Source organism: Manis pentadactyla, chromosome 15, assembly GCF_030020395.1.
Source record: "Manis pentadactyla isolate mManPen7 chromosome 15, mManPen7.hap1, whole genome shotgun sequence".
In the NCBI taxonomy this organism is placed as follows: domain Eukaryota; kingdom Metazoa; phylum Chordata; class Mammalia; order Pholidota; family Manidae; genus Manis; species Manis pentadactyla.
In genome coordinates this window covers 375,342-620,932 of record NC_080033.1, presented here as the reverse complement: position 1 = coordinate 620,932, position 245,591 = coordinate 375,342, and the positions used below count along the sequence as shown (strand labels likewise).

General features: G+C 51.2%; 12 protein-coding genes and 3 long non-coding RNA genes across 55 annotated transcripts in view; 6 read left to right on the top strand and 9 right to left on the bottom strand.

Annotated features, from left to right (window-relative positions):
- Window positions 1-6,953: 6,953 nt before the first annotated feature.
- On the top strand, window positions 6,954-21,666 carry MED25 (mediator complex subunit 25). Of its 16 annotated transcripts, XM_036885428.2 has the most exons (19): window positions 6,954-7,157; window positions 7,252-7,297; window positions 7,446-7,570; window positions 12,775-12,873; window positions 13,254-13,377; window positions 13,666-13,828; window positions 13,947-14,077; window positions 14,334-14,418; window positions 14,528-14,721; window positions 15,147-15,275; window positions 15,736-15,821; window positions 15,894-15,951; window positions 16,044-16,151; window positions 16,241-16,429; window positions 16,775-16,846; window positions 16,974-17,192; window positions 17,491-17,671; window positions 19,937-20,101; window positions 20,865-21,666. In XM_036885428.2, exons 1-19 carry the CDS (start codon window positions 7,024-7,026, stop codon window positions 20,873-20,875), a joined length of 2,319 nt encoding a protein of 772 aa, XP_036741323.2. In that variant the 5' UTR covers window positions 6,954-7,023; the 3' UTR covers window positions 20,876-21,666. The 16 variants fall into 16 exon arrangements, with proteins under 16 accessions (XP_036741323.2, XP_036741322.2, XP_036741321.2 ...); XM_036885427.2 differs by having other exon boundaries at window positions 13,257-13,377; window positions 19,937-21,666; XM_036885426.2 differs by having other exon boundaries at window positions 19,937-21,666.
- Window positions 21,667-32,801: 11,135 nt separating this feature from the next.
- On the top strand, window positions 32,802-41,447 carry PTOV1 (PTOV1 extended AT-hook containing adaptor protein). Its single transcript, XM_036885615.2, has 13 exons — window positions 32,802-33,154; window positions 35,701-35,838; window positions 35,972-36,054; window positions 36,121-36,178; window positions 36,268-36,375; window positions 37,572-37,727; window positions 38,322-38,408; window positions 38,510-38,583; window positions 38,660-38,717; window positions 39,028-39,132; window positions 40,663-40,860; window positions 40,945-41,014; window positions 41,319-41,447. The coding sequence occupies exons 1-12, from the start codon at window positions 32,984-32,986 to the stop codon at window positions 40,954-40,956; spliced, it is 1,248 nt and encodes a 415-aa protein (XP_036741510.2). The 5' UTR covers window positions 32,802-32,983; the 3' UTR covers window positions 40,957-41,014; window positions 41,319-41,447.
- A 722-nt stretch (window positions 41,448-42,169) lies between these two features.
- PNKP (polynucleotide kinase 3'-phosphatase) lies at window positions 42,170-48,396 on the bottom strand. 3 transcript variants are annotated; one of them, XM_036885610.2, is made up of 17 exons: window positions 48,004-48,380; window positions 47,595-47,758; window positions 46,936-46,982; window positions 46,282-46,578; window positions 45,468-45,547; window positions 45,326-45,383; window positions 45,138-45,245; window positions 44,779-44,907; window positions 43,734-43,782; window positions 43,578-43,648; window positions 43,418-43,510; window positions 43,247-43,343; window positions 43,075-43,136; window positions 42,734-42,843; window positions 42,570-42,657; window positions 42,436-42,497; window positions 42,170-42,341 (listed from the first exon to the last, which is right to left on the bottom strand). In XM_036885610.2, exons 2-17 carry the CDS (start codon window positions 47,743-47,745, stop codon window positions 42,224-42,226), a joined length of 1,620 nt encoding a protein of 539 aa, XP_036741505.2. In that variant the 5' UTR covers window positions 47,746-47,758; window positions 48,004-48,380; the 3' UTR covers window positions 42,170-42,223. The 3 variants fall into 3 exon arrangements, with proteins under 3 accessions (XP_036741505.2, XP_036741506.2, XP_036741507.2); XM_036885611.2 differs by having other exon boundaries at window positions 44,779-44,850; window positions 48,004-48,364; XM_036885612.2 differs by lacking the exon at window positions 42,436-42,497 and having other exon boundaries at window positions 48,004-48,396.
- A 545-nt stretch (window positions 48,397-48,941) lies between these two features.
- Window positions 48,942-56,842, bottom strand: AKT1S1 (AKT1 substrate 1). 3 transcript variants are annotated; one of them, XM_036885620.2, is made up of 5 exons: window positions 56,727-56,842; window positions 52,748-53,130; window positions 51,630-51,707; window positions 51,369-51,538; window positions 48,942-49,984 (listed from the first exon to the last, which is right to left on the bottom strand). In XM_036885620.2, exons 2-5 carry the CDS (start codon window positions 53,121-53,123, stop codon window positions 49,841-49,843), a joined length of 768 nt encoding a protein of 255 aa, XP_036741515.2. In that variant the 5' UTR covers window positions 53,124-53,130; window positions 56,727-56,842; the 3' UTR covers window positions 48,942-49,840. The 3 variants fall into 3 exon arrangements, with proteins under 3 accessions (XP_036741515.2, XP_036741512.2, XP_036741514.2); XM_036885617.2 differs by lacking the exon at window positions 56,727-56,842 and adding an exon at window positions 56,108-56,278; XM_036885619.2 differs by lacking the exon at window positions 56,727-56,842 and adding an exon at window positions 56,015-56,143.
- On the top strand, window positions 56,758-68,646 carry TBC1D17 (TBC1 domain family member 17). Of its 3 annotated transcripts, XM_036885607.2 has the most exons (18): window positions 56,758-56,892; window positions 57,107-57,235; window positions 57,688-57,786; window positions 58,017-58,091; window positions 61,769-61,892; window positions 62,610-62,817; window positions 63,244-63,355; window positions 63,454-63,612; window positions 63,913-64,041; window positions 64,134-64,237; window positions 64,726-64,820; window positions 65,202-65,318; window positions 65,404-65,504; window positions 65,583-65,682; window positions 66,895-66,992; window positions 67,136-67,252; window positions 67,786-67,872; window positions 67,961-68,646. In XM_036885607.2, the coding sequence occupies exons 2-18, from the start codon at window positions 57,215-57,217 to the stop codon at window positions 68,156-68,158; spliced, it is 1,944 nt and encodes a 647-aa protein (XP_036741502.2). In that variant the 5' UTR covers window positions 56,758-56,892; window positions 57,107-57,214; the 3' UTR covers window positions 68,159-68,646. The 3 variants fall into 3 exon arrangements, with proteins under 3 accessions (XP_036741502.2, XP_057348789.1, XP_036741503.2); XM_057492806.1 differs by lacking the exons at window positions 67,786-67,872; window positions 67,961-68,646 and adding an exon at window positions 67,600-67,779; XM_036885608.2 differs by lacking the exon at window positions 56,758-56,892 and having other exon boundaries at window positions 57,037-57,235.
- A 156-nt stretch (window positions 68,647-68,802) lies between these two features.
- On the bottom strand, window positions 68,803-74,640 carry IL4I1 (interleukin 4 induced 1). Its single transcript, XM_036885976.2, has 7 exons — window positions 74,466-74,640; window positions 74,116-74,351; window positions 73,339-73,451; window positions 72,585-72,786; window positions 70,725-70,793; window positions 70,267-70,403; window positions 68,803-69,826 (listed from the first exon to the last, which is right to left on the bottom strand). Exons 1-7 carry the CDS (start codon window positions 74,476-74,478, stop codon window positions 68,980-68,982), a joined length of 1,617 nt encoding a protein of 538 aa, XP_036741871.2. The 5' UTR covers window positions 74,479-74,640; the 3' UTR covers window positions 68,803-68,979.
- Window positions 74,641-79,360: 4,720 nt separating this feature from the next.
- Window positions 79,361-101,830, bottom strand: LOC130681095 (uncharacterized). Its single transcript, XR_008994155.1, has 2 exons — window positions 101,273-101,830; window positions 79,361-80,173 (listed from the first exon to the last, which is right to left on the bottom strand). It is a non-coding gene; the product is annotated as an uncharacterized LOC130681095 (long non-coding RNA).
- NUP62 (nucleoporin 62) lies at window positions 81,097-101,124 on the bottom strand. 2 transcript variants are annotated; one of them, XM_057493279.1, is made up of 2 exons: window positions 101,104-101,124; window positions 81,097-83,702 (listed from the first exon to the last, which is right to left on the bottom strand). In XM_057493279.1, exon 2 carries the CDS (start codon window positions 83,636-83,638, stop codon window positions 82,079-82,081), a length of 1,560 nt encoding a protein of 519 aa, XP_057349262.1. In that variant the 5' UTR covers window positions 83,639-83,702; window positions 101,104-101,124; the 3' UTR covers window positions 81,097-82,078. The 2 variants fall into 2 exon arrangements, with proteins under 2 accessions (XP_057349262.1, XP_036741889.2); XM_036885994.2 differs by lacking the exon at window positions 101,104-101,124 and adding an exon at window positions 100,795-101,029.
- ATF5 (activating transcription factor 5) lies at window positions 100,498-173,712 on the top strand. 2 transcript variants are annotated; one of them, XM_036886009.2, is made up of 4 exons: window positions 100,498-100,870; window positions 102,275-102,571; window positions 103,516-104,180; window positions 104,217-104,880. In XM_036886009.2, the coding sequence occupies exons 2-3, from the start codon at window positions 102,394-102,396 to the stop codon at window positions 104,169-104,171; spliced, it is 834 nt and encodes a 277-aa protein (XP_036741904.2). In that variant the 5' UTR covers window positions 100,498-100,870; window positions 102,275-102,393; the 3' UTR covers window positions 104,172-104,180; window positions 104,217-104,880. The 2 variants fall into 2 exon arrangements, with proteins under 2 accessions (XP_036741904.2, XP_057349263.1); XM_057493280.1 differs by lacking the exon at window positions 104,217-104,880 and adding an exon at window positions 173,700-173,712 and having other exon boundaries at window positions 100,499-100,870; window positions 103,516-104,203.
- VRK3 (VRK serine/threonine kinase 3) lies at window positions 114,947-147,581 on the bottom strand. 13 transcript variants are annotated; one of them, XM_057493274.1, is made up of 15 exons: window positions 146,844-146,933; window positions 145,854-145,917; window positions 139,993-140,132; window positions 135,890-136,039; window positions 134,343-134,537; window positions 133,077-133,141; window positions 132,685-132,751; window positions 131,622-131,706; window positions 131,245-131,350; window positions 129,610-129,702; window positions 127,139-127,271; window positions 125,133-125,253; window positions 119,143-119,201; window positions 117,399-117,586; window positions 114,947-115,287 (listed from the first exon to the last, which is right to left on the bottom strand). In XM_057493274.1, the coding sequence occupies exons 3-14, from the start codon at window positions 140,129-140,131 to the stop codon at window positions 117,399-117,401; spliced, it is 1,401 nt and encodes a 466-aa protein (XP_057349257.1). In that variant the 5' UTR covers window position 140,132; window positions 145,854-145,917; window positions 146,844-146,933; the 3' UTR covers window positions 114,947-115,287. The 13 variants fall into 13 exon arrangements, with proteins under 13 accessions (XP_057349257.1, XP_057349258.1, XP_057349260.1 ...); XM_057493275.1 differs by having other exon boundaries at window positions 146,768-146,850; XM_057493277.1 differs by lacking the exons at window positions 145,854-145,917; window positions 146,844-146,933 and adding an exon at window positions 147,563-147,581.
- Window positions 134,612-135,883, bottom strand: LOC130681096 (uncharacterized). Its single transcript, XR_008994156.1, has 2 exons — window positions 135,261-135,883; window positions 134,612-134,945 (listed from the first exon to the last, which is right to left on the bottom strand). It is a non-coding gene; the product is annotated as an uncharacterized LOC130681096 (long non-coding RNA).
- On the top strand, window positions 147,054-162,088 carry ZNF473 (zinc finger protein 473). Of its 6 annotated transcripts, XM_057493265.1 has the most exons (6): window positions 147,054-147,618; window positions 147,990-148,102; window positions 150,591-150,672; window positions 155,636-155,762; window positions 158,025-158,111; window positions 159,315-162,088. In XM_057493265.1, the coding sequence occupies exons 2-6, from the start codon at window positions 148,098-148,100 to the stop codon at window positions 161,882-161,884; spliced, it is 2,871 nt and encodes a 956-aa protein (XP_057349248.1). In that variant the 5' UTR covers window positions 147,054-147,618; window positions 147,990-148,097; the 3' UTR covers window positions 161,885-162,088. The 6 variants fall into 6 exon arrangements, with proteins under 6 accessions (XP_057349248.1, XP_036741848.2, XP_057349249.1 ...); XM_036885953.2 differs by having other exon boundaries at window positions 147,054-148,102; XM_057493266.1 differs by lacking the exon at window positions 150,591-150,672 and having other exon boundaries at window positions 147,055-148,102.
- Window positions 158,941-165,382, bottom strand: LOC130681094 (uncharacterized). The gene is made up of 2 exons (XR_008994154.1): window positions 164,195-165,382; window positions 158,941-159,275 (listed from the first exon to the last, which is right to left on the bottom strand). It is a non-coding gene; the product is annotated as an uncharacterized LOC130681094 (long non-coding RNA).
- On the bottom strand, window positions 169,235-229,873 carry LOC118912628 (zinc finger protein 135-like). The gene is given in 10 exon segments (XM_057493270.1): window positions 169,235-170,673; window positions 170,675-172,536; window positions 176,085-176,186; window positions 178,031-178,157; window positions 178,980-179,080; window positions 179,619-181,034; window positions 181,759-182,016; window positions 215,097-215,379; window positions 223,258-223,383; window positions 229,353-229,873. Coding segments are annotated over 6 exon segments (2,229 nt in total). The 5' UTR covers window positions 179,632-181,034; window positions 181,759-182,016; window positions 215,097-215,379; window positions 223,258-223,383; window positions 229,353-229,873; the 3' UTR covers window positions 169,235-170,649.
- A 10,577-nt stretch (window positions 229,874-240,450) lies between these two features.
- The window catches only part of LOC130681102 (zinc finger protein 541-like), a 6,666-nt gene continuing 1,525 nt past the window's right edge, over window positions 240,451-245,591 (top strand). Inside the window, exons 1-4 of the mRNA XM_057493291.1 lie at window positions 240,451-240,588; window positions 242,576-242,842; window positions 243,006-243,187; window positions 243,298-243,403. Coding sequence (XP_057349274.1) covers window positions 240,451-240,588; window positions 242,576-242,842; window positions 243,006-243,187; window positions 243,298-243,403 — 693 coding nt within the window. The remainder of the gene's footprint in view (window positions 240,589-242,575; window positions 242,843-243,005; window positions 243,188-243,297; window positions 243,404-245,591) is intronic.

Below are 245,591 nucleotides of genomic sequence, written 5' to 3'. Positions count from 1 at the left end.
ACCACATACCCCTTTACAGTCACTGTCCATCAGTCTAGTAAGATGCTATAGAATCACTACTTATCTTCTCTGTGTTATACTGCCTTCCCCGTGTCCCCCCCCTACATTATACATGCTAATCATAATGACCCTTTTCCCCCCTTATCCCTCCCTTCCCACCCATCCTCCCCAGTCCCTTTCCCTTTGGTAACTGTTAGTCCATTCTTGGGTTCTGTGAGTCTGATGCTGTTTTGTTCCTTCAGTTTTTTCCTTTGTTCTTAGGCTCCACATATGAGTGAAATCATTTGGTACTTGTCTTTCTCCGCCTGTCTTATTTCACTGAGCATAATACCCTCTAGCTTCATCCGTGTTGTTGCAAATGGTAGGATTTGTTTTCTTCTTATGGCTGAATAATATTCCATTGTGTATATGTACCACCTCTTCTTTATCCATTTATCTACTGATGGACACTTAGGTTGCTTCCATTTCTTGGCTATTATAAATAGTGCTGCGATAAACATAGGGGTGCATCTGTCTTTTTCAAACTGGTTTGCTGCATTCTTAGGGTAAATTCGTAGGAATGGAATTCCTGGGTCAAATGGTATTTCCATTTTGAGTTTTTTGAGGAACCTCCGTACTGCTTTCCACAATGGTTGAACTAGTTTACATATCCACCAGCAGTATAGGAGGGTTCCCCTTTCTCCACATCCTCACCAGCATTTGTTGTTTGTCTTTTGGATGGTAGCCATCCTTACTGGTGTGAGGTGATATCTCATTGTGGTTTTAATTTGCATTTCTCTGATGACTGGTGATGTGGAGCATCTTTTCATGTGTCTGTTGGCCATCTGGATTTCTTCTTTGGAGAAGTGTCTGTTCAGTTCCTCTGTCCATTTTTTAATTGGCTTATTTGCTTTTTGTTTGTTGGGTGCGTGAACTCTTGATATAATTTGAATGTCAACCCCTTATCGGATATGTCATTTATGAATATATTCTCCCATACTGTAGGATGTCTTTTTGTTCTACTGATGGTGTCCTTTGCTGTACAGAAGCTTTTCAGTTTGATGTAGTCCCACTTGTTCATTTTTGCTTTTGTTTCCCTTGCCTGGAGAGATATATTCATGAAGAAGTTGCTCATGTTTATGTCCAAGAATTTTTGCCTATGTTTTTTTCAAGAGTTTTATGTTTTCATGACTTACATTCAGGTCTTTGATCCATTTTGAGTTTACTTTTGTGTGTGGGGTTAGACAATAATCCAGTTTCATTCTCTTGCATGTAGCTGTCCAGTTTTGTCAACACCAGCTGTTGAAGAGGCTGTGGTTTCTCCATTGTATATCCATAGCGACAAAGCGTCTTTTTATAATCTGTTATGGTTGTAATAAAATCGATTTAGCCAATCCTGTATTGACATACAATAGGTTATTTCCTCTGTGTGTTTAAAGTGATAAGTTACATTTCCATTGATTTGTCAATTTAACCAGCTAGATCTTTCCTCTTTTGTGTTAAGCATTGCCTTGATTTAGCCAAACATATTTACAAAATTTATAGTAAGAATTATTTGTTTCTTTTAAAACATGTTTTGCTTGCATTCTGTACTTGATTTCTAATAGCTGCACACAGTTACATCAAACTTCTAAGGGAGTAAACTGATACATAAAATAACAAAAGAAATAAAATATCAGTTCCTCCATATAGTTCTATGTTTTTTTTACTTTGGTCCATTTATATTTACTATGACTACTAATGTTCTTGGAATATTTCTACCATCTTTTTTTTGTATTTCTTTTTGTTCTACCTTTTTAATGCTTTTTTCCTCCTCTCATCTTTTTCTGGGTTATTTTTTGTTTCCTTAATTGAATTTTTTTCTCTTTTTTTCTCGTTTCAGATTTTTTTTTCTTGTCGTTTCAGATTTATACACTAATTCTTTTATATTGTTATTGGTTTTCCTTGACATTTTACCATACACATTTAACTTAGCAAAAAGCTAAACAATATCTTCATCCTCTTTCAAGTAATACAAAAAACATACAACAGTTTAACTGTTAGAATCCCTCCAGATTAACCAACTAGTGTTGTCAGCATTTTAGTTCTATTTTATGCTTTCATTGAATATTTTTATTATTTTATGCAAGCAATGTTTTTTTGTGGTTGTGTAAGTGTTTATCATTCCTTTTGCCCCCCTCTTCCTTCTTGCATCTCAGACCACCCCTCCAGCATAATTTTCCTGTTTCCTGAAGTACATCCAACTGGAAAACTGTTTTTCTGCTCACAACACTTCTGACACCAAATGCATGGGTTTCCCAAACCAAGCAATTCTCCAGTTCTCTGTGGACAGTGGCTGGGTGTCTAATAAGTCAATTCAGTTCTGACACTAACCACCTGGAATTAGTGCAGGTCCCACCCACAGTTTAAGGGCTCAGTCCCAGAAGACTGCCCCACCTCAGACAGCAATGGCAAGTAGTGTGGGTCCCAGGTTACTTCTGTCTGAGTTGGCTTCAAATCCGGGGTTCCCATGACCCCTTCTCAGGGTTGATAAATTGTATTGTTGACACAGTCCAGAGAACACTTTATTACGGATTTGTTATAAAGGTGTAGATGAATACCATATGATTTCACTTATATTGGAATCTAAAAACAAAACAAAACAGCAGTGAACCGTAGACACTGAGAAGTGACTGGTGGCTGCCGTGGCAGAGGGCTCGGGGTGGGTGGGTGAAAGCGGTAAAGGGGATAAAGAGGCGCAAAATCTCAATCATAATATAGATTAGTCACAGGGATGAAAGTAGAGCACAGAAAATATAGTCAGTAATTTTGTAATATCTTTCTATGTTGAACAGTAACTACACTCGTTGGTGTTAGCATGTAACAATGTAGATAACTGTCAAATCACTATGTTTCTTTTAATATACTTGAAACAAATGTAATACTGTATATCAGCTATACTTCAATCAAAGAATAAAAGGATATTAGAAAGGGTAAAAATGAACAGTCAGGTGAAGTTACCTAGAGTAAGGTCCTGAAGGGTCGGTCCTGAGTGTAGTAGAAACTTCTGTCCCTATGAAGTTTGGGGTGTGCTGTTCCCCCCAGAAGGTGGATGCATCCGGAGAGGCCCTTGGAACCCATGTCTTTTAGGATTTTTTATGCATATTTCATTAAGTAGGCATGATTGACTACATCATTCGTCACTGGCGATGAATCCAGTCTCTTGACTCTCTCCCTTTCCAGACCCGGGGTGTGTGGCTGAAAGTTCTAACCCTCCAACCGTGTCTTGACCCTTCTGGGGACCAGCCCCCATTCCGAAGCTATCTAGGGGCCCCCAACCACCTAGTTCTTTTATCAGTATACCAAAAAAAACCCTTTCTTTTTAATCTTCTGTTTAAATTCCCCCATTGAGTTGTGTTTTTTTCTCAACAATTACATAAATTACTTTGCTTCCCCCACCCCTCAATCCACCTATTCTTTTGATGCCGGGGTTCTTGTTCGCGGAGCCGAAGAATGAGCTTCACAGTCAAGGTAGGAGAGCAAGGTACAGGCTTTTATTTAGAGATAAAGTGAGAGAATAGAGTTCCTGGCTCACGACAGGAGGGGACAAGAGAGTCAGTAGTGGTGCGTTGTCTAGAGGGTTTTATAGGCAGCTGAGGATTTTTCGAGAACATGAAAAAAAATTAGGGTTGTGGACTTGTTAAGTGGTCCCTGAACATTTAGAATTAACTTAACACAAGCAACTTCCTCTGATGATTTCTCCAAGATACCAGCATCTCGGTCTGGGAGCATATGAAACAAGGCCACCTGCTCAGCCCCACAAGGTGAGCTGAGGTATTGTTTGCTAAAGAGTAAGTTAAAAATTTCTTAACATCTTAACTTCTTGGGTATTAAAATGCAATCTTATCTTTAAGGTGGAATCCTTCCTGCCTTTTACTGTGTTGTTTATGCCTGGGCTTACTTGCTAAACTAGTTGCCCAGTTTGCAAAATCACTTCATCAGATCTGAAGGAGAAAGACAGCACATAGGTCTGGGCCTTTTAGTATGCTAAAGAGAACCTTACACATGATTATAAATGGTTAGCATAATAAAACATGTGCTACTCTTCTTTATCTGGGAAACATTAACTGATTTCACTGAAGAATGATTCTAGAGCTCAATGTTTAACTTAGAGTTTTAGCAGGGGAGTTTCCTTGCATGTAGTTACATTGCTCTGGTTGCAAATATCCATCCCTGCCCCCTCCAGGGGCCCTCACCCTACTCTGACTACATCTATGGTCCCTGTCTCACTTTCTCCCTGTTTTCTTGCTGTTGGCTGATGTCTGAGTATGTGGTAGGCTGCTCCTGAGATGCTTCCGATGATCTCCAGTGCCTGGTATTCACTGCCTTTCTTCTTCACAGAACCTATGACTTGCCTATAACAAAAGAATTTGACAGAAGTAATGGGATATCACTTCTGATATTAGGTATAAAGACTGTGACTTCCATCTTTCTGCAGTCTCTCTCTGGCCCTCTCTTTTGCTTGCTGTCATGCAGCCAGTGCCAGATTATGACCAAAGGAGAGGTCTGTGGAACTGAGGGTGACCTCTGGCCAACCACCTGTGAAGAACTGAATCCCACCAACACTTCTATGAGCAAGTGTGGAAGCAGATCTTTCTCTTGTGTACCTTGAGATGATTACAGCCCTAGCTGACATTTTGATTACAGCCTGTGAGACATTCTGAAGCACAGGACTCAGCTAAGCCATGCCTGGGTTCACGATCTACAGAAACTGTTAAAGAATCAATTGTTTTAAGGCACCAAGTTTTGGATAATTTGTTACGCAGCACAGGATAACCTAGATAATATCCTCTATTTCTCCCATCATTTTGCACGTTGTGGTATGCAATGAACCTGCAAATTCCAGTCCTTGGAGTCCTGGGGGTGGGGATCTACATCTGTTAACTGTTTCTGGTGACTCTCACAGTCCTTGTCTCAGTGCTGGTTGTCCGTGACTGTGAACTCATTACTTCATATTGACCTGAGTCTTGTGGGATTTACTTTTACTTCTTGCAGATTGCTGCGAGTGCTTCCAACTAGCTCAGCTGCCCTGGAAGGGCCCTTGCTTAGTGGGAGAATCAGACTCAGTTTTCCAATTCACAGCTGCCTTCAGGTTCTCTGTAATCACAACCCAGCCCCTTCCTGGTGCAGGCAGTTCAACTCCCAAATCCTTCTTTTTGTTAATTTCTGGTTCTCTGTCTTTTTGCGGGAGACAGAGAATTCTTGAAGATTACCCCTACTTCTTATGAAGTCAACAGTGCTACAAAGAGTGTCATAACACCTCATCCATCACAATGGCAGATGCTAAAGCCCAAGGTTAAATAGCTAATTGCTTATTTTGCCATTTGTAATACATTAATGGAAATGGTTAAACATCAGTCAAAACAACCATTCACATACTCAGTTTCTCTAAAGAAAAGTTTCCTTATAGGAAACTTTCTTTCTCCAGTTTACTTGTATTTTCCTTATAATTTTATTAAAAATTTACTGACATTAGCATAAAAAGATGGAGCTGCTTTAAAGGAAATTTAAGAGATACCATGTCTAAATATGCTTTTAGTCTTTGGATCCTGATGCAAATAAAGCAATTATTAAAAAAAAAAAAAACGTTTTGAGGGAATTGCGAAATTCGGTTATAGACTTAGTGTTAGGTGATGCTAAGAAATAAATTCTGGTGGGAGGATAATGGTGCAGCAGTTATGTAAGAAAATGTCCACAGTTTTTAGAGGTGGCCTGTCAAACAGGTAAGATGATGAGGATTTGCTTAAAAAGGTTTCAACAAAAACTTAAAAAAGGAAAGCCTCAGTTAAACGGGGCAAAACTGTGGCACTGCTGTGTGCAAAGGGCATGCACCCTTTACGGGGATATACATTGCCAAATTGCCTTGAAGCAAGTTGTCCAGTCCCCTTGCCCCGCCTGGATACATGTGAGCCTGCCCACTTCACGCAACCCCACCCGCCCTCCCTCACGGACATTATTCTTTCCAGTATTAACGGTAAAATGCTTTATCGGACTTTCTGTTAGCACCTTTTAATTGGTGAAGATGAACAGTTTTCAGATGTTTAGTTCCCATTTTAAGTTCTTTCTGTGTGTGGGAAAAGCCTGTTTATAGATCCTTTCCCGTCAAAAAAATAAAGTATTTGTTTTCCTAAGTTTTCATTAATTAGTAAGACGCATTTGTGCAGTAAATTTCTGTCAACACATATGTTACAATAACTTTCCCAGTTTATCATCTTTTTTTTCAACTTGAGGACAAATTAACCAACTGTTACACGTTTTCAGGCTTTGCTGTAATGACAGCAAACTCTCAGTCTTCAGGATTATGCAGTGTTTCTTTGTTCCTTCAGATATTTTTATGGTTTCATTGGTTTCATTTACATTTTTAATCCACCTGGAATGTATTTATGTTCTAGGCCAGTTTCTGGCCCTTTTCCCAGAAAACAACTATCAGGTGTTGCGTAGCAACCTACACTAGGGTTGGAGTTCGGCTTCTTTTCGGGAGAAAAATAGCTACACTCCCTTCCGAGGTGACGGCAACCTTAAAACGTTGCCTAGCAACGCCGCTTCGGAAGATATGATTGGGCCCTTCACACGACCCTCCCCCAGAGCCAGAAAGAACTTAAGTAGAAACCCAACCTTTCTGTTAGAGAACTAGGGCAGCGTACGCGTTGCATAGCAACCAGATTTCCTGACCCTCTCATTGAGACAAGAGTCGGAGGCAGCGCCCCGCTCAAAGATGGCGACCGACCCTACCGCTTTCAATATGTTTAGTTATCGTTAGTACTGCCAATAATTCAGTTTTCCGCATCAGGCCCCCGAAGGGGGTTCGCTATGCCCCTTCTGTGTTGCAGGCGGCACGTAGAAGCGAGCGCAGGGAGAACTAGCCGGCCCCCGAATGCCCCGCACAAACATGGCGGCACGCGCGGCTCGGCGGCGCGTAGTCTGGCGCGGGTGCGCACGCTGCGCAGGCGCTCTTCCGCTGCTCCCGCGGTGGCTCGCGCGGCGGTGGCAGCTGCTACGCGGGGCATGGTCCCCGGGTCAGAGGGCCCGGCCCGCGCCGGGGGTCTCGTGGCTGACGTGGTGTTTGTGATCGAGGGCACGGCCAACCTGGGGCCGTACTTCGAGGGGCTCCGCAAGCACTACCTGCTCCCGGCCATCGAGTGAGTGCCGTTTCCGCGACTCCAACACCGCCCTCCGACGCTAGGTTTCCCCTTCCTCTTTCTGACCCCAACCTTTCACTTCCGACCCTCACAGGTATTTTAATGGTGGTCCTCCGGCCGAGACAGACTTCGGGGGAGACGTGAGTCTTGGGACTGTTGAGGGAGGAGAGGCCCGGGGGCCCGGACTCCTGGGTCTGACCGAGCAGGGGCTGGCGGTCTGGAGTCCTGGGCCTCAGGGACGAGGCGCTGGGATCTCAGGTGAACAGCTGCTCTGTTTTCCCCTCCCAGTATGGGGGGACCCAGTACAGCCTCGTGGTGTTCAACACGGTGGACTGCGCTCCTGAGTCCTACGTACAATGTCACGCCCCCACCAGCAGCGCCTATGAGTTTGTCACCTGGCTCGATGGCATTAAGTGAGCTTTTTCCTGTGCCTGCGGGTGGGGGGTTTGGGGGACCGTGAACGAATGGTGACATTGTTTGAACGACAAGAACCGTTCCCTCATAACGGGTGGCCGAAAAGACTGAAGGGGATGTGTTTGTGCCCTTAAGTCCGTGCTTTGGTGGGTTCTGTGTGCGCAGTGATTTTGACATCCGGTTTGGGAAGAGAAAAAGCTTCCCAGTCAGGGAGACAGCTGAGCTCCAGCACCCACCCGGTACCCCACGTGTGATTCTCTCTTTTCTGTCCTCTGTTTCCCATCTCTACTCCAGCCGTCCTTTTTCAGAAGCCTGAAGCCTGAGTGCGAGGGAGACGGGGCTAGCCCAAGAAAGATCCCTCTGTGCTTTGAATCGAATTTTGAACTTTCACACTGCAGGTTCTTGCACGGGCAGGCAGCCCAGGGTCTAATCATAGCTAACCCACAGAAGAGTCCCCAGACCGAGGAGTCCCTGCCCCCTCTTAATATAACTTATCTCTGAAAGGGGGGATGGTAATAGTATTTGCCTTAGTTTTTAACTGCACTGCTTATCCACGTTTGTGTAACAGAATACCCCAAAACTGAGCGGCTTGAAACAACAAACTTTTACTATGTCATGGGGTTTTTGTACACAAGGAATTTAGGAGTGGCCTAGCTGCCCGGTTCTGGCGCAGGGCCTCTCATGAGATTGCAGCCAGGGCTACAGTTATCCAGAGGTTTCACTGGGACTGGAGGATCCGTTTCCAGGGTGGCTCGCCTATGGCTGCTACCCACAGGCCTCCCTGTGGGGCTGCAGAGTATCCTCTCGACATGGCAGCTGATTTTCCCCAGACCGAGCAATGCAACAGAATGGGCAAAGAGGAAGCCACAGGCTTTTTATGACCAAGTCTTGGAAGCCACACGCCATCACTTCTGCCACATTCTGTTTGGTAGACAAGTCAGCTCCGTTCAGTGCTTGAGGGGCATGAATATCAGAAGGTGGGGTTCCTTAGGGGCCTGGCTACCGTGACTTCATAGGCATACTTGGGGAGTTAAATGAGTTGATGACTAAAACAGTACCTGGTGTGTATTAAGAGCTGTGTGTTTGCTAATTTTGGGGGTCTTGGTCTCGGTTTGCAAATGGATAACTGTAGTTAGTGCTCTTAGAAGAATAACAGGAACTAATCTTGTGCTTAGTTCAGGGTCTGGTCTGTGGTCCGAGTTCATTCAGTGGCCCTGGTTTGTGGCTGCTGTTACCTTCATAGATTTGTGTAGTAATTGTTTGTTGAGTGCCCACCTTGTTCCAGGCTTTGTGTGCTTGGCTGGGTGCTGCACATTCACTGGGAAGTTGACATTTCAGTTTCTCCATCAGACATTACATTTGGTAGTCAGGACAGAGTAGGATTTCTCAACCTCAGTACTGCTGACACTTTGGGTCAAACAATTCTTTGTTGTGGGAGACTGTCCCGTGCAGCGGGATTGTTCAGGAGCACCCTTGGCTTCGAGGTACTAGATGCCAGTAACCACTTCCCAAGTTGTGACAAACAAAAATGTCTCCAGACATTGTCACATGCCTTGGGGTGGGGTTGGGGGGAGTCCACCCCAGCTGAGAACCACTGGGGTAGTGGTTGTACTTGAATAGTATTAAGTGGGAGCTTCTTGAGTCCAGGGCTGCTGTCCCTGAAGTCCGTAGCATCCAGCAGAGGGCCTATCAGAAAGGAGGCCTAAGGAAAACTTTGTTGAATGTGTGAGTGAATGAATGCCCAGGTGGCACTTCATACTCTGAGTCTGTGCCGTCTGCCCGCTCCCAGCCCTGGTGAACTCCTGTATAAACTTCAAGACCCAACTCTAATATCCCTTCCCTCCATGCTGGCAAGCAGCTGGTTGATTCCTCCTCTGTCCTCATTACTCCGAGGTGTTCCCCTGTCACAGCCCTACACCTCTAGACTGTGAATGTCCAGGTCCCTGGGTTTTTTTCCTGCTGTTTGCTTCTAGCTAGGATTTGGCACCTAAGAGGCTTTAGGAGACCTTGACTGAGTAAATGAACAAGTGAAAACTATAGGGAAGATAATTACCAAGAAACCAAACCTTCTGGTGGGTGTTTAAGTGTCAGGAAAATCAGTCAAACCCCTTCTATTTAAGAATTTTGACGGTACCAGGGAGGTAAAGGTTTCTGAACATCTCGACCATGTCCTCCCTTCCCACTTAATCAACTTAGAATACACTGTATCTTTTAACTAAATAAAAAAAAGCTTTGTATGCAGTGTGCTCATTGCCAAATCCTCCCAACCAGCTGATAAATATTTCAAGCCATTGTTTAACTTTCACAATAGACGTTCTTTTAACAAGTCCTATGTAACCATCTAAGTGCAATTTCTGTGACATCCAGCCGGGTCTGTAACAGATCACAGAAAAAGTCAGCAAGTTCTGTTCACACTTCGGGAAATCTTGTCTTCTGGAATGTCTGTAACCCAAGGAACAAAGCATGCGGTGTGACCTTTGAAACGCCCTTGCTGTGAGAAGATTCATTTCTCATGTCCCATTTCCTTTCTTAACAAGAGGGGCAGCGTTTTTCCCCTCTCCTCAGCTAGTGACCCAGAATCAGACTGAACAGAGATAGAAGGAAAGTAGCCCCCAGTGTCCTCCGAAGCCACAGCACTGTGACAGTGCGTCCATTCATCCATTCGGCAAATGTTTGTGAAGCAAACGAGGCATTGAAGCATCAGGACATGAGACAGGCAGGGTCCCGGCCCCCTTGGAGCTGGTGTTCTTGTGGGGTGACAGACTGGGGGCAGGGCCTGGCATGCAGGGAGCCCTGGGTCAGGGCTTGGCTGCCCTTCACATTCTTGCATTTTGCTTGGTACCTCCTGGGGCCTCCTGGGACCTAGGAGGCCGGGACAGTTGGCGATGAGGAGGATGGTGACACTGAGTGGCACTGGTGCAGTGAACGAGAGCACCGGGAAGCTACGAGAGCCAGCTTGTCACTCGGCGCTGTCCACTTATTTTTATTTTACTTTATGTTTGTGAAAGGTTTACGAGATTTATTTGGAATTAGGGCTTAATCATAACCTTAATGATACTTTTTGCCCCTGGCTGTATTTTATTTCTGCTCTCCATTTTCGAGTTTTTTGCTTTGCTTGGACAAGATATTCGTTACGTCTCTGTGGGAGCTGGTAAGAGACGGCTCACACTCAGTGTTCACTAAGGAGAAGGCAGGTTTTAAGATCTCAGCAGGGGCTCGATCACGTGTTCACCCAGAAACTGCTTTTTGTAATTGAGGTGAAATTCGCATAACCAAAAAGTAGTGATTTAAAGTGAACAGTTCAGTGGCATTTAGTCCATGCCCGGTGGATGCAGCCGCCCGCTGGGTCTAGCTCCACAGCATTGTCATCATCACCCTGAGCAGAGACCCCACACTCGGGAAGCAGCGCCCCATCCAGGGCAGAGTCTCAGGAAGGCCCTGGAAATCGTGGTTGGAGCTCTTCAGGGCAGGAAGCCAGCGGCAGGGCGGACACACGCGCAGTTCATTCGTGGGGTTTCCCGCGACTCCATGGCCTTGAAATTCCTGTGAGAAACAGTCTCTGATGGGGAGGAGGAGGAGGGGTGAGGAGCGGGTGCTGGAGGGGCGGAGCCGCGAGCGGTGCAGCCGGCCGAGGGCCCTGCGAGGGAAGGGGGGCCTCTGGGGTCAGGGAGCACATGCCCCGTGGGAGCAGAAGGTGGAGGAAGCCTGCGCTGGGAAGAAATTGGAGTGAGCTTGGGTAGGAGTGGAGGGGCCGGGCTGCCGGTGCGCTCGCTCACCCGTTCCCCGGGAGCCCTGGGCACGTCCTGGAGATGGCTCAGACCGCCCGCTCTTCCTCACTGAGGGCTGTACTGGCTCACGTGGTGTGCAGTGATGTGACAGACTTGTGATGTGACTGAGGCGGGCCCTCAAATCGCTGGCAGATAGGCAGGCTTCCAGAAGAGGAGATGCTGGGCTGGGTGTCATAGGATCGATAAGTAGGGTCTCCCTGGATCAGAAAATGGGGGGTATGTGGGCACAGGCAGAGACCAGGTCATGTGGCAGATGATGGAGACTGGGCCATGGGAGACGTCCTGGAGGACTTGTACCCAGAGGGATGGAGCCCCGGGCATGGAGGGCCCCAAATGCTTGGCTGAGAGCTTGACTTTATTTTGGCCTTGATGGTCATGGTCAGACTTAATAGCCATTCGTTTATTTAACACACATTTCCCAAGGCCTCCCTTGTGCCAGACAGGGGGGGAGGGGTGACGTCCCTGCCTTATCAGGGACACAGGCGCAGACAGACACAGCGGTCACGGTTTGTGGGGACTGGGCGCTCAGGGCCCCCAGAGAGGGGCCCATATGTCCTCTGTGACAGAGTCAGCCTCACTGTCATGTGCCAGGAAGAACCGTGGGAGCAACTGTTGGGCTTAAGTAGAGGCCACATCCCACACAGGTCGGGCGCTGGGGACCCATCTGCAGATCGCACATCGTCTGGGAGGGAAGTCAGGGTTCTGTGTACATCAGTTTCCAGGGGCTGCGGTAACAGAGTGGCCACCCTGGTGGCTCAGAACAACAGAACCATAGTGCCTCACCATCCCGGGGCCAGGAGCCTGAGGCCGAGGTGGGGCCGGGCCTGAGCCTGCAGGGGGGACCCGTCCGTGCCTCTTCCAGCTTCTGGTCGCCCTAGGCGACCCCTGGCTTGCGGCAGCGCCACTCCAGTGTCCACGCGGCATTCTCCCTGTGTCTGCATCATCTTCCCTTGTGCGCACGTGTCTCTGTGTCCCAGTTGCCTCATTTGATAAGGGCACTGGTCATGCTGCATGGGGGTCCACCTTGATGACCTCCCTATGGCCATATGGCCTGTGTAAAGACCCTCTTTACAAATCAGATCACGTTCTGAGATACTGGGGGTTAGGACTTCAACATATCTTTTTGGGGTACAGAGTTCAACCCTAACGCTGTGGGAAGACAGGCGGCCCTCTAGCCAGTCCAGGAGGGTGGAAAGAGGCCAAGGCTGGCTTTAAAGATGGAACAGATGCCCAGGGAGGGGAGGTGCTCAGATGTCAGAACAAGGCCTGGGCTGCCTGCCTGTGTGTCCTGGACCCATCCTCTGGCCACGGCACTGGGCCAGAACCGGAGATAGAGCAGGGAGTTCGCCAGCGTTCCCACGCCCCCGGTCCAGTGTGCCTGGGGGCCCCTGGCCCTGACCACCTGGCCCCTGCAGGTTCATGGGCGGCGGTGGCGAGAGCTGCAGCCTCATCGCTGAAGGCCTCAGCACAGCCCTGCAGCTCTTCGATGACTTCAAGAAGATGCGGGAGCAGATGTGAGTGTGCCCCCGCCTGGGGCCCTGGCAGTCTCTTTCCACCTGGCTTGGGATTCTACCCCTGCGTCACCCCAGGGAACCCGCCGGGCCGTGTGCTGAGGGCTCAGGGCCAGCAGGCAGGAGGTGCCCCCTGACCAGTGCCTCGTCTCTGTCCTCAGTGGGCAGGGGCATCCGCTCTGGGTCTGTCTTCTGCTGCCTCTGCCTGCTGGGTGACTCAGCGTGAGCCAGGAACCTCTCTGAGCCTCAGCGCTCCTGGCTGTAAAGTGGGGCCGTCGCCGCAGACTCCCTGTGGGCTGGGGTCCCGGCGCCTGCTTGGGTGCTGAGTCTGGGACCTTCTTGGGGCGCCCATTGCCACCTGCTTCGCATCTCCTTGTCCCTAGCAGCGGTCAGACGCACCGAGTCTGCCTCCTTATCTGTAACTCGCCCCCGTACCTGCTGCCCGCTGTCGAGAGCACCACGTATTCTGGCTGCACGACCGAGAGCCTCGTACAGAAGATCGGGGAGGTGAGGGCCTTTGCGTCTGAGGGCCGGGCTGGGGCTGGCCTCTGGGCTGAGGGAGGAGGGGGCTGGAGCACAGGCTCAGGGTCACAGGATAGTCACTCCGCGGCCAGTTCTGCATGCCCCTGTTGGAAGAGCTGTGATCCAGATTTCTCTGGGGCAGCCAGTACAGACTCCTGGTCCCCCGTCCTAAAGCCCGATGGGAACTTAGGGCCCAGGTGTCCAGCCACCCAGCAGGTGTGGCGGCCTGGGGTTGGCCTCTGCAGCCCATCCTCATTGCCTGTCCTCCTGTAGCGTGGGATCCACTTCTCCATTGTGTCCCCCCGGAAGCTGCCTGCCCTCAGGCTTCTGTTCGAGAAGGCGGCTCCCCCGGCTCTGCTGGAGCCGCTGCAGCCGCCGACAGACGTGAGCCAGGACCCCCGGCACATGGTGCTGGTGCGGGGGCTTGTGCTGCCGGGTGAGGCCTGGGCGCTGGTGGGGGGGCAGGGGGCCCTCCCCCGCTCCCTCTGACTTGGGTTTTCCTCCCCCCTCTCCAACCCCTTCTCTTGGTGCCATCGTCCATTGGTGGCTCTCAGTTGGGGGTGGCTCAGCCCCAGGCACCCTCCAGCCAAAGCAGCCCGTACCCCTGCCTCCAGCTCCACCCTCGGGTGCCACGCTCTCCGCAGCCCCCCAGCAGCCTCTGCCCCCTGTCCCCCAGCAGTACCAGGTATGGATGTCACCGGGAGGGGGACACGCTTCTGGAGCCTCGTGGGAGCCCTGTCCCCTTGGGAAAGACCTAGGTGGATGCTGGGCTTGTGGGATGAGGGGAAATGAGGGTGTTGGACACTTGGGGTCCGAGAATCACATCTCTTTGGGGCGATGGAACTCATGAGCCCCTGCAGTGTGTGAGCTGGGATGGCATGGCCCCATGGGACACCAGGACGGGCGCGTGGCCCCCACCATCCCCTACCCTGTAACCCCAGGTTCCCGGGTTGAGTGCAGCCCAGGTGGCTGCCCAGAATGCTGTGGAGGCCGCCAAGAACCAGAAGGCTGGGCTGGGCCCACGCTGTGAGTCCTGGGGCAAGGACGGGGTGGGGTGGGGTGGGGGTGGGTGGGCGGGGCCGGCCAGCCCCCTCTGCACGTCTGTCCCCATTTCCTGCCTTGGTCTCTCCCCCAGTCTCGCCCATCAACCCTCTCCAGCAAGCTGCTCCAGGAGTGGGTCCCCCCTTCAGCCAGGCACCAGCACCCCCACTGCCTCCAGGGCCCCCTGGCGCCCCCAAGCCACCCCCTGCTTCCCAGCCCAGCCTGGTCTCCACGGTGGCCTCTGGCCCAGGCCTGGCACCCCCTGCGCAGCCTGGCGCGCCGTCCATGGTAGGTGCCTGCAGGCCTCCTGCCCCCCACGCTGCCCTGCCTGCAGCCACTGACAACACAGAAGAGCAGCAGTTTGCCTTCCCCGGGCCATGTGGGTCTTCTGGTCCTGGGTCCTCGGACTCGTGGGGCTTGTGCTGTGGATGCTGCCAACTAGCGGGTCTGGGGATGGTATCGTGGGACTTTGGTTCCTGGTGGGTGAAGACTACTCTGAGGTACCCGAGAGACCGTGGTAGCCAGGGCGCCCTGGGGCTCTAGAGTCCTCAGATCTCACAGGCCATTTGTGGCCCAAGGGCTGGCCGTCCTCTGGGTGTGTGATGCTGGGGACGGGGTGGGCACCGTTCTTGCTGCTGGTCCATCTCTGTCAGGACAGCCCCTCCTGGGAGGTGACCTGACCCTGCCCACTGCCCTCCCCCTGCCCCCTGCAGGCAGGCACGGTGGCCCCAGGCAGCGTGAGTGGCCCTTCAGCAGCCCAGCTAGGGGCCCCGGCCCTCGGCGGGCAGCAGTCAGTCTCCAACAAAATCCTGGCCTGGAGCGGGGTCCTCGAGTGGCAGGAGGTGAGCAGGCTCGTGGAGCCTTGGGCTTGTGGGTCTGGTAGCCCGGTGGCATGCAGGGGCGGGCCCGGCCCCCCTGGGGCCATGGGACCTGTGGTCCTGAGGACGGTCTTGAGGAAGTGTGGGATTTGTAGCCCCGAGTTCAGGACCAGGGTGGTGGTACGAATTGTGTTGCTGGTGAAGAACTGCGAAAAAGCTCAGATTCAGGGTCTGGACAGAGGTCCAGGGGGTTGTGGCATGTTGGGGACAGGGGGGGTTTGGGTTTTTGCGGCAAGAGGGGGATGTCCGGTGTTTGTGGAGTTTGAAGATAGAGGATTGAGGGATTGATGGCCTGGAGGAGGGCCCACGGCTTGTGGGACTTAAAATGGGGAAGAGCCTGAACTGGGGGGCTCCCAGGGGACGGGTTGAGGGCGCTGGGGCTCAGGGCCCTTCCCGCTGTGACACACCCTTCTCTTCCCTTCAGAAGCCCAAACCCGCCTCCGTGGATGCCAACACCAAGCTGACGCGGTCGCTGCCCTGCCAGGTCTACGTGAATCACGGCGAGAACCTGTAGGTGCCGGGCGGGCGGGGTGGGCCAGGCGCGGTGGGCGGGGCCCTGACACCTCCTGGCACCGCCCCCAGGAAGACGGAGCAGTGGCCGCAGAAGCTGATCATGCAGCTCATCCCGCAGCAGCTGCTGGTGAGCACTGGCGGGAGGACCCCGTTTCCCTTCCCTCGCCCCTGCCGCCCCCTCCGCCCTTCCTGCCCTCCCTGACCTCGTGCCTCCTCCAGACCACTCTGGGCCCTTTGTTCCGGAACTCGAGGATGGTCCAGTTCCATTTCACCAACAAGGACCTGGAGTCCCTCAAGGGCCTCTACCGCATCATGGGCAACGGCTTCGTGAGTCCCGGGCCGGGCAGGGCTTCCGGCGGCGGGAGGGCTGGCGTGCCCTCCTCCAGGCCGTGACCGCCTCCGCCGCCCCCCTTCAGGCGGGCTGCGTGCACTTCCCCCACACGGCGCCCTGCGAGGTGCGCGTGCTCATGCTCCTGTACTCGTCCAAGAAGAAGATCTTCATGGGCCTCATCCCCTACGACCAGAGCGGCTTCGTCAACGGCATCCGGCAGGTCATCACCAACCACAAGCAAGTCCAGCAGCAGAAGCTGGAGCAGCAGCGCGGGGTGAGAGACACAGCCCCCTGCTCCCCAGCCCCGCCCCTGCGCACCTGGGTCCCGGAACTCAGCCAGACCCCAGAGCATCCCTCCTGGGCTGCCACTCCCACACTTAGTCCTGAGACGTGACCCCTGTGTACCGTCCTGTGGCTCCGCCTCACTGTGACCTTCCCAGCATCCCCACTGACTCTCTGGACACCGTCCCCACGAGGGAGGTTTACTTCCCAGGTGCCCCACCCCCCAACACGAAGATGTTCCCAGCTCCTTCCTTATGGGTCGCCTTCAGGACTCAGACCCTCTTGGACACAGGACCCTCACCCCACTGGCACTGACCTGCTCCCCCTCCCCACACAGATGGGGGCACAGCAGGCGCCTCCTGGACTGGGCCCCATTCTGGAGGACCAGGCAAGACCCTCGCAGAATCTGGTGAGGAGAGGGCTTGTGGGGTCAGGGCCAGAGTAGGGGAGGCCCCAGAGAATGCTGTCCAGACAGGACCACAGCGGCCAAGGGGCCGGGATTCTACCTTGGCCCTCACCCCCATCTCTCCCGCCAGCTCCAGCTCCGCCCACCACAGCCCCAGCCGCAGGGCACTGTGGGGGCCTCGGCGGCCGCTGGGCAGCCCCAGCCCCAAGGTGCTGCCCAGGCCCCCCCAGGGGCCCCCCAAGGCCCTCCTGGAGCGGCCCCCGGCCCCCCACCTCCTGGACCCATCCTTCGGCCCCAGAACCCTGGGGCCAACCCCCAACTGCGGAGCCTCCTCCTCAACCCACCGCCGGTGAGATTTGTGGGTGCGGGTGAACAGGAGTCCGGATTCCCAGCCCGCATGGCTCCAGCCCTATTGTCTGGGGGGAGGGAGGTTCTCTTTGATCAGCGGATGTGAATAGAGCCCTACAGAGGGCTTCAGGCAGACTGGTCCTCTCTGTTTGGGGGCTTTTGCTAAGATTCCTTTGAAGAGAGAGGCCCTGCTCCCAGCTAAGTGCTGGATAAGGTATTCTCTGGAGCGGCTAGAGGCTACATAGTGGGCTGGGGGCTCTCCACTGGGGGCTTCTGAGCTGCTTGCTTTGTTCTCCAAGCCCCAGACTGGGGTGCCCCCACCCCAGGCCTCCCTCCACCACCTCCAGCCACCAGGGGCTCCTGCACTGCTGCCCCCACCGCACCAGGGCCTGGGGCAGCCCCCGCTGGGGCCCCCCCTCCTGCAGCCACCGCCTGCCCAGTCCTGGCCCGCGCAGCTTCCCCCGAGGGCTCCACTTCCAGGTAAGGGGGTCTTGGGAGGGCAAGGGTCTGGACTGGGTGCCCCAGCAGCCTCTGGGCTAGAACCCCAAGACCAAGGGTTCCTGGGAAGTGAAGCCCTGAATTCAAGAACAGCGGCTGGTTCCCTCATGGCTTTCAGGGGGCTGTGAGGGCTCCTGAAAAATACTGTTCAGGGGACCAAGACCTAGTAGGGCAACAGCTTCTTCCCATGATTCCCCTCCTGCGTGTCCTCCTGGGGTTACTGGGAAATGTAGTCTTAGGGCCAGAAAAGTAATCTGGGGGTTGGGCACCCAAGACTCATGGGAAACAAAGTATTTGTGACCTGATGGGGCCAGAGGTGCCTCTGATGGGTCCCTCCAGGGCTTCTTAGAAAACTCAGTGCCTGTGGCTCCCAGAGGAGAAAGGAAGAAGCAGGCCCAGGGCCCTCCCGGGCCCCAGGGACTACTGGGAGATGCAGTCCCTTCCCCACTGCCCCCCAGGTCAGATGCTGCTGAGCGGGGGTCCCCGGGGCCCGGTCCCCCAGCCGGGCCTGCAGCCCAGCGTCATGGAGGACGACATCCTCATGGACCTCATCTGAATCCCCGACACCCAATAAAGTTCCTTTTAACACATGCCCCGACTCCCGTCACTGACATCCCCCAGGACTGGGCAGGCGGAGACCTGGGGGGATATCTCTGCCCTTGTTCTGGCTTCAGCAGACGTCCTTGAGGCCCCGGGTTGGTGAGCCAGGGCCTCAGCGGTGAGCCAGGCAGTCTGGTGTAGCCTGGCTCGGGGAGAAGTGAGGCAGGTGGGCAGGCAGAACTCTCGGGGCCACTTGCTGTCACAGAGGTAGAGAGGGTACCCGGTGGGCCTGGAAGGGGCCTCTGAGCCAGCTAGGCTTAGCAGGGCCTTGGAAGAGAAGCAGGAGTCAGGCAGGGAGGAAGGACGCAAATGGTCATCACGGTGCGGAGACCGCAGACATGAATTTGTGAAGGCAAGAGGAAGCAGGGTTCAGTGACGAGATGGGTGCTTCTGGGGCGTGTGCGTGAGGGAGGGTGGGCCTAGGAAGGGGGTGGGTACCAGGTCTGGAGGAGCTCAGGTTCCAAACTGAGCAGCTTGAGGTTGCCCTGGGGATGCAGAAGAGCCCCAGGAGGCCCAGAGCAGGGGTCAGGCCTGGGTTAGCCAGGTGTTAGAAAGACCCTTCTGGGCTGTGGAGTGTGATGGGGCAGGACAGGACCGGATGGCAAGGAGGAGGCTATGGTGATGGTCCTGGGGAGGGGAGGGGCCAGAGGAAGGGCTGGGGGTGGGGCAGTGGGGCCAAGGTTGGCCCCCAGTGCCTGCCTGAGTGCTAGTAGGTGGGGGGGCCTCCCTAAGTCAGGCAGCTGGGAGGAGCTAGCAGTGAGTGGCAACGGTCCCAGGCACGTCCCAGGCACGTCCAAGTGACAGATGCCATGTTGGGAGCTCAGCACATGTCCTTAAGGGACAGTGTGTGTTTAGTGGTTGAAGCCACAGGAGTGGATGAGATGACATGTAGGGCCCAGGTCCCAGACAGAGTGACCTTCCAAGACTCTGGACAGGGTGGAGAGTGGAGCTTTTCCTGAGATGGGAATCCTGGTAGGGAATAGGTTTGGTGTGTGGTGAGGCAAGGGACCTAAAGGACACCCTTGGGGAGATGTCCAGGGCGCAGCTGGGAACAGACATGAGTACAGTGCAAGGGCCGTCCAGCTGGGGGCAGAGAGTGAGTTGTCTGTTGTCAGCCTCTAGACCAGTGTTGGCTCAGCGCGTGGTCTGCACCTGGACCACCAGCATATGTACTGGTCGGGGTGCTGGCTGAAATCAGATTCCCGGGCCCCATCCCAGCAGAGAGAGGTTGCAATCTGGTGGCCTGTGGGCCACTCTACAGTTGAGTTTTGTTTGGCCTTCCCTGTGTTAGCATATGTGGCATTTTTTTTTAACAAGTTAGCTGTAAAAATCCAGGTAATTCTCTCTCTCTGTCTCTCTCTCTCACACACATACACACACACACACACACACAAAATCTGCAGTCTTGGCTTCTCTTGACAAGTCAGAGATCTGGCACCCCTGGGCCCACCCTTCCACTTAGCAACGCAGGTTGGAGGGCTGCCCCTTTCCATGGGGCTTGTGCTCTCTGGTTTGCCACAGTCCCTACCACTCCCTCGTGCTCCCCCTCCATGAGGCAAAGGGTCGTTGCCTTTGCACTGTGGTGGTTCCTGTGGTAGCATTCAGAGGAATGTGAAATCTTTCTTGTACCTATGTCTCTATCAAAAGCGGCAAAACGAAAGAGAGAACAAGAGGGCTGCGTGTTTCGAGAAAAATGGGAGCGAGCCTATTTCTTTGTGGAAGTGAAGAACATGCCTATGTGTTTAATATGCAAAAAAATCGTGTCTGTGTTGAAAGAATACAACCTGAAACGTCATTATAAATCAAAGCACGGTAAGAGCTTCGACCAGTATACAGAACAGACGCGAGATGCGATACTTGATGAACTGAAAAGGGGCCTCAAGTGTCAGTAGGCCTCGCGTGGGAAAGGAGATGACAGAAGTGGTGTGTCTGCGACATGCAGTTCTGGAGTAAAGGGAGAAGAATTCACCGGGCATTAAAACCTGCTACAGACAAAACACGTTTATAAAGGAGCAGAATGACATGTCCTGAGCAGAAACACACGTCTGTTTAGACCCTTGCTTAAGTCTAACAGATATTTGCATATTACACAGTGAGTTGAAGATACGTGAGAAGATTTACAAATCCAGTTGCTTGAAAGAGTCAAGTTGATTGTGGCCTTTTCTATCGCTGCTCATGAACGATTACCACCCAGTTAGCTTTATTTATTTGTGGTGTTGAGAATTTTGATGTGACCGAAGTCTGTGACACGGGTCCCAGGTAGGCCCAACACTGGGAAATGACTTCCTTGCTGTGTGCTGAGAGAAACGGACAGCCTCACGTGCTCCGGCCAGAATTCCTCGCCACAGCTACAGTTGTGGCGATGTCATGATCTGAGCGCAGGGGAACTAGTCAGGAAGCCTTGACCCAAGGTGGTGACATCTGGCGAGGACACAGAAGTCGGGTCATGCGTCAATCACCAGGAGATGAACTGTGTTAAGAAAGTAGATGAAACACACCACGGACATCCTTGACATGCTCCTGTACTTTAACCACGGGCTGGTCGATGGTGAACTTGACCCGATGTGTTTTACAGAAGCTCTGTGACCTGCTGTTACATGATGCTGTGGAAGAAATCAGCTGCTGAAATCCGTTCATTCCGTTGAGGTGGAAGTCACTGCCTGGCTCCCCTGAGAAGGTTGGTCAAAGCCTTTTCGTCGAGCTTACGACCCTTCTGAACACTATTTCTCTGCAAGGAGGTTCACAAACAGCTACTTGAATGTATCATCGTGTGTGCCCAGTCCTGCCAAGATGGGGAGGCCATGGGCAAGGAATATTCTGACTCCCTTTCCTTTGCTGCAATTGGTTTCCAGAAATAAAAGACATGGCCAGGACTGGATTCACCCAAATTGTAGGGTTGCAGACCAAATTCCCCCAAAGGCTCTCTGCCTCCAGACTTTAATGGAAGTGAAGTAACCCTGTGTGGTTTGCCGTGGCTGGTCAGTGCAGACCACGAACGGTAGTTACTGAAGCGCAGTGCGACGGGGCGCTCGCTGCTAAGTGATCAGCCCTACAGCTTTCTCCAGCGGTTGTCCCAAGTCTCTGTGCTTGGAAGTGCCCACGCTCATCAGCAGCTGTCTTCCGTTTACAACTCTGAGTCAAATGAAATAATGCTCCCAGTTTGAGGGTTCAAGGTTGAATTCTAAATCGTCTGTCGCATCATGACAGCCACAGCCTGACATCAGCATCTCCGTGCGGGAGGGATGAGGTCAGCCTTCCGGCCTCAAAGCAAAGGAACAAAAGCATAATGAAAGAGAAAATTTTAATAATTAAATATTTCTATTTTTCAATTTGTATTTTTTCAATTTTGAATTTGAAATATAAACTCCAGTATCATACTCGTTTGTATTATGTTCCATGCGTTCACCATAGTTCAGTAAAGATAACAATTTGATTATATTTCTGGCCGTGGACTTTTCTCCTCCGAGGCTGGCTGGCTCCTTCTGTGGCCCGCCCGGCTCCCGTAGGCATCGGAGTCCAAGATCCCTGCCCTGGAACTGTTGAGTCAGTAGGAGGGAGGGAGGCGGGGAAGTGGCACCCTGGACAGGCCCCCTGGGTGCTTGTCATTCAAGGTGGGGGGGAACAGAGGGGGAGATGGCGGCGGTAGCCGAGGAGGAGGAAGCGCGCGAGGCGTCCCAGGCAGCGCGTGTAGCAGGGGTGTCGGAACCTCAGATGGCTTCAGGGCCCAGGCAGGTGACGGAAATGTGCGGAGCGCATGGTGTGAGACAACAGGGAATGATGGGGACTGTGGCCAACTTGGAGAGTGCTTGCCCCACCTAAGGGCATTCCAATTAAAAACAAAAAACACTGTGAGGACCAAACAAACTCTGCTTGTGGGTCTTACGAGGCCGCCGGCCGCCATTTTGCGACCTCTGGAAGAAGACGCCGCCAGGACAAGGACAGAGCCCCGAGAGACCCGCGCGTAAGGGGTGGGCAGGGAGCCGGAAGACAGGCGCACCAGGCAAGTGTGTTCTGGAGGCTGAGTGTTCCTGGGGAGCGGGCGGCCGGAGCGCCGCCGGGAGGGGAGGCAGATGAGCCGGGCCGGGTGGAGGCCGCCCTGCGGGGAACGGGTTCGGGTCTGGGGCGGACTGTTCCGGGAGGAACGTTCCCATCCGCCGCCTCTGCCCGTCCCCAGCCAGGGAGGCCCTCTCGACCCCAGCACCCGGCCAGGTGCCCCGTCACGTTGGGTCCCAGGCACGTGTTCACGAGGGGAGGCGGAAGTAAGGCCCGGTCGCCGGGACGCCCCCCGGGTGAGGAAAGGCGCAGGCGCAGGCCTCGCCGCCATGTCCCACGCCCCGGGGAGGCGGCCAACGCCGATGGAGCACATCTTTTTGGAAGGGTTTTTCTCTGAGTACGAGGTGCTGTTAGAGGTACCTGACGAGTAGGGAAACTGATGAAAACCGTAGGCCAGCGGCCCCTGCAGTGATTAGCTTTGGGCAGGTTCCTATGCCTGTCCGAGCCTAGGTTTCCCCATAGGACAGATAGAGCCCCTGCCAGGCCCAGCCCAGGCCTCCACTTGGAGGAGCTGTCAGCCACTATTTTTGTCACCACGAGCTAAAAAACACCCTTGGGAGGCAAGCGTGGTGGGCAAACCTACTATAACAATGCACGCCCGCTTGTCCTGATCAGGGTGTCCTTGAAGGTTGTCACTGGGTGAGCGGCTGCTTGGAAACATTTCATTTTTGACCGGTTTGTTTTTAGATCGTGCAATTAGAACTGGAAGCAAGACTGGGGAATCCATGAGAACTCCCCCAAAGGAGCAGATCGGGCAAAAGAAGCAGAACATGATTGAAAAAAAAATTTTTTTAAGGCAGAAATGCTGAGATACCGACCTATTAATAGTTGTGAACCTGTCTTGGGTGACAGAGAATGCCCACCTACTACCTCTAGAGAGAAAATCATGAGAAAAACACCACTTCTGAAAATGGTGTATGTATCTCAAGGTACATAAAACTCACATATGTTTTCCCACCATGCTTGGGTGTAAAAGGAATTAACTAAAATGTGTTGAATTACACCCAGGCTTACTATCTCATAAAGATGAAAAAGCACTGAGGTGTAGAATAAGCGTAAGGTCCCTTCAGTCTCCCTTACCCCAAACGCATACTGAGTGAACCCCCCACCCTGCAGGCAGACATCAGTTTCGTGTTTGGATTTACATGCATGTGGCCTTAACATGTTTATAGTTTCTTAAAGGTTTTACATAAGAGGGGTTAATTTCTATGTTTTTTTTCCTTGTTTATCACTTCAGTAATGGCTGTGTGTCCACGTGATTCATTACAGGTGACTCTGTGTCCTGTTTTTAAGTGGTTGCCTTCACTAGTCCATTAAATGGACACATTCCAAGTCCAGCAAACCACCCAGCCTGCATAAGCTGTCGATGCGCAACAAACCCCACCACTCAGTGGCTCAAACGACAAGCATGCATGGTCTCCCAGTTGAATCCAGGCACAGCTTAGCTGGGCCTGCAGCTCAAGGTCTCTCAGGATTGCGGTCAAGCTGTGGGCGGGGGCTGTGGTCTCATCTGAGGGTGCAAGTGGGGAGGGCCCCCTTTTTCAGGCTGATGTTGGCTTATTGAGTTCAACTCCCCCCTGGTGATCAGACACAGAGCCTCGGTCCCTCGCTTGCTGCCGGCTGGAAGGCTCCCTAAGTGACTTGCCATGGTAGGCCTCTTCGTAGGGCAGCTCACGGTGTGGCTGCCAGCTTCTCTAGACATTAGAGAGAGGGTGCCTGGGGTGGATACTGAGGTCTGTTTGAAACCCAGTTGTGGAAGTGATACCCTATCACTTCTGTCAAACTTCCTTCACTAGAGCAAGCCACTGGGTTCGGCCCACGCTGGAGCTGAGGGGATAATGTAAGACTGTAGTACCCGGAGGTGGGGCTCCCGGGGACCATCTTTGAAGCTGCTTGCCACCCTGCATGTGGGCAGTTGGCTGGCTGTGCTGTTTTTCACTATTCTCAGAAATGTTGCAGAAGATGAGCACATACCTATTTTTATTTTATTTTTTGCTCACTTGGGCAGGCATTCCTGTGGGGTACATTCCTAGCAGCCAGACTTCAACACTGGAGAGTGTGCCTATTTTATTTGTATTTATTTAACTTTTGTAATTGGATTTTTTTCTTGCCTATTGGGAGCCTTCCTATGGTTCACCCTCTTAAGAGGTTCTGAAATCAACCCAGTGCACAGTCTCACCCTCAAAATCAATGACCAGTTTCTTAGGTCTCCTTTCAGAGGGATCTGTTCAAGCAGGTAGACACCAACAAGTGCACTTTGTGGCTTTTCTATCCTGTGGCAGCTTACTTTATATTTTTAAATCAGCTTCATGGAGATGTAATTGGTATCAAAAAACTGTACGTACTTAATGTATGCAAATTTGACCAGTTTGAACATACACATGCACCCGTAAGAGCACCAGCCCACTGTAGGAGAAACCTAACAACTCCAGAAGGTTCCCCGGGTCCTTCTGGTTTTTGTTCATGTGATAAGAACACTCAACATGGAATTGGCCCTCTTCAGATTAACTGCCTGGTACAGGACTGCACAGCGGGTCTCCAGAATTTACTCAGTCTCCTTTGTTCTGTAGGTTGCCTTCTTCATTTGACCACGGCGTATCTTGTAGTTTAAAAAATCCCTCTGCACTTTTTCATGACCGTGTGCGTTGCCACCACTTTTTAAATCCCCTGTTTTTGGCCAAGTAGGATGTTTCTGAGCCTTTGGGGAGTCCATTTTAAACCGCAATATAACTGCCAAGTTGCCCTCTCTGGAAAACATCTGGCATGTGGACAGTTGTACCAGCTTGTTTCTCCCTAGCGCACGGACAGATCGCGCTGCGTGGGAAGAGGCCGGCAGGACAAGGTCATCTCAGCGTGAGAACGTGGGGGGCGGGAGGACGGGGCACTCGGGGAGCATGTGGAACGTGTGTGCTGGAGGGCAGGTGGTGGGTGGGGCAGCTGTGAGCAGCGCCGAGACGAGGACAGGGGGGCCCCAGCCTGAGCTGACGGCTGTGGTGGGCCTCAGGCAGGGGACAGAAGGGCGAGGCGTTTACTCCTGATGCCCTTATTTTTTCCCGTCAAGTCGGGGGCCGAGGACCTCTGCTGAGATCAAGCAAGAGCCTGGGCTTGGGACTCCGCTCGGCCGCTTCTCGGGTGACCTCCCGCTCTGGCCGCCGGATCCTTGGTTTCCCCATCTGTAGAATGTGGGTGGTAAGGTTGTTAATCCCACGGCCTGGTGGAGGATTCAGAGTTCAACGGGGAAGCGCTTAGCATAGCGTTCGGAAATATGATTGCTTTTCCACAAATATTGCTTTTTTAAGTAAGTGGTACAGCCTGGCGCCAGCTCTAACAACCAGCCTGACCCACGCCGGGTGTGTATGGCTGGGGATCCACCAGGTCATGCTGGGAACCCGGAGTAGAGTGCGGGAAGGGGAACCAACCTCTAGGGGGCGATCAAGGCACTGTGGCATACCAGGAGGCAGTGGCGGGGGCCCCGCTGACGGAGGTCATAAATCTGCAGTTCATTTGTTTGAAAAATACTTATTGGGTGCCTTATAGGGGCTGTGGCTGTGGCAGTGAAACCCCACCCTCCTGGAGTTGCCAGGAAGTTGCCAGGTAGCCTCACGGCGCAGACCCGCTTCTCCCATGCCCTCCTGCCCGTAAGGTGAGGCTCCAGTGGGCCGGCCCTGAAGGACCCTCGTGAGAACCAAATAAGAACTCCCAGCTTCATGCCTATTAAACAGTACATGCTAGACTATTATGGGTCAGCCTTCGGTGGGCACCCCTGGAGGGACGGGCACGCCGGGGAGAAGGGACAGTGTACAGAGGCCTGGAGGCTGCAGGGCACGTTGTGAGTCAATTGTTTCGATATGGTTAAAGAACCCTGTGTATGTGGTGAGGTCAGGCTGTGTTTTGTTAACAAATCCGTAAATCTCAGTGGTTTAACAAAGGATCATGGAGTCCTGCCCCTCCCCTCCCATGGCAGTCCCACGTGGGCCAGGCTGGTCCGCCTGGTGATTCTCCAGCACTGACTTGGACTGTTTTTGTGCAGTAACCAACCCCTCCATGTTGGGTTCTTGGTCTCCAGTACTGGGAACAAGAAATAGCACAAGCGTGAGGGGCGTGCACACTGGCTCTTACCTGCCTGGGCCAGAGGGGACACTCATGACATCATGACGCTCACACTTATGCCCCCATCTGGTGGTAATGGTCCCAACCTACCACAGAGGAAGCTTAGACTGGTGGCTTCCTGGTGTGCCCAGGAAGGGGTATCAGGTGGTGAACACCTCACACCACCTCTGTAGAGGTGTGGAGGATGTTGCAGAGGGATGGATCTATGCTTAGCTCTGTGCTGGGTCCTTAGGACACAGTTATGACTAATCTATGCATGGTCCTTGCGTAGATTCCCAGTCTATAATGTGGGAGGTGCAAATACTTACAAATCCTTATGAGTTTAAGGGAGAGTATCTAGAGCCTGAAGAGGGTGTATCAGGCAACCTCTTTTTAAAAAGGAACATTTTTTAATTGCGAAAGCAAAACCTTCAAGACAGAGTTCACCTTCCTCTTGTTTTGTGGTATAAAGCGTTTTCATTTGTCCTTGTCATCGTGTCCCTGTCTCTGTCACATACACATCCAACCTATATGTACCGCCAGTGTGTCCTTTTAGTAGACTCCGATTGGTTAGGCAGTAGCTATTTATGCTGCAATAACGAATAACACCCTGAACTGCAGTGGCTTGAAATAGCAAAGGTGGGTTTTCTCTCACGCTACGTGGAGGGTCAGCTTGGAGCCCATGCAAGGCAAAGGCAGAGAGAACTCTGGTCTCACACTGGTAATTAAAAGCTCCAGACTGAGTTCACATTCTTGCTCATATCTCATTGGCCGGAATTAATCACATGGCCCCATTCACCATATTGGGATCAGAAAGTGCAACCCTTTTAATTGCTGGGCAAGTGGGGAGTTAGAGAGATATGGCACATAGTAGCACAATGACCATCTTCACATTTTAAGCATTTTGTTTCAATCAAGACCGTTTAAAAAGACACTCATCTCTTCCAAGAGCTTTTCTTTAAATGTTCGGCTCCTGGTTATCATAGGACATCATCTTTACAAAGTGCATCCAGAAACCACAGTGAATCATTTATCGCTTCCAGTGTGCTTTTTAAAGTGTTTTGAGAACCTAAAGGCATGAAGTAAACTGAGGGCTGGGCCGTGCTAGGTTTTTATTAGCTTTTCCATTTAATCATGTACAGTTGCTTTGCTTGCAACTAATTTGGCAAACGTTTTTTTTCTTTTTGGCAACTCACCTTTATTCTTTCCAATGCAGGCAACCTGGTTTACATAGAAACAAGTTTCTTGCATGAATATTTCATTATTTTGATAGGATTAAGTCAGTAAGAACACCTGGTTTGGTAACAGCTACTCCGGATGGGTACAGCTTAACATAGGGGAGCAGAATTGCTTAGTCATAACAGGAGCCTGCCAGCCTAGGTGGCGGGTTTTACAGGTGAAACAGACAGTGTCTTTCAAACTGGGTAAGCAAGATGGTTTCCGAGAACTGAACAGTAGTATTACGAATGGCATTTCAGTCTGCATTTGCATTTCACATTCTGACATGTTTTCATTTTGCTCACACTGGAGTGTGTCCTGGCACACCTTTCTCCATGCTTATACAAGTCTTGGGAGTTCATACCCACGCATGTGTCCCTATGGGATCTGAAGATGGGAAGGCGTCAACTAGGTGGAGAGCAGGAAGGATGTAGAAGAGATGAGTCTGGGGACAGCGGTAGCGGTTGCACCGCGCGGGACAGGAGAGGGAAGGCTTTGTATTCTCAAGGGCACTGGGAAGGCACTGGAATGCTTTGCTGAGTAGAGTGAGAGACAAGGTGGCGAGAGTTGGGAGGCTGTTTTCCAGATGAGATCAGAATGGCACGACCGACAAGAATGGTGAGTAATGAGGGCTTAGGGAGAAAAAGAGGCTTGCGTCCCTGTGGTTTTTCTGCTGCCCGTGGTGGGGTGTCCTGACGTGGGTGACTGTCAGGCTCTGGCGGTAACGATGTCTAACGTGCAGTTTGGGTTAGAGAGCACCGACTCTTCCTTTGGCCACATCCAGGTCAGCCTCGGAGCTCAGGGCTCAGCTGCAGTCAGCCCGGGGCAGCCCCAGGGGACGCGGTGTAGCGGGCGGGGCAAGCAGGAAACAGGACTGGTCCAGGGCTCTTCCCATCGCGCTGGCCTCTCAGTCTCATCTCTGCTTCCCCCTCCTGGCTCTGACCTCTAGGAATGAAACGCGCCCAGGCTCACTCTCGGTGATCTCATTCATCGGTCTCTTCATTTCAAACACTGGAGACTCCCCAGGTATTATCTCCCGACTCCCCTATATACATTGCTTAGTCAGTATCTCAAACTTAACAGGTCACAAACAGAAGCAGGGAGTTCCGCCTCCTCCCCCTCAATCCGCTCCCCCTGCAGTCAGCAACCTTGCACTTCAATGCCACCTCGGCACTTTCTTTCACTCCTAAGGACTGGCTCCAGTTTGAAAAGAGAATGTGGAAATGACCACCTCCACTGTCATCACCCTGCCTGCGAACCATCCCATCCGGGCCTCTTGCCTGGATTACTGCCACCGTCTCTTCTCCTCCTGTCCTGCTTCCACTCAGCCCTTATAATGTTATTTTCAACACAGCAGCCAGAGAGAGCCTTAAAAAAAGATGAAATACTTCAAAGCCGTTTTTAATAGACAACATTTGCATATGTAAGAGCTCCAAATAGTCTAAAAGAGTAGGCCTAGACTCCTTTCCCCCATGCCCTCCCCCTTAGTCGGTCCCCTTCTCACTTCAGAGGTGACTATCCCAGCTGTTTCTGTAGATTTGTAGGGAGATTGTGTGCATGAGTTTCTGGATTCTATGAATCATTTGTTTAAAATGTAAATGAGGCTTTGTCTCTCCTTTAATAAAAACCTTTTTTGGTGGTTCCTAAGCAAATTGTGACTACAAGTTCATCCCAAGGCTACAAGCCTCTCCTTGGGGCCCTTGACTCTTCCCCACTTGCACAGCCCTCCTCTACCCTCCCTTTGCTCCAGCCACACTGCCTTCCTGTTTCCCTTCCACTCTCAGGATTTGTCCCCTTGCTGTTCCTTCATCTTGGCACACTGTTCCAGTCTATGTGAAGTTGCAAGATACCTAACAGTCACTTTTCTGACTTCTCTCACAGCCACCATCCATCTCACTGCACTGTGCATTTGCTCTATTTGTAACACATCACAAAATGCCATCATTTGTTTTCTCCAGTGAACCCTGAGCTCTGTGAGGAACCTGGTCTGTTTTGGTTATCACAGCATACTCACTGCCCAGCACACAACTGGAAACGGTGCTACTAATAATGAATTTTTAAAAAAATTTTGGTATAATTAATATACATTTACATGAGCAACATTGTGGTTACTAGATTCCCCCCATTATCAAGTCCCCACCACATACCCCATTACAGTCACTGCCCATCAGTGTAGTAAGATGCTATACAGTCACTACTTATCTTCTCTGTGCTCTACTGCCTTCCCCGTGCCCCGCCCCCCCTACATGTGTACTGATCGTAATGCCCCTTTTTCCCCTTATCCCTCCCTTCCCACCCATCCTCCCCAGTCCCTTTCCCTTTGGTAACTGTTAGTCCATTCTTGGGTTCTGTGAGTCTGCTGCTGTTTTGTTCCTTCAGTTTTTCCTTTGTTCTTATATTCCACAGATGAGTTAAATCATTTGGTACTTGTCTTTCTCTGCCTGGCTTATTTCACTGGGCATATCATCCTCTAGCTCCATCCATATTGTTGCAAATGGTAGGATTTGTTTTCTTCTTATGGCTGAATAATATTCCATTGTGTATATGTGCCACCTCTTCTTTATACATTCATCTACTGATGGACACTTAGGTTGCTTCCATTTCTTGGCTATTGTAAATAGTGATGCGATAAACATAGGGGTGCATCTGTCTTTTTCAAACTGGGCTGCTGCATTCTTAGGGTAAATTCCTAGGAGTGGAATTCCTGGGTCAAATGGTATTTCTATTTTGAGTTTTTTGAGGAACCTCCATACTGCTTTCCACAATGGTTGAACTATTTTACATTCCCACCAGCAGTGTAGGAGTGTTCCCATTTCTCCACATCCTTGCCAACATTTGTTGTTTGTCTTTTGTATGGTGGCCATCCTAGCTGGTGTGAGGTGATATCTCAATGTGGTTTTAGTTTGCATTTCTCTGATGACAAGCAATGTGGAGCATCTTTTCATGTGCCTGTTGGCCATCTGAGTTTCTTTGGAGACGCGTCTGTTCAGATCCTCTGCCCATTTTTTAATTGGCTTATTTGCTTTTTGTTTGTTGGGTGTGTGAACTCTTGATATAATTTGGATGTCAACCCCTTATCGGATCTGTCATTTATGAATATATTCTCCCATACTGTAGGATGTCTTTTTGTTCTGATGGTGTCATTTGCTATACAGAAGCTTTTTAGTTTGATATAGTCCCACTTGTTCAGTTTTGCTTTTGTTTCCCTTGCCCGGGAGATATGTTCATGAAGAAGTTGTTCATGTTTATATTCAAGAGAGTTTTGCCTATGTTTTTTTCTAAGAGTTTTATGGTTTCATGACTTACATTCAGGTCTTTGATGCATTTTGAGTTTACTTTTGTGTATGGAGTTAGACTGTAATCCAGTTTCATTCTCTTACATGTAGCTGTCCAGTTTTGCCAACACCAGCTGTTGAAGAGGCTGTCATATCCCCATTGTATGTCCATGGCTCCTTTACCATATATTAATTGACCATATATGCTTGGGTTAATATCTGGATTCTCTATTTTGTTTCACTGGTCTATGGATCTGTTCTTGTGCCAGTACCAAATTGTCTTGATTACTGTGGCTTTGTAGTAGAGCTTGAAGTTGGGAAGCACGATCCCCCCTGCTTTATTCTTCCTTCTCAGGATTGCTTTGGCTATTTGGGGTCTTTTGTTGATCCATATGAATTTTAGAACTATTTGTTCCAGTTCGTTGAAGAATGCTGTATTTTGATAGGGATTGCATTGAATCTGTAGATTGCTTTAGGCAGGATGGCCATTTTGACAATATTAATTCTTCCTAGCCAAGAGCATGGGATGAATTTCCATTTATTAGTGTCCTCTTTAATTTCTCTTAAGAGTGCCTTGTAGTTTTCAGGGTATAGGTCTTTCACTTCCTTGGTTAGGTTTAGTCCTAGGTATTTTATTCTTTTTGATGCAATTGTGAATGGAATTGTTTTCCTGATTTCTCTTTCTGCTAGTTCATCATTAGTGTATAGGAATGCAACAGATTTCTGTGTATTAGTTTTGTATCCTGCAACTTTGCTGAATTCAGATATTAATTCTAGTAGTTTTGGAGTGGATTCTTTAGGGTTTTTTATGTACAATATATCATCTATAAACAGTGACAGTTTGACTTTTTCCTTACCAGTCTGGATGCTTTTTGTTTCTTTGTGTTGTCTGATTGCCGTGGCTAGGACCTCCAGTACTATGTTGAATAAAAGCGGGGAGTGTGGGCATCCTTGTCTTGTTCCCGATCTTAGAGGAAAAGCTTTCAGCTTCTCACTGTTAAGTATGATGTTGGGTGTGGGTTTGTCATATAAGGCCTTTATTATGTTGAGGTACTTGCCCTCTATACCCATTTTGTTGAGAGTTTTTATTAATAATGAATTTTTTAAAAGAAAAAAAATAACATTTAAGTTACTGTGCCGAGTACCCATCCTAATACTTATTTGATTCTCATGACCACATTAGGCTTATTATCCATATTTACGAAGCAGGGAAAGTGAAGCAAGAAACCTCATACAACTTGTAGTAAGTGAATACGCAATCCTGTCATAGCTGAGTGAATGAATGAATCAATGAATGGCCCTGAGATGCGCGTGACAAGAAGCTTGAGGAGGTGTAACGGGAGGCGGGCGGGGCCTAGAGTGCAGGGGCCAATGGGCACGTAGCTGTGACTGGCGACGTAGTCTGGGCCGCGCGAGGGCCGCTGGGAGTTGTGGTCTCCTGCCCACCTAGCCACGTCACTGCCTTCAAACCTTAAATCCTCCCATTGTGCGTGGTATGATAGGTATCCCCAAACATCTGGGTCGGATCCCCCGCCCCCAGGACTATTATTCCTTCCTCTCGTGTCCGGAGGTTTCTTGGTGTAGTCTCCTGGCTCCGCGGGGCAAGGTGTCCCGGTGCCGCGCCCCCACCCGGAACCAACTTGGTTCTCTTTTTCTACGTTCACCTAACCCCTCCACCCTTTGACCTGGTCGTTCCCGCCACGACCCCTTAAGTTGTTTCTCGCAGGCCCTCGGTCCCCTCTTCACTAGGTCCAGCATCCCATTTATCCTACAACGCCGCGTTCCCGCCCCCCACGCCTCTCCTTTCCCTCAGGCTCCCCCAGCCCTATTTTGGTACGCCCCGGCCACGCCCCCTCGCGGACGCTTGGTACGCGCCGCTCCCCCCCGTTAGTGGCAGTGGTTTGGCCACGGCGACCCCTCTCCAGCGGCACGTACCCTGCACTTGGTACAGCCCGGCCCGTCTCCCCAGGAGCCGCGCGTCCGCGCCTCTCAGTCGGTAGAGCTCGCAGCTTCTTGTCCGGCCCGTGACAGGTTTTAGCCCGCTCGGCCCGCGCCTGCCATGGTCCGTCCGCGCCGCGCCCCGCACCGCTCCGGTGCCGGGGGCCATCTCGGGGGCCGGGGCCGCCCTCCGCGGCCCCTCACGGTGCGCGCCGCACGCTCGCGCTCCTGGCCGGCCAGTCCCCGGGGCCCGCAGCCGCCGCGGATCCGGGCCCGCTCGGCCCCTCCCATGGTGAGCCCCCCGCCCTTTTTCCAGAGTCTTCCAAGGCCCCGCCCCCGCCGGCCCTCTCCTCGAGCTCGCGTCTTTGTCCGCCGCCGCCTCCTCTTCCAGTCTCCCGGGTGGCCCGAAGAGTGGTCCTGCCTGGGGCCGGGTTCCTCCGTGGAGTCCCCCGGGGGGTACGCGCCGGGCTCTCCCCTTTGTTACGCGTTTGGACCGGGGTGGCGGGGGTGCGGTACGGGGGCGGAGAGGGCTCAAATTACTGCTGATCCGCGGCCCGATTTAAACGCGGGTCTGGGGGCGGGCGGGCGACCGCCGGCGTGCGCGCTTGTTTTGCCAATTGGAAACTTGGTCTCCGGTCAGAAAATCTGAAAACGGGGGAGGCGGACGAGGCTGGGGGACAGCGGCGAGAGGGACCCGCCTCTTGCACTCGCGTCCAGGGGTTGCAGTTGGGGGCGTTCTTCCAAGTTCCGCACGCGTCTGCGCTGCGCCCGTGGACTGTGCACCCGAGATCTGTACGACGGCCCTGATGGGGGATGCCTTTACGGATTGCCTGCCACCAGCTCGTATCTTCAACGTAAACATGCAGTTTTGCAGGTTCCCTAAGCTACACACGCTTCCCCTAGCCTAAGATATGCATATACTTGTCAGAACTGTTAATAAGGCTTTCTTGTAGCGGAAGAACTACACATCCCGACGTTTCACGCACAGCCAAACCGTGCGCTCGCTTGCCCAAATGTGCGTTTACCTTTGGCTGTCGCTCGAACACACTGCCCCAGCGTTAGTTAGTGCATGGCATGGAGTTGTGGCAACTCTGTGCAAGCCTTAGGCAGACTCTGAGCACTTCTCAAATCCTGTACATACCCCTTCCCTCCACTGCCTTACCTACCTTCTTTTAGCACTCACATTCAGTTCAGAAGTGCTCCCTGACTCTTACCCGTGCCTAAGGTTTCCACCCTCCTTCCGAATACTAAATAGACTTCTCAATGCGATAAACAAGTCACATGTCGGAGACACAGCCGGAGTTTGCACACATCTTCCCAGATGTGAGGTTTTCTTCAGAATTGCACTTAAGTCTAGTCCTTAAATGTGGCCTTCCACTTGGATGGTGGATCCTGCTCTGGCAGGTATACCAGAGCTTTAGGCAAGCATCTCTGGTCTTTAGGTTGTAGGTCAAACATCTCTCAAGTCGTGCATGGTCAGCCAGACCTCCCAAATAAGCAGACTTTAAATACAGGGCTGTGGAGCTTACACTGACTGGGTCCTTAAGCGTGTTCACCTGTATCCTCAAACGCTCCTCTGGCTGTGTGCTTTTAACTGCATTTTTCTCAGATATTACCTGTCCCAGCTGCCCCTTCAAACCCAGAGCTTCCACACCCATTCTGCATCTCAGATACACTCTCCAGCATTGAACACAAGCTAACAAGTTCTTAGGCCAGGATGCCGTCTGGTATGATTGTCCAGATCCCAGGACCACCTGCCCAGGTGGAGAGCATGCTTGCTCAGGTTTCCTTTGCTTCCTAAGCCCCTGCAAAATAAAAATTTTCTTCATGTCATTATGCTGGGACAAAAGACGTCTGTGCTTTATAGGAAATTTGGAAAATACTTATTAGCAGTAAGACAAAAAGTGACGACTGTTGTGATTTTTTTCTGCTGCCTGGAGGCACGCACTAGTAAGGTTTTCATGGATTTCCTGCTGGCAAGCTGTTCCAGGGCCTTCCCTTGTTTGCTTTGAGATGTTTTGGTTTAAAAAAAAATAGCTGAGAGCATGCCCTGTGAGTAGAACATGTAGCTTCCCGGGGCTTTATTGCTGGAATGTTCTGGTGTTCCACAGATGCTCTCCAGAGTTGTGTTTGAGATCCCTCCCAGTGTCACACCCCTCTTTCAAAAGTCCCCGCACCTGGCTAGATCGTTCTGTTCTGTTCTGTTCGCTTCTGGTTGCCTCCTCCACTTCCCTATCAACCTGATGTGGCTGCAGCCTGGGCTGTGTGAGGGAGGAAGGGAGGGAAGGTCACGACTGCCTGGGAAGGTTGGCAGGAGCCCAAGGGAAGAGTCTGGACTTTATCTTGAGGGGCGTGGGGATCCTTGGAAGGGTTTTGAGCCGGGGACAGGTCAGAGCAAACCAGTGTGCCAGCCAGCCAGCCAGAGCCCAGGCTGGCATGTACCTTGTAGGGGTTTCCAGGCAGCCCTGGAACCCCAGGCAGCTGGCTTCTGAGCTGAGTACGGACAGAGGAACCAAGGATTGATCATGGGGAGGGCGAGTGCATGGCACCTGGCTGAAGTGGGTGGGATGGCATTCGAGGCTGAGAGCACAGCCCGGGCAAAGGCTGGAGGGAGCTCCTCTTGGGCCAGTGCTGAGGTGACAAGTAGGCTGTTGGGGGGAGGGTTCCGGGATGGTAGCAGGAAGCCTGTGGGGGTCAGCCATTTGGGACTGGATGTGGTCACGGGTTTCTGAGGGGAATATGGGGCCGAACATTGGGATGTACCCTCTCGGGTATGTGGGGGCCAGCCTGCCCCTGTAGGCCCCCCAGCCTCAGTTTCCCCACCTCCCTCTGCCGCAGCAAGGTGCTCGGGTCTTCGGGGCCCTGGGTCCCATCGGGCCCTCCTCGCCTGGGCTTGCCCTCGGGGGCCTGGCCGTCGGTGAGCACCGGCTTAGCAACAAGCTGCTGGCCTGGAGTGGCGTCCTCGAGTGGCAGGAGGTGAGCTGTCAGGTCTCTTTGTGAGTCCCCGCGGGGGCTGGGCGCTGTCCCTGAGGGTCCCCTCTGCCCCTCGGGTGGGGGCAGGTGCAGGTATTTAGGCTGTGTCCAGTGACCCTTCCCATTCTCGCCACAGAAGCGCAGACCCTACTCTGACTCCACTGCGAAACTGAAGCGAGTGCTCCCCTGTCAGGCCTACGTGAACCAGGGCGAGAACCTGTGAGTGCCTGGGCAGTGGGCGGGAGCTGGGTGGTCTTTGCCCCCCTGACCCCTTCCTCTCCACAGGGAGACTGACCAGTGGCCGCAGAAGCTGATCATGCAGCTGATCCCGCAGCAGCTGCTGGTGAGAGCCACCCCCTGCCCACCCTGGCCCTCCCCCCAGCACCCCGTGCCCACCCTGCAGTGACCTGGCTGTCCCCTTGCTGCCCCCAGACCACCCTGGGCCCGCTGTTCCGCAACTCCCAGCTGGCACAGTTCCACTTCACCAACCGAGACTGCGACTCCCTCAAGGGACTGTGCCGTGTCATGGGCAACGGCTTTGTGAGTAGCCGGCGGCAGGCGGGGGGTGAGGGTCAGGCCAGGGGCAGGGGGCCGGTGTCCTGGGTGGTCCCTCCTGAGGGGTCTTGGGGAATGAACCTCTTGTGGCATCTCAGTTCCTGGCTATAAATTAGGATCTCGGAAATGCTCCCCAGTAGAGCAGAGGGAAGGAGTCCCCTGTCCTTGGGCTCAGAGATGGCCACTGGGGTGTCGCTGAGTAGAGAAAGCTGGCCCTCCTGGGACCCAGGCGCCTGCTGCGGCCACAGCATGTGGTTGGGACCTGCTGAATGGGGAAAGAGGTCAGGATTTGGCTGCCAGACAGCAAGGAGAGACGAGCGCAGTATGGTCTGTACAGCCCTGAGGCCTGGGCCCTGGTGGCAGCAGCAGCCCCTGCAGGGAGGTCCGCTTGTGGAAGGGGCAGGTCCCAGGGCTGGGTGGGCTCCACGTGGGAACACATCATCTGCCAGGTTGCTCAGAGGACTCAGCCGCAGGATCCCTGCCAGTCCTTGGTCTCCTCTGGGACAGGCCCCGCCCCCGCCTGGCTGCCACCTCCAGGTGTTGTGTGCGCCGTGGCCCCCCTGGGTGGGCTGGCCGCACCCTGGGCCAGGTTCCCCAAGCGAGTGCTCCAAGCTTGGGCCTGGGGACCAGAGAAGCCAGGGGACCGTGCCGGGCAGAGGTCCGGGAGGTGTTCTCAGAGGCGCTCGCCCCTTTGTCCGACCTCCCAGTGGAGACATCAGGTCATGTTCTCCCACGTCCTCTGGCAGCACCAGGATCTCATGTAACAAATGTTGACATGGCTCTTTGTATGCTGTTGTTAAGCTGCTTTACAGATGAGGAAACAGGTCTGGAAACACGAAGTAACCTGCCCTAGGTCCACAGCTGGGCAGAAGGGGCTGGGTTCTGCCCAGGCCCACCTGGCGGTCCCTGGCTCTGTGGGTCAGGGCTGGGATCAGGAGGGTGTATGACAGGAAGTGGAGCCCCCCAGGGTGCTCCCACCACAGCCATGGGTCCCAGGCCCTGGCCCTGACCTCGGAGTTCACATGCTCTGGGAATGACTTGTTTTGGCCTTAGGCCCCTCATGTCAGACCGTGTGTCCGCTCTGAGGATTTCTGTCGCATGGTGGCCCCCACCCTGTAGACAGGGCAGCCTCAGCTTCTGGGCAGTACCCAGAGGGCCCTGACCTGCTGGCCCTCCTGCAGGCGGGCTGCATGCTCTTCCCCCACATCTCGCCCTGCGAGGTGCGTGTGCTCATGCTCCTCTACTCGTCCAAGAAGAAGATCTTCATGGGCCTCATCCCCTACGACCAGAGCGGCTTCGTCAACGCCATCCGGCAGGTCATCACCACGCGCAAACAGGTGTGTCTTCGGAGTCCAGGCCAGCCCGCGAGCCCCCGTCAGCAGGCCTGTTGGGAGGCTTTGAAGGGCTTGAGGGATGACATGGTGGTTCCTGACGGGGGACGCCGTGTGGGGAGGAAGGCAGGTGGGCGGCTTATTGTGGGGAGTGCTGGTGTGGGGCTGAAAGGCACTGGAGGGTGATCACATGTCCTGGTCATGCCTTACCAAGTACTAATAGTGTCTCCTTAAAGTGTCCCCGTTTGTGCAACAGATTATATGGTTCTCTGGTTCTCAGAGGCAGACCCTGTGGGTTCCCCAGGCTGAGGGGCTGGGACTTGTTCCAGGGCACTTGGGATCCACAGGAGGTCTGAGCAGGTGAGGGGCAGGGCCAGCTCTGGGGAGTCCTCAGGGGCTGCGGACACACTGGAGACCGAGAAACCAGGAAAGAGGCCGAGATGAGTCTCTAGGCAGCCGTGACTGGGCTGGGCCTGTGGGGCAGGCGGTGGACAGGCCTGGGACTCGGGCTGGGCAGGGAAGAAGGGCTGGGAGGGGCCTGGGTCTCCACTGGTTTCCTAGTGCCTCCTGGGGCCTCGGCCCATCTGTTTCCTCCCGTAGGCAGTGGGACCTGGTGGCGTCGCTGGCCCAGTGCAGATTGTTAACAACAAGTTCCTGGCGTGGAGTGGAGTCATGGAATGGCAGGAGGTGAGTCCTGGGGTGGCCTGGGTGACCTCAGTACCAGTATGTCCTTGCTGACTCGGGGCGCCTCCCACTCCTGATGTCTCCCCTCTTCCTCTCCCCAAAAGCCCAGGCCTGAGCCCAACAGTCGGGCCAAGAGGTGGCTGCCATCGCACATCTACGTGAACCAAGGCGAGATCCTGTGAGTGCTGGGCTGGGGCCAGAGGCGGCGTCTCGGTGGGGCCTGGCCTCCTGACCCTTGTCTCCCGTGCCCTCAGGAGGACTGAGCAGTGGCCCAGGAAGCTGTACATGCAGCTCATCCCGCAGCAGCTGCTGGTGAGAGTGGGGGCCGCCCGGCAGGGCAGGTTCTAGACCTCCGGCCACGGGGCAGGGCCCAGTGCCTTTCCCCAAGAAGGGGACCCTTGAGTTGCCTGCCGGAATAGGAGAGCGTTCTGGGTGGGGGAACAGCGTGTGCAGGGCTCTGTAGCTGGAGGCTGGCAGGTGGGGGGAGCTGAGACAGACGGGGCTGAGGTCTGAGCCAGGGTGAGGCCTGCAGACCTGGTGCGGCTGCCGCCCTGGGGTGGGTCAGAGGCCGGCTCAGGCGCGCCGGGCCCGGCGCCTCATGGAGCTGCTGGCCTCCTCGCAGACCACACTGGTGCCGCTCTTCCGGAACTCCCGCCTGGTGCAGTTCCACTTCACCAAGGACCTAGAGACGCTGAAGAGCCTGTGCCGGATCATGGACAACGGCTTCGTAAGTGGCGCCAAGGCCAGGCCAAGCCAAGCCAGTGGGAAAGGCCCCACGGGCAGGCCCAGCCCTGCTCGGTATCCAAAACCAAAAATGAACGACGGGGGTGTCCTCAAAACTGGCTGGGGGAGAGTGCCAGCAGCCCGCGGTGATAGCATGCTTGCCAAGAGTCTGCACGCCTGCTGGCTCTGGTCCTTGTGACTCCCCAAGGGTGCTGAGCTGTCCTGACCCACTTTACAGATGGGGAAACCGAGGCTGGGAGGCAGTGCCAGGAGGGGCCGGGTGGGCTTGCCCCCAGTCTGAAGCAGGCCTGCAGAGGCTGGCCCAGCTGCTGCTGCCTTTGCTCAGAGCTGGGGTGGGGGCGTTGACAGCACTGAGCCTGCCCTGTGCTCCCAGGTCCCTGTGGGCCACCTTCCTCCGGCTCCCCTCCTTGGGGACAGGGCACTGTCACTCCAGGTGTTCTAATGGAAAACCAGAGGCTCTGCAAGGCCCCTGGCTGGGAGATCTGTCTGTCCCCAGCCCGAGCGCTTACAGCGCCTGGCGACCGCCCTCCAGTGGGTCTCAGCCGAGTCCTTTCCTCTCTCTGCCTGTTTCTCCTTCTGTGAGGTGAGGAGGGTTGGGCTCTGCTGCTTCTGAAACCACAGTTGTCACCGTCCACTTTTTAGGTGTTGGGGATACCCGGCAAACGTCTCCCTAGGCACCTGAGGGCATGCTTCCCTTTAACTCAGCTCAGGGAGTCACGGCTGGGCAGTTGTGCATTTGAGGGGCTGGTCGTGTTTAAAAGCACAGAATTCCCTCAGGGAGGCCTCTGAAGGCCTTGGGTACCAGGGTGGCCTCCCCAGCTCTCCCAGGCTTCCGTGTCAGGCTGTCGGCTTAGGGGCATGCGATGAAGCCATGTGTCCCAGGGGGGCACGGCTTCCCCTGGCTCGGGGCCTGCGAGTACTGGAGCTCAGCCTTGGTTTGCCCCGAGATGGGGGTGGTGACCCCTGGGCTATGGAAGGCGGGGGCTGGTGAGACGGACCGGGAGCACTTGGTCCTCCGTGCCCATTGGCATTGCAGCCATTGTGACCTCAGTTTCAGATCTGCACTGTGGCAGCCGCCACCACTGTGGGCAGGGGTAGCAGGTTCCAGTGCTGGGGCTGCCTCGGGGGGGTGCACGATGCGGGGTTGCCTTGGGGCCGGGGCTGATCTGCCTGCTGCAAGCCTGGTGCCGTCTTGGGTGTGTTCTGTACACGTGCCACCAGTGGCACCCCCACCACAGTGGGGAGCTTGTGGGAACAACTCCTGTGCAGGTTCCCCTGTGCAGAGCCCGTCTTGTGCCTGGGCAGTTGTCTCTCTCGGCTTATCTCCTTGTCCCCAAATGGGAGTGACATCAGGGCTGTGAGGACAGAGCAGTTAGGATGTGCCTGGCTTGCAGTGAGCTCCATGGGGCCAGCCGTGTCTGAGGGATGCCGGCCCGTGTATCCTGAGCCCGTCGCGACGGGGAGGAGCACCCGTGCCAGGGGCCAGCCCGACACTGCGCTCTGCTCCTGCCAGGCCGGCTGTGTGCACTTCTCCTACAAGGCCTCCTGCGAGGTGCGCGTGCTCATGCTCCTGTACTCCTCGGAGAAGAAGATCTTCATCGGCCTCATCCCCCATGACCAGAGCAACTTTGTCAACGGCATCCGGCGTGTCATTGCCAACCAGCAGCAGGTCCTGCAGCGGAACCTGGAGCAGGAGCAGCAGCAGCGAGGGGTGAGCGGCAGGCCAGGCCCCACAGCCTGCTCGTGCCCACCTGCCCTCACTGCTGATGCCTCTCCCTGGCTTCCTCCCCAACAGATGGGGGGGTAGTGGCCGTCCGCAGGCTGGGCCCCTCCAGGAGTCACAGACGAGGCCCCCGCCGAGACTGGTGAGTGGCAACCAGGTCGAGTGCAGGATGGACCCTCAGCCGTGCCTGAGGTTCGGGAAGAGGTAGCGTGACCCTGGCCTTGAGAAGGACAGAGTGAGGCACTACAGCCCCCAGCAGCGCCAGGCCTCCTGGGACATTCAAGCCTCCCCTCCCCCAGGAGGTGACTGGGGCAGGGAGTGGGCTCTTCCCCAGTCCTTGGGGGGGGGGGTCCCAGAGGCTCATGGGTCATACAGCAGGGCACGGGAGGCCCAGGGGCTGCTGGGAGCCCACGTCCAGCCCCTCTCACTGTGCCCCCTGCCCCCAGGTCACATGCTTCTGAGCAGGGGCCCCTGGGGACTGCAACTGCCCAGCGAGATGGAGGACAGTGTCCTGAGATGTCTCCAGGGACATTCCCCACCCCTGTACGTTTCCCCATTAAAGTCTTAAAAGCTCACTGTCCACTGTGTTAAACTGTCCGGATGCCCTGGCTGGGGAGAGGCCAAGCCCCGCCCAGGGCAGAGTCCCAGACCTGAACACCGTCAGTTCCCCAGAATGCTGAGTCTGGCTAGACAGGACCTGGGAATAGTGTCCTTGCCAACAGCGTCGCCTGTGCCGGGAGGGGGCAGTGCAATCCACAGAGCTGCCAGTGCGGGTTGGTGGGTAGGGTCGTCAGCGCCTGTGCGCAGCCGGGGTGCCATGCCCCCAGGTTCCAGCAGTTGCTTGGGGTGCCGCCAGGCCGCTGTCCTTGGTCCTTCTAGACCCAGCAGGCCTTGCTTCGCTAGAAGCAAATACAAGGGAGAGCCAGGCGGGGGTGGGGTGGGGGGGACTTGCCTCCGGGGGTGCTCGTGTGCCGCAGGACCCTGCTGGAGCCCGGGGCCGTGTCCAGTGGGCAGTTTCTCACTTACAGTATCTGAGCTCCAGCTCTTGTCAGGGTCACGTGCCAGGCTTGCCAAACCCGGGGTGGGTCATGCAGGCTTGTCAGCAGCTCTGCAGCTGGGCAGCCACATGCAGATAAGAGCCCCACTTGGGGCCCGCCATCTGGGGTTCCCAACCCGCGGCCACAGCCTGAGAAGCCCCATCCCGCCTCGGGAGCGGCGGTGGTCCCAGCAGTGCCTACCCTGGCAACCCCAGGGGCGGCCATGTGGACCACCCTTCCACAGCACAGGCTGGCCAAGCTTGCTGAAAACCAGTTTATTGTGGGGGGTGGGGGGGGTGGGGGTGTAGGGCGGCTCAGCCCTCCGAGAACTGGCGGTACAGCCGCTCCAGCTGTGGGGCCACGTTCAGCCAGAAAGGGATTTCCAGGATCACCGAGAAGCCTTCAGCCAGCGTCGGGGCCTCGAACTGCTTCCTGCCAGCAGAGGGTGAGGAGGGTGGTCAGGCTGGGGACGCCCAGCCCGGCCCCTGGTGCTTGCTTGTGGGGGGGCTTGGGGGGGGGTGCCTACCTGTAGCCGAACATGACAACGTCGGACACGGGGGCGTGAGAGGAGCCCGTCATCTCCCGGAACTGCAGGGGCAGAGGTCGGGCTGGTCAGACCCAGACGGTGGGGAGCGCAGGGGGCAGGGGGATGGCGCTCACCCGGTTGTTGTGGCGGGCCTGCTCCAGGGTGGCGCTGAAGAGGAAGCAGCGGCAGGGGACGCCTGCTCCGCGGGCGCACTTGATGAACCTGCGACACAGGGAGGTGCCGGCTGGTAAGGGGCTCTGGGCCGTGCCTACGGAGGCCTCCCCTACGGCCCTGGTACCTGGCCCGGCTCGGGGGGTCGGGGTTTGTGTTATCAATCACAACCCGCTTCCTCTGCTCTAGGGCTGCCTCACACTTGGCCACGCAGCGCTGCCACGAGCCAAGAGCGTCCTGGGGGCAGACAGCAAGTCATGAACGGGTTAGGAGGGGCAGGGTGGCAGACCCAGAAAAAGGAGCGTAGGTTGAGGGTGGGAGACAGGGATACACCGGAAGGAGGTTTGGGGGAGCGGAGACCAGAGGAGGAGAAGGCAGAGGCGGGAGGCAGCTGGGAGAAAACCAGGGTGGGGGAGGCCGCGGGGCTGCAGAGCCAGAGGGGCCACTGCGCTCAGCCCAGACACCCACCCTGTTCACGTGGACGTATCCAGCTGACACGAGATGCTCCTGCAGGAAGGTGGACTTCCCAGCTGTGAGGGAGGCGGCGTCAGCGGAGCCCGAGACCAAGCCCGGGGGTGGGGGTGGGGGTGGGGGTGGGGGTGGGAGCTGCCTGGGGAGGGCAGGGGTCAGGGTATCTCACCCCCGGGAAATCCCACGGCGACAACCACCTCAGGGTCAGAGCTGAGGAGGGAGCTCGCCTCAGGAAGGCAGCGTGGCCCTGTGGGGGGGACAGTCCTCTGGGAAGGGCGGCCGTGATGAGGGGGGTCTCCATCCCACCCCCATGCCTCCCACTCCACTGGGCGGGCCTCACCGGGTCAAAGGCTGGGAGACTGAAGCTGGACACAGGCCACTTGAGAAAGAACTCCTCCGGTGTAGCAAAAGGCAGGCCAAGGTTGAGGGCAAACTGGGGGTGAGGGCAGAGGTCAGGGAGGGTTGACGCCTGGGCTCGGGGTGGGGTACAGGGGCCTCACCAGGCGGTCTGCACAGGAGAAGTCTTTCTTCTTCCGCCCAGGGGCCCAGTTGGCTGGGCGTCCGGCTGCGTCTGTAACACACGGAGGACACACCCCATCTCTACCAGCACCCTGGGGCCCACAGCCCACCCACTCCCCCCAGCCCCAGGCCCTTACCTCCTACAAAGACGCTGTCCCCGATGGAGATGGGCATTCCCTCGTTGGCCTGGGAAGAGTCAGTGCGAACAGGCAGTGAGGAGCCTACTGCCAATCAGTTCCCCTAAAGCACCGGGTTCCTCCGGGAGTCTGAGCTTGGCCTGGCACCTGTGTGAGGCCTGACCTCCGACCTCTCATGCCGCACATGCGATCCGTCAGCAAATCCTGTTGGTCCCCTCCCCTGCCACTTCCATCCCGGACTACTGAAACACCTTGCCGGTCCGATTCCGCCCTGGCCCGTCTGCTCCCCACATGACCACCAGAGGGCGTTGGTTCCCATTTAGGGCTCCTCCCAACCCAGGTGGATGCCTCACTCAGAGAAAAAGCCACATCCTCACAGGGTGGTGGGGGGGCAGAAGGCCTTACACAACCGGACCCCTCCTTGCTCTCTGACCCCATGCCCTGCCCTCTCCCCGTCCCCACACTCAGGTCCAGCCAAAGGGACTTCCTCACTGTACCTAAACACACCAGGCCTCAAGACCTTTTCACTTGCTGCTATTCCCACCTGGGAATATCTTTCTAGATACACACAGGACTCCCTCCCTCACCAGCTGTAGACCTTTACTCAAATGGCATCTGAGCGAGGCCTTCCCTGAGCACAGTAGGTAAAAGGGCACCCTTGCTTCCCACCCACAATTTGACACATTAGTCTACGTTATAATCGGTCACCCTCACTGGTATGCAAGTGTCCTGGGAGCTGGCAGGTCTGTCTTGTTCACTAATATCTTTAGCTCAAGAAGCTGTTGAACTTCAGAACAAATGCACACGAATGAACGAACTGGGTGATAGTTCTCAGTCACTGTTTTTCATTTTAAGAGCATTGGCCTTGTATACCAACACTAGGACATGACTGCTAAAAATGGAGAAGATAAAGGACCAGGGCAGGAGATGAGTTAAAGAGGCCAAACACCAGAGACCTGGAGTGGGCAGGCTAGGTAGAGAGTGTGGGGCTGCAGAGACAGAAGAGGAGGGCAAGTGGAGGCCTGAGCGAGAGGCTGCAGCTCACCTGCTCCTGCAGATGGTCCCACATGCCAATCACTGGCTTCCGGTACAAGCCTGCGTTCGTGGCCACCAGCACCTGTGGACAGGACAGCGGTCTGACTCCATCCCTGGCTCCTCCTCGAGCACCTGGGTCCTTTAAGGGCACAGGGGTACCCAGGATGCTATCCCAACCCTCACCAATCCAAAGAGAGCTTCCAGCATCCCCAGAAATCCCTGTTGTGGGTGGGTTTGCCAGAACTCTACCGGCTCCCCCACTCCCAGTCACCCAGGATCTCTGCCCCGCACAGCCCCAAATGGCTCTCAGGCCCTCTTTCTGGGCCCCTGCCCTCAGCGTAACCCTTCAGGCTCCCTCGAAAGCCATACCTGAAGTGGGACCCCCAGCTTTTCCACCACAGCCTCCACCTTGCCCTTGAACTCCTCTACAGGCAGCTTCCCACGCCCAATCCCCATCTGGTTGGTGAAGACCACCAGCTGGGGAGCAGAAGGATGTCACTTAGTGTCCTCACCAGAGCCCCCGCCTGCCTGGCGCCCTGGCCACTGCGCACACGCACCTTGTAGCCTTCGGCATCCAGTTCTCGTAGCTTCCGCGGAATCTCCAGGTACAAGACCCTGTGGGGGGAGGGGCGGGGAAGCATTAAGGTGACCTGGGGCCTGAAGGGGGCCCCACTCACCCTTTCTCCTGCCTCGTATCACCTCCAGTCACTGGGGCCAGTGGGAAAGACCTTCCCAGAGCGTGTGGTGATGAGGGTCCCATCCAGATCAAAGCCGGCCACCTGGCATCCAGAAAAGGGGAACAGTAGCACTGTTACGCCTCTGATCCCCCCTGACTCATGGCTGGTTCACATCAATCCTGCAAAGGCAGGGACTATGACCGCCCGCCCCTTCCGGGTGGGGAAACCGAGTCACAGGGTGCCTACACATCTTACACAAGGACAAGGCACAGTAGGGACACATCCCCGACACTCTAGACCACAGCCTGAGCTCTTTACTCTGCGGTCTCTTGGTCCTCCTCAACCCCTCAGTGTTCCAATCTTTAAAAGGGAGTTTATATCCTTCCTACCCGCCTTCCCGGAGCTTCTCTGCCTCAGAATACTAATAACCCTGAAAATAAAAACAGGAGCTAGGTTTTGTTTGCATGCCAATGGCACGTCAGGGACTGTGCCACCCGCTTTTCACGAATTCATCATTTTACTGGTGAGAGATTTGAGGCTCGGTAACTTGGTATAAAAGCACTTCGACTCAGTCAAGTCTCTCTGTTCCTAAGAAATGCTCGTTTTCATAGCTCCTGCTGAGCTGATCACGATCACTGCCATGGTTACTAGGCAGTTACTGTAGGTCCGGCAGATGACACACATCGCTTACAACAATACCTGAATTTGTCAGCAAGTCCATTTCTCAGAAGACTAAGTGGAAGCGGTTGAATGACCTGCCCAGAGGCACACAGCAAAAACTTGGGGTTGAGTCCCCAGTCTGTGGGGGAATCCCTCCGCCTCAGCTTGGCCCTAACCTTGCCCCGGGGCTTCACTCCAGGTGATGTGAAAACCAGCAGCTTCTCGAAGCTCTCCCATCCAGGGGATGACTTCCGCATCCGCTTTATCTGCGGCTCAACATCCTCCTCTTCTGGGACCACTGGAGGGCTGCCCGGTGGAGTGTCTGGCTGGGATTCTGGCGTGCAGGCCTCTTTCCAGCGCAAGGTCAGCGGGTGGAGGCCGTTGACCAAATACAGGGTGTCCCCCACGCCTAGAGAGCCCTCCGACCCCGGGTTCAGCTGCTGGGTTCCGGCAGTTGAGGGGTTAACTCCCAGCTGCAAGAAAAGAGGGAGGAACGGGAGACTAGTTCCGCCCCTACCGGTAACCTCCCCCAATCACATAACCGGGGAAAGGACTTGCCTTTCTCCACCAGCCAATGAGGCCCTTAAACCCTGCCTCTTGAGACTGTGTACCACCAATCAGGGGTTTGGAAAAGTCACAGGCGTCCATCGTTATACAATTTAAACGTGGACGGATACCCCGTGGAAGCTGGCAAAATTTAGCGACTTTACCAGCCACGCCCTCTTTCCTCCCTGCCAGATTTTTTGCGATGGGCCTGTTCCCTGCTGGGTTGCGATACCTCCCTGACCCAACCCCGCGATCCCTGATGCCCCTTGCTGAGGAACTGGTACCTGTTTCACGGAGACGGTCCGACTCTCCACGTCTGCGACCAGCTCCACTGAGGGTTGAGTGAGTGGAATCAGAATGCATCCTTGTGTGATTTGCCTCCCTTAGTACTGGGGAACATGGCCAGCTTCAGGTCACAGGATAGGGCTACAGCATCCATTCAGGAGGAGGGGGCAGTATTTCTAAATAGGATTGGCTAACTCCTTGCAGTAGCCAGATAAAGGCCTTAGGATTGACTGTGACGTTGATCCTCCCCAAGGGATAGGGAGGGCATTTTTCTGTATAGAATGGCTTCTTCATGAGTGGCCAGGTGCAGTTCCTTGGCTTGGCCCCTTAGCAACATGCACTTTTCTCCTTAGGATCGTCTCTCTTTGACAAGGGTCAGGACTTGACTCAAACCTTTACGGTGAGCACGCTCTGCCCAGTGACAACTGTCTTCGGGACTGGCTCCATCTCCTCCCCGAGTCTGGCTAGTTTCAGGTCAGGCACAGCCTGTCTCTTCCTGTGCTCCCTAGAGGGCACCTACCAACGTCAAGATTGGCTGCACCACGCAATCCCGCCTGGTGGCCAAGTATGTCCTTAACTGGATTGCTGTCCATCTTCCCTAAAGGCTGTGTTCCCGCTCCGGGACCACCACAACCCCTCTAGCTCAGGCCCCGCCCACCTTGGTTTCTGGAGCACTTCCGGTCGGTAACCTGGGTCAAAGGTCCCCGGCCCAGGACCAGGGCCTGCCCGTCCGAGGGCAGGAAGATGGGCGGCGCATCCCCAAGGGGGCTCTCCAGCCACAGGCGGCCGTGGGTCTCCACCGCGGCCATCCCGGTGGCAGGCCTAAGGGAAGTAGATGAATAGGTTTGAGAAGTAGCTGCTGCAGGAAGCCCCGCCTCCTCTCTACCGCTCCACCAGTTCCCTTAATCCGCTAGTCTTCGGAAATCCCGCCCACTGGCCGGCCCCGGCCTCGCGCTGTTTCCCTGGCGACGACGCCCCGCTCAGGCCCTTGGGAGAGCTTAGACCCCTAAGGCCTAGGGCAAAGGCCTAGAACCTCGCGTGCACCCCCAACTTGACCCCAAGCTCACCCGTGCCCCCCGGTCGGGCTCACTTGCTACTTCCGACCACTGAAGTCCTGTCCGAGGCACTATGCCCGCAACTCCGCCGCCGGATTTCTCCGTTCCTCGGCGAACGGAAATGACTCGTCCTACCGAAGCGGGCGAGTCTTTGGCTCCTCCCACATTAGCCCCACCCTTCCGGATCGCGGGCCCTTACGGTCCCTCCGCAGATCTGACCTTCATCTCTCCTGCTGCAGTGGCAGGCTCAGACCAGTAGGGAGAGGTGTTCTGTTCACATTTTCCTATTTCCACGTTGAACTCTACTTTTCATCCTCTTAGTTACAGCGGGAGGAAATTCTCTTGTCCACTTGGTAATCATTGAGAGTTAAAGATACCCTGACCTGACCCCTGACAGCACCCCAGGCCCTCAATGCCGCAATTTTCTCATTTAGTCGGGATAACCGTTTTTCACTTCGTGGGGTTACTTGTAAGATTAAAGGAGTTAACGTATGTAAATAACTTATAAAATGTTTGGCTGGCAGTTCGCCCTGTTTAAATCTTGTCTATTACTAGCATTCCTCTGGCAGTGATCCGATAGGAGATGGAGATTCCATGTACCTAACATAGTCCTAACCTCGCACCAGGTGCCACTGGTTCTCTAACCTCCAGATCTCTTATATTAAGGCATAAAACCCCCGGTTTCAGCTGGAAGTTCCTAGCCTTGCTGGGGACTCTGTGACACAGAGTCAGGAGAGTGGTTTTTTAAAAAACCGTTCTGAGTCCAACACTCAAACCCCTGAAGACTGGGCCTCCGTGGCCACACAGGACTGGAATCCTCCCTCCCACCCGGTGAATCTCCGTTTTCTTATCTGTAAAATGGGGACAATAATTGTAACTCCCAGTTTTGCAGTGACAATGAGCTATTCGGCTTCAGAAATGTTAAATGAACTCCCCCAACACGCCTCATACTTATTTGTCAGAGGTAAAACTCTTTAATCTCAGATAGCCCTCCCAACTCCCGATCCCCATCCCCCAGTCTCTCCCCCACACCAGGGCCGGAGAGCGAGGGCCTCTGCCCCCCCCAACTTTGGGTGGACGAGGATCCTTTAAGGCACCTGTTGGGGTGGGGGGAGAGGGGTGGGAGGCTGGTGCCGTCCAGGACGCAAGCAAGGACGGGCTTCGATTGGCAGGCTGTTGTGGGATGGAACCAATGAGAGGGCATCAGACGCAGGGACAGGTCTGAACCATCCCTGAGGAGGGGGTCAGAAGGACAAATTGTCAGGACTAGGTCAAAAACGACCCCAGCCCCAGTAGTGTAAAAGAACGTAAATTAAGGCCGCAGGCCGATCCTGGGCGAAGGAGGGCTCAGCCACGCCCCGAGGCTGAAGCCAATCAGATGGGAGAGCCCAGGAAGGGCGGATAGTGACTCTCAGCGGATTGGTCAAGCCCTTCGGGGTCGACCCAATCAAACGAAGGAGCTGCCACTTCGCTGGGGGGAAGGGGTGTGCCAATGCCCAATCCTCGGGCTTGGCCGTCTTCCAGGGATGGGGCCAATGCCCGCGAGCAGAGCCCTTGTCACTAAGCGGAAAACGACGGAGTTGACCCATTTAGGGCTTAGAACTACCCACGTCGCCCACAGGGCCAATCCCTTAATAGAATCTGTCGCTGGGCTGAGAAGGGGGCGACAGACCCATTCAGGAAACTGGATAGGGAGGGGAGGGCTGAAAGGGTGCAGCGTATGGCGGGGACCGGTCAGTCCTGGGGAGGCCAGTCCCGGATCTGACTCGGATTGGCAGGCTCCGGGGCGGGGCTGGGGTGTAGTGTGCGGCAGGGCGGACGCCGGGCCTGGAAGCTCCCTCCCAGGACCTCAGTATTTCCGCTTCAGCTTCTGGAAGTCGCTGGTGTTGAGCCTTGGCCGGGGCAGGTCCCCGAAGACCTGGGTGTCCTCGGCCTCCCGCAGTACCAGCGCGCGCATGCTCGCCTCGATGCGGTCCAGGTCTGGAGAGGAGGGCTGCGGGGACCGGGACGCGGTCAGCGCCCACAGCGGCCACCTCCGCACCCTTCCCAAACCCCGCGTTTAGCGCCTGCACCCTGGGCCCCAGCCACCCCCCACACTCTCCCAGCACTATTGCCCCGGGATGCCCAGTGCCAGGAAAGCCCTTCACCCTGTCTTGCTCCATGTAGGACCCTTCTTACTGACTCAAAACACCACCTCTTCTAAGAAGCTTTCCCGCCCCCTCCTCCTCTTCTTGGCGTGACCCTAAGTGCAAGCACGGCTGCCTGTCCACCACTGTTCTAGTTCTTTCTCAGGCAGTGGACATTCTGCTTGTCTGCAGACCATCAAGGCTTTGCACACCCAGGGGGTCTCACGTGGAAGGACTTGGGTTTAGGATTCAGTCGTGTTCCAACCAGGCCTCTGCCTCGTACTACCTGTCAACAGGGATTTCACGTCCCTAGGCTTCAACCTCCCCCTCTGAAAAACAGTGCTGATAACGGGATTTGAGACATTCGGCAGTGATTGCTAAAGAAAGATCACGTTGCCAGTGCCGTATAGAAAGACTCCCTCTCCGTGTGGACCTCCACCCAGGAGAGGTCCTGGCATCCTGCCTGCAGCCCCTGCTCCCCAGCAGCTAGTGCTGCCTCCCTGAGAGCCACTGCCCCGAGCTGGGCCTGGCCCAGGTCTTCTGTTCCTTGCACACGATCCTACAGGAGAGACCACGGCAGAAGATAACCTGAGCTGGTTCGGAGACCCAGCGCTCAGGCCTTTAACCTTCAGTTAATGAACTGTTTCCATCTGTGGCAAACAAGGACCGTGAGAGCTGAGGGACCCCCGCCAGTCTGTGCATGAGGGCACTGTGAGGCACCGGAGGGAGGGGGATGCACGAAGCCACAGCCTCCTCCTGAGCAGTCCATAGCTCCTTCCCAAAAGCAAGGATTCCAGCCCATCCCTGCCGCTTAACAGGCTGAGTCTTGGGGAAGTCACATGCAAGCTCAGAGCCTCAGTTTCCCCTCTGCTTCAGGGAACTTCAGTGATGGGTGACGAGGACCCACCCAGGCCAGCCCAGGAACGCCTCCTGTAGGATCGTATGCAAGGAACAGAAGACAAGGGGGTGGGAGTGGGACAAATTCCTGGAAGGCCCGGAATACGTGGGGTGGGGGTGGAAGATGATCTGACCCCTCTGAACTTGTTTCCCCACCTGGAAGGGACGCCAAACACTTGTGCCTCACCCACTGCAGGTATTCTATAAATGGGGTTGTTCCAGGGAACGAGTGGGCGTTCTCCACAAGGCGCTCGGACACATAAGATTGCAGTAGTAAAACTGCAGGGCTCTGGCCCGAGAACCCGCCTGGGGCCTTCCCACCATCCTCCTCGTCTCCTCCCATTTGCCCCTCACCGGCCCGTTCTCCTCGTCTGATGACCGTGCTTCTGTCCTCTTCTCCTTGAAGGCCCAGACAGGCACAGACACAGGTAGGGACTTGGCATACTGCTGTGTGGGCAAGGCCGAGGCCGGGGGCAGTGAGTAGGCTGGGGGGCCGGCGGGGGTCTCCTCACTCAGGCTGCCATCTGGGAGACAGGGTGGACTTCAGCCGCTGCCCCTGCCTTGGTCTCAGGCCTCCCTGCTCCCCCAGGGATGGGGACAGCCTGGATCACTCACCGTCTGTGCTCTCAGGGTCTGACTCGCAGAAAGGGGGCAGGTCCTGGAGTGTGGCATCCTCATCCATCACAAAGAGCCCTGTGGATGGCATTAGAGGCCCAGGCCAGTCAGCTACCCGCTCCTGCACTGCCTCCCTGCTCCCTGCACTGGCCAGGCCCTTGCAAGCCTTGAGGCTTCTGGAATTATCATTCCCTCAGCCTTGAACACTTGTTCCTCTGGTTATCTGCTTGGTCATCGGCAGGAAGAAACCTCCAGTTTCTGTCTCTTTGTTACACCCTCAGGTGAAGGCAACTGGTCAGATGACCCTGAAATCTGTAAGATCTGTTTGGGATGAACTGACTCAAAATACAGGAAGAGAGAAATATGAAATGATAATGATCCCTGTTGGACAAATGCGACCAGGAGGCACAGAGAGCTTAAGCCACTTGCCTTAAGTCCCACAGCTAATCAATGGTGTCACCAGGATTTGAACCCAAGCCACCTGGCTCCTGAGTCTGCCCTTAACCCTCCATGGGTTTTCTCCAGCTACAGTGAGGAAGCCACTTACTGGCAGTAACAATAAACAAGTAACTCATATTTATTGAGCACCCCCCCTGCAAACTCCTACTCACTCATCAAAGCCCTAATGTTACAGTACAGTCTATTGGAAGTATCCAATCTCCAGAGTCCCTCTACAACAGCCAATTGCTATCTCCCTGGCTTCCTTAGCCATTGCTCATATCCTGACTCCCAACTCCTGTCTCTGTTCTCACAATCTCACAGGCACCCCAGATTTGGAAACAATTCCTGTCACACTCCTGCCTCAGGAAGACTCTACACCTCACAGCCTCCACAGGGACCTGAGCTGGGTTTTGTGTCTTTCCCAGCAACTCCCAGCACAGAGCTGGCCCCAGGACACAGCAAAAGGAAACCAAGGCTGAGAAGGCGGAAATGACTTGCTCAAGGTCACACAACGAGTCACAGGCAAACCAGCCTGGTCCCATGCTCTTTGAGACTGCAGCTGCCACAGCATACCAGGGCTCATGAGCAAGAAAGTCCCACCCCTCCAGGAAAATCTGCCCGGAGGCAATGTGCCAAACCACAGCCCGACCCCAGCCCCGGCCTCCGACCCCCACTACCTCCGTTATCACTGGCGCCCAGCTGCTCTCCAGAAGTCTCTGTCTCTGTTGGCTCCTCATCATCCTCATCTTCCTCCCTGGCCAGGGTAGGCTGGGGTGGGCTCCGTGCAGGGCTGGGCGGCTGTGGTGCTGGTGGGGGCACGGGGGGCCGGGTGGCAGCCACGGCCCTGTGGGCCAGGGCGATGTCATGGAGGCAGCGGCGGGCAGCCTCGGCCAGGGCTCCGCGGCCGTGGGCTGCATAGGCGCAAGGGCCCGGGCGGGGGTGGGGTGGGGGCGCAGCGGTCAGCAGCACCAGCTCCGTGCCCGTCCGGGCCCGGAAGCGCTCGGCAGCCCCCACCACGGCCTCCCACAGCTCCTCGGGGTGCCCTGACGCCATCCGCGCCCTGTGGTGCAGAGCAGGACAGAGAGGCTGAGGACTGGCTGACCGCGTGTGCTCTCCCCACCCAGCCCCATGTGTCCCCCTGCCCCGGGACGCCACTCCCATCCCTCCTATCCACCTGGTCCCAGCCGAGCTCAGTGTCTTTCCCCAAAACTGCTACACCCCCAGGGGAATTCCTCCCCACCAGACCTCAGGGCGCCATCCTCAACCCCCCCAGCCCCGCCCTGTCCCCAGAGCCCTGGTCTCTCCTCTTGGCCCTGCTATATTTTGAAGACTTAGTACAAAAAAGCAGGATGTGAAATACAGCAATCTGATGTTGATTATGTGTTGAAATAATGACAGTTTAGACATACTGGCTGAATAAAATACATGGTGAAAATTAATTCCATCTTGTCTTTTTTACTTTTTAATGTGGCTTATAGAAAACTTGAAATTAAACGTGTGGCTGCTATTTCTGTGGGACAGTGCTGAACTGGACCACCATCATTCCTGCCTCCTCTGGAGCCTCCCAGACTAGAGTTCGGTCAGCACTCGGCCCCTTGAGCTGATGCCGCCCCTCCCCAGCACCTAGGACAAGGTCACAGCCTCGCCTGGCACGGAGGGCCTGCCCAGTGTGGCCCTGACCCCGCCTCACAGCCTTCCAGGTTTCTGAGACCTGAAGCCTTTGGTCAAGGTGATCCCCATACCTGGATCATGTGTCCCCCTTACTTGTGACTCTCTCACTCCCCCTAGCATGGAAAGAGCTTTCCCTCACCGCTAGATCAGGGCAGTCCCCCACTTGGGGTTCCCGTGATGTCTGAGTGACCCCCATTCTAGCACTTATCTCTCTGGGGAGTTCTGTCTGGACCCACAGCCATCTCCCCAGCCAGTGTGGGAGGCCCCCCAGGGGCGGGCCTGTCAGATTCATCTCTTGAGCCATAAACCCTGTCTGGCACACGTGAGCAGAGACTGAGAAGAAAATGACATGCAAGCTGCTCTCTGTGCCTGGGCTCCACCCATGAGGCTTCTGAACTTCCTACAACACTGTCTCAGCCGCTCCTCTGTAAGTCTTCCCTGATCCCCAGGACAAACCAGGGGCCTTCCCTGCACCCACAATGCCCTGGGCTCACTCCAGTACAGCTCATGTCACTTGAGCTGGTGACAGCTGTACCTGTCTGCCTCCTCCATCAGACCATGAGCTCCCTGGGGTTAGGAATCTGTGCCCCAGGACAGGTCTGCCCTAAGCCAACAATTTGCTGGATACATTTCTTTACGAGGTGAAAAGACCAAGGTGCAAGGGAGCTGGTTTCCTGCCCTGTCTCAAATCTGCTGTATGATGTTGGCCCACTCAGCGGGCCTCTCTGTGCCTCACTTTTGCCCCACCTGTAAACCGCAGTGGTTGAGCCAGGGCTGCTGGGACACTGGGCACCCCATCACTGGGGTTCAAGCAGGGTTGTGATCCAGCCCACTAGGGTCCATAGTAGCTTAATTTCAATCTGCACGCCCTTTGCGATTCATGACTACAGAAGCCAGCGTTTGCTGAGCCCCTTCTCCGTGCAGGGACTCTATACCTGTCATTTCACCTCCTCCTTGACCCATCAAGGTGGGAGCGGTTACTGCACAAACAAGACAGCTAAGGCCCACAGAGTACAAAGCCCTTCCTGGAAGCCACACAGCAAGAGCATGCCCAGCACCATTCCTGACAGACCCCACAGCAAGTTTATCCTGAAGGTTCCACATTACAGGCCGGGATGAGAGTGAGGCTCAGAGAGCCTACAGACTGGCCAAGGCACATGGCTAGATGGGCAGGGGGCAGGGCTGAAATTGCTGTTTGCCTAACTCCAACACCCAACAGAACTGGGAGGTGCTCAAGTTCTCAAGGACACTCCTCGGGTCATCCCTATCTCCTGAAGGAGGAAACCAAGGCTTAGGGCAGGGAAATGACTGGTCCAAGGTCACACAGCCTGGCACGACTAGGCCTGGGGCTATCAATTCCTTGGGACATCAGAATTAAACTCCTCTCTGTCCTAGATCTTACAATAGCCATGAGGTTGAAAACAGTGCTATGGGCCCCCTCCCCGACCCCAGAGAGGAGGCATGGGCCAAAAGGAGGAGAGTGACTCATGCAGACCTCTTTGCCACGACCTGGGTCAAGGGAGGGGGTGGTGTCCCTTGGAGACAGTTACCCAAAAGGAAAGTAGCTAAGACCTCAGAGTCTCTGCTCCTTCAGCTTCTGGAAGAAGTCCTGTTTCCCCCAAGGAGCTGAGGGATGGAGAGACAGACCCTCCCCACTCCCAAAATGGAGGAGTTCAAGATTTGGGAGGAAAGGAAGTGAGGCTTGTGTCCCACAGAATCGGGAGAGGAGAAGTACAGCGATTAGCCTTAGCCTGAGGTGAGGAGGTGAAGGGAGGAAACTGAGTCTAGAAGAGGTGAGAGAAAACGAAAAGTCCCTCAAGGAATGAGGGTTGCTAGTCAAGTCCCCCTCCAACCACCTGTCAAATTGGAATTCCCTCCCAACCCCCGCCACCGCCAAAGACAGAAGGAATGAAGACGGTAAGGGTGAACGGGCTCCTTCTCGACCTCTCGGTAACCTCCCCACCTCGTCCTGGGGTCCAGGGAAGACCCACTTCTCTAGGAAGAAAACAGGAAATCCCGCCCAGGTGGGGGCCAGAACCGGAAGTCCCGCCTTTGGATGGGCGAGGGGCGCCCCGAGTACCCCAGAGCAACCCCCTGACTCTGTGGATATAGTCCACACTCAAATTAAGCATCCCAGTGGGTGGAAACCGGAGGGTAGGGCTGTCTAGGCTTTGTCTCGGGTCAGACATGACGATTCCCACAGGCGACTCCTTTCCACCGCTCAGCGTAAGGTCGCTAGGGGATCTCTGCCCTCTGATCTACCCAGGCCATACCCCTCCCGCGGGCGGCTCTCCGTCCCAGCGCCCCTCTCTCCTAGACGGCCAAATCCTCCCCACACCGCGGTTCACAACGTCGCCTCCACTCACGTGCCCGTAGCCAGCATGGCCGGCCCGGCGCCGTCACCGCCCTCAAAAGACATGGCGGCGCAGCGCGTCACTTCCGCATGGTTGGCCCTCCTCCTCTCCTCCTATTCCACCTCCCAAATCGGGGCCACCCGAGACCAAGATGGCGGCCACAGGCGCTTCACTGTATCGCAGTGGGGCAATGGTGACAGCAGGATACCCATAGCTTGCTCAGAAACAAGCCTACACCGCTTCGATTTGTCCCCAAGAAATATGGCTGCCCACACAGGTACTAAGGACCACAGTACACTCAGGCAAGCGACCTGACGTCCTTTACCCATAATCAACCTCTTCCACAAAAAAGGAAAGCAATGGCCGTTAATGATATGGTAGCCAGCCTGGCATCATCTGCCCAAAATGTTTTTGGGCTCTCCAGCTATCCTTCAGCACCAGGCCTGGCAAAGATCCAACACGGCTTTTTTTTGCTTCGGTTTGCCCAGCTTCAACTTGGCGGCTCAGACCGCTTTGTCTCGACCGTGAATCACAAATTCATCTGGGACTGCTTCGTTCACAGGGCTACTGATGGACTCATCCCGTTAATCCGAGCCCCTCAGAGTCTCTTATGATGTACAGCTCCTCTCACCTTCTTTTCCTTTATCCATTTATTTTCCAGAATCACAGTGTCAAGCCCCGCAAAGAGATGGGACTGCTCCGCATTAACACGACCGCAGGTGACCTGCCTTGGCTCTGCCCTCGAACAAAATGGCATCTTCCAGGCTTCTTTGCCAGTACACAGTATGGAGAAAGAAGTAGGTGTTCCGGAGAGGGCTTGAGCGAGTGGGTGGAGCTCTTGGACCCACCCCCTTGTTTATTTCGTGGTCAAGTCGGTAGCACTGCGCCTGCGCACTCTCGCTGGCTTGCTACACCTTTAGCGTCTGCGCCGTGTGACTTAAATTCTCGTGATTCAAGTGCCACCACCCTATTCTGAAAAAGATGGTTACACCCACTCCTGTTCTGGAACAGGCAAGGGCGCAACCATTGTCCAGTTTGAGGGGAGTCTCCTATCCGGATGTGACCGCACTTTGACCCGGAAAAGAAGGGGGACGAAGCAGTGGGGCCTCGGCCGCAGCTATGGAGGGAGCCGGTTACAGGGTAAGCACTGAGGACAAATTCTTTCGCTTCCGTCTATGTGAAACGCCCCTCTCCGGTGGTCGGCTTCTTCCTCAGGCCGTGCCGGGGCTCTGAGGGCCTGACAGCCTTAGCAAACACACCATTCTCTTATAAACGCGCTGTCACCGTCCCCTCCACTGCCCTAGGAAAGACCCACATTTCTTAGCCTCGCCCCCTGGGCAGCTGAGATGCTCTTGCACCTCACCCTCTTCGGAATGCTCTCGTCCCCTCGCCAACCCTCAGTCCCCAGTCTCCGGCCACCTAGCTAGTATTCCAGCCTCATCATTCACCCCAACCCCTTAGCAATGGTCTCCCGGGCCCCGCCCCCTGAGAATAGCTCCTCCCCTGCCCGCTCCCATTGGCTCTCCTGGGCGACGCCCCTTTCGGTTTAGGCTGGCGCTTGGGCGACGCCCCTCACTGGTTGCTGTCCCCAGGTGGTGTTTGAGAAGGGAGGCGTGTACCTGCACACCAGTGCCAAGAAGCACCAAGACCCGGACTCTCTCATCGCTGGCGTTATCCGTGTGGTGGAGAAGGTGGGTCGGGAGGGAGCAGGGTTCGGGCAGGCCCAGAGCGAGATGAAGGCGGCGTCTGTAGGAATATGGTCTGGAGGTCAGCGGTGGGCCTTTAGGAAGACTGAGAGTGGCAACTGGTTGGATAGGTGGGCTTTGTGAGGCTGGAGGGTCCAGGCTGGGGAAGAAGTTCAGATGTATAGTTTGGGGAGTTTGGAGAAGAGCGCCCCTAATACCTCCTCTCCTACCCCCAGGACAATGACGTCCTCCTGAACTGGGCTCCTGTAGAGGAGGCTGGAGATTCCACCCAAATTCTCTTCTCCAAGAAGGTAGGCTGTCCTCCTTTACCCATTCCGCACTTGCTTTTTTCTAGCTCTAGGCAGCCTTTAAGGACCTGGGCACATTCCCATTCCCTGACCTAGCCTCGAGGCATATTTGACCCTGGTTGGGATCTAGGTTCTCTCTGCTCCTTGGGTCCCTTTTCTCTGTGAAATGGGTTGAAGATGCCCATTCAAGGAAAGAAAGCAGACACCCTGAGATTCGTGGCCATGAGGACAGCTGCCCCCTCCCCACCTTTGCTCTTTGGAAGAGTCTTGTCCGGGCACAAGAGGGCAACTCAACTTGAGGATTAGGGTTCCATGGGCCCTCAGCCCTTAAGAACCTGAAGGGGTGTGTCGTGTTCTCTGGGGCAGTCTTAACTTCATGTCCGGAGAGGGAACAGGACCTGAATGAGGCTGTTTGCTCACTTACCAGTACTCCTTCCATCCCCAGGTACAGGACCTCACCCTTCTCGTTACCAGATGTTTCCTGAGGTTTCTCATTGCCAGCCCCTGTCCCAGACAGTTTTGGGACCCAGAGATGAAAATGACCCAGACCCTGCCTAAGCCCCCACCCTCATTTTGTTTTTGAGAAACTGAGGCACAATGAGAGGAAGCTCTTTTCCCAAAGTCAAAAAAGCAGGTGGTGTTGGAACTTGGATTTGAACCCAGATACTCTTGATGGCAGAGCTCCACCCATTCCTGGGGGAGCAGTTGTTTGGATTGGGAATCTAAGGAGAAGTGGGCAAAAGGGTACTTCAGGGATGGGGGAGGAGTGTGTCAGGGCACAGGGGACGTGGGCGATCTCTGAAGAGGGGCTTGCTGGAATGGTGGTTGGGTCTGAAATGCCAGGCTGAGAAGCCTGGAGTTTTTTCTGGGAGCCTTGGGGAACCATGGGAGGAGAAGGGTGTGGGTATGGAAAGCCCCTTTAGGGACACATGGGGGGATGGACTGAAGGACCAAATGGAGGGAGATTGGAGGCTGGGAGGTCAAGGAGGAGGTTGATGTGATGGGCCAGGAAGAAAGGATTTGAAGCCTCAACTGGGGTGGTGGGGCTTTGAATGACGTGAAGTGGGGGCTACAAATGAAAATTCCAGAGCACCCTCGAGGGATTTGGCTTCATAGGGTTGGCAAAAAAGCAATCAGGATTCAGTATTTTTCACCAACCTTGGAGGCAGTCTGAGTGCTTTTCTTGAAAGTGTTGGTGCCTTCTTTGCATTCTTATTTTCAAATAACAGAAACCCACTGAGATGGGCTTCAGCAGGAAGGGCACATAGGTATTTAGGACACATTCAGCTCCGAGGAGCACAGAATCGGGGACGACAGGTTATGCAAACAAGCTTATTTCTGTCCTCTCAAAAGACGGCAAGAGGTTTGGGGCTGCAAGTCTTGGTGACATGAGACCCTGGATCGCTGAGACCCTCCTGTGCTTGCCTTAGTGGCCTTTAAATGGCTGTTTCAGCTGCAGCCACTGAATCTCCTTTAATGGCAGGAAGAAGGGGATGAGCAGAATGCCAGTCATCTCTGTCTTATCAGGAAAAGCACGAGATTTCCTAGAGACTCTCTGCATTGGTTAGGAGTTGCTTTTAGCTGTGTGGAATAGAAATAGGAATACCAGTGGCCCAAGCTAGATAGTTCGTCTCTCTCCTATTAAAAAAAAGCCCAAAAGTTAGCAGAAGAGGTTCACGTGTTATCATCACCCATGTCCTTCCATCTTTGTAGTGCCATCCTCAACACGCGGTGTCCTCAAGGCTCCTTCGTGGTCCAGTAGGGCTCCAGCCTTTTTGACTGTTTTTGCTCACTATACATGTGTGTTGCAGGTTGGCTAAGGAGCTCTGCTCAAGATGATTATTCAAGGAAGCATGCTGCTAGAGAAGTCACCATCTTAAAAGTCAACATTCCTCGTAGCAGAGGGAAAGAGAGTGGTAGAGGTCTTGGCCTGGCAATGAAACAGTCCGTCCTAGAAGACTGGCCCCTTGTCCAGAACTAGTTGCATGGCTCCACACAGCCAGTTTTGTCCAATAACCTAAGATCTTGCCATATTAACTGTAATATTTGCAAACCAGCACTATTCATTCTCATTAACATTGTGTAAACATCAGGGAAATCATCGAATTCTCCATCTCACCAAACACTGAAGGCAGGGATGGTTTGGCCAGGATTGGTTCAGCACCCTCGTGGACAGGTGTCCCAGAGACTCCCTTCATGGCCCTGGTTGGCTCCAAACACCATATTCTCTCTCAATAGCACCCAAAGGCTGGCCTGAATAGGGTGTTCTTCTGCTACATGCCTTTTTATCAGGAATTTCCCTTCCTCAAACTCTTTACAGATGTCCTCTCAGCTCCCATTGGTCAGAATTGGGTCCCTAGGCCACTCAGAACTGCAGGGAAGGCTGGGAAAAGGCATAGTGGGAGATTTCGGTTTCTGTTGTGGGAGCCTGTGTCAGCCTGGAAACAGCAGCAGAAATGGCTGTTGGGTAGGCCTGCAGTCTAAGTCCTTCTGGTTTCATTGGAGGAGTCCCCAAACACTCCAGTTATTTTAAACAGCAAGGGAATAAATGCAGAGAAGTGGAGGATTATAGAATGTTTGGTAGTGCAAGAGAAACAGGATGACCCTGCAGAACTGACCTGCCATACACATACACAGAGGGTTCAGTATTATCTGCGGTTTCAGGCATCCACTGGGGTCTGTGAAGATACCCCTGGTTGAGTAGGTGGAGGTCAAGGGGCTACTGTGTTATTCAGCAATAAAAAGAAATTAAGTGCTGACAGATGCTGCAGCATGGATGAACCCTGAGGCACCCTAAGTGAGAGAAACCAGTCATAAAGTACCACGTATTGTACGATTTCACTTACAGGAGATGTCCAGACAGGCAACTCTAGAGAAGATTAGTGGTTCCAGAGGCCACAGGAGGGGAAAGGGGGGAATCAACATGTTTCACCGAGTTGCGAAAATGTGTGAACACTGTGAAACACACTGATTTCCTCACTTAAAGACTTTTAAATTTTAAATTGTGTGGTGTGGTTCAGATAATACTGAACTCTCTGTGTATGTGTTTTTTTCTTACATGTCCATACCTGTGACAAAGTGTGGTGGCAGTTGGGTTGTTTCCACTTTTTGGCCATTATGGATAATGTTGCTCTGAACATTTGTGAGTTTCGGGGACATTTGTATTCATTTCTCTTGGGAATGTACTGAGGGATAATTGCTCATCCATCTGGCAGCTCCATGTTTAAGCGGTTGAAGAGCTGCCAGACTGTTTTCTATAGCAGCTGCACTGTTTTCCATTCCCCCAGCCGTGTACAAAGTTCCAGTTTCTCTGTGTGTTCACCAGCGCTTGCTGTTAGCTATCTTTTAACCTAGCAGAGTCGTCGCTGATGGTGGTTTTGAATGAGTTGCCCTAGCCATGGGCTACTTTAAGTGCTGTGGCCCCAGGTAGTCTGGCTGTTGAGCGCAGCTCCTCCGCCGTGGTGCTTTGGGTAGAGCCACTGGGCTGAGGGATTTGGCTTGGAGTCCTGGCCCAGCCCCAATCCCTGGCTGTACCGGGTGCCCCTGAGCAAGCGCTGTGTGCCCTCTTTGTGCCGCAGTTTCCCTCTTTGTTCAGTGGGGCTACCTTCCATGGTGGCCTCTCAGCTCAGATCTGGAAACTGGATTCACCATCCCTCACTCTTTTCCTTTCTTCCCCCAAGGATGCCAGTGGGGGTGACTCCTGCACCTCTGAGGAGGAACCCACCTTTGACCCTGGCTATGAGCCCGACTGGGCCGTCATCAGCACTGTGCGGCCTCAGCCCCGGCCCTCAGAGCCCAGCAGAGGTAGGCTGGGCTGGGGCCCTGGGGGTGGGTGAGACGCGTCTTCCCTCAGTGGTCATGGCTTTGCTGCCACAGTTGGGATGGCTCTCCGGTCCCCGGAGAGTGGGAGGGCGCAGCACCGTCCCTAGCCCGGGCCCAGGGTGGCCAGCGTGTGCAAGCTTGCTGTTCTGCTGGGCTCCTTCATTGGCGTGAGTCCTGCTCCTGAAGTTTCCGTGCTGTGGGAATGATGGCTGCAGGGTGGCCGGGTGATTTGGGCTGTCCTGGAGTCGCACAGGGTGCTGGGAGCAGCGGAGGTGTCCAGGCGCCCGGGCAGGTGGAGGAGCCTTCCAGGAAGGTGTAGTCGGCCCTGGAGGTGATTGGGAGCCTTCTGTCCTGCAGAGAGCAGCATTCAGGGCCAGGCCTGGGGTGCCACAGTGCTTAGGAAACCACAGGCTTGTCGCTGTGATTTGAGTGTGGGGTCTGGAGTAAAGAGAAGGTTGGAGGGAGATGGGCAGGGGGCAGGGGACAGACCAGAGGGCCCTGTCGTGCCAGGTTGAGGAATAGTGTTCGTTCTGAGGGCCAGGGGGAGCCTGGGGAGATTTTGGAGCAGTCGTGTTTCTGAGCAAATATGAGGGAACCCAGAGCTCCCCCAGGGCAAGGCCTGCATCTGGCTCGTAATGCGGCTCCTGGGAGATGGCGCTGGTTCCCAGTGTCTGCTCCCAACCTGTGCTGTCCCCACAGGTGCAGCGCCCAGCTCCCCCCGGGACTCCTGGGCCTTCTCGGTGAGTTTGGGGGAGCTCAAGTCCATCCGCCGGTCCAAGCCGGGCCTCAGCTGGGCCTACCTGGTACTGGTGACCCAGGCCGGGGGCTCCCTGCCTGCCCTGCACTTTCACCGCGGGGGCACACGTGCCCTACTCCGTGTCCTCAGTCGCTACCTACTGTTGGCCAGGTAAGCCTTCTCCCCTCGCTGCCTTTGTGCCAGGCCCTGGCCCTCTGCAGTTGCAGCCTGGCCTCTCAGGGCTGTGAAGGAAACAGACTGACTTAAAGGCAGGAAGAGGGGCTCGCCTCATGTCAGTGACCACAGTGTCGCAGGGTAGTCTGATTTCAGGCAGCATCTGGGTCCCAGGTTGTTTAGGAGAATTGCCCTTTTTCCCTCTGAGTTTGAATCCTCCTCTGGGGCCCCCAGCCCCGGCGGGCAGAAGGTCCCTCTGTCCCTGCACGCCGACAGCATGGAGGGCTGCCTCTCGGCCCGACCCTGGATGGTCTCAGCCTGAGGTGGGGGGTTCCCAAGGGCAGTCAGGTTGCTGTGACTAGAAGGGGAGGATGCAGATGTGGGCCGGGCCCTATGTGTGTGTCACCGAGCGCCTCCGCCCAGCTCCCCACAGGACTCCCGCCTCTACCTTGTCTTCCCGCACGACTCCTCGGCCCTCTCCAACTCCTTCCACCACCTCCAGCTCTTCGACCAGGACAGCTCCAACGTGGTGTCTGTGAGTGTCCCCAGGGCCAGGCCTGGAGCCCGTGGACAGGGACGGGTGGGGCAGTTGGCGTAGGGCGACCTGTGACCGGTCTTCGGCCCTGCCTGCAGCGCTTCCTCCAGGACCCCTACTCCACCACCTTCAGCAGCTTCTCGCGAGTGACCAACTTCTTCCGGGGAGCCCTGCAGCCACACCCAGAGGGGGCCTCCCCTGACCTGCCTCTGCCCCCTGATGACGAGCCTGAGCCTGGGTTCGAGGTCATTTCCTGTGTGAGTATCTGGACGGTCACACTGTTTTCTGGCCGTCACCTCAGGCACCTGGCTGCACCTCCTGGGCCTCAGAGGTTCTAATGGCACCAGCCCCAGTGGGGTGCACGAGGGAAGTGCTTGCACCTGGGGCTTATGATGACTGGGGGGCTCTTTCTTTGCTGCTGACCAAGGGCAGGAGACGCTTTCTTCCCTGATGGCTAATCGTCCATCAAGTTCAGAGGGCTCTGAGCTGACGTGGAGGTGGTCTGGAGGTTAGGCAGCCCTGGGGGCGCCTCTGGGCTCACTTGCTGTGTCCTACAGGTGGAGCTGGGGCCGCGGCCAGCCGTGGAGCGGGCGCCTCCGGTCACAGAGGAGGAGTGGGCCCAGCATGTGGGCCCTGAGGGCCGCCTGCAGCAGGTCCCCATGCTAAAGGCCCGGATCTTCTCAGGGGTGAGGCACTGGTTGGGTGTGGAGAGCTCGGCAGGGCTGGCGGGTGGCCAAGGGGAGGCGCCTCTAAGCTCCTGCCCCGCTCTGCCCCCCAGGGTCTGAGCCCTGGCTTGAGGCGCGAGGCTTGGAAGTTCCTCCTGGGGTATCTGAGCTGGGAGGGCTCAGCCGAGGAGCACAAAGCCCATGTGCGCAAGAAAACGTAAGTGAGGAACGGTTCCTTGCCTGGCTTCAGCCTCTTGCCTCCCTGGCCTCGGCACCAGGCACGGCCTGGTGCAGATGGCTTTGCTACCCAGACACTAGTTACAAGATGGCACATGACGGGCCTCAACCCTCACACAAGAGAGGTGGCAACCCAGCCGCGTGTCTCCCACCTCCAGGGTTGTGTTCACTGTGGCACCATCCTGTCACCATGTCTGCTCTGAGGAGGCTTCCTAACCCCACAGGGCCCCCTCCTTATTCCTGGCATATATTGTGCTGCTGTGTCTCTGTCCCCACTCGGTCCCTTGTCCAGTGGGGATGACAGCCTGTCAGCAGAGCCCACGAGGGTGTTCGGTGTGGTGAGAGATGTTGGCAAGGGCAAGCGTGGTGGTGTTGGTCTGCATGGCCAGCAGGGGGCGCCGGGCGGTGAGCCGGGCTGAGGGTGAGAGGCGCTGGGGTCACCGCCCATCTCCCGCCCCCGCCCCTCAGGGACGAGTATTTCCGCATGAAGCTGCAGTGGAAGTCCGTGAGCCCCGAGCAGGAGCGGAGGAACTCGCTGCTGCACGGCTACCGCAGCCTCATCGGTGGGTGGGGGCGGGGTGGGGCGCGGGTGGGGCGGCCCGAGGGAAAGCAGTGAGGGGGCAGTGGGGGGTGAGCAGCCTGGGAGTGGCGGGGGGCGAGGAGCCAGGCTCCCTGCTGTGAAGTCTGCCATTTGCTCACCGTGAGATCTTGGCCTGGGATTTACCTCCCGGGGCCTCAGTTTCCCCATCTGTGGGTGGTTTAGTAACTGTCGGATGCTGGGAGGATGTGGTGAGCGGGTGAGCGTGAAGCGTTCGAGCTGGTTTCTGGACTGACCCACACCTGCCTGGAGTCTGCCAACAGAGGAGTGGGAGCTGGTGCCAGTGGCCAGCAGGGTCAGGCCCCCTGCCTTGCTCACCCTTGCCGCCTGTGCCCTGTCCCTGCAGAGAGAGACGTGAGCCGCACTGATAGAACCAACAAATTCTATGAGGGTCCCGAGAACCCGGGGCTGGGCCTGCTGAATGACATCCTCCTCACCTACTGCATGTACCACTTCGACCTTGGTGCGGCCCAGCCCGGGAACTGGGGTTTCTGGCGGGGAGTGGGTACCGGGGGCCTGGGCTGGGCCCTGATGCCGTGTCCCCATAGGCTATGTCCAGGGTATGAGTGATCTTCTCTCCCCGATCCTCTACGTCATTCAGAATGAGGTGGATGCCTTCTGGTGCTTCTGTGGCTTCATGGAGCTCGTGGTGAGGCTCGGCAGGGGTGGGAGACAGGTCCCCTCAATGGATGGGGTCCACCCTCTCACGTGACCCTCCCTCCTGCAGCACGGGAACTTTGAGGAGAGTCAGGAGACGATGAAGCGACAACTCGGACAACTCCTGCTTCTCCTGAGGGTGCTGGACCCACCGCTCTGTGACTTCCTGGGTATGTGTCTTAGCAGATAGGCAGGGGCCGGCAGGGCCACAGACCTTGCCAGAGAGTTTCTGAGAGTGGCCACAGATGGTGTCCAGGATGTTTGGTCCCGATCTAAGAGAAACATCCCTGCATAACTCAGAACCCAAACTTACGTGGAAAAGCAGGATTGCAGTTCAGTCCAAAACGTCGCCAAGTGCAGCCATGCGCTCGCACCCAGGAGCAGGCTCCCTGGCTCCCGCCAAGCCCATGCATTCCCGAGAAGGACCTGGCCGTGGCTCCTAGCATTTCTTGCCTTCTCTCACTTAAGCCAGGAAACTGGTTGTCTGGGCTCTATTCAGGCTTTACGGTTTGTTTTTCTTCCCAGCTTGTTCAAGTAAAAAGTGCAGGAAATTCAGGTAAAGAAAAGAAAGTAAACATTACTGTTGGTAGTAGTATTCTTTTGAATGCAGATGATGACAGTCAACTTATCTCTGGACATTGATTCACTGACATTTAGGATCACGCTGGGGAGGGCGATGGAGTTGGCCTCACTTCACTGCAAAGGGAACTAAGTCTGAGGGAGTGCGTGCCACTGCCAGGGGCACCTGCACATTATCTGCCGTGTCATGAAGAGTTTTCTAAACTGTCACTTTTATTAACTGCAGGGTTTTCTGTCCATCTTAAGGGTGTAGAAGGATGGATTTAGCCTGATCAGCGGGACATTTCAGTTACCATTTTTCATCATAATGTGTATCGTCTGGATAATTTTAGGTTAAATTCCAAGTGAAATTGTATCCAGGGCAGTACGTATTTTTACAGCTTTTGAAATACTTGTCCCCATCACTGCTTTCCTGGAAAGTTGAGTCACCCTACAGTTTTGCGAGCAGCCTGCATGAGTGCCAGGGTCCTCCCACCTCCACCAGCTTCGAGTACTGAGCAGGTGTTTTTTTCCTTGAGGGCACTGCATCCCTTCCATGTCAAAGGGGGAAACATGGAACTCGTTCACTTCATCTGGAGTCTGGAAGGCAGGGTGGGGAAAGTTCCTGTTGGCACAGAGCGTTCCTGGCTCACCTCTGAAGCCTTCCCATGCTGGCCATGAGTTGCTGGCCTAGACTGGTGGAGGTTCTTGTAGCCAGGATGACTTCCTAGAGTCTCAGCCTGACTGCTGGGCACACTGTGAATTAGAACAGGGTTGCAGTTGATTTTGAGCTTGCTCTTTGCTGAGCACCAACCCTCCCCTAGACTCCCAGGACTCTGGCTCTCTCTGCTTCTGCTTCCGGTGGCTGCTCATCTGGTTCAAGAGGGAATTCCCCTTCCCGGATGTCCTTCGGCTGTGGGAGGTAGGCAGCCAGGTTGGGTGGGAGGGCTGAGAGAAAGGACTCTTCTGCCAGTGGGAGCGGCTGGGAGCTGGGCAAGGGGTGGGTAGATCTGGGTGGGACTTCAAGCAGAGGCTGGCCGTGATCCCTTCCCCTGGCACCCCTAGGTGCTATGGACAGGGCTCCCTGGCCCCAGCCTGCACCTGCTGGTGGCCTGCGCCATCCTGGACATGGAGCGTGACACCCTCATGCTTTCTGGCTTTGGCTCCAATGAAATCCTCAAGGTGAAGCCCTGGTTCCTGTCTAGGCCCCACCCTCTCCCTGCCCATCCTGCCCTGTGTGGATGGGGGCACATCCCCTGGGGGTGAACTCCTTGGAGTCTGGCACTGCCTGTGCCATCTTTTCAGTAGTAGGGACTCAAAATAGGATTGCTGAAAGTATGGTTAGCTAAATTGTGAGCACTGTGGCCCTGAGGCCAAGTCTGTTTTTTCTCCTACCCAATCCAGTCCTTGGCCCTAGCAGTGTCCTAACAGAGCATGTGACCCACGCCAGAGTGGGGGACCCGCCCTCCTCCAGTGCACTACTTGGGGCCGGCTGTGGGTGTGGAGCTCTGTGCCCTTTCCCTTCACAGCATCCTGCTTCTGGCAAGCAGAGAGCGTGACTCCCCTTGATGCCCTAGCTCCACTGTGAGCCCCTGGAGGGCCAGCCCGGTCTGTCCTCCTGCCATTGTGTCCCCAGCACGAGGCAGAGTGTAGGCGCTGGGGCAGTGGTGGCTGAGTGCCTGCAGGCAGGCAGGCCTGACCCACCCCCTCTGCAGCACATTAACGAGCTGACCATGAAGCTGAGCGTGGAGGACGTGCTGACGCGGGCGGAGGCCCTCTACCGGCAGCTGACCGCCTGCCCGGTGAGTCCCTAACCCCTCCCAGCAGCCTCCCGCCCTGTTCCCCAGATCAAACCTCTTAACTTTTTGCTCCCTACCCGCAACTTTCCAGGAGCTGCCCCACAATGTGCAGGAGGTCTTGGGTCTCGCCCCGCCTGCAGAGGCCTGTAGCCCCTCGCCCCCTGCCTCTCCACTCCCATTGTCTCCCACCCGGGTCCCACCCGTCCCTTCATCCCCTGTGGACACAGCCCCGCAGCCAGACAGCAGCCTGGAGATCCTGCCGGAGGAGGAGGACGGCACCGATTCCTAACCAGCTGGGCAGGCAGCCCTCTGGGCACAGGCACTTTATCTTGCTCTGGAGTGTGAGGGGGCGCAGAGCGCCCCGCTGCGCCCTTCTAACTCGCTGGTTTCGTTAAAACTACTGCTGCTCTGCCCAGCTGACGTCACATAGGTGGAGGAAGGAGGCTGCCACTTCGGCTTGGACCTGGGGGGCGGAGGGGGTGGCTCCTGGGCCCCTCTGACCACTGCGGAGCTAGGATATGGCCACGTGGCTTTAACCTGGCCAGTGAGACTCAAAAGAGGAAGTCCTTGGGTGAGTGGTGGGATTGTGGAGGCAGGGCTTCCTGAGCTGTTGGGCGAGTGAGGCTGGAGAGTGGCGCGTGGCTGTCACCCGGTAGTGTTGCGTGGACACATCCCCAACTTAACCGAGATGGGAGGGCTGCAGGGCTGCTCAAACACTAAGGACCCTGCCTACCAACCTCTTGTTATGTGAAGAAAATAAACTCTAACCCACTGTCATCCGGCTTCTATTGATTTGTGTCAGAACCCAGCTGCGTTGTGACAGCGGGGATGGGCACTGATTGCCATTTATCAGTGGTGCAAAGCAGTGTATGTCCTGTTCACACACACACACACACACACACACACACACACCCATCATCCCAGGTGGAGCCCCACGGTCTAGGAAGGACAGCTTCTGGGGTTCCAGGATAGGTGCAGAACCTTCTGCCTTGAGGGTTAATGACTGCTCCATGGAAACGGAGAGGACTGGGCCAGGGAGGGGCAAGGCCGCACAGCTTTTAAAGAAAATGCTTTAATGCCGGGTCCTCTTGTGGGTCGTGTGCGGATCCGTTATCCTACTTTATGACTGGAGGGTGACATCCTTGGAGTCGCACCGCGCAGGGGTCGGGTAGGGACCGTCGCTGGGTGCCCTTCCTGGCGGTTGATCAACACCGCGGCACGCAGCGCCGACTTGACCGCCGTTTCCACCCAGCCGTGCGGGTGCGCCGTGTGTTCGCCGGCGAAGTAGGCGTGGCCGTGAGGGACGGTCCAGTCGTACTCCTGCTCTTCGTCCTTGCCGGCCTTCCAGAGCATGGGCGGCTGCACTACAAAGCCCCCCTGGCTGTACGGGTCGTCGGCCCAGCGCTTGACGATGCCGCGGCCGTCCCAGAGCCGGTACACAATCGGCCCGTGCAGTGCCGCCACGTCGTCGAGTGCCAAGCGCAGCGCTTCTTCCAGGCTCAGGCCCGCGAACGTGGCCGCCGAGTCCGACCACGTGTACGAGGCCAGCAGCAGCGCCCCCTCACCCGGCGCCGGGTAGAATATCACGCGCGACGGGCGGTCAGTGTTTGAGTGGCCGCCCTCGATGTGCTCGTCGTGCCAGAAGGGCCGGTGGAAGCTCAGGTACACTTTGGTGGCCGGCACGTAGTGCAGCGCGCGCAGCGCCTGCTGCTGCTTGCGCGGCAGCGGCGGCGAGAAGATCATGCGCTGCAGCGCCGGCCCGCTCACCGTCAGCAGCACCTTGTCCGCCGTCATGGCCTTCAGATTCCGGGCCTGGTGCGAGGTCGCGATGTGCACGTGCACCTCCTGCCTATTCTGCGTCACCGCCGTGACAGGCGCGCGCAGCAGCACCGGCCCCGGGACAGAGCTCAGCAGCGCGCGCGGCAGCAGGTCCCAGCCGCCCACGATGCGGCTGTACCTGCGGGCGGGGCGGGGCGGGCGCGTGACCTGGGCGCTGGGGGCCTGCCCTCCCCTCGGGCGCTTCCCCGAGATTCCCTGATAGCTGCTCCCGGCGTCACCAGCCCGGTTCCCTCTAATCAGCCCCGGCTCACGTTACTGGCCCTCCTGGGCACCTGCCCCACCCCGCTCACCCCGCCCGCTCCTCTGCCCCGCCCCGGCCTGTCCCTGTTGTCCCTGGGACAGGGGCAGACACCTGAGTGACCCAGGAACCCCGCCTCTTCTCCGCCGGGCCGCGCCCTTCTGGAACTCTTCAGTTCCTGCAGAGCTGCCCGGACGCAGCGGCCAGTGTGGCCAGACCCCATCGCGCGTCTCCCCCTCCGTCCCCTCCGCCCCCTTTCCGGTCTCGGTGGGCCGCGCCCTGCCCGCCAGCCCCTCCCCGCCTGCCGCCCCCGCCCCTACCGGAGCCGGTCGCTGAGGCAGCTGTGGGCCCGCAGGGCTTCTGCGAAACTGAGATAGAAGAAGCCGGCCTTGGCCATCACGTCTCCCAGGAGCTGCGTGGCCGGCTGGCTCAGGTTCCCCTCCCCGAGGAGGTAGTCCTGGAGGGCAGGCGCGGAGCAGGTCAGCGCCAAGGCAGGCTGCCCCCTGCCGGCTCCATGCCCATTCCATGCCCCTCCTGACTGAGCTTCTGGCTTCTGTGACACCTCCGGGAGCTTAATACAGTCCCCTGGACCTTAGCGACCCGATGCCCCTTCTCATGACGGATGAGGGAAACTGAGGCCCAGAGATGGGGTGTGTCTAGCCTTGAACTTGGCTGGGGAGGCAGCGGCAGGCCTCGGCTCCTGGGTTCCTGCCTCCGCCCCTAGGGGCAAAGCGCCTCCTTGCCCTCGGTTCTCAGCACCACCAAAGTCCCCACTCACCAGGAACATGTGCCTTTCAAACTTCTTCATTGCTTTTTTGCAGCCCATTGTCTTGAGATCTTTGACGGCCTATGGTGGGACAAGCTGGGGGCAGGACTGCGGAAGCCAGCCAGGCCTGGAGTCCAAACCTGAGTTGTCTTCCGGCTCCGGCCATTTTCCACTCTTGTTCAAGCTGCCAGGCATTCATTTGCCCCTACTGTGCCCCCAGCCTTGCCCTCCACTGCAACTCAGCGTCACTTTAGTCTGCCCTCCCCAGTCATTAATGCCCTGCGACCTGTGTGTTCAAGCCGACCGGACAAGGCCACATTCATTCTAGTTGGGTGTTATTCTACCTTCATCTGTCCTAGTCTGTGAGCTCCGAGGAGGCAGGCATCCTGTCTCAGTCAGTGCTGTGTCTGACCTGGAGCTCAGAAATTGTCACCTGGATCGTTGCAGACAAGCAGAGTCCCTTCTGAGCCCAGCCCCACCCCTGACCCTGATCAGCCCTGAGGGGGTTATTATCAGGTCCCTCTCCTGCCTGCAGACGTCCTGTGCCTCCCCTGCCCCTGGAGCCAGAGTTCCAGCCCTCGGCCTGGCAGTTGAGGGCCCTGCCAGGTCCTCAGTCACCATCTCATGGCAGCTCTGGCTCAGAGCACAATGTCCAGTGCCCAGACCACCCTCAGGCCTCTCCCACCTCTACGTCACTGCACTTACTCTGCCGGCCTCATCTTTTGCCATCCTTCACCACGTGGGTAAGTCTCATCCCCTCCCAGGAGGCTCGCTGCCAATTTCAACCCTCTTCTTTGTCCACCTGGCATCTCCCCTGTGGCCCCGGAACACCCAGAAGAATGTGCCCCTCCACTCACTCATTCACTCTCCATTCACCCCACATTTCCCTAGGTTCCCTGAACTGAGCAGTGCCCCGAGCACAGAAATGGCCTGGACATGTGCCCACCCGTGTCCAGGAGGGGAGATGGCCAATCGGGAGCTCTCAGAGGAGGATGAAGCTGTGTCCTCCCTGAAGGCATCAGGGAAGGCTTCCTGGAGAAAGGGACATTGATGCTGGCTCTTGAGGGATGAGTAGGGCTCCCTGGGTGGGGAAGGGAAAAGGCCTTCCAGGCAGGGCAGGTGGTAACAGCAAGGGAATGGGTGCGGGATGGCGAATGAGCATAGTGGGTACACGTACAGAGCTGGGGGTGTTTGGGGCACCACAGACTTTGGGGGGTAAGGATTTCTTGGAGGAGAAAAGAGAGGCAAGGGGGTCGGAGAGGCTGGAGCACTCATGGCTGGAACCTGAGGCCGAGTTGCTGGGGCGAGCTGGCGGAGGTCCAGGGGAGAGGACAGGCCTGAGCTGGGGTGGGGTTTGGGCACAGGGAGGTGGGAGGTGCAAGAGAGGGGGCAGGGAGGATGCGGCTGGAGGAGACAGGGTGGCACCTGGGGGTGTGCCTTGTGACCAGGGAGTGACAAGCACTGTGGGACGGGGAACCTGAGCGTATGAGTGTACTTAGGGGAAGATGCAGAGCTGGGTAGGAGCTCAGGTATGGCCAGGGTGGGGCTGGCCATAGGTCTGGGTCTCACGAGATGGGTTTGGAAGACATCAACCTGCAGATCAAAGCTGAAGCCCAAGGCATAGAAAGGTGTGGCCGTCCAGGACAGCGTGTGGTTAAGAAGGGGCTCTGAGGCCGAAGGCTGATGGCGCTTTGGGGATTGGATTGTTTATAGGAAAACTGAAGATGGAAAAGACAGATGGGAGACAAGAAAGAAGGAGAGAGAAGGAAAGCCAGGCCAGGGAGGAGGCTGGGTGGCGTCCCAGAGAGAGGCCCACGGGGCCCGGTACCGGGCGGCGCAGAGGGTGCAGAGCTGGCTGGCGCAGGGGCCTACCTTGTTGAGAGCCATCTGGTAGATCTCCTCGGGCGGGTGGCCCTTCTCCCTGGAGTTCAGCTTGTAGCCCAGCTTCTCGGGCATCTTCTCCACCACGTAGTTCCGCAGCTTGACGTTATTCACTTTTGTCCACGTGTTCTCATCGTGTTGGGTGAACTTGGTCAGGTTGAGTCCCAGGTTCTTGCAGAGCTCATGGAGGATCCTGTGGGAGCAGGAGAGGCTGGTGAGGGTCCCCCTCCCCAGGGGGGCTCAGAGAAGGGAAGGAGGCGGGTAGGGCAGCTGGGGATGGGGCTTGCGGACGGGCGTGAGGCTGCAGGGGGCTAGATGCGGGCTCCTCCGCGCGGGGGATGGGAATGACGGGAATGACGAGGGGCTGACGTGGGCAGTCTGAGGGCTGTACCAGATTAGGATTCGGTTTGAGAGGGATAAAGTGGAAAAGGGGCAGAGTTCGGGTTGGATGGGGCGAGACAGAGTCAGGGGAGGTAGGGTTGAAGGTCTAGAGGGGCTGGGCCGGCTGGCTGGGGGTTCCGCAGGACATGGTGGCCTGAGCATCCCAGGGGTACAGCAATGGGCTGGGGCCAGGAGATTCTGAGGTTGGGATCAGGAAAAGGATGGAGCTGGAGGCTGGGTCTAGAGCTGACTCGATTGAAGGGCAGAATGGAAGTTTGGGCTGGCAGTGAGCACAGATGGAGTTGGGGGTCTGGTTGTCTGGGCTGGCATAGAGGGGTCTGGGGGAGGCCAGGTCAGGCCTCACCTATGTGAACTGGGCATGCGCATGGCTCCCAGCTCCCCAATCCAGCCCGTCTTCTGGTCCCGGTAGGTGAAGATGCGGCCCCCGATCCTACTGTTTGCCTCTAGGATGGTGACCTGAAGGATGGTGGGCAGTGAGCAGGGCCCTTCAGCTCCCCCGTGAACCCCCACCCCATCCCATGCCAGCCCCTGCCTTCTGTCCCCATAGCGGCATGGACCAGGCTAAGGAAAGACCACTTTCTTTATGGGGACAGAGGGGGGGCCCTGGTGGGAGAACAGAATGTCAAAGTGAGAATGTACAATGTAACAATTTTCACACGGCAGCAGGAAGGCCACTGGCCAGACTGCAGAGGGACTTCCCAGCTCAGGGAGTGGGGAGATTACCCTATGCACAGAAGTCCCTGGCCCAGCTCATTCTCATTCTTGGATTTCAGTGAGAAGGACAGTGGTTAGACCTCAGGGGCACTTCTCCTTGGATGGAGTTTCATCCTCACTAACACAGATTTCCCCCAGGAGGTTGTGAGGGACTTCCCTCCTGTGTGAGAGCAAGTGGGGCAGGGAACACTGGCGGCCTCTCACTGCAGACACACACTCCCTCTGGGTTTCATGCTAGAGCAGGGGGTTTCAGGCCTCACTCCCCAGACCAGGGGGAAAGCATGGCTCCCTCTCCCGTCCTCCCAACACCACCCCCTTCCACAGGGATGTGGCCAGGTGCCCCAGCCCAGGACTCCCAGCCTGCAGCAGGAAAGACGCAAGGTGCACTGCTAGGAGCACCGCTCACCTTGTGTCCGGCATCACTGAGCACCTTGGCAGCCACCAGCCCAGCCACACCAGCACCAACCACGATCACCCTCTGGGGATTCAAGGTCCGATTGAGGCCCAAGGTCACGACCTTGAGCAGCTGGTCATAGTCAGGGTCATGCATGCACTTCTCAAAGGGGTCCTGAATGTGGGCATTCTTCCAGTCCAGGGAAGCCACCAGGCAGAGGACAGGGACAAGAACGAGGAGGCGCTGGGCTGGGAAGAGGAGGGCAGGGTCAGCGGGCAGGTCAGCAGGGATGTGGGAGGAGAAAGGTGGGTTCTGCCCCCCAACCCTGTCCCTGTGCCCCCACTTCCCCCTCGCTTACTTACCCAACAAGGCCATGACTCTTGGTGGGAGACGGCGTCTGCGTTGGAGGGGAAGCAAGGACCTGTGACGAGGTGCCCTCCGGCTGCCTGTCTCTCTGGACTTGTGGGCCCCATCCCAGCCTAGCAGCCAGTCTCCGGTCCTGCGCTCACCTGCTGGCCCACCGCTCCCCGCCCTGACTCCACTCCCCACCCTGACGCCTCTCCCCGCCCTGACGCCTCTCCCCGCCCTGACTCCGCTCCCCGCCCTGCCTCCTTGACTCTTTTCCCCCCTTTCTCTCTCCTGCCCCTGGCCTGTCTCCCGGACTCCCTCCCAGCCTCCAGCCGTGTGGGTCCCTGCCTCTCGCGGCTTCCTCTGCACTCTGGCTCGCGCTGCAGCCCCGCGGCCCTTCTCCTCCGCCCCCGTCCCTGAAGGAGCAGAGCCCCGCCCTCCCCGCCCTCTGGGAAATGGGGCGAGGGGGAAATGCAACGGCTTTCCCGGGCCTCAGCGTCAGGACTCAGAGTCTAGTTGAGGCTGGAGGGGGCGGCCGCTGGGGAAGGGGGTCAGGAGGAAGTAAATCAGTCTATTTTCTTCCTCTTGCCCCAAATAGTTCAGGGGCGGTTGGAAGGCCAGAAATAAATGCTCAGGTAGCTGTGCTCAGGGTGGGGGTGCCCCTGGCCTGCCAGAGGCTCTGACCACAGGGCTTTCGTCTGCCAACTGAACTTGGGCCAGCGTGTTACCCGTGACAGCCTCTAAGTCGCTGTCACTGTCCTGAAGGGCCCTCACTGGCCCCATTCCCCTCCCACATGGCCTCTCTGAGCCTCAGTCTCCCACTCCGTGAAATGGGTGCACTGGCCACAGCACAGTGGTCAGAGGCGCGGGCTCTGGGCCAGCCTCTGGCGAGGGCTGTCCCCTCTGTGGTTGCGGTCTGCAGCTGTCAAGTGGGGGCCATCACATGCTGGCAGGATTAGGTAGTGAATCTGGATGGGCCCCTGAGTAGAACCTGCTCCTTAGGAGATGCGCTGCTGCGGCCCTGGGGTGCGGCAGGCGCTCAGTGAGTGCCGCCACCCCCAGGCCCTGCACAGAGCAGCCCAGGACGTGCGCTCACCCCGGCATTCCCATCCCTGCCTTGGGAACCACCACGGCATTCCGCTCAGGCTAGGGTGCGGGGTCACCTCAGAGAAATGTCCCAGGAGCTTCTGCCTCTCTGCCTTTGCCCTTTGCCACCCCATCTCTGGGGCGCTTTTCTCCTGAGGGTTGGGTGGCCAGCAGCGAGAACAAGATGACCCGGCTCCAAGGGGTCCCTCACAGGGCAGCTGGGGTCTCACGGTTTTGGGGGCTTCAGCCAAGGGGGACACATTGTGAGTTCCCTGAAGAGGGTAGAGGTGGACAGGCCATTTCAGGGTTTTTTCTTGGGGTTGGGGGAGAGGGTGCCAGGTGGTTGGGCACCAGAGGGCCGCAGATCCTCTGCAGCAACAAGATGGGAAAGTCCGAACAGTGAAGCAAACAGGGCTGTGGTTTGATGCAGGGTAGGGGGTGGGGTGAATCAGAGAACACAAGGCGGGGGTGGGGGTTGGGGACACGGGCACTGTCCCCACTGCCCTCGGTGCTTTGTGCTTACTGTGGGCCTCACGCCACGTCTCACAGGAGGGATCTGAGGGTCAGGGATTGAGGGCAGGGGACCCCAGGGCTGGCCCAGGCCAGAGGGCGGGAAGGCCTGCCTGCTTCCTTCAGAGGGACGTGTCCCGGCCTTCCTGTACTCACAGCAGCTGCACCCTGCACATACACCCCGTCCATGGAACCCAGACCTGACTCCCTGTGAGGAGGGGATCCTGGCCCACAGAGCAGAGGGCCCCAGCCGGTGTGCAGTGGGCAACAGCAGACCCGGTTGTTCGGCTTGCCCCTGCCCACAGGTCCTCTGCCCCATTTCCTCATGCCATGTCCCGCACAAAGGAAGCAGAAAGGGGTGGGGGCGGGTGGCAGGGCCCAGGAGCTCCCAGGGTGTGTCTGTGCAAGGAGTGCTTATGTCCAGAGTGGCTGTTGGGGGCCCTGCTGGTGTCCCAGAATCACCCCCTGGTCTCTCACACAGGACTGCTGTTCAAAATCATCCTGGCTCTGAGCACACCCCCTGCTCACCTCCTGGAGGCTAAGGAAGAGGAATATGACCTTGGTCAAGTAGTCTTGGGTGGGGGGACCTAAATCACAGAGGCTGCCCAGAATTGGGAGGCAGGCGTGCCTGGGAGTAGGGGTCCTGGCAGGCAGGGCCTGACCAATCTCTCTGCTTCTGAGGACATGACTGGGGGGTCTGGTTAATACCATGTGCTAGATACTTTGTACATTTCACTTCATTTCGTCCGGACAACTCTGACAAGGTGGGTTTAGCTGTTCCCATTCTACAGTGGAGGAAGCTGAGATAAGTCACCAGCTAAGCAGTGGCACAGTGTTTGATCGCAGCTGGTGACCTTAATCACTTCCCATCAGCAGCAAGATCAGGCCTGTAGACTAGGGATGGGGCGGGGCAGGGCAGGGTCTCCCGGCCTCGGCACCGTGGACTTTTGGGGACGTCTTTGGGGATGTTGAGCATTACTAGCCTCTACCCGCTAGAAGCCGGGAGCACTTGCTCCTCAAGGCCTGACAACCACAAACGTCTCCAGATCCTCTCAACCATTCCTAGGGGGAGGGGGGCCAAAATTCCCTGGCTGAGAACCACTGGGCTAGGGCTGGGTAAGCGTTGGGAGGAACTCCCAAGGGTGCCAGATATGGTCCAGGACTGAGCGCTGGGTACAGCTGACAGGACAAGAGCTGGAAGGCACACAGTAGAGCTGGTCTGGGGTCAGGAGGTTGCGATTTGGGGATTGCTCTGGGAGACACCACCAGACTTCCCAGACTCATTCCTGATGATGTTAAAGAGACAGGAATCAGGGCTGGGGTGAGAGTATGGATGGGGTGGAACAGGTCAGGAGAGAGGCTGGGGCCAGGCTAGGGCTCCTAGCTCATGGGTAGGAGATAGGAGACAAGTAGTGAGAACCGGGGGTGGGGCAGACAGGACTTCTCTGTATCTGCTGTAGGTGATTTGGGGTATCAGATTTTTAGAAAACAATGTCAATCCTTTAGGGAGAAAACCCTACCCAATTTGGTTTGCTTCTAGAGTCCTGATGACAGCTTTACGGGGGTTTAGGCCATGTCAGGAGCAGGCAGAGGCCTGGCCCTGGCCCCCTGGCTCAGTGAGGGCAGTCACAGATGTGCAAAGGACAGGGCCGGGGCCTTAAATATATTTTTACCTGAGTTGGCCCAAAGCCCCTGAATGGCTGGTATGAAAACTTTCCCTGGGCCTTAGAGGGGCAGGGCCTACCCAGGGCCCCAGGTGGAAGTCAGGGGTACAGAACTGGATGGGGGAGAGGAGCAGAGAGCAGAGGATAGACTTACCTGAAGCCCCTGATCTCTGCCTGACCCCTAGACAGGGGGCCCCTCCCTGCATGGCTGGCTGTGGGGGGCTCTCTCAGTGCCCATGGCCTTGCTGGTTAGCCTGGGACAGAAGTCATTGGGCGTGTGAGGAACGGGGGTGAACGGGGGCTTTATCCTGATTCCCTTATTAGAACAGAGGTGCCAGGGTCCTGGTGTGGGGTCAAAGCAGTTGGCAGGCTGTGGAGGCGAGGTCCTCCCTTCTCAAAAGCTTATTATGGAAGATTTCAAACGTATATAAAAAAACCCAAGCATGTTCATCGCTGGTTAGAACATCGTGTCACATTTACATTTTCTTCCTCCCCATCACATGCAACAAGAATTTGATTTTTCAGGATCTTTTTCTGGTTTGGCTTTGCAAGCCATTGTTAAAATATAAGTATGCTTAAGTCAATTTTATTAAACACTAATACTCAAAATTCATCACTTCCTAATTATTTGATTACATTGTATTATTAGATGTATATTCTTGAGGTGAATTCATTGTGTCAGTATACATCAAGTTCCCAAAATGTGTGTTTGGTGACTTCACATTGGTGGCTTGAAATCAGCCGTGGTGGGAGTACTGACACCGTGGGGACTGGCATGTACGACCCATCAGGGCTTCTCCACACCCAGGAGAGCCCACTGTTAAAGCCACCAGCACAGCCCTGCTTGGGATCCCATTGTTTCACTCTCCCCTAGGAGAGGCAAGGCTGTTCTGGCTCTGGAAAGCCGTTTCAAACATCTGCTCCTTTTGATGCCAAGCTATGCCTCCTGACAAGGCAGGGGCATCAGCTTGGGGAAGGGGCTGGGTCGTAAGGGAGGCTGTCGTTTGAGGGTTTGTGATTAAAGGCACTGCATAACCATAAATCCGATTACCAGTCTTACCCCTAAACAGGGAGAAATGCAGGAAGAGCTTATTGAGGAGATTCATCTTGAAAAGTCTCTGATTCCAAATTTAGTCCCATTTGTTGTTTTCATATGAATTAATGAAGAGGAATTAAATAGAGGCCATTTGTTGGGTTTGGCAGGGAAGCACATCAGTTCTCTTCCTGGAAAGGGAAACTGCAATTACCACGAAGCCATCAGCAGCAGGGAGGCACCCAGTCAGCTGCTGGGCCTGTTGCAATCTTAGGGAACCCATGACTCCCCCAGGAAGCCTGCTGGAATCATTTCCCCCACAGTGCCGAGCATTGCTGCCACACCTCCTGCAGGTTTATTAGCTAAATCCCAATTTATTATAATCGCTTGTGTTCTTAAAAGTGGGATGCCCAAGATCCCCTGGGGTATGGGAAGAAAATAGAACTTCATTTTATTTTTAAAATACAACTATAAGGAAGCAGTTAAGCTTTGCTATTTAGTATGCAAAATAATAGGTATATACATTAGAAATGAAAACTGTCGGAGTCCGGCTTCAGCAAGTCCAGGGGTCCCTGAAGGAGGAATGGGATCAGCGAGGGACACAGACACTAGCAGATGCTAAGCTGGTCTGTTTATTGTCAGAAACTTCAAGCAATATATAGGGGATTGGTTACATGAAATCATTGCAAAATTAACATAAAACATGTGTCATTAAGTGATTTATGGCATCATCTATTTCTCGGAATGTTCCCCTGCTTTCCCAACCAGGAAAGGTCATTATGGTCCTTCCCTCAAGACTTTTGTTGCTCTATAATCTCAGGTTAAATTTCTACAAGGCACCACAATGTCTTCTGAATGTGTCTTAAATTACCAGGACTCCCACCTAGGCTCGCTGTGGGGGCATGTTTTTCCATAGTTCCCTGAATCTATTTACAGTAGAATGAGCAGAACTCATTCTATTGATCTTGACTGTAACAATGTGCATGGTAATTTCTATAGTAATGATTCATAAGGGAACTCTACCAAGATTTTCCCGCCTGCTTTCCTGACCCACACCCCATGTTGGTCATCTTGTTTCTCCTGGGGGCCAAGTTGGCCTGGGAGTTGTACCCTGAAGTCACCTGAACTTTCTTCTATTTCCCAGCCCAGGGATATTAACCCACCGGCCTGAGGGGAACGTGCAGGGACACTAGCTGAGTTTTTATGACTGCTCTATGGCTCCCAACAGTCCGTTCTCTAGGGGCTTTTTCTGATTCATGATGGCTGTTCGAATCCAGGGGAGTAGTCAAATTAAGCAATAGAAGAGATATCCATAGCTTTCCCTTTGGAGGCCTGCTGTGCCGCATCCATCCGTAGGCCTCCTGGGCTGTGCCATCAGAAGGCGGAGTAGGTTGAAAAATTGTATCATGTATGGGTCCTGCCAGCGATTCTCCCTGTGGGCAGAGAAACACTGTTCCGTCTTCATAATCCCAATGGCGGATCAGCATCTGGCCTGTAGCAGGGGCTCCAAAAATGGATGCTGGATAGATGAATGTAGGTAAAATACAAACAACTTCCTACTTTCTAAGGGGACTCAGGCCGCCCCATCTCTCCTCCCTCCTCTCATCTCCCCTCCCTGGAGGGGTCAGATACGGGTCCTAGAAGACAAGCCTCTGGTTGCACCAAGGGCCACTGTAGCGGGGGGAGCTTTGAGAGAAGCTGTAGGGTTTTTGGGGTTTCCCTCCTCTAGGTTCCCTTCCTTCTACCATGGCTTCTGCTTGGACAGGACACGTGTCCCTGACAGCCCAAGATGCAAGGAAATGACTCATGATCACAACTTTGGGAAACTGGACCGAAAATCTCCAGGAACAAGCTTTTGGCACTCCTTAGCCAAATGAGGGCTCAGTGTGGCAGAGGCTGAGGGAGGACCCAAGGGCTGAGGGCAGACACAGGACAGCAGCCGGTATCTGGAAATCATTCGGCAGGAATTTGCACCCCAGCTTTGCCTGTCCTCCACTGTTGAAGCACAACCAGAACCCTCCATCCAGGCCCAGGTGAGGGGAGAAGTGCTGCTGATGGCCCCCGGGGCCACTGAGCTAATGCCTTAGGGATGGTGACAGGTGACTTGGCGTTTGTATGTATTGTGAGATTTAACTAAGGACATCACCTTTAACAGGTCCCCCATGTGTTCCTCTTCTGCCGTCAGCACCAGAGGAACCCACGACACAAACCTGTGCGCACGTGCGTGTGCCTTAACAGTGTACCATTGCTTTTGCTTGTTTGAGTCCAAACAGCAACCCACTTGATAATATAATAGTTTTCTGAAACCTGCTCTTTTCACTCAACCTTCTACGTTTTCCAAATTAAAGGCAGTTTTTTTGTTCCACAAATGAATTTTATTTAGGAAAGCAACATAGTCACAGGGGTTTCAGAGTGCAGCAAAGTGTAAAGACAGATACAGAAGACAGTTGGGATTCACTGGCTGGCCCCTGCCTCTGGGCACCGTGGAGCTTGCTTTAACTGACTCGGTCTGCTTTGGCATCGGGAAGTTCAGAACGAGCGTGTGGCTGCCTCCGTGGTGATGTCAGCAGGCATCCTGTGGACTAGCATTTTATGCTGGGTTTCATCTCCACTGTTCATTCTTTCAAAAAAATGTGACAGCAACTGTGCTGAGGACACAGAACGAGAAATAGTCCCTGCCCACAGGGGCTCACAATCTAATGGCAGGCAGAGGAGCAAACAGTTGGCACAATACAACATGGCAAGGGTTACCAGAGGTAAGCTCAGTGTGGTGTGTGGATCTGACCCAGCTCTGGAGGCCAAGGAGGGGTGTCAACTAGGCAAAGGGAAGGACTCTGGTGGGAGCCTGTCCTTTCTCAACACCCTGTTCAAGTCCCTTGCTGACCTGTCCTTCCTCCTCTGAAACGCTACATCCCACTGTCTCTTCTATTCACAAGTCAAGGCTTGGTACTGGTGGTGAATTTCCACATACCAGGCTGCAGCTCCTCGAGGACAGAGATTCTTTTAACTTTAGTCTTTGTTCAAGGCACCTACGACAGAGTGGCCACCCAGCAAACCCCGGCTGGGAGGCAGGATGGTTCTCGGGGCATCAGCACTTGACTGCAGTGAGAAGGATGAGGTGGGTGGCAGTCACAGGACATAAAAGATACACAGAGGAACCACACCTACTTCAGTCCCTGGCCCAGGGCACCCCAATACCTTCTATTCTAATGGGAAAGCCAAGCCACAGAACAGTTCTCTCAATAGTACAATAATTACAAACAAAGATTTCACTACAACACAACTGGGCAATACCTGGGCGCCTCCGATCCCCCGCGGCCCAAGGTGCTGGAACTCAGTCGAACGTGATGCGGACACTGCGCTCCTGCTCCTTGCGCCGCCCCTCGCACAGCCGGGTCGCCTCCTCCACCTTTCTCTGCAGCAGGGCCGAGTTCTGGTCCACCCACTGCAGCGAGTCCATGTGCGCGTTGAGGATCTTGCAGATCTGCTGCAGCGGGTCACTGGTGTCCGCAGGGCCTCCAGACGTGTTCAGGTGCTCGATGATGTCCTTGAGGTCCTGGGCCATGCGCTTCAGCTGCGCATCGATGTTCTCGGCCAGCTTGTAGGTTTTCTCGCGCTCCTCGTCGGCATGCTGCAGGTAGATGGTCCCGCTCTGCTCCTTGACTGACTCCTCCAGTGGGCTCAGCAGATCTTCTAGCTCCTTCTGCTGAGAAAGGATGAAGTCAAGCTCTTGGTCCAGCCTCTTCTGGTCCAGCTTTACCCTCTCTACCTCGCGGTGGAGGGTGGTGATTTTCTCCCCATTCTCGATCAGCGTGCGGTCCCAGGCATTGACCTGCGTGGCTTGCTGCAAGAAGTGTCGCTCCTGGTCCTCCAGCTCGAGGCTCCACTTGTTAATCAGACTCTCGAGCTGGGCGTAGGTCATTGTAGGACTGGCAGATGGCCCTGTGGTTGCACTGGGGCCAGGTGGAGCGGTCACGGCAGCCTGTGTGTTGCTGGGGATCCCAGCTGCTGCCAGCGGCTTTATATTCAAGGCAAAGCTGGAGGAGGAGGAGGTGGTGGTGGTGGTGGTGGTGGACGCTGCTGTGGAGGCGGTGGAAGATGCCCCAGGGGCCTTTAAGCTGAAGCCCAGGGTCCCAGCTCCGGCAGCTCCTGCTGTGGTTGCTGGGGCACAGAGGGAGAGCCCGGTGGTAGAGGACGATGTTGGGGCAGTTGCTAGTGAGGTAAAGAGCGTGGGCCCAGCACTGGTGGTGGTAGCAGTGGGTGCTGGAGCAGCTGGTTGTGTGGCTCCTGTTCCAGTGGCTGCCGGAGTGGCTGGAGTGAAGGGCAACCCAGCAAGTGCTGTGGACTGGGTGGAAGTGCCCACAGGGCCGAGACTGAAACCAGAGACCCCGGGCTGGGGTGCGCTCACACCTGTGAAGGAGAACCCGCCGGGGGTCGTGGATGGAGCAGCAGACGTGGTGCTGGAGCCAAACACAAAGCCGGTGGGTGCTGTGCCCTGGGTGGAGGTGACGGTGCTGGAGATGGCGTTGCTGAGGGCGCTGCTGCCCAGCCCGAAGCCGCCAGGGTGCCCGGTGGTTGGGGCGGAGGCCGCACTGCTCAAGGTTTGCTTTGGAGTGCTGATCCCTAAGGAGAATCCCGTTCCGCCTGCAGCAGGAGCTGTGGTTCCAAAACTGAATGCCGGGGTCTGCGTCGTTGGAGCTTGGGTGGCAAGTGAGAACAGGCCGGTGGAAGGGGCACTCACAGCTGGCTGGGAAGGAGCTCCAAAATTAAACCCGCCAGTGCCAGACGTAGAGAAAGAAATGCCGATGGCTGGTGTGGCTGCTGTCGTCTTTGCAGTTCCAAATGTGAACCCACCTGTGGAGGCCCCAGTGCCGCCAAAGTTAAACCCACTCATGGTTCCAGACTCAGGTGGTAGCAGCTACTCTGGTTCTCAAAGCAAATCTGTTGGCTTCTGCAACCTTTGGGAAGATGTTTAAAGCCAAATAAGTGACATATCAGATGGCAGTTTGGGAAAGGCAACTCAGTGGCATGATGGAGCTTGGTCCAGAGGGCGGCGGGACTGGACAGTGACAATATGCGGCCATCCTGCCTCTTCCTGCTGGGTAACCTGCCCAGGCCCTGCTAAACTAGGCAAAAAGGATCCAGAAGCACAAGCCCATGCCCTGGGGTCAGGGGCTCAGAGCAAGACGTGCTGGGGATGTGCAAGGCCATGGCCAGCACAAGGGGGCACCTGGGGTCCTGAGGAGATGGCTGAAGAGCAGGCACCCATGCTGACCCAGCCCCCGAGCAGGTCGGATCGAAGGCACTTCTGGCAAGCAGGATTAGAAGCACCCACATGATGCCTTTAGGACCTGCTCCCCAGCCTCCCCTGCTGGCTGTAAGCAGGTGTGTGTGTGTGCGGACTGGTCCAAGGGGGCTCTGCCCAGCCTTCTGGACCTCAGAGAGATGAGTCCTGGAAGCTGAGCTGTATTGCAGAGCCCTGGGCACCAAAGGCCCCTTCTGTGCACACTACTCACCATTTAGGAGGATGGAAGGCATGCTGGACCCTTCTTCTAACCCAGGGGTGGGCATGAGACCCAAGTGTTCAGAGTGCTGGGTGCCCCTGGCCACAGTGATTGGCTCAAGAAGACAAAACCAGAGGCAAACAACCATAGACCTGCCCTGGGATTTCCCTCCAGAGGAAGAGGCCTCCTTCACCTGCAGGTGCAGGGCAGAGAATGCACACCTGGGGGATTCAGCACTCTGCAGCTGGAGACAACGGGCTACCACCAGAGAGAAGAACAAAGGAGAGAGGGAGACAGAGCACATTCAGAAGAACCTAGTCGTGCTTACTGGCCCCACCATCTTCCCCAGAAGCTCCATGAGCCAGCATGTCCCCATTCAGTTTAAGGTGACTGGATTTGTGTAATTTCTGAGAAAAACCTGAGCACAGCCATCTGTTGGCTGGAAAATAAAATGTTACTTGGTGAGGTGAGGAAAGGGTCAAGAGGCATGCTGGATAGAGGTGTTTTTAGGTAAATGGTCATACACCGAGCACGACTTGTAAGGGAAACAAAAAAACTCTGGAGAAAGAGGGTTGGAAAGCAGCACGGGGAAAAAACGTCACCAGGCCTGGAGGGGCGTCTGAGGGCTCAGTCTCACCCTGCAGGCAGCGGGAGCACTAAACAGTTCCCAGTGGAGTCGACGTGGGAGGCCACAACAGAGACATGGCCCTCCCAAAATGCCCACGTCCTAATCCCTGGAACCTGGGATATGTTACTGTACTTGGATAAAGAACTTTCAGATGCCAGGGGAGATTATCCTGGATTAAACTGTGGGCCCAGAATGTCATCACGAATGTCCTTATAAAACAGAGGCAGAGGAAGGTCTGACGAGAAGACCCTGTGCTGAGGGAAGCAGAATGGAGTGGCGCACCTTGGCTCTGGAGACAGAGAGGGGCCACGAGCCACAGAACGTGGGCAGCCTTAGAAAAGGCCAGGAAACCAGTTCTCCCCTAGAGGCTCCAGAAGGATCCAGCCCTGATGACACACTGATTTTAGCCAGTGGGACTGATTTTGGACTTCTGACCTCAAACTGTTAGAGCAAGTTTGCATTGTTTTAAGCCACTAAGTTGGTGACCATTTTGAGAATTGGGAAGTAGAAAGTGTCTGACAGATGTGTGACCCGGTGACTCCTGAGGACTCTGATATCAAACAAGGGACAGCAAGTCTCTCCAAGACTCAGTTCCCTCATCAGGAAAGGTGGGGCGCAGCTGCTGCACCAAAGCACAGACCACATGTGCCGGGCACCCGAGGTGCTCACTGCCGCCACGTGCATGCACTTTGCGGGAGGGCCTCTGGAAGCTGGGGACTAACGAGAAGGAAGCGCAGGCAGGGCTGTGAACACCCAGCTGTGATGAAGTTCTCACGAGAAAGACCTGGAGGTCATGGCTGACCTCAAGGTTAACATGAATTCACGGTTGGCTGCCGCTGCCCAGGCTGTGTGACAAAGCAGCCAATGTAGACCACGGGGTTCCTGGGCGGCTGGTGGGCCCCGCCTGGGCTGCGCACACTCTCCTCATCCAGACCCTCAGCCACCTGCAAACCATCCACAGGGAAGTCAGGATGCGGGCCCATACGCAGCTCAGGGAGAGGCTCAGTCTGAGGCAACCTGTCCGCTCTCACCCCATGGTGGGCCCTGAACCCTGGTCTTTGCACTGCAAATCCCTCTTTATTTCTATGCAATCAAAAACGGGTCCATCTGGTGACAGGGCAACCTACCCTGTTCTGTGGCGTGGCCACTGCGCAGTGCCCCTAGCTTCCACCCAGCACCCTCATATCTTATTTTCCCTTCATCCAAAACAGCTGCAAGACACCTCCTTGTTTTCAGGCACAAAGCTGGGTCTCCAGATGTAAACCTCTGGGCTTGAATTCTGCTTCTGCCACTAGCTAGCTGGGAGTCCTGGGGCAAGTTACTCCTGAGCCTCCCAAAGCCTCAGTTTCCCCACCTGTAAGGAGGAGGACAATCCTCTCCCACTGTGAATAAGCAAGGTCACAATTTAGAAGCCAAGTGCCTGGCCCAGAGAAGACACCCACAAGTGTTTCCAATTCCCTCTCCTTTCTTCAGGCCCACTTTTATTTCTCAAAGTGTCCTCAGGGAATCCCCTCTGAGTCAAAGGAAACCGACTGCAGCTATCCCTGCCACCCCCGCCCCGTCTCCATGGCCTCCTCATGCACAGTTGTGTGCTCTGGGGAGATGACCCTGGTGGCAGACCTCAGCTGGCTGCCCAGCAGAACCACCTGGGAGGGTTCAAAGGCACACTGCTGCCAGGGCAAGAATACAGTCTCTCTGGGGGCAGGATCCCAGTCTTGCTATTTTTACAAAGCTCCTCCAGGGGCCCTTCTGAGAAAGGTCTCGCTCCTGCCACATCAAGTGACTGAGCCCCCAAGATGACTGGATGCCCTGTGTGCACCAGACCCCTTCTCTTGTCAGAGAGCACGCCTCCTCCCTCTAGAGCCACGTCAAGCCGGGTTTGTCCCTGCTAGCAGCCAAAAGCCCCCAAACAGCTATACCTATGTGTCTCAGCTCTCAAGACCTCAGATCAAAAGAGCGTTTGCTATTAATAAGTTGGAGCTGAATTTCCCCAGAGGAGCATTTATAAAAAGCTATTAAAAAACTATAAGAAAAACAATGTTCTGTGGGGGCTTGTCTGGTTTAAAGGTTCACCGTTTACTTAACGCCTCAATTGTTTCCAGTACCACAGAGGCCAGGGAACTACTGACAGCCAACACACATTGATCCAGTCCTGTGCTATGTGCTCAGATGTTTTACTGCTCACTCACTCCTAAAAGCAGCTCTTTTTTACAAATGAGAAGAGTGAGGCCCAGAGAGGTAACCTACGCCATGGGCCCTGCCCTCAAGGCAGCTAGAGATTCCACAACATCAGCTTCAGTTCCAGGGCTCACGTAGCCACAGGGCTGGGCCACATGCCATGGGAGCAGGGACATGTCTGTCACTGGAGCCTGGGCTCCGGGAAGCTGATGCCTGGGTTAAATGTTGAAGGACTCGGGGTCAAGCCAGAGGAGAGGGGCTGCACCGGCAGGGGAAGGGCCTGGGTGAAGGCAGAAAGAGGCTGAATCAGCAGCTGTCTCTGGGCTGCTAAGAGATTTGGCTGGAGAGAGTTGTGTACATGTGGGTACAGTAAAGGTTGACTCAGTAGGCCTGGGTTGTGCAGACTCTACCCATTCCAAAGAAAGGACTGGTGCTTGCCTGGTTCTTGCAGGATAACCTCCAAGCCCTTGGAGTATCCTGCCCGATGAAGGAGGTCTTTATGGTGAGGACTTGGGGCACATGGTAACAGCTTGACCTCCACAGGGGCTGGAGATTGAGTAACAAAGTACAGTCACAGAGATGCTCCTATGTGGCCGACTCCTAATAAAAATCCTGGACACCAAGGCTCATGTGAGCTTGGTGGCTAATATACCACATACATTGTCACACATTGTTTCTGGGAGTGTTAAGTGCTGTTCATGTGACTCCACAGGAAGGGACAACTAGAAGCTCATATGGTCTCTCCTCAACTCTGCCTTGTGCACCTCTTAGCTCTGTTGATTTAAATCTCTTTCCTTTTGGCATAATGTGGAGTCTAATAGCTTTGCTGAGTTCTGTGAGTCCTTCCAGCTAATCACTGAACCTGAGGCTGGCCTTGGGGACCCTGACCACACTGTACAGTGTATAGTGCCATGTGATGTGATAGGAGAAGTTGGTAGAGAAATGCCACGCTAATGGCATAGACTTTATTTTGAGGGAGCCACAGAGGGATTTTAAGGGGTTGGAAGGACTAACAAGGCCAGATAGGTATGTGAGGGATGGATGGAGGGGTTGAGGCTGGAGGCTGAGGTGATGGTCCAAGCCAAGTCCCTGAGCCTGGAGCCAGGACTCTGGGGACAGAGAAGAGAGAACCCCAGTTTGGGAAATGTGTAAGTTTGCACCACAATGAAGTGATAGTTCTACAGGGTCTGTCCTGGTTAACAAAGCCAGTGACAACTAGGACTTTGGCAGATTCTCACACATGTGGCTGAACCAATACACACTACTATGAGCTCTGATACAAGCATTTCCACTTTTACCAAAGGGGTGAGCCTTCCTAAAAGAGAAGCTGAGTGCTGGGGGGCTGGAAGGGGGAAGCAGGGAGGACCAGAAACAGAAGTGTGCTCTTCCTGGAAAAGGCAGAGGGGTGCAGGACTGAACAGCCACAGCATGGCCACATTTGCAGTCTGTCCACCCACATGGAACCTGAGGCCTGCAGTGCCAAGATGCTGCTGCGAGGTCACCGAGAAAGTTACTGGCAAAGGAGCCTACATTTGCCCATTTTTGATACCACATCTGCCAGTTTCATAGCCCAGGGGAACTGCAGAGCAACCCTAAATTCCTACCTAGACACCTCCCAGCCCCCTGCTTTGAGGACCTTGGTTCTCTGCTGCCACAGCCAACTTCACTCAGGTCTGTTAACCTTACCTCCATCTCCAGTTCCTTTGCCACTCCTCATCTTACCTTTATTTTCTAACTTATTTACTCAGCTCTGCTCTTTGTACAGTGATGAAAACACACAGAGAGAAAAAAGGCCCACTGCCCGGGGAGGCAGTCAGAGTAAAATTCTTTGCAGTACCATGTTCACTCATACATATACTTCTGAGCACCTACCACATACAGGCACTGTTCAAAGTCCTGGAATATGGCTATGAAAGAGACAGGGAATCCCTGCTCTCATGGGGTTGTGTACGTGGAGCTTACATTCCAGCAGGGGTGACAGTCAGGAAAACAACAAACATCAGAGAAATTACGCAGTGTGCTAGAAGGGGCCAAGTGCTATGGAGAGAAGACAGCAGGGCTGGAGCATCAGCAAAGGGGTCGGGGTAACCAAGGTGCCCCGGAGACAGAGGGAGAAGCTAGCAGAGAACTGGGGTGGGGCCACGGCAGCAGGAGGCCAGCATGGCTGAGGGGAGGGGCCCTTGTTTCTGAGCCCTGGACTCTCCCCCACCCCATTCCTCTCCTTCCCTTAGGTATCCAGAACAGGGGTGTTTGGGAATGAATATGGGGAGACCTCAGCCTTGGACCAAGAAGAAAGGGGGGATTAAGGAGGATATGAGGGGGCTGTGTAGGGCAGACAGAATAATGGCTCCCACACATGTTCAAGCCCCAGCCCAGGAACCTGTGCATATGCAACCTTACATGACAAAAGGAACCTTGCGGCTGTGATTAAATCAAACAACCCCATCAAGATGGGGAGATTGTCCTCAATTATCTGCATGGGCCCTAAATGTCATGACGAGGGTCCTTAAGTGGAATAGGGAGGCAGAAGAGGGAGGTGTGATGGCAGAAGAATGCTGAGAGACAATGGGCAGCCAGCTGTGAGGGTGGAGGAAGGGGCCATAAGCCAAGGAATGCACGTGGCCTCTGGAAGCTGGAAAAGGGCAACAGATGGATTCTCCCCCAGAGTCGCCAGTAGGAATGAAGCCCGAGAGATCCATTTTGGACTTCTAACTTACAGAGGATAAATGTGAGTTGTTTTAAGCCAGTAAATTTGCCATAATTTGTTACAATAGCAATAGGAAACTGATACAGAGTGGGGAGAAAGAACCGGACAGCCTAAATCTAGATAACTGGATGGGGAACCCACCCTAGAGTTGGGGGTCGAGAAAGTGGCTGGTCACAGAGGCGATGGGTCTGGGCCAGGCCAGGTCCGCCTCTGTACATTGGGCTGGGGCAGGAGGGGGCCGCAGTTGCTGGGCCCCCGCAGCTGCAGAGCCAGGAGAAAAGAACTGTGAGCTGTGATTCTGAAAAATCTGACCTCCCCAGGGGCGAAGGTGTGTGACACCCAGCAACAACAGGCCATCTATGATGGAGGGAGGGCCAAGGTGGCCTGAGCACCAGGGAGGGCTGGTGATGTGATGGTGTCAGCCCCACGGGGCAGTATTTCCCTGCGTTTCTGCTGTAGCCACAGCCTACAACAGTGTCTGGCATGCAGCAGGCACTCACTAAATAATTGTGACTGACTGATGACTAACAACTACCATTTACTGAGCACTGCCTAGCAGACCAGCACTGAGCCAGAGCACTGGGTAGCAGCAAAATGGATGGGCAACAGGCTCAGCGAGGTGACATGAGTTCTCTAAGGTCACACTAGTCCCAGGATGGAAACTGAGATCTATTTGGGTACAAGTTCTAAGTTCTGCCTGGGTCAGAGAAGAAGAGATCAGAATTAAGTCTCAAAGATGAGTGGGGTTCTCTGGGCAGACATGCTACTGAGGGAGCGACATACACACAGGCCTGCTTCTGTACACTGTCGCTGGAGAGCCAGGCTGTGGGGCTTGAACTTAGAATCTAAGATCCCAGGGTAAGTTGTGGGAGGAGGTGGGGGCCAGGCAGACTGCCAGCAGACAAAGCCACGATGCTGGGCCCTTCTGGAGCCCCCACTGCCCTCATATTCTCACCTCAGAAGCGTGAGTGACCCTTCTACAACGGGGCTCATCCCAGGGTTCAGGAGCTGCCCCCCGCACCTACTCCCCCCTCCTTTTATGACAGAAATTCTATTTCACTTGGGACAGCAATGAGTCCAGCCAAAGGGCTGTTCCCCAGAGCTCCTCGATAAAGCTGAGGAATATGAATCCAAGTTTTTCTAGTCCACTGATGGGCCTGGAGAGGGCTGTGGGCAGCAGGCCCAGTGCTGTCACTGTAAGTCCAGACTGTGGGCTTCTATGTGCTGAGGGCAGGGACCTCTAACCATTGTTTTCTGTCAGTTGCCTGGCAAGACACAGCCCAGTTAAGAAGAGCCAGCACTGTAGCTGTCTGCCTGAGTCCCCCGCTCCCACTCCTAGCCCTGGGATCTAAGATTGTAAGTTCAAACCCCATGATTTAAATTCCTCACCTGGAAATGGGGATTGTAGCTTGTGAATCACATGGTCTTTGTGAAGATAAAAATGGTGTGATCTGTGCCAGGCCCTTAGCATGGTGCCTGGTGTATCCTCGCAGCCCAGCAAATGTTAACTTAATGCAAGTGCCAGGGAGTAACAGGACCAGGTGTTCCTTACATTCAGCTCACAGCCACCTTGTGGCACTGCCAAGCACACACAGCGCATGGGAAGCTGGGGAGCTCCCTATGGAATTAGGCTGAGAAATACAGGAGGGGAGAAGCAAGGGAAACAGAGGAAGTGGGAGGAGATTAAAGGGGTCAAGTCAAAGACCACGAGGGCCTCTGCCACTGGCCCCATCAGCCGGGCACGGGCCTGCACCTGTGTTATGTTAGTGTGGCACTCCGTTTGCAACCGGTCCCTCCCCACAAACACCTCCTCTGGCTGCCTCACTGACATGTCAAACAGAACTCATTGTCTACTTGCTACAAGCCCAATTCCACTACTTAGCAGTTTCCCTCTTTCCCTGGAAGCAAAGAAAAACCTTCTGACCTTGGAGGACAGACGAGCTCAGAGTCTGCCCTTAGAGAAGGTAAATCAACTGACAAGCGGTGAGCTGCTTACAACGAGACTTAGCCACGCAGTCTCCACTGTTCCAGGCCGAAGCGACAGCAGCGCAAGGGCTGAGGCAGGCGTGTGCTCAGCGGCTCCGGAGCAGCGAGGCGGCCGAAGCGGCCAGAGGGCAGTGCAGTAGCAGAGCAGAGAGCTCCGATGAGTCGGCATCTGATTTATGGCTTCAGGGATTCACCCAGGTTGCTGGTGCTAGGGGGAAGCCTGGCAGGGGCTGGGATGGCCAACCCAGGTGCAGGAAACGAGCTCAGGGAGGGGCAGCCACACACACAGCCAGAGGGGCAGAGCTCTTTCTAAGTCAAATCAGAAGCAGGAAACCTCAGCGCTCACTGCTGTCTAAAACCCATCTCTCTTCACAGAACAAGGTGTCCCCAGCACGGCGAGTGGGACAGAGACGTCTGCCTGTTTTCAACTGCCCTCTTTCGCCGCTTTAGGCTGCCTGGGATTCTGGTCCTAATTTCCTCCAGCCTGCTCCTCCCTGAGGACAGGCACACTTAAGGCCTACGTTAAGTATGAGAGACCTGCACAAACAGGAAACGTCTGTCTGCTCTTGAGAGAGAGAGGGAGGTGGAAAGTCTCGGTGCAGTGCCTGTTCTGCAAGTCACATGAATGAGCGAACAGGTCCCTAAATGTCACTGCTAATTTCCAAAGAAGCTTTGTCACACGTGTACCATTTCTCAACCTACTCAATGACATAGTGGTGGCTATTATAAAAATTAAAAAAAAAATTTTTTTTGAATAGGTAATTTGTTCACATGGTTCTATGTTCAGAGGTACAAAAGAGATCTGTGGTCTCTGTCCTTCCCGTCTCCAATAGCCACCAGCTCTCTTCCCTGCAGTTAAGCTGGTAGGTTTATTATACCTGTTTCCAGAGTTTTTGATGCATTAAGCAAATGTACAAGGTGCACACAAACGGTTGCATGCCAGACACACTGTTCCTTCTTCACTTACTGTATCTTAATAAACGTTTTAAGCAGGTTCACTATCCTCACTGGACAGAGGACACAGGCTTATGGAGGGGGCTGACTTGGCCGAGGCACCCACATCCTGTGATGGCTGCCTGCTCCTCCTGGTTGCCTCAAGCTGGTACCTAGATGCTTCTTGGACTCACTGGTTCCCAACCTTCTCCTTCCTCTGAAAATACTCTCTCTACCAGGAGGCAGTCACTTCATGGGTAATTAGCAATTACAGTCTCCTTCCCGCTCCTGTGGCCCAGAACTACACCCAAGGGAGATCAGGGACAAACAGCAGTTTTCCCACGGGGACCACAAATCAGGTAAGACGTGTGTGGAAAAGAAGTCAGAAAGAAAACAACCAGAAGGGTACATTTTAAGGAAGATTTTAGAATAACCACTCTAATATAAAACTATGGGACTGAAGACATGGAGGAGTACCCTGGTGCCTGGCCTTCTACCTTTTATGTCAAGAACTGTTTCTTTCTCTTGTACTGAAAGATCTTTTTCTCCACCTAACTGCACTGTTAACATTTACATTTCAACTGTACAATTAATACCTCATTCCTTCTCTAAATGGATCCCAGGGTTGCTTTGTACCAGGTACTATCTAAATGTTTCTTGTGCATCAACTCCCACCGTGAGGTGGTTACTGTTAGCATTTCCCTTTTAGAGTTAAGTAACAACTTGTCCAATGTCAACATAAATGTCAAACTCAGGATAAACAAGACAAGGTCCTTTGTCCTCAAATAATTTCGAGTTTACTGAGGGTGACAGACAAAGAAATTAATTATAGGATGACATAGTGGACACACTGAAAGAGCTTTGCTTAGAACCTACTGGAAGCCCAGGGAGGCTGTGATTAGTCACCTGGGGGATGGATGAAGGAAAGGTCAGGGAAACCCTCTTGGAGAAGAGACTTAAGCCTGGTTTTGAAATATGTAGAGGAGAGTTAGGGTAGGATGGGGTTAGATCGATATCTTGTTCCAGGCAAACGCTCAGACAGAAAAGGGCCTGCTGCCTTGAGGAATGGTGTTAAAGGCCTTGTGTTAAAACCAGAAGATGCCAAAGACGACACACAAACGGCCAATAAGCATGGGAAAAGATGCTAGTGTCATTAGCCATGGCGAAATGTGAATCAAAATCACAGTGAGATATTAGGTTACATCCACAAGATGGCAGTAATAAAAAAGGATGGACAATAACAAGGGTTGATGAGGATGTGGATATAATATCAAGACTTGGAGAGGGGCTGAAGGGCTCTAAATAAAGAGTGTAGCAGGCAGACATGGGGATGTGTGTAGATAGGACCATACACACCTGTGCTCCCTCCCAGCCCCACTCCTGTTATCAGCTCCAGTGTCCCAGGGGAGAGGCACAGACGTTAGTGCAGGAGGGAGATGTCCAGGCCAGGTTGTGGCAGAGACAGTTGCCATGGAGATGGTTTCTCTGGGAGCCAGGAGAAACCCATCAGAGGTTGGAAAAGGGTTGCTTTGAGTCTGAGAACTACAAACAACCACAGCCCAGACCTGCCCCTGGCTATCCAGCACCACGCTACCATTTCTTGTTACATGCCAAGCCGTTTGCAGTGCTTTACCTGCACGACTCTCGGCCTAAAAGGTGGGACCTGTTAATGGTTCCACTTTACAGATGAGCAAACCTCAGTACTTACCCAGTCACAGAGGTAGTGAGGACTGACCCAGGCTGTCTGGCCCTGTGGATGAGCTGCCAACTGCTCACTGGCCTCTCAGATGTGACCCAATCCCCCATCATGTGTGCCCCACTCACTCTCTAATGACACACAGACACCTCCATCGCCTTCCAGATGAGTTTAGGTTTCCCCCTCGAATCTAATTCAGTGTTGCCTGCCTCCGCCAGCTGCAGGCTAAACTCCTGGCAGGCAGAAGGCAAAGGGTTCTTGACCTAAAGGGGCTGAGGTGGAGGGCTCCACAGGCTGCTGGCCCTCACCGCCATCCATGAGGCAGTCCCCACACAGCTGTGGGGGGCACCTGGGCCATTTCCTGCTGTGGTTCCCTGCCTCAGCCTTTCTCTCTTTGGCTCCTGTCAGCTCCCACTATGCCCGGTCATCCCAGGGGTGCCAGCTGTGTCCAGGCCCTGCTGCTTTCCTCTGCCCAGGCGACCCAGCAGGAGCCGTGCGTGCATGGCCCACTCCACGGCAGGGGATCTCCACTTCTCTTCCCCATGAGGTAGAATGAGCATGTTTGCACTGAGAAAGAGAAAGCAGCCCTGACAGCCAGCCCTGGCGCTCTCCCATGGGACAGGAACAAGTTCAGAGTGCCAACACCAGGCAGGGCACTCTCAGGTCACATGTTAACACAGACAAAAAGGATTGAAAAGGACCAAACACCCCTCTCCTGGCTCAGAGCTGACAGCTGTTCAACTAACCATAGTTCATGAGCTCTGCTCATCCTCCACCTCTGCCTGGGTGGACTTGCCTCTGCTTCCTGCCAGCATCCCATCCAGAGCAAGGCCCTGCTTCCCTGAGCCTTCTCTGGAGTCACCTAATCCAACCCAGTTCCCTAAGTTCTTCCTAACACCGCCTTACTGAGAGGCCCAGGGCCCCGTGGTGGATGGCCTCTCTAGCTGCAGCAGGCACAAAACCCAGGTTTCCAGCCTCACGTGTTCCTGGAGGCCTCTGGTCGGGGGCAGAGATGGCATAGTAAGATATCAGCCCCCTTCGCAGGCACCCAACCCTCACAGACAATCCTCTACAAACCTTCTATCCTGCTGTCCACATGGGACCGTGCTGGGTCTGACCTGAGTCTGAGCTCGGTCCCTTTTGTTCTCTGCTAAGTGGAGAGAGGATCACATGTTGGGGTGGTGGGGCTTATTGAACACAAAGGTCAGGAAGGGCCTGCAGCCACTCGTGGTTTGTCGGGGTTTCTCTGAATCACTCACCAACCTTTTAAAACTTGGATCTTGCAGAAAAATGTGGATTTACAACTTCTGTGAAACAAGCATCTCTGCCGTGCCAGGCCAGCACCACTGCCCGGCAGCTTGGGTCACTGAGTAGTACTTATGCCTGGTGGACCAGGGGCTTTGCTAGCCTGCCTGATACTGGGCCTGTAGGTTTGTGGAGATGGCTTATTGCTGAGCCAGGCCCTGTTCTAGGCATTTTCAGTATCATCTCTCTGGTCCTCACCACTGCCCTCTGCTATTGTCCCCCACTTTATTGATGAGGCCACTGTGGCACACGGGGTCACATGCTATCTTGCTGGAGGCCACACGGCGGCAAATGATAGTGTCCTGAGCTCTGGGACACCATGTCTTCAGTTACCTTCAGGCTCCCCTGTCCTTTTCCTATAGCCAGTCCCTGCGGGCACAGGGAAGAGACTCCCCAGGGCTGGCCCTACCCTTCACTTCCTAGCTGGGAAAACTGAGGCTGAGAGGGAGGTGTGAAGGGCTGGATAACAGCTCCCAAAGATGTCTGCATCCTAGTTTCAGAACCTGTGAATATGTTACCCTATGTGGCAAAAGGAATGCTACAGATGTGATTAAATTAAGGGTCCTGTGATGGATACATCATCCTGGGATCTGAGTAGGCCCCAGTGTAAACCCAAGGGACTTTATAAGAGGGAGGCAGGAGATCAGAGTGGGAACAAGGGACGTGACAGTGGAGGCGGAGACTGGAATGATACGGGGAAGGGACCCTGAGTTGAGGAATGCGGGCAGCCTTAAAAGCTGGAAGAGGCAAGGAATCAGACTCCCCCAGCACCTCTACAAGGAACACAGCTCCGTGGGCATATTCCAGACTTCTGGTCTTCAGAAATGAAAGGGAACAAGTGCATGTTGTGTTAAGCCACTAATGTGGTAATGTTACAGCAGCCACAGCAAACAAGTATGGAAGATGGACGACCTTGAGGACGCCTAGCCAGCAGCGTGGATGTGAAGAGCTCTGGGGGGAAGAGACGGAGCAAGAGCAAGGCCAGGGAAGGGGCTGTGCGGACTCTGAGCTGCTGGGCCACGTGGCAGACCTGTGCTCTGGGTGCCCAGCCCCTGCACTGCCCTTTCCCCAACTGCGCTGGCCTTGGCCTTCCTGCTTTTGTTTGCCAGGACGCCCACCTCCAACCCCTCTGCCCCCTGGCCTGCATGACCCAGATATGTGCCCTACTGCCTCTTCAGGGATTGCAGTATCGAATTCCCCAGTCTCTGTGCATGAGCAAGTCATGCAAAAATGAACTGAGGCAGCAGCACCAGGGCTGGGGGCTGTGGGGAACGGTTCTGGGAATGAGGATCCCACCCATGCCCTGTGAGTGCGGGGGATACAGCCACATACACAGACATCTATGCAGCAACTATGAAAGAACAAAGTGGGTGGGAAGAGGAAGAAAAACACACAGAGACTGTGAACTCCTAGCTAAGTGCTGCACTTCACCTGCACCATTTCATGTCACCCTCCCAACACCCAGGCCTGAGAATAATGAATGCTCGCAGGTGCCTCCAAACCAGCTCCAGGGACTCTACATTCACACCTGTTTCCTCACAACAACCCTATGAAGTGGTTCCTCTTATCCTTGTTTTATGGATTAGGAAGCTGGGTCACAGAGGGCTGCCACTTGCTGAGGGTCACAGAAATGCTGGAGCTGGGATGTGAACTCAGCAGGTCTCTCCAGAGTCCACAATCTGACCCACTTTGCAAAAGGAAGCTGAGGCTCCGGCAGAGTAAGGACCTTGTCTGCATCCCCGGCCAGACCTAAGTGGTGGGAACTCGGGGTCAGAACCTGGGTCCATCTGATGCAAACTCAGTGCCTTTTCCATCACACTAGGCTGTTCCCTTGATTGAGAAACCAGTGAGGGGTTGCTGCAATAGTACAGGTGAGGAGGGCCTCCTCTAGGGCAGGAGAGGAAGGTGAGGGCAGGTCAGAATCAATAGAATTTGGCAACTGTGAGCAGCAGTAAACCTGAGGTGAAGGTCCAGGCTTGGTGGCCTCTCAGCAGCCTATGTCCTGGACGGGAGGTCAGGGACCCCACGGATCTTAGAAAAGACAGTCTCTCCTTAGGTTTGTAGGACATTGGAAGCCATGCAGTATTGTGGAGGCCTGGGCTCTAACTAGCAGTGTGACTGTGCATAAGCCCTTTGACTTTTTGGGGCTTTGGTCCTGCCCCTTGCAAGACAAGTGGGTTAGCCTCTGTGATCTGAGGCCCATTCTTGGCATGGAGGCTCAGGTTCTCAGGGTCCTACACAGGCAGATGCTCTCCCCACTCCCCGTCCCCTCCCTTGCTGTGCTGGGGCCTCTCCCAGATCCTGGGCTCCAGGGCTCTGCTAACCAGCAACAGCTGCCAGGTGCACCAGCCCCCAGAGAATCCCCCTACTCCCCCTCCCCATCAAAGAGCCAGGGTGATGCAACCTGCCTGCAACGGCCACTTCACTCCCAAAGCCTGAGTCCTCCGCACTGAAAAAGAGTCCCCAGCAGCCCCACCCATGCTCCCAGCCCCAGTTCAGGGCACCTGGACCCTGCTAAGGCTTTGCAAGCTGCAGCAGGCCGTGGTGTTGAGTCCTGGAGGCGCCATGGGTCTGGGTCAGAGGGGGGAATAGGACAGGGCTCAAGATACCAAGCCCTAGGCTCACAGGCAGCCACTGATGACCCACCGCCGTAAATTAGAACGCTCTGGGAAAGGCCTGGGAACTAAGTGTGTGCACTGGCATCCACTCAGCGGCAATGAGTCAAGTTATTTGGGTGGGTCAGTTGGCACCAGAGCTGACCTGAGTGGGATCCAACAGCTAAAGAAAAAAGACAAGTGGCTGAGATGGGGGACCAGAATGCCCACCTCAGTATCTTCTCAGCACACAGCACACACAGTCGGCACCATGATTCCCATACTGACAGAGGTCACCTCCAGTTATTAAAAAATATATGAGTCAAAACCAAACTGAGGGACACTTCATAGAATCCCAACCAGCACTCTTCAAAAAGTGTCAAGGTCACAAAAGGACAAGTGGTGACATGGGAATAAGTGTGGAATTCAGTTCACAGAAATGTACCAACGCCGTTGGTTCCTTAGTTGTAACAAATGCATCACAGCAACCAGATACCAACAATGTGGGAACTGGATAAGGGGTACACGGAGACTCTACTGTCTCTGCAACCCTCCTGTAAATCTAAAATCATTCCAAAATGAAAAGCTTACTTGAAGAAAAATACCTAATCCCCACGTATAACCTAGGTCTTTTCACGAGAAGACTCATTCTCTGGGGGTGACTGGCCCCTCAGCAGTCTGCCTGGCCCACCCCCTGTCGCTCAGAAAGCTACACCAGAAAGCGCAAGGAGGCTGGCCCGTAAGTTTCACTTAAAAGGTGGAGGACCTTTTAAAGCACTTGCTGCTTAGCCATGAAGATAAAACTTATCCACCTCAATAGTAACAAAAATCCTTGTCGCACCTACTGTGTTTATGTAGGCACTGGTCTGAGTGCTTGGTCTGCATTAACTCATTTAATCCTCCTAACAGGACTAAGAAGTAGGTACTACTAAATGGCCACGTACACTGGTACCCTTCTATTAACGAAACCCCATGATTTATTCTGATACTTTAATGGAAACTGAGGCACGGGGAAAAAGAGAAATTGTCAGTAAGCTACAGAGTGGGGTGCAGTCAGGGTTTGAACCCACCAACTCAGCTCCAGAGTCTGTGCTCTTGGCTACTCTACGCTGCCTAGGCAACACTGTAGCCCCTATAGGGTAAGTGCCCAGACACTAGCAGAATGTGGAACTAGTAGTAAGTGCTCTAAGGGAAGGTGGTCAGATCCCAAGAAGGACTTCCTGCATGCAACAGAAGCCTGTGTATCTTCACTGCCAGATAACTCTCAAGATCAAGGTTCCCCTAACTTCTTTGCATCTCCATTCAGTTTCATAATTAACACAAGTGATAAGGTTGGACACCAGGTATAACGTCCTCAGAATGCAGGGTGGCAAAGGGAGAGGTTTCTGCAGCAGGGGGACGACCTACATCCACTTGGGGTGGCGTAGGGCCCATTGCACAGGGAAGGGTGGCCAGGAAGCTCCCTCTTTCAGTAAATGGAAGTGTAAATCTCCCTAATTGGGGCAGGACTGTTAGACTGACCCAGTGTGGGGAAAATGAGACGAAGGACCCTCTGAAAGGAAGTCGGGGTGAGAGGCTGAAAAATGAACCAAATGGCCTGAAAGGAGAGCTGAGGATAAGTCCTGTGGGGAGGTGGGCAGGGGATGGAGAAAAGAGTAGTGTGGTGATGATGCGGTTCCCCGCACCACTGCACAGGGGTGGGGCTGAGGGTGAGGACGGCTGGAAATCGACCCCTTTTGGAAGACTGGAGACACGAAAATGACCTATTAGCAGCTGTTGGTCATGTGTCTGGGGGTCTTGCCAAGGAGGGAAGAAGGGGTGAGAGGGCGTCCCTACTAATAATTGTTAATAATAAAATACATTGAATTGGCATATATGAGCCGGACTCGGGATTTCGGTCACCACCGCGAGGCCACAAAACTTACTTGCCCAAGGCCTCCCTCGTAAGCCTGTGATTTGAGCAGACAGAGGTGTGACTGTGACTCACGCCAGACTAACCCACAAAAAGGGTTCTCAGAGAGGGACGGCAGAGACGAGCGTGGCGGGCCGGAAATTCGGGAGGCAGAGGAAAGGAAACGAGAAACGAACTGGGGTGGGTCTCAGGGAAGAGGGACCGAATACCCAGAATGAGAGGAATGAGAGTGCGGGGAGACCGGACCCGAGCCAGAGGAGGGGAGGGCCGGAAGCCCGGGGTCGGAAGGAGGGGGGTGCTGGAGCTCCGGGTCAGAGACAGGAGACGCCGAACTCCCGAGGTCGGCAAGATGGGGGCGCAGGATCCCGGGGAGGAGGGGGCCGGGCCCGCCTCCCGGTTGGCGCCACGCGGGGCGGGGCGCGGAAGGATCCAGGCAGGCCGCGCCGCGCCCGATATATATGTTCCCAGTCCCCGGGGCCACCTCAGTCCCCATCCTCAGATCACAATCTCTCCTCACGTTACCGCGCTGCCGCCTGTGCCCGCGAAGCCCCGACCATGGCTCTGTAGCTGCCGCCCCTCCGTGTCCCCGGCCCGTCTCCGCGCTCACCGCGCCTGCGCTCTCCCGCTCTCGCCGTCTTTCTTCAATTCAGGCCGCCGCCGCCTCTCCTTTTCACAGCCATGGAGTGAGTAACCGCTCACCTCTCCCTCTCCAACCGCCTTTCCCGCCCTTTCGAAGCGCACGGCCCTCTCTACTAGGTCTGGGGAAGGCAGTAGTCGAGAGTGAGGAATCACGGTCGCGCAGGCGCAGAAGAGGGAAGACGGCCCGGGGGCGCGCGACTGAGCATGCGCACTCAGCAGGCTGTAGGGGAGGGGTGGGTGGGGAAGCGTGCGTTCTCTTAAGAGCTTAAAGACTGACCGTGTGCCGTTGCGCCGGCGCACTAGCCCACAGGGAGGGTGGGTGTTTCCTCCCACCCCCCTCCCTGAACGGTTGTGACCGCGCGTGGCTACTAGGGCGCCTCGGCTCACCTGAGTACGTATTTACGTGTGATGTGACGGGCGGGCTGTAAGAAGCCGCACATGCGTACTGAGCCCCAGAAGAGCGGAGGCACGAGAACTACTGCCCCGCGCCGGCGACGGAGCATGCGCTTTGGCCCTCAACGAGAGAGCCGCGTGTGGAAGGGTCGGGGACGCGGAGTGGTTCTCTGCTGACTCCCTCCACCCTTCCGGCTGCGTCTTCTTCAGGGGCCCAGCACAGCTTCCCTCCCCTTCATTCAAGCATCTGCTGGGGCCGGGGCTGGTGTAGACTGACAGGGTGGAAGGCGGGGCTTAGAAGCAACCTTTAAGAAGAGGGAGGAGCTAGAATCAATCATCGCGGAGGGTGGGGCTTGAGGGTGGGGTGGGGAGCCCTTGTGGGAAGGGGCGGTGCTAAGCGAACCGCTCGCTGAGGGGTGGGGTTTCAATCAAAGAAAGGTGGGGCCTCTGGGGAATCATAGGTTAGGGGTGGAGCTGAGGTAAACAGTGAGGGGCGGGACTTGGAGAGACTGTTGTGGGGGTCGCCGCAAATTTCAAACGGGAGAAAAAAAATTTTTTTTTAAACGGGAGAGTGGAATTTGAGTGGCTAGTAGTTGAAGGGGCGGGGAAGGGAGAATTGTCTTGGGAACTGATTTAAGATGCAACCCAGGGACGGGTGGGGCCTAAAGGAAATACTTCAGAGGAAATGGCGTGGGTGGGAGAAAATTCCCCTGGGATTGAGGTGTTTTGTTTTTAATGAATGGGAATATTATGGGATGGGTGGGAAGGACTTAAGGAAATTCCCCTAAAAGACCATTGGAAGGATTGGGGTTTGGGGAATTGGAAGAAAAGTAAATCTGGCTTGAAGAGAATTCCCTTGGGACTGGGTGGGGCTCAGAGATTTGGGAAAAGAAAGGGCAGATTTAGAATTCTGAGAGGGCGAGGCGTGGCCCAAACCCAGTTGGAAGTGGAGGGAGGACTCCCGGGACGTTGGGGATGCGGGCCGGTTTCCCTACGGCTTTGGAGGTGGGTGAGGCTGGCCTCTGACCCCACCCACTTTTGTCTCACACGTGTAGGTCCTCCACTTTCGCCTTGGCGCCTGCCTCCGCCCAGCTGAGCGACCTGCAGAGCCTCCTCCCTGCTGCTGGCGCAGCCTCCTTCACTGCCATCGGTGCCCAGCGCCTGTGCTGCAGCCATGTCACTCCTGGCGACCCTGGGGCTGGAGCTGGACAGGGCCCTGCTCCCAGCTAGCGGGCTGGGCTGGCTCGTAGACTATGGGAAACTCCCCCTGGCCCCTGCCCCCCTGGGTCCCTTTGAGGTCCTTGGGGGAGCCCTGGAGGGCGGGCTTCCAGGGGGGGGAGAGCCCCTGGCAGGTAAGGGAGGTGGAGAACTGTGAGGGGTGAGCCTGGGGCATGGGCGGGCAGGGGAGAAGGAAGAAGAAATCATTCATTCATTTGATAAATATTGATTGCCTATAACATGCCAGGCACTGTCGTAGGTGCTGGGGATACTTAAGCTAGGAGCAAGACTGACATGGGCCGCGTGCTCCTGGGACTCACACTCTACTGGGGAGACAGACGAGACAAATTAAATGAAGATGTGTTGGGATAAGTGAAAAACACATAGGAGCAGAGCTAAAAAATGACAAAGGGACCCAGTTTAGAGAGGGTAGCCAGGAAAACCCTCTCCAAGTAGATAACATTTTGGCTGATGCCCAAAGGACGGGAAGAAATGAGCCATGAACAGACCCAGGAAGAGCTTCTCAGGTGGAGGCAACAGCGAATGCAGAGCCCTGTGGCAGGAATTAATTTATTTTAATTTATTCATTAGTGCATCCCAAATGCTTGGCGAAGAGTGGGTTTTCAGTATTTAATGAGTACAGGTGAGGCAGCATGTGTTGTGTAGGTATGATCTAGTTTGCCTTTTATGAATAACTGTACAAGTAGATCAGAGAAACCACAGACGTCATCAGTAAAGAGGATGTTGTAATGGTTGAAATGGCTGGTTGTTCTGTTTTTGTCCTTGGTTGGTTGACTGTTAAACTGAGTGGTTAATAGGTTCATTGGTTGATTGATTCATTTAGTTGTGTGGTTGGTTGGCTGGTTAGTTGATTGGTTAATTGGTTAGATGTTTGACTGGTTGGTTGGTTGGCAGGTTTGTTGGGCTGCAAACTGGTTAACATGATTCACCGGTTGGTTGACTGGCTGGTTGGTGGTTTTACTCAATGAATGGGATGAATAAGGCAGATGGGAATGAGCACCCGGGTGGTGGAGGACTGCAAACTCAAGGAGACTTATGTCCGCCTCCCATCCTCCAGGTGACGGCTTCTCTGATTGGATGACTGAGCGGGTCGACTTTACAGCCCTCCTCCCTCTAGAGGCCCCCTTGCCCCCAGGTGCCCTCCCCCCACCTTCCCCACCCCCACCTGACCTGGAAGCCATGGCCTCCCTCCTCAAGAAGGAGCTGGAGCAGATGGAAGACTTTTTCCTCGATGCCCCGCTCCTCCCACCATCCTCTCCACCGCCCCAACCACCGCCCCCGGCACCTCCCCTCCCGCTCCCCCTCCCCTCCTTTGACCTCCCCCAGTCCCCTGCCCTGGATACCCTTGACTTGCTGGCCATTTACTGCCGCGGCGAGGCCGGGCAGGGGGACTCGGGGTTGGCACCCCTGCCCCCGCCCCAGCAGCCCCCTCCTCCACCTCAGCCCTCTCGTCCAGCCCCCTACCCCAATCCTGCCACCACCCGCGGGGACCGCAAGCAAAAGAAGAGAGACCAGAACAAGTCAGCGGCTCTGAGGTACCGCCAGAGGAAGCGGGCAGAGGGCGAGGCCCTGGAGGGCGAGTGCCAGGGGCTGGAGGCGCGCAACCGGGAGCTGAGGGAGAGGGCGGAGTCGGTGGAGCGGGAGATCCAGTACGTCAAGGATCTGCTCATCGAAGTGTACAAGGCGCGAAGCCAGAGGACCCGCAGCAGCTAGCGGGCCGAGGCTTCGGGCTGTAGGGGGCGCTGGTCCTCGGCCGAGGCCCGCTCTTGTTTCTGGGGCTGAGGTGGGAGGGGCCCTCCATCATTCCCCCGCCTCCGGCTTCCTTCCAAAATTCCCCGTTCCTTTCTCCTCTCTCTCTCACACACCCTCTCTGTCTTTCTCTGCCTTTCTCTCGTCTCCCCTCTTGTCCACTTCTGAGTCTGCCGCCCTCCTCACTCCCCAACCTCGTGGGATGTTCGGCCTTAGCATCTACGGTTCACATGTAACATCGAGGGATGGAGGCCCCAGGGACCTGAGGGAGCGGGGCGAGCTTGCGGACTGGTCTCAGAGCAGGGAAGTGCGGCCGGGAAGCTACGCAGAATGACTACGCAAGTGAGGGCAGGAGGGCTGTCGGGGAACTAGGTCAGGGAGGGTTTTAGGAATGGCATCCGTGTAACAACATAAGTGAAACAAGCCAGGTGGCCTTGGGGAGCTATTGGGTAGGCAGCCACAAGGTGGCCAAGTTTACAGAGCAGGTGGCTATGCAGGGAGCTGGGGAAGCAGGCAGGGTGGGGGATGGCCTTAGGAGGTGACTGGGTGTTCATTTTAGCTCTGGGAGGAAATCAGTGTTCGTGAAGGTGTTGGGGCAGGGGCTCATCTAGGTGAGGGGGGGCAGGGACTGATCCTTTTGGGAGTCGTGAGCAGAAATAAAATGAAGAACTTCTGGTCTGTGTGTCTTGTCTTTGAGAGAAATTGGGGAGATGGTAGTCTTAGGCCAAAGACGGTAATGGTAGTAATAGAAACAACGCATAATACTTATGGTCAAGGCCAGGACGGGGCTGATTGATTCAGCCCTCCTATTGCTTACATAGACATTGAAAGATTAACCAAAGGCACTGGCTCCTTGTGGTCCTTGTCACACATACCAAAAAGGATACCACCAAAACAAGAGAAGGTGCTGCAGCAAGAATTAGGGGGTGCCCTGTGCTGAGGAGCTGCCCGCTGTCAGATGAAAACCTCCCAGGTGAAGTTGGGAGGTAAGTGGAAGATGGCCTGGTAGCTTTGGCAGAGATCGTCCCCTAAATCTATTGGTTGAGGGCTTACCACGTGCCAAGCACTATTTAAAGTACTTTGCATGATTTGGTCAATACAAAAGGGAGATACTAGATTTTGGATGAAGAACCTCAACCATGCATTCCATCCACTGTCCCTGCCAGGCATTGGCTGGGGAGGGGAAGGGCTGGGCACACAGTGGTGAACCAAGTCATGTTTTCTGCCACCATGGAACCTGTATTCTGGCTGGGAAGATAGATGTTATGTAACTTGACCAAGTGTATTGGGTATAAGTGCTCTGGGCTGCAAGTAACAGCAGACCTGGCCATGGGTGGCATACATATAAGGTACTTTTTCTCACATAAATCTAGAGGAGGGGGCTGCTGGCTGAGTTCTCTCTGATTCTCTGGGTCTTTCCCTTATGGTCACAAGATGGAAGCCACAGCTCCAGGTACTATATATGCCTTCAAAGGAAGAGGTCGAAACTTCCCTAGCTAACTCCGATTTCTGCTTAATCTCTGTCTAGAGCTATGTTACATGGGTATTCCTAACTGCCAGGGAGGCTGGGCGTAGGCATACGGTGGAATATGATGCAGTCTTACAAAGGAAGGAGATCCTGACACATGCTAGAACATGGATGAACTTTGAGGATATTCTGTTAAGTGAAATATGCCAGTCACAAAAAGCCAGTGTATGATTCCACTTAAATGAGGTACTGTTCCAAGTCCTTAAGGTTCATCCAAAAGTGGAATTCCTGGGTCATAAAGTAATTTTTTGAGGAAGCAATAAACTTTTCTATAGCAGTTGCACCATAAAATATTCCCATCTATAGTGTACCAGGGTTCCAATTTTTCACCAATCTCCCAACATCTACTTTTTTAAAGTAGCCATCCTGGGTGTGAGGTAGATACCTAAAATTTTTAATTCATAAGAGAATCAAGGGGTATATTAAAACATGTTGTTTAATATGATTTAACAAAGGCCAAAGAGGCTTTAAGAAGACTGATTTTCTCACGTAAATTTTCAAGCTGGGAGGTGGGGCAGGACTGCCCTGCCTGCTGAGGTTATCTATGCACCCAGGTTCCTTTTATTTTGTTCTGTGACTCAGCCCAGTGGTCCTTGAACTTGAGTGTGTATCAGAATACCCAGTATGGTTTTTTGAAACAGATTAATAGTCCCCACATCCGAGAATTTCTGTCTTGGATGGGAGATTTGAAGTGGATGGGATGAGAATTTGCCTTTCTCACAAATTCCCAGCAGGCACAATCTAGGCTTGTTTACCGTTCCCTATGCAGGAAAACTACTTTTGCCTTCCCTCTGCTTGGCCTGCAAATCTTAGGGTTTTCCCAATTAAAACAGTGCCCTGCACAGAGAAGACAAGCAGTGACTCCATAGCATCTTACTATGCTGATGGACAGTGACTGTAATGGGGTATGTGGGGGGGACTTGATAATGGGGGGAATCTAGTAACCACAATGTTGCCCATGTAATTGTATATCGATACCAAAAGAGAAAAAACAGTGCCCTGCACATCTGCACTTGGTGGCCTTGAATAGGTGTGTCTTCGCCTCTCTGAGCCCAGGCTCCTTATCTGGAAGTCACGAATGGCGACGAAAGACCCTAGAGGCAGCACAACGTGGAGCAAAAAGCAAACCTATCATCTGGCGGCGCTGTCTTGTCAGGATTCCACCGCCTTGTGGCTCCCGTGCCCCGCCATGAACGGTGCTGCTCGGTCTGACTCACTGTCCGCGGTAGGCTGAATAATGACCCCCTAAGATATGCGGGTCCTAATCCCTGAAACCTGTGAATGTTTATTTCTACAGCACGAAGGACTTTGCCCATGTGATTAAATTAAGCATTTTGAGTTGGGGAGCTTATCCTCGGTGCTCCCGGTGGCCCTAAATGTAACCACAAGCATCCTTATAAAAGGGGAGCAGAGGGATATTTGAACACAGAAAAGGCCACAGGACAGAGAAGCAGATGAAAGCAGTCAGAGAGAGAAGATGCTACACCCTCAGTTTTGAAGGTGGAGGAAGGGGCCAAGAGGAAAGAGCTGTGGCTCTAGAAGTTGGAAAAGTCAAGGAGATGGAGCCTCCCTAGGGAGCAGGTTTTAAATTTAAACAGAGGCTTAAAAGAGCACAGACATATTCTCTTATAAAGTTCTGGAGTCCAAAAATCCAAACTGAGTCTCATGGGGATAAAACCAAGGTGTCAGCAGGGTTGGTTCCTTCCGAACCTTCTGGGGGCGAAGCTGTCCCTTGGGTCTTGCAGTTTCTGCTGGCTTATATCACTACCATCTCCTCTGTGGTCACAGATCTTTCTACCCCTCTGGGCAGATCTCCCCTCTGCCTCTCTTAGAAACTTGTGATGACATTTTGGTTCCACCTAGAGAATCTCTCCATCCCAAGATCCTTAACATAATCTCACCCACAAAGTCTCTTCTGCATGCTAGGTCACATATTCACAGGGTTTAGAACGAGGACGCCTTTGGGGGCTTATTTGGCCTGTCACATATGCTGTCTTCTTGAGTCCTCTGCCTGGAATATAGCATTTTCTCTGATTCTGTCTGTGGGAGAGAGAGGAACTCTCAGCCCTACCCCTCGCCATTCCCCCATCTCTCCATGGGCAATGTTGCATTGCTGTGGTCCTAGATGTCCTGTCCCTGTACCTGGTCTGAGCTCCTTCCAGTCCTCAGCCCCCAGGACCATAGCCAAGATGCTGCGTGGAGCCTGGGAAAGTCAGGTACTGACTCTGCACCTGCAGGCCCCCAGCACATGTACCTAAGCTCAGCAGGTGAATTCACCTTCCTCCTCTGACTGCACGGAGCAGCTCCAGGATGCCAGGGTTCACGGGCTGTAAGGGGTACAGGATGCAGCTCTCCCCAGCCCAGCTCAGCCTCATGGGCAGGTTACTGGTGACACAGATCAGGTGCAGAGAAGCCCTTCCCAAGACCGGAAGGGATGACTCTTGCTGTGCAGAATGAGTCAGAGGCTGGGGGCAGCTCTCCTAGGTCTTCTACAACAGGTGATTGGGCTCTGCAGGGGCACTGAATATTTTCCTCATTATAAGCAAATTCTCCTCCTTATAAACACTTTAAATAGCTCCTGTTGCCCCAGGAATAATAAAGCAAATCCCTCATGTGGTATTCAAGATATGTACGGTCCCTCTCAACATTAGCCTATGAGGCTGGTTTCAAATGCTTAGCATGTAAGTGTGCACACACACACAAATGGGTATCCTCACCCCATATGGACACACAGGTAGAAAACACACACTCAAAGATACACACAGTTTGACACCCCCACAAGCTTACACACACACACATTTGGGTGTTATTCGTTTCAAGTACTGGGGTAGGCTCTCCACCCAGCTCTTCTCCCTGGGCAGAGTTGTATCCCGGCAGCTGGAGCTGATTTTCAGGCCAAGGAGACCCAAAGGCAATGATGTCTCCCAGAGGGGAGGGAGAATAGGGTTTCTCTCTTCCACTCAACACTTCCTGCCCTTTGGTGACTCCCTGACCCTCAGCACCCCACTATGTGTGAATGCCATGTGGTCCTGGAGCCCTGGAATCCTGCCAGTGGCTTGCCTTCCCACCCCATTCTTTCTGACCACATACTGGAAAAGCAAGAATAGCTTACTTGATTAGAAAAAAGGGAAGTTTGTGGAGTCTGTTTTGCAGTTCTGTAGAAATTACAATCTGACTGTCTTGCCTGAGGGTTTCACTATGAATTCAGCGAGACCAAGAAATGACAATGGAACATACTTGGGGTAAAAGGGTTTATACCTGGCTTTATTCTCCTGAGGGTAGATCGAACACTAGAATCACATCGGCACCCAGCAGTCTTGCAGGTCTGTAATCCACCTCCATCTCTGCCTCCGCCCAGAGCACTCCGCAGAGCTCTTTATGTAGTGACTCAGGCAGTAACAGCTCATTGCCTACGGGCATGGAAACATTAGCCTAGCAGCAGGCCAATTACATCATCAAGTAGTTTAGGGTCAGGCGAGGATCCTGGCCATAGGAACTTCCATTTTCCCTACACTGACTCAAACCAAGGCAAAGCAGAGTGACTGAGTCAGATACAGAGGTCCCAGTGTCCCCTCTGCACAGAGCCTGCTCCTGAGGCCCTTCTGCAGCTGCAGAAGCAGGATGAGCAGGAGATGCAGTGACCTTGGGTGGACATCCACGGGTTGGAGAACATGCTATGCAAATGCTGTATGGTGTCCTGTGGTGTCCACCTGGGCCATCTAGTTAAAAGTGGTGTCAGCTCATTTTTGGAAGACAAATGGTTGAGAAGTAAAGTAGGAACTGGGTACAGATTAATAGGAACTGGTACTTTCTCCGTGTGGATTCTGGCTGTGTGTATCCCATTTCCTTTCATATATTTGTGATAAAGTCAGCAATTTTCCTGGTCACCAACTTCCCCACCTAGACACCCTGGGCCCACTGCAGGTGGAATACCATGGTTATACCAAGATTGCTGCGCCCTGGTCTGTAGAATTGACAGAACCAGGCAGGTGGGCGCCATCTCCCAAGAGAGGGAAACAGTGGCTTTCTGCTCCACAGCCTGAGGAGGGCAACAGTCTGTTCTGGAGTCCCCCAAGACCACTTTGAGGTTTGATGACTGTGGATAAAGTGAAGGTTCCTGTGACCAGGATTCTCACCTGGCCCTGGTTGGCTAGCTTGCTACGCACGTGTGGGCAATATGTCATTATTGGCTCTATATAAAGAGCTCCGCCCAGTGCTCTGGGCAACACGGTGGCAGGGCTGCTGTGGCTGCAGCAGAGCAGAGGCTGGAGTGGTGGCAGCGCCGAGGACAGAGCCTGAGATGGTTGCAGAGGCAGAGAGGCCCAGAGGCAGAGATGGGCTTGCTGCATGCAGACTCGCTCTGAGTGGATGGGATTCTAGTGATGGACCTGCCACCATGGGAATAAAGTTGGGTATAACCCTTTCACCCCAAGAATGTTCCACTGTCCTTTCTTTGGTCTCATTGAATCCATGGTGAACTTGCCTGAGGCTAAACCCATCGGCAAGGCAATAAATGACTCACTGGAAGGAACTCAGAAACTGTTACATTCACGGTTCATTATAGCAAAAGGATACAGATTAAAACCTTCACAGGGAAAAGGTGCCCAGGGACCAGGCACGAGCTTCCAGGTGTCTCTCCCACTGGGGTTATGTGGATGGCACTTACTTCTCCCACTGCTGTGGACTGAACTGTGTGCCCCCCAGATTCATGCTGAAGCCCTAACTCCCAGTGTGACTGTATTTGGAGCCAGGGACAAGGAGGTAATTAAGTTAAATAGGGCCAGAGGGCTGGGTCCTGATGCTATAGGATTAGTGCCCTTATAAGAAGGAACACCAGAGGTTTCTCCCTCTGTCACATGGGACACGGTGGGAAGAGGATGGTCCTCTGAAATTCAGGAAGCAGGCCCTCACCTGGTCGGCATCTTGATCTTGGACTTGTAGTTTCCAGAACTGTGAGAAAATAAACTTCTGCTTAAGCGCCCCAGCCTGTGGTATTTTATGGCAGCCCCAAAATGGCTAATAAACCAAGCAACACCGTGTGGCCACACAAAGGGAGTGCTCCCAACCAAGGACGCTCACCTGGGCCCTGGTGTCTAGGGTTTCCTCTCAGTGGGGGCCTGTGATGGGTTGAACAGCTCCCAATACCTGCGAAGGTGACCTTATTTGGAAATAAGGTCTTTGCAGTTGACTAAGTTAAGGTGAGGTCATTATGTTGGGCCTTGATCCAGTAGGACCTGTGTCCTTATAAAGAAAGGACATTTGGATACAGAGACAGACACGTACTGAAGGAAGATGACGTGATGATGTCACTGACGAGCCAGGGAGCTGGGAACAGATTCTCTCCCTCCGGGCCTCAAAAGGAACGAACTCTGCCGACACCTCGGTCTCTGACTCCAGCCTCCAGAACTGGGAGACGACACATTTCTGTTGTTTTGTGCCACCCAGTGTGTGGCTCTGTTATGGCAATAGTGGCAACCCCAGGAAATGAATACGGGGTCAGTCACACAGGCAGAGAGCACCTGGGCGGCTGGCCTCAGTTACTCTGTCTCCAGTCCCTCCAGAAGTCAAGTGGGCCTTCAAAGGTTTAAGTTTTATTTAAAGAAAGAAAGTGCACACTCAGGGAAAGCGGAGTGTGGGCTACTTCAGAGAGGCACGCTGAAAGATTGGGAAAAGTTTAAGGTTACGTCCTTAGAAACTGCGGGCAACCTCAGAGAGAGGAGCGCACCGAAAGATTTAGGGTCTGGGGTTTTATAGGATGAGGATTTTCAGGGAAGTGACAAAGGGCCAGGTGCGGACCTGCCAAATGGTCCCAGAATGTTCATCTTTGATAAGACATTAAGTTTCTTATCACAAGAAATTTACTGCATTGATTCCTTTCCAGGATATCAGCTTCTGTCTGGAAGCATATCAGTCAAGTCTGTCTGCCCTGTCTCCAAGGTGGGCTGAGCCACTGTCCGTTTGATTAAAAGGCAATCTTAGCTTTAAGATAGAATTTTTCCTGCATAAGCAGGTGCTAAAGTAAATCTTACAATGGTATGTGCTAATTGACACAGTGAAGACATAGGCTATGCTGAGATACTTTTTCTTATCTGGGGAGTATTCAAACTTCCAGGCCAAGTTGCTTTTTATTTTTAACTGGTCAACTCTTTTGAGTCCCTTCTAGTGGGCCTACTGGCCTTTTTTTCTTTCCACCCCGCTCGTCTCTATTTTCCTGCCAACACAACTGGCATCTGGAGTTGGGGGGTGGAGGGCAGTCTTGTAGGACGGAGCCCTGAACCTGGGGATCTGGTGCTGTGCATCGGGATTGAGTTGAGTTCTCCGACACCCTGCTGGTGTTTGAGAATTGCTTGGTGCTGTGTGGGGGACAACTTCCCCGCCCCCAATACCCACACACATTAGAATCGGTCCAGGAACCTGGAAGGAGTTAAGTACACCCATCGAGAGCTTTTTCTTCAGAACTAAAATATACTTTGAGTGCTTCGAGTAAATATACTGAGGATTTCTGGACTTCATTTGTTAGAGAGAGCTAACAAAGGGGGTTTGAATCAGAGAGGGAGCTGAAGAATACAGAATGGCAACAAATTATAAAAATCCTTTCATCACTCAGCTCAAACAATATAAAGGCTAAGTGAGAAAACAGTTTCCAGACAATGACTTCAGTGTCGACAGAAATGCCCTCCAAGGCTATTTGTGCAACATTATGTAATGGGCCAGGCGGCCAGAGCCTTCCTTAGAATCATTCATCCTGCACTTCCACTCCAAATAAACATGGTCTACACCTTTCACAAGCATCCATCAAAATTTGTAATATCACCATCAAAGGCAGTAATTTTTTTCCCATTAGCTTCCAACTAATTAAAAGCAAGCTAACAGTCCCGAAAAAGGAGTTGCTTATGCCAAGCCCCACATCACCCAACCGCTTAATTAATTACAGGTTCAGCTCTCTCAGAAATGGAATTGTAAACCAGTTGATCAGGAATTTCCTGGTCAGCACTGTAAGATAAATTCTAGCCGAAATAAGCAGGCAAAGCGAGGCAACAAAGGGCCAGGTAATTTATTTGAATACCCCCGGGTGAGGTTCTGTGGCCTTCTTGTCACAGGCCAGAGAAGTCACACCCGGTCAGGGAGGTGGGGGCTTATAAGGGATTCAGAGGGGGAGGAGTGGGCAAGCTATCCTAGGGGGTGTGGAGAGGTATGATTGGCTAAAGGTGACATGATAGACAACTAGAAACTTTTTTCCTTCCAAGAGGGAGGAGGCTGACATCCGGGTCTTAGTTGGCACATCAGGATGGAATTCAGGGAGAGCTGTCCCCTTTCCATATACGGCACGGACTTTGGGGTCTGGTCTGTTCTCCCCCTATGGCATCTCTCTGTTCTGTTTGCATGTCCTTGTTTTTCCTTTCTCCAGCCTAACAAGCACTAGTGAGGCAATCTGCCTGACAGACCCCTGCCATCCCCTAAAAGAAAGCGACTTTGTAATAACCAACCTGCTTTTTTGCCTAGAACTTCCTTGTTTCTGTTCTCTCCTGCCTATAGTTTTTCATTTTGTGCAGCTCATCAGAGCTCCTTTCTGTTTGCTTCACTGGATGCTGCACAATTCATGAATCATTGAACAGAGCCATTAAAATCTTTGAAGTTCACCCGGTTGGACTTTGTTTTTTAGCATCAGTAAGATAGTCTCTGCAAACATTTGCTATTGTTTCTGACATCGCAGCTAGAAGGGATTTGCTTGTAACAGTCTTAGAAGCAAGACTTTTTCACAAGAAAAATATCTCCCAAGCCAAGGGGAATGATTTGCTCTTCCCAGCCACCTCTGGGGCCTCCTGGGGGCTGTACCACGTACGTGCATTTACTGAAAGCTCAGAGGTGTTTTCCAGTAAAAAACTGCAAAAAAAATCCACGGCCAGCACCACAAATGTCTGATTAAGTCTGAACCAGGATTTCATTTCGGGGCAGAGGCAGGGTGGAGGGGCCTGGGAACAGGTATGGGAGTCATTCCTGCACCCCCAGGGGCCATGCGATTCTGTCTAAGGCCAAGGGTAACACCCTCCTCTTTCAGAGGTGGGGGGGATGAGCTGCCAGAACACACAAGGTCAAGAACCTGGGCTCTGGGGGCAAGACAAAGGCGGGTTCAGACACAGAGGGTGGTTGTCCACTCTCTCCCTGCTCTGCCTGGACAGGCGAATCTCCTGTTGTCGCACAGCACTGGGCCCCAGCTGGCTTTGCCCGCTCAGAGCTGAGGATGGCGGACAGAGGGCCTGCTGGGACCTCGGGGTGATTGATGGACCAGGGGGTCTTATGGGAGGGGAAGACATGGGCACTGTGACCAAGGTCTTATCTGATTTGGGGCCCTGAAGGCCAGGTGACGTCCATTTATTTGTGGACTCATGAGCAAAGGGATGTGAGCAGGAGGTTTTCACTCTAAGGAATATCCCCTTCTGGAAAGGGTTACATGCACCCTGCTTTCAACCGGGAAATGATCCTCAGTCCACTAAACTGCTTCTGCCTCACCTGTGTTGGCAAGACTCTGGGGGTCTCCGAGAAGTCTCTCCCCAGCCTGGCCTGATTTTTCCATTGGGAAGTAAGGTGGGTGATAACTCAAGATACTCATGACCAAGAGGCGCGTTTATCTCCTCCTCTTTGGAATTCCTCACCTGTGCTGCCGGCCAGGCTGCCTTTGAACTCTCGCCTCAGGCCCTCCCTTCCTCCAACCACTGTCCCACAGCTGCAGGCGAGACCCATACTCCCAGAGGGGCAGGTGCTGCAACGGCCGCCTCCCGGTCTGTGTCCAGGCTCTCCCCAGAGGCACTCCCTACTCTGTCCCAGCCTTTGCTCCAGAGCGCTGAGCATACCCTGAGACCATCTCATTTAATACCTCCTCCTTGCACTTGGCGGTCGGCTCCCTAAATTCAAGGCCCTTGGTGGGGATCCTTGCGGCAGCACGGTGCACGTCACACAGCCTGCACTCAATAAATGCCTGCCTGCTGAGTATTTGTTGAGTGAAGGGAAGTGTGAAGGTATGGAAGAGAGGAAGGGTAAGTGGATGGGAGAATGGGTGGATGGAGGGATGGGTGGGCATCTACATGAAAGTTTGGAGGGATGAATGAAGAGTGAACAGTTGGGTGAAAGGTCGAAGGAATAGAAAGATGGGAAAAAAGAAGCTAAATGTCTCCAAAAGGAATGCTTTCTGTAGACACTTGATTCACCAGGCTCCAATGAAACAATTTATTACCAAAGCACAGTGGTGCCCAAGGTAGGAAGGGTCCCCACTGAGGGGGGCAGCTCAACCCCGACCTTGACTTGGGGGTCTTCTCTGTCCACAACCCCAGCAGCTGTCTGAAAGATCAGGATGGTGGAGAGATGGGAGTTCACATTATTTGGAACCCTAACTGCCAGGTTCCCTGATGCTTGTAGAGGCAGCTAAGCAGTATTGCCTGAAGAAGCGGCAGGGATGCACATTCAGAGGTCTTTCTAGAAGCTAATCGTGATTCTACAGCAGGTTTGAGTCACATTTCTTCTTTCGTTTTGATTCTGTCTATTTCAAACAGTGAGCTGAAAATTGTAGAAGACAATAAAAATAGCTGTTAGTGTCTTACTCATTCAGGGAGCAGCCTTTAGGCCCCTACTATGTGACAGGCACTTTCTAGGGACTGGAAATACTACCATGAACAAGAGAACACATAAACCTTTGCTGGGCTTACAATGTGGAGGAGAGGGATGGACACATTTCCCTCCAGATGGGGACAGGTCTGTGCACAAAACAGGTGATGTGATAGGAGAGGATGTGGGGAGGCTTCAGGGCCTGAGAGCCAATAATGAGAAGGAGCCAGCCAGGCAAAAATGAAGGGAAAAGTACTCTAGACCATGGGAATGTCAAGTGCAAAGGTCCTGAGGTGGGATCCAGCTTGGCCTTGTCTAGAACCTGAAGGGAGGCTGGTGTGGTGGACACACAGTAGACCAGCCATGCTGGCCAAGGCAAGTGGCTGCCGTGAAGCAGAGGTGAGATGATTTTCAAGATACTTCAAGGCCACAGGGCTTCTTAAATAGAATCTGCTCATTCAGTTCCTAACGAAGAGACAAACCTGCCACTGAGTAAAATTACAGTGATCCTGAAAGGGTTTGGCAGGTTTGGAGCTTGAAACTTTCCCTTGTGCTGGTCAAACAGGGAGGCCAGTGATGCAGGGAACCCAGACAGACGAGACCCCACCAGTGGGTGACTGACAAGTGATTACACTGTGGGCCACCGCCAGGTCCCGGGAAAAGGATTTGACAACACCTGGAGGGAAAGGGGAGGGGTTGGGCACGTGAGGGGACCCAGAGGTCACTTGGACAGCTGGAGGGACAGGAGAGGGGCAAGCTGGGTGGAGAAGGTCATGCCTGCATGGTGGGAGTGTCCGTGGTTAAGGCAGAAAGCCTCCTACACTACAGAAAACCCAAAACACCTGGCCTTTTGGGAGCATTCAGCACCTTGTAAAGAGCTTTACACACGTTATCTCCTGTTTTCAGCCCTGGGATGGGGAGTGAAGGTCCCAGGAATGAAGAAGCACTTGCAGTCAAGGGGCCAATAGGAAGAAGCTACGACAGGAGACAAGCCGCCACCCCAGTGGACGTTGCTCTTATGCACTTGGCTCTGGCCTCTTCAAGCACGACACCGGTGACATTAGGGATGGATGATTCTCTGTGGTGGGTGGCCTGTGTCTTCCTTGTGCAAAGTGGAGCAGCACCATGGCCTCTAACCACTAGGTGTCAGGGACACCCTCTCACTGGTTGTGATAAAGAAAAATGTCTGTCACGTGCCCCCTGCAGGCAACACTGCCTTCACTTGAGGACCCGAGTTAGACAAACACTGGGCTTGGATTCCAGCCAGCCACCATGACAGAAACCACAACTCCACGGCAGGGAGGGGCTTAGGGCAGCTTCTTGGCAGGCGCGCCCACGTAGCCTTGCCACACTTAACTGTAAGGTGGATTTACTGTAGCTGTACGGGAGCTAACGGGAGCGCAGACAGGTAAGGCCATGGTGCACAGCAATCTAGTTAACTTTTCCAAAATACAACTCCATCCACAGACACACGGCACACCAGCGTGAGGCCTGGCACACAGTGCTGTCTGTCATGAAAACTGGGGAAACCAAGTGAATGCCTGGCCACTGGCTACACAGAGTGTCCATCCCCGCGTGGGAATATGGTGCTGCCATAAACTAGACTGTGGGGCGATCTGTGCTGACAGGATGGGGCTGCAAGATAAACTGGAAGATCAAAGGGCAAGGTGGGCGCAGGGCACAGAGCCAGTGAGTTTCTGGGTGTGGGTGATGGGGTGCGGGACAAAGGAAAGGTAGAGGGGCAGTAGGATGGAGAGATGATAAGGGACAGAGGAAGACGGGGACAGATGACCTCTCAATGCTATTTTCCAGGCCCTAAATCCAGGCATGCCTAAAGCTTCCCCATGGAATTTTCTAGCTACAAGAGCCAATCAACTCCCCTGTTCCCTAAAGCCAATTTGAGCTGGGTGCCTGATACTTGCAATTTCTGGGAACTGGGAGGTTCAAGAACCCTGTGGAAAAATCCAGCATCTAACTGGGAAGTTGGCCCCTGGAGTAAATATCAAATGGCATCTAGGAAGCAGGGCTGGGGGTGGGCTCAAACTGTTCCCACCGGCACCCACCTACAGCACCCTCTGGAGGTCCACGGGGTCGTAGGTGGACACGCGCAGATCCTGAAGCACGGCTCCCAGCCTGCTCCTCAGCGTGGCGTAGGGCGGCTTCTCCTCGTACGTGAGGGCCATCACCACCTTCAGGTACTCCTGCAGGGTCTCTGTGGCCAACAGCCCCACCACAGGAGAGGCCTCAGAGCCTGGGGGCCATGCCCGGGGGGGGGTCTTGACTGACCAAGGTGCCCCTCTTCTCAGTGCCTCCCCTGTACCTGGCACTGCTTAGGCACTTTGATCAAAAACATTTTGTGAGGGAGAACATCAAACACGCAACAGTAGAAGGGGATCATGAACCCCACGGTACCCGTCACCCGGTTTCACCAGGAAGGACCAACTACAGCCAGTCCTGCGTCACTGAAACTGCTGCCACTTCCCTCCCCCGTGTTGCTGAAAGCGGAGCCCAGCTTGTGTCATTTCACCTGTGTGACTATTCAGTGTGTCTCCCGCAGGAAAATGGGGGCCAGCAAACTTTTGCTGTGAAGTGCCATAGAGTAAGTATTTTCGGCTTTCCGGGCCAGGGGCGGGGGTGAGTAGCCGGCGTCTGCGGGGCCAGGACTCAGCGGTTCTTGCACAGCAGCAGCCACCCAGCACATGAAAGCGAAGGCGCCAGGCTGGGTGCCAAGACAAGCTGATGTATGGGCGCTGCAGCTTGAATTTCAGAGGAAGTTTCACAGCCCCGCAGGCGGGGCTATTATCGGCCCCATTTTACGCCCGGGGAAGCTGAGGTTCAGAGGGGGCTCATCCACCCACTGCAAGTTCCCTGGCTGTGCGCGCAGGTCTAACCACAGAACCCGGGGCTGGTCTCCGTCCCCAGGGGTGCCGGCACCGCCCCCAGCGCCACCTCCTGGTGACCCGCTGAGGATCTACCAGCGGCAGTAAATTCCCCGGGTGCTCTTCTTTGAGCGAGAACCCCAAGGGACAGTGACTTGAGCAGCAGAGCCATGATTTGAACCCAGGGATTTCAGGTAATTAAAAAATAAGCCCTTACATAGTTGGAGGGGGGCAGATTATCCATTTCTGTCTTTCTGCCTTGTGTTTACAGAACAATGTAGAAGTTCTACAGAAGGGACACTGAAAAAACAAAACCCCCAAACAAAGAAGAGCCTAAATCCGCAGTAATCGGGAGTGGCCTTAAAAATGACGGGTTAGCCAAATCATGCACAGTGTGCCGCTGTTCAGACAGGCTGGGTTGCATCTTCTGAGTAACACCGCAGAACGGCCCTAAGTCTTAATTACTGACAACAGCAAAGTACTGACTACAACATATGTAGGGTGAGCCTATTTTTTTTTAATAGTAACAGTTTTGCAAAAACAATGGCTCTGTAAAACAAAACCATGTGAGCATGTTTTCTGTTTATCTGTTAGCTACACACCCAGAGCAAGTGGGAGACTGCGGCGACTGGCCACAGCCCCTCCCACCCCTGTATGCTCCCCCGCTTTGCGATGCCTTTTGCTGCTTCTCCCCACATGAGGTGGAGTCCGGGCCGGCCTTGTGACTTGTTGGGATGTGTGTGAGCGTGTGTGTCATTATTGTTGGGAGACACTTCTGAATTTTGGGGTGGAAGATTTCTGTTTTTCTACAATGGGCACCTATGCACATGCAATTTGGCAACCTCAAAGAACGATGAGAGGGAGGTGTACAGAGACCACGCCGGGTCCCACCACGGCCCCGCCCATTCCCTCCCCCTTGAGGACATACCTGAGGGACTGATCCAGCGACTGCACTGTCCCACCAGGGCCTCCGGGTTGTCAAGAAACCTGACAGGGCAGAGGTACATGCAAAAGGCCTTTAAGGGAAGGGAGAGCAGGCTTTTAAAACAAAATGTCTGGTAAATGTGCAGTGGATTCTTGTTATTTGCAGCAGTTATGGTCAATAGTTTTGCCACGAACACTGAATTAGCAAATTCTGGACCATGCTTTTAGGAGAAACATAGCATTAGTTTCTTGTGAGCCTCCAGTCACAAGGTTTTCATTAACTGATCTGTACAACAGTTTGTTTGATGTGTGTTTTGTGTTTAAAGACATCTCGTTTAACATAAGGTTGACTGACTGACACTGCCTAACAGCACTATAAACTGTATCTGAAGGAGCTCGTCTAACACGTATTTTCTCTATAAGGTGTGTTGCAGCCTTACTGTGCTTGGGATCCCGAGGCAGCACCTCAGCACTACGCGTAGGGCTGCTGTAAACAGCAAAATGACCAAAAAAAAATGTCTACACAAATTTGGAAAATGTGGCACTGAACAGTCCATATAAAGGACAATTGTTTGTAGTGCAAGAGCTGCAATGAGAAGGCAGAGTCCGTGGCTCGACCTCAGCTGAGACCATATGCATCAGGCCATTCAAAATTTTCTCCTCTCCATGTGTGTCTGAGAATGACCTTGAAAACATTGTGAGTATTGACTTTGGGGTTACAAATACAACTTTGTGAATAGGCAAATGTACAAATACACCATCTAAATAATGAGGATGGACTATTCATATATATATTTACACATACACTCCTCTTGGACCACTCAGGAAAAACGAAATGTGTCCACTTCCTTTGTTCCATCCTGCGAGTCCCAGCCCACTGTATCTTCTCTGGCCTGAACCACCAGGCAGCTACCCACTGTCCACCTGTCAGGCAGGAAGCCAGAGAGAAGCCGGAGGAGAGGTCAGGCTGACCACAGAGAGGTCGGGACTCAGATAGCTTCCGCCAATGAGAAAATCCCCAGCAGGAGGAGTGAAAAATCACAGAGAAATTCCATAAGCTAGAGACCAACTGGGCATGTTCCCGGGGTGTCCTAAAATGACCTTTCCTCATTATAAAGTCATTAAAATAAATCTGCATTGTGCTTTAGCCCCCCATTGGTGGGCAATCAGGGAGAATTCTGGGAAAGAACATATATAATAAAAATTAGCTTACATCATTGCCAGCCTGCCAATCAACACTTGTTTGCATGACACTATCCCTCCAAAAAATCCCTTGAAACCTCTGTAAAAAGGAACTCTCCTCGAATACTCAGGGCCTGTCTGGCATCAGGGTGGGGCCCACTCTATTACAGAATATAATAACCCTGTTTGCTTTAACTTCCTCGACTTCAGTTTCACTCTGTTGAGCTATCTTGTGTCACTGAACCAAACTGCTCCCTAACACACCCAGTCACGGGTGCTGCCCTCACCTCTCCCCACCACAAACCAGGATCCCCCAAGTCCCATCCCCCAGCTCTCCGACCCTCTCTGCCCCATCCCTGCTCTGTCCATGCCTCTGGGCTCAGCTCAGGCCTCCTCCATTCTCTCTGCACCCCAGCCTCCTGTGCACCCCCCACATAGACCCAGAGTTGACCCTGCTGTCCCAGGCTCGCCAGAGCCTTGGGGCAAATCGCTGGTGCACAAGGTTGCCAGCCCCTCCGGCTCAGTTGCCCTGACCTCCTCCCTTCCATCTCAGGCAAACTCCTGGTCCTCCAACGAGGTTAAGCAGCCATCCACAACCCCCAGACTCTGCACATACTGCTCCCTCTGCCCTGGACGGCCTTTCCCCACCTTGACCTGCTCTCTCCCTGCTGCTAGACATGGCTCAAGGGCTAGTCTCCTGGGAGCCTCCTGCTGACTCCCCCAGACAGAAGAGATCCATCCCTCCTGAGTGCCTGGGGCCACGGATGCCCCACAGCAACTGTCAAGATACATATACAGGAAGAACCAGGTCCTCCCTTTCTGCACAGCCTCAGGCGTGAAGGCACAGAAGGGCTGCCCCATTCGTATGTTGTCAGTTGCGTCAGCACTTCTTCCGCTGTTGGCCGCCTGTGTCTGTGGGACCTCCCTGCCTGCCAGCAGCCTTAGGAGCAGGGACCAAATCCAGCTCTCTCTGTGCTTTCCCAGCAGGGGACCTTGTGCACCAAAAAGCCTTGGGAATCAAACTGTGTCTTATTCATTCATTCCGTCATCAACTAGAATGTATTAAACAGTGAGTATTTGTTGAATGAATGGAAGAAGGCCACGTCCTGGGGAGGGCAGGTTAGGGTTACAGCAAATGTGCATGGCAATATCACCCCCTCGTGGTCCTTTTGGTTCCTGCCTCAAGTCATCCAGTGGCTGGGCTGGGGGAGTCTACAGGTAACCCGGGCACCACCACCACCATTTCCCTGTGGGGCATCTCCTGATCCTCCCTCTGTGGTCATGGTTGGGATCAGGGGCTTTGGGATGAAATGTTTCTCACGCTGAAATAGATATTAAAATGATGACTAGGACCAATTTTATGTATTCTTTACCAGCTTGGTGAATGCAGTCTCTTAGTGAAGCATCTGTCACACTTGTGAAGGGGAAGGTGGGAGAGAGATGGAGAGAGAGACAGTACTGTTCTTAGGAGTCAGAGGAAGCCAGGGGAGGGAGGGCTTGACAAAGCGAAGCCCCAGTGATGGTTTCACTGACGACAGGAGGTGTTCGCAACTCATTCACTTCTGGCGCTCCAGCACTTCCCAGCACTGGGACTGGCACACAGATGCCCACAGGAAAAGGTTATGAATGAATGAATCAAGAGTGCAGGTATGCAATATCCTATCTGCCTAGAAACCTTGTCTCTCCTTGCCTGCTGGGAAACTCCTTTGCTCTCCACAGAACAGGGCAGGCATTTCTTGGGTAGAGGCTCCCAGCGGCCCAAGGCCAGGTCATGTGCCTACCCTTTGCTCCCATAGTGCCCTGGGACTGCCTCTACCCTCATATATGCAGCATCTGCTTCCTGCCTCTGTGTGTCTCCCCCAAGCCCAGGAGCCCTGCAAGGGTGGTGCATGTCTGCCCAACCTGTGTGTCCACACAGAGGCCTAGGCCTGTGAGTGAAGGCTCACACATTCATTCCTTCATCATTCATTCATTCTACAACTATTTCACAGGCTCCCACAACATGCCAAGCACCCTACTTCGAACAACACAATGACGGAGAGAGCTGCTGTGGTCTTTGCCCTTGGCGATTTGACTACAGGTGGCATTGTGGAAGGGTCTGTTTCTGGTGTCCCCTTTACTGGCAGAATCAGCCAGGTCAGCAGCCACAGTCGGGAGACATTTCCCAGCCCCCATGCAGCTTGGGGTGGTCATGTGACCAAGAGGTGCATGTCATTTCCAGTCCTGCCCTTTAAGGGCAACGGGACATGGCAGCACGCGCAGGAGGGTGACGTAGGAAGGTGGTGGAAGCGCCCTGCCATGCTCGGTCCTTCTTTGGGACTATTAGTGGGAGAGAGGTAAACATCTCCCTTTTTTGAGCCACAGCGTTGTGGGATACCCTGGAAGAGCAGCTCAGCCTTACCCCTACCTAAACCAGGGGCGCACGAAGGGGCCACTCAAACTTCAGCCACGCCTGATGCTTTAGCAACTGGGCCATATGCTTCTACGATCCGTGTCACCGATTCTGAGGCTCGTTTTCACCTAGTTTCATTTCAAAAATGGAAAACTACTAAAAAACTAGTTAATAAATGCAAAAATAAATTCCAGTAAAACAGGGAAATGGGCTCATGTTCTGGTGGTTCTGAGACTGGCTTTTGATGCAGAGGTTGCTTATGGCAGCCTGGCAGCCGAGGGCCTCTCTCTGTCTCGCCCTCCTTTAGCAGAGATGTGAGGGTATAGTGGTGATACAGTGAGACATCCATGCCTCTCTGTCCTTCTGGAGGTGATTCACCGGTCACCACTGTCACGAGACCTGCCCTGACTATTCATGAAATCTAAGGAGCAGCATGCCCACATGCTGACAGGCTCACTGGTGAGTACTCAGGTCTCTAATGACACCCTGCCAGTATGACCTCTGACCTGCTGTTTCATGCTTGCTCTCTTTACTGTCTCTCCAACTAAGCTTCAGATTCCCTGAGGGCAGTGATGTTTGTCTTAGTTATTCCTGGGTCCCCAGGGCCCACAACACAGCCTGGTGAGTAGCAGGTGCAAAATAGGTATTTGAAGAGTGGAGGAAGGCTGCACCCAAGTGCCATCAATGATAAGAGCCACCCCTCCAGTGCCACCTGTGACTTGGGCTCATTACCTAATCCCTGTGCCTCAGAGAGCGCTGACTTCAGTCAGGGTTGTTCTCAGGATGACACTGGGAAACACTGGGTGTAGTGCTGGCACAGACAAGATATGATAAACGTTAGCCTTGAACAGGTCAACACATGCAGGCCAATGTGGCAGGGGAAAATCCCTTCTTCTGAGCGTGTACAAGCAAAGAGGCCTGATGCAGTGGGGGTGAGGGAAGGGCTGTCGGGAACGACGAGTAAGCTGAAATTTGAAGGAGAATAAGATTCATTTCAGGACATGGTGCCATTTATGTCAACCACACATCAAACGTGACATATTTTTCAAGGGCACAGATATATCTAAACAAATTTAGAAGCATTCAGAGGTAGGGAACTAACAGTGTAGCTAAGTTCAAAATTGTAGCATTGAAAGAAAGAACACCATGAAATTTATGCAAATTAAATCAATCATATATTGCTCAAGGACACAGAGATTGCCACACTTATGTGAAAGCAGTCATCAGAAACAGTGAACTCGACACACATGTAATGTGCAGATAAAAGTTGAAGATCAAAGTGTTGAGTGAAAAAAGCCAGAAACAGGTGAGAATTAGAGCAAAATTCTGTTTAAGCAAGTCAAACACATATAAGTACCACCACCACCATGCAAGTGTAAGAATACAAATACACTCAAGCAAACATATCAGCAGAACATATATTAACTATCTTGAGGTGGGTGTCCACAGTTGACAGAAGAAATGAAGTGAGGGAGGCTCTACATGAACTAGTGACACTGCACTAAGAACTGAGAAATATGAAGGACTTGGTGCTGTTCACTCAACAGTTGTCCCTCTTCCCACTTTGCACACTTCCTCGGGATCATCTCACCCTCTCCCAGGGCTTCCAGTGACAACTGAGATACCACTGGGGTCTGAATTTCCATCTAGACTTCATTCCTGCACTGCAGACGTGGATAGCTAGCCATCTCCAGGACGGCCTCCTGCCAGCTCTCATCCCCCAAGTCTACACCGGATCTTGAATCCCAACCCATGGACCTGCTGAGCTTGCCTGTGTGCTGTTTGCTGTCCTCCCTGCTGAAGAGCAAAGCCCCCATGAGGCCAGCTGCCCTCTGTCCTTGGTGCTGAACCACACCCCCAGCACTCCCCTTTGCACCCTTGGGCTTGGTACTGAATGTTTAACCTGGAACTAGCAGATCTGGTGGTTTCACACGCGGAGGTGAGGGAGGGGAAGTGTGGCTGTGTTGCCAGATGCTGAGGCAGGGCCCAGACCTAACTGCTCAGGTTGTTTGCGTGTCTGGGAAGAAATAAATGAGTCATGGTGTCCTGCACACAGTGAACAACATTCTCTACAGGCAGGCTGTGTTGGGTGCTGTGTACCTGACTCCCCTGAATCCTTCTGTAGCCCCAAGGTGGGTACTAATCAGATCCCATCTCATGGGGGATACTGAGGCTTGCAGAGGTTAAGCTGCCCACCTGACACCCTGTGGTGTTGGGGCCGGGGTCTGACTCCAGGCAGCATTGCTCCAGAGGCCACACTCATCTGCTGGAATGGATGACAGAGCACACGGCTGAGACCTGCAGGGGCCTTGGCCCTGCTGGACGCCACCTCCCCCTTTCTGTTCCCTGTTGGGTTCTGAGCGTCTGGCCCACTTGCAGGGGCACCAGGCCAGTGCTGGGCTCTGCTGACCCCGACTCACTTCTGTTTCAGCTGCATGATATCCTCAGTGCTGGGAAGGCAGTTTGTCCACGGCAGGATCCCATAGAGCCACTTCAGCAAACAGTAGCCCAGGGTCTGGAGATCGCTGCGGCGGGACGGTCCTGGTTGGGGAGGGAAGGGGGTGGTGGCTCAGTCCCGACACTCCACTCACTGACGTGTCCACCCCATCCTTTCTGTCACACTCAGCCATCCAAACATGTGGGGCCTCGTCTGTCCCTTCCCTCTCACTCACACTCTCTCAGCCATCCCTCAGTCCCCGCTTTCACTAGCTCACTCCCTCATTCACTGTCTTGTGTTCACACACTCAGTTCATTCCATGTGTCCTCACCCTGTGTGCCAGGCCCCACCCCACATTCTTTTTTATTTTATTATTTTTATTTTGGTATCATTAATCTACAATTACATGAAGAACATTATGGTTACTAGGCTCCCCCCTTCACCAAGTCCCCCCCACATACCCCTTCAGTCACTGTCCATCAGCGTAGTAAGATGCTGTAAAATCACTACTTGTCTTCTCTGTGTTGCGCAGCCCTCCCCGTGCCCCCACCCCCCACATTATACGTGCTAATCGTAATGCCCCCTTTCTTTTTCCCTCGCCCTTATCCCTCCCTTCCCACCCATCCTCCCCAGTCCCTTTCCCTTTGGTAACTATTAGTCCATTCTTGGGTTCTGTGATTCTGCTGCTGTTCTGTTCCTTGAATTTTCCTTTGTTCTTATACTCCACAGATGAGTGAAATCATTTGGTACTTGTCTTTCTCTGCCTGGCTTATTTCACTGAGCATAATACCCTCCAGCTCCATCCATGTTGTTGCAAATGGTAGGATCTGTTTTTTTCTTATGGCTGAGTAATATTCCGCTGTGTATATGTACCACATCTTCTTTATCCATTCATCTACTGATGGACACTTAGGTTGCTTCCATATCTTGGCTATTGTAAATAGTGTAGTGATAAACATAGGGGTGCATCTGTCTTTTTCAAAACGGAGTGCTGCATTCTTAGGGTAAATTCCTAGAAGTGGAATCTCTGGGTCAAATGGTATTTCTATTTTGAGCATTTTGAGGAACCTCCATACTGCTTTCCACAATGGTTGAACAAATTTACATTCCCACCAGCACTGTAGGAGGGTTCCCCTTTCTCCGCAACCTCGCCAACATTTGTTGTTGTTTGTCTTTTCGATGATGATGATCCTTACTTCACCCCACATTCTTAAACCCCAGCAAGAGTTGGTTGGATCCAAGCCTTTGAGAGTTTAGCGGGGAGACAGTTATAGTGTGAGATTACCTAAGGCACAGAGGAGCCAGAACGGATGAGGGGGCCCAGGATGGACACTGAACCCAGCCTCAGCAGGAAAGGGCAGAGGAGACTGTGCTGTTTGATTTTTCTTACGTTTCCTAAATCACAGGATATAGACAACAATTCACATAAAATTCAACGAACAATGAGAGCTGACCTTGCCAGACATGCCACCTGATGCTCAGTCGATGAGAAGATGCCGGTAGGCACGTGGTGGCCACGATATTGAGCAATTTGGGCAACAGAAGCTGAGCCTTCCTCAAGGAATCTTCTCAAATTGCTCCCCTCTCATTCTGTACACTGTCCTCAGACATTCTCATTCTTCTCCCAGGCTTCAGCTGACAACTCCTGAGATACAGCCAACATCTGCATCTCCGCCCAGAGACTTCACTTTTGTGCTCCAGACATGGACAGCCAGTTGCTTCCTTGGCAGCCTCTCCTGGGTGACTCCTGGGTAACTTTCACATTTCCAAGTCTACACCGGATTCTGAATCTGAACCATCCGTGGGCCCAGCTGCCGGCTCTCCTTGGTGTTAGACGGCTGTCCCACAATCCCTATGCGCAGGGCCGCTATCCATGGTTCTGAATCCACCATGGCTCCCTTACCGAGAGTGAGTCCAGCGTCTGGCCATCTGCTGTCTGTTATGACAAACATGTCTCCATAGTCCTGAACCCCTCCTCTAGCTTCTTACCACATCCCTTGTGCAGGTCCATGCTAATGAACTCGAGGTCTCCCTCGTGTGGGCTCCTGCTGCCTTCGACGTAAGCCGCGTGTCTGCCGCCTGGGGAATAGCGGAAGGCGAAGCCGTAGCCTCCCAGGACCACCTGTGTGCATGTGGGGAGAATTGCACAGTCTGGAGGTTAGGAGATTGGGCCCTGGAGTCAGAGATTTCAGTCACGGGAACAATGTGAAACAACCAAAACCCAAACAATACAGAAGGGTGTGAAGTGAAAAGAACCCAAACCAACCATCCTTATCACTCCCCTGTCCCCTAACCCCACTGCTTAGAATGAACCACTAACAGTTTCTTATGTGTTGCTTCAAATCATTTTCTTTTAAATCGTCAGTAACTCTGCGTGGATGGTGGGGGGCTCTAGTTTCCCATAGAGGGGTCACTCTTTACCTCCTGCTGGGCACCCAGCTTTTTCATGTTAGTGGTTCAGGGCAGTTAATTCTGAAGCTAGATAAGATCAGGTTCACATGCCACCTCGGCCTTTCAGTGGCCACAGGACCTGCACAAGGTATGAAACTTCTGCATGCTTTGATGTCTCCCATTTGTAAAATGAAGACAATAGTTCCCAGCTTGCAGGGTTGTTATGAGCCTCAGTTTAAAACAAAAAGTGCTTAACCTCTCGACACACACAGTTAACCACATCTGCTTTTTACGTCTGTATCTTATTCTGCCTTATGAGTAGTGGACACTGTTGGTTTTGTCCATGTGAGAACTACATCCTTGTCTTCTTGTCTGTTTGCCACAATTAATTTTATGTGTCAACCTGACTGGGTCATAGGGTGCATAGGGTGTGTTGTTATGGGTGTGTCTGTGAGGGTGTTTCTGAATGAGTTAACATTTATATAGGAAGACTAAATAAAGCAGACTGTCCTCTCTAGTGCGGGTGGGCCTCATCCAATCAGTTGAAGACCTGCATGGAACAGAGAGGCTGAGTGAGAGGAATGTGTCCTGACTGACCAGGGAGCTGGAACTTCAGTCTTCCTGCCTTTGGACTTGAACTGAAATACTGGCTCTTCACCCACCAGCTTTCAGACTGGAACTTGCACCTAGTGTAATCACCTCTCCTAGTTTTCAGGCCTCTGTGATCTAACTGGAAGCACACCATCAGCTCTCCTGGGTCTCTGGCTTGCCAACTGCAGATCGAGGACTCTCAGCCTCCATAATCATGCAAGACAATTCTTTTAATAAACCTCTCTCTGTATGTATGTATATGTGCGCGCGCGCGCACACACACGCGCACACACACACACACACACACACACACACACACACACACACACACACACACACACACACACACACACACACACACACACACACACACACACACACACACACACACACACACACACACACACACACACACACCATTCTGTTGGTTCTGTTTTGCTGGACAGCTCTAATATAGTTCCAGGATTTTCCCCTAGGATCACCCCTCTCTGACTCTCAGTCCATGTGACTGAGGTGAAGCTCACCTGATCTGCTTCCACTGGGGTTGCTGAGGGGATTTAAGGCTGATTTACTGGCAGTGATTTTGTTACCATGAGGGAAGAGAATCTGCCTGGCAACGAGCAATGTGAAAACAAGAAGAGCCAGAGATGGAACAGCCTGCTCCTTAATGACAGGGCTTGAGTTCCTAGATTCAGCCATGCCTGAAATGAGCCAAGTCATGCCTGAAATAACTGGAAACTGATTTTTCCACTCTATGGACCAATACATTACACCCTCCATCCTGCCTTTTTAAGCATTTTTGTTTGTTTGTTTAAGCCATGTTAAACTGGGTTTGTTTCATTTGCAACTGAAAGAATAATTAAAACTTACTTAAAAATATTATTTAATCAGTATCCTACCAGGAGTATATTTTTAAAGTTTTCTCATTTTACTATTATAGTCAGTGCTGTCAGGAACATTTTGCAAATATATCTTTTAACAGTTCAATGAATACATGGATAGGATACATTCCTAAAAGAGGAACTGGTGGATCAAAAATATTTACATTTTAAACTTTGTTATATCCAAATTACCTTGCAAGGGTCGCTTGATTTACCTTTCCAACAGTATATAAAGAATTCCTATTCCTTTACATCTTTATTAGCAACAGATATTATCATTCTTTTAAATTTTATCCACTGAAAAGGTGAAAAATAGAATGTTTTAATTTTCATGTCTATGATTATTAGGGATGTTGAGCATCCATTCATATATTTAACTAACCTACAGATTTCTCTTTTAAGGACTGTTTTTCCTATCCTTTGTCCATTTTTTTTACTAAGTTGCATCTCTCGTATTTATTCAAGGGAACTCTTTATATGTGATAGCAATTCTTTGTCTGCAATAAGCATTGTAAAATGAATGGAGGTTTTGAAACATCTAGATAATAAGATCTTGACCCCAGAAAGTCTCCATGGTGGGCAGAGGTGGGCTATTACCTGGCTCAGGTCCTCTGGATTCACAAAGATATTCTTGGCTGTCACATTTCCATGAACATACTCATTCTCATGGAGGAACTCTAGGGCATCCAGCTGGGGGTAGAAAGAAAGCATCTCCATGAGCAGCATGAATATGCAAAGCCCAGTGTCCTGTTAGGCCTGGGATCATATGGGGCTGCTTGTAACTGGAGGGATGTGGGGGGTGTGAGCCTAATTGAGTGAAGCATTAGGAAGTTCACTCTGACAGCACACCTAAGTGTGAATTCCAATGAGGCTTGTAAAAAATCCAGCATTTGAGCTAATAGTTGGTTTTGCAACTATCTCTTGTACCTCTTTTTTTGTTGTTGTTGACTGCAAACTCAGGAAGGGAAGATACTGGTTACTTATTGCCAAAAAAACCCCCCAGCATCCAAGTACATCAAAGAGGTCTTCTCATTTCTCCTGTAGAGCTTAAGCAACTTAAAATTTTAACTTTAGCCCTGACTTTTCCTCTGAACTCTAGCCTGATGCACTGAACTGCTTAGATGTTGGTTACATCGTGATTACATTGCCAAGCTCCCCTCGACTCCAAGGCTTAACCGTCTACCGAGTTCTGCTTGTGTCACAAACGCTCCGGCCCCATAGTCTAACCCCTCCTCAGGCCTTGTCCTCTTTCACAATGACCTCACTCGGCCTCCATCTCACCCTCTCCCTCCCATCTATCCGCACACAGCCCAAAGAGCCAGTCTGCACTCAGAGCTGGGCCTGCTTCCAATCCTCCCTTGGTTCCTCAGTGCCCTTAGGACAGAGGCCCAGTTCCTCAGCGTGGTGTGCAAGGTCCTGTGTAATCTGGTCCCTGCTGACCTCTTCACATCAACCTCATCTCTTACCCTTTTCCCCTCCACATGTCCCACTGTAGACACAGAGCATGAAGACCTTCAGGACTCACCTAACACATCACTCCTTTGCCACTTCCATCCCTCCAACAATTTAAATTGGGTCCTCTTATTTTCCATCACAGCAAGGAGACATTTCTATTCAGAGCAGTTCCCACAATTTGTGCAACTGTTTAATATCACCCTCTCCCACTAGACATAAAAACCATGTCTGTGCTGTTCCCCCAATGTACTCCCAGCCCCTAGGACAGTGTCAGACACTCAGCATGACCTGGTAAATTTTTAATAAAAGGTTGGATGAAGAACAAATGGCATACGCTGTGTCTCCCATACCAACCTTCACCCTAGCTATACCCTTGACCTGTAATATTCTCCCCATGCATCTCCACTCCCATTCCACCCGACATCTTGGCATTTCCCACTCTTGGCTTAGAAAAACCCCTACCGGGAAGCACAACCCTCAGTTTGAGGCGGGGGCCCATTCCTCCAACTCCCATGGCCTCTTGAAGGCCCTCATGGTAACGCTCATCACTCTGGTTCTAGTGGCATTTTAAACTTTGACTGCTATATCCAAATTACCATCCAAAGGTTGCTCGATGTACCCTGTAACCCTTGTTTTCACCTGTGCCAGCCAATGTGCTAGCCCCAGTGGTCAGCAGAGGCAGGCATAGGTTGAAGTCGTCAATGAACAGATAGACTAATAAACCAGGACCCTGCGTGCCATCCCCTGCATGGTAGCCAGTAACTCTCAGGTACATACCAGCCGGCAGGCTATCTGGAACACAGACCTCACTGATATTACATGCTTCGGGTTGTCATCCAGGGCTGCCTGAAGGCTCCTCCCTAGGATGGGGAACACCAAGAACCTGGAAGACACGAGAAACTCAGGGGGTGGGAGAAATGACCAGAGAGGTGGTGGAAGACAGGTCATCAGGATGGACTGTGGCTGGGTGGCTACAAGGTCCTGGTCTCAGGAGAAAGGGGTTCTGACTGGTGGGGGCTCAGCCCGGCTCAAAGCCAGGGAAAGGAAGGAAGCAACTATCTGGTCAATGGCTCTGGGGTCCCAGCCATGCCTGGGCGCATGACAGGGAAAGAAAAAAGGGGCCAGAGAGCTGGGTGGCAAGTGAAGCAACTTACCTGTACTTGTCTTGGTGAACGCCAAAGCCTACGCAGGTGGGAATGGCCAGTAGGGGGGTGGCATACACCTTCTTCCATTTGTTCACTGTGGGAAGCAGGCACCTGAGAGGTTAGGGCCCTCCTGATCCCAGGCCCTCAATGGAAAGCAGCCTGTTCTTAGACCAGAAGCAGAGCTCCCAAGCCCAGGCCAGACCCAAGTCTCCTGGTCAGAGACACAGTCTCTGTGGGAGGGTAACAGCGAAGGTGGTGGTGACAGGGTAAGCGTGGTTGACCCCTGAATGCCTGTAATCTGTATCTACAAGTGACAGGGTGAACTTAGAAGAAAGCATATAAGAGTCTGCAGTGAGCGGAAGCGTAAGAATAGCAGACTAACTTCTGAATTCACATGTGTAGCTATTAAGACCAGGAAATGTCCAGCCTGGTCCTGGTGTCACTGGATGTCTGCCTATCTTCCAGGATCTCAGCTGGACGGTATAGATCCAGCGGTGTGCTGATAAAAGTTAACTGGCTGTCCAGGGAAAAACAGCTCTGATTGTAATGTCTGCTGATTTCCGTAGTGTGAACCCTTCCTACCATGGCCCCGTTAAGCTACCATTGTAGAATGTATCATGGGACGTGGGGCTGGGAAGAGACGCGGCAGTACACCATTATACAGCATTTTCGCCATACAGGTAGCAATGAACGTGAACAACCTCAAGAGAACAGGTAATAGCAAAGGTAGACAAATCACTAGGAAGTGATGATTTTTGAGTATTTATTACCCTTGTTCTTAAGGTAATTTATTTAATTGTAAGTTGATATAATTAATTTTTAATGATGGCTATGGTCAACAACTGGCTTGTGGTTATTTCTGAAAATTTAATACTCAGCTCTCAAGAGCTGGTACGAGCGGCCTCAGCCCATGTTGTTTCTCCTCTGGGGCCTGAGGCCCAAGAGGTGACAGGAACCAATCTGGGCGTTTAATTTCATCCTCCGCCTCTTTCCACACCTTCAGGGAAGAGCTACTTGTTTGGCTCAGGCTGCCCCCGGCTCTCTCCCGCTTGCCCACTTCCCCGTGGAATACCTTGCAAAGGCTTGGCAACCCGCTGGAAGAAGTTCTGCTCATTGAACAAGCGCCCATCCTTGGCATCCTAGGGAGAAACCCAGTGTGGGTGTTACTGGCTCCCAGTCAGATGAGGTGACTCAGCTCTGAGAGGGGAGGTGCTCGCCCACATCCCACAGCCAAAAAGTCTCAGAGCCAGGGCTCAGGGTGGACCTGACCACAGCCTCTGAGGGGCCCCATGGGAGAAAGAACCTGAGGCCCAGAGGGAGACGGGCGTCCCACCCGAGGTCCCACTGTGCCTCGCAGGCCAAGGCTGCGCTCCCCCCCTTCCCCACAGCACTGAGGGGCTTGAGGCCAATGGCGCACTTGCTGGAGCCCCAGCGCCCCTCTCCCTCGCCATCAGGGACACTCACTAGTTTAAGTGAGAATCTTTGTCTCTGGGCACTTGACTTGCAGGCCAAGGTGGAGACGGGCTCAGCTGTGGGCCGACAAAATGAGTATGGTCACAATCTACAGGGAAGGCGAGTCATCGTCCCCAAACTTCCCAGTAAAGAGTAGCAGTTCCAGTTCTCTGGTTCTCCCAGGGTCAAGTGCACTCCGGGCTTTCAAGACCTGCTCCTTCCTGCTTTCAAACAGGTTATTTTTTTCTCTGTTACTACCCAGCTATGCAAAAAGGGTCACTAACACAGCAGGCTGACTGCTCTCCTTGGAAAGGCCTGCTTGCCGGCTGCCCTTGGCTGTGTCTGGGAGCCTGGATTTCAGGAGGGCTCAGCCTTCCCTAAGCAACCACAGTAGCTCCCTGTGCTGTGACTGTCGTGCTGAACACCTGCTTTCCTGCTGGGAATCTGGCGTTTGGGTTGGAGTCAGGCAGAAGGTACCTATGTGACGAGCCCACAGTAAAACCCTGGGTGCTGTGTTTCTAACAAGTGTCACTGGCACAAACATGTCACACGTTGTCACACCTTGTTGCACATCCTGTGTGACTCCATGGGGAGAGGACTCTGGAAGCTGGTGGCAGTCTCCCCCAGACTTCACCCCACGTACCTTCCCCCTTTGCTGACTGTGCTGTGTCTTTTTGCTCTAATAAATCATGTGAGTGCTACTATATGCGGAGGCCTGTGGGTCCTGCTAGCGAATCACTGAACCAGGGTTGGTCCTAGGGACCCCTGACACTCCAGCTACACGTTTGTCTACATATCTGGTAAGTACTACATGATGGGTGCAGATCCCCCACTGGAGAAGGACTTGTTGCCCCAGCCCAACTCTGGGAATGCCATCTCAATATTCAAACCAAATATGGCGCTGTAGGGGAGGTCCATCCTATTTCTGCAGATAGAATGATCTGAGGGCAGACAGAATAATCAACAGCTGCCTTGTCACTGGGCCTGCACTCTCACACGACAACAGGAGGGGGAGCTGAAGAAGGGTGCCCTCTTTGCACAGGGCACATGCTCTCCAGTGGGTCACAGTCCCCACCATTCCCAGTTGCCTCACTCCCAGACTCCTCCATTAATATACTCTGTCTGGCCCCCATTGTTCCAAGTCAAAGAGAAAGCTGCCTAGAGGCAGGTCTGCAGCGAGGATATAGTTTCCATTTCATTCTCAGAAAGGAGCTCCCCTCCTTCCTCTGGCTCCAAGACAGCCAGGCATCCCAGTCCTCCCCCACGTGCACAGTGTACCTTCATAGAGAATGCCCTGTTCGTCCCTCGTCTGGAGGGATCCCAGCTTCCAGTACTGCCCACTCTTGTCTTTCAGTACTGTTCCCGTGGGCAAAGCCTCCAACGAGGTGGTCACCCGGCTCCGCTTCAGTGTCTGGGGGCTTTGCCTGGTTGCCTGTGGGCTGCTTTTGGGGGTTGGGGGTCTGCTTGAGGACGCTGCAGGAGAATGGCCAGAATAAAGAAAAAGCGGCAGCCAGGAGAAAAAAGTTGGATGGGTAATGAGACAACACTCATAATACTATCCATGTATTCATTTGTTCTTTCAACAAATGTTTCCTGGGACCCTTCATGGACCAGGTCCTTGTGTGACAAAGCTGGGGACACGAGTTAGACCTGGGACCTTCCCTTGGGGGCCCCTGACTTGGTGCGCCAACCTGGACACAGCTGGTTGGAATGGAATCCGAGACAGGGTAGTACAGAGGGCTACGAGAGAGCCCGACTGCCTGCAGAAGTCAGGGGAGGCTTCCCACAGGCATCTCAGCTGGATCTTGATGGATGAGTATAAGTTTGCTGGGGTGGCGGAAGACATGCCGTACAGTCAACCAAAGACATCCCGGCCTTGTGCTGAGTATCAAAGAGGCCCAGAAATTTGTTAGACTGAGGCCTTGCCCTTGAGGGGCTCTCAAACTGGCAAGGGGGGCATGGTGAGAAGGTAGACATGGACCCAGGAAAAGATATTACCTACTCCATCCCTCCCACCCACCATCCACCCAAGGCACAGAATGGCAAGAGGCAGTGGGCCCCGGGGTGACAAGGAACGAGGAGGAGGCAGCGGGCTGTGACTTCAGATCCGGGCTCCTGGTGGGCAGGAGACAGGCACACAGTCCTTTAGCCTCCCACGGTCACTGGCTGGCACAGAGCGTACACAGATGAGTCTACCTGGTCCCTGCCCGTGAGGATTCTCAGGCCAGCAAGGCAGAAGGGGACGTGGAGCCTGCAGGAGATGTGGGCTCCAACGAGGGGAGCGCTAGCGCTGGGCCCAGGCAAAGAGAACGAAGGGAGGCTCTGCGGGGGACAGCTTTATCCAGCCTGTGGCACTCAGGAAATGCTTCCTAGAGACCTGCCCCTCTGAGTTTTGAGAAAGTGGCTGCAGGCCAGGCAAGGAAGGGCGGGTGAGAACACTTGGGCTGAGGGAACAGACCTAGCAAAGACCAGAAGCTGAAAACCCTGAAGAGTATCTCCACAAAGTGAGTTATCAGTGCACCAGGCTGTGGTGAGAGCTCAAACAGGAAGCAGATAGGAGTCTCAGGCACCAGGCTGGAGAGCTCAGTCTGTGGGGCTGGGGTGGGGGTGCACAGTAGGGGGCAGTAAGCAGGGAGGGGTGCAGTCAGCTCTGGCCATGCAGATGGACTGGAGGGAAGCCTGGAGGCTGGGAGGTAGGTGAGGATGTTGGGACAAAGGTCCAGGCAGCGGTAGGTGATGTCTGAGTACAGGAACGATGCCCCAAACTGTCAGATGACCTGCTCTTTCCCCATCCAAAGTAAGGCCAGTTTGATCCCAGTTCTCACCTTTGGGTCTCTCACAGGGTCTTAAGATATCTTCAGACCCAGAACTGTCACCATCTGAGGGAAGGTGTGATGAGGGACAGGTGACAACACTGGACCATTTCACTTTCTTAGGAGAGATTTCAGAACTGGTGTTCCTCTCTCTCTTTGAGCCTAGAGAAAGGAAGACCAGATGCAGACTGGAATTACAAAGGCCCTGTGCAGGAATCATCACACCAGAAACCCTGAGGCCACATTCAACCACTCTTCCCTTTGACCCTCAGAGCCAAAAGTCTGCTTCTATTACCTAAATATCTAAAGCAAACTATTCCTTCATTTTAGTTAGTCTTTCCTCCACGGGTCTTAGCCTCTGTTTTGTATCTTCTATCACTTAGCCACTCAGTGCTCTCATCTAGGTAATTTCTTCAGATCTACCTTCCAGTTCAGTACTCTCCCTTCAGCTGTATCTAGTCTGTAGTTTAAACCACCCAATGAGTCTTTGAGTGCCATTATGATACTTGTTTTTCAACACCATAGGTTTCACTGGGTTCCTTTTCACATCTGCTGGATAAATTCTAACTTTTGTCCATTATATTTTTCAATTTCTTTTATTCCTTTAAACATATTTGTCGGCTCCTCCTTGCTCCTGACCCACAGATTTGGAGGGAACATGACGAAATGCTGAAGATCCAAAAGGACCAGCCAGGGGACTCAAGCTGTTGCGGCACAAGAGCCATGCCAAGCTGGACTCAAGCCGTTGCAGCACAAGAGCCATGCCAAGAAGCCACTCCTCATATTTACTGAGCAAGTAAATTTTAGTATCTATGCAGGGGTTCGAGCAGGGGCTTAGCACACAATCACTTTCTAAATTTGTATTTAGTTCCCAGGCAGCCTCCAGTCCCCTGGGGCATACTGTACTGTCCCTAAAGGATATTCATCTACAATAGAACAATGTAAGGGAGGTCGGACTGTTCTGTTCTTGTCCACGCATCACGGGTCTGGGGTTTCTGAATAAGCTGCCCAGCAAAAGAACCATATTATATTAGATTGTACACATGACTTTAAAATACTGAATAATACATTAATTCCACAATATTAAATACTGAACACAGTCTCATCTGTTAATTCTGAGGTCTCTGGTCCCTGCAGGTCTGATTCTGCAGTTTGTTGGTTCTCCTGACAGTGGCTTGTTCCCTGGTGTCTTTGTTGACTGACTAGGATCTCATGTGTCTGTGGGAATTCTCTAAGGTTTGTCTTTAATGGGTATTCCTCAAGGAAAGATCACCCACCCTCATCATTTTACACTAATCTGCTTGGGTTTTGCTGGGGTCACACAGATTAGTATGAATTCTGGCTCCAAATTGGTGAGGATGTGAGTTCTTGGTTAGGAATTCTCACAGAGGACATTCTTTCTTCACCCACAACCAAGGATGAGACAGTCAAATGTCTCCACTAGGGTTTTTTTGTTCTTGTTTACCCACTGAGGGGTCTCAGATTTTAGTTGACGTTTCCAGTCTCACCTCCTGCGCAGTGCAGGCCCTAAGATTTTCTCCTGTGCCCATCAAAACCTAGGCTCAAGGCCACCAATGTCAGCAGGCAGCCCAGGACCAACACCACCTATTGCACTGGCTCAGCCCCGTGGGTCCTGTGTTTTCTTATTATTTCTCATTTCCATGGAATTCCCTCACTTTCTTACCACTGAGCCCTATGTTTAAAAAAAAAAAGGATATTCTGTTTATTCTATCCAGCATTTTGTGATGTGCTGAACCCTAAATGGATTTTACCTATCACCTAGTCAGCCATATGGCTGCAAACAGAAGTCTTCTTTTAGGTGGCGCCACCTTAGCCAGCAGGTTTGGTCCCTGGATTCCTGAAATGGCCCCCTAACTGGTTTTGTGCCTCCAATCCACACACAGCCGCCAGAGAGGTCTTTTCAGAATGCAAATCATATTGTGTCCCCCACTTAGTAGAAACCCTTCTACAGCTCCCTACTACACCAGTGATTATCGATCGCCTTGCCCATGGTCTAGAAGTCCCTGCATGTCTGCCCCTGGTCAAGGTACCCTTCTTTATGTCTCCAAATGAATTATGGCGCCCCCTCAGTCTTTTCCTGCCCATGCCCCAGTGCCTAGAGCTCTTGCCCGACACCCCCACCTCACCCCATTAGCTAATTCTTATAATTGCTTGGTCTAAGCAGACATTACCCACCTTGGGAAGCCTTCCCTGGCCACTCGAGAAATAAGCCCCCCTTTCATGTATTCTGCTGCCCATCCATTTCCCCTCTTTATCATGCACTCCACTGTTAATTGCTTATTCAATGTCCGTTTGCCCCGCTAGCCTCCAAAAGCTCTGAGACCAGAAACCATGTCCATCTCATCTGTCACCACCTCCCCAGGGTCAAACATGGCATCTAAGCACACAATAGGGGCCCAGGTATATTTACTGCTTGATGACTGGCTGAATGCATAATGAACTGGACCCTAGGTTGGCATTAGGGAAGGGTGAGGTTACGAACTCAGGTTCTGAAGTCAGGCCAAGGCAAATACTGTTGGCATCTGCTTGGAGCGTAGACATGATGCTGGGGACACAGAAGCCATCCTGAAAACTCAAGGCAGTAAGCATGGGAGCAAGAAGGCTATTCTAAGGACAGCTCAGTGGGAGGAGAGGAGGAGCTTGGGTCCCTTATGGTACCACGGGGACACCATCCCTCTACTGGGCTGTCCCCTGCAGGCTTTTTGTTAGTAAGAAAAATAAACTCATTCACTTGTTTAAATTCTTTAAGTAGCATTTTCTATTCTTTGTAGCCAAACACAATCCCAAATGATAAAATTAACATTGCTGAACTTTCCACCACGTAAGCCAACTTCCTTTTGTGCCCTTCATATAAGTAAATCCACTTCAATTTATCAAGGCAAGATCTGCGTTCTTGGGCTTTTCATTGGTCAGGATCTACTGCTGATATTTCATTCATTCAGTCAGCCAATCAGAAAGATTTCTCAGCATCCAGCTCTATGCCAGGCATAGTCCTGGGTGCTGTGCACACAGCAGTTTACAAACCATACTAAACTCCTGTCCTGTGGTGTTTAAAGGTGAGAAAAAATATAAGAAAGAAAAATACTGTGTTTAATAGAGTTGATACTTGCAAATACTGAAAGGCAATGTATAGCAAGGGCAAGGGATAGGGAGTGTCATACGTAAGGAAGATGCAATTTTAAATAGAGATGTCAGGAAGGCCTTTCTGGAAGGCAACAACTGAATAAAGACAGAAGAAAGTGATAAAGTGGGTTTATGCAGCAGATGAGGGAAGCCCTCCCCAGACAGAGGCCCAGGCACGCCTGAGGTGTACGGGCAGAGTGAGGAGGCCAGGGTAGCTGGAGCCACGTAAGTAAGGACAAGGGGTTTAGGAGATGAGCTCCGAGACAAGGGGACCAATCGTGCTGGGACTAACTAGGGAACGTGGTGACAGGAATGACAGGGTCTTTGTCTTAACAGGATGCATCTGGCTGCCGTGTAAAGAAAACCATAGGGGAGGAAGAAGAAACAGGGAGGCCAGGGGAAGAAGGCTCATGAAGCAGGATCAGCGAGACATGAGGGTGGGATGGGCAGAGGAGGTGGCAGGAAGTGGTCTGTTTTGGCATTGACTTTAAGGGAGAGCTGACAAGATTTGCAGGAGGGTGGAAGTTGCAGGGTGGAAGAGAAAGAGGACTTAAGGATGACTCCCTGGTCCACCTGAGACACCGGGTAGACCGAGTAGCCATGTACAGTGACGGGGAAGTCTATGGAAGGAGCAAGGGGGACGGCGGTCAGACCAGGAGCTCAGTTCTGGGCACGTGGAGACACACGCATATGGAATACACACTAGATGTCAAGCAGGCAGTCTGAGATCTATGAATCTGGATTTTAGGGGAGGAGTCGAGGCTGGAGGAAGAAATGTGTGAGCTGTCAATGTTAAAGCCATGAGACTGATAAGATGCCAAGAAATAGAGATTAGAGAGCCTGAGCTGTGGGCTTCTCCAGTATCAACAAAGGGTCAGACAGGCTGCAAAGGCATCTGCCCTTCCTCCCCAAATGCACGCACACAGGCACCTCAAGCCTCCTCGAGATTAAGCTCAAAACCCGGTTCTTACCTCGGAAGGATGACACAAGCGGTCTGACAAAGGTCTGGGACTCCTCATGTTCCTCTGTAGGCAAAGGTTTTCCACAGTAGGGGCAGAATTTGAATGCTGCTTTGATATTTTTGCCACAGTCGGGACAGAAGGTGATCATGCTAGAAGACAGAAGTGGAGGGGAGAGAACAGGAAGCTTAAAGACAAGCTTAATCCAGACCAGTGAGTCACCATCTGAGTTCCACAGGGTGACAAGACTGCACAACGGAGAACAGTTATCACACCGGGAACGGACTCTCAGGAAGTGGCCCTTCTAAAATGAGCTCCTACCCATTGTGTCCAGCCGCTAGTCACCTGTCTCTTCCTAATGGCCCAGGGCAGGTACAAAGTAGAACAAATGCCAAGCAAAACTACAGACCTCACAAATGATACGAATATGCCTTGAGGTCAGAGTTATGCAGAGCTGCTCCCATCACAGAAGCATTGACGGTCTTCAACTATACTTGTGTTAGGTAGGAAAATAGGTATGAGCAGGGTGGAAAGAGAATAAGGCCAGGAAAGCCCACAAAAAAAGACCCAGAGTTAATGACTTAATGAGTTAAAGCTCAAAAGGCCAGGAGCAATTTGGCCTGGAATATTTGAATATTCCCCAGATAAAGGAGGGTACCTCAGCATAGCCCATGTTTTTATTGTGTTAATCATGCAGGCCCAGCTTATTTTTAACTTTATCTATATGCTGTTTTTCCTCCTTCAGCCCTAATCAATTCACATACAACCTGGGCAACTAATTTAGCATGCAAGCCCAGCAGTAAACAACATGGTAAAAGACAGGAAGGATTCCATCTTAAAGATAAGATTGCATTTTAATACTCAGGAAGTTAAGAAGTAAGATTCTTAACTTACTCTTTAGCTTAACAGGATGCATCTGGCTGCCATGTGAAGAAAACCACAGGGGAGGAACAGACAGTAACTCAGCCCACCTTTGGGGGGCTGGGCAGGCAGTCTTAATTGATATGGTCCCAAACCAGGAAGCTGCTATCCTGGGAGGGGACCAGAGTGGTAAATTTCTTGTGTTAATTCTAAATATTCAGAGACCACTTAACAAGTCTGCACCCCCAGCCCTTTATCATTCCTGAAAAATCCTGAAAAGGGGGCACCTCCAACCTTTCAGGGCGCTCCTCTCTCTCTGAGGTCACCTGCACCTTTTCTCTCTTTAAGTGACTTTAAATAAAACTTTTATTGCTTCACTACTGTGTCTCTGCCCTTCAATTCTTTGTTGCGGTGGGGACAAGAACCCAGGAAAATATACAATGCCCCCCCGCCAATACTTGTGATGTTTATTCATTTCTTAAACCACACGATGGGGATGGGGGAGAAGTCAAGGCTCACCAAATAGCCACGTGCTTCCCTGCACTTCCCAAGGTCCCGTGCAGTTAGACTGGGGCCACATGACTAGTTCTGGTCAATGGGGTGTTGAGTGGAAGTCATATTCCAGCTGAAGCAGTTAAAAGCCAGAGTACTGACTCTGTCCACCCCTCCCATGTAGGGATGGCTCTGGAGGCCACATACTCTAGATGGCAGAGCTACAATATGGACGTGGGCTGCCTGTTCCACATTGGAATCTCATGATCTGCAAGTAAACTCATGCTGTTTTAAGCCACCAAGATTTTAGGTTTATTTGTTATGCAGCACAGCCGATTCTATGCTGACTAATTTAGTAAGACAACTAACTTAAGTGTTCACTACATTATCCTCTAAGCCTTGTGTATCTCTGGAATATTTCCTAATACTAAAAAAAAAAATCAAAACCAAAATCACAAATAGGCCTATAACAAATGAGGACATGGCAGATGCATTCATTTGCTTAAGTTGCAATAACTAAATACCATAGACTGGATGGTTAAGTCACAGGAATTTATTTTCTCACAATTTTGGAGACCACGGTGTCAGCAAGTCTGGTTCCCTCTGAGGCCTCTCTCCTTGGCTTGCAGATGGCTGCCTTCTCACTGTGAACTCATGGTTGTCCCTCTGTGTTCTGATCTCCTTTTGTAAGGACACACATCATACTGCATAAGGGCCCTTAGTTGGCTTGGGCTGCTGTGACAAAGTATCACAGACCGGGTGGCTTATAAACAACAGAAATTTATTTCTCACAGTCTGGAGACTGGGAAGTCCAAGATCAGGGTGCCACCATGGTTGGGTTCTGGGGAAGGCCCTCTTTTGGTTGCACGCTGACAACCTCACAGATGGTAGAAAGGGTTAAGGAGCTTCCTGAGGTCTCTTTTATAAGTATGCTAATTTCATGCATGAAGGCTCCGCCCTCATGACCTACCCACCTTCCGAAGTCCCTTCCTCTTACCATCCCGTTTGGTATTAGCATTTCAAAATACGAATTTTTTTTGTTGGGGGGGACACAAACATTCAGACCACAGCAGCCCCACCCTAACAGCCTATGTTAACTTAATTACCTCTTTAAAGGCTAAATCTCCATATTTTGAGATACTTGGGGTTAGGATTTCCACATATGAATTTTTACAACGATGACAGTGCAATACGTCCTCCAAATTAATGTTTTTAGGTACAAAATTATTTGTTCTTTACAAAGACTTAGTGTACAGTACCAATTATATCTAAAGGATTATCTGTGCTCAGGACTTCATTTGCCCTTGCAAGAGAAAGTTTTCTTTTTACTTTTATTTGTCTTTGACACATAAAAACTGTAAGGTGTACAAGATGTTTTGATACATGGTATACATTATGAAATGACTGCCACAAACTAACATACCTGTCATTTTTTGCAGTAAGAACACCTGAGATCTACTCTCTTAGAAAATTTCAAGTATATAATAACTATTTACTATAGTCATCATGCTGTACATTAGGTTTCCAGAACTCAGTCATAACTGAAGTCTGTACCCTTTATCAGTATCTCCCCCTTTCCCCATCAGCCTCTGGTAGATACTGCACTCTCTGTTACCACGAATTTGACCTTTTTTTTTTTTTCTTTTTTTTTAGATTCCACATATAAGTGGGGTTATGCTGTAACAGAGGAAAACTGGAATTAAATCCCTGGGTTTAAAATTCAACAGTAACATTTACTGGAAAATAAACTCAAGTAGCCCCCCAAACCTTGTAACCATTAACAGGTGGCGGCTTCTGTTTGTTCCCCCTATTTTCTGAGTGTCAGGGTCAGAGATAAACGCACAAAGCCAATTTTACAGAACCCAGGATATCCTGTCCCAGGGTAACTGAGGAGGAACTGCTAAGAGAAACAAAAAAAGCACAAAAAGCAATTGAATCCGTGAAGAATGTCTGTGTGTTTGTTTATGTGTCTGTGGTCAAGAACACCACAGCCTCCCTCCCACAATCTCCCCCCTAAAGGCCCTGCTTCTGCTTTGGGGGGACAGTGGCTCTGCAAGGCATGAGCCGGCTGCTCCCTCATTTGCTGACAAATAAACTGCTCCTTTCTTTTCCTCAAAACCTTGTCATTATGTTTTGTCATTTGACTTTGGTGATGAGGACCAGTGTTCGGTAAGAATGCTGTATTTATCTTTCTGTGTCTGGCTTAGTCTCATTAAATAGTTTCACTTTATTCACTATAAAGGTTGGTCTCTGTTGCAGTTGCAAGTAGAGGAGTCCTTAAAATCACAGGCTCTGGTCCCAGGCTGCCTGGATTTGAATTCCAGATATGCTGTTTTGGGCACTGTAGTTTTTTTTCCTACATGTACAACAACAATAGTATTAGTATATTAAACTGCAGTAATAGTAGTATAACTCCCTTCAGGTTCCCAGACCTGATTCCAATGTGTGTGTGTGTGGCAAGAGGGTCTTCCCACTAGCAGGCTGTCCGAGAACTCAAGTCTGATGCTCTCTGCCTGGAGACAGCGCCAGAGCCCTCGGTTTAAGGGCTCCGTCCTACAGGACTGCCCTCCACCCCCAACTCCAGACACAGGCCACAAGTCCCAGTCAGTTCCCTGGGCTTCTGACCTACCCGCTACAGAGGGGAGGTTCCCACGACCTCCCCCTGAGGTTTGATTAATTTGCTAGAGCGGCTCACAGAGCTCAGGAAAACATGGTTATACCAGTTCAATAAAGGAGACAAGTTAACAGCCAGATGAAGAGAGACACGGGGCAAGGTCCCGAATAAAGGTGCCTCTATCCTGGTGGAGCTTGGGCCTGGCTCGGTGACACATGGAGGCGGTCTGGTTCCCCGAGCATGGACGCTCCCTTCAACAGAGAGGCAGAATGCAAGAGAGGGATATGCTCTTCTCGTGGGTTTTTGTGAGGGCTTCATTACACGGTCATAATTATCTGAATTACGGGCCATTGGCTGATTCAACCTCCAGTCCCTGCCCTCGGGTGGGAGTGCAGAAGTCTCTCATTAACATGAGAAGACACTCATTTCACCTTTAAGACTCTGCAGTGTCTTCAGTGACTGTGGATGGAGACCAGGTATGCCTGGGAAATATATTATTATTTGGTCATCTGAGTGACCAAATATGTATTTCTTATGACTCAGTATATGGCAGATGCATTACTTAACCTCTCTATATCTCAGTCTGCCCAACTGTAAAATGGGGCTTCTGATAGCACCTGTCTGACAGAGTAGAGTGCTTGTTGAAGGCCTATACATGTATATGAAGGGCTGAGAACAGGGACTGGCCCAAAGCTTTTTTACATTAGTGGTTGTTATTACTGTATCATGCCCTGTATCCCATTTATTATATCCTATTTGTCAATACAACTGACCCTTGGCAGGCACTGGTTGAACTGTGCAGGTCCACTTACATGTGGTTTTTTTTCAATAAATATATTGGAAAACTTTGGGAGATTTGCAACAGTTTCGAAGAACATTTTCTTTTCTCTTGCTTGCCTTACTGTAAGAATACAGTATATAATACATGTAATATAAAAATATGTTAATTGACTATGTTATTGATAAAACTTCCACTCAACAGTAGGTTATCAGTAGTTAAGTTTCTGGGGAGTTAAAAGTTATACGTTGGATTTTTGACTGTGGAGGGGGTTGGCATGCCAAATACCCATGTTGCTCAAGGGTCCAATGTATTTCTCTTCTTCCTTTTTCTCTTCCCGCGTAAGTTCTGAGTCTCTCAGACCTCTCCATTTCCTCTTGGAGCTGAATTCCTTGAAACACACAGGCTGTCCAAACAGCTAGTGAAAGAAATCTCAGCCAGAGGAGAAAAGGTTTCCTCTTCCCCTTGGCCTGCAGAAGAGCAGAAACCGCACTGTGGCATAAAACTACCCTGCTCTTTTTTCACACAAAGGAGTTGTACAGACACTGGACTGCAAAGACTGTTGCCAAGCACCCTCTAAGAAGTCAGTAATTCTGATTGGTTATGTAACTTAAGTAATCTGTTGTCCTGAAAATAACATTTAAAAGGACATCTCTTTCTTCTCAAAGGTGTAAATACTGATGAACATTTTTCTGAAGCTAGAGGGGTCACCACCACTCCTCTCTTCAGGCCATGACACACCTGAAGCCCTCGTGTGTTGGTGCTAGAGCCGCAAGATCAAAACTGCCTATAGGACGGCCACCCTGGAGAGTTGTTGCAGACTCTGCATCAGTGAGGAATTTGTGTTTGGGTTTTGGCACTCAGATTTTATTGCAGCATAGTCTAGGCTTGTCTAACTAATACACTAACATTCTGCTAGGTTCCTTATGTAACAGAAGTTTGAAAATCCATAGCAGTTATAAGTGACTTTGCTTTAGTGGCATTTCACAAGCGCCTAACCTATGGCCCTGCCATGGCCACTTCCTCCTGGGAGTTAAGTCTGAGAGCAGCATTAAGGAGGACATGGAGCAGGAGCAGGCTGTTGGTGGGGTATATGCCTTAAAAGGCATGTGCCAGAGGGGATGGTACCTTTTATTTGATCACTGTCTGGCCCTCAGATTCACTGGGCTGGAAACTCCATCTTAATAGTGTCCTGTAAGTGAATAGTGAAGGAGAAGCTGACTTAGGCTCACTTCACATATAAATTAAAGATAATGGTTAATGTTTATTGAGCATTGGCTAGATAGCCAGTGTGTGCTAAGTTCCTTCATTCACTCAGTAATTATTCACTGAACTCCTATTATGTGCCAATCTCTGGATACAGTATCTAAGGAAACAAACATGGCTTTTGACCTAATGAAGTTCGCATTTTGGTGGGGGACTACAACATTAATAAACACATGAGCAACTAGCTGTTTAATAGGTCAGATGGTAGCGCTATAGTAAGCACTCAACATGGATGGAAGAAAGGAGTCTCAGAGTGTTGAAGTCACCTAAGGTCGCACGGCTAGTTCAGGACTTAAACCCAAGGGCTGAACACTAAAGTCAGTCTTTGCCGCTCATTCACCCATTTATTTTATCTATTCAACAAACATTGACTGGAACATCTGCTATGTGTTCAGTGCTGTGTCCTTCCTGGAAAGTTCTGAGACACAGCACAGCAAAACGGCTAATGGCTTGGCTCCGCCTAAGCGCAGGAAGGACAGTTCTCTAGACGGTGACGCGCCTCGGCCCGCCCTCCGCAGAGATGACGCAACGCCAAGCTGGTGCGTCTGTCAAACTCCCTGTAAGTTCTTCCTGTCTCGATTGTAGCCTCGCCCACCACCGCAGCCCAAAATGGCTTGGGACCGGTCGGTTATCTCGGCGACCAGAAGCTTCTCTCGTCCTGCCCCACCCCAACAGAGGCCTCGACTCCCACAGAGGGTCGTACTGACGCCACAGGCACTATAACCGAACTATAACCACATCAGACTTCCGCCCGCTCCACCTCGCCTTCCCCTCACCTCTGCCTTCGTGAGCGGAATGGGGTGCCAGGCGTCTAAGGCCAGGCCCTGACACAGTCCCCGGACACGACCTCACCTTCTCAGTTGTCCCGCGGTAACTTCCGCCCGGGTGGAATGCGCTGCGCAAGCATCCTCTCTCCCAGGGCAAGACCTCCCGCGCAGGCGCTGCTGATCTCCCGACAGCCCCCGGGCTGTGCTCACCTGGGAACTCCATTTCCCAGAAGCCTTTGCGGTAGGCCGGCCTAGCCTGTCACTCAAAGCCATTGCCCACCCCAATCCCACCCTATTTGGAACGTTTCCTCGTCCCACTGCGCATATGCCAATGTGGAGCTAATCATGAGGAGGGATGAACTATGAGGCTTCTCTTCATCAATCAGGCAGAGATCGTATTATTATTTTTCCGCCTCAACTCCGCCCCTTCCACGCGTCTCCTCAGGAATCCAATTTCCTTCTCAACGCGTTTCATGGCAACCCTCTGGTTGTCGCCTTAAGAAATGAAAAAGCCTCAGTCTTCTAGCGCACTGATTATAGATCGTCCTTCAACAGGGTGAAAGCTGGACTACAATACCAGAAGACTGTTAATTCTGTTTCTACTCTATTTCCCAGAGTGCTCAGCGGGACATCTAAGGCCGAAGAAACGGGCGGAAATCGGAAGACAAGAGAAAGCGTCCGCACAGCCCTCTGAGAAACAGAATCTCGCGTTGGCGCGGAGGACCCTGGGTGGAGTAGTTCTGAGGGAGCTCGCGAGGCACCGGAAGTGGTTGTGCGGAGGAGCGTGTGAGAGGAGTTCGGTACCTGGCTGCCTGAGGGCTGGGGTCGCGTGTGTTAACCTGGCGGACTGCAGTCCCTAGGTGAGGAGATGCCGGGTTTGGGGTCCCTGAGGATCCTGGATGATTGCGAGTTCCATCCTTCTTGAGGAGTGACGAAATCCTTAGCGGGCGACCTCGGCGAAGGGCTCGTCGCCTTGAGCGGTGGAGGGCTAGGTGAAATCTTTAGTAAGAGCCTGTGATCTGTCAGGCTGTTGTTTAAAAAGTGTTTTCCGGCCCTCACCGGCAGCCCCGAGAGGAGCGATTCTATTTTATTTTGGGGTGAGAAAACAGACTTAAGGAGGTGGTGAGCTGCCTGAAGTCGCTGGCAAAGCTGGGTGGATCCCGGGGGACGAATGAAAGGAAGTTCTTCCGGAGGTCGAAGTACTGAACTTTTACCCATTTCTCTGTGCCAGCCGCCGCTCTGTCCTCGCCTTTCTCCCACCATCTGCGCAGCGGCGGCCACAGATACCGCACACCCTTGGCGCCAGGATCATGTCGGGAATCAGAATTTTTCAGCGTTAATGGGGTGCGTATTTTACAATTAGGCAACTCTCCCATGCGGGATCTGGCGCGATTCTTGGAAGTTGACTATTTCTGCCAGAAAGTGAATTTTGACACTTTAGGGAGTAAAGGTATGCGTAGCCTGTGGCAATTCGGGTTAAGGTTTGCTCGCAATTTAAGAATAAGGTTCAGGTTTTCATAGTTTTCGATATTTAGAGTTGCAGGTAAGGGACTGTGGATCTGTTCTATCTGCCCCATTTTGCCCCTGTGGAAACTGAAGCGTGGAAAGGGAGAATGATCAGGCCATTGATCCCACACTAAGAAGCAGCAAGACTTCTGGACTCAGGGCCCAAAGTTTTTGAGTTCTGTAATTGTTTGGCTGAAGTTATTCTGACAGGCTGTGACCTTGAACTTTACATCAGCGCTCCCGTTTCTTCCCTGCCCGGGCTGAGAGTATACCAGATGTGGACGGAAGGTGGTTTGTAAACTGTAGATGGGTCTCAAACTCAGAAGTCTATGAGAGCCGAGCAGATAAGATAGAGAACCTGCCTGGGGCAGGTTCTCGACGTGGGGCAACAGGGGGGTACTTGCCCTATCTAAAGGGTAGCTTTAAATAGGCTCCAACTAACTAGGTTGGTGGGAATGCAGAACCAGTGTGGCCAAATCCTAGGATTTTTCAGAAGCTGGAGATCAAAGTTTTAGGTGAGATTACCCAGTTTTCAAGTTTGGGACTATTTAAAATATTTTCTTTTAAAGCCTATCTGCCAGTAAATACTGTGTGGGTCAAACAAGACATCCATGGATTGAATTATACTCACCCATCAAGGCTTAACCTCTGTCACATGAAAAAAGTCATTGGTAGGTAAACATTAGCACTTACTGGTCTACTGCCTTATCTGTTATCAAAATCTAGAAAGCTCTGAAGACAGTTCTTTTTGTAAATTTGGTGCCCAGACCTTAACAGGATTGCTGTGATTATTCCTACTTAGAGTGACTTATACCCCTCACTCTGTGGATGTGTTCAATTGCTGCCTGTCCCACACAGCACTAGGATTTTAATGAATATATTGTATATGGTAATCACCCTTTTAAAATCTGAAAAGTTCTGAACTTCAAAGCACATCTGGCCCCAGAGGCTTAAGAGTTGTGGACCTGTGTCATGAAATCGTCCTGCTGCTCCAGGGCATGGAGTGCTGAAAACATGCTACTTAGGAAATTCACAGTGGCTACAGATGCTTAAAGCCCTATGGTACAGTGTTTTGCATGTTCTGGGTCACGAAACCAACTCAGTGGGTAGTGACCATAATTTTCTTGAATGCAGTAAAAGAGACTAGAAAACATCCTAATACATTCTACTTTGTAAAATTAAGTATTGTTTCCTGAAGCTTTTGTTTGATTGTGTAAGCAGATCATGGTTTAAAAAAAAAAGTTGAAGATATCTTGGAGTTGTAGGAACAGCAACCGTCTCATCTGGACTCAAATCCTATGGATGATAATCAGAAATCCCAGAAGTGTCATCCCAAGGGTTCAGGTAGAGAGATCCTGTCAATAGATAGGGAAGAAGTACTTACTGTGGGCCAGGCACTGTGCTGTGCTTCACGGCAGCAGGACAGAAGGTCCTGCCCAGGTGACAGGCCTTCATCACCTTGTCTCCCATATATTTACAGACTGTGGTGGTAAGTGCTGAGAACGGTGGGAAGTCGCTGTGTACAAAGGCCCCGAGCACAGTGGAAATATGGGGCTAGGGTAGTTTCAGTAAATACAATTGGCCTGTGATTCCTGCAGGGACGCTCATGTTCTGACTGGTCCTCCTACTTCGGGACATTTTGGGGGCTCATCTAGCATGGCCAGGGGGTCAGGCCTAGGAGGAAGGGAGACTTTTTCCCGGCTCCTTTGTCCTCCCCGCAGCCCTGCCAGCCGGGAATGTGCAGGAGAAGGAGCAGGAGCGCGCAGGGACTGCAGCCACTGGGCCCCAGTGGGCTGTAACCGAGGTGAGTGGGCGGGTCCTCCATCCACACCCATGGTCCCCAGAGGCTGCTCAGCTGGCTTGCCCTTGTTCTGGGCTCACTGTCCTGTGGTGGCCCCAAGTGATCTTCATAACACTGTTGCTCTCCTGCTGGTACCCTCCAGGAATCCTTACTGCTTACAGGATAAAGTCCAGGTTTCTCAGTCCATCCCTGCGTGATCTGGTCCTGCTCCCCTCCACGGCAGCTTCTCTGTTGCCCCCCAAACAACCCGTGCTCCCTTATTGGCCTGGAGGTAAACTGTTAATGCTATACTTCCCGGCTTGCCGGCTCAGGCTCCTGCTTCTGCTGGCATATCCTGCCACCATCTCTGGCTGGTAAATCTGGCTTTCAAGACCCAGCTTAATTCCCACAGGTTCCCCAGCACTCAGCTCTTCCCCACTCTGGGCTCCCATAGCACCCCCTGTTGCCTCCACGCATCTGTAGCCACACTGGACTAGGTCCTGCTTGGGGACAGGTACTGACTGGGACTCATCTCTGGATCCCCAGGGTCCAGCACAGACCTGGCACCAGCAGTACTGAGGTGTTTCCTGAACAAATGAATGAATGGATGAAAATCTTCCCCTTCCTGGTAAATAATCTGCTCATCCTTAATGACCCAACTTGAGTATCCTCCCCTCTGGCAAGCAAGGGGAGGGGACTTTCCCTGACCCCAAGGCCATGTCCTCTCTTCTTCCCTGGCCACACATCCCTATCTCCTCTTGCTCACTATCTCCTTCATGTCTGCATCAGACGGTGAGCTCCTCCAGGCCAGGGCCCTGGTCTGAGACACCTCTGTGCCCCCAGCATCCTCAAAGGGGTCTGGTACCCAGGAGAAATGACTGTTGAATGAATGAGTGCTCTGACCTTGTCACCCTCCTATATGAAACTCTCAGTGGCTCCCCAGTGCCCCACGGATCCAGTCTCTTCTCACACCCTCTACCACTTTCCGGGTGCTCTGTCCGGCAAAATCGAGGAGGTGAGGAAAGGAAGCCCCCTGGGGTCCTGCCGGGGGTGGGGGGTGAAAAACTCTTGGACTCATCTCTTTCAACAGGGTATATACAGCAACGGTTTGTACTACTAATAACAAAAACTCAAAGAAATACATTTATTAATATAGAGTACACAACCAAAAAGGCTCAATCCGCCGCGTCAGCCAGTGTGATCAGGACCTAGTTTATCATCACCGTGTATCAGCCCCACTTCATATCAGCTCCATGCTGGATCAGCTCCTTTCCTCATGGTCGCAAAACAGCTGCCAGGGCTGTGTGCCTTCCCGTGCTTGCTATGTGCAGGCTTTGTTTTCGGTGCTGGATCTGTACACCAGGGAACCAACTGATGTGGTCCCTGCCCACATGAAGCTCACATGTTACCGAGGGCGACCATATGATTGTTTACTAGGGCTACTGTATCAAAGTGCCTTGGACAACAGGCATTTATTGTGTCTCAGTCCTGGAGGCTAGAGGTCTGACATCAAGGTGTCCTTCTGGAGGCGCCACGGGAGAATCCCTTCGTTGCCCCTTCCAGCTTCTAGAAGCCACCTGCGTTCCTTGGCTTGTGACCACACCCTCCAGTCTGCTCTGTCATCACGTGCCTTCTCCCACCTTTGATTCCTTTCTGCCTCTTATATGGTGATGACATTTAGAGGCCGCTCGGATAATCCAGGGTAACCTCCTCATCTCATGATCCTTAGTTCAGCCCACCTGTAAAATCCCTTTTGCCGTATCAGGTAACATTCATCGATTCTGGGGACTGGAACGTGGGTACCTCTGGGGGAACGTTAGGCCTAATGTGTAAAAGGGTATCTCACCCTTCACACGTACCAAGTCAAAGTCAACTTCTGCCAGGAAAGCTTGCTTTGACCCCATCTCAGTAGGTGCCGGCTGTCTTCCCGCTGCTTGGGCCGACACCTTAGAGATGTCCTGGGTTCCTGTCTTTTATGCCCGACGTTTTATCTGTCAGGAGGTCTTGTCAGCACCACCGTCAGAGAGAGGCCGGCATCTCACCCCTTCCCACCTGGATTACTGCACTGGTTTTTCCCTATCTCCCCTCCCATCGGTCTGTGTCCTTTCTCCACACAGCAGCCAGAGGAAGATCCTGTTTAGCATATGCTGACTTTTTCAGAACTCTTTCTTGTAAAATAAAGCGCAGATGGGGAAACCCATGCACATCCAATGAATGACTTAATGAAAGCAAATGCCGCCCGGGTCAAGAACAGGAACTTGGCCACTCACCCTGGAGGCCCTTCTGGGCCGCTTCTCAGCCGTCTCCTGTCCCCACAAGCAACCTGACTTTTATAGGCATCACTCCTTCCTGGTTTTTAAGTAACAGTTTTTCATCACCCAAATGCATGTCCCTGTTGCCCCCCCACACCTTTGCTGTTTCTTGTCTCCTAGCTATAGGTTCCTTCTCTATCCCTTTCCTGATCTTAACAATTTGTCTGTTGAACAACCAGGGCTGTTTGACCTGTAGAATTTCTCCAAGTCTGTTGCTGGTGACACACTTGGGGAGCCACTCGGCATGTTCTGGCTGGTTCCAGAGGCTCAGTCAGACTCAGGCCAATCCCTCTGGCAAGACTGGAGGAGGCCTGGGTGTCTGGTTCTCTGTCTGCGACCCTGGCTGTCACTGATGCTTACCGCCTTCCCGTCTAGGCACTCCTCAGGGCTTGCAGGGTGCTGTGTTCTAACTCTCGTTTCTTTTCGCTTATTAGTTGGGACACTTTTATAAAAAGATGTCTCTCCTCATCTATTTGGCTGCACACCGGTATAGTTCTTATAGAGGAGGTGAGGTAAATGCTTGATTCTTCCCTTTCCTTTTGAAATTTCAATATAAGGAATTGGTTCCTTACTATCATCCTTCAAAGATGACAGTTCTTTTATATATATATATGTGTGTGTGCACACATGCGCATGTGTGTGCTGGCTGATACTAGAGTTTTACAAGGCATTTTTCACAAATGGTCAACATGACACACCCAGACAATCCCATGAGCACGGGGCCCTTCTCTGCTCTGTCCCGTGCCTGGCGCAGGGGCTGGCTCAGAGCACTTGCCTGGTTGTCACTGGATAATGGGTGGACAGCAGACAGTTGCAGCCACCGCCTGCTGAACTGCTTCCTAATGGGCTGGGTCCCTACTGGGTGCTGTGCAGGCCTCTGCTCATTTCATTCTCTTTTTTTTTTTGTATCATTAATCTACAATTACATGAGCAACATTATGGTTACTAGACTCCCCCCATCACCAAGTCCCCCCACAAACCCCATTACAGTCACTGTCCATCAGCGCAGTGAGATGCTGTAGAATCACTACTTGTCTTCCCTGTGTTGCACAGCCCCCCCGTGCCCCCGTACCAACATTATACATGCTAATCATAATGCCCCCTTTCTCCTGCCCCCACTTCATCCTCCCTTCCCACCCACCCTCCCCAGTCCCTTTCCCTTTGGTAACTGTTAGTCCATTCTTGGGTTCTGTGAGTCTGCTACTGTTTTGTTCCTTCAGTTTTTTCTTTGTTCTTATATTCTACAAATGAGGGAAATCATTTGGCACTTGTCTTTCTCCGCCTGGCTTATTTCACTGAGCATAATACCCTCTAGCTCCATCCATGTTGTTGCAAATGGTAGGATTTGTTTTCTTCTTATGGCTGAATAGTATTCCATTGTGTATATGTGCCACCTCTTCTGTATCCATTCGTCTACTGATGGTGCTCACTTCATTCTTACAGCAGCTCTTTTAGAGAGGAGGAAGCTGAGCCTTAGGGACATGGAATAATAAGGTCCCAAGGCTAACAAATAGAACAAGAATTCGAATTTGGGTCTGTCTGACAGGCTACAAAGCCATGCCCCCAACCAGTTAGCTCCCTGGGGGTCACGCTCCTGCCCGCCACTTACTGGCTGGCTTGATTCTCTGGGCCTCAGTCTTACCTTCTGTACATTGGGGGTAGTCCTGCCTTCAAGAGGACTCCTGGACGAGAAGTGGGTTGGGGGCCACAGGGGGCAACCACTCTTTGGTGGGGTCCCTCCTAAGTGCTAGGAACCGAGAGGGCACCGCCCAGCGACATCTCAGTCACTTCTCAGAGCAGCCCTGACGAGTGTGGCTCATCAGTGCCATACCACTAATGGGGCAGGAATCAGGGCTTAGAAGGGGCATGGGACTTGTTTGCCTGTATGCCACAGGGGAAGGTACGGGGGGGCCAGGCCTCAAACTCCAACTCGGGTTTCATCCTTTTAAAATGTGCCGAGACATGCACTGCTGGGGGTCCGGAAGGACCACACTAGACAGCCACAGGCTCTCCTGGAGGTGGCGTGCTGGAGAGAAGGCTGTCGCTGCTTTGTCAGTACTTCTCAAGTATTTGAGGTTTTATTCTAGGCACCTCTTCCCTAGCAAGTTTTCAAATTCAGAAAGACAGCATCTCTAGAAGTTGGAGAGTCAGACAGGCGCCTCAGGCAGTGAACATGCAACCCGAAATGGACCCTCGCATCGCCTACAAGGGCCTTGCCCCCCAAACGTACTGCATCTCATCAGCTGCTGTTGTACTGACCAGGGGGCAGGAGATGCAGATGGCAGAGGAGCAGTTTGCCATGTCCTCAGTGTGGGGCTTGACATGAGGGGCACGGAAGAATGAGGGCAGAGGGTGCAGCTAGAGGTGAAAGACCTTCAGGGCCTTATCAGCCCAGTGTGGGGCATGGGTGTCCTTGGATTCTGATTCAAACAAACCATAAAAATACAAGGTAGCATGGAACCTAGAGTAGTCAGAATCACAGAGACAGAGAGCAGAATGGTGAATGCCAGGAACTGGGGGCGGGGGAACGGGGTGTCCTTGATTAATGGGGACAGAGGTTGAGTTCTGCAAGATGAAGAGTTCTGGAGGTGGGTGGTGGTGATGCTTATACAACAGTGGGAATGTAATTAGTATCACTAAGCTGTATGCTTAAAAATGGCTAAGATGATAAATTTTATGTGTATTTCACTAGATAGAAAAAAAGGGGGGAAACCACCATTGAGATGTCAAGTCTGAATCCAGACTTTGAATATAGTCTAGGTATTCAGTGATATTAAGGAGTTACACTATTAATGCTAGAGTATTCCCAATGAAATCAGATGGGATTGACTTTGAAATATTTTAGCAAAAGAAAAAAAAGGTGGGAAAGAGGCTCAATGAACAAGTTAGAGAAATGCTAACGGGTGGAGGTTGGGTGATGGACACATGGTGGTCTGTTACACATATCTACTTCTGTGTAGGTGTGAACATTTCCATAATAAAAGTTAAAAATCTTGAACAAACATTGAAAAAGAGCAAAAGCCAAAGTACATGGATTTTAGGATCAGGCCGACCTGGATTTAAGTGTTGCCTGTGTGGCCTTGAGAGGACATCATGCCCCCTCTCCAAGACTCCATGCCCTTGCCTACAAAATACGGGGGTGCCCAGTCTCTTACATGTCAAGGTTCTTGTGACACGATTGTTGCCCAACACCTGGCGTGTCGAGGGCAGGTGGCACTGAGTCTCTGGGCTCCTCCCTGATCCCAGCCCTGGAGTCACGGACAGTGTGTTCCATTTCAGGAATTTGTGACCCTCAAGGACATAGGCATGGACTTCACCTTGGAGAACTGGGAGCAGCTGGGGCCGGACCAGGGGGACCTGTTCTGGGACACAGCGCTGGACAACTACCAGAGCCTCTTCCTGCTGAGTGAGTGCCCACCGCAGTGTGGGCCCAGCCCCTGCCCTGCCTGCTCATCGCCGTGGCTCCCTGCCCCCCTCAGTATAAACTCTGGCTCCTGAGCGCCTCAGAACCAGCATGATCTAGCCCAGGGGACACTGGGAACACCTAGCAACCTTTTTGATTGTCACCCCTAGGGGGAGGTGATGTGTTCCTGGCATCCTGTGGATAGAACACATCTTGAAAGCAGGGACAGCCCCATGATCGAGGATTATCGGACCCCAAATGGCAGTAGTGCCGAGGGTGAGAAGCCCTGATCTGGCTCCTGCCTGCTGTCAGTCGTCATGAGTGACTCCTCCAGCGGACACTCAGGGTCTTCACACTTGCTCTCCCCTCTGCCTAGATGACGTTCATCCCTGCCCTTAGGATTCACGCTGTGACCCCATTAGTGCCCCTCTGTCTCCTGCTCTGCTTGCCCACCACCCCTGTGCTTTCCAACTGCTCATGTGCGCTCCGTCTCCCTCTCCTACGACGGGAGCTTCCTCAGGGCCAGGACTTTTCCCCTGGGCTGTTCACTGATGTATCCCCAGAGCTGGGAACAAACGACACCTGCCAGGGGACTTGCTGAATGTGTGCTCAATCAATGAATGACGGAGCAGCAGGAGGTGCTGGGTCAGGAGCTGGGTCTTGTGCTGGGTGAGCACGTAGAACCCTCTCCTTCATTCCTGCAGTCACCTCGCCAGGAAGTCTGACTCCCCGTTTTGCTGATCCTTCTGAAATTGAGCTTCAAAGATAAGAAGTCATCTTCCCAGTGATGTTGGGGTTCCCAGGAGCACCCCCATGTTCGGTGATCTACTAGGAAGACCCACAGACCTCAGCATATGGCCGTATACCCGGCCCTGGCTTATTAGAGAGCGCACGGCACAGTCAGCCACAGGGAATGGCGCAGGAGGCCAGGAGGCCTCTGGAATCGAGAGGGATGCGCGGTGAGGTGTGACAAAGTGGGGAACGCTGTCTACCGGTGATGCTTGTTAGAAACTCGGCACCCAGGGTTTTACTGGGGGCTGGTTACGTAGGTACCTGCTGCCAGGCCTGCACCAAAACTTCAGACTCTCAGCAGGAGAGCAGCGTTCAGCGTAACAGTCACAGCACAGGGGCCCCTTGGTGGTTAGGGAAGGCTGAGCCCTCCTGACGTCCAGCTTCCCACACACCAGCCACGGGCGGCCGGGTCAGTGGCCTTGCTGAGGAGAGCTGTCAGCCTGCTGTGTTAAGCCCTCTCACGGGCGGTGAACACCAGCATGGCACAGTGAGCGAGCGTCAGGACCGTCACCCCAGCGCCACATCGTCACCTCCTCCCGATCAACTCTTTTCCCCTTCCTTGGTTCTTTCTCTCCCAAGAGCAGAAGGGTCATTTATTCCCAAAGATCAAAGAAAAAGAGATCACACACTGGTAACTTCTGTTTGATGGAATTTCATTGCATTGGGGCAGATTTTCTCCAAAGGCTATTCAGCATTGCTATAGAAGCAGCTTGGGGGAGGTCAAATCTCAGTGTCTTTTCAATTTTTAAACTACAGTCCACAAGGGAAATACATTTCCTTTGACTCCCCTGCACATACTTGTGTGTCTAGACAAGTAGTGTATTAGCTTCCTATGGCTGCTGTAAGAAATGACCCCAAACTCAGTGGCTTAAAACAACACATATTTACTCTCCTATGCTTCTGGGGGTCAAGTTTGAAAAGGGTGTGACTGTACTAAAATCGGGGTGTCATGGCTGGTTCCTTCTGGAGGCTCCAGGGGAGAATGTTTACATGCCTTTTTTCAGCTTCTAGAAGTGCCCGCATTGCTTGGCTCATGCTGTCACCTTCAGAGCCAGCTATGGCCATTCCTCCACCGTAATGTGTCCCTGGGATTATGACTTTGTGCTCCCTTTATGGAAAGCAAAGTATAGGACTGATTGGGCTCTAGGACCCCAACATACTCTATCACAGGCCTGGCCTGGAAGGCCTGGGGTGATGCCTGGTTCTGGGTGAGTCATGGATGGCTGAGTATGTGGCAAACTCCACTCATCCCTGCTCAGATCACCCTGGATTGTGAGGTCTGGTCCTTTTCCTCCACTAGACTGGGAATCCTGCAGGGCACGAGTCCCTGGAGTCACCCATGCAGTATCTGGCCCCTCGGGAGCTGTGCACTGGATGAAATACTGAATATTCAGGAGAGCCAGAAGGTTCCCACTAAGCGACTGGAAGGCCCTTCGTGTTTTGTTGGATGACAGTGCTGTCCTTTCCCTGCAGACCCCTGCAGACCCAACCTGACCGTCTGTCCAGATGAAGGCGAGCTGGAGGCCTTGGTGAGAGGAAGCCCGGAATCAGCGGTTCCTGGTGAGTGGGCGGGTAGGGGGCAGCGGAGTGTGACCCTTTGCGTGTCCCCTGGCCTCAGAAGCTGCATCTAGACCCAGCGTGTCTGCCCAGACACCCTAACCCTAGGCTTCTGGGTGCCACTGTGCCTCGTGCTGGTTTCTATCCTCTCTGCTGGGGGTTGGGACCCTCACTCTGCGTGCCCATCTGGCCTCTACCTCATCATTCAGACATGGCTTCCCTCTGCCTTTCCTGCCCCCTTCCTCCCCATCCTTCCAGACCTAGCAGGGGGTGGCTTTCATGCCTGAGTCAGTCTCTCCACCGTTCTCCTCATGCCCCCTTAGCACCATGGACTCCCCTGGTATTTTTGTCCAGGCCTGTCACGTGGGGCACAGCTGATGGCCACATCTGTTAGTAACCCAAGCCCCGGCCTGAATGCTGCCGAGAGCATTTGTTCTGTTTTCCCCCAGGCCTGGTTCTTCCAAGGGGATCAGGTTAGGCAGTGAGGATTCCTGGGGTGTTATGTTAGTTAAAATGTCCCCAGTGGAAGAAAGCTGAGGCAGGGGCCTGGCTAGGGGATGGCAGGCTGTTCTTGTCATTAGATCATTCACATGAGAAGAGACATCCCTGAACCAGAGACCACCATGGTGGCGGCACAGCCTAGCCTCAGCCTCCACCCCGCCCAGTCAGTATGCAGCTCTGTCGTTGGCTCACGTCTCATGAGCTTGTGATTGTGGACTCCTCACGTAGGTGACTAACCTAGGCACAGACTTCCCACAACCTTAGATTTCGGTTTCTGCTCCGTTTCCAAGCACGTGTAGCCATGCCTTTCCTAACAACCAAATATACCCTCTGGTGGTAACAACTGTATTGTGTTACTGTTTCTATCTCTTTCCCCCTTGAACAGTAAACTTCTCTGGGAAGTGGGCCTTAGCTGATAAGGGTGATGGAGGGTGGGCGGAGAGCCTCCACTGAGAGGCTCCCCATCCCTGTGGAATCCATGTGATCGTCCAGCTCCTGTCTTAACCCTCCTGGAAATAGGCTCTGTTTCTTGTGAGGCCAGTTCTAGGGAGATCACCAGTTGAGACCCATTTCCTTCATCCTCTTGATGGACAGACTTGACTCAGGACCCAGCACCTGTTCTCCATCTTGTCTGTGTTCTTGCCCTGCAGCTTCTGTCTTTTCACCCTGGGGAACAGGAGACATTTACATTTTCTCTCCTTTCAGACATGGCTGAGGCCAAGAACTCCCCTCTGCCACAGGACTTCTTGGAAGAAGGGCCCTCCCAGGAGATTTTGGAGACACTTTCCAAGGATGGCCAAGGATTGCCTGTGGGAGAAGCCTGCATAAGCAAAAGTTGGTTAGATAGTTTGCTAGAAGATCCAGAAAGTCTTTTGAGGTCTAACATTGTTACCAAAAAGGAAAGTCCCACAGAATACAAGAGTCATGAACTCAACAGAGGTCTCAGTCCTGAGTCCTTCCTTTTCACAGGAGATTCTGTGATGAATGATCTTCCTGAAAAGAGCCTGATACCAGCTAAGTCTCAGGAATATGGGATTACTACTACTACTACTACTACTACTACTAGTGGCTACTACTTAGACCAGAGCCAGAAGGATAATGTCCAGGGAAGGGAGAAACCATATAAATGTAGTGAATGTGGGGAGAGCTTTAGCCAGAGTTACAATCTTGTCCAGCACTGGATTATTCATATCAAGGGAAAACCTACTGTGCAAGAGTATGAGAAAGGTTTCAAGCAGAGTTCTTGCCTTGTGCACCTGATGGGTCACAAGGGCTACAAATCCTATGTGTGTAACAAGCATGGGAAAAACTTTAGTCAAAATACACAACTTCTGCAGCATCAGAAAATTCATACTAGAGAAAAACCATGTGAGAGTCAAAACAGTGACCGTCCATCAAGTCATGGCTCACAGCCTGTTGAGTGTCAAAAAACCCCTACAGGTGGTAAATCCTACGAATGTAATGAGTGTGGCAAAAGTTTCAGCCGAATCTTTCGTCTTACTCAGCATCAAAAGACCCATACCCGGAAACACTACGAATGTGCCAAATGCAAGGCAACCTTCAATTTCAAAAAATACCTCCTTCGACATCAGAAAATGCATGCTGCAAAAACTACCTGTCAGTGTCAGGAATGTGGGAAGGCTTTCAGGCGGAGATCACTGCTCACTGAACACCAGTCTGTTCACACTGGAGAAAACCCTTTTAAGTGTGATGATTGTGGGAAATCCTTCAAACATATCTCTACCCTAAAGATCCACCAGAGGGTTCACAGTGGAGAGAAGTCTTACAAATGCAGTGAATGTGGGAAAGCCTTCTATCAGAAGACTTACTTTAATGAACATCAGAAACTTCACCAGGGCCACAGGCCCCACAAATGTCACAAATGCATCAAGAGCTTCAGTCGGCTCTCCCACCTGATCCAACACCAATCCACTCATGCCACAGAGAAGCCCTACAGCTGTGCTGAGTGCAAGGAGACCTTCAGTCGTAATGAACACCTTGTTCGACACCAGAAAATCCATACTGTGGAAACTCCCTACCAATGTCAGGAGTGTGGTGAGCGCTTCACTTGCAGTTCTACCCTAACTTGCCACCAGAGTGTTCACACAAGATATAAACAATGGTTTGATGAGAAAGGAAAGACCCTCAATCAGAACCCAAAACACAGTGGGCATCTAAGGACTAGTGAAAAGTACTTTAAGTGTGAGAAATGTGAGAAAACATTTAGCCGCAGCAAATACCTGACCCAGCATCAGAGGATTCACACCAGGGTGAAGCCCTTTGAGTGTAACCAGTGTGGGAAGGCCTTTGGCCAAAGTACACAGCTCGTTCGCCACCAGATGATCCACTCTGGAGTGAAGCCATATGAATGTGGGGACTGTGGGAAGGGCTTCATCCACAGCACTGCCCTCACCAAACATCAGTCTATCCACAAGAGCAAGCAGTCCTTTAAATCTAATGAATGTGGACAGACCTTCAGCCAAAGTGCATGTCTCTCAGAACACAAGTTAATTCACACTACAGAGAAGCTTTTTAAGTGTAACAAGTGTGACAAAGTCTTTGCCCATGATCACTACCTCATTCAGCATCAGAGAACTCATGCTGGAGAGAAGTCCTTTGAATGTGAAAAAGTGTTCCATCAGAAGTCATGTCTTCCTAAGGATCAGAGAGATCACACAGGTGAGAAACTCTATGAATGTGGTGACTGTGGGAAAACCTTCAGACTGCGTGCTCAACTCATTCAACACCAGAGAGTTCACACCGGAGAAAAGCCTTATGTTTGTCAGGATTGTGGGAAGGCCTTCAGTCAGAATGTGTGCCTTTCTGTTCATCAGAGAGTTCACACTGGGGAGAAGCCTTATGTCTGTGAGGAATGCGGGAAAGCCTTCAGTCACTACTCATGCCTTTCTGTTCACCGGAGAGTTCACACTGGAGAAAAGCCTTATGTCTGTCAGGTTTGTGGGAAAGCCTTCAGCCAGAGCTCGTGCCTTTCTGTTCACCAGAGAGTTCACACTGGGGAGAAGCCCTATATGTGTGGTGTATGTGGAAAAGCCTTTACCCAGAAAGCAAATCTGACACAGCATGAGAGAATTCACACTGGAGAGAAGCCTTATGCCTGCAATGTGTGTGCGAAAGCCTTTGGCCTCAGTGCCCATCTCAGTCAGCACCTGCAAATTCACACCCAACAGAAACTGTATCAGTGTCAACATTGTCAGAAAGCCTTTAGCTACCACTCAAGTCTTACACGACATCAGCAAGTTCACACTAAAAAATAACAAGTAGCAATACTGCAGATGATGATCCCTGGTTGGCAGCAGGGTCCCAGACTGAAGGTCTGAGAATATGTTCATCCAAGCCATAATGTTGAAACCATCACATTTTAAGTTCTCTCTCCAAAAAATAAATAAATCTCTTTATTGATAAAAGGATTTATTAGAAAATTTGCAGACAAGTTTCATTAAAACAATGAGAACACAAAAGTTGAAAAGTTGTGTATTGTCATAATTCACTGGTAGATTCTCCAGCCAGTCTGCTGAGTTAAATCCCAGCTCTGCCATCTGCTACCTAAGTGACCTACAGAGAGTCCTGGAGCATATCAGTGTCCCCATCTCAAAAATGGGCACAATAATAGTTACCTACCTCAGAGGGCTATTGTGAATATAAACAAACATGTAAAGTGCTTAGAACTGAGTGCCCAGCACTACTGTAAGTACTTACCAAGTATGAGCTACAAATATTCACCAGATAAAACAAAGATTCTCTTATGTGCATAGTCTTTTTGAATCTGAGATCTTGTTTTCTTTGGGTAAATTCCTAGGAGTGGAATTCCTGGGTCAAATGGTATTTCTGTTTTGAGCATTCTGAGGAACCTCCATACTGCTTTCCACAATGGTTGAACTAATTTACATTCTCACCAGCAGGGTAGGAGGGTTCCCCTTTCCCTGCATCCTCGCCAGCATTTGTTCCTAGTCTTTTCTATGTTGGCCATCCTAACTGTTGTGAGGTGACATCTCATTGTGGTTTTAATTTGCCAGTGGACTATTATATCTGTCAGGAGGAACTAGATTATGCTGTGGCAACACAGTTAAGCATGAATCTCTGGCTAAACAAAGGCTTATTTCTCTCTCCTACGTGTCCACTGTGGGTTGGCAGCTGGCATAGGGATGGGGTGGGCTGGATCTGCTCTATCCACTCAAGGGACCAGTGTTCCCTTTTTGAATCTGTTGGTCCTTCTGGTCACCTCAATAAGAAAGTAACTTTAACACCTTACATTTCCCCATCTTCTCTTTGAGGCAGAGCAGGACTCAAGCTCGGCAATTTGGCTGGACAATGCTCTCCACCGAAATGTGCAAACAGCAGTTTTCTGTTGCATTTATGCTTACAGCAAACTTCCATTTATGGCAAGTTAATACTGGTTGTCCATTTACAGTCGTGGTTGAAAATTTTAAAGGGCGTTGATTGAAATAAATAGATTAGGAGACTCTAGGTGTAGGCCACTGGCATCACTGTAGGGGAGAAGACTGCTCTGGGAAATCAAAGAGGTGGCATGTGCATGCCCAACATGGAGAAGATACTCTTCTAAGAAAATTGTACCTAGGAACCCACTGGATAAAACAGATAAAAGTGGATGCACTTTGGCCAAAGAGGATTGAGGGACCTCCCCTGCTCCAGTGGCCCAGACCCAGGGCTCTAGAGAACAGCTTGTAAACTTCTGATCTGGAGGAGCTTTCTGAAGCTGTTTTGATGAAACACACATGAATCCTTTTGATAGTGTCCCAGACTGGGTAATCTGCTGAGAAGGGGATTTGAGTAACCAGGATAGAGATCTTGTGGTGTTCTTTGCCAGAGGGACTCCCTGGGAGGTTAGGAAATGTACAGCATTCCTGAAGGAAGCCTTCCCAACCTTATGCCACCATGACCCAAATGACCAATGTCCCGTGCGCTTCTTGTGCACTGGAATACAAGATAAAATTCTGGCCAATAGGCTGAGTCCTTCAAATAAAGGCATGGACCAGGGAGAGGAGGGCAACACTCTAGGATTTTGCAGCAGCCAGGTAGAAGGAGCTTGGGCCTCTGAAAGATGTGTGGGTCAGAGGAGAGGGGAATAAACTTCTATCTTTTCTATTAGGTCTCAGGGCAGCTGAGTTTGAATCCTACTGATGTAGTAGCTTTGCAAAGTAAAAAAGAAAAACTCCAGCTACTTTGAGACTGGTATCTATCTTTTGGGAGACTGATTTTCTGATTGCCACATTATAAGAAGAAAATAAGGGCCAGGCGAGATGGCTTACCCCTGCTGTCAGGCCACAAAATGCCCCTAAAATACTGGTTTTTTTTCTGAGGAGCACAGCACTCTTCTAGGAAACATACTACCATTTATTAACTTCCCCCTTAACAGGATATTAGATAATCCCCAAGTTTTCTCTTATAAACAAAAGTAGAATAAAATGTCTGTATTTATGAAGACTTCCCAGAAATACTAGGTGTGAAACAAAACCATTCTTTTAATCATCAAATTTGCTTGCTGTAGAATATTCAAACAGTAAAAATAATACAATAACGGTATCTAATATTTACTGACGACTTACTATGTGCCAGGGGCTTTCCACAAATTAGCCTCAGAGCTGCAGTATGAGACAGGTGCCGCTGTCATTTCCATTTTATAGATGCAGAAGCCGAGGGTCACTGAGGTTAAGGAAACTTGCCTATGTTGCCCTGTTTTTCAGTGTGGAAGTGCTAGAGCCACGACTTGAACCTGAGGAGTCAGGCACCGGCCCCCTAGCCACTATGCTAAAGGGGAAGACTGTTCTGTACCTTACCAACCAGCTGGTGAGACTGGGCAGCGCCATCACCGCTGTGAGTCTCAGCTGCCTCACACGTAACATAGCCGTAACAAAACAGGGACCCCACTGGGAGGCTGAGGATTAAATACACGTGAAATGTTTAGAGCTAGGATGCATAAAGGTTAACTTTCAGTATAATTAATAATTTTAGTAATTATTAGAGTTAAAAGTTAAGCCCCTGTGTTTCAGCATTACCTATGGCTCATACTAAGCGTTCAACACGTTACAGATTTTAATACTTTGTAAGACTGTCGTTTATAAACTTGGAATCCTAACTCTTACCCTCGACTTTAGTACACTTCGCAATTAATAAGTGATTGGAAACTGTATTACTCATCAAACAATAACAACCATAGATTTATTACTAGCCATTTACTAATTACCTTGGAAAGTGAGCTGGTCCCATATCATTCAATTCAGCCAGAGTCCCTAATCCAAGAGCAAGATAAGATCAGTGGACAACCAAGGACGAACCCCCACGCCTCTCTGAGCCTCAGTTTCTCCACTGGACTCAAGAAAGACACTGGGTATGGGGCTTCTCAGAACAAACCCGCGCGTTGCACCCACTCGGCTCTCATCGGCTCAGTCCCGACACCGACTCCAACCAATCCCCGCGCTAGCCCTGCTCAAAGCCGCCGCTCCGAACCCCGCCCCGCCGCGTCCGGCCGCGCCGGTGCTGCCCCCGACTGACTCCAGCTTCTCGCGCCTCCTTCACCTTAGCTGGCCTAAGCCCTCGAAACCCATCCGGGCCGCTCTCCTAAGCAACGACGGCGAGGATACGATGGGCGTCCTCAAGTACCCGGCAAACTGGGTCCTGGCCGTCCCAGCGCACTTCGCTGCCCACCGGCGATCCCCACGAGAGCGGCGCGGCTGCGCGCGCAACTCTCGTCCCAGGCACGCCTTTGCGCTTGCGCAGTCTCCTTGTTGAGTTACTCCGCCCAGAGCCCAGTGGGATTCTGGCTTTTTAGGCCGACTGTCCTCTGACTGCAAAATTGGAAGAAACCCTGGAGTCCCGGGCGGCTTTCGCTCGGGGTACACCAATGTCGAAGCCTTCTTTTGGCTTTCGCAGGCGGTGTGGTTTCCTCTCGACCAATCACAGGCTAGGTTCTCAACACTGACCCTAGCCTCCGTCTCCAGGGCAACTGTCAACTCTGGAAACAGCGGGTCTGTCTCCATGGCAACTCTCTAATCCCTGCAGCTCGGCAAGGGCACCTCATTACAGGCGCTTTTAAGTAATAGCGATGCTCAACGAAATTGCGTGCTCTGCTCGTACAACTTAATGGAAAACGTGTTGGCGCTCAAAGAAGGGAAGAAAACTGGATAGGGCGGGTCTGAAAGAACTGATGTTAAAAAGGTTTCTCAGAGGAGGGGTTTCTTTGAATAAGGCTTTGAGCGATGAGTAGGAGGTAGCCAGGAAGACACGCAAAGGAAAAATACTATCGTATCTGTCTGGACACAGTTTAAAACTATGACATGTAGCCTTAGCGAGGGTGTGGGGAAACTACCATTCTCCTACCGTGAAGGTAGAGACGGGTTCTGCATTGTAAGTAAATCAATCAGTTGGTGACTGCTGAGAACACCTATGTTCCAGGCAGTGTTCTAGGTGCTGGGGATATAATGGTGAAGTACACACATGGACCCTGCCTTCCGGAAGTCAGAGAGCAGGCAGTAAATAGGAGGCACATAATAAGAAATTATGCTAAGTGCTGTGAAGTAAAAGGCAAAGGGCTGAGGCAGGGATGAAAGGGTGACTGTGGGATCAGGAAATATAGTTAGGTGCGTTATGTGAGCATGTAAATGTGAACTGAAAACAATATAAATCCCGAGTGAATTATAGAGAAATATTAATGTATACAGCAGCTGGAGTTTGCCCTACTGTAGGTTGCTTCTTCCTAGTGTTTGTGACCATTTGAGTTGGAGTTTTCTTTTACTTGTCCTTGAAGGCACCCTGACGTACTAAGATAAACAGGTGAACGCCTTGCTTTTGGTCGTTTTGGCTACTTGAGCTAGTACATTATCGTCCTTGTTTGAGCTATTTTGAGTTAAGTTTTTTGTTACTTGAAACTCAAAACATCCTTTGTAATACAGTCTTATTCACATTTAAAAGATAAGGAAGTTGGATCAGCAAGCTAGACAATGGCAAAAGCAGGATTCAAAATTAGTTTATTTTAAACTAAAAATCCAATTAATCCACATTAATATGTTAGTAAAGGGAGGTGGTGAGTCTTCCAGAAGGGAATGGACCAGATGCACTAAGAAAGGTCCACTTAGGATGAAGGATTTAAGGATGCTACACTGCTGGCTTTGAAAATGGAGGAAAGGGGCACAAGCCAAAGACTGCAGGCAACCCCCAGATACTGAAAATTCATGCCATAAGTCTTAAAAAATGCAAATGAATAAAATTTTAATTGTTAAAAATCATGAAAGTATTAGACTGAAGTATAGGAGAACATTTTTGATAATTGGGCATAAGAAAGGCCTTTCTTAGCATGATAGTAGGTCCAAGAACTATAAAATACAAATAGGTTTGAATACATAAAAATTTTTAAATTCAGTATAGCAAAGTACATCATGAACAAAATTAAAAGAGAAATAACAAACTGGGAGAAAATATTAGTAATGTATATACCAAAGGGTTAATATTTGTAATATACGAAGACTTGGTTCTATAAGTCAGTACAAAAGACACCCCAATTAAAAATGGGTAAAATACATAAATAAGCAATACAAAGAAGATGAAATATCAACAAACACAAAAAGATCATTAATCTCACTGTTGAAAGGACATTTTTACTTAATAGATTAGAAATGCTAACAAGAGACTGAGTATTTGGGAAGGAATTGGAGGAACAGAAAAAATAGGCATTCATATTCCAGGACTTGTGTAAATTGGTTCATCCTTTTTTAGAGAATTATTTAGCAATATTTTAAATTTAAAACAACTTAAGATCAAAATTTTAAACATGGACATTCTATGATCCCACAGATTTACTTCTAGGAATTCACCTTATGGAGATACTTTGCCCAAGTGTCAAATTATTAATGTCCAATGGTGGAAAAGAAAATTAAAACAACCTAAATGTCTATTAGTAGAAATCAGTTAAATAAACAAACCCTAGCATGAAACATGCAGCTGTTAAAAATGAGGACACATATATATACTATATATATTTTTTGCATTGTCTTAAGAAAATATCCACATTGTACCAAATGAAAAAGTCACTTCTAAAATCACATGCGTGTGTGATGTGTGATTACACCAAATTGCATATCATATTTATGTGAATAAATATGTATGTAAGCATTTCATAAAACAAAAGGAAAGGTTCATATTCAAAGATAAAAATCCAGAATCTTTGGAATGAAGATATACAGAGAGCTATAGCTTTCTTCATTTTTGTGTTATCTGAATTATTCACATAGTTTTTCAACTATGAAAGAAGTCACAGAATATCAGAAGAAACATCTGGGCAAAGACTTTTAAACATGGTAATAGTTACCGTGGATGATGTCAGGGAGATGCAGCCCCATTCACTGCCAGACATACAGAACTTCTGGGAAGCCATGGTCACATGTATGGGATCATTGAAACATATTTCAGTGTTTGACCCCATGACTTCCTTGCCAGGATTTCACTTGGGAACTGTCAGGTGCTCATCCAAAGACTTCAGTAGAAAGGAGGTTTATAAAAGTAAAAAACTGGAAACAACCAAAATGTCCAACAGGGGACTGACTGACATGTTGGTTGAATAAATGAACGGTGTGAAACCCCAAAACATCTGGTTCTTAAATATTAAATAAATGACATGGTTATTTAATGACATGGGTGTCACGATATGGATAAATCATGATATTTAATGATTGGGGCCATGATGTGAAGTTAAGTGAATATAGAAGCATGATAAACTCTGTATTCATTATGCCCCAGATTTATTAAAGGATATATAATAATATATATTGTTATAAGAGCAGCAGAAGGTGCATTGAAATGTTATCAGTTATCTCTGGATGGCACTGGGATTTGGGTGAAATCTTCCAGATTTCTTGGATCTTCTAAATTTTCTAGAAAGAAGCATGTATTGGTTTTTTATGATAAAATAATAAATATTATTTTAAGAAGGAAAAGTTATAGGTGGAATGTGTTCAAACCCAATAGAAGTTGAGAGCACGGCTTCTGGAGCCTGATCACTTGGACTTGAATCCAGACGCCATGAGCTGTGAGGCTTTGCCTCTTCATCTTTCTGTGCCTCAGTGACCTCATCCATGAAATGGGACAACACAGCTCTGAACAGGTGGGGTTGTTGGCAGAATGGAAAGAGTTCATATATACCAAGGGCTTAGAACAGAACTTGACACACAGTAAGTTCCTGAAAGCACTTTCCATTTTATATGTTTGATATGGGGGAAAAAATTACATGATTGACATTAAAAGCTGGTAAAAAATGTAGAACTGTGATGCCCAACTTGTCCCAGTTAAATTAGGTTAAGTCCCTCTGAAAATCAGTTTGATAATATGTTTAGAGAAATAATTCCCCAAAAAGGAGAGAAGAGGTAGGAATAGAGATGCTCATTATGGCATTATTTGTAATAGGGAAAAATCAGTGAACAACCTGTGTTAGTCAGGGACTCAGAACAAAGCCTAAATGGGTTTGTAAATTATGGTACTCTCACCAGTGAAATATCATTAGCCCTAATAATGATGAGTATGAAATTTATGTGGCAACAAAGGACAATACTCAAGGTATAATGAACACAAAACAGAGAAGACAACATTGTAATGTGATTACAATTTTAAAAAATAACATTTATTTAAAAATGACATTTGTCTACATTTACCATGGCAAGCATTTAGTAATATTACCAAGTCACTGTGTTGTACATCTGAAATCAGTATAATATTATATATCAACTTTATTCGAATTTTAAAAAAAGGATTCAGGCATTTGAATGAAAGGATACATATTTCATTTATAGTTGAAGTGTGTTTCTTTGGTGATAAGATGCTATCCAATGCAACCTCCCCCCATTTTAAGCACTGAAAGATTTTTACCAGATAAAATAAATATCCCAGGAGAGTGTGTGGTAATTTAACTTTAAATCAGAATAGATTATCTGATATATTATTATATAAAAATGAATAGAATAATGTGTAAGGAAATTAGTTTGGCCAGTTCTGTGAAATAATAAAATGTAAATAAATAAAAATGATATTTGGAAGGAAATATGAAAAAAATCAAAACACTGTGACTTTTGAGGGTGGCCAAGTTGTAGATAAGCATATGGCTTTTGTTTTTTTTATCCAAATTTGCCAACACTTAAAAACATGGTTATGGAACACGGAAGAAAACAAAGCCAGAAAGAAATTCACCCAAAACTGACTAGTGGGTTTCTCTGGGCTGTGGGATTATGGGGAATTGGTATTTTAGTTCATACTCCTCTATATTTTCCAAATTATCCTTTACAGTGAGCATATGTAATTTTAATCAAAATTTTTTCCTGTTATAAAATATGTGTATTATTTTTATAAATAAAAAAATAGATACTATGTTTCAAAAAATGAGGAAAGAAAAACCTGCCTTTGGGCATGAATAAAATCAAAAAGTGATGCTTAATAGGGCAATTGCTTTGTAAAGCATAAATCCTGGAAGTGAAAAAGACAGAAACAACAAGATGTAAAAAATGGGCGTAAATATGTGAAACACATTCAGTGTTTATGCCAGCGGCAGATGTTGCAGTGAAATTTGTCACTTAAAATTTTAAAGGAAATTCACTTCATCTAGCATTATGTTCAGCTACATATGTTTGAGACTATTATTTTAAGGGGTTAATCTTTCCAGCTGTGTTTTTTCCTTGAATTTCCAGGCTCCAACTTAATGAATGATCAATACATTAAAAAAGCTCAGAGATGACTTATTAAAGATCCGAAGGAAGTTGCATCCCATTTAGGCTGTCCCCTGGGGGATACTGTAAGGTTGAAGAAATGGGGGCTGGGAAGCTGAGATTTTACGGGGAAGCTCCTAAAATGATCAGAAGTTGTCCCAGCTGGTAATAAACTGTGCTGTCCTCCTTCCAGCAAATAAAGAAACCAATTCTCTCAACATATGGTGTTAAGGTTCCTCTCTGGGAGGAAGTTATTAGTGCTGGTGAAGGCTGAATGGAACCCAAAGCAGAAGCATCGGTGTGTTACATTCTCAGGCTTTTTAGTCAGTATGAACTCTCTGATAATCTGGAAGCTGTGCCCCCCCAAGCAAAGGCTTTCCCAAAACCATTGCAGGCAAAGCCACTGTGTGCAGTGTGAAGTCTCTGATGTTCCATCAGGTGTGAATTCCAGCTGAAATCTTGTCCACATTCTTTACACACATAGTGTTTGCCACTCATGTGAACCTTCTGCTGTTGTATAAGATGTGAAATCTGGGTGTAGGTCTTCCCACAGTTGCTACATTTGTAGGGCTTCTCTCTGGTATGAATTCTCTGATGCTGAACGAGGTGAATGATTTGGTTGAAGGCTTTCCCACACTCCTTACAGGTGTAGGGTTTCTCACCAGTGTGAGTTCTCTGATGTTGCGTGAGGGAGGAGCTGTGACTGAACATTTTCCCACATTCCTTACACTTATAGGGTTTCTCACCCGTGTGGATTTTCTGATGCTCGCTAAGGTGGGTGCTCCGGCTGAAGGCTTTTCCACACTCCCTGCAGTCATAAGGTTTCTCTCCTGTGTGAATCCTCTGGTGTTGGATAAGGTGGGAAATCTGAGTGTAGGCCTTTCCACAGACTTTACACTCATAGGGCTTCTCCCCGGTGTGAATCCTTTGGTGGCGTGTAAGTGAAGAGTTCTGGCTGAAGGTCTTCCCACATTCACTGCATTTGTAGGGCTTCTCACCAGTGTGAATGGTCTGGTGTTGTGTGAAAGATGAGGTGTGACTGAAAGCCTTCCCACACTCATTGCACACATAGGGCTTCTCCCCCATGTGAACGCTCTGGTGCCTCATGAGGTGGGAGATCTGTGTATATGCCTTCCCACACTGGTTACACTGGTAGGGCTTCTCGCCGGTGTGAATCCTCTGATGCTGAGTCAGGGATGAGCTATGGCTGAAGGACTTGCCACAAAGAGGGCACTCATAGGGCTTTTCTCCCGTGTGAACTCGCTGATGCTGAGTCAGTGACGAGCTGTGGCTGAAGGTCTTCCCACACTCATTACATTTGTAGGGCTTCTCTCCGGTGTGGATTGTCTGGTGCTGAGTCAGGGAGGACGTGTGACAGAAAGCCTTGCCACACTCACCACATTTGTAGGGCTTCTCCCCTGTGTGGATTTTCTGGTGACGGGTAAGGTGGGACACCTGCGAGTAGAACTTCCCACACTGGTTGCATTTATAGGGCTTCTCCCCAGTATGGCATCGTTGATGTTTAATGAGTGAGGAGCTCTGGGTGAAGGCCTTCCCACACTCCTTGCACTTGTATGGTTTCTCCCCAGTGTGGATCCTCTGGTGCTCAGTAAGTGATGAGCTCTGAGTAAAGGTCTTGCCACATTCGTTGCATGTGTAGGGCTTCTCGCCCGTGTGAATGATGTGGTGCTGAATGAAGTAGGAGCTGTTGCTGAACGCCTTCCCGCAATCATTACACTTGTAGGGTTTCTCTCCAGTGTGAATTCTCTGGTGCAGAATATAGTCTGAATGGTAAGCGAAGGCTTTTCCACATTCTGTGCAGTTAAATGGCTTCTTTTCTGCACAGGTTCTTTGGCGTCTCAGACTCTCTCGTGGCCCAGTCCACTTCTGAGGACTCTCTCCCCCAGGCACCCTTTGCTTCCTGATGAAGGCTGATGTCTGCCTGAGGCTTCTGCCAAGCTCATTACAGCCGGGGCCTCTCTCCCCACACATAATTTCCCAGGGAGCGGCAAACAAACACCTCAGATGCCTCTTCTGCTTTCCCAGGTCCTCCGACTGAAGGCCACATGTCCAGGATTCCCCCAGTTTGACATTTCCAAGCACTGCCCTTAAGATTCCCCCCATTGTCCCCATTGGGGAAGCTGCCTCTTCAGAAATGCTCTTTTTGGGAAGTGTCTCCAGAGTAGTTGTAGAGCTTGTCTGCAAGTCTGAAAGAAACTGAAAATATGAATATTGTCTGTTCCAAAACAAAAGAAGCCGATTATTTAGAACTGGCATTATAAACTGTAATGGCTGCACAATTCAGCAAATAGGCTAAAAAACACTGAATTGTACATGGTGAGTTGTATGGTAAGTAAATTACATCTCAATCAACCATCAAATAAATAAGATTATAAGGTGATTTCGCTTTCTAAATTACACATTTGAAATATTTCAGTCATTTTAAATATTGAAAAGTAATTTTCTACTAAGTGGTAACAGTGAAAAGTAAACTTTCCTCCTTCCCTTGTTCCTACACTGTATCCAATTGTGAATCCTTCTAGAGATTTCTACATTTTTATGTGTGTGTGAACATTAATGTGCATATGTGTGGTGGGGTAGAGGGTTTTTAATTTAGTATTTACATTTTGATTGTGGCAAAATACACATAACATAAAATTTACCATTTAAGCAATTTTAAGTGTACAGTTCAGTGACATTGAGTCCATTCATATTTTTGTGCATCCGTCACCACCATCCATCTCCAGGACCTTCTCATCTTCCCAAACTGAAACTGTACACATTCCACCCTAACTCCCCATTTCCTCTTCCCTCAGCCCCTCACCACAATTCTATTTTGTCTCTATGAATTTATCTACTCTAGGTACCTCATAAGAAGGAGAATCAATGCAATATGTGTCCCTTTGCATCAGGCTTATTTCACTTAGCATAATGTCTTCAAGGTTCACCCATGTTGATATTATTTTCTTTTGTAATTTAAAAATAAAGTAGAGATCGTGGGTGAAAATATTTGAAGGAACTACATTAAAATGTTAAAAGTGGACTTTTTTGAGGAGGGATTTTATTTCTTGCTTTATTTTTATTTAGATTTTCAAAGTTTCTAGGTTCATTTGATCAAAACATATCAGTACATATTAAATGTATATGAGGCTTTAACAGCACAGTCTTGCCATTTGGAGGAAGGGAGGTGTAGAGAAGAGATGATCAGCAGAAAGAGAAATCACTTGGAATTTGTTGAAGGGGATCGATTTTTTGATGCTAGCCTAGATTTGTTCATGGGATACCCATTGATTGTATAGTTGCTATGTGCCAACTACAGCTGGGGGTAGGTGACTCTGTGTTGATCGAAACATCTGACCCTTGCCCTCAGAGGTGGGAGGGGCTGGCTTGTACTCAGACATTTGGGACATATCCTTCTTGACTCATTAACATCCCCACCTTTGAAGGAGCACTGCTCCCCTCTCCAGGTAGTCTCGGTGGGGATGTTAATCTTAAGTCTTCCCATCCTCTACCTCATGAGTGGGCATGACACCCAGGCTGGCCAATTAGAATACCCCATCCCCATGAGGCCATAATAATTGGTTCAAGATCCAAACACAGCTGTGATGTACCTTATAGGAAATACATATTTGGTCATTCATATGACCAAATATATACTTCCAGGCATATTTGGTCTCCATCCACAGTTCCTGAAAATACTGCAGAGTCTTAAAGGTTAAATAGGTGTTTTATCATGTTACAGAGAGACTTTTGGACCATTACCCAAGGGCAGGGGCTGGAGGTTGAATCAGCGAAGGGCCAATAATTTAGTCAATCATGACTATGCAACGAAGCCCTCACAAAACCCATGAGAAAAGCTCTCTCTCTCTCTTTCTCTCTCTTCTGCCTGCCTGCTCTGCTCGGTTGGATCCTGCTTGGTGGTCGGAGAGAGTTTCTATGCTCAGGGAACCAGGAAGGCTCCATGTGCCACCGAGCCAGGCCCCAAGCTCCACGAGGAGAGAAGCTCCTTTATTTGGGGCTTCGCCCTGTGTCTCTTCATCCGGCTGTCAACCTGTATCCTTTATGGTCTCCTTTATTAAACTGGTAAAGGTAAGTGTTTTCCTGAGTTCTGTGAGCCGCTCTAGCAGATTAATTGAACCTAAGGGGGAGGTCGTGGGAACCTCCAGTCTGTAGCCAGTAGGTCAGAGTCACAGGGAACTGTCTGGGGCTTGTGACCAGCATCTGGAGTTGGGGGTGGAGGGCAGCCCTGTAGGACGGGGCCCTTAACCCGGGGAATCTGGTGCTGTCTCTGGGCAGATAGCATCAGAATTGAGTTGAGTTCTTGGATACCCTGCTGGTGTTCAAGAATTGCTTGGTGTCAGTATGTGCAGGAAGACCCCGTCCCATACATTTACAAACTGGAATGGGGTCTGGCTACCTGAATGAAATTACACTACTCTTACTGCTGTGTAGAATATCGTTACTGTTATACATACATGTAGGGAAAAAATACACCATTTCATCTGATGTCGGATGAGTGGGAACCTCAAGAGCTAATCAGAGTCTTCCTTGAGATTGATACATAGTGTTTCTAGGTGGAATATAAATTTGAGACTATGGGCAGCCATATTGACTGCTACTTGCAAAGGCCTGAAGATAGACTGAAGGTAGAAATATAGTATCAACATGTGGGGGGCGGGAGGGAAGGAGAGAGAGTGAGTGAGCCTTGACTACACCATTTACAGCCTTAGATCAACGTATGCCTAAATTCTTGCATTGCAGCCCTTTCCACTTAAATGGGTCAAAAAAAACCTGATTTTGCTTCTTTAATGCTAAAATCTAAATTTTGATTCTTTACATGCAAGAGTCCTTACTAATATATCAGGTCATCACAATAATTTTTCTAAAATAATAATGATTATTATTGCAATAGGTAACATTTATTCAATGCTTACTGTGAGCCAGGCATTGTTCTAAGCAAGTTCTATTAATTAGTTTATTCTTCAAAAGTAAATTCAGTGATGTGGGTACTATTAGTGTCCCTATTTTACAGGGAAGGAAATGGAGGCACCAAGAGATTAAGTCACTCACCCACAGTCACACAGTCTGTCAGTGGAAGAGCTGGGATCTGAACTCAGAGAGTCTGGCTGCGGAGCCCACATTCTTAACCACAATATGAGCAAATGCAGTAATTGCAGCTCAAGCAAGGAGCTGTGAAAACGCCAAGGGGTAGATTGCTCATCCTGGAAGTCAGGGAAGCAGTCTTGGGGGGGTGACCTGTTACCTTTGGCTTGAGGAACATGAAGGTGTTTGCCCAGCAGACAAAGCAGGGAAGGGTGCTCCAGGCGGAGGGAACAGCATGTGCAAAGCTCAAAGGTGGAATACACTTTCAAGTTCAGGTCGGGACAGGTACTTCAGTGAGGTCAGGGTGTGGGGTACAACCATGGAAGATGTGATGAGAGGTGAGGCCACAGTACAGGCTGGACCACGAGAGGCAGGCTTAGGAGGTAGGGCTTTGCCTCATGGGCACTTGGGAGCCACAGAGGACTGAGAGCAGGAGAGGGATGGGATAAGCTCTCAGTGTAGGAAGACCCTCTGGGTTATGTGACATGAACAAATAGAGCACATAAAACTGGAAGCTGGGACATAAGGGAGGACCCTGGGATGAGGGTCCAGGTGAGGGAGGCTGAGGGGGAGAAGAGGGGACCAGGCACAATTAGGCCTAGGGACTGATGGGCTGTGGGGAGTGAAGGGGATGGGAGGGAAAATCACCCACCAGGACAGGTAACTTGCTGGGCTTCTCTCTCCTCCATCCTGGGCTCTTCACCTCTTTCCAGGCTGGAGATCACATCGGGCTTGAACCCAGGAAGCCCTGCCCCTGGAAAAACACGAGAGCTGGTTGTGGGGTACCATGGTCATAAGGAGGCCTCAGAGCTGGGCCGCAGGCCTGCAAAGGAAGCCTGATGATTAGAAGCTCTAATGGTCATTGCAAGTCTCATTTGTTGAGTGTCTATTACATTCAAGACAGACTGTGCCATGTCATCACTGTTCAAGGCTCTGTGCTGTGCAAGTCAAGTGTGAAATACACACACCATGTTTCAAAGACTTAATGTGAGGAAAATGTAAAATGAAACATACCTCATTAATAATTTGTATGTTGATTATGATTTTGACATGTGCCGAAATCAGCACATTTTTGGATTGGCTGAAATAAAGTATATTACTAAAATTAATTTCGTCTGTCCCTCTCTGCTTTTTTATACCTGCTGTCTTTGAGATTATGAATTGCTCTCTCCCTATAGTGGGTTGGATAGCATTCCCCCAAATTATGTCTATAGGACCCTCAGAATGTGACCTTATTTGGAAATAGGGACTTTGCAGATGTGATCAGTTAAGATGAGATCCTACTGGATTGGGGTGGACCCTAAATCCAATGTCTGGCATCCCTGCGAGAGGAGGAGAGACCCACTGATACATACTGGGGGAGAAAGACAGGCAGAGACTGGGATGAGGCAGGTCAAGACCAGGAACACCAAGGATTATCAGGAGTCCCCAGAAGTTGGAAGAGGAACAGACAGGCTCTCCCCTAGAGCCTTCAGGAGCATGGCCCTGCATGTGCCTTGATTTGCCCTCTGGTCTCCAGAAGTCTGAGAGAATAAATGTCTGCTGTCTTGAGCCACCGAGTTTGTGGTTGTTTGTTACAGCAGCTCTAAGGAACGAATACATCTCCCTACTGATCATTCCCACGAGCGATAAACACGCTGACATAGCTCCCACCTTGAGACAAACCAACCGCCTGGAGAAGGGTAAGGAAGGGGAGGAAGAGGAGGGGTGTGAAAGGAGCCGGTCATGTAAGGGGATGAGGAGCTGGTAAAGGTAGTGGCCAGGACTGGCCTGGTGACGGGTGGGTGGGGACTGTCGCTGAGATGGGGGTGGGGGTGCGCAGAGGAGGAGTAGGTCAGGGGGACACGGTGAGCTCATGCGGACAGGGAGCATGGGGCCGGGACCTCCCCAGGGAGGTATTCTGGAGGCCACTGGCGGTACAGAGCTGGAGCTCAGGGGACAGGCTGAAGGGGCCTCATGCTATACGTGCAAGTTGTGCAGAAAAGGGTTAACAGGGCAGGCTGACTGCCTCGGGAAGGCCTCTGGAAGCCTGGATTTCAGGAGGGCTCTAGCATTCCTTAACTGAAAAATGGGATTCCCTTGCCGAAACTATTTGGACAAAACACCTATTGAACATCTGCTTTCAGGAGGAGCGGCTCAGGGCCCACACAGCCAGGGTCAGTGTGCAGAATGCAAGGGGCCTTGGGGGAGCCAAGAGGCAGGTGACACATTTGGGAAAGAGCGTTTATGTGCTTTGGGGAGAGGAATCCAAGACCAAGCCTGCTGACTGGAGGACATCTGGGGTCCCTCGGAGCCTGAGGTTCTGGAATGGGCGTTCCAGCATGGAGCCTGGGGGCAGCATGCACGGAAGGGAGGCATGAGAAGTGGGCGTGGCACAGGCTGAAGATTCTGTGGGGCAGGGGCAGGCAGAGGACTCAGGCCCCGCGGCATGCTGGGACTCTAGGAGACGCTGGCGGAGAGACAGGGGCCACCCAGGAGGGATCAGTGGGAGAAGCAGAGAAGCAACATGAGCCCAGTGAAGCAGTGGGTGGGCACAAAGGAGATGGGGCTGAAGGGGGCATCATGCCTCCTCCTGAGAAGGTGGGGGTGGAGCCTCACCCAGTGAGAGAAGGTTCTGGTAGTTCTCCAGCATCACATCCCGATACAGCTCCCTCTGGCCAGGCCCCAGCTGGCCCCACTCCTCCAGGGTGAAGTCCACGGCCACGTCCTTGAAGGTCACTGCTTCCTGCAAAGGTCAGTTGTACACAGTGGAGGGGCATGTCCTTCTAGACTCTGGGGCCAAGAGGTCGTGACTCAAGAGCCTGTCACTGCTGGTGGTTGACCCAGCTGGGACATTCTGGGCTGGGACATTCTGGCGTATTGGGAAGACTGAATCAAACCAGCCCACGAGAATGTAGTAAATCTAGGGGAGCCACTAGCCCACACACACCTTGGCAGAAAGTGGATGGAGCTCACCCACCCTCCACCCTCCCCTTGCACATGACTCTTACTGCCACCTGTTGGAAAATCTTTACAATATACCAATTATTTTAGTACATGACCATTTACCACCACCCGTGTGAAAACTGCCATAATATACAACTGTATGAAGTGCAAGATGTGAATTTTGCCACTGAGGTAAGACACTCTTGTGCAGTGTGTAACTTGCACACCTGTACGTGACACCTTTCTGCACAAAGCCACTTTGTGCAAGAGCTATTCCTAAGTCCCATGCCATCCCAGACTCCCACTCACCTCCCAATGCTCATTCCTGAATCCAAGGATAAGGCCCAGGGGTGAAGCAAAACCATCCACTTCCCACTTCACCTGGTACCCCAAATGCTTCCAAGCATTGGATAACTGATTTTTACACTGCCATGACGTCTGAGCTCAGCGCATCCTGACCCATTCCCTCTACTCCCTGCACCTCCCAATCCCAGATCCCCTCCCCTCATGGCCTCTCTCCCAGTACTGGGAAGAGCAGAAGATCCTCTGGCCACAGGCAGAGATGGTGATGGCCCCCTCGGGTCTACAAAGTCACGCTGGGGAAGAGGGAGCCTAGACTCACCTGGTCCTTGGCCATCAGGATCCTGGTGGACATTGCTGGATCCCGGTCATGCACCCCTGGGAGAAAGGACCAGGCTTGAGTCCGCAGAGCTGCAGGAGGGACTAGAGCAGAGTGGGGGGCAGTTCTGACCCAGACAGACAGACACTTTCCCCAAGATGCCTCATGACAGAGGGGGCTCCAGTCTCCCAACAGCTCGAGCAAAGGCCCAGGACAGGCTGCCTGAGGCCCCCAGTCTGTATCAACCATCACTAGCAATCACAGGGTTCATCTCACTGCACCCACACAACAGCTCTCCAGATGAGGAAACTGAGGCACAAGAGGGCAAGGCCAGAGGGATATCAAGTGTCAGAGCAGGATTTAAACCCAGAGGTCTGGCCACAGAGCCAACTCCTCCTTTTTTTTTTTCTTATTGCAGTAAAATACACATAATATAAAATATACCACTTTGATGTATAAAATTTGGTGGCATTTAGAACATTCACAGGGTCATGCAACCACCAATTCTGTCTAGTTCCAGAATATTTTCATCACCACCCTAAGAAAAGATACTATACCATGTATTAGTCACCCCCAAATCTCCCTCCCCACCCCCACACCAGCCCCTGATAACCACTGATCTTTCTGTCTCAATGGATTTGCCTGTTCTGAACATTTCGTATACACCCTACAATATGGGCTTTTGTGTCTGGCCTCTTTCACTTGGCACCATGTGTTCACAGCTCATCCATGTTACAGCACAGATCAGGGCTTCATTCCTTTTTCGTGGCTGAATACTATTCCCCTGTGGATGGACCACACGTTGCAGAGCTCTTTCTGTCATACAAATCCTGCTCAAGGATCCACTCCTAAGCTTAAGAGTTGTTTGAAGAAAGGTTGACACCTGCTGAAATACAGTTTAAAAATTCCTGCCAAGGAAAAGTTGGTGTTCAGACCATGGTCACTCCCATTCATTCATCAAATATGCTCTGAGCCCCATGGGAGTGGCAGGCTCCATTCGGGGTTCTGGGGACAGAGATGAGTGAGGTGCAGCTCCACGTTCAAGGGCCTCCCCACCAGGTGGGGGAGACAGATCAAGACATAGGCCACATGGTGAGCTCAATAAGGTTTCAAAAGATATCCCTGGCGTGAACCTGTGATGTGATTAAATTAAGCCACTTTAGATGGGAAGATGATCCTAGATTACCTGGGTGAGCCCTAAATGCAATCACAAGTGCCCGTATAAGAGGGAGGCAGAGAGCTACCTGACAGAGCAAAGGACCAGGTGACAGAAGAGGTGCAGAGTCAGAGAGAGAAGACATTGGGCTCTGGCTTTGAAGCTGGAGGAAGGGGCCACACCTCAGCAGGCGCCTCCAGAAGCTGGAAGAGGCAAAAGAACGATTCTCCCCTAGTGCCTCCAAGTGGAGCACAGCTCTGCTGACACCTTGATTTCAGCCCAGTGAAACCTGTTTAGACGTCTAGCCTCCAGAACTGTCAGAGAGTATATTTGTGTTGTTTGAAGCCACCAAGGTCATGGTAATTTGTGATAGCCACAATGGGAAATGAACAGAGCCCAGAAATATAACCATTCAGAGCCTCACGTGTGTTCCTGGCTAACAGCTGCATGTACACTCAGGTACGTAGGAACATGCGCTGAAACTGAAGGTGGAAACCAGTGGGTGAAATTTTGACAAGAAAATGAGGAATAGAGTCTTAAATAGTCCTACCTATTCCCCCGCTCCCCCACCCCGCACAAGTCCCTTATCAATTACAAAAAGAAGAGGGCAACTTCAGAGTGGAGAGACCTGGCGGACACCACTTTAGCCAAGTGGTCAAGGTTGATGTGACCGGTGATGAGCAAACCAAGAGCGAGGGCTTCTGACCTGATGAGGCTACAGCGTCCCTTCTGAGGCATCCCTCCCCAAAGCGCATAACCTACATTTAATCAGGAGGAAGGTGTGACAAACACAAACTGAGGAACGTCCTGCAGGTCCATGGCCTAATCTTCAGAATCGCCAAGGTCATGAAGGTCAAAGAAAGACTGAAGGCCCGTCCCAGGTTAAGGGACACCGAAGAGACCTGACAACGAATGGAGCGCGTGATGTGGGCTTCTCTTTTGCTACTAAGGACATGATTGGGGGCAATCGGCAAAATCTGAAGATCTGTAGATTAGTAATAGTATTGTATCCATGTTAATTTCCTGATGTGATCATGGTGCTGTGGTTTTGGAAGAAAATCACCTTGTTTTTAGAAAAAGCAGAGATCCGTGGGGGGAAAGGGAGCGCACAGACCCAGAGAGCGCGGGCAGAGACCTAGAGAGACAGAATGGGGTGGTGGAGGGGTGAGATCAGAGAGGGAGGGATGGGTACGGGCGCTACAGAAGCCAGAGACCGAAGGCGTGGCTGCACAGAGTGCGCTGGGCGTGCGGTCAGTAACCCCTGGGTGTGATACCAAATCGACTGCTTATTAGCATTGTGACCTGGGAGAAGCCTCGTGAGTGAGGAAAGGTGTGTTCTCCGTTCAAGGAGATCGCAGCAGTCAAGGGCTCGGCCGGACTCCTGGCAAACAGAAGGCGCCCAAATCCTGCGTGGGGAGCTCTTGCTAGTAGTACGGATGGCGGGCGGGTGGGTCCCGGGTCGCCTCGCGAATGACAGGAGGGGGCGGGGGGGCGGGGCGCCCCGCCCACAGTGCCCACCCAGGCATGACGGGGGCCCGCCCCCTGAGGGCCCGGCTGCCTGCCGGGCCGGGCCGGGCCGGGCTCACACCCCCAGCTCCCGCTCGGGTCCGCCAGGTTAGGACTCACCTGTGCGTCCCCGGAGGTGGCTCAGGGCGGTCAGGCCTTCCCTCAGTCCGCGGACCGCAGAATGCGCCTGCGCAGTCGCTGGCTCGGGTCTGTAAGTCCCGTTACTTCAAACTCCTTCTCAGCTGGACTACATTTCCCATAAACCATTGCAGGTTCATACCCCGTCCGGCCTAAGGCTTCTGAAGGAGGAGGAATGCTGGGAAATGAAGTCTGGGCGTAGGCCGTGCCGGGGGTAGAAAGAATGCTCTAAATATATAGCTGCAAGAAACGTGGTGTCTGGAAAATGTCTAGCTGTACTGGAACCGCAAAAATTCCCATTTTAGCCAGTCTTTTCACTGCCCTCCATAGGAGGAGACGTCATAGTCCATTTAACCCATCTAACCCACATGTCTCCTGCTATAACTGAAGGCTTCCGGACACATACAAGTTGGCCCCATCCAGACTAATGGGAATCAAGCCTCTGTCACTTAATGACTCAGTTTCCCTGGGCATTGGATTCCTGTTTTTCCTATCACCTCTTAAAGGGCGATGTGGTCAAGGAAATAGACTCCTTTATGGGAACTGGGAGATGTATGTCCAGGAATTCAGGGAACGTTCGGTATTGGACTATTATGAACTTTGCCTATTGATATCAAAATAGTACAGTCATACCCACGGATATGGAACGGTTTTGAGGACATTCAGTAATCATCTGTTTCTATACAGACTTAATCAAGAATAGGCCCATATTGAACAGTATGACAACAATCTTAAAGAGTTACTGGCCTCTCCTTGTTTTTAATTATATACATATAATAAAAAATCCAAAATGGCAAAACACCGAAATAATCTTCATTAAAGTCAGACACAAAACAAAATGTCCACCATTACCACTTTTGGAAGAACTAGCAATATAGTTAGACAAGAGAAAGAAAATATATCATTGGAACAGAGCAGGATGGATTTCCATCCTTTTTTGAATATATGGTTGATATCTTGGAAATCAGAGAATCAACTGAAACACTAAGATAAATAATAAGATAATTCTGTAAAATTGCTGGGTGGGTACAGAATTAATAAGAACAAATGGATTTTTTCTTTTCAAATAAGAATTATGAGGAATCTAATTTTTTAAAAAGGGCTACTTGGATTTTAGTGCCATATTTACCTGGTAGATTTTAGTCTCTCCATGATCTCTAGCAGTGCCCCTCCACTTTCTTCACCTAGCCTTTCTTCCTATATTCCCTCATTAAATAATGCGTGGCAGTCCAATTCTTCTCTAAATCCTTTCCTCCACGTCCCGTACAGGGCTGGACTACATTCCCAGCCTCCGTTGCAATAGGCGACGGCCCTGTGACTAACTTCTCTCCAATAAAACGTGAGCAGAAGTGACATATTGCCACTCCCAGATCTGTCAATTAGGACAACCACAGGATGTCATGGGGAAACGCTTTCGAATGAACATTAAAAGACCAAAGATTGCAAAGTTATGTGTCTTTCATGTTTATAAAGATGTATGAACAGGAGTAAAACCTGGATGAGCCATTGGCAAAATGAAATAACAGCTATCACTTATTGACACAGACAGTGGTCTGTATTAGCTTCTTTAACTCACACAAGCACCCTGTGAAGGTGTAAGGCAGCCCTGGGGAGCCCTTTGCAGCCCCATGGAAAGAAGACCCAGCCAGTGCTCGTAGGTCCAGGGAAGCTCCTCTTCTCATTGCTAGGCTCCCCGTGCTGATGCCCTCTCCGTGCTCATGAGCTTGGCCCTGGCTCAGGCCTTATCTTCTCTGCAACCTCACTCCAGTTTCATCCCAAACATCCTGTCTCCAGTGGAAATGTTCTCATTTTAAATATGTTGAAAAGCAGAAGAAAATAAATTGATGATGATAATGATCACAGGGAATATATAATAATGAATCCAGCTTGGATTACATCTGTCTTCATACCAGCACATTCACCAAAAATAATTTTTAGTGTTTTTTTTTTTAATGGAAGAAGAGACCCAAAGAGGCCAACACTCTGAGGACTCAGGAAAGACATAATGTGGCCCAGGGGTGGTGGTGGTGAGAGGGTGGGGACATGGGAGAGATGGACAGAGAGACAGACTGACAGAGGAGGACAAGAGAGAGAAAAAAGGGACAGAAGGAGGTAGAGACAGAGATATTCCCAAAATGCCACAGCGACCTACCCAGGGCAGTGCCATTTTTGAGGACCCAGTGGGGCATTTGGGGACCCCAGGAGAGGGCAGGGGTGACTCACGAAGCCACGATGACCCCAAAGAGAAAGACAGCTAGGCACACGTAAATGCTGGCACCAAACAGGACCGGATTCCGCTGGTATCTGCTCTCCTCATCGTACCGCAGGGCCAGGCTAGGCTGCCGGTCGACTGGGGCGGGCGGGGGGCGGGGACAGCCCCGACCCCCAAGCCACCACCCTCCCTTGGCCTCGCGCCCACCCCCGCCTGCTCACTCGGCGGCCTGGGCCCCCCTCCCACCTCCCGATGTGGGTGGGCCCTGCCTCTCCTGCGCTTGACCCTCCATTCATCCATTCTTCAAGTTTGGTGTCCCTGGCACCATTCCAGGAGCTCGGGAGACTGCCGTGAGCCTCAGGCTAACCGCCCTGCCCTCCAGCCTTCCTCACTGCACGTCACAGGGGCAGCGGCGAGCCCAGAGCTGGGTGCCTGTCATTGGACGGGGGGATGGGGGCGGCGGGACCTGGGTAGTTTGCCCAAGAACAGGGCAGTGGGGTGCAAAATGCCGACCACCCTCAGGGCAAGAGGAAATTCAGCCTGTCTCTTAGCTGAGGGCAGCCCTGGGAGGCCCGTTCTGCACCTCCCTCCGCCGCTAACTCTTCCACTCGGTCGGCGAAGCCTCTAGGCTCCACCTTCAAAACGTGTACGGAGTCCTACCCACCTCCTCGGCCACCGACCCGATCCACCCCAGCAGCCCTCCGGTCGCGCTCCGGGACCTTCTCCCCACCCTGCTCTTCCCCGACGTGGCCGCCGCAGCGCGCCCGCTACCAGCCCGCTCAGCGCCCTCCGGTGGCTCCCCTCTCCTCCAGAAGAAAACCCCAGGTGCTCACCGGGGTCCACCAGACCCTCACCACCTGGGCACCACGTGACCAGCTACCCTACTACCCACCCTCCTGTTCATTCACTCGGCCCTGGCCACCCTAGCTTCCTTCTTGTTCAACCATGTTGGGTCTGTGCACCTGCTGCTCCCCCTGCTGTTCCCACTGTTTGTCACCCCCTCACTTCCTTTAGATCTCAGACATCACTTCTTCAGACAGAATTGGTTGGCCATATTCTTGCTGGTTAGACTTAGTGTTTCTGTGAACAACTTTTTACATCTGTTTCCTTTTGGATTAGTTCTTTGAACATATTCCTACCGGTGGGTTTGTCCATCAGAGAATGTACACAGTTTGAGAGTGCTTATAACACTGCCTCCAGGGAAGTTCAAGCGGCTTTCTGGGCCACTGACCCTTTTGCCTCTTTGTCAGGGTCTTTGCTAATTATTTGAAACAACATATTGTTTTCTAGTTTAATTAAATTGCTTTAATGAGCATTTTAAAAGTAACTCAGCAAGGCTGCGGACTTGCCCCTGAGGGAGTCCTGTTTTTCCTCATGTAAACTGTTGGAATCATTTGACACTGGGGACAGTGATTTCCCATAAGAAGAGAATGTAGATCAGGCAGGTTATGTAACAGAAGGCAGTGGCCAGAGGCAGATCGGGATGAGAGGCCGGGCCTGGAGGCCCATCCGGGCTCCTTGCTGCTGGGACTCTCCGCTGGGTCTCAGGCTCAGAGGCTGAGCACTCTGGCTCCTAAAGCTGAGCCCCCTCCGCCCCCACAACCTGGCCTGTTGGATTCTTGGCCCCCACCTCTGCAGAGTCGCAGATAAATGGTGATGTCTGAACTTGCCCTCTCATGAGGCAGTGTGATGCCTTGTATTTCTGGAGATTTGAGGTCAGTTTCCCTTGCTTCCGGGTCCCCAAGCTATCTCTGTCCCAGATAGGAGCTTCTGCAGAGAGTCATTCTACTGCAAGACAGAAGCAATCTGCTCCTTCTTTCCCAAGCTGGCCCTCGGGATATTTGAAGACGTCCCCTCTGCCACCTGCACACCCCCAGTCCCTTCTGCTGGTCCTCAGGTGACATGACTTGTTAAAATACCTTTTATCACTTTACCAAGAGACACAGAAAGCATGTAAACATATTCCAGTACAGAAGAAGAAGAAAATAAAATTGGCCCATAATCCCATCAGTCTATTCTGTTCTCTCTGTTCTCTGTGAAAATTTATTTTTCTTTTATAAAGACTAGGATAATTTTCTTTTGTAACAGGCTGCTCTTTTCTCAGCATCAAAGCATGAATGGCTTTCATGTCATCAGATAGTTTTCCACAGTTTTACCTTAAATGCTTATGTCCTAGACCATTTACACCATAACGGTGTCACCTACATGCTCTCTGATCAGGTAGCAGGCTGTTTCTAACAGGAAAGGCAACGCTGCGGCTAATTCCCTTGCAGTTAACTCCTCATGTAAGTCTACATTATTTCCTTCAAAAACCCAAAGGTAAAAAAAATAAAAATAAAACCCAAAGGTAAAAGTGGCTGGGAGAAAGGATTTATCCTTCTGTACCTTTTGGATTACGTCTTTCCGGTTTGCCCTTGTGAGAGAGCCATGATGTCATAAGGCCCCTGCCGCCACGGCAACCTGGTTCTTAGAATCCTTCCAGGCCACAAGTGACCACAGTTGGGCCACTGACTGGACACTGTCTGGCAGCGTGGCCAGACCAGGGTCCTTTCTCTCCCCACTCTCCGGTCTAAGCCTTGTTTTCTCTGCGAGTTAAGGTGCTGGAGGTGCAGAAAGGGCTCCCGGGCCTCCCTTCCCAAGCCTCCTGCGGTTCTAAGAGGCGGGGGGCGCTTCAGCCCAGCTCTTCCATGTCCCCAGGTGTCTCTAACCTGGGCTTTCTCCTTCTGTTTAAACCTGAGGCTGGGCAAGCTTCAGGTGCCTAGAGAGGCTGACGAAGGAGGCAGGGCCACCTCCGAGCGCCCAAGGAAAAGAAAGCGGAACCCCACTTAGCCTGAGAGCCCGCTTCTGGACTGCAGCCTCCCGGGAAGGTGTTGAGCAGCGCCAGCTCCCGGAGCAAGCACTACCTGACGCACAGCCAGGAACGGACACATGCTTGAGGAATCTGCAGCAAGGCCTTTAAGCGCCACAACCAACTGTATGTAGGAGTCTGGTCACCAACGTCTGTGCAGGGGCCTGGGGGTAGGGGGCGAGTTCCTAGGTCGTTCTCATCGCCTCCCAGATGAGCCCCTGTCGGTGTTGGGTCCCTGTGACCCGTGCTTAGAACAGGTCACCCTTCCCAGCTCCCAAAGTCACACCAGTTAGAAAATCACTGCCTTCATTTGCAGATGGTACGTCCCGAGGCAATTCTGTCATGGAGGGAATTGGGTTAACTTTATAGAGAAATATTTGGAGACAGTGGTAGGAGCCTGAGGAGAACCAGCCCGTGTTTATATGAGGCCCATGTACCAGGACTCCACAGGGCATGAGAGATGCCAAAGTACCTGTGTCTAGAACAGGGCAACGGAGCATTAACTCTTGTTTGTCTTTCTTAACTCATTTTTTTTTTTTAACTCTTGGTTTTAAAAGAAAGCCCACTAGGAGTCTGGAGCAGAATTCCTTTTGTTCCTAATGTCTCTTAAATGATAAGCTTTTCTTGCTAGTGAGGAAGGACAGACAGACCTCCTCAAACCAAGAGACTGGCAAGTGGGAGACGGCAGTCCATCGCGTTTTATATGCTCCTGGCCTTCCCACGGGGCTTTGACTGACCCCTCTTCCGACTCATCCTCTCGCCAAGCCCCCGCCCCCCCGGGGAAAGACAGCGATTTGCCCACGTCACAGACCGGTTAACAGGGGAGCTGGAGATTGGGTCTCGGCCACTCTCCTCCGATGGAGGCCAGGGCCGCCCTTTGGGGAAGGGCTCTGTCATTGATCAGACACGCCCCATGTGCCGCGTTATTAGGACTGTCCAGAGTAGGGTGTTGGAATGCGGAGGGTGATTTACTCATCTGTTTAGGTTATTAATGTAGATATAAGAATGACATAAACATAGTGCATGTTTGTATTCATTTATATTATAGGAGGCACATTTCGCTGTTTTCTAGAAAGTTCTGATTGGGCATCTGTAATTGTATTTTTTCCTGTGGGGGTTTCAGGCAGCTGTCTCCTTATAGGAATTCTATGGCAGGGGAAAGACTCCTTTGTTAAAGGAAGGATCCTCCCCATGTGCTTTTCCTCAAATGTATTCTGCAAAACTTGGTTCTTGAGGGCGCTAAGAGGAACTATTGCAGAAAACAGTTCTGTGGGCAAGTATGTTTCAGAGACATGGAGGGTTAGACAGATGACCCTCTATCTATCTACCTGCTATGTGGCTGTTACATTGGCTCCCCTGAACCCCCAAGAAGCACATGGTGCTCTGTCGGGACTGACTTTCCAGCGGAGCCCATGTCCTCGGGGAGCTACTCGGGAGGGCTGGCGTTCCTGGGGAACCCATTCTGGGGAACACTGGCCTGGCTTCTGGTTATTTTTCTCTCAGATAAGGGGTTTCCTTAACGGTGAGGGAGAGGGTCACCCCTTCCAGATGATTTGACCAAAGCCAGGGGCTGAGTGCAGGTTCTGAACCGTGGTTCTGAGCTCCCTGCCCCTTGGGAGCACTGTGGGGGGATTCAGGCTCAGGACCCTGCAGTGGGAGGCTGAGCCCCAGTGCCCTCTGACTCGCTCCTCATGCGTGACCACAGGACTGGGCACATGCTCCCCCACCAGAAGACCAAGCCCTTTGCATGCATGGAGCAGGGCTGCAGCACGAGCTACTGTGATGACCTCTCCCTGCACCGGCACTACGAGGTCGAGCATGGCTTGTGTGTCCTGAAGGAGGCCACCCCTGTGGAAGAAGACTGTGGGGACTCCTCTCCTGCCCCCAAGGTGGCTGGACAGCCTGCTGCAGATGGCCTGCGGTCCATGGTGCCTCCAGAAACCAGTTTGGAGGATGAACTGCCCCTCCCCCCCACACTCCTGAAGGCACCTGGGGAGGCCTCAGGCGACCCTGGATATGCTGGCGAAGAAGGAGACACCAGGGCTTCCAAGGAGAGCGATTCTGACAGGGACTCCTGCTCACAACAGCACGTGCAGGAGCCCGCCCTCCAGGAGGCCCTGAAGCCGAGCTGGCTGTCATCTGACGCCGCGCCGCTCTTCAGGCAGCTGTTCCTGAAGTCGCAGGAGTGTCTGGTGAGTAAAGAGCAGGTGCAGGTGTTCCAGATGATCGCCAAGTCCCAGCGGATCATCTCTGGCCCTCAGGTGGCTGTGGCCTCCTCCCAGCATGCTGTGCCTGAGGGCAAGCAGGCTGCGCTCAAGCCACTGCAGGGGCCGCGGCCACACCAGCCCCCACCACTGGCACCCACATTTGACTCTTTCCATCCTGGCCCTGGAAACCCAGAGGCAGAGGGATCCCCGCCCCACAAGGGAAAAACCATGCCCGCCCACCCCAGGGAGGCGTTGCCCGGCAACAATACACAGGACACGAAGGGAGGACCAAAAATGGCCCCTGCACCATGGCAACCCCCTGGGAACCCAGACGTCTACACTCTGGCCAAACAGCTGGGATCCACGAAAGGGCCCTTAGACCTGGGGGACATCCTCCCCACAGGGAGCCCATGGCTGACCCAGCTAGGTGGGGACGACCCTGCTGGAGCCCAGCTCCCAGGGAAGCAGGCCCAGGCAGAGAGTGGCCTGGCCTCGGGGGCCATGAAAGGTGCAAAGGGCCTGGCCTGCTCCCGGCGCAAAGGTCACCTGCTCATCCCTGGTAACTCGCAGGACAAACGTTTCTCGGACTTCCAGAAGGAGAAGTTGAAAATGGATAGGTGCTGTGAGGCCTCTCCCAGCAAGGTGGCCACGGCCTCCTTCTCGTCGGCAGGTCCTTTGGTGAACCGCCAACAAGACTCAAAGTCCAACCTGATGATATCCAACAGGATCCAGGTACCTGCCTTTATGCTGTGAGATGAGAGTCTCACTTATCACTTGTTTCTGAATTTGAGTCATCCGGGCATTTTATTTAGTGCCTGTGCATCCTCAGACCTAGTTTCACAGAGGCAAAATGAAGGTCCTGAGAGATCGTGGCCTCCCCACCAACCTCCCCGCAAAAACGCCAGGATGAAGGCTTTGCAGAGTCGCTGGGACGCCCCGTGCCACCTTTCCTGAGTTTTTTCTGCCTGCTTTCCTCTTGCCCTTCTCTTCCTTATGGATTTGCCCCTCAAATTCTTCAGAGGATATAAATGGAGAGTTCCTTCCTTCCCCCTCAGTGTTCCTGCATGAGATGCCATCTCTGGCTGTGGGGCACGGGTGCCCACATGTGTCAGCACTTGGGCAGCATTAGCCTGCTTCCTCCCCAGGTGGTGGCCACGAGGACCTGGGGACCCAGGCGGTCAGCCGCTTCTCTTTGTGATGTGCTCGGGTCTAGCACCTGACGGCAACATCCTTTTTTTAAAAAAAAAGCTTTAATATTCACATGCCATCTGATTGACCATTTAAAATCACATCGTCTGGTGATTTTTAGTATATTCATATGGTTGAAATCATACACTGTGGCCTTTCGGATCTGCGTTCTTCCACTCAGCATAATGTTTCCAAGTTCCCTCATGCTGTAGCGTACGCCAGGGCTTCGCTCCTTTTCATGGCTGAGTAATACTCCATTGCGTGGACACATCGCATTTTGTTTATTTATTCATCGGTTGATGGCCATTTGGGTTTTTTCCACTTCTTAGCCATTGTGAATAGTGCTTCTGTGAGCATTTGTACAAGTTTTGGGGGGACATAAATTTTCATTTCTCTTGGAAATGACCTGGGGGTGGGATTATTAGTTCATGGGGTAGCTCTGTGTTTAAGCATCTGAGAAGCTGCCAGGTTTTCCAAAGCAGCTGCGCCCTTTCACATCCCCATCCACGGTGGACGAGGGCTCCGGTTTCGCCACTTGCTCTTGTCCAATTTTTTTTTTACCATAGCCATTCTAGTGGGTGTGAGGTGCTGCCTCATCACGGTCTGACTCACCTGGCTCTAACAGCTGATGGTGCTGAGCATCTTTTTCACGTGCTTATTGGCCATTCGTATAGGTCTTCTACGGTTTGGTGTCTGTTAATATCCTTTGCCCATTTTTGAACTGGGTTATTTGACTTTTGTTGAGCTGCAAGAGTTCTTTATGTATTGTACATACAAGGCCCTTATGAGATATATAACATGTAATAACTTTCTCCCATTCTGTGGGTTCTTACTTTCTTGATGGTGTCCCTTGATGCAGAGAAGTTTTAAGTGTTGCTAAGTCCAGTTTGTTCTCTTTCTGTGTCATCCAAGAAAGCATGGCCTAATCCAAGGTCACGAAGCCACACCTGTGTTTTCTTCTCGGCACCTTGTAGTTTTAGTCCTCCATCTGCCTCATTTTTGATATGTCGGCTCAGATGTATTTTCATCTTCAGGGAGGAAATACCTACCGGCTCCCCGATCCAGTGAAGGAGGACAGCATGGCAGGCAGATGGTAAGTTCAGAATCCCCTCCCTGCTGGGCCTGGGGGCTCAACCCCTCGGGAGTCCTCTGGGGGCTTTTATGTGCTGGCCTTGGGCGAGTGAGCTCTGGATGCTTCAGCCATGAAGAGTGCCCATCAGGCCACGAAGGAAGGGGGTATCTTCTCCATTTCTGGGGATTCATCGAGAGTTGTCAGTGGATCAGACTTGAAAGAAAAAAAACAGAAAATGCAGGGGTGGAGTCCCCTTCCCCCGTTCTTCCCCCCTGCCGTGTCTCTCCACAGTAACCAGCAAAATGGAGGCCCTGCAGACTGGGCAGAGCCAAGGAGCACATATGTCTGCAAGAACTGCAGCCAGATGTTTCATACAGAGGAAGGGCTGACGAGGCATATGTGTTTTCCCAACGACGACTGGCTGTCACTTCGAGGGAAGCAGGACCAGCAGGTAAAGGGGCGCACGCAGTAGGTTCTGTGCTCAAAGGGCACAGACAGGCTTTGGGTGAAGGAGTCAGCGGCTGGGGGTCATTGTCCCAGGATGGAGGTGTCCCCCCGGGAAAGCCCTGCAGGTTCCATGGCCCTTCCCGTTTGGGTTTACACTGGTGAGTGAGACAAAATCCTTCTCCGTGGGGCTTACATTTTAATTTTAGGACAGTCAAAGGGAAATCCGTTTTCAAAAATTGTTAGTGGTTAGTGCTATGAAGAAAATACAATGGGGCGTGGCACAGGCAGGGCTCCTACAAATGCCAGTCCTTACGAAGGAAGGACCTGTTGCCGGCATAAATCCGCACACTGCTTCCTTCGTGGAGAAAACCCTACTGAGTAAAACCCCAGCTGCACTCAGCAGTATGCGCAGTGACGGAGCCGGTACGTCCACTGCAGTTCACAGGCCGCGGCCAGTCCACGGCCCCACCACGCGCTGAGTAGCCCTGGAGCGAGGGAGGCTTTAGGGGGGCCTGTCAGTGCTTTTCAAATGAATGAAGGGATGAAGGCAGGCCTCCAGCTCACCTTCCCTCCCTCAGAAAGTAGCCTGCTTTCCTTCCTGCTCCAGGTGGCGCTAGAGACCAACTTACTCAGCGGACCCCAGAAGCCACCAACTCACCCTCTGGCTGATTATCACTACCCAGGTACTGGAGCGAGGCTGCGGGGGTGGGTGTGCCCGGCTAGTGCCCGGGAGCCAGTCGGTCTCGGCGGCAGGCTCTGCTTGTGCCCCTGGGCGTGCTCTTGGAGCTCTCCTTCTCCTGCCTTTCCAGAAGGGCCTTTCCTCTCCGGGGGACCTCAGGGGGTGCCTCTCTCTCCTGGCTGGGTCCTCCCTTCCCCCTTCCAGTGGTTCCCTCACAGGCTGTGCCCAGCCAGGAAAGGGAACCCCTTGCCAGGGAGAGGTGAAGGGCTCAGATGCAGTGGCTGAGCACCCCAGCCTGGGATTCAGGCAACTGGGGGTCCCTGCCTCCCGTTGGCAAGTCTGTTAACCAATGGAAGCCTTGTTATTGCATCTGTAAAGTGGGGATAGTATTGGTCCCAACCTGCTCAGGTTTTTCTAAGGATTGTATGAGATAAAACAGAATTCTTGGCACCTACTAGGTACTCGGTAACGACAGCTTTAAAAAGGGCAGGCTGCATTTCCGCCATGGCTGCGGCCGCAGAACTGTCCTTTTCCCTCCTGTTTCCCCTGATAGGTTCAGCCCTCTGGACCCCCATGGAGAAGGAGCTCTTTCATAAAGCCTTCTGTGTTTACAAGAGAAACTTTTCCTTGATACAAAAGATGGTAAGGTGTACGTGGGTGGGCTGGTGTAGACAAGGCCTCGTCTCACACCGCTGAGCCCAGCCAGAGCTGGAGGGCCTATTGGGGTGACACGCTGCTCACACTGTAAACTGCTTGTAGTTTATAAAGCCACTCATGTGAACACCTCCAGACAGTACAGAAATGCCATCACGTGCTCAAAGCCCACCGCACCCATCCCTGTCGTCCTACTTCTGAATGATGACCTCTGACTTCGGTTGGGCCCCTCAGGCATTTCTTTGCCCGTACAGATCTTACGTGCATATACATATGTGCAAATACATAAATACATGTATTTAGAAAGGATGCAAACATACTATACTTAATGTCTGCTGATGTTTTTTGTTCTTTTAACTTGATACACACAAAACTGCACGTAACCAAAATGTAAGATTTGATGTTTTGACATATTTATACCTGCAAAACCATCACCATGATCAAGATAAACACATTCATCACCCCCAAAAGTTTCTTCCTGCCCCCGTGGTAAATACCTTTTTCTTACCACCCCTGCCCCCATATCACCTCCTTATCTTCTTTCTGTCACTATGTAAGTTTGCACTTTCCAGTGTTTTCTATCAATCCTGCAGCATGTGCACTGCTTGTCTGCCTTGTGTGGCTTCTTACACTCAGCATCACTATTGTGAGGTTCATCCATGTTATTGTGTGGACCCTTTTTCTTGCTGAGGAGTATTCCATTGTGTGGATGTAACACAGTCCGTTTAATCCTTCCCCTATTGAGGGACATCTGCGTGGTTTCCAGGTATCTGCATTTACAAATAAAGCTTCTGTGAACATTCACTTTCAAATCTCTACATGAACAAGTAGTGTTGGTGGCGGGCTGGGTGGTAAATACTTAGGAAAGGAATGAGTGGCTCACATGATAGGTGTACATTGAACTTTTTCAAGAAGGCGCCTTTTCATCTACCTCTTCCAGGCGGTTCTTTACCCAGTTTTGGGCCACCTCATGTGCACATGCTGGTCAGCACATTGCTGACTGCTCGAGGGGAGCGCCCCCCAGATCTCTGGAAGTTTCCTCTGAGCAGCTCTCTTCCCTGTCCTGCCTTGTCCTGTGAACTCTCACTGCCTTGTTCTCCCAGAACCCCCCTCCCATCTCAGCTCAGGAAGCCCACCGGGCTCTGCCCGGACCCCTCTCCCCAGGCCGTGGCCTGGAAACTCTCTCAGGGTGTAGTGTGTAGGGACAGTGGGGGCTTATTTTCTGTCTCTCAGAAAGACTTGTTCTTGGCTTGCCTAGCGTCTCACCAAACATCATTTCAGACATTTTGACCGTTTCTTCTCATTGTTTTGAATGGGAAGGTCAGTGTAGCTCCTGCTGCTCCATCTTGTCTGGAAGTAGAAGTCCAACTTCTTTCTTTTTTTCTTCTAACGTAGTGATAATTCTTAGGCAGAGGATTTACTACTCTAGCTCCGAGTTTTTGAAGATGTACAGAGCTGGAAAAATTTCACATGGAGAAAGTATTTTCTGAAGTGAGCCCCACATTGTAAATGGCCAATTTAATTTTCCTGAGAAATTGTCTTCCTAGAGCAATTAAACTTTCCCGTTCTGCTTTGCTTTTACAGAAGTTATTATTAATGGGGTCCATTCTTAGTGGGGGGAGAGCACATGGTGGGGTCTGAATGCCCAAGGATCCGACTGTTCCCTCAAAACCCTCAGCTTCTCTCGTGGGCCGCCTACCTCTGCACTGCAGGGCGCTGCCTGGCTGTTGTAAAGGCTTTGTGGTACCTGCTGATGAGGGCGTCCTGCTGCAGGGAGTCCCAGTTGGTAAATGCATAGCCATTAGGCCTGACGTCACAGTGAGCGCCTGTGTAGGGAGCCCTCGTGTACATCTTCCTGAAGGGAAGGCCTCCCGGGATTGACTTGGGGATCAGAGAGCGTGCAGAGCTTGCACGGTGCTGGCTACGGCGGCGTCACCCTGAGCCCCTCATCACCAGCAGGACTCTGTGCTTCTGTGCTCCTTGTAGCCCAGGGGCGTGCCAGGCCAGAGGGGAGAGACATTCCAGGAGAGCTTTCAGGAAGTGCCTAGCCCCACGGCGAGGGGGCGTGAGGGGCAGTGCCCAAAGCCCGCTGCTGTTTTCTTTCACCAGGTCCGGACAAAGACTGTGGCCCAGTGTGTACAGTATTACTATGGCTGGAAAAAGAGGGTCACGTTTACTACCTCTTCTTGGGCCCCAGCACTGGAAAAGAGGGTCAAAAGGAAGCTGGCCGAGGCAGACCCAACAGAAACAAAGGTAGGGAATTCTGGGGCAATGGGGTCTCACTGCAGTTCAATGCTGGTCTGAAGAGCTACTGACCACCCAGGTCGGGGTGGGGAAGGGGCCCCTACAGAGGAAAGCATCACCCTCAGAAGGTGGAAGGTCGGCACCCTGATGTCATTTCTGCCCCTTCTGCAGGCCACTTGCAGCCCTCAGAAGAGACGCAACCACCACCCAACCCTTGAGTTGAAGACAGAGACGGAGAGTGGCAGGGGAGAATCCGTCATCACCGCGAGCCCTAGTGCTGCTCCCAAGCGGACCCCTGAGCCTCCGGGGCGCGTCCAGGGCCAGGGCGCTTTTCCCTGTGGGGAGTGTGAGAGGTGGGCACCAGCCCTGTCCCCGGATGCACTCGCACAGCCTGCCCTCTGTCCCCGTGGCCCTCAGCCCACCTTCCCCCTGCTCTGACCCGAGTCCTCTGCTGACTCTTCAGGGTGTTTGACAAGATGTGGACTCGCTGTGCCCACATGAAGCGGCACCGGCTTCAGGACCCCGAGGAAACAGCCGTCGGGGAGGAGCGGCCCGCGAAGGCCTTTAAGGTGGAAGAGGAGGAGGAGGAGGAGGAAGGGGAGATGGGGGCTGACATGGGCCCCTTGCAGGGGTGATTTGGGCCGTGAGCCGGGGCCAGGCAGCACATCACTGGGATGAGGACCTCGGGCCCCGTCACCTCTCCCATCAGCCTCCCCGAGGTGTTCAGGGCATCCCTCTGCCTGCACCCCCACCTCCCCTGCCTCCCACTGACCAGCCCAGCTTGCAGAATAGCTGGCATCAGCCAACAACAGGCACGAGAAGCGCCATCAGCGGACACTGTGGCATCCTCGTCAGCTGATGCCAGAGGCCCCGGTCCCTTTACGTGTGCCCTGTGCCTTCATACCATAATCTTGTAATGACTTGGCTCATTGTTATTTTTTTTTGTCCATCTGTAAACGCTATTAAATTTTGTTCTGAAGCAGCTGTCTTCTGGGTTCTCTGGTCTGTTGAGCCAGCAAAGGCTTTAGGGCTCCTGCCACTCGCCAGCGCCCCAGAAACGCGTGAGCTGAGTCTCCGCCCTGGAGGGGCCGCGTCCTCATGCATTCCAGGAGCGGCCCTGAGGTGCCTGCCGCAGTGTGTGTCCGCGCCCCGTCCATGCAGCGGGCCCACAGCGACCCAGGAGGGACCCGGGTGCTCCCCTCAGGAGCTCACATTTTAGGAGCAGGAGAGCAGCAGGAAAAAATAAGCAAAGACGTGACTTTAGCTACTGCTTTGGGCCCTAAGGACAGAAGAGTCAGCAGCGTAGTGACCAGCAGTCAGGACATGACGGGGGTTCCAGTGTGTCCGGGGTGAAGTCAGGGTCTCCCAGCAGCGGCCAGCTCAGCATGCGGATCGCAGCAGCCACGAGGATCACCTCCTCCTGCCCCGAGGTCCAAACCAGAGGGCACAGGAAAGAGCACGTTCCTCCCTCCTTCCCTGTGTCCCTTTTTAAGAGCGGGGAGAGCTTGTAACGGTCTCCAGAAGAATGCCTCTGGGTCCCGTTGGTCAGGGCTGGGGCCCATGCTTTTTCTAAACTGATCCCTGGCAGTAGGAAGTACAACATATCCAATATAACCAATAATGCTGCAGCATCATGGATGCTAATGGGGAACTCCACTTGGCGTCGCAAGCATCTGGTGACATATGTCATCACTGGGTCACTGTGTTGGACATTTGAAACTAGCATAATAGTGCATATCAATTTTATTCAATTTAAATTTTTTTTAAAGACTAGAAAAGCAATACTTGTTTTGGACATTACATAAGCAAGAAATAAACTACTGTCATACTTGAGCCACTGAAAGGTCGGCTTGTTTTAGAGATTGCTCTGACAGCTAGTATTAACCAGAATACCCGGCAATACCTGCCACGATCCTGTGTCCCCACCAGATGTCAGGAATACTGAGGAAGAACATTCCATGTACACTGTGGGAAATATTTTCCAGGCAAAGCTAAAAAAGAATTTAAAAGCAGTTATTATCAATGAAACTTCAGGCTCTTGATTCATAAAATGCACTGTTTATTTTGATTTGGCCATGGCTCAAGCTCTCACTAAAAGTGTTTGTTATTATTATTATTATTATTTTTTTAAAGAATAACTTTTAGAATAACTACTCTAGATAAGAATAGTAAGAAGAAATCAGAAAAGATTCGGACAAGGTGGAGGGAATCAGAACAATGATCCCTGCTGATTACTCTGTGCATTTACGTACATGCCCGTAGGCTCAGATCCTCAGCACTGGTTAAAAACTAATAAAACAATACACATCTTAACTATGCCTGTATCACTTTCACAAGCTAGAAGTCTCCATTAAAGATTCTTTAAAGTTCTAATTTGAATGTTGCCAAATCTAATTAAAAAATTAGTTTATATTTACTTACGTAATTATGTAAAATCAGTGGTGCCATATAAGATTCTATTCACCCAATTTAAATGTGTCCCATTTTGCACTACATTAAAGTAATTATATATTTTTACCACATTAAATATATTTGAATGTGAGTTGGTCTGACAATTTAACCTTAATATATTATCATAGGATGTATAGTAATAGCATAATTAGTATTGTATAAAGAGCAGCTTCTACTAGAACAGACTATATTTGCATTGTATTCGCTATTTTCATAACTACCGTCCCTGCAGCTCTAGTTCATCAGTGCCCTAAAGCGCGGTGTTTGTGACCCGTATCTAAGCCACCCACATCTCTCACATTACATCCTGTGCTGTGCACAATAGCATATGATGAACGAGTAAATACATAGAACAAATAATTTTCCAGGGACCCATTTGGATTTTCATTCATCTCTTTTTAGAAGTTGAGGAGCCCCTCTTCCCTCTTAAGTCCCACCGTGGTCTTGGATGCACACTGTCAATGTGGGACCTATGGCCAGGGGAGTCACAGCAAGCAACCTCCGAGAGGGGTCCCCAGCATCTATATATGGGGGTCAAAGTTGAGTGCCAGATCACATGTTAAAACTAGTTTGTAGTCAACCGAATTATGGGTATTTCGGCTTGATAGCCAGTACCCCCCTTTTAGCCGTTTCCCTATGCCCAGCTGCATTCTGGTCTAATATACACCACAGCACACTCTTTAATATACACCACAGTATGCACATGGGTCACCACTCATGTTCCAGGTATTAAATGGGTTTAAGCAGCATCAGATGGAACCCATCTGGGTATGCATTGCTCAGAAAAACCGAAAACTTCTTACTAAATAAAAATGTGAGCAGTGCCTAAAAAAATTGGCATAGGAATGACGGAGACTTTCTGACAACTCACAATGAACCATGGATACTGTTTGTTTCATTTTCCAGGAGGAACATCACAGTGAGAAAAATCTGTGAATTAACAGCTTGATTTACTTTAGACGTTCATGAAGAAGCCTGGAACATCAATAAGGCATAAGCCTTCCTAAATGCGCATCTGTGGCAAAGGCAATATGCTCCCTAAATATTCTACCTGCTCCCCCACATTCCCCAGCCTGGGCAGTTAGGTTGGGCCATGTGACAGTTCTGACCAGTAAGCTGTGGGCAGAAGTGACTTGGGTCACTTTTAGGCCAAAGGATGGAAGAGCTGGTACGTGACCTTCTGGCTGTGTCCTTTCCTGTTGGGATGACGGAGGGGACCGTGACTTGCAGATGCTGCAGCTACAAGATGTGAAAAGCTGCTGCCCTCAGTCTGGCTCCCTGAATGGCTGTGTGGGGCACACCAACACTGCCAACTCTTGCTGGGCACGGACAGTGAAGAAGAAACGAGCCTTTGTGTGTCAGCCACACACAGAGATGGAAGATGGGGCTATTCAGTCCCTGAAGCATATCTTAAATAAAATTATATCTGAAGTTCAAAAACCTCAAAATTCTCACCCACCCAGCTTCACAGGCTCCAGATGCTGCGCTTCTGAAGCGTCCTCCCACGCTGAGAGCCGGGCAGGGCACTCCGCAGGGATCGGCCCCACCTCGGCGTGCTGGCAACCTGGCACGGCCCCGCACCGGCCACGGAAGGCAAAGCGGAACCGCAGTCTGGCCCGGGTCTTGGCGGGATGCCCCGTAATTCCTCCCGAAGTGAAGGGAGACGAGCGGCCCTGTGGGCAGCTGCCAAGCAGCCGTTTCTCATCCATGTTCCCTCATGTGGGGGTGGGGGTGGGGGTGGGGTGGGGGGCTGCCACAAGCAAGTTTCCCATGCGCCACCCGCGTGTGGGTGAGCACCGCATTTCCACCTCCCTCCCTCCCCCGCAGGGCACAGCTGCAGGCTTCTGTTTATGTCAGACTACTTGGCTGTAACTGGGGGACAGCTCCCCCAGCGCCGTGACCCCACTCCCAGGCCGCCTGCCGACTGCTCCCTGTGCTTCAGGCTCACCCTGTGTGGGGTGCTAAGGAGGTGGGGACCTGCTGCCCTGCTGGCCTGATGTCTGCTGTCTGTGTAAGTGATACACGTGATTCCACCTGGACTCCTGTCTCCTCGGCGGCCAAGTGTCTGAAGCGTGGGCATCCAGGCGGGCAGCTGCGCTCCTAGTCACGGCCCCCGACCTGCTGCTGGGGATGCTTGACCTCTGACCACAGTGCAGGGCCTTCACGATGACCACCGGCTGTTCAGCCTCAGACGGGTTTGTGCTGGGACACCTCTCCCACTCGGAGAATGAAGTGGGGCTCCAAGCAGGCCGGCCTTCTGATGGGACGTTGAAGAGCAGATGAGCCAGGTTGATTTCCCTTCCTTTCAATGTCTTCGACACTTTAATAAAGTTAGCAAAGTTAGAAGGCTCCAGCAAGGAGCCCAGTTCGGCCACATGGGGTGACATTCTGTGTCTGACATGTGCTGACTGGTGCAACAGTAAGAGAATGCCAAGGCCCTGCCTAACACGCAGCGGGATGGTGTGTGGCATTTTCTACTTTGCCGTTCCAATGACTGAGAAACATGTATCACAAGGATGAATCATTTCTTCCAAATCAATCAATGGTGATGCTGACACTAACTTGCCTGAAGATTAACAAACATGAATGGTACACAAATTCATTTACTAACTGGTAGCCATCAGGAACTGTGTGAGAGAGAGGGTTTACAGAGATAAACAGCACTCCATCTTTGGATGTAAACCAAGAGTTCTCCAAGATGGGCAACGTTTCCGACTTGGCAGCAAGATTCCGAAACATACTCTGGTTTACAGGCTTGTGGATGTGAGATGACTTATAGGCAACTTTGTGGCAGGTGAACCGTCTGTGCTTGTTACAAAGGGCAGGCCCACAGAGCCGTCTCCGTCGCAATCACACAGCAAGGCCATGCCCTATGGACCCCCAAGAATGGCAGCGGAGTTTTACTTCTCTCAAGTTTACAAATATCCTAGTGAGAGTGAAAACCAACAGGACAAATTTTGATGGTTGCCAGGGAGAGATTTTCTCAGAAAGAGAAAGGGGAACAAATGCCTCATATTATTTCTGGAAGAAGATATCATTTCTTTATAGGACTTGGAAATATGTTGCTCTAAAGATGATTTTGAGCAAAGCCTGGTGAGTAGAAATCTGTGCTTTTTCAAAGTCATGAATTCTTTTTAAGTAATATTTTGGTATCTAATGAGAAAAACCAGAAGATGTTACCGGTACACAAATGATTGATGAGTCAAAGCCCAACCCCCCACTGCCTCTCACCGCCCTTTGGAAAAGCCCTTGGCACCTATCGGGGACGCCCACCTGCCTCTACCCTAGAGCCCCCGTCTCCCCCACAGAGCTCCGCACCCAGCCCAAGGCTCTCGTGCTCGGGTGACCTGCTTTCCTTATTATTGTCAACCAGCCTCTCCAGTTGTGTCCACACGGTGCCACATCAGATTCATACAGCAAAGGGATTATTTTTCTTTGCAGATTGTCTAGTACTAACATTATAACATAAGGCCTTTACAACAAAGGGCCAATACCAACACAAAATTTGTGAAGTTAAACAAAATCAAATTTGTTTATTAGACAGCTAAAAAGTAATATTCCTACTAAATTTGAACAAGATTAAAATCACTCTTCCCTCACCTTTCACTGTTCTATACTAGTACAAACGAGCAGTTATTCCTGGAAAAATGTTGAAGTTGCAGACAGTTGCCTCTCCTTCCTCCAGACCCCAGGGAATCTCTGCACCCTCTTCCCTTCCCACATGCCCCAGCCCCAGGCTCCAGATGGCCTAACGTGTGGGTTTGGCATTATGTAAATTAATAATCTGTTGCATTTTCATATTGTCACTTTTATTGAACACTGTGAAACACATATTTCAAGTATCAAAGTATCTGATGTTAGCATGGATAGAACTGGAAAATATCCTTTTAATCAACATATTTGAAAATATTTTTGACAGCTCACCACAAATCCATATTTTCCCAAATACATAAATTCAGGATACACAACATTCCAAAACATTCAAATTATGTGGCTAAATGTTTTCCTGTCCATCAAAAATTGAGGGCATGGCCTTCACAGACAAAGCTTAGAAGTCCGCACTGCGAAGCTCAGCTCACACATTTCTCCCGTGCTGTCTCCAGTCTGTCAAACGTGTGTATAGAACTGTTCCTCTAAGACCAACTCCTCAAAAGCCAGCAGGCATGAATCAAGGCTCCACATGCTCGCCTCGTTCCACCCGGGTCCTCTGGTGGTGCAGCCTGTGGGCCTGTCTCCACTGGGAAGGAAACACAGGCTCTCAGGAGTGCACACTGGATCTGTGCACGGGAGCTGAGCGGTCAGTCCGTGTGGACTCACGCATTCGTGTTGGAAGCACGACCCGAGATGCACACGGATGGAGGGGGATCTGGTGAGAGGAAGTCTGTGAAAGGACAGAAGGAACCCCGCACGGATGCCTGCAGGGGAGGGAGGCGCTCCAGGATGAGGAGGGTTAAGGCGTGGTAGAAAACTACCTGCTGCCGGGCGGTGGGTGCCAATAACATGCAAGCCCTGCAGGGAAGGCAGGGCAGGAGCCGTGTACAGAGGTAAGAAAGATGGGCCACGGGCAAGATTTATATAAGGGGCTTGAGAACATTACCGAACACCAGATCATTGGCGATGCTGACCTGGGGAGCTAAACATGACCCTGCCTTATTGTGGCCCTTACACAGCACATGATTTTTTGTTTCCCTTCTTTCTCTTCAACCAGAGAGGTTTTGTGGAAGAGAAAGAAGGAACGGTTAAAGAGAAAGACACTGAGAGCAACAACAGTCAAAGATCCAAAGCATTCCTTACCCATCAAAGACAGTCTTTCATTTGGATGTTCATTTGGAACTCGTTTCATAGCCTTGCATCACAGATCCAGTAGTGTGGAGCAGAAAGCAATATTACCTAAAATAAGAATACAGGTGACAGATGCCAGCTATGCTCCTCAGGGCGTGAAAAATGACATATTATTAGATCTAAAGCAGAAAAACTAAGCAAATGAAAAATTTTGATCTTTCCATTTCAGTGATCAATGGTGAAACATTTGGACTCAATTTGAACAACAAAAATAAAAGGTCTCTGGATGACAAGCATCTCATTCAAATGGATTTTCATGAGGCAATGAAACGGCAGGGTCTCCATGTAAATGGCACCAAAGCCCCAGGAATCTAAGAGAAAAACCACCAGTCAGGAAAACTGGCTCTCAGTGGTCATACACAGCAGCAGTGATTCCCAGCAATTCCATTCTCGGCTTTTTTTGGAATAACATACTCTGGAAAGAGAGAAGGCGTGCGGTGCTCTGCTGATGTGGCGATGGGAGAAACCTCGACCAGCAGCGACAGGACTGACTGGGCAGATTGGTGGCCGGCAGCCCTGGGACCCAAGCCAACAGCAAGCTCCAAGCTTGAGGGAGGCTCACCTGGGCATCTTCAGGAGACAGACTGACCGTGAGACTCAAGGCCGCAGTCAGAGGGCAACTAGAAGAAGGGCAGCTAGTGTCCAAACATCTGCTCCAGTTCTGAACCTTCCTTGAAGCTTCCAAACCCCTGTTTTCATTAAATGCTGTTGGCCTCTGAACTGTTCATACAGAGTTTTATGAACGGTGATGGGGAAAGGGGGTGGTGAGGCCAGGCTGAAATATGGCAGCGTGGCTGTCCTGTGCTGTCAGTCGGGGAGGAAACGTGGAAGCTGAAGGCGGTGACAGGCCAGTGGTGACCAAAGTGAAAGCCGATCTCCAGGCTGACCCGCGTAAACCGGGACTGCAAGGGAGGGACTCTTCTTGAATATTTCCAAGTTTGGAGACGACGCACACACCCCATGTTCACTTACACCAAGGGCCGACACATTCCTTATGATTAAAATACATTCTCTTCACTCAGTTGACCCATAAATCTAATGTAGTATGTTTTTAAAAAATGCAAAGTTAGAAATCATTGAATTTTTTTCTTTTGTTGGGTGTTATTGTTGAGTTTTTTTTCTTTTTTATCAGCAAAAGTTCCAGTTCTGGACCACAAAGCGATCTGTGAAAGTCAACCTTCTTTATTTCTAACCCTTCATACAAAGTTAGTCATCCAGGAAAAAGAAGTGGGTGGCAGTTGACTGCAAGAATCGGCGAATCACCCCAGATGTGAGTATGAACAGCTATTGTATGGATGGTGTCAAGTGGTTCTCGAAGTGGTTCAGGGGCCTCAGATGGTCTCTGGGACCCGATCGGGGGCCCATGACGTCAGTCTATCTTCTGATCGTTCTAGGATGCTATCTGTCTTTTTTGCTCTCACGCTTCACAACTGTAGACTTTTCCAGAGGCTACGTGCGTCCGGATGAAGTCAGCGCTCTGCAGCTAATGGAATGTGCTTGTATATTCACGTAGTTCAAAAATTTCCAATTGTATTTGATAAATTGTCACTTATTAATAACACAATAAACATTGATAGATACAATGCACCTGAACAAGAGCTTTTTGGAGTCTTCAAAAACTTTAAATGTAAAGGGGTTCTGAGACCAAACTTCTATTAGAGACAGGAGTCTTCTTCAGAGAGCCCTTTCATTCAAATCTTACTAACTAGTAACTTAGTAATGCGGAATCATGCAAGCAGCTGGGTGTTTAAAAAATCAAAAATGTAAATATCCTTTACCTCTTTTTTTTACTTGAGTGGTAGAATTCTAGTGATCTCTAGTTCTCACCAGAAGCCTGGCTTTTCCTCCCCTGGAATTACATTTGAGAAGGAATTCATCTCATTCAACATCCACTACTCCCCCATTCTGCATTTGCAAGGAAACCCTTTTTCTGAACCCCCACCATGACTGTCACTCACTGAGCCTCTTAATCCCGGACTTCCTGGCCTACTAACTTCTCCCCAGTGTGGTGATCACTCCCACTTCTTTTACCCATTTCCGATTATTTACAAACCATGTACTCTTTTTCAAATTTGAAGTGATCTATTTCGAAAGATGCGTGTTACTGCCTCTCCTGTGACGACGTCCTTCCCCCAGCTCCCCGCCGGGCCAGCGGAAGGGCTCCCACGGGCTGGATCTGGTCTGCGTCTTCTCCCTCCACAGACGTGGGGCTGGGCTTGGTGGCGAACAGCTTCTGTTCAACTACAGGGTTTGCTTACAGGGTTTCAGCCCACCAAGACTGTGAGATTTATAGGTTTTTTTTCCGACTTTCCTTTAAGACTAGCACAGAGAATATGTTTGATGATTGAACTGAATATGGGGCTTTTAATTTAGAAATTAAAAATTTGAGAGATAAAGGGAAGCAAAAAGCAAATGAACAAAATCACAAAGCTACAATTACTATGTATAATACATTAAATCTGATTCTGAACTTCCTGAAGGCTAAGGTAGAAAATAGAGGTTTGACTTCATTGGTTCCAGGCCCCCACCTACTAGAATAGGTGCTTAATCAATACTCCTTGTAAACTAATGCCTCTTCCCTGAGGACAAAGGTTGACTTTCTGTTCAGTGATATACTGGACATCACTGAAGACGCACCTCAAGTCATGCCGGCGGTCTGAGGAAGCCCGCAACACCCATTCCTACACACAGAATGGAATTACCCATATCCCCGTCATTCCCTTCCTTAGAGTTTAATGACAAAAACAAAGTTACTTCACCAAAGGAAATGAGAGAAACTTAAGAGAACTCAGTTTATTGAGAAGGAAATACATCAAGTTTAGAAAGTGGAGTACATAGTGAGGGGGATTAAAAACCGAAGTTGAAAAATAAGGGATTTCATTCGACTTCTTTGACCTTTTTGTATGAAATTTTTTCTCGATTCCTTTTCCTTTACTATACAATTATTAGGCAATCTCTCACTATATACTAATAATATTTAAATAAAGCTTGTCTTTTTCAGGCATCACAGTACAAAGCCTGCTAGTCTACTCCTTACACGTCAATAAGGAGAGTGCAAAGCTGAAACCACATTCTTCAGACTGGCTACCACAAAAAAGAAATAACAATATTTACTTGTAAAATTTAATTCTAGAATCATACCAATTACTTATGAAACATGTGCTACCTTGTTATTTCAGATCAGGATCTGTTTCCCCAAATACATGTATCTTTCACTCAAACACCAATGACCCCCAAATCTCAATTTCTATTCACTGCTCCCATTCATTAAAAATCTTGGGCTGTGGGGAGGGGTCAATGAGAATGTAATAAGAGAAAACCACACATTTCAAGTTTTGTTCAAAAATGTAAAGGCAGGTGGACAGCTACATGCAAGAGAATGAAACTGGATCAATGTCTAACCCCACATACAAAAGTAAACTCAAAATGGATTAAAGACCTGAATGTAAGTCATGAAACCATAAATCTCTTAGAAGAAAACATAGGCAAAAATCTCTTGAATATAAACATGAGCAACTTTTTCCTGAACATTATCTTCTCAGGCAAGGGAAACAAAATAAAAAATGAACAAATGGAACCACATCATGCTAAAAAGCTTCTGTACAGCAAAGGACACCATCAGCAGAACAAAAGGCATCGTACAGTATGGGAGAATATATTTGTAAATGACATATCCAACAAGGGGTCAACATCCAGAATATATAAAAATCTCAAATACCTCAACACCCAAAAAGCAAATAACCCCGTTAAAGAATGGGTGGAGGATACGAACAGACAGTTCTCCAAAGAAATTCCGGTGGCCAACAGGCACATGGAAAGATGCTCCACATCACTAATCATCAGGGAAATGCAAATGAAAACCACAGTGAGCTATCACCTCACACCAGTAAGGACGGCCAGCACAGAAAAGACTAGGAGCAACAAATGCTGGCGAGCATGTGGAGAAAGAGGAACCCTCCTACACTGCTGGTGGGAATGTAAGGTAGTTCAACCATTGTGGAAAGCAGTATGGAGGTTCCTCAAAAAACTAAAAATAGAAATACCATTCAACCCGGGAATTCCACTCCTAGGAATTTACCCAAAGAAAACAACTTCTCAGATTCAAGAAGACATATGCACCCCTATGTTTACTGCAGCACTATTTACAATGGCCACGATATGGAAGCAACCTAAGTGTCCATCAGTAGATGAATGGATAAAGAAAAGGTGGTACATATACACCATGGAATACTATTAGGCCATAACGAAGAAACAAATCCTACCATTTACAACAACATGGATGGAGCTGGAGGGTATTATGCTCAGTGAAATAAGTCAGGCAGAGAAAGACAAGTGCCAAACGATTTCCCTCATTTGTGGAGTATAAGAATAAAGCAAAACTGAAGGAACAAACATAGCAGCAGACTCACACACTCCAAGAAGGGACTAGAGGTTACCAAAGGGAAGGGGAGGGGAGGGAGGGAGAAGGGGATTGAGGGGTATCATGATTGGTGCACATGGTGTGTCTGGGATCACAGGGAAGACAGTGTAGCTCTGAGAGGACAAATAGGGACTCTGTGGCCTTACTACACCGATGGACAGTGACTGCAGTGGGGTATGGGGGGCACTCGATAATAAGGGTGAATGTAATAACCACATTGCTTTCCTTGCAAAACCTTCAAAAGAATGTATATCAATGATACCTTATTAAGAATAAAGTAATTAATTAAAACAAAAATGTAAAGGCAGGTTATGACAGCAAAACAAAGAACAATTTTTTTAAAATTCTGGGACCTACACCCTCACTCAAATCTTTTTAATATTGGAGAAGGAAAACTCAAGTCATAATATAGGATGAGAACTTTTTTCACTGATAAACATTATACCAATAGTTTTGTGCAAGATGTTTACTTGGGTAAATATTAGCATACCATTACCGTCAGTCACTGCCTCACAGATGAACTGTGTTCCGTCTGCACACATCCCAGAAACCTCTGAGGAAAACCGAAGGAACAAGCTCACAGTCAGCACCTACTGTGTGCTGGGAACTCCACATGGATTTTCATTAAAGCTCCCTAAACATCTGGGGAGCAGGCACCGTCATCAGCGGTTCCAGAGCTGAGGAGACTTGATACTCCTGATCGTTGGACAGTGTGGCCAGAATCCCGAAGGGGCCACGGGAAGCAAGCGTTCACCTCCAGGTCTGTCTGACCCCAAGACTCCCGCCGGTCCCTCTGTACTGGGCCGCCTCCTGGAATCCAACCCCTAACATCAAACACCTTCCAAAACCACATCTGCGTTACTGACCCCAGCTGACCCAGAAAATTAACTGCAAGGATTCTCCAAGCATTTTCCCGCTACCTTTCCCAAGAATCTGTCAAGTAAAATGACCTAACAGCAAGTACCTCTTCTTTTAAAAGGAATTTAGACAACAAAACCCTTCATTTATATTTTCCTTTTTCATCACCAACTTTGCTGTAATTTAGAAAAGCGAAAGCCTAGCCGCCTAGGTTTTTATAGCTGGGATGGTACGGGGAGGAAGGATTTCGGCAATTACACATACGCGAGGGCAGAACACGCCAGAGCCCCCAGAATACACGAGACATCCCCAGGGGGCGGTGAGGGAAGGTGCCCAGGAGCCCCCCGCTGCCTGCGCACCCACCAGCCACTGCGCTGAGGGGAAGGAAGGCGGAGGGAAGACGCTTTGTGACATCGATCTGCATGCCCTCGGCTGTCCCTGACGGCTGCTCTAGATCAAAAATGGCCAGATAACGCTTGGCACATGTGATTTTCAAAATGGGTGCACAACTGTGTGTGCTGTTTAAAATGGATTTTTTAAAAAGGCTAGAAAGAAATACAGCCAAAGGTTAATGGAAATTACACCCAGATAGTGTGGGATTACCAACTGTGAGTTCCTTCTGCGTTTTTCGACTTCTTCCAAAATTATCAGATGTTATTTTTATAAGAAATGTCTATATAACTGCCTGTAGCATATCAGTTTAAATATTTCCACTTTCAAGTTTTAAAGAAGTTGGAACTAGAGGGAACTACCCAGAACAGCTGCTTTCTGATGAGCCCCAGAAAACTGAAGTCACGGAGGGGATTCAGCTACTACAGACGCAAACCGCCCGGGATGTGTTTGCCCGGATGGCCCTGTTCCTGGGGGGAGGCCAGCAGGCCAAAGATCGATGTCACTACAAGCTTTCAACCTTTCGTGCCAGGACTCTTCCTGTAACTGGGGTCTCTTTCTCGTTTCATCATCAATTTTCAAATTTCTAAAATACATCCAGTAAATTCACCAGTTTCCTTTGTCTACTGTGTTGAAACTTAACAAACTGCCCCCCTTTTCAGCAGGAAAGGCGCAGGGCCCAGTTCCTTGCTGCAGTGGCATCCCCTGTGCGCCTCTGACAACCGTGACTCCCTCGGCTCTCCCCGGATACATGTACCCGAGCTCCGGTCTCTGGCCGAAATCCAACAGTCCCCGCACAGGGCACTTCCCTGAAATACTTCATATGCTCATTCACTCATTTACTGCAACACTTACTCAAGAGGTAGTTCCTTGGTGCTCACTGGGGGAGTGTGGTTCCCTGTCCTCCAGGGACTCACAATCTGCTTGGGAAAACCCACAGAAATAAAACGTCCTATAGGAAAATGATGCAATGGAGATTTGGGAGACTTGAGGAGGTGCCACACAAGTGGCGTTGTGATGGCCACACGTGAGAAGGATTCGGGAGGCAACAGGAGGGGAAGGGACTCCGGGAAGAAGGGGAGCAGCACCCCAGATGAGTAAGTAACTGACTCGTGTCGCTTACAGGTGTCCCTGAACATCTTGTTCCTCTCCTTCTCTACCCTCGACAAAGAAAAAAACAAGGAAACATCACAAACCAGCCAGATATAAATGAGAGAGGCCCACATGGGTAAAGCGGTACACACAGTAGGCCAGCAATGAGGAAGAGAGAGGAAAAAATGACTGATTCTGATTAGTAGGACTGAGGAAGGTTTCATGAAAGAGAAGGCATTTGAACTCAGGCTTGTGGGGTTAATAGGCTCTTATAAGCAAATAAGGAGTTAAAATGTATCCCTCACCGACCAAAGGCTAGAGACACAAAGCATGACCTCCGGGGGGACAGCGAACAGGCCAGACGAGCTGCAGCCAAGGGTAGGTGAAGGACGAGGAACACCTTGGAATGAAGGAGGAGGAAAGGCAGCTGGCAGGGCTCCGGGCACAGGTGCCCTGGTGCAGTCGGATGCCACTGGGCTCTGCCGAGAAGGGAGATGACAGGGTCCTGCCTGCGCTTCAGAGGAAACACATACATAGACACGACTCGTGTCAGTGTCCCTGCATCACCTCCTGCCTGAGTATAGCTCTTGTGTTACTACGAGGGGTACTTTAAATTCACCTGTGCATCCGCGATGTACCTGCTTGCCTAAGGAACTAAGAACTGTACTTAAATGGTAACATTTTCAAATTATTAATTTGATATGTATGTATTAATTATTGTACACATTATATAATTACATGCTTTTACAATTAAAAGATCGTACCTGAGGAGTACTTAAATGGGAAGATGTCCCAGGTCCTAAACCTCTTCTCAGAATAGTAAAGCCCAGGGGAAGATGGATTTTCTACCACAGCAGCAGGAAGGACTTCCTCCTGCAGCAAAACCTTCCAGGTTCTGGGTTAAGCCTGATGCGTTGGTTTCAACTTGAGTCTGGGAAGCACACCGACCAATAACACGCACAAGGAGGCGGCGGGGACTCCCATCTGCTGTTCCCTCCGTGAAGCGCCAGAACCCACCACTCCCCACTGACGTCTGGAGAGCAGGCGAGCACCGTCACAGTGGGGCTGAGAAGGCGGCCCTCTCACCCATGGAAGTGTGTTCAGAAGCTGGGACCCTGCCAATGGAGAGCTCCTTAGTATGGTCTCGATGCCTCCAAACGTTTTTGGTAACGATGCAAACACCCTTAGGAAGAAGTATTCTGCCACTCCCCTAAAAAGGGGCTCACTGTACTGAACAGTTAACCTAAGGACAACTTGCCCAGCCAACAGGTTCTGCTTAGGCAAACGGCAGGCTGTGCGCACGGAAAGGGCCTGAGGGAGCAGAATGGAGACGGCATGAAGGACAAAGAAACCTCATCTCATCTTCACAGGCCCCAGAATTTCTAGTTTATTGTCATCTCTGTTATTTAGGCTGCGAGACACCAGAAGGTTCAGGACTGCGCTTACCTTGTTTCATACTAGTTGCCAATTCCTATCACTATGTCAAGGACATAGATGTCCAAAAAATGTGTGCTAAAAAGCACGGAGTGCCAGACAGGGCAGCCCCTACCCTGCTGCACTGGAGCACAGTTCTCTGACCTTGAGCATAACCATGCATCTAACATGTATTTATTTATATGCTTTATATATATATATATATATTTAATGTAATCACTTAAGTATAGCTCTAAATTCCTTAGACAAATAAGTACACAGCAGATACACAGACAAACATAAGTGAAAATTCTGCCTGTGGTTCTACTACCTCCCCCACTGAACAGTGACCTCCCTAAGAAAAGGAATAATATTTACGTATTCCTAGTAGATTGCTTGACATTAGAAACACACCATTCTTGAGTCTCAGGAAGCTAAAGTAACTTGCATGAAGTTAAATAGCTAATTAAAAAGAGGCTTAGGTTGGAGCTGGGTCTCTCTCCACCTACAACCTATGCTTTTTCTATATACCAGACCGTAAAAACAGATCCGATGACACGGCTTGGCTGCACCGGGCCCTGTGGGAGGGTTAAAGTGTCTTTAGGGACAGACTGTGCCCCAGCCTTGGAAGACACACAATGTGCATGATTATTTAGTGTGTTTCAATTATTTAATGCCTAGTCAAAATACAGTGATGTCATTTACACACATGCGGAAGCACATCCATTCCAAATGGTGGGTGTCAGTAATCATTTTCTGAAATAACAGGGAGATTTGGGTCCTAATGATCCTAAATTTCTGTTTAAAAGGGGTAAGCTTAGGTGGACATAAAAATTTTTTAAAGAAAATTTTTAAAAGGCCAGTTCCTATTTTATGTATCATCTAGCTCTCATTAGGAACTATTGTAAATCTCCTGCTCAAACCTCTTCTTCTAAAACCCCTATCCATGTTCTTACTCAAGGAAACACAGCAAAGAATAAATCTTCAAAAACAATTTATTCTTAAACTTCAGCTCACCATAGAGAAAAACGATTTTATCCTTTTGCCCGAAGACCAAAAAAAAATTTTTCTAATTGAAAGAAAAATAACTTCCCAAACACACTGGGCTTAAACCTTCTTTTATAAACTCTCCAGTTAAGAAATTTTAAGTTAAGCACAGTGGATCAAGTGAAGGTTCCTGCAGCCAGGATTCCCACCTGGCCCTGTTTGGCTGGCTCACTCCACACGTGTGAGCAATACGTTGCTACTGACTCTATATGGAGATCCACCCAGTGCTCTGGGCGACATGCACAAGGCTGCAGGGCTGCATGGCCCCAGGACAGCAGAGACTGGAGTGGTGGCACTCTGAGCACAGAGCCTGAGACGGCTGAGGGCGCAGAGAGACCCAGAGGAGAGACCAGCTGGCTGCATGCAGACTTGCTCTAAGGTGGATGGGATTCTTGTACTTGACCTGCCACCATGGGAATAAAGTTGGGTATAACCCTTAGACCCCAAGAACGTTCTACTGTCACTTCTTTGGTCACATTGAATCCATAGCGAACTTGTTTGGGGCTGAAACCCATTGGCAAGACACTGTGTCAGGGAAATGAAAAAGTATTTGGTATTAATAATCCTGCTCCTGCTTGCTTGCCTAACACAGGACTGGCTGTATTTCGTCATCCCGACAGAGAAACAATGGGATCCCACCAATCAAATGTGTCCTCTTCCTGCCACAGGCACCATCACAAGGAAGCAGTGTATTAGCCGGAAGACCAGACACCCAGAGGCTGTGGCAACTGTGACGCAGATAATTCTAATTAAAAGTAGAAAAGAAACCAAAATAACAATCATAATTTTTAAGACCCCGTATGAACTAGAAGGAGGGAGAACAATTTATTTAGTAACAGCTATGCAGTCTAATTTTTTTTTTTAAATCATGCATGTACTTTCAAAAGCACTCATTCCCAACTGCCGCCTTCATACTGGCAAATGCAAGAAATTCAAGACACTGTAAACAAGAATAGATTTGCTCTTAAATCTCAAGGTCAAAGGCAGCACCTGCTGTTTCAGAGAACAAAAAGGGCTTTTTCTTTGCTGGTTAGTTTGTTGTGGGGTTTTCTTAATAAATTAAAATTAAAACAAAAGTAAACACAAATTTGCTAGATGTTCCTTCAGCACCTTAGGTGGGGCAAAATAGAAAAAAACTCCATTAAAAAAAAAGAAGAAACACCCAGTGTTTGATATTTGAATTGCATGGATGAAAAAGCAGTCATGCTGTTGTTTTTAAAGTTGACAGGAAAATTCATTTTCATACCAAGTCTCTCTCATGCCATTTGGCTATTAAATTATTCAAGGAATTTCTCTGCATATAAAGATTGATAGTATCTACCCAAACCATTTCTGAAAAGTACTTTCACCTCCTGTAGGAGACAAATGGACAACAGGAAAACAGCCTATCATATGCCAGGCAGATGAAAAGATTGCAGTTGATCACATTAACACACCAGGCGGGGAAAGAATCATAGCAGTGGCCAGATGAGAAATAACTGACAAATGGAACCAAACATTGTTCAGAGCCATCATTTTGAAAATAAACCTAATCTGGAGCCCTTTGTAATTCCCTTTTACCTGTTTCGTGTTCAGAATCCTGGCTAAATTAGCATAAATGTCAGTTCCAATTTAACCAGACTTTGAAAATCTAGTGGAACCTTATAAAAATATGCCGGTATCAGGGGAAAAAGGCACCACCTGCTTCAAAGGCTTTTTGTGTTTTGGTAAAAAATGTGTTCTAAAGCTGATTATGTGAGTTGGATCCATAGTATTTCAGATTGTGGGATTTTTTTTTTTGTACTTTTACATGATTTTTATCAGCAACCCTTGAGAAAATACTATTGCTTCGACGAAACCTAAACACTTCCTATTGATCAATCTCTCATAGATGAAGGGGTTTCCGAAAATTATATTTCAGAAATGGTCAATATGAAAAGATTACAATGTCATTAAAATCACAGATGAACTACAGTTGAAGATTCTCAGAAGCAGACTGCCTTGCCAATGGTTTTCAGCCCTGGGCAAGTTCACTATGGATTCAGTGTGACCGAAGAAGTCAACAGCAAAACGTTCTTGGGGTGAAAGGGTTATACCCAACTTTATTTCCAGGTGGCAGGTCAGTCACTAGAATCCCATTCACTCGGAGCGAGTCTGCACGCAGCAAGCTGGTCTCTGCTTCTGGGCCCCTCTGTTCGCACAGTCATCCTGCACAGCCGTCCTCTGCGCCTCTGTCCTTGGTGCTGCCACCACTCCAGCCTCTGCTCTGCTCTCCTGCAGTCTTGCAGCCCTGCCACTGTGTGGTGCGCAGAGCACTGAGAGTAGCTCTTATAGAGTCAAACTGCCCACAGGTGTGCAGTGGGCTAGTCAGCCAGGGCCAGGTGAGAATCCTGGCCACAGGAACTCTCATTTTATCCACCCTCCACCCCTTCCACGATTCTCTCCTCTCGATCTATGTGCCCTCAGTCCTCTGCCATGGTCCCTGTGCAAGGAAGCTGGAACATTGTTCTCCAGCCTCTCCAGCAGGAAGTCCTGCAGACACACAAGCCGGACTTGTGGCTCTGTCTCTGACCCCTGCCTCTTTGGTCTTTATGGCTGGAACTGCTGCTCTGGTTTCAGCTGTTGCCATAGCCCCAGTGAGATGCTATTTGGCTTCCCGTCTAATTTCCTTCCATCTACTCCTGCCTGTATCAAATGAACCCACATCTGGGTCCTTGTAACCCTCACGAGGCCCCTAAAATTCCTCCTGTGAGTAACAGGTCTTATTTCTTTCCGGGTTCTCATTGCTTCAGCTACTGTACGTGTCACCTCGCATTTTGTAATCGCTGCCTCAAGGCGTGCTGCACCGTCAGGGAAGGCAGCTTTCCCATATCTGATCCCGACAGAACAATTCCATCCACCCCCAAGTCCCACAGACGCTGGAGCCAAGCTGACATTGACTCCGAGGGCTTCTGCCTAAACCGGGCGCCCAAACCCACCGGCTCAGCCTGAGCACAAGGGCAGACCACAGAGTGCCCCCCGACCTGGGAGGGGGCACCTCCTCTCCTGGGGGACTTTCAGCTGCTGGGTCTTTGTTTTCTTTACAACAACTGGGCGTGCTTTCAATACAGGAGGCGCCAGGGCCTCTGGCACCACCCCCTTCATCCTTCCCCGGCTCCTCCATTTCCAGGGCTGATGGCACCTTTCCCTCCCCTCCGAGTGAATCCCCTGCTACAACCTTTACCTTTTCTACTGGGCCTCGCAGCAATGCTACCTCTGTCTTCAGAAGCTCTCTTACCTTCAGCTCAATGCTGCGCAGCTGACGTTCTCGTGCTGCCTCCGCCTGTGCCTCCCTCAGGAGTTTGTCCTTTTCCTTGATGGCCTCTTCCTCCTTCAGAACACCTGGCAGCGCTGCCGGCGCTCTCGTGCTCCCTCCTCAGGGCATCCACAGAAGCTGCAGCTCGCGTTCTCGTGCGCCTCTTGCAACAAAGCCACTTCCCTCCTCAGGAAATCTACTGAAGTTTGCAGCTCACATTCTCACGCAGCCATTTCTTGGGTCTCCTCTGTAGACCTTTTTAAGACTGTGAGAAGATAAGGGTGCGGAAAAAGAAAGGGGGCATTACAATTAGCATGTTTAATGTGTGTGTGGGGAGGCACGGGGAGGGCTGTGCAACACAGAGAAGACAAGTTAGTGACTCTGCAGCATCTTACTACGCTCACAGACAGTGACTCGTAATGGGGTTTGGGGGGGGGACTTGGTGAAGGGGGAGCCTAGTAAACATAATGTTCTTCATGTAATTGTAGATTAATGATACCAAAATAAAGTTTAAAAAAAGATGTATGCACCCCTATGTTTATCGCAGCACTATTTGCAATAGCCAAGATATGGAAGCAACCTAGGTGTCCATCTTTATGCTGAGTGCATAAAGAAAATGTGGGCCATAAACACAGTGGAATATTATTCGGCCATGAAAAGAAAAGAAACCCTGCCATTTGCAACACCATGGATGGAACTAGAGGGAATTATACTCAGTGAAATAAGCCAGGAGGAGGAAGACAAACACCATATGATTTCAGTTATTTATGGAATATAAAAGAAAGCAAAACAGAAGGAACAAAACAGCATTAGACTCAAACATACTGAGAAGTGACTCGTGGTTACCAAGGGAGAGGAATTGGGGATGGTGGGGGGAAGGGCGAGAGGGATACAGAGGCACAGTAATTCACAGTCACAATGTAAGTTGGTCGTGGGACAGTAGCACAGCATGGAGAACATAGTCGAGTGTTTCTGGAACATCTTTCCACATTGGCAGATAACAATCATACTAATATGGGTAACTGCTGCACCCCTGCACTGTACATTTGAAGCCAACATAACACTGTATAGCGGTGACACCTCAATAACAAGTAATCAGCAAAAGACCTAAACAGACATTTCTCAAAGAAGACGTACAAATGGTCAACGCGTATATGAAAAGTTACACAACATCACTAATCATCAGGGAAAAGCAAATCAAAACTACGATGACATATCATTTCACACTTGTTAAAATGGCTATTATTAAAACACAAATGATAACGAAAACTGGCAAGGCTGTGGAACAAAAGCGAACATCGTCACAGTGTTTGTGGGAATGGAAATGGGTACAATCACTATGGAAAACATAACGGAGGGTTCTCAAAAAATTAAAAACAGAACTACCATGTGATCCATCAATCCCAGTATTGAGTTTACATCCATGGAAAATCAAATCAGGATCTCAAAGACATACCAATACTTCATGAATTCTCCCCGAAAGACTGTTCACAATAGCCCAAGTGTGGAAGCTTAAATGAATAGTGACACAAGAATGGATAAAGAGAATGCTATATATATGTACAATATGATCCTACACACCTTCACAAAAGAGGGAAACCCTGTCATTATTTGACAATATGCAGAGCCCTGGAGAAAACTATGCTAATGACAACAAGCCAGATACTGAAAGAGAAATACCGTATAATCACACTTGTATGTGAAATCTAAAATGGTCTTAATTAGGGAATTAGATGGTAAAACACTGTTGGCCAGGGGAGGGGGAAGCAGGAAATGGGAAGATGCCGTTCAAAAATCAACAAGTACAAACTTTTAGTTATGCAAGACAAATTAAGTTCTGGAGATCTACCGTATAGCTGGCGCACTACAGTATATACTTAAAATTACTTGAAAGTGTAGATTTTATGTTGTAGTCTTAACGTATTCAATAAACACAACCATAGTAATAATAAAAAAAGGGGTTGGGAGGTTACAGGTATGATTATGGCCTTGATAGTGATTTCATTGTGATGTGTACATAAACACAAATTCACTAAGTACTATATACATTAAACATGTACAATTATTTATATGTCAATCATACCTCAATAAGGTAGTTAAATAAAAAAGAAACAAGAAAAACTGATTGAATAAATGGGCAAAGGACTTGAGTAATCTCTCAAAGACATACAAATGGCCAAAAAGTGTATGAAAAGGTGCTCAACATCTTTGATCACGCAGACAAATTGAAAATAAAGACATGATGAAATATCAGCTCATCCCTGTGACAGTGGCAATATCAAAAAGCAATATAAGCAGGACTGTCAAATATGTGGAGCAATGGGCAGCTAGAACCCTTGCATACCTGCGGGTGTGAATGTAACATGGTGCAACTACTATAAAAAGAGTATGGCATCTCCTCATAAAATTAATAATAGAAATACCTTTCTAACCCAGTGATCCCAGTTCCGGGTAGGTATGCAAAAGAAATGAAATCAAATTGCGAAGAAACACAGCTCAATGTTCATTGCAGCATTATTCACAACCCCCAAGATGTGAAAGCAACATAAATGTTCACTGATGGATGAATACAAACTATGCGGTATATACATACAGTGGAATTTTATTCAGCATCATAAAAGAAATCCTGCCATGTGTGCCAACATGAATGAACCCTGGGGGCATTGTTACGTGAAATAAGCCAGTCACAAGACAATTATGCATGACACCTCTGGTATGAGGCATCTAAAATATTCAAGCACATAGAAACTGTAGAACGGTGGTACCCAAAGGGAGAAAAGGGGAGTTGCTATTTAGGGGCTCATTTATAAAATTGCAGTTAAGCAATATGATTAACTTCTAGGGATCGGCTGTACAAGCACGTCTATAATGAAAAATACTGTATTCCACACTTAAAAGTTGTCAAAGGGGCAGTGTTCCTGTTCTTACCACAATAAACTCTCTTCACTGTAAATTTCTAGACACAGATGGTGACACTAGACAATTCTATCAAACATACAGAGAACAATACCAATTGCATACAGTGTCTTCCAGAAAATGCTAGGGAAGGAATACTTTCTGGCTCAACTTATGAGACCAGCATACACGGTGACAAAAATAGACAAAGGCATTAGCAAAAATATATATATAACTACCAACTAAATCCCACATGAAAAACGATGCCAAGATGTAGAAAATATCCGTTACAGTAAAGAACACCCACACAGCCTTACCTTTCAGCAGACATTCCTCACAGTGAAAGACTGAATGGCTTCTCTCCCTGGTGTTAACAGACGTACTACAAGAAGTCACAGCCAGTGACTTAAGGGAAGAGAAGGAAACAGAAGTGACAGGACTAGGAAGGAATGTGTGATAGTGTACCCATTAACAGAAGATACTGTGGTACCAGGGACAGCCACACTCTCATCCCTACAACCTGCCAAGTGTTACACGTCAAAAGGCACTTTGTAAATGTGATCTAGTTATGCATCTTGACATGGGACATTATTCTGGATGAAGAGATGAGCATGTTGTAATCACAAGGCTCTGAAGAAGAATGCAGGTGCAGTTAGTCACAAAGATGTTTTTGCTGTGATGGGAATAGCATAGAGACAAACAGATACTAAGACGCTATTTTGCTGAATTTGAAGACGGAAGTGGACCATGAGGCAAAGCCTGTAAGCAGTTGCTAGAACTTGGAAAATGCAAGGAAAAGAATTCCTCCCTGGAGTATCCAGAAGGTTAGCAGCACTGTGGATGCATTTTAGACATCTTACCTTGAGAACTGTAAGATAATAAAGTTTATTGTTTCAATCCACTTGCTATGTGGTAATGTCATACAGCCCCATTAGAACATTAACGAAATAGCCCCAGGAACCTACAATCTCTAGTGAATGAGATTAGTAAATTCTGAGGGTAGGAGATCAACATTTAAAAAGAATCTTCCATATTTCTATACACAGTAGCAATTAAGAAATGGAAACAAATTAAAAATATAATAAACATAGGATTGCTCAAAAGAGCAAAATGTCAATGTCCCAAAACATTGGCAGGATTCTGCCGGTGAAATCTGTGAAATGCTGGTGAAAGAAACCAGATCGCACAACAAGTAAAAGTACACCACAGCCACTTATTGGAAGACAACACAGAAGTGAAGTCAAATGACCATGAATTGATAGGTTTAAAGCACTTTGTAACAAGGTATTTTAGAGTCACATACAAGATTATCCTAAAAGTTGTATGGATAGGCAACAAAGCAGAATAACCAAGACATCTCAGAAAGAAGTTAAGATGGTTGGACTCACACTCATTCATTTTAGGACTCCTAATACTGGATTAAAATGTAATGAAGATGTGTATTTGTGGAGTGAGAGACATACCAACGGAATAGAAGAGAACCCAACGAGAGAGCCACAGGAGTACTTACAGTGGAGTTTTCAAAGTACCTGAGACTTAGTTCTCATATAAATTCTGATGTGGATTCTGTTGTGACATGTCATTAAGAAATTAAATCATTACATTTCCTTCAATTATGAATCATTTAGTGGATTCTGAGAACACTCTGTTGCTTAAAGGATGGTACAATATTAGAAAATCCATCAACATCATCCACCACATCAACAAAAAGGACAAAAACCACATGATCATCTCCAGAGGTGATAGGTGCCAAAAAAGAATTCGACAAAATTCAACATCCATTCATGATAAAAACTCTCAATAAAATGGGTACAGAGGGCAAGTACCTCAACATAACAAAGGCCATATATGACAAACCACAGCCAACATTATACAGAACAGCGAGAATCTGAAAGCCTTTCAAGATCAGGAACAAGACAAGGATGCCCACTCTCCCCACTTCTGTTCAGCATAGTACTGGAGGTCCTAGCCACGGCAACCAGACAACACAAAGAAATAAAAGGCATCCAGACTGGTAAAGAAGTTAAACTGTTCCTGTTTGCAGATGACATGATATTGTACATAAAAGCCCTAAAGATTCCACTCTAAAACTACAAGATCTAATATCTGAATTCAGCAAAGGTGCGGGATACAAAATTAATACACAGAAACTGTGGCATTCCTATGCACTAACAATTAACTAACCGAGAGAGAGAAATCGAAATCAGGAAAACAATTCCATTCACAACTGCAACAAAAAGAATAAAATACCTAGGAATCAACCTGACAAAGGAAGTGAAAGACCTATACTCTGAAAACTACAAGACACTCATGAGAGAAATTAAAGAAGATACCAATAAATGGAAACACATCCTGTGCTCATGGATAGAAAGAATTAATATTGTCAAAATGGCCATCCTGCCTAAAGCAATCAATGCAATTCCTATCAAACTAACAACATCACAGCAGCCCAGTTTGAAAAAGACAGATGCACCTCCATGTTTATCGCAGCACTATTTACAATAGCCAAGAAATGGAAGCAACCTAAGTGTCCATCAGTAGATGAATGGATAAAGAAGATGTGGTACATATACACAATGGAGTATTATTCAGCCATAAGGAGAAAACAAATCCTACCATTTGCAACAACATGGATGGAGCTAGAGGGGATTATGCTCAGTGAAATAAGCCAGGTGGAGAAAGACAAGTACCAAATGATTTCACTCATATGTGGAGTATAAGAACAAAAGAAAACTGAAGGAACAAAACAGGAGCAGAAGCACAGAACCCAAGAATGGACTAATAGTTACCAAAGGGAAAGGGACTGGGGAGGATGGGTGGGAAGGGAGGGATAAGGGAGGGAAGAAAAGAAAGGGGGCATTACGATTAGCATGTATAGTGTTGGGGGGGCACGGGGAGGGCTGTGCAACACAGAGAAGACAAGTAGTGATTTTACAGCATCTTACTATGTTGAAGGACAGTGACTGTGAACTTGGTGACAAGTAGTGATTTTACAGTATCTTACTATGTTGATGCACAGTGACTGTGAACAGGGATGTGGGGGGGACATGGTGAAGGGGGGAGCCTAGTAAACATAATGTTCTTCATGTAATTGTAGATTAATGATATCAAAATTTAAAAAAAAACAGGAAGATATACAGAAAAGGATGTCAAAAAATGGCAATTCTTTAATCTGGAAAGAAAAGTAAAATGCAGCTGCAATGGGAAGCAGTAGAGCAGTTCCTTGAAAACTAAAAATGGAATTTGCATATGCAATTAAGGAAGTACCTGCGGATCCCCCTAAATTCACATGCTGTGATCAAACGTCCAGTCTGGAGGTGGGCCATCTGGGAGGTGAGGAGGCGTGAGGATGGAGTCCCCACAGATGGCAGCAGTGCCGTCACAGCGAGGGGGCGGAGCACCAGCCCTGTCTCTCTCTCTCTGTCCCCCGAGAAGACACGAGGAGTCAGTAGCCCCAATCAGGAGGTGGATCCTCCTCTGACCCTGCTGGCACCCTATCTTGGATTTCCCATCCCCAGAACGGTGAGAAACAAATCTGATAAATGTCCTAAGCCACCCACTTTTCGGTATTTTGCTGTAACATTATGAACTGACTAAGACAGAAACTGGTTCCGAGGAGTGGGTGCTGCTCTAAGAAATACTGAAAATGTGCAAGTGGCTTTAAACGGGGTCATCGGCCAAGACTGGACGTTTTGAGGTGCATGCTTTACGGTGAGGCCTATGAAGGCGAAGGCAAAGTCAAATGTGATTCAGGAGATGGCTCAGAGAGGAAAGGAGAGAGGTGTGGAGAAAGCAAAGCAGCCCTCTTCTTAGAGAGAACGTATCTAATCGTGTATCAAATGGTGTTAATCCGGTAAAGTCCATTCTGATGGACTCACAGAAGGAAGAGAGACGTATTTTATTGTACAAGGCAGAAAAGGCAAGCCTTGCTACATAGTAGCAAAGAACCCGGCTGACTTGTGTTCATGTTCTAGAGTTCTGAAAAAGACAGAAGTTATAAGCAATGAAATGGCATATTTAGCTGAGGAGATTTCTAAGCCAAGGGTTTTAGTACAGGTTGGTTTCTCCAACTGCTAGTGCTTAAATGTGATGAGGGAAATAACTTGAAGACAGTTATGAAGCAAACAGCAACATCAAGATTTGGAAATCCTCAGCCTAACGTATTGCAAAAACATGAGGACGCATGTGCAGAAACCTAAGGCGGTGGCCAAGCTACTGCTTGGTTACTAGGGGTTTGAACTACAGGCCTCAATAAACTACATCAGAAGGAAAACTGTCAGTTGGAACTAAAGGGAAAGGGGAGAGAAAAGAAAGACTGAACTTTACAAGAAGGGACCACTGAGATACTTGACCGCAAACTTGCTCTCTTCGTCAGCACAAAGAATGACCCAAAAGGCAAGTCAGCGGCCATCAGGGCTTCCTGGCCAGTTTCAAAGTGCAGGGCACTGCCTCACACTCAACACACCAGATGCCTCCCCAAAGAACTGTGGGCTTTCATCCCCAACCCAGGAGAACCCAGGGTGGGGCAGAACCCCAGACACACTGGGTCCGGAAGTAGGTCTGCTGTCCAGCAGGTCTGCAGGGCAGAACACGAAGTAAAAAGGATTGTTCTCTAGCCTTAAACCTCACGGACTTTTCCATGCTGGGGTTCGGACCTGCCTGGGGGCCATAAATGCATCCTTCTTCTCTGCTTCTCCCTCGTCCAACAGGAATACCTATCCTCTGCCTTTTCTACCCCTGGGTTTTGGAAAGCAGATAATTTCCTCATTTTCCAAGTTCACACCTTCCATGGACTTTGCCACAGGATGAATCAGTTTATGAGGAAAGGAATGGGACGTGCTGTGGCACTTCTAGAATCCTAGCTCCGGGCTCAGGTGAGTAGAGAAGGACACTTCAGACAGGTCTAGAAACCTACTGCACAAACCCCTCCAACCACCTGCCTCCTGAATGCACAGGGAACAGAACAGTGAGACATCTGGTCTCTTCCAAGAACTACTGAATGGAAAGCAGAGAGGCGGCAAACAGGAAAGCGGCTACTGGAAAGCACAGCACAGGGCTTTACACGTATTTATCTCAGCCGTGTCATCTGGAAAAGGAGTAAAGTGAAACTGCAGACGCCACATTACGAAGCTCTCCATGTCTGACTGAAGGGGCTTTGGCCTCAGCACACTGCGAGGGTTCCTTGGGGGCAAACCAGAGAAAAGGCAGAGATACCCAACCCCCACTTCTGCAGGAACGCCATCCTCACCCAGGGACACCAGGTTCCTGTAGTTCTCCTGCATCACGTCCCAGTACGAGGCCTGCTGAGCAGGGTCCAGGCAGTCCCACTCCTCCTGGGAGATCTGACGGCCACATCCCTGAAGGTCAACCGTCCCTGAAATGAAAACAGATTTCATGAAGGGGCATGAGGGGAGATCCTCACACGAAATGAGGAGACAGAGGTGTCGGGGTAGATGTGGATGAACTGTATGTTCTGACAGATGCGCATATAGGAATTCTGAGTAAGTTATGTGCCTCTAACATTAATATCTTATGCTTTTCCATAAGAGGCCACGATGTGCTCTAAATCTGTGCACTTCTCAATCGGGTGGACCACACACTGAACACAGAAATACAAATGAAGCACTGGATGCTCCATAGAGAAGTGTAAAGGCATGTTCTGCATAATGAGTGGTGTCCCATATGCAGATGAAGTAAAGCAGGAGAAGTTTAAAGAAAAGAAGGAACCTAAACTAAACACTGTGAGGACAGCAAGAGCAGTGGCTTAAGGCTTTAACGCTTCTATCATGCTGGGTGCTACTCAATGCTTTACATGTACTAACATGTTATCAGCATTAATAGTTCATCTGAGGAAGTTCTCTGCCCATCTCATGTTACACAGGTAAAACTGTGTCACAGACACTGTAAGAAACTGGCCTCTGGTCCAACAGCTAAGAAACAACACAGCAAGCGCCTGAACTCAGGCGGTCGACCTTTAGAATTAAATGGAAAGAATCCAACAGCTAAGTAACAGCACTCAAGTACCCGGACAGAGGGTCCTCTGCCAGGACACTGGAAATAACGCCAAGGTTAACTACATGGGACTGCAGAAAAGGAAATTATACACGCACACATACGCATGCAAAAAGTACATTTAAATAATTAACAGGACAGTGGAAGAACTAGGTACAAGGCCAAGGAACATACTGAAGATATAATTTCCATTGCTAAAAATGTAAACTTGCTTACCATAAGGTATCTTTTAAAACAACAATGGACTTACACATCTATGTACTTGTACATGTACCTACAAATACACCAATTACCTGCCGTGGGAAAAGGTGTCTCTCGACAAATTTTTGGATTGTTTTTTTTTCATCATTTTTATGTGTATGTATTTCACTGTCTTTGGGAAATGAAAATAAATCAATGGTACTTATTTCAGTTTGTCAACATCATTCAGTAGGAGGACAAGGGGAAAGTACAAGGAAAAAAATCAACACTAATAATGACTCGAGCTTTGGAAGTTATCAGCTTTACACATTACATTACAGCTCGATAAGAAAAATAAAAGACCACAAAAATGAACACTAGAAGCAACTACTGGATAATTGACAAATCATGAAGAAAGGATATCGGGGGAAAAAACTGTTATAACACTAGAGATTTCAACAAACGCCATGATCACTACAACACTGGGAGCTTTTCTTCTGAAATGATGGTGGAGAAAAGGGCACTGCCCAGGGCTCCTGCCATTCACTCCTGTCCAGGCAAACTACACACGAACGAATCTCAGGACAGGGAGAGGCTCAAAAGAAAGGAGGGAAAGATCCTCGATGCCACCGGGACGCTCCAGACAGCAGCAGCAGCCGTATCAGGGCACAGGAAAGAGGCCAGACAGGAAATGTCACAAGAGACAAAGGGCAGTATTATGGCAAGAGGGACCATTCCCAGGAAGATGCAGCCATTACGAACATGCCCGCACTCTCACAGCGATGACGCAAACATGGAAGGAGGGGACGGAGAGACAGACAGCATCGCAGAAACAGTATGAGGGCCAACACCCCAGTGTTAACACGGACAGAACAACCAGCCAGACGGGCAAGGAGCCCGAGGACTCACAGAGCTCCCCAGCCCGACGGGCCCGACAGCCGGGAAGGACACCCCCCCACAGCCACAGGGCACCTTCTGTGCAAGCGCACGCGGGACATTCTGCAGGACAGGCCACATGTTGTGACACAAAACAAAGCAGAAATGTCCAAAGATTGAAATAATAATATGTATCTTCTCTATCCACAGTGAAGCTAGAAACAAACAGCAGAGGGAAAACAGACAACTCGACAACATGTGGAAATAATACACCTCATATTTAAACAATAAATGGGTCAAAGAAGAAATCACAGGGATTTTTAGAACTATCACGATAAAAATGGAAATACAACACAGCAAACTCGGGGGACACAGTGACGGCGGCACTGAGGAGGATGCCTGCCTGCAGTGGTAAGTCTTACAGTACAGAAAAGGAGTGGTCTCCAATCAGAAATAGGATTTTATACCTCAAGAAATCAGAAAAACAACAAACTGCACCAAAATTTAGCAGGAGTAAGATCAGAGCAGGGAGAAATGAAGCAGAGACTAAGAAAACCTTAAAAATCAAGAGACCAACAACAGGTTTTCTGAAAGATTTAGAAATTGACAAACATTTTGCTAGGCTAAGAGAGAGAGAGAGGGAGCCCTCAAGTAAAATCAGAAATGAAAGGGGGACACTGCAACAGGTGTCACAGAAATGTGGAAAATGGTCTACAAGAAAGTACTGTGAACACTTATAATCCAAGAAATTAAATATCCTAGAAAAACGGGAACATTCAGAGAAACATACAACCTCGCAGACCGCATCACCGAGTAATAAAGAAAATGGGAACAGTTACAACTAGAGAGAGTCATGCGGTCCTCAGAAACCTCCAACACACACCCAGGGCCAGAAGGCTTCCCCAGGAGCCTACCAAATACTTACAGAAGAATAAACACGAATCCTGCTATAAATCTTCAGAAACACTTTTATGGAATCGCATGGTTCTGATACCAAACCCAGAAAAAGACACAGGAAGAAAAGTAGAGACCGATATTCCTGAAGAACATCGATGCAAAAATCCTTAACACACGAGCAAATGGAACTCGACAGCACATTCAAACCAGTACAGACCACCACAGGTGGAATTATTCCTGCACGGCTGGGAATATTCCACATACAAAACCACTCAATGTTAATGCGCTCCATTAAGAGGAAGGAAGGGAAAAGAAACACACAATCATCTCAGTTAATGGGAAAAACAGCGTTGACAACGTTTGACAAACTCTGAAGATAAACACTGAAGGAACCAGGAATAGTAAACGCGAGCAGGGCCCTATATGAAAGGCGCACAACTGACTGGAAGCTCCCCTTCAAGCTTGGGGAGAGGCCCAGGATGCACCCTGCCCGGAGTACCGTGCAAAGTGCTGAAGTACCGGAAGTCGCAGCCAGGTCATTACCACGCACACTGAACAGGAGCCATCCGTGCTGGAAAGGTGGACGCCACAGGTTAAAATACATGATAGAATCCCACACCCTCTGTCTCTGATGGTGTTTCCCAATCATTAAGATTTTGGGCCAGTGACTCACATGTCCAGCTTCAAATATATTCAAAATCAGGCAGAAAAGATTGCCCCTTTTTGGTCTCCTTTCCCACAACTTACCACATACTTATAAACATTAGTACGTGGCTTCCCCCTGCAGCCTCTTTCATCTGGGCTACGGAGAGCTGACGGTGCATCCAGGCGCAGCCCCAGAGGCGTCCCTGCTGCCCACCCACCCCGATGCCCCATACCCGGCACACGGTGGGAAGCCCTGCCCAGGACGATGCCCAGGGAGCCCCCGCACAAGCCCCATGTCACTGGGTCAGCTGACATGGAACCTAAGTGGGGGTGAGAGGTGCTGAGGGGGCGAGTGCAGTGACCAGGGGTCACGCAGTCAGGGTCAGGGCTCACGGAGACCCAGGAAGGGCCCTTCAAGAAGGAGACACAGAAGGTCACCCAAAGTGTAGGGACTTTTGAGGGACTCGCGGACAGAAGCCTCCTTAGGCCAACCAGTGAGTTCCCCCACCATCTCTTCAGATCCCACTTTCCTGGGAAGCCTTCACACACTCTGCACCAAAAACCTATGCATCAGTAAAGGTGAAAGTAAAAAGAAATCTGCTCAGAGCTTACACCTGACTCTCTTTCAATATTTTGCACACGTATAGCTATGTTTTTGTAATTCTGTATTTTAAAAATATTTTACAATTATTTCCTGGAAATGGAGTTACGTGTTACTACCGGTGTGAAAATCTTTATATAGTGTCACCTGACCAGAGGTTCTCCTTCCAGGAGGTGAGACAGGACCAGCCTTAACGCAGGTCATCTGTGTGCAGCAGTGAGCACCAGGGCGCTGAGCCTCTCTCCTGAGGCTGGGGGTGGCTGCAGGAAGGGGTGTCAGGCCTCCATGGGGTGTGATCAAGGCCGGGTCTGTGACTTGAAGAGGGGTGTGGGGACAGCCAGGGTCCCCACTGCTGCAGTGTGTGTGATAACGTCTGCGTTTAAAGATGGGAGAATGGAGTGCATAGAAGGCCTGTGCTTGTGTGCGGGGGTCCTTTGTGTTTCGGGTGCACATACCACCATTTGTGGCTGCGACCAAAGTAACATCCACGAGTCAGGATTACATATCCAGGTTCTCACCCTGATACCAACACTTAATTCCTGTCCAGAAAGTCATTGTGAAATGTTTTTAAAATGCAGAATTGTGAAAAAGCGACTACAGGTGTGCACAATACTGAACAAGTAAGTTGTAGAAATAAGTTCTGAGCATATTTCCTTTTCATTTCAGCTTTACAGATGGGTGAGGTTTAGTTTTGAGAATATTGCTGCACCAGACATAGTTGGGCTCTGTTGCACAGAGCTTCCAAGTCAATCCGGCACATCTTCAACACTGCAGAAAAAAGACGGGAGAGACCAGAGGGGAACAACTACTCTGAGGTCACAGCTCACTATGCTAAGAAATCACATAAAAGGGAAGAAAACTGAGTACTACAAAACTGGTTAAATTAGTCTTTGACTCTTAAAACATCACTGACATCCCTACCAACTACCAGTCAAACAGTCTAAAATTATTAACTGGTCACCAAAGAACACATCCATCCAAGACAGAAGATACAGGGGAGAAAGCCAGCAGGCCTGACTTAAACCACAAACAAGCTAAAAAAGGAAACGATGTTTAAGTCTTTCAAGTCTAAGTCATTTTGATGTCAAAAGTAAACGTTAGAATATATCATACTGATAAAAGAATGACATGAGTTTATTAAAGGCCACCAAAACTTAATTGAGAATAAGGAAGTAGAAAATGAAAGAACCAACATGTATCTCAAAACTACAAAATTATGAATAAAATGTGTCTATATATATCATATATGTACATATATAGAATTCCATTATAAAGAAACTAAAAATCAAAGCAGTCATTTTACTGTACCCTTAAAAACAGCACCGTATAGTGACAGTTGTTTCGTCCACACACGTCTTTCCCAACCTCTAACCCACCCCAGGAAAACGGAAGGGGGTGACCCACCACTGACCAAGTCAGGTCACTGCCCTCAGGCTAAAAGAAGTCGCAAATGTCAGCTGTTCTCTGACATACAATATAAATTGCCCAGGCCTATTAGAAGCTTTGCAATTCTCAGTGTTCCCTCCACCACTGAAACGAATTTTAGATGTATTTTCAAAGCCACCGATGCATCACAGCTGCATCACGGAGCATCATCAGGATCCAGAGCCTCACCACCACCGCCCTGCCAGCCTCCACCCCCGCCTCTCTAATGCTGTGTTTCCACCTCTCACTTTGTATATCCACCTCCCTATTTCTTTTTCTCTTTGATTTTGTGTTTTCCCGCTGGGTTGCTGCTCACTCAGGTGCCCTCCCCTCTCCTGCCGTCTGTCCCTTCGGTGCCTCCTCTCCCCCCTGCTCCGCGCACTGCAACTGGTCCCCCTCCCGCTGCCCCTTCTCCCCGGCCTTCCTCACGGTGCCCACTCTCCCCGCATTCCCGCCCTCCGCCCGCCCTCTTACACTCTCCAGCGCAGTCACTCCGCTGCCCTCCCGCCCGGTCACGCGTCCCCCGTCCCCTCTCCGGCACCCCCACCGGCTCTGCTTCCCTCCTGCGCCCTCCGGGCCGCCCCGGTCCTCTCGGGCCCTGCACCACGCCGCCCGGCGGCCACGGCTCCCAGCGCGCACCCTCCCCGGACCCCCGCCCCGAGCGCCTCCCCACCGCCCCCCAAGGGCCTCCCTCCCCGGGGGCTCACCTCCACCCGGAGGCCCCGCTGGCCTCTAGGCCGCCCCGGCTCCGCCGCCTGCTCCTTCCCGGGCTCGCCCGTCCTCTCCCTGCGCCTGCTCTCCCGCAGCCTCCCGGCCTCCGCACTCGTCCCGCTTCTGTCCCCGCCACTCCGGCCCGGCTTCTCCCCAGCGCCGTCGCCCGCGAGCCCAGGGGCGCGGCGGCACCGGCCGCGGCCTACCGGGAGAGCACGTTCACCAGCCGGCGGAATCCGGGGCTCGAGCCCCGCGGTCCCCCTCCAGCACCGCGGTCCGGGGAGGAGGCGCCTCGCAGGGGCGGCCTGGGGGGCAGAGGGACCGGCCCGGGGCCGCGGGGAGGCGGTTAGGGGCGGCGGGAGGGGCCAGCAGGGGACGGGCGGGCGCGGTGGGCCTCGTCCTGGAGCTGGGCGACCGGCGCCGCGCTTCGGGGGCCGCACAGCCCGTGGCGGAGGGTCACCCGGCGCGGGACGCCCGAGACGCCAGGGAAGGGCTGCAGGCAGGAAAACTACGGGAAACGCACATGGAGGAGAGGCAGGGGGCGGGGCCCGGGCGCACGGGGACTGTGAACCACGAGGGGTGCGCGCGGGCGCCCGCAGCGACGTCGGAGGTATCACGGTGGTGGGCGCGGAACAGGCCGGAGGGACCCTGGACAGCGAGTGGGGGACGGAGAGAGGCGGGACTCACGCTCTTCCGGGCCTCCGCCGCCTCACGCTGGTCGCTTCCCGGTCTGCGGGGACCTGCGCGCGGGGCATGAAGAGGCGGGCGGCCTGGGGGCGGGGCGTGCGCGGGTCCGGTCTGCGCATGATCGCGGGCGGCTGACGCCGAGCCCTTAGGTTGGGCGGGGTCAGGCCCCGCCCCCTGCTGACAGGTCCCTAGTTCACTACCTTTTCCTCCTTATTCCGCGAAGTGCTGCATCCTGCCTATCTCTGTGCTTCAGACAGTTCAAGATACAATGTTGCAGATTTGTGAGGACCACTGACTCTGGGAAAGATGGCTTCTCCCTCACAGTGAAAACAGTTCAAGTGAAAAGCTTTTTCCAGCGGGATGGACACAAGTTCTGCCAGTGAGGCTGAAGCAACTGAGAATCTGGGAACCAGGACTTTGGGGTGGAGGGCGGTGGCCGTGGGGCCGTGGTTGGATCCAGGAACCTCCCTGCAATTAAAGTGAATTTAAGCAATTTAATTAAATCCTGGAATTGTCTGTGAGGGACATGCAAACTAGAATGTGAAACGAAAAGTCTACCTGGGGGGAATGGGGTTCTTCACACTGACACCCCAGTAACCGCCCTTGCACTTCGCCATTGGTCCTGGAGTCAGAGCTCAACCCTCCGCTGTGTTCAAAGACTTGCCCAGGGAGACCTGGCGAGGAGGGCGTGGAGGGCGGAGGCTCGTGCTGATGCAGATCGCCAGTCCTTGTGAGAGAGGGAGCGCGGGTGTAGTCAGCGTAGTGGGAGGGCCTCCGGGAAAACCAAGCCAGAATGTTTGCGGTCGGAGCAGTGTGACTCACAGGGAACACCTTGCAAGGACAGCAGTCTGGCCCAGGTGGGCTCCCTTCCGCTACTCGTTTGCTGTGTAAGTAGAAATGGTGCAGATACAAAGCAGAAAGATACATATTGCTTCCCTTGCCTTTGTTGGGGGCTCAGACGTTGGAGATAACTTCCTTCTGAGCCCGTCGGTGTAAAATAAACCCTCAACAGTCGAAGACTTCCCAGTGCCACTTGGTTCTTCGGTCATTGATCCAGTCCAGGTTTTTCCAGGCCGAGCTTACTTTATCTTCACCTTTACCTAGATGCTGTTTTTTTTTCCTCCTTCCGTCCCTAATTAAGTAGTTCTGTAACCTAGGCTACTAATTTAGCATGCAGTCCCAGCCTTAAACAACATAGTAAAAGGCAGGAAAGATTCCATCTGAAAGAGTGTATTTTAATACCCAGGAAGTTAAAAATGTAGGATTCTTAACTTACCTTTAGCAAACACTGGGAAGGAAGCTGTTTGATCTGCTCCCAGACCCAGACGCTGGGATCCCAGGGAGAAATCAGAGCAGGAATGTCCTTCTATTAAGTTAATTCTAAGTATTCAAAGACCACTTAACAAGTCTGCACCCCAGCCCTTAGTCACATTCCTAAAGAATCCTTAAAAGAGGGAAACCCCAACCTTTCAGGGCTCTCCTCTCTCTGAGCTCGCCCGCATTTGCTAAGTGCGTAACCTTTTAATCTTAAACTTTCTCTCTCCAAAACCTTCGGGGCGCCTCTCCTTGCTGAGGTTGCCTGCTGCACTTCTCTTTCACTTACTTTAAATAAAACTTTTACTCTGCTTCACTAACTGTCCCTGCCCTCCAATTCTTTGTCGCGGCGGGGACAAGGACAGAGGATATACACAACGCTCCCCCAGCAATGTGATGGGGGGTGTTGGGTAAACGGGAGTCGTCAACTAGAATCCCCACCCGGATGCGTATAAGGGCCTGTTTGCACACCAGTGGGATGATTAGCACAGCACGGCCACCAGTCTGTAATTGGACTGCTGGTCAGGGCATGGGGTGGACGGGAAATGGTAATTCTCTCCACCGCTCCTTTTCTGGTACAGAATTGGTCAGGCGCCCTCCGGTCAGCAGGGACCCCCCACCCCCCATGAAGTTGCTCCTGCAGGGAGGGGTGGGGGCAAGCAGAACTGGCAGCAGGGAAAGGGAGGACTTGGGGGCACACAGGGAGAGAGCTGGGGAGCACAGCACAGCGAGAGGGGGCGCGAGCACTGGGAGATAAAGATGAGTGCGCACAGAGACTGGACAGTGAGAAATAAACACCCCCTCCCGAGTATTCCACCCTTGTGTTTATTCAGTCTCAGCAGATTCACAGAGAACTTATGCCGGGCGGGGAACCCCTTTCAGCCTTGAGCCCCAGGAGGTTTACTCTCTCACACATGAATCCTGTGAGAAACACACTAATTGGTCCAAACCCAGTAAGTGAACACGAAGACAAAGAGGACAGCGGAGCAGGTTCAGTGACGGTCTTGCAGGACCGGGAGGCTGGTGAGCGGGCACCCCCGGGGCAGTGGGGGCCAATGATTTATCCCCTGGCACGTGAGCCCCTGCCCTGCCCCCTCACTGGCTGAGTACTGCAGGTTCACACTGTGTCCCCGACGGCGTCTGACCCAGTTACATCTTTCCCTTACATTTGTCTTAATCTTACTGGTAGGTTTAAAAACCTCAACCAGGTAGCGCCAGGCCCTCATCAGTTCCCACCCGACTCTCAGCCCGAGCAGCTGCCACCGCGGGGCCCTTTGTTAATACTTTACTGTTAAAATGTCTTAAACCTCCTGGTGGGAATAACTCACATTTAGGTTTTATGCTGTTTTCCGACAGCTGTGACAGTTTCTCAGACTTTCCCTGTTTCGGATGCCTTGATGGCTTTGAGACATCCTGGTCAGGTATTTTGGAGAGTGTGCCTCAGTTGTGTGTTTTTGTCATGATTATGCTGGAAGACCATAGAGGTGAAGGGTCACTGTCATCACGTGTTATCAACGGTGCATGTATCAATGTGGTGATTCATCCCTGCTGGTGTGACCCTCAGCCACCTGGCTGGGGACGCTTGTCAGGTTTTCCCACCCTCAACTCAGTCTTCCTCCCCATACTGGACAGGAAGTCACTTAAGGAGGAAGGAGTTGTGCTCCACCTTTTTTATTATTTTGGTATTAATCTACAATCACACGAGCAACACTGTGGTTACTAGGTTCCCCCCATTATCAAGTCCCCACCACATAACCCCTTACAGTGAAGTAACAGGAGGCAGTGGCCAGAGGCAGATCGGGATGAGAGGCCAGGCCTGGAGGCCCCATCCGGGCTCCTTGCTGCTGGGACTCTCCGCTGGGTCTCAGGCTCAGAGGCTGAGCACTCTGGATCCTAAAGCTGGGCCCCCTCCGTCCACCACAACCTGGCCTGTTGGATTCTTGGCCCCCACCTCTGCAGAGTCGCAGATAAATGGTGATCTCTGAACTTGCCCTCTCATGAGGCAGTGTGCTCCACCTGGAAGACCAATCTGAGGGGTAGAAAAATCTCCCATGATTCATGCACACCAGGGACAGTTGCTGAGTGTCTGTGAGCCCAGCAGGGAGCTTGCAGAGTCCTGGCATCCAGGGCCTTAGGTTCTGGAGATTTGAGGTCAGTTTCCCTTGCTTCCTGGACCCCAAGCTGTCTCTCACCCAGACAGGAGCTTCTGCAGACAGCCATTCCTCTGCAAGACAGAAGCAATCTGCTCCTTCCTTCCCAAGCTGGCCCTCGGGATATTTAAAGACGTCCCCTCTGCCGCCTGCACAACCCCAGTCCCTTCCTCTGGTCCTCAGGTGACATAACTTGTTAAAATAACTTTTATCACTTTACCAAGAGACATAAAAATCATGCAGACATATTCCACTACAGAAGAAGAAGAAAATAAAATTGGCTCATAATCCCATCAGTCTGTTCTGTTCTCTCTGTTATCTATTAAAATTTATTTTTCTTTCTTAAAGACTAGAATAATTTTGTTTTCTAACAGGCTGTTCTTTTCTCAGTATTAAGGCATGAATATCCTCCCAGGTAATCAGATAGTTTTCCACAGTTTTACCTTAAATGCTTATGTCCTAGACCATTTACACCATAACGGTGTCACCTACATGCTCTCTGATCAGGTAGCAGGCTGTTTCTAACAGGAAAGGCAACGCTGCGGGTAATTCCCCTGCACTTAACTCCTCATATAAGACTACATTATTTCCTTCAAAAACCCAAAGGTAAAAAAATAATTAAAAAATGAAAAAAAAAAACCTAAGGTAAAACTGGCTGGGAGAAAGGATTTATCCTTCTGTACGTTTTGGATTATGTATTTCCGGTTTGCCCTTGTGAGAGAGCCATGACGTCATAAGGCCCCTGCAGCCACGGAAACCTGGTTTTTAGAATCCTTCCAGGCCACAAGTGACCACAGTTGGGCCACTGACTGGACACTGTCTGGCAGCGTGGCCAGACCAGGGTCCTTTCTGTACCCACTCTCCGGTCTAAGCCTTGTTTTCTCTGCGAGTTAAAGTGCTGGAGGTGGAGAAAGGGCTCCCGGGCCTCCCTTCCCAAGCCTCCTGCGGTTCTAAGAGTCAGGGGGGCGCTTCAGCCCAGCTCTTCCATGTCCCCAGGTGCCTCTAACCTGGGCTTTCTCCTTCTGTTTGTTTAGACCTGAGGCTGGGCAAGCTTCAGGTGCCTAGAGAGGCTGACGAAGGAGGCAAGGCCACCTCTGGGCGCCCGAGGAAGGAAAGCGGCACCCCACTTCGCCTGAGAGCCCGCTTCTGGACTGCAGCCTCCCGGGAAGGTGTTGAGCAGCGCCAGCTCCCGGAGCAAGCACTACCTGACCCTCAACCAGGAACGGACACATGTTTGAGGAATCTGCAGCAAGGCCTTTAAGCGCCACAACCAACTGTATGTAGGAGTCTGGTCACCAACGTCTGTGCAGGGGCCTGGGGGTAGGGGGCGAGTTCCTAGGTCGTTCTCATCGCCTCCCAGATGAGCCCCTGTCGGTGTTGGGTCCCTGTGACCCGTGCGTGCTTAGACGCGGACTCCGTGTCTGGAGACAGGCCTGTCACTGCCCTGAACAGGTCACCCTTCCCAGCTCCCAAAGTCACACCAGTGAGAAAATCACTGCCTTGATTTGCAGATGGGACCTCCTGAGGCAATTCTGTCATGGAGGGAATCGGGTTCACTTTATAGAGAAATATTTGGAGACAGTGGTAGGTGCCTGAGGAGAACCAGCCCGTGTTTATATGAGGCCCATGTACCAGGACTCCACAGGGCATGAGAGATGCCAAAATCCCTGTGTCTAGAACGGGCAACGGAGCATTAACTCTTGTTTGTCTTTTTTAACTCCTTATTTTTTTTTTTTAACTCTTGGTTTTAAAAGAAAGCCCATTAGGAGTCTGGAGCAGAATTCCTTTTGTTCCTAATGTCTCTTAAATGATAAGCTTTTCTTGCTAGTGAGGAAGGACAGACAGAACTTCTCAAACCAAGAGACTGGCAAGTGGGAGACGGCCATCGCGTTTTATACGCTCCTGCCCTTCCCACGGGGCTTTGACTGACCCCCCTTCGGACTCATCCTCTCGCCAAGCCCCCTCCAAGGGAAAGGCAGCGATTTGCCCACGTCACAGACCGGTTAACAGGGGAGCTGGAGATTGGGTCTCTGCCACTCTCCTCCGATGGAGGCCAGGGCCGCCCTTTGGGGAAGGGCTCTGTCATTGATCAGACACGCCCCGTGTGCCGCATTATTAGGACTGTCCAGAGTAGGGTGTTGGAATGTGGAGGGTGATTTACTCATCTGTTTAGGTTATTAATGTAGATATAAGAATGACATAAACATAGTGCATGTTTGTCTTCATTTATATTATAGGAGGCACATTTAGGTGTTTTCTAGAAAGTTCTGTTTGGGAATCTGTAAATTTCTATGGGTTTCCAGGAGGGGGGGAGAGGGGGGGGGGGGGGAGGCAGGGGGGGGTGGGGGGGGGTGCTCCTTATAGGAATTCTATGGGAGGGGAAAGACTCCTTTGTTAAAGGCAGGATCCTCCCCATGTGCTTTTCCTCAAACGTATTCCGCAAAACTTGGTTCTTGAGGGCGCTAAGAGGAACTATTGCAGAAAACAGTTCTGTGGGCAAGTATGTTTCAGAGACATGGCAGGTTAAGCAGATTACCAGCTATCTATCTACCTGCTATGTGGCTGTTACGTTGGCTCCCCTGAACCCCCAAGAAGCACATGGTGCTCTGTCGGGACTGACTTGCCAGGGGAGCCCACATCCTCGGGGAGCCACTCGGGAGGGCTGGCATTCCTGGGGAACCCATTCTGGGGAACTCTGACCTGGCTTCTGGTGATTTTTCTCTCGGATAAGAGGTTTGCTTAACGGTGAGGGAGAGGGTCACCCCTTCCAGATGCTTTGACCAAAGCCAGGGGCTGAGTGCAGGTTCTGAACCGTCGTTCTGAGCTCCCTGCCCCTTGGGAGCACTGTGGAGGGAGTCAGGCTCAGGACCCTGCAGTGGGAGGCTGAGCCCCAGTGCCCTCTGACTCGCTTCTCATGCGTGACCACAGGACTGGGCACATGCTCCCCCACCAGAAGACCAAGCCCTTTGCGTGCATGGAGCAGGACTGCAGCACGAGCCTCAGTGATGACCGCTCCCTGCGCCGGCACTACGAGGTCAAGCATGACTTGTGCATCATGAAGGAGGCCCCCCCTGAGGAAGAAGCCTGTGGGGACTCCTCTCCTGCCCACAAGGTGGCCGGACAGCCTGCTGCAGATGGCCTGCGGTCCCTGGTGCCTCCAGAAGCCAGTTTGGAGGATGAACTTCCCCTCCCCCCCACACTCCTGAAGGCACCTGGGGAGGCCTCAGGCGGCCCTGGATATGCTGGCGAGGAAGGGGACACCAGGGCGTCCAAGGAGAGCGATTCTGACAGGGACTCCTGCTCACAACAGCACGTGCAGGAGCCCGCCCTCCAGGAGGCCCTGAAGCCGAGCTGGCTGTCATCTGACGCCACGCCGCTCTTCAGGCAGCTGTTCCTGAAGTCGCAGGAGTGTCTGGTGAGTCAAGAGCAGATGCAGGTGTTCCAGATGATCGCCAAGTCCCAGCGGATCATCTCTGGCCCTCAGGTGGCTGTGGCCTCCCCCCAGCATGCTGTGCCTTAGGGCAAGCAGGCTACGCTGAAGCCACTGCAGGGGCCACGGCCACACCAGCCCCCACCACTGGCACCCACAGTTGACTCTTTCCATCCTGGCCCTGGAAACCCAGAGGCAGAGGGATCCCCGCCCCACAAGGGAAAAACCATGCCCGCCTACCCCAGGGAGGCCTTGTCCGGCAGCAATAGATGGGACATGAAGGGAGGACCAAAAGTGGCCCCTGCACCATAGCAACCCCCTGAGAACCCAGACGTCACCTCTCTGGCCAAACAGCTGAGATCCATAAAAGGGTCCTTAGACCTGGGGGTCTATTTATGAGTCATCCGGGCATTTTATTTAGTGCTTGTGCGTCCTCAGACCTAGTTTCACAGAGGCGAAGTGAAGGTCCTGAGAGATCGTGACCTCCCCACCAACCTCCCTGCAAAAATGCCAGGATGAAGGCTTTGCAGAGTCGCTGGGAAGCCCTGTGCACACCACCTTTCCGCACTGAGTTTTTTCTGCCTGCTTTCCTCTTGCCCTTCTCTTCCTTCTGGGTTTGCCCCTCAAATTCTTCAGAGGATATAAACGGAGAGTTCCTTCCTTCCCCCTCAGTGTTCCTGCATGAGATGCCATCTCTGGCTGTGGGGCATGGGTGCCCACATGTGTCAGCACTTGTGCAGCATTAGCCTGGTTCCTCCCCAGGTGGTGGCCACGAGGACCTGGGCCCAAGGCAGTCAGACGCTTCTCTTTGTGATGTGCTCGGGTCTAGCACATGATGGCTACATCCTTTTTATTAAAAAAAAAATAGCTTTAATATTCACATGCCAACTAATTTACCATTTTAAATCACATCGTCTGGTGATTTTTAGTATATTCATATAGTTGAAATCATACACTGTGGCCTTTCGGGTCTGCGTTCTTCCACTCAGCATAATGTTTCCAAGTTCCCTCATGCTGTAGCGTACACCAGGGCTTCGCTCCTTTTTATGGCTGAGTAATACTCCATTGTGTGGACACATCGCATTTTGTTTATTTATTCATCGGTTGATGGCCATTTGGGTTGTTTCCACTTCTTAGCCATCGTGAATAGTGCTTCTGTGAGCATTTGTACAAGTTTTGTGGAGACATAAATTTTCACTTCTCTTGGAAATGACCTGGGGGTGGGATTATTAGTTCATGGGGTAGCTCTGTGTTTTAGCATCTGAGAAGCTGATAGGTTTTCCAAAGCAGTTGCGCCCTTTCACATCCCCATCCTCGGTGGACGAGGGCTCCGGTTTCGCCACTTGCTCTTGTCCAATTTTTTTTTTACCATAGCCATTCTAGTGGGTGTGAGGTGCTGCCTCATCGCGGTCTGACTCACGTGGCTCTAACGGCCGATGGTGCTGAGCATCTTTTCACGTGCTGATTGGCTATTTATATATATATATGTCTTCTTCGGTTTGGTGTCTGTTCATATCCTTTGCCCATTTTTGAACTGGGTTATTTGACTTTTGTTGAGCTGTAAGAGTTCTTTATGTATTGTAAATACAAAGCCCTTAAGAGATGTATGACATGTAATGACTTTCTCCCATTCTGTGGGTTCTTACTTTCTTGATGGTGTCCCTTGATGCAGAGAAGTTTTAAGTTTTGATAAGTCCAGTTTGTTCTCTTTCTGTGTCATCCAAGAAAGCATGGCCTAATCCAAGGTCATGGAGCCACACCTGTGTTTTCTTCTCAGCACCTTGTAGTTTTAGTCCTTGCATCTGCCTCATTTTTGATATGTCGGCTCAGATGTATTTTCATCTTCAGGGAGGAAATACCTACCGGCTCCCCGATCCAGTGAAGGAGGACAGCATGGTAGGCAGATGGTAAGTTCAGGACCCCTCCCTGCCGGGCCCTGGGGGCTCAACCCTTCGGAAGTCCTCTGGGGGCTTTTATGTGCTGGCCTTGGCGAGTGAGCTCTGGATGCTTCAGCCCTGAAGAGTGCCCGCCAGGCCACGATGGAAGGGGGTATCTTCTCCATTTCTGGGGATTCATCGAGAGTTATCAGTGGATCAGACTTGAAAGAATAAAAACAGAAAATGCAGGGGTGGAGCCCCTTCCCCCGTTCTTACCTCCTGCCGTGTCTCTCCACAGTAACCAGCAAAATGGAGGCCCTGCAGACTGTGCAGAGCCAAGGAGCACATATGTCTGCAAGAACTGCAGGCAGATGTTTCATACAGAGGAAGGGCTGACCAGGCATATGTGTTTTCCCAACGACGACTGGCTGTCACTTCGAGGGAACCAGGACCAGCAGGTAAAGGGGCGCACGCAGTAGGTTCTGTGCTCAAAGGGCACAGACAGGCTTTGGGTGAGGGAGTCAGTGGCTGGGGGTCATTGTCCCAGGATGGAGGTGGCCCCCGGGAATGCCCTGCAGGTTCCATGGCCCTTCCTGATTGGGTTTACACTGGTGAGCAAGACAAAATCCTTCTCCGTGGGGCTTACATTTTAATTTTAGGACAGGCAAAGGGAAATCCGTTTTCAAAACTTGTTAGTGGTTAGTGCTATGAAGAAAATACAATGTGGCGTGGCACAGGCAGGGCTCCTCCAAATGCCAGTCCCTGACAAGGAAGGAGCTGTTGCTGGAATAAATCCACACACTGCTTCCTTCGTCTAGAAAACCCTACTGAGGAAAACCCCAGCTGCACTCAGCAGTATGCGCAGTGACGGAGCCGGTACGTCCACTGCAGTTCACAGGCCGTGGCCAGTCCACGGCCCCACCACGTGCTGAGTAGCCCTGGAGCGAGGGAGGCTTTAGGGGGACCTGTCAGTGCTTTTTAAATGAATGAAGGGATGAAGGCAGGCCTCCAGCTCACCTTCCCTCCCTCAGAAAGTAGCCTGCTTTAATTCCTGCTTCAGGTGCCGCTAGAGACCAACTTACTCAGCGGACCCCAGAAGCCACCAACTCACCCTCTGGCTGATTATCACTACGCAGGTACTGGAGCGACGCTCCGGGGGTGGGTGTGCCCGGCTAGTACCCGGGAGCCAGTCGGTCTCGTCGGCAGGCTCTGCTTGTGACCCTGGGCGTGCTCTTGGGGCCCTCCTTCTCCTACCTTTCCAGAAGGGCCTTTACTCTCCGGGGGACCTCAGGGGGTGCCTCTCTTTCCTGGCTTGGTCCTCCCTTCACCCTTCCAGTGGTTCCCTCACAGGCTGTGCCCAGCCAGGAAAGGGAACCCCTTGCCAGGGAGAGGTGAAGGGCTCAGATGCAGTGGCTGAGCACCCCAGCCTGGGATTCAGGCAACTGGGGGTCCCTGCCTCCCGTTGGCAAGTCTGTTAAGCAATGGAAGCCTTGTTATTGCATCTGTAAAGTGGGGATAGTATTGGTCCCAACCTGCTAAGGTTTTTCTAAGGATTGTATGAGATAAAACAGAATTCTTGGCACCTACTTGGTACTCGGTAACGACAGCTTTAAAAAGGGCAGGCTGCATTTCCGCCATGGCTGCGGCCGCAGAACTGTCCTTTTCCCTCCTGTTTCCCGTGATAGGTTCAGCCGTCTGGACCCCCATGGAGAAGGAGCTCTTTCATAAAGCCTTCTGTGTTTACAAGAGAAACTTTTCCTTGATACAAAAGATGGTAAGGTGTACGTGGGTGGGCTGGTGTAGGCAAGGCCTCGTCTCACACCGCTGAGCCGAGCCACAGCTGGAGGGCCTATCGGGGTGACACGCTGTTCACACTGTAAACTGCTTGTAGTTTATAAAGCCACTGATGTGAACACCTGCAGACAGTACAGAAATGCCATCCCGTGCTCAAAGCCCTCCGCACCCATCCCTGTAGTCCTACTTCTGAATGATGACCTCTGACTTCGGTTGGGCCCTCAGGCATTTCTTTGCCCGTACAGATCTTACGTGCATATACATATGTGCAAATACATAAATACATGTATTTCGAAAGGATGCAACCATACTATACTTAATGTCTGCTGATGTTTTTTGTTCTTTTAACTTGATACACACAAAACTGCATGTAACCAAAATGTAAGATTTGATGTTTTGACATATTTATACCTGCAAAACCATCACCATGATCAAGATAAGAAACACATTCATCACCCCCAAAAGTTTCTTCCTGCCACCGTGGTAAATCCCTTTTTCCTACCACCCCTGCCCCCCATATCACCTCCTTATCTTCTTTTGGTCACTATAAGTTAGTTTGCACTTTCCAGTGTTTTCTATCAATCCTGCAGCATGTGCACTGCTTGTCTGCCTTGTGTTGCTCCTTACACTCAGCATCACTATTTTGAGGTTCATCCATGTTATTGTGTGGACCCTTTTTCTTGCTGAGGAGTATTCCATTGTGTGGATGTAACACAGTTCGTTTAATCCTTCCCCTATTGAGGGACATCTGCGTGGTTTCCAGGTATCTGCATTTACAAATAAAGCTTCTGTGAACATTCACTTTCAAATCTCTACATGAACAAGTAGTGTTGGTTTCGGGGAGGGTGGTAAATACTTAGGAAAGGAATGAGTGGCTCACATGATAGGTGTACATTGAACTTTTTCAAGAAAGGGCCTTTTCATCTACTTCTTCCAGGCGGTTCTTTACCCAGTTTTGGGCCACCTCACGTGCACATGCTGGTCAGCACATTGCTGACTGCTCGAGGGGAGTGCCCCCCAGATCTCTGGAAGTTTCCTCTGAGCAGCTCTCTTCCCTGTCCTGCCTTGTCCCGTGAACTCTCACCGCCTTGTTCTCCCAGAATCCCCCCTCCCATCTCAGCTCAGGAAGCCCACCGGGCTCTGCCCGGACCCCTCTCCCCAGGCCGTGGCCTGGAAACTCTCTCAGGGTGTAGTGTGCAGGGACAGTGGGGGCTTATTTTCTGTCTCTCAGAAAGACTTGTTCTTGGCTTGCTTAGCATCTTCCCAAACATCATTTCAGACATTTTGACCGTTTCTTCTCATTGTTTTGAATGTGAAGGTCAGTGTAGGTCCTGCTGCTCCATCTTCTTTGGAAGCAGAAGTCCAACTTCTTTCTTTTTTTCTTCTAACGTAGTGATAATTCTTAGGCAGAGGATTTACTACTCTAGCTCCGAGTCTTTGAAGATGTACAGAGCTGGAAAAATTTCACATGGAGAAAGTATTTTCTGAAGTGAGCCCCACATTGTAAATGGCCAATTTAATTTTCCTGAGAAATTGTCTTCCTAGAGCAATTAAACTTTCCCGTTCTGCTTTGCTTTTACAGAAGTTATTATTAATGGGGTCCATTCTTAGTGGGGGGAGAGCACATGGTGGGGTCTGAATGCCCAAGGATCCGACTGTTCCCTCAAAACTCCCCGCTCCTCTCGTGGGCCGCCTACCTCTGCACTGCAGGGCGCTGCCTGGCTGTTGCAAAGGCTTTGTGGTATCAGCTGATGGGAGTCCCAGTTGGTAAATGCATAGCCATTAGGCCTGACGTCACAGTGAGCGCCTGTGTAGGGAGCCCTCGTGTACACCTTCCCGTAGGGAAGGCCTCCCGGGATTGACTTGGGGCTCAGAGAGCGTGCAGAGGTTGGACGGTGCTGGCTACGGCGGCGTCACCCTGAGCCCCTCACCAGCAGCAGGACTCTGTGCTGCTGTGCTCCTTGTAGCCCAGGGGCGTGCCAGGCCAGAGGGGAGAGACATTCCAGGAGAGCTTTCAGGAAGTGCCTAGCCCCACGGCGAGGGGGCGTGTGGGGCAGTGCCCAAAGCCCGCTGCTGTTTTCTTTCACCAGGTCCGGACAAAGACTGTGGCCCAGTGTGTACAGTATTACTATGGCTGGAAAAAGAGGGTCACGTTTACTACCTCTTCTTGGGCCCCAGCACTGGAAAAGAGGGTCAAAAGGAAGCTGGCCGAGGCAGACCCAACAGAAACAAAGGTAGGGGATTCTGGGGCAAGGGGGTCTCACTGGAGTTCAGTGCTGGTCTGAAGACCTACTGACCACCCAGGTCGGGGTGGGGAAGGGGGCCCCTACAGAGGAAAGCATCACCCTCAGAAGGTGGAAGGTCGGCACCCTGATGTCATTTCTGCCCCTTCTGCAGGCCACTTGCAGCCCTCAGAAGAGACGCCACCACCATCCAACCCTTGAGTTGAAGACAGAGACGGAGAGTGGCAGGGGAGAATCCGTCATCACCGCGAGCCCTAGTGCTGCTCCCAAGCGGACCCCTGAGCCTCCGGGGCGCGTCCAGGGCCAAGGCGCTTTTCCCTGTGGGGAGTGTGAGAGGTGGGCACCAGCCCTGTCCCCGGATGCACCCGCACAGCCTGCCCTCTGTCCCCGTGGCCCTCAGCCCACCTTCTCCCTGCTCTGAGCCGTGTCCTCTGCTGACTCTTCAGGGTGTTTGACAAGATGTGGACTCGCTATGCCCACATGAAGCGGCACCGGCTTCAGGACCCCGAGGAAACAGCCGTCGGGGAGGAGCGGCCCGCGAAGGCCTTTAAGGTGGAAGAGGAGGAGAAGGAGGAGGAAGGGGAGATGGGGGCTGACATGGGCCCCTTGCAGGGCTGATTTGGGCCGTGAGCCGGGGCCAGGCAGCACATCACTGGGATGAGGACCTCGGGCCCCGTCACCTCTCCCATCAGCCTCCCCGAGGTGTTCAGGGCATCCCTCTGCCTGCTCCCCCACCTCCCCTGCCCCCCACTGACCAGCCCAGCTTGCAGAATAGCTGGCATCAGCCAACAACAGGCACGAGAAGCGCCATCAGCGGACACTGTGGCATCCTCGTCAGCTGATGCCAGAGGCCCCGGTCCCTTTACATGTGCCCTGTGCCTTCATACCATAATCTTGTAATGACTTGGCTCATTGTTATTTTTTTTTGTCCATCTGTAAACGCTGTTAAATGTTGTTCTGAAGTAGCTGTCTTCCGGCTTGTCTTTCCTGTTGAGCCAGCAAAGGCTTTAGGGCTCCTGCCACTCGCCAGCGCCCCAGAAATGCGTGAGCTGAGTCTCCACCCTGGAGGGGCTGCGTCGTCATGCATTCCGGGAGCGGCCCTGAGGCGCCAGCCGCAGTGTGTGTCCGCGCCCCGTCCATGCAGTGGGCCCACAGCGACCCAGGAGGGACCCGGGTGCTCCCCTCAGGAGCTCACATTTTAGGAGCAGGAGAGCAGCAGGAATAAATAAACAAAGACGTGACTTTAGCTACTGCTTTGGGCCCTAAGGACAGAAGTGTCAGCAGCGTAGTGACCAGCAGTCAGGACATGACGGGGATACCAGTGTGTCTGGGGTGAAGTCAGGGTCTCCCAGCAGTGGCCAGCTCAGCATGCAGATCGCAGCAGCCACGAGGATCACCTCCTCCTGCCCCGAGGTCCAAACCAGAGGGCACATAAAGAGCACGTTCCTCCCTCCTTCCTCGTGTCCCTTTTTAAGAGCAGGGAGAGCTTGTAACGGTCTCCAGAAGAGTGTCTCTGGGTCCCGTTGGTCAGGACTGGGGCCCACGCTTTTTCTAAACTGATCCCTGGCAGTAGGAAGTGCAACATATCCAATATAACCAATAATACTGCAGCATCTTGGATGCTAATGGGGAACTCCACTTGGCGTCGCAAGCATCTTTTGACATATGTCATCACTGGGTCACTGTGTTGGACATTTGAAACTAACATAATACTGCATATCAATTTTATTCCAATTAAATTTTTTTTAAAGACTGTAAAAACAATACTTGTTTTGGACATTACATAGGCAAAAATAAACTACTGTCATACTTGAGCCACTGAAGGGTTGTCTTGTTTTAGAGATTGCTCTCACAGCTAGTATTAACCAGAATACCCGGCAATACCTGCCACGATCCTGTGTCCCCACCAGATATCAGGAGTACTGAGGAAGGACACTCCATGTACACTCTGGGAAATATTTTCCAGGCAAAGCTAAAAAATAATTTAAAAGCAGGTATTAGCAATGAAACTTCAGGCTCTTGATTCATAAAATGCACTGTTTATTTTGATTTGGCCGTGGCTCGAGCTCTCATTAACAGTTGTCTTTATTATTTTGTTTGGTTCTTTTTTTAAAGAATAACTTTTAGAATAACTACTCTAGATAACAATAGTAAGAGGAAATTAGAAAAGATTCTGACTAGGTGGAGTGAATCACAACAATGATCCCTGCTGGTTTCCCTGTGCATTTACATACATGCCCGTAGGCTCAGATCCTCAGCAGTGGTTAAAAATTAATAAAACAATATACATCTTAACTATGCCTGTATCACTTTCACAAGGTAGAAGTCTCCATTAAGGATTCTTTAAAGTTCTATTTTGAAAGTTGCCAAATCTAATTCAAAATTATTTTATATTTATTTACATAATTATGTAAGATCAATGGTGCCACATGAGATTCTACTCACCCAATTTAAATGTGTCCCATTTTGCTCTACATTAAAGTTATCATATATTTTTACCATATTAAATATATTTGAATATGAGTTGGTCTGACAATTTCACCTTAATATATTCTCATAAGATGTATAATAATAGCATAACTAGTATTATAAAGAGCATATTCTATTAGAATACATTATATTTGTATTGTATTAGTTGTTTTCATAACTACCGTCCCTGCAGCACTAGTTCATCAGTGCCCTAAAGCGCGGTGTTTGTGACCCGTATCTAAGCCACCCACATCTCTCACATTGCATCCTA

Coding starts and splice junctions, on each gene's coding strand:
- TBC1D17 (XM_036885607.2), top strand. CDS start 57,215: ATGGAGGGAGCCGGTTACAGG. Junction 58,092..61,768: donor AAATTCTCTTCTCCAAGAAG/GTAGGCTGTCCT, acceptor TCTTCCCCCAAG/GATGCCAGTGGGGGTGACTC. Junction 65,319..65,403: donor CATGTACCACTTCGACCTTG/GTGCGGCCCAGC, acceptor GTGTCCCCATAG/GCTATGTCCAGGGTATGAGT.
- IL4I1 (XM_036885976.2), bottom strand. Junction 73,452..74,115: donor TCAGTGATGCCGGACACAAG/GTGAGCGGTGCT, acceptor ACCATCCTTCAG/GTCACCATCCTAGAGGCAAA. Junction 70,404..70,724: donor TTGAAAGGCACATGTTCCTG/GTGAGTGGGGAC, acceptor CCTGCCCTCCAG/GACTACCTCCTCGGGGAGGG.
- MED25 (XM_036885426.2), top strand. CDS start 7,024: ATGGTCCCCGGGTCAGAGGGCCCGGCCCGCGCCGGGGGTCTCGTGGCT. Junction 14,419..14,527: donor GGCTGGGCTGGGCCCACGCT/GTGAGTCCTGGG, acceptor TCTCTCCCCCAG/TCTCGCCCATCAACCCTCTC. Junction 14,722..15,146: donor AGCCTGGCGCGCCGTCCATG/GTAGGTGCCTGC, acceptor TGCCCCCTGCAG/GCAGGCACGGTGGCCCCAGG.
- AKT1S1 (XM_036885617.2), bottom strand. CDS start 56,160: ATGTCTTTTGAGGGCGGTGACGGCGCCGGGCCGGCCATGCTGGCTACG. Junction 51,539..51,629: donor AGACCCTGAGAGCACAGACG/GTGAGTGATCCA, acceptor CCTGTCTCCCAG/ATGGCAGCCTGAGTGAGGAG. Junction 49,985..51,368: donor CAGACGAGGAGAACGGGCCG/GTGAGGGGCAAA, acceptor CGGTCCCCGCAG/CCCTCCTCTCCAGACCTGGA.
- ZNF473 (XM_036885953.2), top strand. CDS start 147,930: ATGAAAGGAAGTTCTTCCGGAGGTCGAAGTACTGAACTTTTACCCATT. Junction 150,673..155,635: donor TGAAAATCTTCCCCTTCCTG/GTAAATAATCTG, acceptor GTTCCATTTCAG/GAATTTGTGACCCTCAAGGA. Junction 155,763..158,024: donor CCAGAGCCTCTTCCTGCTGA/GTGAGTGCCCAC, acceptor CTTTCCCTGCAG/ACCCCTGCAGACCCAACCTG.
- VRK3 (XM_057493277.1), bottom strand. CDS start 140,131: ATGATCACCTTCTGTCCCGACTGTGGCAAAAATATCAAAGCAGCATTC. Junction 134,538..135,889: donor ACCCTGTGAGAGACCCAAAG/GTGAGAACTGGG, acceptor ATTCTCCTGCAG/CGTCCTCAAGCAGACCCCCA. Junction 133,142..134,342: donor ACAGGGCATTCTCTATGAAG/GTACACTGTGCA, acceptor GTCGGCCCACAG/CTGAGCCCGTCTCCACCTTG.
- PTOV1 (XM_036885615.2), top strand. CDS start 32,984: ATGGTCCGTCCGCGCCGCGCCCCGCACCGCTCCGGTGCCGGGGGCCAT. Junction 36,376..37,571: donor GTGTCATGGGCAACGGCTTT/GTGAGTAGCCGG, acceptor GCCCTCCTGCAG/GCGGGCTGCATGCTCTTCCC. Junction 38,584..38,659: donor GTGAACCAAGGCGAGATCCT/GTGAGTGCTGGG, acceptor CCGTGCCCTCAG/GAGGACTGAGCAGTGGCCCA.
- ATF5 (XM_057493280.1), top strand. CDS start 102,394: ATGTCACTCCTGGCGACCCTGGGGCTGGAGCTGGACAGGGCCCTGCTC. Junction 102,572..103,515: donor GGGGGGAGAGCCCCTGGCAG/GTAAGGGAGGTG, acceptor CCCATCCTCCAG/GTGACGGCTTCTCTGATTGG.
- NUP62 (XM_057493279.1), bottom strand. CDS start 83,638: ATGAGTGGGTTTAACTTTGGCGGCACTGGGGCCTCCACAGGTGGGTTC.
- PNKP (XM_036885610.2), bottom strand. CDS start 47,745: ATGGCCGCGGTGGAGACCCACGGCCGCCTGTGGCTGGAGAGCCCCCTT. Junction 44,908..45,137: donor AGCTGGGGGTCCCACTTCAG/GTATGGCTTTCG, acceptor GTGCCCTTAAAG/GACCCAGGTGCTCGAGGAGG. Junction 43,511..43,577: donor TCTCCTGTGCAGACCGCCTG/GTGAGGCCCCTG, acceptor CCTCACCCCCAG/TTTGCCCTCAACCTTGGCCT.